Raw genomic sequence first — 288,358 nt, 5'->3', positions numbered from 1 at the left:
GTAAAATTGTTAATAATAACAACATTTTTGGGAATTCTGTAAAACCAAGCACAAACTTTCAAACCAATGTTTGATATACCAAACTTTAAAGGTTTAACTTTTAATTATTTATGTAAAATGACACAATGGTCATAAAATCGATGGAGGTCAAAAGAATGCCAACAAAACTTGCCACTTAACCGTTAGGCCAATGGACGTAAAATCATTGAGTGGGCTGTGTTGCTTGTACATAAAGTATGTTTCGCTAGATGTAGCTGATGACGTTATAAGGTCATAAAGTCAAAGATCATTGAGGCTGTACAATTGTTTCATCAAATAAATATTGTAATAAGAAAACACATAACTGATGCACGCAAATGTCATAGTTAGAGGGCATCAATGCACCATCTTTGTTGCTACGGAAACCCTAAATCTGTGAGATCTCCCAAACGAGAATTAGATTATTTCTATCATGTAGACTAATCATGATGCTTTGGTATTTGTCCATTTTTAAAGCTGTCATTATTCTCACCAAGCCTCGTCGATTTGCACACTGGTTTGAAGATAGCTTTCTATCTACTTATAGCAATTACGTTCGACTATTCTCAATTTGGAGATATTCACTGTTATATAGTATGATAACACTGTGCGTCCTCAAATTTAACGTTATATCTTAGTTTACCAATCCTTAGTTGAAAATATTACTCTTTAATTAGGGATAACATTTATAACAGATGTGGTTTTCATGTGTCAGTGTAATCTGTCTGCATAAACATATGTTTTGTATATGTTAGTTATAGAGTGTGGTTACTAAACTAAAGGAAGTTCATACATTTTATGGAGTGTGGAACAGTTATACTGGGTGAAATTGCTCTCTCGGTTTTATAGTGTCCACCTGTTCTTGATAGGATTTCGTGCAATATATCACTTTTATATTTTTCTACGATGTTGAGTTTGTGATTTGTAATATGCATGTTGGCCAAATACTAGTTTGGCATTCGGCATGTTCACGTGTAATTGTTTGACATTTCCAAGATTTAATAATGACTGAGTCCAAACGTACCACATGAAAATCATTGGCGCAAGGGGAGGTGCGAATTTGTGTTGGTGGGTTGTTATAAAATCTTATCCCTCATTGTCATGTTCCCACCTTCAGCGTCAATCGGGAGCAGGTCTGTAGCTACAGTTCGGATTTGTTAGGGGAGGTGTTAGACATGTTGGATAATATCCGTTTAGTCCCCTTTTCCCTGGACAATCATTTGTTTGGTTAAAGGGACTTACAGATACAAAATACAAGTCGGAATTTTGTGATGGGTGTGCCGCCATGTCCACCCAATCTCATTGGCTAGTAGACCCCTGGTCGAGGTGGATGGTATAACTCTCAGTCGGTGATTTTTTCCCTGCATTCAATCGAGTAAAATGAGACCACCTCACCGGGGCCAAGGATGCCCGTCCCGAAATATCATGCCCTGTCGGGAGAAATTAGAATCATACAGCGCCTACTTTGAAATCATATGTACGTCGTTGATTTTAACTGGGTTTATGTACACGGTACAGAATTATGATTTTGTATTCATTTCTATGTTAAACGGATGTTATTCTAGATTCTCACCAACAGGGGTGTATATCCATCTCATCAGTTAAATGAAAAGCGATATCCGAATAAAGTACATTACATACGTAAAAGCATGTGTAAAAAATCGAAGAAACAAGTTGTATTTATTGATCCTGAAACACATTCGTTGAAAACATGTTAATGTTAGGCGTATTTAAAAAATATGTTAGGTTAAGGCGTATTTAAAAATATGTTAGGGTAAGGCATATTTTATAAATGCTATAAATAAGTAAGTGTTATTTGTATTTTAAAACATGTTAGAGTAAGGCGTATTTTATAACTACTATAAACATGTTAGAGTTAAGGTATTTAAAACATGTTATAATTATAAGGTAAGGCTTATTTAATTAATTTGTTTGGGTAAGGCGTATTTTATAACTACTATAAACGTGTGACGATTTGAGGGAGGCTTTACAAATATAATGAACAGAAAGATGTGCAGAAGACAAAATGGTATAAATTAAATAAAAGTCTGCAAACCACAAGCTCTGAAAGGTCTCGTTTGCTTATTTATTTGTTCTTCGTTTATTACGTTAAGTTACAACTGTCTCTCTTTTCCATTCTGTGTTTCGAAAATTAACTGAACTGAACATTTGAAACATTGAGAACATTGGGGGGGGGGGCAATTTTTTAAGCATTTTACAAACCATAGTGAATAATTATCAATCATTTCAGTCAATCAGTCTAATTTTACACTAAATAAAAAGAAAAGAAACGGAGTCAGCATATTTTGTAACATAACTTATGATAAAAGCGTTGTCATGACGATACACAAACATAGAACCAATACATCAATATATTTTAACTGCATGTTGTTAACTGTTCTTGTGCTATAGTTTCATACAGTCCGTTGTGGGTCTTTATCACTCTTCATCGATTGCGCGAACTTTCATCTCTGTGAATTTAATGTAATTAAAAGAACCTGGAAGGGTATCCCAATAAAAGGAATGACTCGCATAGGGACTGTTGAGAGATGAAATATAATCATTATCATAGTAATAATTCATGTACCACCATGCACCATCATCACGACGGGCTAAGTTGTTTTTTTCAGAGCTGTAATCACTATAGTCGTAATCATCGTTATCATTGTCTCGTGTAGTGAACGGTTGGTCATCATGGTCGGTCAGCGAATCACCTGTTGAATAAATACACAAGAAGAAGAAACAGAAAAGAAAATCAAAATTTAATCATTGTATCGATTCAGTATACTTAGCAAAATGTTATTCCAGTAATAACGATATTTCATATTACATGTGGTTTTGATTAACGTGTGTTAAACTAAAAGTCGTGTATTATCTATGATTATTAAAAACGAAATATGTAGAAAGGGAAAGGGGACGGTAAAGAGGCTATCAACTCTTTTGTATGGCTTGTTATGCTGTTGAACCATTGTTAACATTGTGTAAGCGTTTAGTTAATTATGATTTTCTATATGTAACGAATTTTTCTTCGATGATTACATCACCATAATATCCTACCTACATGGTCGAGGTATATGTATAGGCTAATTTTCATCACAATATTTTTATAAGTACCGCAAGCGGTCCCATCTGGTATTTTGAAAACTAAAGGGAGTTAATTCATGTGTGCTCATTTTTGATATGGTTGTTTTGTTATCAATATCTTTTAATCTGTTTTTATTTTGATCTATAAGTTTTTAAAAACTGGAAATAGAGGACAATTGTCATACAGATCAGTTCTGTTTCAGCGTTAAACTAGTGATTCATCTGTCCTTTACAAGAACAGATACCATGTATTTGGTTTACTGTTGTCATGTAATAGTTAGTAATATATTTATTTTATGTTGTGAGCTCCCTTAGCCTACATTTAATCCTTCCAATACAATGATTTTTTTTATGACGTAGCTGTTCCAGGCCAGCAAACATGTATCCATGTAGGTTGGATTAGTCGAGAATTTAAAGGCTCAATTTGTAATTGATTCTTTGGAACTGGTTTGTAACGAACGATAATAATCTCATCACCGTTACTTTTATCTAGCATACTGGCGGTGTACATAAATGTGATATTATGTTTTACATCACTTTAAGTTAACAAAAGTTTGATGGAAGTTGTTAATGCATAAATCAATAAAGATCAACTTGAACGTATCTTTAATTTATAGAACTTTAAGACTACCACTTAAAACAACTCCTGAGGGTAAGATCTGTTATCGTAACCTCTAACACGAGCTACGCGGGTTTCCAGGCCAGTGAAATGATACTATATTCAATATTTAAGTTTGTGTTTGTGCACACGCGCGTGGGTGTATTCGTATGAGTGGAAATTTGCGTAGGGTCCATAATCATCTTATCCTGTGTTATTTCCATACTTTTCTTTTGAGAAATGGATTTGTAAAAAAGTCTAGTCGTTACATTACATGTCTGATAACATTAATAATTACTGCTTGTATTCGGTCTATCTTGTCGAATATAAATAACTAATCTTTTCACTATGTGTGAGTCTTATGCAAAGAAGTATAGAAATAATTAGGTACTGTATAACATGGCGGGTTTATATATTACTAACTGAAGTGTCTTGGGTTTCAGTTTTCGTAGGTCCAAAGGTCGTAAGGTCCAGCTATTTGGCCAGAGAATTCTTCCTTTATAGATATATTCTCCTTACTTAGATCAACAAGTTATTACCACAGTAAGTCAACATCATCAACATACCATCTGGGGTTTATTTTCAACAGAGGCAAAACAGCTTGTATAAACTAGTAAGTTATTGGCTAGTGGACTTCATACAAATAGTATTACATTCTTCTTTATATACACTTCGTTATAAAATAAACATGATATATGATGTCAATCTGACGATAACATGATGGGATTGATTAATCGGGAGATATTAACCGACCTGCATCTCCGTCAGAATAATTTCCAACATCTAGTCTGAAGTTATCGTTCTCGTCACTGATACGAAAGAAATCGTATTTGGCGTAGTAAGGATCACCATCTTTGTCAACAAAGTCGATCCGGAGTTCATATTGTCTTTGGTTCGTCAAGCTATGTATCTTTTCATTTCCGAGCCAGAAGTTCCGACTTTGATTACCAAAGCCAATCTTGTAGTCATCCCAATAAAGATAAAAATCTTGTAAAGCATCAACGCGACGCTGGAATACCTAAAATAATCAATGTAAAGATTTAGTTCTTAAGGAAAATACATACATATTAATTATAGTTATTTGGAATCGTTTTCCAGCACCAATAATGTGATGTCATAATTATTGCACGTAACAAAATAAAAAATAAAACATCAATTCTCATCCAAAGGAACAACCAATAGTTAAAGTTTTATGAAGTTTCTAAAAATAAATTCCTGATAGTAATACCACAGTGGCAATAAATTAGTCATTCGACTTTCTCCGTCTAATGGGTAGCCTAATCTTGTGTTCTACATACGGCAACGTTGTTTAAACTTGCTTACGGGTGTAAAATCGAGGCTCTGGTGGGTCGTAGTTTGGTCCTCCCGGATAACTTGTGTGTCGTCGGCCTAAAACTTGCGGATCACTGGTTTAAGAAAAACTGTCACACTTACCGTCCAGCCTCCCCCGTCAGACATATTACAGTAAACTTCAAATGAAGAGTCAAGCCAATTTGTGGGTTTGATTTCATAGACACCACTTGTTCTCACGCCAATGTTGTACAGTTCGTTACAGTCCGAAAGGACTGGAGGCCTACACTGTATGCCGTATCCGCTATATCCTGGCGGGCAGTAACATTGCAACAAACCGTTCTTTCTTCACAATCTGCATTAGGATCGCATTGATAACTATCGTCACAGGAAAGATGATTATCCGTACAAGAACATTTCTTGTCACAGTTTGGAGAGACGTAAATTCCTCCTTCCTGGAAAGTAGAAAATCGTTACAGGCATCATAAGTAACTTTAGGGATCTGAAAAAGTTTCTTTAAGTAGTGATAAGATGAAAAACTGCAAACAAATACAAGATATATCAGTTTTCCTAACTTTACTGGCAAAACTGCGTATATCCAAAGTTGAAGAGGATGCGGGTTGCAAGGGGTCGGAGGCAAATGCAAATCGATCCACTAACTCCAGTTTGAAAGCATCTATTAAATTATTTTCACTATTGGTAATAGATATCACGATCTGAAAGAAAACACGTACTTTTAGCAATACACCCCTCTCTCCATCTGTTTCATTTTCCATGAAACATCCACAGTCCTCTATTCTAATGCAGTTATCACCGTTCATCAAAAATCCGTCAGGACAGACACACGAATGAGATCCTTTGAAGGAAGTATTGATACAACTATCAGGATCTGCACAGGTAGCCTCGCAAAGTTGACACTCATTGTAGGTTTTATTTGTTGGACACCACTCGATGTAGTTATCTACAAAGACTAGCAGAATAAAAAAATATAAAAAACATTAGCCATTGATTTAGTGAACTTCGCAAGTAAACATAACCAGTATTGCTAATTGCAAGTAAAGAGTGAGAACTTCAAGCAGTGGTTTTGTGTTTGGTTGACAATTTTGACAGCATTACTCCAAATGTGAATGTAACTGATAAAAACTATATTACGTTCCCATAAAGATATTATCACCAAAACTATATTACGATCCCATCAAGATGTTATCGCTAAAGTTCACTAACTTAGATAAACAACAATGAATAAAGCAAAACTTAATGAGATGAAGATCAGACTTAGGAGATGATATAATTAAACAGATAGACTGTACAGAAAGATGTTACAAAATGGGGAATAATTAGTAAGTTCAGTTCAGTTCAGTATGCTGGTTGTTTTCACATTATACACAACAAACACTGTGTAGTAGAAACAGGAAATTAGGCGGAGAGAAGTTAACTTAAAAACCCGCTCGGGCTTGAATATTGATAAAGGTATCATCACTCTCTTTAATAGTGACATTTCAGTTATCTTAATTTTTTTCATATCCAGTGTAATCCTTATTTACTCACATATATCGAAACTTCTTTCGACAAGACAATACTTATTTAGAAATGAATAAACGTACTACAAAGTAATTCTATATATTTACCTACTGTTCTGTTAGTAATTTCTGCTTTGACGATCTTGTAGTTGTTGGAGTCATCGCTTATTCGGAAAGCGTCATACGTCACATTGAAAGACGAACCATCTGTTTTCGTCAAGTCAATGCGGAATTGATATCTCTTTTGATTGGTTAAGTATGAAAGCATCTTATTACCGATCCACAATTCACTCGAAAGAAAACCAAATCCTAGCTGATAATCTTCCCAGCTGCGATTAAAATTAATCGTTCCGTCAAACCGACGTTGTATGATCTGCATAACAGAACAAGTAATTTGAACATAAGTCATGAGATATGTCATGATGGTATGAAATATACTTTGGGATCAGCTTAATATTAATTTTATGAAAAACGTAAACAAACAATGTAAACATGTTCATCATCAGCTGAGCTTTTGATCAATGACTTTTTTTCACAGACTTGCTTGTTATTTCTCAAATGTGAAGTACAAATATTGTTATATTATTGAAGCATTTTCTGCTAATCGTTTGGTTAAAAAGAACGTCAAGGATGAGGGAAATATACTAGCTAATATTTTAAACTTTGCTCATTGATTTGAAAGAAGCTGAATATTAGGCTAATGTTTGGCATCAACATTCATATTTCAATTTGAACTACTTAACCGTCCATCCACCATCATCTGCGGTGTTATCACAGTAGACTTCGAAAGGTTCGGCGTAACCGTCTGGTTTAATGAGATAAACACCACTCGTCTTAATGCTAGATTAACACATCAATAGCAAGACTGCAAGACTGCAGCAGACATGACTGCAGCAAGACTGCATCAGACAAGAGCAGCAGCAGCAGACAAGACTGCAGCAGACAAGACTGCAGCAGACAAGACTGCAGCAGACAAGACTGCAGCAGGCAAGACTGCAGCAGACAAGACTGCAGCAGACAAGACTACAGCAGACAAGACTACAGCAGACAAGAGCAGCAGCAGCAGACAAGAGCAGCAGCAGCAGACAAGACTGCAGCAGACAAGACTGCAGCAGACAAGACTGCAGCAGACATGACTGCTGCAGACATGACTGCAGCAGACATGACTGCAGCAGACATGACTGCAGCAGACATGACTGCAGCAGACAAGAGCAAGACTGCAATAGTAAGACATGAGGTTGTTTTTTTTTCAAAATAGTATTACAAAATGACTTTGAACCCGTCATTAGACGCGATAGAGAAGCGCATTCTTATATAACTTAGAGGAACGTTTTGCTTTTTAGTTGATTGATAAGTTTTACTAAATCTAACGTTTGTTTTTCAAAATACTATTACAATTGATATGATAAAAGATAGCCTGGTATTCCTTAACTAGTCTTGGAAATTTAGTGATATTTTATAAATCAATACATTACTGAAAACTTCTTTACAAAGACACTTCTCCAAATAGCTGTTGTAACGTTAAACAAATAATAGATGGTTAATTTTGAACTGAACGGAAAAATTCAAGTTAAGTGGAAGCTATGAAAATGAAGGTTGAGTATGGGATATACTACAATAAACAATAAAAAAGAGTACATTCTGAATTACATGACAACATAAACTATTACTAATTTGCTTTTGAACGTAAAACTCAATTCAGACATTACAACTCTTTTTCAAGAAAAGTTTATTTCAGGTTTATTACTTTGTACGGAAAAAAATCATGGAACATGTGTGATGTATATGTACACAAGCTTAATGTTTGGTACACAAATTGCAAAATATATAAATAACATATGCAACATATGCAACATACAAATAAACTTAAATTCTTTTATATACATTGATTAAAATACTGAGAAAAAACATGAAACCATGAATTAACAAATATTTAAGACCATCGAGCATCCTTTATTATTTTACAACGTGTAACGTACCATATGTTCATATATAGCCTTCTCATGCAATTTGTGTATAAATTTCAAATATATAATGTCGAAGATTTGTTCAAACTGTCGTTAATTCCTACGTTCGAAATGTATTGACTTGCTTGTGACTGAAGGAATTAATAAGTAAAATACAAATATATATCTCTTCTCATATTACACGAGAGTTAGTGATCATAACAATTGTAACATATGTTGCCGTGACAAATGTTTGTCATGGATTATGAGATATGAAAATATTAATCAATGAGAAATTGTATGATTAACAGGAAACAGAAAATATAAGAAAAGGGTTAATTAATAGAAAATGAATAAACACTCACTCTTAACGTTTCCTTCAGTCGCTCCTACAAAGAGTTGCTGATTACTCTGAGTAAAAGAGAATCAAAGGCATTATGCATATGTTATCAGCGATAAATATAGTATACATATTTTCTCCTAAATTTTCAATTTCACTCGTGCTTTACTTATTTACATGTTATATTCAGTCGTGAACTATGAGGTCATATGTGTACTAGATTGAATCTGCTGTGCCTGTTTCCTGCAAATGGCGAATACTTTCCTATACTTTACTTGGGTAATAACAGCTAGGTTTGAGTTAAGCTTATTGTATAGGAGTTTGAATCGAGTTCAGTCCTAAATTGTCTAAAATTCTTAAATTGTTGCATGTTGAAATGCGTTGGGATCATTAAATATACTTACAAAACACTTTGTTTAGTTTTCTTCTCAGAAAATAGTACAATAAATGTTTTTTGTTATTTTGTGTATATTCTGAACAATTAGAAGGGCCAATCAGAGAGAGTTTCTTTACTTCTCTCCTTTTACAAAATATTATGTTTGACAGCGAACTGTGTAAAAATTTGCTTTTAAGTTTCATTGAAGTATGTATACCAAAATTTACCGAAGTTTCTATTCTTCAGACTTCTGATTTTCTTTATGCTGATCGATGTTTAATAATTTTTAGTAAGTTGTATTGCTCTGAACAAATAAGAACTGAAGAGAATTATCCAAATTTGAATTATGACAATCTAAACGTGGGGATTCGTTTTCAACTAATGTTTGAATATCCTTTGATTACACATTGTACACGTTACTTCAATGCAATACATTGACATTCACTCGAAGGTTTACTTTTAAATCTAACGAACAAACGAAAATAGATAGTCATATATATATATATATATATATATATATATATATATATATATATATATATATATATATATATATATATATATATATATATATATATGACTTGCAGTGTTCTATATTGTCTTTTAAATTAAATTAAATTTAAATTTTGTCTTATAAATATCCGTGTACCTTTTACATAAACCAAACGCAACCGCTAGAACGTCTTTCTCTTCACATTTTCAGTTTTGTTTTTTGAGTTATGAATAAAGCCGAGGTCTACTGCCATGATGGGGGAATTAAGCATTAATAATCGCAAGATACACTATGAAAATATAAACACAGAAACTACTTCAACGCTGTTAATTGATTCACAAATATCTATCTACTATATATTGTTTTACCCTGGAATATGTAGCTAAATAGTACCATTAAGCTAATTTTTCTTTTCGGTTGGATTTTGGGAAAAAGTAAAAATCGTCTGCAGATAAAAATATTATTACCAATGTGAAAATAGTGTCTCCAACAGATTGAATCAGCGATTTGTAACTGAACTGAATACCGTTCTATCTACGATATCACTTTATGCAAGTAAACCGGTAATAAGTAACCTCCTCTCTTTAATTTAGTTTTTTGTAATACATTTACGTTTGCATAATTGGCAGATTGCATTATCGTTGCAATGAAGAATGATTTAACAATGTAAGTTATAATTAAATTTACAGTTGTATGAAATAGAGGAATATCAAGTAACGGCAATTCGAGTAAAATTATTAGTCGACCAACAATATGTCACTGCGAACTCAACCAAAATAATTTTACGAAATAAATAATTTGGTAAAGTTGACTCCAACTTGAAGTGGAAATAGTTATATATCTCGCAAAGGAGTATTACATAAATGAACGAGTGAGTACTATTAAGAATTTCATTTGATTCTCTAACTTTCGTTTTCAAGACAACTTTGTCGTGTTAAATTCAGTCACGTGTAAAAAAGCAAATTAGAAATGAAAGAAGTTTCGAAAACATAATTTTTTGCTCCATCATCTGTAATGAGACTTGACTAAATTGATGAGAAAGAATCTCATTATACGGGGTGTCTTCTATGAAAACAAAGCTATCACCATAAACGTAAAATTGTCGCTATTCATCCCTCTCGATTCCTTTTTATCTCTTTTGGTTCCTAGAAATTCCTAATTGTACGGTGTTTGTCCATTTGCGGTCGTCTCAGACCAAATTGTAGGATGAAGTCAGCTGCAGAAAAATCACGTCAGTTTTGGATTATATATGCAAGATAGGGTCAGGAACCTTTAATGTGAAGGATTTTCAGAGATTCTCCAGAAAGAACACATGCGCGCGTATTAGGTGTATATAAATGCAATGTTTTGATTACAACAACAAAAATTTCTTCAAATTATGATAAAACTTAAAACAGAGACTTAATTTAAAGTAACAGCTCTAGACAGATGTCTATGTTGATCAAATCGTAATCAAACTAAATACTATATACTAACTTGTATGTTACAGAACTCTAATGAAGCTAAATATACATGCTATTGCGCAAGCCTGTAATCCGACCGAGTGAACAGTCTCTTCAAACGAAAAAATATAAATTCACTTTTCAAGAATATCCAAAAGCAGTGAGTTTGCCGTTTTCTGAGAGAGAAATTGTACAACTGCGTGTCCAACGAGAGCGAGGTTTACATAACATGTTTCTGTTGTACTTAGATTGATTTCTGGAAATCAATTGAAATGGATCTAAAAATTAAATCATTTTTGACCAGTGTGGACCTTTAGAGATGACAACAATATACAAACTACACACACACACAAACTTATTGAGAGAAATAAATAATATATAACTACGGTGTGTATATTGTTTTAATTGTCAGCCTGTGACGCGAGTGAAATTTTACAGTCTCTTTTATTATACAGAATTTTGTTGAGAATAATCCGGAAAGCTTTCTGAGCAATTGTTCCTAGAAATGTTTACTCAAAGAGGACCAAATTTAAATGCCATCTTTATATTAGAAAATGATTTTCATTTCTCGTGCATGGCCTATACTGAGAGATTACATACAAAACTACCAACACAAAGTAATTAACACTTTTTACATCACTTTAAATAACAAGTGTTTTTCATACAAATAGCTTTCATTTCTGTAAACAATGAAAACTGATTTCCGTTTTGAAATATATTACCTATCAATATATATACCTGTATTACCTATTTGCATGTCTGATGGGAGGACCACCTCGGATCATCAGCGGGGGATAAATAATTGGTCAGGGTTAATAAACAGCCTTGCAAAAGTATTCATAAGTAAAATGCGTTATTAGCTTCTTATATAGACTGCATTTATAGCATATGCCTTAGACGATTTGACGTCTAAATTTAAAGAGATTGGGGCCGATGACCATATGCCCTTACATTGATATAAAACGGTTTCAATGACCCCAGGGCAGCTATTCCCTCAATTGTTATCGTCTTCAAAATGACTTGATAAATGTTAGAAGCCATAAGTAATCTTGAATTTATAGTTTTAAATACAATGAAATTCAATCTTTACCTTTTCCACTTATATGCCTGTAGCAAATGTGTGTTACGTATCACAGCATTTTGTAGGCCTACTTCATGGCAACTATATTTGTATGATAACATTTTCTTCATATTTATAAAAAAAACAACTTTTTTTCAGCTATAAAATCCGAAGATATTTAAACTTATAGAAAACTAAGCTTTTCAAAAGTTTAAATTAGGTATTCATTTCCACACAGATGGAAAGTAAAATCTTACAAACTAAGAATTCTTCGATACAACAAGAACAAGGATCATAACATGTTGAACTCACCATTCCGTCTGCCAAAGTGAAACCGATCGTCACTGTACATAGGAAAGATACAAGCACTGCTCGGACAAGGAGGCAGTCCATTATCATAAATGGTTGGTTATAATATGATTGACAACACGAATGGAATGTATTTTAATTAAGAGCATAGCTGAATTACAGCAAAATCACCTATGGTGCTTTTGTCATCAATGTACTTCCTCTACTTGGTCAGTAGATATTGAACAAAGGTATCAGTAAACCAGGATATTTAGAAGCTGAAGACTGTAACCAACAGGATACATGTAGGTTGAAGGGTCGATTGGCGAAATATTGTGATAATCAATAAGGAAGTTTCCGTCTTGCTAGTATATATATGAAATGCCAGGTAACCTTGTTTCCGGAAATAAATAGATTCTGAAAACATCCACACGTTTGAGGAAATACTTTAACAAATACGTGCTACCTCAATGTATACATGCATCCTATTGTTCTGTCTGTTTCAGTTTACGGATATCTTAGGAAACCAATTAAGATGCTTTGAGAATTTAGTATAGGTCAAACATTGCAGATTGTTATGGTCAGGTATTACTGGGTGCACGGGGAGGAGAGGGATTGCTTGACCATTGGGTTACAATATTGAGGTCCTTGGATAATGATCGGTATGGTACATATGGAATACATGGTATGCGTTGGCATGTTTCCCCTGTAGGGCCCCGATCTAGCTCTCAATGCCACTGCCTATCATGTCGTACTCCGTTTCATTGGTGATGTTATATACGTACGGAAGGTTTAAACAGCTCAATCTTGTTTGCACGTGTTTCCTCAATCATATCACTAAATATGAGAGTGTACCCGACGTACGAATTTGTAAAACAAACATATAGCTCCGGTTTATTTTACAATCCATCCGTGACGTTTCTAATAATGTTTAATTCTTTAGTTAATTACCTACATGATCGAGGTATACGCTATTTACAACATAATATTCATAAGTAACGTTAGAGACCCTTGATCTGGTCTGTTGTAAATTAAAGGAAGTGCATTCATGTGTGCTCATTTTCAGCAGGTTAGTTTGTGATCTATATTGTGTTTTATATAGCCTTTATTTATTTTATTTATACGTTTCTATAAAAACGGGGAGTAGAAGAAAATTTTCCACTTTCGGCTTTGCTATACAAGACCAGGTACGGTATATTTGCCTATGCCCATTGTCATGTTATAGTCTGTAATATATTTAATTTACAATGTGGACACCTTTAAGCCCTCTTTTCTTACATGACAAAAGTTTAATCCTTCCAATACAATGATATTTTAAGACGACGTTTTTCTAGTCAAGCCTTTAAGTAGTTGCTTACAAGCGATTCGGCTTTCCTATGCAAGAACAGGTACGGTATACCACACGCATGGTTTCGGGTGTTTGTGTGCGTATGCGTGTGTGTGATGATTTGCGTATGGTACATATCATTCTGTACTGTGATACTTCAGTATCTTCCTTTTGTGTAATAGATTTGTAAAATGATTGGCTCTTAAAATATATGTCTGATTGCATTCAAAATAACTATGAATATTCCATCTTTCTTTCGAATGCGTGTGGTTACTAATCTTTTCACTTTGTTTTTGCATTTTGCCAAGAATAAAATAAATAATTTGGTTATGAATAATATGATGGGTTTTTATGTTACTAACTGAAGTGACTTAATTTTGAAAGCACAACATTATTTGTGTTGCTGTTGTTCTGACCCATTTTCTCCCACGGTTTGGTTAGAGCGGCCATTTCCGATCTCAATTTAACTCTTACTATTATTTTAATTACTGTTAACGGTTTCTCTCATATCTTTACTTTCCGTGTAGTGTGATTGGGTTCGGATACTATGGTAAGCAAATCTCCATAACATATGCAGCTGTACAAAGGCTAATGCACGTACTTATGTTACTGTATTTGTATGCCGAGCGATGGCTGATGGATTAGGGCGCTGTGCAGCAATCACCAAGAGATAATATATAGATAGTCACAGCCTACAGCACGTTTGTTGACTTCCAGTCGTAGAATCGGCCAATATGGCCATGATTGACTATATGTATAGGCAGTTTCTGATTCTTCAGTGATTTACACATTTAGGCTACCGTGAGGAAGGGAGGGGAAGTGGGAGAAGAGGCGGTACTGAAACAGGGGAGAGAGAATTGCGAGATGGACAGGAGGAATGGGAAAGGGGTGCGAGGGGAGGGAAATGAAGAAGTTCAGGAGTGTAGACTATCGATATTATGATCCATGCAAGCAGAGCCTTTGTCCTATTTTGTCGGAAAAAGGGATTGTGGACGGTGGCTGAATAAAAGTTGTAGCAGAATTTGTAATTGAAACTGGTGAACATTGGAGGAGGGATTTTTTAGTGTGATACAATCAAATGCGGTAGATTTACCATTTGGGACATAGTAGTCTAAAATTTATATGTCATGGTGATGAGTGTGCGAGATTTTATGTGTCTGTGTATGAACAAAAAGTGTACCAGGCAGTCTGCTCCTCCTTAACCTGAAGCCGATGAACTTGTAGGATGTGTACCTGGCGTTGTCTTGTAGTACCTTCGTCAGTGATGACGTCACAGGGTCAAATGTAAAACAAAACTAATAACAACATTTGCTACTAGAACCCCGGTCGAAGTGGATGTGTAAATCTCAGTGTGGGCATTATTTCCATTGCATTCACTAAATATGAGACCACCTCACCGGGGCTCAGGACGCCCGTCCTAAAATCTTCAAAAATGCCCCGAGTCGAGAGAAATTAGAATCACACAGCGCCTCCTTTGAAATCATATGTACTTCGTTTGAAACTGAGTTTGAGTACGCGATACAGTAATATGATTTGGGATTGATTTTTATGCTGAACGGATGTCATTGTAGATTCTCACCGACAGGGATGTCTCATTAGTTAAATTATTTCAATATACGATTTATATGTATATATATTACGTACCTATAAACAAGTTTATTTTTTCATGCTTAACACATGATCGGGTAAGGCCATTTGACAAAAGTTGTTAGGGTAAGGCGTACTTTATAACGACTATACAAATGTTAGAGTTATGCGTTTTTAAAATCATATATAAACATCGTCACGGTTAATCTTAGAGGCTGTAATTAATGCGATTAAAAAAATATTTGGATATATTGATAGCCTTACCGCGGCTAGAGATGTTCAAGTATTTGGTTAATCCCGTATTCCCTAAAGAAATTTCATGAAAGACTGGATTTAAGCGCCAGGTTATGCTTTGTTTGGATTTGTTTAATCTGAAGAGTATTTGAATAAAAATCTTTTTTTATACACCATCTTCTCAAAATGTCCTGATGACCGGAATTGGTCACGTAAATAAGCAGCTTAAGCGGGTGTGGCGTTGTTAATTAAAATGTCCTTTCTTATTTTCGGAAGGCGAAATTAGGGATATTTTGGAAGTCACTCCGAAATTAGTTTCCATACAGAGGAGGTAATCTTAAAGAAGCCCCTGATTATTGTAACTTCATTCACCAGAAATCGCCAAGAGATAGTAATCTAGTGGGTGGGCTGTTGTATGAAGGCAAATATTAATTACTGTGTGAGGCAGTAGATAAATTGTGAACGTATTTTATTGTTTCCACTGTCTGGATGTTTAGGTCTATCGTCGTCGCATCGTGTTGAGAGACACGTGTCAGGAGAGAAAGCTCTGGATGCTATCGTGAAGCTAATTAAGATTCATTTCAATGTAAGTACATTTTAATGCTATTTCTCAAGATGGCTGTGATCAATTTGTCAGAGTATATAATTGATATACTTTGTAGTGAATTTTAATTTGAGTAATTAGGAATATTTAAAGGGGCGCTCCATTGACTTCTTTCGAGACTTTAATAGTGGTGAAAGAAAAACATAGAATAAAGCAAACGGGAAATTGTGAATTCCCTCCCCAGTGATATTGTCTGTATCATTTATGTTAAATGTGTTTTTCAAATAACGTAAGCGGGACTCATTTTTTACCATAAGAAAGATATCGCCGATTAGTTAGTTTCAGTTGAAAGTATTAAAGTAATACATTATGGTTAGGCGTATTTAAAAACATGCTAGGGTAAGGTGCAATTCATAAATACTATAAGTAAGTTTGTGAGAAGGCGTATTTAAATACATATATAACATGTTAGGGTTCGGCGTTTTTTAAACATGTTGGAGCAAGGTGTATTTAAAACGTGTTAAGGTAATGTGTACTTTATAACTATCGTTAATAAGCCAGGGTTAGGCGTGTTTGCAAACTGCTATCAAAGTGTTACGATATGAGATTGGAGGAAGACTAAATAAATACAATGAACAGAAAAGTGTGCAGAAGACAAATTGGTATAATTTAAATAGAGTTCTGCAAACCACAAGCTCTGAAAGGTCACGCCATGTTTCCTTGTATATTGGCTTATCGTTTGTTATGTAAACTTACAACTGTCTCTCTTTTTTTCATTTCTGCTATTCGAAAACTGACATAACTCAAACATTGAAATATTGAAAACCTTGGGGGGGGGGCGGGGAGGACACATTTTGTAAGCAATGTACAAACCATAGTGAATAGTTATCAATCATTTGCATGTAATAGAAATTCTGTCTAAATTTACACTAAACTAAAAAGAAAGGAAACAAGAGTCAGCATGTTTTGTAACATAATTTATGATAACAGTATTATCATGACGATATACAAACATAGGACCAATACATCAATATAGTTTAACTGTTGTTAACTGTTCTTGTGTTATAGTTTGATACGCTCCGCTGTGGGTCCTTATGGTTCTTCGTCGATTGCGCGAACTTTCATCTCTGTATATTGAATGTAATTATAATAACCTGGAAGGTTACCCCAATAACAGTAATAACTCCCATAGGGACTGTTTAGAGATGAATAATAATAATAATAATCAATGTACCACCATGCACCATTATAATAAACCGCTGCATTGTTATATTCAGAGCTAAAATAACTATAATCGTAGTCATCGTTATCGTTGTCTCGTGTAGTGAACGGTTGGTCATCATGGTAGGTCAGCGAATCACCTGTTGAATAAATACAATAGATGAAGAAACTGAAAGACATTCAAAGATTAAATCATTGTATCGATTCAGTATGCTTAGCAAAATGTTATATCAGTAATTACGAAATTTCATATTACATGTGGTTTTGATTAACGTATGTTAAACTAAACGTCGTTTATTGTCTATGATTATTAAAAACGAAAATATGTAGAAAGCGAAGGGGAAGGGAAAGGGGTTATCAACTCACTTATGTTTGGCTTATTATGTTGTTGAACTATTGTTAATATTGTGTAAGCGTTTAGTTCATACTGATTTTCTATATGTTACGAATTTTCTTTGATGGTTATATCACCATAAATTCCTAGCTACATGGTCGAGGTATATGTATACGCTACTTTCATCATAATATTTATAAGTACCGCACGAGTATCCCGATCTGGTAGTTTGAAAATTAAAGGAAGTTCATTCGTGTGTGCCCATTTTTAATTAGTTTATTTTTGTTATCTATATTCTTTTAATCTGTTTTTATTTTTATCTATAAGTATTTAAAACCTGGAAAAAGATGACAATTGTCATGCAGAACAGTTCTGTTTCAGTGCAATATTACATGAGTCCCACCTTTTATTTAAAAGAACAGCTACGGTTTATTTGGTTTACTGTTTACATGTTATAGTATGGAATATATTTAATTTATTCTGTGAGCTCCCTTAGCCTACATGTAATCCTTCCAATACAATGATATTTTATGACGTAGCTGTTCCAGGTCAGCAAGCATGTAGCCATGTAGGCTGGATTAGTCGGAAATTTAACAGGCTCAATTTATGATTGATTCTTTGATGCTGGTTTGTAATCAAACGGTAATAATCTTATCATATTTACTCCTATATTTAGCATACTGGCGGTGTAAATACATGTGATATCATGTTGTTTAATCACAATAAGTTAACAAAAGTTTACTAAAAGTTGTTAATACATCTATCAATAAAGATCAACTTGAGCGTATCTTTAATTTATAGAATTGTAAACCTACCACTTAAACCAACTTCGTAGGAAAGATCTGTTATCGTACCCTCTAACACAAGCTACCCGGAAGTTTGTTAGTGCCGTGCGCGTATATTTGCGCGAAGACATGCTTAGGGTACATAAGCATCTTTCACTGTGATATTTACCTATTTTTCTTTTGAGTAATGGATTTTTAAAAGTACTTGGTCGCACATTACATGTCTGATAACATTAACAATTACTGCTAGTATTCGGTCTATCTTGTCGAATATAAGTTGCTAGTCTCTTCACTATGTGTGTGCCTTATGCACAATATAAATATAGTTAGGTTACGTATAACATGACGGGTTGAACATGTTACTAACTGAAGTCTCTTTACTTTGAATGTTCTTAGGTCTAAGGGCCCATCTATCTGGCCAGAGGATTCTTTCTAATAGATATACGCTCCTTACTCGGATCAACAAACTATTACTAAAGTAAATAATCAGATTCTGTCATCGGGTTAATCAGTTTATTTTCAACAGAGGCAAATCAGCTTGTTTAAACTAGAAAGTGATTGGCTAGTGATCTTAATACAAATAGTACTACCTATTCCTTTATAAACACTTCGTTACAAAATAAACATGATATATGATGTCAAACTGACGAAAATAACATGATAGGATTGATAATTCGGGAGATATTAACCTACCTGCATCTCCGTCAGAATAATTTCCAACATCTAGCCTGAAGTTATCGTTCTCGTCACTGATACGAAAGAACTCGTATTTGGCGTAGTAAGGAGCGCCGTAACGGTTAACAATGTCGATCCGGAGTTCATATTGTCTTTGGTTCGTCAAGCTATATATCTTTTCATTTCCGAGCCAGAAGTTCCGACTTCGATTACCAAAGCCAATCTTGTAGTCATCCCAATAAAGATAAAAGTCTTGTGAATCATCAACGCGACGCTGGAATACCTAAAACAATCAACGTAAATATTCAGTTATTAAAGGACATACATGTATTACATAATTACAGTCGTTTAAAAGTGGTTCTCACCACCAATATGTTGATGCCAAAACTATTGCCCGTTAATATAAAAATAACAAAAAAAAAACCTTAAACCCTCATCCAAGGAACAACCAATACGTAAAGTTTCGTGAAGTTTCTAATAATAAATTCCTGAAAGTAATAACACAACATAGAAAATGCTTCCTCTTAGGGAATGCGCTCCTAGTGGCGATAAATTGGTCATTCAACTTTCTCCGTCTAAAGAGCAGCCTAATCCCGTGTTCTACATACCGCAACGTTGTTTAAATTAGATTACGGGTATCAAATCGAACATCACAATCCAAACTAGCTTTTATGTATTTTGAACGTCCGTTCTGAGGGATTGGGCTCTGGTGGGTCGTGCTTTGGTATTCATGGATGACTTGTGTGTCGTCTACCTAAAAGCTTGCGGATCACTGGCTTAAGAAAACTGTCACACTTACCGTCCAGCCTCCCCCGTCAGACATATTACAGTAAACTTCAAACGGAGAGTCAGGCCAAATGGTGGGTTTGATTTCATAGACGCCACTTGTTCTCTCGCCATTGTTGTACAGTTCTTTGCAGTCAGAAGGGACTGTGCCGCCTGTAGGCCTACACTGTGTGCCGTCTCCGCTAAACCCAGGCGGACAGTAACATTGTAAAATACCGTTCCTTTCTTCACAAGCTGCGTTAGGATCGCATTGATAACTATCGTCACACGTAAGATCATTATTCATACAAGAACATTTCTTGTCACAGGTTAGAGAGACGTAAATTCCTCCTTCCTAGAAAGTAGGTAATCGTTACATGCATCATCAGTAACTTTAGGGATCTGACAAGGTTTCTTCAAGTATTGATAAGATGAAATACTGCAAACACGCACAAGATATATCAGTTTTACTAACTTTACTGGCAAAAGTGTGTATATCCAAAGTTGAAGAGGGTGCGGGTTGGAAGAGGCCAGAGGCAAATGCAAATCGATCCACTAACCCCAGTTTTTGAAAGCATCATTTAAATTGTAACACTGTTGGTAATAGATATCACAATTTGAAAGAAATTACTTACTTCTAACAATACACCTTTCTCTCCATCTGTTTCACTTTCCATGAAACATCCGCAGTCCTCTATTCTAATGCAGTTATGACCGTTCATCAAAAATCCTTCAGGACAGACACACGAATGAGATCCTTTGCAGGAAGTATTGACACAACTATCAGGATCTGCACAGGTAGCCTCGCAAAGTTGACACTCATTGTAGGTTTTATTTGTTGGACACCATTCAATGTAGTTATTTACATAGCCTATGAGAATCAGAAAAATAAACTTTAAAATTAGCTATACTTATTATGAACTCTGTAACGAAACATAACGAATTTGGCTTAATAAAGGGTTATAACTTCAAGCAGTGGTTTGGTGTTTGGTTGCCAATTTCTATAAATTACGAAATATGTTCCGAGTCTGAGTTTTTATACTCCACAACGACACCACTTTGTATAAAAGTATTAATACACAAGAAGGAACTGTGACATTTCAAGATCGTTCTAGTTGATGCGAAAATATTTTGAAATGATACTTGACTTTAGTCTAGCTTATGATCAAATGCAATTTCCTAAACTGAATAAGTTAGAGGGCCTGGCTTATCAATCCTAGCTAGATCTTCGTCAGAGACAAACTGAAACGAAGACAGATTTAAAAATTGAAAATTCAAACTGACTTTTAACAAGTCAGTTGGACAGGTAGTTGGCTAAATTAGACAAAAAACAATGAATAAAGCAAAAATTGAATGAATAGATTAGATGAAGATTAGGCTTAGGAGATGATATAGCTGTAGACATAGGCTGTACAGAAGGTTGTAACTATGGGAGTTAATTAGTAAGTTCAATTTAGTTCATTGTGTTAATTTTTTCCTTCACATAATACACAACAAAAACAGTGTAGTAGAAACAGGAATTAAGGTGAAGGGAAGTAAACAAAACAAAAAACTTATAAGCTTGAATATTGATAAAGGTATCATCACAATATTTAATAGTGAACATTTAAATCAGCTTGAAATTTGTCATATCCTTCGAAATCCTGCATCCTTATTTCCTATGATATATCGAATCTTCTATCGACCAGAAAAGACCTATTTGGGACATGAATAAACGTATCTGAAAGTTTTTCTATATATTTACCTACTGTTCTGTTGGTTATATCTGCTTTGACGAGCTTGTAGTTGCTGAAGTCATCGCTTATTCGGAATGTGTCATACGTCACATAAAAAGACGAACCATCTGTTGTCGTCAAGTCAATACGGAGTTGATATCTCTTTTGATTGGTTAAGTATGAAAGCCTCTTATTACCGATCCACAATTCACTCGAAAGAAAACCAAATCCTAGCTGATAATCTTCCCAGCTGCGATTAAAATTAATCGTTCCGTCAAACCGACGTTGTATGATCTGCATAACGAAACAAGTAATTTGAATATAGTTCATACAAGATATTAAGTTAAATTAGATTATTAAAACCAACCATTCATTTACGTTTCCAAAAAATCATTTTTTCTTTATTTTGTGACATAAAGTTTAAATCCATGGCTGATTGTTAACCACAACTGAAGTAATCCCATCTGAAGATCTTAAGAAGTTGACCATCGGAGTTAAGAAGTATTTCATATACAAATTATGATACATTATGCAAAGGATGACAGATGAAACGAGTTCTAGCATGGTAAATTGTAGAATTTTTTTTATAGTTTAGTATGAAATATATATTGTGATCAACTTAAAATGAAAACAAGTATAAAAAAGTAAACATGATCATAAAAGAATTTAAAGGCTTAAGGGAACATGAGAGCTAACTCTATAAAACTGTGCTTGATTAGGTGAAAGAAGCTGAATATCCGGCTGATGTTTGGCATCGACGTTCATAATTCATTTTGAAATACGTACCGTCCATCCGCCATCATCTGCGGTGTTATCACAGTAGACTTCAAAAGGTTCGGCATAACCGTCTGGTTTAATGAGATAAACACCACTGGAACTTGTAGATGAACAACGATGCAACACTTCGTGACAATCTCTTGGGTATTCAGGACGTTGATAAAGAAAAAAATAGTCTGTCAAAGGAGAACAAGTGGTGATTCTGATATCATGAGAACTCAGTTGTCTTCAAGATTTATTGTTACGTTATAATGTAAAGATAGAAGGTTATCCGTAAATCAGCCAGATTTTTAAAACAAAAAGGAGTTTAATTAAACAATCATATATTTCATCTCGACTTAATGCTAACTTAACACATCAAGAGCAAGGTTGCAATAGTAAGAAATGAGGTTTTTTTTCCAAAATATTATTACAATTAGTCTTGAATATTCAGTGATATGTTATAAATGAAACCCAAATTACTGAAATTTCGTCACAAAGACACTTCTCTATAAAGTTGCATTAACGTTATACAAAAAAATAAACGGTCAAATCTGAACTAAAAGGTCAAATTCAAGATTAGTGAAAGATATGAAAAATAAAGATTTTAGTATCAGATATACATTAAAAAAAATAACAAAATGAAAGGATATTCTGAAAAATATTAAAACAAAATCTAAATTTGCATTTGATTGTTATTCTCAGTTCAGACATCACTTCCTTTCCATGAAGAGTTTATGTCAGGTTTTTCGCTTTTGTACAGAATATAATCTTGCCAACATATGTGACATAAATGTATAACAGCTTAATATTTTGATACACAAATTGCAACTATTTACGCAATAAAGAACTTGGATGATAATTTCCAAGGTTGCTTAGATAATCTACAAGTTAAGCAATCAAATGTAAATGACCTTTGAAATAGTTCTTTATATAAAATGATATATAAATACTGATATAAAAATGGGCGTATTATCTGACTGACATGTAAGACCAGCGAGCATATTTTCCTATTTCACAACGTGTACCGTACCATATGTTGACAAGTAAAGAAAGGCTTTATCATGAAAGTTGTTTACAAATTTGAAATCTACAGTGTCGAAGATTTTTTCAAAGCTTTCGTTATTTCTTTTTGTCAAAATGTATTTACTTGCTTGTGACTGAAGGAAGTAATAAGTAGAAGAAATATTTCTCTTCTCATATTACACGAGAGTTAGTGATCATAATTATATTAACAGATGTTGCCGTGACATATGTTTGGCATGGATTATGAGGAATGAAAATATCAATCAATGAGAAAGTGTACGATAAACAGGGGATAGGAAAAATAAGAAAAGGGTTAATTAATAGAAAATGAAAAAACACTCACTGTGACCTTTTCCTTCAGTCGCTCCTACAAAGAGTTGTTGATTACTCTGAGTAAAAGAGAATCAAAGCATCATGTATATGTTATCAGCGATAAATATAGTTAACATATTTTCCCCAACATTTTCAATTTTACTTGAATGTCATTTACTTATTTACAGTTTATTTTCAATCGTGAACTATGAGGGCAACATGTACGAGATTGACTCGGCTGTGCCTGTTTCCTGCAAATGGCAAATACTTCCCTATACTTAACTTGAGTAATAACAGCAAGGATTGAGGTAAAGCTAATGTATAGGAGTTGGAATCGAGTTCAAACGTTGCATGTTGAAATGCATTGAGATCATTAAACCAATTAAAAAAAAAATCTGTTAACTTTTGTTTTCAGAAAAAAATAGTACAATGAATGGTTTGTGTTGATTTGTGTATATTCCGAAAAATGTTGTAGGGCAATCAGAGAGATTATTTTATTATTATTAGAATTGGCAGAAATTGATTTATTTTACAGTGAATGGGTTAAAATTGCTTTAAGTGTTCATTGAACTAATTACACGAAAATAAGCGCGAAAAAAAAAATTTGATCAAAAGTTTCTGTTCTGCAGACATATAATTTTCTTTATGTTGATCATTGTTTAACAGTTTTCATTAAGTTCTTATATTGCTCTCACTGTAGATATATTGCTCTCACTGTAGATATATTGCTCTCACTGTTATCTAACTGTAGATAATTATCTAAATTTAATAATGACAAATTTAGATGCCGATTCGTTTTCAACTAAGATTTGAATATCCTTTGATCACCCAATGGAAACGTCACTTCAATGCAATTAATTCACATTCATCTGAAGTTTGACCGTTCAATATAAAGAACGCCGTTACAACACACACATTTTAACATTTACATTTTAACCCAGTGAATGGGTTAAAATTGCTTAAGTGTTCATTGAACTAATTACACGAAAATAAGCGCGAAAAAAATAATTTGATCAAAAGTTTCTGTTCTGCAGACATATAATTTTCTTTATGCTGATCATTGTTTAACAGTTTTCATTAGGTTCTTATATTGCTCTCAGGGATTAATAACTGTAGATAATTATCTAAATTTTAATAATGACAAATTTAGATGCCGATTCGTTTTCAACTAAGATTTGAATATCCTTTGATCACCCAATGGAAAAGTTACTTCAATGAAATTAATTCACATTCACCTGAAGTTTGACTTGTCAATCTAAAGAACGCCGTTACAACACACAAATAAACTCTTGTACTCATGATCGCGAACTGTTAAACATATACCTAGATATGAATTACAGTGTATCTACATAGGCTTTCTATAAATTTGCCCATTTTAAGGATCCGTTTACCTTATACATTAACCAAATGCCAACGCAACCGCTACACAGATTTCTCTTTAAATGTTCAGTGTTGTGTTTTGAAGCTATGAATTTTGCCGAGGTCTAGAACATTGGTGGAGGAATTAAGCATCAATTATCGTAAGATACACTCTGACAGTCTGAACACAGAAACTCTTTTAACGCTGTTAGTTGATTGACAACTATCTAAATAAACGATATTTCTTTACCTTAGAATTTGCAGCTACATATCATCACAAAGCCTTTGTTTCTTTTTTCGGTCGGATTTGTGAATAAGGTAAAGAGCGTGTGAAGGTAAAGATACTATTACCAATGTGAAAATGCTTCTACCACGAATTGAATCAGCGATCTTGATACTGTACTAAAACCGTTTTATCTACGACATCGCTTTTAGGCTACCGCCTCTCTGACTTATTGTTCTTGTTTTTTAAGGAGGGAAAGGATTAATATTATATTTAATTATTTTGTATGATACATTATCGTTACAATGAAGAATGATTTGACACTGTAAACTAAACTTATACTTATAGTTGTATGAAGGAGTAGTATGAGAAATTTCAGGTGACGCAAATGCAAGTAAAAATATTGAGTAGATCAAAACTGTGCACTTGACAGAAAAAGTTTACAGCGTAAAAGTTTAGATAAAGTTGTCCCAATCTTGAAGTTGAAAACTTTAAATCTTAAGAAAAAGGTATTTAATTTGTTTTATATGATTTAATTTGTATAAAACAATTGTATTCTAGATTGATTTGTTTGAGAAATATAGTCACGACTGTTTTAATGTACATATACTTTCAGAATTTGCCTCATTTTATATTCCTCTTGATCCCTTCTTCTTTTTCATTTTTAATAGTTGTCTATAATATATATAATATACAACACAGGTTTAGAAACATTTAATTTGAGATTTTGTAAAGCTGATCCTAACTGGTTCAGAAGGAATGTATGCCCGCTAATTATAAAGTAATGCAACATTTTTAGTACAATTTTTTTTTTAATTCCAAACTACGATAATACTGAAGTCAAAGTCGTTTGAAGTTGATTCACTCAATTAAGTTTCGTCTGAGTTTGGTTAGAAGTAAACCTTAAAATTAGTATCATGACAGGCACTTAAAGTTCTCAGAATGGACGAGATGAGATTTTATTTACTCTTAATGTTAAATAGTAGCAGGCTCTAGATAGATGTCTTTGTTTGATCAATCTCAATAAGAGTTGATAAACAGCTAAATAATATACTTTAACTTGTATTAAACAGAACTCCAATGAAGATAAAGATATATCATATAGCTTTAAAAAGCCTAATGAACAGTCGGTTGATTTAAAAGAATAGAAATTCATTTTTCGAGAATATCAAACAGCACTGAGTTTGCTGTTTTATTGGAGATAGATTGTACAACTGCTTGTCCAACGAGAGCTAGTTTTACATACAATGTTTTAGTTGTACTTTTTTGGAAATCAATTGAAATAGATCTACACATTGAATCATATGTTACCAGTGTGGACCTTTGTTGGGATATGACATCAAGATAGGAACAACACACACAAACTTATTGAGAGAAATAAATATAACTATGGTCTGTATATTGTTTTAAATGACGTCCTGTGACGCGAGTGGAATTTTTAGAATAATCAGGAAAGTTTTCTGAACAATAGTCCCTACAAATGTTAATTAAAAGTGGGCAACATTTAAATGCCATGTATTTGTAAGGTCTAGCTTTTACTTCTGGAATTCCATAAAACAAAAGTAGAAGTGTTTTTGATTTCTCTTGCATGGCCTTATTGAGAGATGACAACTATCTACAAAACTGCCAACAGTAAATACTTTACACTTTTCACTTCACTTTAAATAACAAGTAGTTTCTTTTTAATTATAGCTTTCATGTCTAGAAATCAATCGAAAAAAAATATGTATAAAATATATAATGAAAAAAATAAAATATATTACCTAGAGTTGGGGATAAAAACTAATACATTTAAATTTTAGGAACCCATTTGTTTTTTGTCTGTTTTTTTTTAGCAAGCCTGTTAAGAATAGTTAATGAAATTTGTTAAAGTTTAAATCCAACTAAAGGCAGAAAAACTAACAGGATTTAAAATCTACCTCACCGAAGAAAATTGTTAGTACTATTTTATACATTGTATGTAAAATGATATTTAACATTTAATTTATTGAAATAGGTAAAACTTACCGTTAAATTATTTATACAATAATCACAATTTATAATAAAATAAATTCCACAAAGTCTGAAATATTAGAATTGAAAAAGTACTCACCTCTCCGTGGAAACAGACAATATTTCTTGACAGGACGAAGAAACAAAATTGTATAAAAAATCGTAGCTTTCTTGGGATCCACATTTTGAAAATAATCGTTTCTTGCTGATTCTCCATGAAACACTGAATCAAACTAAATCGATGTGAAGGACACTTTGGCAACATTTTAGTGGGAATGAAGAAAAGTACGGGGGAGCAAGAGAGCATTTGTCACCGGCAAGGATGGAATTTGTCATCTTGTGACCTTCATTTAGGGTAATTTGCATGTAATTAATGATGGTTACTGAAAGCTACAGTATAATGGTTTGTTCCATTCTATTGTATAGACACGAGGAAAATATTAGCCGGATCTTATAGCGAATAACTATAATTATAATAATAACAATTACCGTAATATGGTTTTCGATGTTTCACGTTTTCTGCCAATTGTATGTCAGATTGAACTGTTTCTTCGAAGTTTTAAAGTAAAGAAGTTGCCAGTTCATATTTTAAACATAAAAACTGATTTTTAAATATGTTCCAATTAAAATATCTTGTCTTGAGTAAACAATACCATGTAATGAGAAGTAATGGAATTTGTTTGAGGTCGTTATGCAGGGGAGGGGGGGGGGTGCACATGAAGAAATGGTCGGAATCTTTCCCCACTGATTTTATAAGTCCCTGACTGAGCCATGTCCCCCTTTTCAGGTACTTGTGAACGTCACTAGTCTTTATACGTAGCATCCCCCTTCGGTGTTTCAAACGAGCCTAGTTTGCATGTATGATGGGAGGAGCAGACGGCGGCGTCTCAAATATCATAAAGTCTTCTTTAAAGTATAAACCATGAGCTTCCTCCGAATGTATACTGAACGGGGAGGCTCACCACCAAGTAGGGGCAATGAAGGACAGTGGCGTGCGCAAAGGGGGCGGGGACCACCTTCGATCTTCAGTCGGTAAAACTGGTTTGGTTGGGTTTTTTTCTAACCGTCTCACACAAAGTATCTATATGCAAATTTGATTGGTCTACTGATGTGGACCGCATTTATAGTATATGCCTCAACAGTTTTCAAGATTAAATACAAAAACAAAATATGGGTCCGATGATCCCATTACCCCTAAATTGATATGAAACGGTTAGATCACACTGCAGCTACGCTCCACCCCCCCCCCCCCCACCCTATTTTAAAAACAAAGGTTTACGTCTGGTGAAGGTTGAGGCCTTTACCTCAATCAGTTAGAAAATAAATTATAACGTATTAATTTTTATCAGCACAATCTTTCTTTCATATCTTTAATGTTTGTGAAGGGTACTATGGTTAACAAGTCTTCTAACCTATGCAGCTGTACAGAGGCTACATGTCACGTATGTAACTGTACATTGGCATCAGAAAATCGGGCTGTTTCGTAACAGGTTCAATACTATTTGTATGTCGAGGGTTGGCTGATGAAATTTTTGAATTTTTTATTGAATACTTGACTTTGGTCGTTGAAGCGTACACACGTACTTTTTCGGAGCTCTTGCAATTCGTTCATTTTTGGGAGTCTGGGATCGTTTTTTTTTTTCATCAAAACACCTAGTGATTCGTTTAGTTGTTTATTTGGAGTTATTTTTTGTCCGTTCCTGTCATTCTGCATGTTTTTGTGTTCAATCTGTGCTGTTTTTCGTCTTCTTTCAGTGCTGTCCGTTGTTTTAGGTCTGTAACGTCAGTGTATCCTAAAGTTCAGTATATAGTCTCTGTTTAGCCTAAGCTGCTAATCGTGAGTATCGATTTTCTGTGTTCGCGGGTATTCTGTGCCTCAGTGTATTCGTTATTTATTGTCTGTAACTTTCATTCTGCATGTTTTGTGTTCAATCTGAGCTGTTTTTGTCTTGTTTCAGTTCTATCCGTGGTTTTAGGTCTGTAGCGTCAGTGTATCCTATCGTTCAGTGTATAGTCTCTGTTTAGCCTAAACTGCTCATCGTGAGTATCGATTTTCTGTGTTCGCTGGTTTTTCTTTGACTTAGTATTTTCGTTATGGCTGTGCCTGATCGTTTAGTCTGCTGTGATGCGTGTAATATGTGGGTCGAGTTTTAGAAATCTGGCTTGGAATGTGATTTTAAATCAGCGTCTAGTGAAGCTGTGTTTGTTTGCGATAAGTGTGTGAAACTTAAGGAATTAGAGGAGCTATTGAATAGCTGTAGTTGTGTATGGACGGAAGTTGGGAGTAGTAGGGCTGTGAGTAGTGCAGTTGCTGATAGGGAGTGTTGCGAGGTTGTTCCAACTTGGATTTGAAGTGTTACCTGTGGAGGAGTTGCGTGATGTTGATGATGGGAATGAAGTCTCCCAGGAGGGAAATAGTGAGTGGCTAGTAGTGGACGAAGTGCGTGATGATTGTGATGTGATAGAAGATGGTAGTGTGGTTGTAAACAGCGGTCAGTGGGAACAGGAGAAGTCGAAAGGAAGAATGGTATTGTGTGGGGATTCACTAGTACGGTATGTAGACCGAGAGTTCTGCAGGGCGGATAAAGCTAAAAGGGTCAGGGTATGTTTGCCAGGTGCTAAAATCCAGGATGTCAGTAAAAGGGTTAACAAAATCGTGTCAGATGAGGAGGTGGTTGTGGTCCACGTAGGCACCAATAATGTGCAGAAGGAGTCACAAAACATTATCCAGTCTAGGTACCACGACTTGATGTGTCAACTAGCATCAACTCGGGCTAAAGTTGTCATATGTAGTTTGTTGCCAAGATTTGACAACAAGGTTCTGTCAGATAAGATTGTAACTTTGAATGGTTTATTGTATAGTCTGTGTGCCGACTTCGGCTTCACATTTGTTGACATGTGGTCTTCTTTCCAGGGTAGAAGGGATTTGTTCGCCAGGGATGGTTTGCACTTAGCTAATACTGGGGCCTCGTTGTTTGGTAGGATGGTGAATTACTCTGTTGAACAGCTATGTTTAAACTAAATTGAGGGGCGATGAGGTTAGGAATAATTTTGGATTAAGATTATGTTCCTAGTGGAGGCGATTATAGGCGTTTTGAAAGCAAGAAAAGTGATAGTCATAGTTCTAACTTTAGGAGGCATTCTAAGGTACATAGTTTCAGGGATAAGCTGAAGATTGTCTTTACCAATGCTAGAAGTATTCGTAAAAATTTTGCTGAATTTCCTGTGCTTCTTGAGGATCTGAAACCGGATGTGTTTGGTATCACCGAATCTTGGTTAAGGGAGCTAGGACATTGATAGTGCTGAGGTTTCTCACCCGGGGTATGTTGTGTATCGTCAGGACAGAAGGGATACTCATAATGGGGTTGGTGGGGGAGTTTTACTGTATGTTAGGGATGACATTGTAAGTGTTGAGAAATCTCAGTTGCAAGGGGCTTTTGTTAATTCTGTCTGGTGCGAGTTTTCCACAAACAACTCCAAGAGGTTCAGTGACGTTATCACTGTGGGTGTTGTTTACCGCTCTCCTAGCAGCAGCGATGATAATGATGTCGTGCTGTTTGATTCAATTAGAAAGGCAGCTAACGGTGATGTTGTTATAATGGGCGACTTTCATTTTCCTGACATTAATTGGATAGATGGTTCTAGTAGTAGGAAGGGTAGTAATTTTCTATATGTTGTGCAAGATTCCTTTTTACATCAACATGTTACTTTCCCTACTAGGGGGGATAACATCCTGGATCTTGTTTTGAGTTCGAATACAAGCAATGTTGTTGATTTGACGGGTCTAGGAAAACTAGGAACTAGTGATCATGATATACTAGCTTTTGATGTTGTTTGCAAAGTCGTAAATTCTGTTAGCAATGAAAAAGTCCCTGATTTTTCGAGATCAGATACAGAGGAGATTGAAACTTTACTAAAGGGTACAGATTGGATTAATTTGTTTAGAGATATGAGTGCTTCTCAGTTTTGGATTTGTTTTGCTGATAAATTAAAGGTCATTATGGAAAATCATGTTCCGTGGAAGAATCGCAGTATGCCTCACTGGATGAATAAGAAAGTTAATAATAAGAAATGTGCAATTAGGCAAAAACGTAGAATGTGGAAGTTGTTTATGAGGACTAAATCTGAATCTCTTTTGGCCAAGTTTAAAATTCATCAGCTGAAGGTAGAATGCTTAGTCTCTGATGCAAAATTGAATTTCTAAAAAAGCATTGCACTAAAAATTAAGGATAACCCAAAGGCCTTCTTTTCTTATGTCAGGTCAAAGCAGAAAGTAAAAGATGCAATTGTTTCCCTTAGGGCACCACAGGCTGATAATATAGTTACTGATAGTCAGGATCTTGGAAATCTTTTGAACAACTATTTTGTGTCGGTTTCACAAGGGAAGATACGAGTAGTATTCCAGATTTTCAGGGGGGGGGGGGGGGCAGTGATAGGCCTAAACTGGATACGGTCTTATTTTCGGATGAGGTTGTCTTAAAGGAGCTGCTTCAGCTAAATGTTTCTAAAGCTTCTGGACCGGATACAATCCATCCGTATTTGTTGCAGACTTTTGCACACCATTTCTGCGTTCCACTCTCGTTGGTTTTTAGTAAATTTATGGATGAAGATTATGTTCTAGGGACTGGAGATGTGCTAATATTACCCCAATTTTCAAGAAGGGTGATAAGTCTAAGCCCTGTAATTATAGGCCCGTTAGTCTCACTAGTGTAGTTTGCAAGGTCATAGAGTCTATTGTTAAAAGGTCTATGGTCTGTCACTTCAGCAGTCAGTCTTTGATCAGAGAGTCTCAACGTGGCTTTTGTCAAAAAAGGTCTTGTCTCACTAATATCCTTGAGTTTATGGAAGATGTAACAAGTTCACTAAATAGGCAGAGGTCTGTAGATGTTGTGTTCCTGGATTTCCAGAAGGCCTTTGATAAAGTTCCCCACCAGCGTCTTTTACTTAGGCTGAAGAGCATGGGTGTCATAGGGAATTTACTGTCTTGGATCGGGAATTGGCTTGGTAATAGGAAACAGAGGGTGGTAATTAAAGGCTGTGCTTCTTCTTGGCAGAACGTTACTAGTGGGGTTCCACAAGGGTCTGTATTAGGTCTCTTGTTGTTTGTTGCCTATATAAATGATATCGACGGAGATATTTTGTGTAAAGCTAAGAAGTTTGCTGATGACACCAAATTGTATTCTGAGGTCTCTTCCAAAAGCGATTCTAAGAAATTTCAAGCGGATTTGGATAAGATTTTTTCCTGGTCTCAGGGGTGGCAAATGCTTTTTAATATTGATAAATGTAAGGTAATGCACATTGGCAGTAGTAACCAAAAGTTTACATGCAATCTTAATGGTGTGGAGTTACAGGAGGTCTCTGTTGAGAGAGACCTAGGTATCTACATTGACTCATCTATGCAACCTTCTAGACATTGTCTTGAGGCTGCTAAAAGAGGTAATAGGGTTTTAGGTATGATCAAGAGGAACTTCAGTTTTCTGAAAGAGGACATCGTAGTTAGGCTTCATAAGCAGTTGGTTAGGCCTCATCTGGAGTGTGCTGTGCAGGCTTGGAACCCTTACTTTGCTAAGGATAAGGAAGTACTTGAAAAGGTCCAGAGGAGGGCTACTGGGATGATTAGTTCATAAACGAGGGTTCCTTATTATAGGCGGTTACAACTGTTGAATCTCACCTCACTGGAGCTTAGGAGGTTACGTGGAGACTTGATCCAGGTTTTCAAGATTGTGTATGGTTTCGACAATTTATCCTTTACCGACTTTTTCTTGTTTGCTAACAGTAGTTGCACTAGAGGTCATTGTCTTAAACTACAAAAGTCGCATAGTAGGATTAATATTCGGCATAACTTTTTTTCTAAAAGGGTTGTGAATGAGTGGAATGGTTTGCCTGACAAAGTTGTACTTGCAAGTAGTGTCAATGGGTTTAAGAATGCTTTGGACAAGCACTTTAAGCAGTGTAATCGGGTCTGAGTGTCTGTGTCTTCAGTTTTTTTTTCTCTCTCTCTATAGGGTCCTTGATGGGGACTTAAGTGTCCCTCCTGATCCTTTTTTCTACTAAACTAAACTAAACTAAATAGGGGCGCTGTGCAGCAATCAGCAAGCGACACGTTATTGTCGCAGCCCACAACACGTGTTCTCACTTCCAGTCGTAGAGTCAGCCAATGTTTACCTGGTTGACTATATGGACAGTTTCTGATTTTTTAGCAACTTGTTTGGGTTACAGGAGGGGAGGGGACAGGGAGAAGAGGGGGATGGTAAGGGTAAGAGGGGAAAAGAGAGCAGGAAGGGTACGAGGGGAGGGAGTACGAAGAGCACGAGGGGAAGGAAAAGAGGAAGTTTAGGAGGGTGTACTGGCTTTATTGTGAGCCACGGCAGAGCTTTTTGTCCAATTTCGTAGGTAAAGGGGGATTTTGAAGGGTACCGAAACACTATTGTAGCAGACTTGTAGCTGAAACTTGGTCGGTATTAAAAAAGGGACACCTCAGTGTGACACAATCAAATGAAGTGAATTTTCCATTTTGGGGGTAGAGGTCGAGAAGTGATGTGCCATTGTGAGGCGTAATAGAGTTTAATTTGTTTGTGTACCACCTAGTCTGCTTCTTCTTAAACTGAAGCCGATGAATTTAAAATTTAGTGGAAGGTCATCTGGGTATATCTTGTAGTATCTTCGTCAGTGATGACATCAAAGGTAAAATTGTCAATAATAACAGCATTTTGTGGAATTCTGTAAAACCAGGCACAAACTTTCAAACCAATGTTTGATATACCAAACTTAAAAGGTTTAACTTTTACCTATTTATGTAAAATGACACAATGGTCATAAAATCGATGGAGGTCAAAAGAATGCCAACAAAACTTGCCACTAAACCGTTAGGCCGATGGAAGTAAAATCATCGAGTGGGCTGTATTGCCTGTGCATAAGTATGTTGAGCTAGATGTAGCTGATGACGTTATAAGGTCATAAAGTCAAAGATCATTGAGGCTGTACAATTGTTTCATCAAATAAATATTGTAATAAACAAAGAAAACACATGAATAACTGATGCACGCAAATGTCATAGTTAGAGGGCATCAATGCACCATCTTTGTTGCTAGGGAAACCCTAAATCTGTGAGATCTCCCAAACGAGAATAAGATATTTCTATCATGTAGACTAATCATGATGCTTTGGTATTTGTCCATATTTAAAGCTGTCATCATTCTAACCAAGCCTCGTCGATTTGCACACTGGTTTGAAGATAGCTTTCTATCTACTTATAGCAATTACGTTCGACTATTCTCAATTTGGAGATATTCACTGTTATATAGTATGATAACACTGTGCGTCCTCAAATTTAACGTTATATCTTAGTTTACCAATCCTTAGTTGAAAATATTACTCTTTATTGAGGGATAACATTTATAACAGATGTGGTTTTCATGTGTCAGTGTAATCTGTCTGCATAAACATATGTTTTGTATATGTTAGTTATAGAGTGTGGTTACTAAACTAAAGAAAGTTCATACATTTTATGGAGTGTGGAACAGTTATACTGGGTGAAATTGCTCTCTCGGTTTTATAGTGTCCACCTGTTCTTGATAGGATTTCGTGCAATATATCACTTTTATATCTTTCTACGATGTTGAGTTTGTGATCTGTAATATGCATGTTGGCCAAATACTAGTTTGGCATTCGGCATGTTCACGTGTAATTGTTTGACATTTCCAAGATTTAATAATGACTGAGTCCAAACGTACCACATGAAAATCATTGGCGCAAGGGGAGGTGCGAATTTGTGTTGGTGGGTTGTTATAAAATCTTATCCCTCATTGTCATGTTCCCACCTTCAGCGTCAATCGGGAGCAGGTCTGTAGCTACAGTTCGGATTTGTTAGGGGAGGTGTTAGACATGTTGGATAATATCCGTTTAGTCCCCTTTTCCCTCGACAATCATTTGTTTGGTTAAAGGGACTTACAGATACAAAATACAAGTCGGAATTTTGTGATGGGTGTGCCGCCATGTCCACCCAATCTCATTGGCTAGTAGACCCCTGGTCGAGGTGGATGGTATAACTCTCAGTCGGTGATTTTTTCCCTGCATTCAATCGAGTAAAATGAGACCACCTCACCGGGGCCAAGGATGCCCGTCCCGAAATATCATGCCCTGTCGGGAGAAATTAGAATCATACAGCGCCTACTTTGAAATCATATGTACGTCGTTGATTTTAACTGGGTTTATGTACACGGTACAGAATTATGATTTTGTATTCATTTCTATGTTAAACGGATGTTATTCTAGATCTCACCAACAGGGGTGTATATCCATCTCATCAGTTAAATGAAAAGCGATATCCGAATAAAGTACATTACATACGTAAAAGCACGTGTAAAAAATCGAAGAAACAAGTTGTATTTATTGATCCTGAAACACATTCGTTGAAAACATGTTAATGTTAGGCGTATTTAAAAAATATGTTAGGTTAAGGCGTATTTAAAAATATGTTAGGGTAAGGCATATTTTATAAATGCTATAAATAAGTAAGTGTTATTTGTATTTTAAAACATGTTAGAGTAAGGCGTATTTTATAACTACTATAAACATGTTAGAGTTAAGGTATTTAAAACATGTTATAATTATAAGGTAAGGCTTATTTAATTAATTTGTTTGGGTAAGGCGTATTTTATAACTACTATAAACGTGTGACGATTTGAGGGAGGCTTTACAAATATAATGAACAGAAAGATGTGCAGAAGACAAAATGGTATAAATTAAATAAAAGTCTGCAAACCACAAGCTCTGAAAGGTCTCGTTTGCTTATTTATTTGTTCTTCGTTTATTACGTTAAGTTACAACTGTCTCTCTTTTCCATTTCTGTGTTTCGAAAATTAACTGAACTGAACATTTGAAACATTGAGAACATTGGGGGGGGGGCAATTTTTTTAAGCATTTTACAAACCATAGTGAATAATTATCAATCATTTCAGTCAATCAGTCTAATTTTACACTAAACTAAAAAGAAAAGAAACGGAGTCAGCATATTTTGTAACATAACTTATGATAAAAGCGTTGTCATGACGATACACAAACATAGAACCAATACATCAATATATTTTAACTGCATGTTGTTAACTGTTCTTGTGCTATAGTTTCATACAGTCCGTTGTGGGTCTTTATCACTCTTCATCGATTGCGCGAACTTTCATCTCTGTGAATTTAATGTAATTAAAAAAACCTGGAAGGGTATCCCAATAAAAGGAATGACTCGCATAGGGACTGTTGAGAGATGAAATATAATCATTATCATAGTAATAATTCATGTACCACCATGCACCATCATCACGACGGGCTAAGTTGTTTTTTCAGAGCTGTAATCACTATAGTCATAATCATCGTTATCATTGTCTCGTGTAGTGAACAGTTGGTCATCATGGTCGGTCAGCGAATCACCTGTTGAATAAATACACAAGAAGAAGAAACAGAAAAGAAAATCAAAATTTAATCATTGTATCGATTCAGTATACTTAGCAAAATGTTATTCCAGTAATAACGATATTTCATATTACATGTGGTTTTGATTAACGTGTGTTAAACTAAAAGTCGTGTATTATCTATGATTATTAAAAACGAAATATGTAGAAAGGGAAAGGGGACGGTAAAGAGGCTATCAACTTCTTTGTATGGCTTGTTATGCTGTTGAACCATTGTTAACATTGTGTAAGCGTTTAGTTAATTATGATTTTCTATATGTAACGAATTTTTCTTCGATGATTACATCACCATAATATCCTACCTACATGGTCGAGGTATATGTATAGGCTAATTTTCATCACAATATTTTTATAAGTACCGCAAGCGGTCCCATCTGGTATTTTGAAAACTAAAGGGAGTTAATTCATGTGTGCTCATTTTTGATATGGTTTTTTTGTTATCAATATCTTTTAATCTGTTTTTATTTTGATCTATAAGTTTTTAAAAACTGGAAATAGAGGACAATTGTCATACAGATCAGTTCTGTTTCAGCGTTAAACTAGTGATTCATCTTTCCTTTACAAGAACAGATACCATGTATTTGGTTTACTGTTGTCATGTAATAGTTAGTAATATATTTATTTTATGTTGTGAGCTCCCTTAGCCTACATTTAATCCTTCCAATACAATGATTTTTTTTATGACGTAGCTGTTCCAGGCCAGCAAACATGTATCCATGTAGGTTGGATTAGTCGAGAATTTAAAGGCTCAATTTGTAATTGATTCTTTGGAACTGGTTTGTAACGAACGATAATAATCTCATCACCGTTACTTTTATCTAGCATACTGGCGGTGTACATAAATATTATATTATATTTTACATCACTTTTAAGTTAACAAAAGTTTGATAGAAGTTGTTAATGCATAAATCAATAAAGATCAACTTGAACGTATCTTTAATTTATAGAACTTTAAGACTACCACTTAAAACAACTCCCGAGGGTAAGATCTGTTATCGTAACCTCTAACACGAGCTACGCGTGTTTCCAGGCCATTGAAATGATACTATATTCAATATTTAAGTTTGTGTTTGTGCACACGCGCGTGGGTGTATTCGTATGAGTGAAAATTTGCGTAGGGTCCATAATCATCTTATCCTGTGTTATTTCCATACTTTTCTTTTGAGAAATGGATTTGTAAAAACGTCTAGTCGTTACATTACATGTCTGATAACATTAATAATTACTGCTTGTATTCGGTCTATCTTGTCGAATATAAATAACTAATCTTTTCACTATGTGTGAGTCTTATGCAAAGAAGTATAGAAATAATTAGGTACTGTATAACATGGCGGGTTTATATATTACTAACTGAAGTGTCTTGGGTTTCAGTTTTCGTAGGTCCAAAGGTCGTAAGGTCCAGCTATTTGGCCAGAGAATTCTTCCTTATAGATATATTCTCCTTACTTAGATCAACAAGTTATTACCACAGTAAGTCAACAGACTCTACCATCGGGGGTTTATTTTCAACAGAGGCAAAACAGCTTGTATAAACTAGTAAGTTATTGGCTAGTGGACTTCATACAAATAGTATTACATTCTTCTTTATATACACTTCGTTATAAAATAAACATGATATATGATGTCAATCTGACGATAACATGATGGGATTGATTAATCGGGAGATATCAACCGACCTGCATCTCCGTCAGAATAATTTCCAACATCTAGTCTGAAGTTATCGTTCCCTTCACTGATACGAAAGAAATCGTATTTGGCGTAGTAAGGATCACCATCTTTGTCAACAAAGTCGATCCGGAGTTCATATTGTCTTTGGTTCGTCAAGCTATGTATCTTTTCATTTCCGAGCCAGAAGTTCCGACTTTGATTACCAAAGCCAATCTTGTAGTCATCCCAATAAAGATAAAAATCTTGTAAAGCATCAACGCGACGCTGAAATACCTAAAATAATCAATGTAAAGATTTAGTTCTTAAGGAAAATACATACATATTAATTATAGTTATTTGGAATCGTTTTCCAGCACCAATAATGTGATGTCATAATTATTGCACGTAACAAAATAAAAAATAAAACATCAATTCTCATCCAAAGGAACAACCAATAGTTAAAGTTTTATGAAGTTTCTAAAAATAAATTCCTGATAGTAATACCACAGTGGCAATAAATTAGTCATTCGACTTTCTCCGTCTAATGGGTAGCCTAATCTTGTGTTCTACATACGGCAACGTTGTTTAAACTTGCTTACGGGTGTAAAATCGAGGCTCTGGTGGGTCGTAGTTTGGTCCTCCCAGATAACTTGTGTGTCGTCGCCCTAAAACTTGCGGATCACTGGTTTAAGAAAAACTGTCACACTTACCGTCCAGCCTCCCCCGTCAGACATATTACAGTAAACTTCAAATGAAGAGTCAAGCCAATTTGTGGGTTTGATTTCATAGACACCACTTGTTCTCACGCCAATGTTGTACAGTTCGTTACAGTCCGAAAGGACTGGAGGCCTACACTGTATGCCGTATCCGCTATATCCTGGCGGGCAGTAACATTGCAACAAACCGTTTCTTTCTTCACAATCTGCATTAGGATCGCATTGATAACTATCGGCACAGGAAAGATGATTATCCGTACAAGAACATTTCTTGTCACAGTTTGGAGAGACGTAAATTCCTCCTTCCTGGAAAGTAGAAAATCGTTACAGGCATCATAAGTAACTTTAGGGATCTGAAAAAGTTTCTTTAAGTAGTGATAAGATGAAAAACTGCAAACATATACAAGATATATCAGTTTTCTTAACTTTACTGGCAAAACTGCGTATATCCAAAGTTGAAGAGGATGCGGGTTGCAAGGGGTCGGAGGCAAATGCAAATCGATCCACTTACTCCAGTTTGAAAGCATCTATTAAATTATTTTCACTATTGGTAATAGATATCACGATCTGAAAGAAAACACGTACTTTTAGCAATACACCCCTCTCTCCATCTGTTTCATTTTCCATGAAACATCCACAGTCCTCTATTCTAATGCAGTTATCACCGTTCATCAAAAATCCGTCAGGACAGACACACGAATGAGATCCTTTGCAGGAAGTATTGATACAACTTTCAGGATCTGCACAGGTAGCCTCGCAAAGTTGACACTCATTGTAGGTTTTATTTGTTGGACACCATTCAATGTAGTTATCTACAAAGACTAGCAGAATAAAAAAATATAAAAAACATTAGCCATTGATTTAGTGAACTTCGCAAGTAAACATAACCAGTATTGCTAATTGCAAGTAAAGAGTGAGAACTTCAAGCAGTGGTTTTGTGTTTGGTTGACAATTTTGACAGCATTACTCCAAATGTGAATGTAACTGATAAAAACTATATTACGTTCCCATAAAGATATTATCACCAAAACTATATTACGATCCCATCAAGATGTTATCGCTAAAGTTCACTAAATTAGATAAACAACAATGAATAAAGCAAAACTCAATGAGATGAAGATCAGACTTAGGAGATGATATAATTAAACAGATAGACTGTACAGAAAGATGTTACAAACTGGGGAATAATTAGTAAGTTCAGTTCAGTTCAGTATGCTGGTTGTTTTCACATTATACACAACAAACACAGTGTAGTAGAAACAGGAAATAAGGCGGAGAGAAGTTAACTTAAAAACCCGCTCGGGCTTGAATATTGATAAAGGTATCATCACTCTCTTTAATAGTGACATTTCAGTTATCTTAATTGTTTTCATATCCAGTGTAATCCTTATTTACTCACATATATCGAAACTTCTTTCGACAAGACAAGACTTATTTAGAAATGAATAAACGTTCTATATATTTACCTACTGTCCTGTTAGTAATTTCTGCTTTGACGATCTTGTAGTTGTTGGAGTCATCGCTTATTCGGAAAGCGTCATACGTCACATCGAAAGACGAACCATCTGTTGTCGTCAAGTCAATGCGGAATTGATATCTCTTTTGATTGGTTAAGTATGAAAGCTTCTTATTACCGATCCACAATTCACTCGAAAGAAAACCAAATCCTAGCTGATAATCTTCCCAGCTGCGGTTAAAATTAATCGTTCCGTCAAACCGACGTTGTATGATCTGCATTACAGAACAAGTAATTTGAACATAAGTCATGAGAGATACAATTTCTTCGTATTTAAGTATGAAATATACATTGGGATCAAGTTAATATTAATTTTATGAAAAACGTAAACAAACAATGTAAACATGTTCATCATCAGCTGAGCTTTCGATCAATGACTTTTTTTCACAGACTTGCTTGTTATTTCTCAAATGTGAAGTACAAATATTGTTATATTATTGAAGCATTTTCTGCTAATCGTTTGGTTTAAAAAGAACGTCAAGGATGAGGGAAATAAACTAGCTAATATTTTAAAACTTTGCTCATTGATTTGAAAGAAGCTGAATATTAGGCTAATGTTTGGCATCAACATTCATATTTCAATTTGAACTACTTACCGTCCATCCACCATCATCTGCGGTGTTATCACAGTAGACTTCGAAAGGTTCGGCATAACCGTCTGGTTTAATGAGATAAACACCACTGGAACTTGTTGATTAACAACGATGCAACACTTCGTGACAATCTCTTGGGTATTCAGGACGCTGATAAAGTAAAACATTGTCTGTAAAAGGAGGACAAGGGGCGATTCAGATATCATGAGAACAAAGTTGTCTTCAAGATTTGTCATTATGTTATCATGTAACGACAGAAGTTTATCAATGAATATTTCAGATTTGTAAACCCAAAATGGGTTTAATTAAACAATCATATATTTCGTCTCGCTAGATTAACACATCAATAGCAAGACTGCAAGACTGCAGCAGACATGACTGCAGCAAGACTGCATCAGACAAGAGCAGCAGCAGCAGACAAGACTGCAGCAGACAAGACTGCAGCAGACAAGACTGCAGCAGACAAGACTGCAGCAGACAAGACTGCAGCAGACAAGACTGCAGCAGACAAGACTGCAGCAGACAAGACTACAGCAGACAAGACTACAGCAGACAAGACTGCATCAGACAAGAGCAGCAGCAGCAGACAAGACTGCAGCAGACAAGACTACAGCAGACAAGAGCAGCATCAGCAGACAAGAGCAGCAGCAGCAGACAAGACTGCAGCAGACAAGACTGCAGCAGACAAGACTGCAGCAGACATGACTGCTGCAGACATGATTGCAACAGACATGACTGCAGCAGACAAGAGCAAGACTGCAATAGTAAGACATGAGGTTGTTTTTTTTTTCAAAATAGTATTACAAAATGACTTTGAACCCGTCATTAGACGCGATAGAGAAGCGCATTCTTATATAACTTAGAGGAACGTTTTGCTTTTTAGTTGATTGATAAGTTTTACTAAATCTAACGTTTGTTTTTCAAAATACTATTACAATTGATATGATAAAAGATAGCCTGGTATTCCTTCACTAGTCTTGGAAATTTAGTGATATTTTATAAATCAATACATTACTGAAAACTTCTTCACAAAGACACTTCTCCAAATAGCTGTTGTAACGTTAAACAAATAATAGATGGTCAATTTTGAACTGAACGGAAAAATTCAAGTTAAGTGGAAGCTATGAAAATGAAGGTTGAGTATGGGATATACTACAATAAACAATAAAAAAGAGTACATTCTGAATTACATGACAACATAAACTATTACTAATTTGCTTTTGAACGTAAAACTCAATTCAGACATTACAACTCTTTTTCAAGAAAAGTTTCAGGTTTATTACTTTGTACGGAAAAAAATCATGGAACATGTGTGATGTATATGTACACAAGCTTAATGCTTGGTACACAAATTGCAAAATATATAAATAACATATGCAACATATGCAACATACAAATAAACTTAAATTCTTTTATATACATTGATTGAAATACTGAGAAAAAAACATGAAACCATGAATTGACAAATATTTAAGACCACCGAGCATCCTTTATTATTTTACAACGTGTAACGTACCATATGTTGATATATAGCCTTCTCATGCAATTTGTGTATAAATTTCAAATATATAATGTCGAAGATTTGTTCAAACTGTCGTTAATTCCTACGGTCGAAATGTATTGACTTGCTTGTGACTGAAGGAATTAATAAGTAAAATAAAAATATATATCTCTTCTCATATTACACCAGAGTTAGTAATCATAACAATTGTAACATATGTTGCCATGACAAATGTTTGTCATGGATTATGAGATATGAAAATATCAATCAATGAGAAATTGTATGATTAAAAGGAAATAGAAAATATAAGAAAAGGGTTAATTAATAGAAAATGAATAAATACTCACTGTTAACTTTTCCTTCAGTCGCTCCTACAAAGAGTTGCTGATTACTCTGAGTAAAAGAGAATCAAAAGCATTAGGCATATGTTATCAGCGATAAATATAGTAAACATATTTTCCCCTCAATTTTCAATTTCACTCGTGCTTTACTTATTTACATGTTATATTCAATCGTGAACTATGAGGTCATATGTGTACTAGATTGAATCTGCTGTGCCTGTTTCCTGCAAATTGCGAATACTTTCTTATACTTTACTTGGGTAATAACAGCTTAAATTGTTGCATGTTGAAATGCGTTGGGATCATTAAATATACTTACAAAACACTTTGTTCAGTTTTCTTCTCAGAAAATAGTACAATAAATGTTTTTTTGTTATTTTGTGTATATTCTGAACATTTAGGAGGGCCAATCAGAGAGAGTTTCTTTACTTCTCTCCTTTTACAAAATATTATGTTTGACAGCGAACTGTGTAAAAATTTGCTTTTAAGTTTCATTGAAGTAAGTATACCCAAATTGAACCAGAAAAATATAATTTTATCAATTTACCGAAGTTTCTGTTCTTCACACTTCTGATTTTTTTTTTATGCTGATCAATGTTTAATAATTTTTAGTAAGTTCTTGTATTGCTCTGAACAAATAAGAACTGAAGAGAATTATCCAACTTTGAATTATGACAATCTTAACGTGGGGATTCGTTTTCAACTAATGTTTGAATATCCTTTGATTACACATTGGACACGTTACTTCAATGCAATACATTGACATTCACTCGAAGGTTTACTTTTAAATCTAACGAACGAAAATAGATATATATATATATATATATATATATATATATATATATATGACTTGCAGTGTTCTATGTTGTCTTTTAAATTAAATTAAATTTAAATTTTGTCTTATAAATATCCGTGTACCTTATACATAAACCAAACGCAACCGCTAGAACGTCTTTCTCTTCACATTTTCAGTTTTGTTTTTTGAAGTTATGAATAAAGCCGAGGTCTACTGCCTTGATGGGGGAATTAAGCATTAATTATCGTAAGATACACTATGAAAATATAAACACAGAAACTACTTGAACGCTGTTAATTGATTCACAAATATCTAATTAATATATAGTGTTTTACCTTGGAATATGTAGCTAAATAGTACCATTAAGCTATTGTTTCTTTTCGGTTGGATTTTGGGAAAAAGTAAAAATCGTCTGCAGATAAAAATATTATTACCAATGTGAAAATAGTGTCTCCAACAGATTGAATCAGCGATTTGTTACTGTACTGAATACCGTTCTATCTACGATATCACTTTATGCAAGTAAACCGGTAATAAGTAACCTCCTCTCTTTAATTTAGTTTTTTGTAATACATTTACGTTTACATAATTGGCAGATTGCATTATCGTTGCAATGAAGAATGATTTAACAATGTAATTAAATTTACAGTTGTATGAAATAGAGGAATATCAAGTAACGGCAATTCGAGTAAAATTATTAGTCGACCAACAATATGTCACTGCGAACTCAACCCAAATAATTTTACGAAATAAATCATTCGGTAAAGTTGACTCAAACTTGAAATGGAAATAGTTATATATCTCGCAAAGGAGTATTACATAAATGAAAGAGTGAGTACTATTAAGAATTTAATTTGATTCTCTAACTTTCGTTTTCAAGACAACTTTGTTAAATTCAGCCACGTGTAAAAAAGCAAATTAGAAATGAAAGAAGTTTCGAAAACTTAATTTTTTGCTCCATCATCTGAAATGAGACTTGACTAAATTGATGAGAAAGAGTCTCATTATACGGGGTGTTTACTATGAAAACAAAGCTATCACCATAAACGTAAAATTGTCGCTATTCATCCCTCTCGATTCCTTTTTATCTCTTTTGGTTCCTAGAAATTCCTAATTGTACGGTGTTTGTCCTTATGCGGTCGTCTCGGACCAAATTGTAGGATGTAGTCAGTTGCAGAAAAATCACGTCAGTTTTGGATTATTTATGCAAGATAGGATCAGGAACCTTTAATGTGAAGGATTTTCAGAGATTCTCCAGAAAGAACACATGCGCGCGTATTATGTATATAGAAATGCAATGTTTTGATTACAACAACAAAAAATCTTCAAATTATGATAAAACTTAAATCAAAGTCTTAATTTAAAGTAGCAGCTCTAGACAGATGTCTATGTTGATCAAATCGTAATCAAACTTGATAAATAATTGAAAAATCTTTGAAAAAAGACTTCAAAATCTATTGATCAACGCTAAATACTATATACTAACTTGTATGTTACAGAACTCTAAAGAAGCTCAATATACATGCTATTGCGCAAGCCTGTAATCCGACCGAGTGAACAGTCTCTTCAAACGAAAAAAATATAAATTCACTTTTCAAGAATATCCAAAAGCAGTGAGTTTGCCGTTTTCTGAGAGAAAAATTGTACAACTGCGTGTCCAACGAGAGCGATGTTTACATAACATGTTTCTGTTGTACTTAGATTGATTTCTGGAAATCAATTGAAATGGATCTAAAAATTAAATCATTTTTGACCTTTAGAGATGACAACAATATACAAACTACACACACACAAACTTATTGAGAGAAATAAATATAACTACGGTCTGTATATTGTTTTAATTGACAGCCTGTGACGCGAGTGAAATTTTGCAGTCTCTTTTATTATACAGAATTTTTTTGAGAATAATCCGGAAGCTTTCTGAGCAATTGTTCCTATAAATGTTTACTCAAAGAGGACGAAATTTAAATGCCATGTTTATATTAGAAAATGATTTTCATTGCTCGTGCATGGCCTATACTGAGAGATTACATACAAAACTACCAACACAAAATAAATAACACTTTTTACATTACTTTAAATAACAAGTGTTTTTCATACAAATAGCTTTCATTTCTGTAAACAATGAAAACTGATTTCCGTTTTGAAATATATTACCTATCAATATATATACCTGTATTACCTATTTGCATGTCTGATGGGAGGACCACCTCGGATCGTCAGCGGAGGATAAATAATTGGTCAGGGTTAATAAACAGCCTCGCAAAAGTATTCATAAGTAAAATGCGTTATTAGCTTCTTATAAAGACTGCATTTATAGCATATGCCTCAGACCATTTGACGTCTAAATTAAAAGAAATTGGGCCGATGACCATATGCCCTTACATTGATATAAAACGGTTTCAATGACCCCAGGGCAGCTATTCCCTCCATTGTTATCGTCTTCAAAATGACTTGATAAATTGTTAGAAGCCATAAAGAATCTTGAATTTATAGTTTTAAATACAATGAAATTCAATCTTTACCTTTTCCACTTATATGCCTGTAGCAAATGTGTGTTACGTATCACAGCATTTTGTAGGCCTACTTCATGGCAACTATATTTGTATGATAACATGTTCTTCATATTAATAAAATAAACAACTTTTTTCAGCTATAAAATCCGAAGATATTTAAACTTATAGAAAACTAAGCTTTTCAAATGTTTAAATAAGGTATTCATTTCCACACAGATGGAAAGTAAAATCTTACAAACTAAGAATTCTTCGATACAACAAGAACAAGGATCATAACATGTTGAACTCACCATTCCGTCTGCCAAAGTGAAACCGATCGTCACTGTACATAGGAAAGATACAAGCACTGCTCGGACAAGGAGGCAGTCCATTATTATAAATGGTTGGTTATAATATGATTGACAACACGAATGGAATGTATTTTAATTAAGAGCATTGCTGAATTACAGCAAAATCACCTGTGGTGCTTTTGTCAACAATGTACTTCCTCTACTTGGTCAGTAGATATTGAACAAAGGTATCAGTAAACCAGGATATTTAGAAGCTGAAGACTGTAACCAACAGGATACATGTAGGTTGAAGGGTCGATTGGCGAAATATTGTGATAATCAATAAGGAAGTTTCCGTCTTGCTAGTATATATATGAAATGCCAGGTAACCGTATTTCCGAAAATAAATAGATTCTGAAAACATCCACACGTTTGAGGAAATACTTTAACAAATACGTGCTACCTCAATGTGTACATGTATCCTATTGTTCTGTCTGTTTCAGTTTACGGATATTTTAGGAAACCAATTAAGATGCTTTGAGAATTTAGTATAGGTCAAACATTGCAGATTGTTATGGTCAGGTATTACTGGGTGCATGGGGAGGAGAGGGATTGCTTGACCATTTGGTTTACAATATCGAGGTCCTTGGATAATGATTGGTATGTTACATATGGAACACATGGCATGCGTTGGCATGTTTCCCCTGTAGGACCCCGATCTGGCTCTCAATGCCACTGCCTATCATGTCGTACTCCGTTTCATTGGTGATGATATATACGTACGGAAGGTTTAAACAGCTCAATCTTGTTCGCAAGTGTTTCCCCAATCATATCGCTAAACATGAGAGTGCACCTGACGTACGAGTTTTTAAAACAAACATAGAGCTCCGGTTTGTTTTACAATCCAGCCGTGACGTTTCTGCGCACTTTTATTAGGAATTGGAAATCGATTGACTTTTCTAACTATTACACTACTTACAGTCACTGAACAACAACAAAAATGTCAATGCACTACCATGCACCTTGGCAAAATTTTTTTTTTTATCACAAATGTTTATTGAGAAGTGTGAGAACAACGTCGAGTGTTATCTATTTTTATCGTTACTAAACGGAAATACCAGAAATGGGAATGGATTATCAACTCCTGTATGTATGTAGACATATATATATATTTTGTTATGCTACTGAACTATTGCTAATATTGTTTAATTCTTAAGTTAATTACCTACATGATCGAGGTATACGCTATTTACAACATAATATTCATAAGTAACGTTAGAGCCCCTGATCTGGTCTGTTGTAAATTGAAGGAAGTGCATTCATGTGTGCTCATTTTTAATAGGTTAGTTTGTGATCTATATTGTTCTTAATATAGCCTTTATTTATTTTATTCATACGTTTAAAAAAAAAAAACGGGGAATAAAATAAAATTTTCCACTTAAAAGTTAAAAGCCTTTCGGTTTTCCTATACAAGACCAGATACGGTATATTTGCCTATGCCCATTGTAATTTTATAGTCTGTAATATATTTAATTTACGATGAAGACACCTTTAAGCCCTCTTTTCTTACATGACAAAAGTGTAATCCTTCCATGATTAAATGATATTTAAGATATTTTAAGACGACGTTTTTCTAGTCAAGCATGTAAGTAGGTGTGTGCGCGCATGCCCGTGGGTGTGCGCATGCGTATGCGTGTTTGTGATGATTTGCGTATGGTACATTTCATTCTACACTGTGATTCTTCAGTATCTTCCTTTTGGGTAATAGATTTTTAAAATAATTGGTTCTTTAATTACATTAGACCGTGGGCCGAAGTCCAAAATCGTTTAAGTTCCTTGCAACACAGAGAGGACTACCAACGAATGCCATTTTAATTATGAAAATAATATGAAATCACCATTATTGATTGTTCCCAGTTGTCTAACGTGCACATTTTTGCAGTTTGTTATTAATAACCGTTACTATTTTAATCAAATTTGGAGAGAGTTTATAAGGCGAAAACACAGCGTATGATGTCACGAGTAACCAATCACAATCGCGTATATATGCTTGCGCAATACTTTTTAACATCTGGCAACATTTGAACATGGCGTCAACTAGTGATAAGGCGGCCGGCCGAACGAAAATGAGATTATAATGCATTATCCATGTTTCAAAGACAGCCTCAGGGAAAATGACTGCATTTACAAATGTCTCCAAAGCTTAAGTAATCAGATGTGCTACGGAATGGAAGGCTTTAGGTGGAGAATTAGGGGATATTGCCAATACTATTTTGTCTGACAATGCAGAACTCAACTTGACGTTGGACACAACAACGTGGGGGTATCACCGGCAATGTTATATGAAGTTTACCAACGTTTCCAAAATCTCCAGGGCTATATCTAAACTTACACAATCAGTTGGTGAGTTGTATTTAAGTATTCTTGAAATATTACATTGAAAATGAATGTTCTATTCGACTGGAAACAGTGTCATTCGAGTTCGTACAGTTACAGTAACCACAGTCGTTCTCAACTAGCCTAGGCCTACGCTGTAAAAAATGTACACAGCCCTAGCTAAGCTCTAACCTTGACTAAACCAGTGTTATTCAATAGACCAGGCTATGCTGAAACAGAAGGTTGGCTGGATGTACGTTCTGTGTACAATTTGTCACGGGAACGAAGAGGGTGCTGAGTTCAAAGTTGTTTTCCCCCTGGTATGGTCTTTCAAATATGCTGTATGTCTTGTTGAAGATGCCTTGTTTATATATTTTTTGAGCTTATGTGAGTTAAACCAACTGAACAGTTACAACTCGTCTCTTAAATACAGGCCTTGAAGTAAATCATAATCACAAAGTAAATATATGATCGTCATCCTAGGCTCAATTCAACAAAACTGTTGTTGAAATCTCTTTCTTTATTTTCTGTCTTGCAGAGGAGGATTTAACAGTTAAAACTGATACCGCACAGATTTTGGAGACTTCACACACAATGATCAATCAGGTAAGATGTCCGTCTGTTGCCTTCAAATAGAGTGCAAATATGTACGTGTTGGAATATAGGCCTCAGGTGCGTATCCAGGTTGGGGCGTTGGGGGCCCGCGCCCCCCGGGTAAGGAAAAGAGGAGAGAAAAAAGAGAAGAAAAAAGGGAAAAGGAGGGGGAAGAAAGAAAAGGAGGAGAGGAAGGAAGGGAAAAGAAAAAGAAAAACGAGAGAAAAAGGAGAAAAGGAGGGAGTAGAAGATAGCCAAGACCTCGGGAAGAGAAAGAGGAACAGTCATAGTTAAAGCGCTAATCCCTATTATATACACATGGTAGCCAGTGACAGATCGAGGATTACGGAGGGGGTTTGCGCCTCACCCTACCCCTTACACCGACAACTCCATTTTTGACGTTTCCATTTTCCTCTCTCACTAATGTATCTATATAAATATCTATCATAACGCGTGTGTGTGTATGGACGCCTTAAACAATTGTACAATATTGTGCTATATGGAACCAACTGTGGCTGGTCTTGAACTCGACCGAGTCGTCGGGGAACATGACGCATTTCGGGAAGGGTGCGACCGCCCCCCCCCCTGAGCAAATTTTCTTTATGACATCGCTAGTAATTTTAAAATAGACAATGCTTAGATGCAACTTACAAGGCCTGGGAAGTGTCATTTCCAGCGATCTGGGAGGCATTTTCGGCCAAAATTTTTAGTGAACGCTTCGCGCCAACACATGGTGGCGCTTCGCTTAGATAGTTTGCCTACAGGCTTCGCCCCTCTCTTGGCAATTACTCGCTACAGGCCTGTTCGAATTTGTAAAGCAAAGAGCAGATATAACATCATATCAGTGAGCATTGAATGCATGTTCCACGATGAACAGCCTCAAAAACTGTCTTTGTGTGTAGTCAAAGGCGTAGGAGCCCAATTGGATTTGGTGGCTGTAATGACTTGCCCGAAAAAAGCCAAAATTGTTCAACATATCGATGCCAATATCATATAAGCAAGCATGGGTCATTACATTGCATGGCATCGTTTACCTAACGGTCCGTCAAAGTTGCACAGTATACCGCCGGATGCTAATGTAAACAACCAAATGTCTTATGTAGATGGAGAAAAAGCATACAAATCCATTATGTCAAAACTCTCTTTTACAGTAGTAATGTCGGCCAAGCTTTTTACTTTATTTTAATTACCAAGGAGATCATTTTTAAGCTATTCATTGCTATTTATTTTTCTTTCAGTAGGTGCCCGAAAAAAATGGAAAAAAATTGGGTTGCGGGGGGGGGGGGGGGCTGCAGTCCCCGCCTCCTACGGGACCTACGCCTATGTGTGTAGTGTTCGGTTCGATATACCTGATATCGGAAATATCTGCTATTTTTCATTCCCTTCAACCAAGTTTTATAATAGCCATTATAAGAGGTTGCAATATTTCTACACCAATAAATTAACTCTGTCTGAATTTTAGAAAATTTCCTCACCAACATTCTTCATCATACTTTCCTCTACTCGTGCAATTTTGACCTGTCTGTTAGGGGTTCCAGGAGGTTTTTCTATATTGGTTGTCCATAGATTGAATTTTGTGCAACATTATGGGTATGTTTAAAAGTGATTTTATTCACGAGAAATGTCAATTTTCAAATTCTCAACAAATAATGGGCTTAAAACCTTGAAAAGTGGGGCTTTCGGATATTGTGGGCCGTGACGTAGAATTACCTACAAAAGCAATGATCCATAGGACATGCAATCAGGTCGAACATGATGTGTGACTGGTGACAATCTTCAAAAAGGTTATGGATGGAAAAAAAACTTTTGGGAAATACTTGATTCTCAACCGATGGTGGCGCTCCGCTTAGATAGTAATTCGCGACCCCCGGGTTACAAAATCCTGGATACGCGCCTGGGCCTATACAAATACTTATGATACCGTAATGATGCAAAACATTGCTCTTTTAACATACATAACTGCTTGTAGTCCCGTTCCATGTGTGAACAAATCATTGAAAAAACGACAACATGGTTCGGTAAGTAAACAGACATGCATACTGTCTTGTTTATTAAATGTATTTCAATGGAAATTCAGGTCCATGTTCTGTTTAAAAGTAAATAAAGGAGGCAGGAGGAGGGATGAAATAATTGAATTGTAAAGAAAAAAAATTAATGTAGAATATGCAGACATTTGTAAAGAGTCCAAAGAGGTACGTTATTTTATGTTATGGTTTAGATGTAAGTTTACCCCGGACCTAAAGGCTTCTTCCTGTCCAATTGTAATATGTATATCCATCAATTACAGAGATAGTAAATATTCTTTTCGTAAGAACTTTTGATGGGACTATATCACTGAATGGACTAGCCTTACTACCATAGATGATATATTCACTCGTTATTATTTATGTATTCGATAGAATGTGCATATTGTAGTTGTTTGTAAAATTATTATTTTTATTTGTAGTTTTCACGAAAGTAAACAAAGAAAACCAGATGAATAAGTAAAGAGCAACCTCCCGTGGAAGACTCGGTCCTAATTTTTGACGGCTACAGTTACAGGTCCTGTTCTATGAAAATGTATACATACTGTAGCTATTAGATATAGTAAATGTTTTCAATTGTTACTTCAGTTTAACAATATTTGTAAAAAGGAATTTATGCACTGGTGATGGTGTGTGCCTGTGATGTCTTGGATTGTACACATAATATTTTAAGTACATTTTCAAACTTGCATGTAGGCACACCAACTACATCTTTTGGTCAAAAGTGGTGTAAGCTTTGAAAATCTTGTTTTCCAAGGAATCTCCAACTCAGTTGACTCTCTGAATGGTAATATAAATGTAATTATCATTGTACCACATAATGTCCTCACTCAGTGCATGTTGAATGTCTTGTTCAAAAAGTGTAACAATAACTAGAGTACTGTCACTGTTCATATATGCCGTTGACCAAATATGCTAAATGCTTGTTTTTAGTTACACTTCTTTATTCATAATGTGTTGGCCCTTTATAAAGTAACTGTAAAAAAGAAATGCTTCAAAAAAATTATGAAAAATATCTTTTGCAATAATAATATAATTCAGAACTGAAAGTAACACACCTTTCTCGCCTTCTTTACATAACACTTTATGGTTTACATTGGAGCTTCACTCCCATATGCTTTCCTCATTTATAAACTAGATTTATACATATCCCCTCCTTACACCACCTCACCCTTTCCCATACCTTCCCAATCCCTTAACTTTGCCTCAATATTTTAAATTCAAGAGGGGCTTCAATCTCTGAAATTTTGGAGAGGGGTAGGATTTTAAGCACCATTTAATATATCCATGTCCAGCTACCAATCATAGGTATGGGAATTGCAGTGCATAGAATTAGGCTAGGGAGAATGATGTTTGGCACATGATCAAAATAAGACAGATTTTCCATGTATTTACAATGAAAAGCATCGCGAAGTAATTTTAATTATAATTTTGCGCATAGCAGTATGCAATGCTCCGATATACTGAAATGGACAGCACCCTCTACTTCTGTTTTTAGTGCTTTGTGACCTTTTAGTAGACCCCCCTCCCCCACTAAACAAATTATCATTCCACATATGTTCAAAACAGCCGGCGGGACCTCAACATGAAGGTAGATTCTCCTTCTGATCAATTTTATGGTATTTGTGGTCTATTCTATTTTTTGCAGGATATATGGGGAAATTGCCGCCATTTTGGCCTAAAAAACATTAATGTGCAACATTGACACTTGGGAACAACTGATTTTGGAACGTAATACATATTGCTAATAAAATGTAATGGGTTTCATGTAGACCCCGTGACTTTGCAACGAAAGTTAATTTTTAGATCACTTTTCCTACTTCGGCCCACGGCCTACATGTCTGATTGCATTGAAAATAACTATGAATATTCCATCTTTCTTTCGAATGCGTGTGGTTACTAATCTTTTCACTTTGTTTGTGCGTTTTGCCAGGAATAAAATAAATAATTTGGTTATGAATAATATGGCGAGTTCATATTTTACTAACTGAAGTGCCTTAACTTTGAAAGCCTGAATTTGTGATAGGTGCAATGGTCTTCTAGCTATTTGACTGGAGAGATCTTCTTGCAGGTATACATGACTCTTCTTGCATGCACAACAGGTATCTCCTTATCTGGATCCACAAAATTTTATAAAAGTACAAATTACCAGAATCTTCAATCAATTTCTTAATAAGTTCATATTCCACAGAGACAAACCAATATACATATATATACATATAATATATATATACATATATATATATATATATATATATATATATATATATATATATATATATATATATATATATATATATATTTATTTATTGTTATCTTTGCGTTTTTCAATAAACATAATATATGATGCAACATTGACGGTAAGGACTGATAATTCGGGAAGTAAATACCATTTCCGTCATTCCAACATCTAGCCTGTCGTTGTCGTTCTCGTCACTGCTACGAATGTTACAAACAATAAAATAATGTTGAATCTTTGAAACTTATAAAACTTTTAACATACAGAATTACAAAAATTCGAGTTTAAAAGCAGTTTTGAATAAATGTGTTTGATGCGACTTTTAAAGACGTTAAGAGATTGACTGGAACGAACATTTGGAGGATGAGCGTTGAAACGTCTTGGACCTAAATGTTCAAGAGCATGATATTTATATAAAATCTATACAAATTTTCCATCACTCTTAGACTCTGTGACAGACTTCTACTTCGATAGTATGTATAGAACGTGATCGAAGGTTTCTAACAGGAACTTACCACTGAACCAGTTCACATAAAGAGGGCGGGGCTAGGCCATGAAGGGCTTTATCAACTAACAACAATAATTTGAAGCTATTTGAACAAAAACGTAACCAATGACGTCTGCTATGTCTAGCTTACTGTACAGTGTACTGTAATAAGAATACTGCAGATACTACAACTATAGGTCTAGGCCTACTAACTCTGGGCAAGTTTTGAGTATAGTACGGCTGTTCCATTCCCACACTTTTTTCTATAAGACCAAAAAAAAAAGTAAAAAGCCACCAATTACAAGCACTACTAGAACAACTGGCGTTGGGTCATTAAACGTAGACCAAAGATAGGGTATATTGTTTAATATCTATAAACAGTACTCTAGCCAGAATGCGTCTGCAATATAAACGAAGAAATTATGACTAAAACCATTACAACCTTAGGCTGTCGATCACGAATCACGCCTGTTTCGGACGCGACAGAGAATGCACAGAGTCCTGGAAACTGATTGGTCAAATTGTACAACATGTTAATGTTACTGTAACTTCACCTATTTCAGCGAAAATGTTACGAACATATGGTGCTTTGCACTGAAGGCCTAATGGACCATTAATCTAACAAACACCTGTAGGCCTTAAGTCTATCATTGCAAATGTAACAACCTCCGGTCTATTTAAAACTTCTTAATCAATTTCCTGGCCCTGGATTATCATCATCCAAAACAAGTAATATATGCAATACACGACCATTTTATGTCATACCACAATACGAACGTTACAAGTGTCTATGTTGCAAGAGCTAAATTATTACAGATAACGCCGATTCATTGCGGATAAATACGGTTTACATTTATTGCATGATGTTGTTAACTCAAATGCAATTAAATATTACCTGTCTTGTTCAATTCGAGAATAGGATCCAAAGTAGAGAATTAGAAGTATTGTTTTGAAGAAGTATGCTACTCAAGGAGATCTTGCTTATTTACATGTACAGGATTAACTGTTCACAATTCTGAGTCTGGATATTTTACTGCGTAGCCAACCTGTAAATTGAAATTACTACTAAGAGTATATGTTCAGCTGACATTCAGCAGCCAGCCATGTAGATGGGCTAGTAATCCCAATATTGTAGCGCGCATGCGCACTATAATAATTACCATCAGTCAGTCTTATGACTAAGTCACGCATCACTTAAAGATTAATCATAGGAAAATGTATAGTTTAAACCTATTCTAGACATACACAATGATACCGAATATTTGCATTAGGCCTGTCTAAGTTGTTTGTTGGGCTAGCGTAGTCCAAGGACTTCGAGGTTATGCACTTACATGTTGCTTCCAGCTTGTTGACAACACCCTCTGTTTTTCTGACCCATTTTCTCCCACGGTTTGGTTAGAGCGGCCATTTCGATATCAACTCATACTGTTATTTTCATTACTGTAAACGGTTTCTGTCATATCTTCACTGTCCGTGAAGTGATTTGTTATGAGCCATGCAGGCAGAACGTTTGTCCCATTTTGTCAGAGAAGGGATTTTGGAGGATGCCTAAATAAAATTGTAGCAGAACTTGTAACTGAAACTGGTGGACATTAGGGGAGGGATTCCTTAGTGTGATACAATCAAACTGACTTGCTACTAAACAGTAATGCCGATGGACGTAAAATTATCGAGTGGGGTCTATTGCCTGTACAAAAAGTAGGTTGAGCCTGCTATAGCTGAAGACGTTATAGGTTCATTAAGTCAAAGATAATTAAAGCCATACAAATGTTCATCAGTAAGTTATAAGAGCTTCAATGTTTTACACTCGGCATATGAAAATCCCATTAATGTTACTGAAAATATATATTGCAACATTCAGCTTCGATCGTAAGCAGGTGTGTGCGCCTCCATGTCCACCCCATTTCATTGACTAGTAGGCCCCTGGTCGAAGTGGATGCTGTAAATCTCAGTGTCGGCATTATTTCCGATGCATTTAGTCGAGTAAAATGAGACAAATTCACCGGGGCTCAGGACGCCCGTCGCAAAATCTAAAAAAAAGAATTCCCCGGGTCGAGAGAAATTAGAATCACAATAATATGTACGTCGTTGATTTAAACTGAGTTTGAGTACGTGGTACAGTACTATGATTTAGGATTCATTTTTATGCTGAACGGATGTCATTGTAGATTCTGACCAACAGGAATGTATAGCTATCTCATTAGTTAAATGAATGCAATATACGATTTATATACATTACGTTAGTATAAACATGATTAACAAATCACGGAAACAAGTTGTATTTCTTTACAAAAAATCGGGAAATTGTGAATTCCGTCCTTATGGATATAATCCGTACCAATTAAGTTAATGTTTTTCGTATGAAGCAAGCGGGACATCATTTTTTACCTTAAAAAAGATATCACCGATTACAAAGTTTCAGTTGAAAGTATTAAAGTAATAATTTAGTGCATGGTATGCCTAGTTAAGAACATGTTAGGTTAAGGAGCATTTCATATCTACTATAAATCCGTTTGGGAGTAGGTACATTTAAAAACAAATATAAACATATTAGAGTGAGGCGTATTTTAAAATATGTAAGGGTAAGCTGTATTTAAGAACATGTCAGGTTAAGGTGTATTTTAGAAAATGCTAGGTTCAGGTGCAAATCATAACTTTTATAAATAACTTTGGAAGTAGGCGTATTTAAAAACATATATAGGCATGTTAGAGTTAGGCGTATTTAAAAACATGTTAGCGTAAGGTGTACTTTATAACTACTATAAATAAGTAAGGAGTAGGCGTATTAAAAACATATAAACATGTTAGGGTTAAGCTTATTTGTAAAAAAAAAATCGACTATAAACCTGTTAGAGTTAGGCGTATTTATAAACTACTATACATTTGTGACGATTTGGGATGCTGAACAAATACAATGGACAGATAGGTATACAGAAGACATAATGGTATAATTTAGATAGAATTCTGCAAATCACAAGCTCCGAAAGGTCTCGCCATGTTTGCTTGTATCTTGGCTTTACCTTTATTATGTAAGCTAACAACAGTCTCTTTTTCACTTCTGCGTTTTGAAAATTAACAGAACTCAAAAGTTGAAACATTGAGAAACTTGGGGGGGGGGGGAACCACAGTGAAACCATAGTGAATAGTTGTCAATCATTTGCATTGGATGGGAATTATGTCTCACTTTACACTAAACAACAAAGAAAAGAGAAGGAGTTAATATGCTTTGTAACATAATTTATGATAAAAGCATTGTCATGACGATACACAAACATAGAACCAATACATCAATATAGTTCAACTGTTGTTAACTGTTCTTGTGATATAGTTTAGTACAGTCCGTTGTGGGTCCTTATGGTTCTTCGTCGATTGCGCGAATTTTCATCTCTGTAAATTGAATGTTACTTTCATAATCTGGAAGGGTATCCCAATAAAATTTATAACTCCCATATGGACTGTTAAGAGATGAATCATGAGAATAACCGTACCACCATGCACCATCATAACTACGGGCTAAGTTGTTATATTCAGAGCTATAATGACTAACATCGACATCATCGTTATCGTTGTCTCGTGTAGTGAACGGTTTGTCATCATGGTAGGTCAGCGAATCACCTGTTAAATAAGAACAAAAGAAGATAACAGAATGAAATTCAAAAATTAGTTCATTGCATCGATTCAGTATACTTAGCAAAATGTTATTCCAATAATTAGATATTTCATATTACATTTGATTTTGTTTTTGATTAACGTGTGTTAAACTAAATGTCGTGTATTATCTCTGATTATTAAAATAAAAAAAATCATTCTTACATGGTCGAAGTATGCGCTACTTTCATCGTAATATTCAAAAATACCGCAAGACTTCCCGATCTGGCCGTTTGTAAATTAAAGGGAGTTCATTCATGTGTCCTCATTTTTAATAAGTTTGTTTTGTCATATTTTATCTGTTTTCATTTTTATCTATAAGTTTTCAAGACTGGAATAGAGGACAATTGTCATACACAACAGTTCTATTTCAGTGTAATATTTACAAGTGATCCGGCTTTCCTTTACAAGAACAGCTGCGGTGTATTTGGTTTATTGTTGTTATGTAATAGTTAAGAATATATTTTATTAAAGCTCTGAGCTCCTTGAAGCTCCTTTTTTTTGTACATGAGCAACAGTGATATTTGATGATGACGTAGCTGTTCTAGGAGACCACGCATGTCGACTGCAGCTGTTTTGTATTCGAACGAGAATAATCTCATCATCGTTACTTTTATCTAGCATGCTGGCGGTATGAATAAATGTGATATCTTTGCTTACATCACTTACTGCTAACATAAATTAGATAGAAGAAGGAGTAAATAAATCAATCAATTGAGATCAACTTGAACGAGTCGTTCATTTCTAGAATTGTTAGCCTACCACTTAAACTACTCCAAGGGCAAGTTCTGTTATCGTACCATCTAACACGAGGTACCCGGCAGTCCAGCCCCGTGCAATAATACTATATGCGTATTTAAGTTTGGGTTTGGGGGCACGCGCGTGGGTTTGTACGTATGCGTGAAGATTTGCATAGGGTCCATAATCATCTTACCCTGTAATATTTCCATAATGTTCTTTTGAGTAATGGATTTGTAAAAAATATTTGGTCGCTACATTACATGTCTGATTGCATTAACAAGAACTGATAGTACTCGGCCTATCTTGTCAAATATAAGTAACTAATATTTTCACTATGTGTGTTCCATATGCAAAAAGTAAAGAAAAAAATAGGTACGGTATAAAATGGCGGGTATATATACTACTAAGTAAAGGTCTTTATTTTGAGGTAGGTAGGTCCAAGGGTCCATCTGTTTGGCCCCTGGATTTCTTCCTAATAGTTGCAATAGCTTCTTACTTGGATCAACAAACTATTACAGACGTAAATCACCAGGATCTGCCTTCGAGTTAATCAGTTTATTTCAACAGGGGCAAACCAGCTTGTGTAAACTATAGTACGTGTTTGGCTAGTGAATAATATCATACATGTTGTACTTCTTTATAAACACTTAGTTCTTAGTTATTAAATAAACTTTATATAAAATGCCAAACTGAAGAAAATCACAGGATAGGTTTGATAATTCGGGAGATATTAACCTACCTGCATCTCCGTCAGAATAATCTCCAACATCTAGCCTGAAATTATCGTTCTCGTCACTGATACGAAAGAACTCGTATTTGGCGTAGTAAGGAGCGCCGTAACGGTTAACAAAGTCGATCCGGAGTTCATATTGTCTTTGGTTCGTCAAGCTATATATCTTTTCATTTCCGAGCCAGAAGTTCCGACTTCGATTACCAAAGCCAATCTTGTAGTCATCCCAATAAAGATAAAAGTCTTGTGAAGCATCAACGCGACGCTGGAATACCTAAAACAATCAACGTAAAGAATCGGTTCTTAAGAAACATGTATGCATTACATAAGTATAGTCATTTGGAAGTGGTTCTCATTTCTAATATTTTGATGTCATAACTATTGCACGTTAAAAATATACAAAAAAAAAATAAAACATTAACCCTCAACCCTCATTCAAAGGAACAACCAACAGGTAAAGTTTTTTGAAGTTTCTAAAAATAAATAAAACACAACATAGAGAATGGTTCTTCCTTGGGAATGCGCTCACAGTGGCAATAAATTAGGCATTTATTTTTCTCCGTCTAATGGGTAGCCTGTTCCCGTGTTCTACCTACGGCAACGTTGTTTAAACTAGCTTACGGGGGGGGGGCAAATCGAGCGTCATATTCACAATCCAAGCTAGCTTTCATGTATTTTGAGCGTCCGTTCTAAGGGATGGGGCGTTGGAGGGTCGTGGTTTGGTCCTCGTGGATGACTTGTGTGTCGTCGGCCTAAAAGCTTGCGGATCACTGCTTTAAGAAAAAACTGTCACACTCACCGTCCAACCTCCCCCGTCAGACATGTTACAGTAAACTTCAAACGGAGAGTCAGGCCAAATTGTGGGTTTGATTTCATAGACGCCACTTGTTCTCTCGCCATTTTTGTACAGTTCTTTACAATCAGAAGGAACTGTGCCGCCTGTAGGCCTACACTGTGTGCCGTCTCCGTTATACCCAGGCGGACAGTAACATTGTAAAATACCGTTCCTTTCTTTACAATCTGCGTTAGGATCGCATTGATAACTATCGTCACACGAAAGATGATTATTCGTACAAGAACATTTCTTGTCACAGTTTGGAGAGACGTAAATTCCTCCTTCCTGGAAAGTAGAAAATCGTTACACGTATCATAAGTAACTTTAGGGATTTGAAAAGGTTTCTTTAAGTAGAGATAAGATGAAATACTGCAAACGTACACAAGATATATCAGTTTTCCTAACTTTACTGGCAAAAGTGTGTTTATCCAAAGTTGAAGAGGGTGCGGGTTGGAAGAGGCCAGAGGCAAATGCAAATGCAAATCGATCCACTAACCCCAGTTTTTGAAAGCATCATTTAAATTGTGACACTGTTGGTAATAGATATCACAATCTGAAAGAAAATACTTACTTTTAACAATACACCTTTCTCTCCATCTGTTTCACTTTCGATGTAACATCCACAGTCCTCTATTCTCATGCAGTTATCACCGTTCATCAAACATCCTTCAGGACAGACGCACGAATGAGATCCTTTGCAGGAAGTATTGACACAACTTTCAGGATCAGCACAGGTAGCCTCGCAAAGTTGACACTCATTGTAGGTTTTATTTGTTGGACACCATTCAATGTAGTTATTTACATAGCCTATGAGAATAAGAAAAAAATACTTAAAAATTAGCTATTTTTATTATGAACTCTGTAACGAAACATAACGAATTTGGCTTAATAAATATTGATAATGGTATCATCACACTATTTAATCGTGAACATTTTAGTCAGCTTGAAATTGGTCATATCCGTCAAAATCCTGCATCCTTATTTCCTCATATATATTGAATCTTTTATCGACCAGATAAGACTTATTTGGGACATGAATAAATGTAATATCTGAAAGTTGTTTTTTTAAATATTTACCTACGGTTCTGTTGGTTATTTCTGCTTTGACGTGCTTGTAGTTACTGAAGTCATCGCTTATTCGGAATGTGTCATACGTCACATAAAAAGACGAACCATCTATTGTCGTCAAGTCAATACGAAGTTGATATCTCTTTTGATTGGTTAAGTATGAAAGCCTCTTATTACCGATCCACAATTCACTCGAAAGAAAACCAAATCCTAGCTGATAATCTTCCCAGCTGCGGTTAAAATTTATCGTTCCGTCAAACCGACGTTGTATGATCTGCATTACAGAACAAGTAATTTGAACATAATTCATATGAGATATTAAGTTAACTTAGATTATGATTAAAACCAACCATTCAGTTACATTCCAACAATCATTTTTTTCTTTATTTTGTGACATAAAGTTTAAACCCATGGTTGATTGTTAAGCACAACTGAAGTAATCCCATTTGAAGATCTTAAGAAGTTGACCATCGGGGTAAAGAAGTATTTCATATACAAATTATGATACATTATGCAAAGGATGACAGATGAAACGAGTTCTAGCATGGTTAATTGTACAATTTTCTTTATAGTTTAGTATGAAATGTATATTGTAATCAACCTGAAATGAAAAAATATATATATATAAAAAAGTAAACATGATCATAAAAGAATTTAAAGGCTTAAGGAACATGAGAGCTAAAACTATAAAGCTGTGCTTGATTAGGTGAAAGAAGCTGAAGATCCGGCTGATGTTTGGCATCGACGTTCATAATTCATTTTGAAATACGTACCATCCATCCGCCATCATCTACGGTGTTATCACAGTAGACTTCGAAAGGTTCGGCGTAACCGTCTGGTTTAATGAGATAAACACCACTGGAACTTGTAGATGAACAACGATGCAACACTTCGTGACAATCTCTTGGGTATGCATGACGTTGGTAAAGGAAAAAATAGTCTGTCAAAGGAGAAAAAGTTGTGATTCTGATATCATGAGAACTCAGTTGCCGTCTAGATGTATTATTAGGTTATGATGTAAAGATAGAAGGTTATCCGTAAATCAGCCAGATTATTAAAACAAAAAGGAGTTTAATTAAACAATCAATATTTCATCTCGACTTAATGCTAGAAATGCCAAAATAATAATACAATTAATATAATTCAAGATAGCCTGGTATTACTTCTCTAATTTTGAATATTCAGTAATATGTTATAAATGAAACACAAATTACTGAAAATTCCGTCACAAAGACACTTCTCTAGATAGTTGCAGTAACGTTATACCAATAATAAATGGTCAAATTTGAACTAATCGTAAAATTCAAGCTTAGTTAAAGATATGAAAATAGAGATTTTACTATCGGATATACTATAAAAAAAAAACAATAACAAAATGAAAGGATATCCTGAAAAAAACATAACAACATATTATATTACTAATTTGCTTTTGAACGTTAAACTCAATTCAGACATCACTTCCTTTCCAAGAAAAGTTTACCTCAGGTTTCTTACTTTTGTAAAGAATATAGTCTTGGAACATATGTGACAGAAATGTATGAAAGCTAACATTTGGTACACAAATTGCAACTTATATACCCGATAAAAAAACTTGAATGATAAATTCACAAGGTTGCTTAAAACTGTAAGCACTTTCTCACTTGTATCTACCTCATCGACCAAGTGTATAGACATCCTCGACTGGTCCCTGGTACAGATAATATTCAAGGCGCTGAAGCAGTTGATTGTTGCTTCCAGCAACCCATGCTTATTATTTTAGTAATCGGCGGTTTAAGGGTTAGATAATCTGCAAGTTTAGCAGTGAAATGTAAATAACCTTTTAAATAGTTTTTATATAAAGTGATAAAAATATTCCTATAAAAAATGGGCGCATTCATCGACAAATATTTAACACATCCTTTACTAATTTACAACGTGAACCGTACAATATGTTGACAAATAATTTAGGGCTTTATCATGCAATATGTGTACAAAGTTAAAATATATAGTGTCGAAGATTTGTAAAACACTATTTCTTTTGTCGAAATGTATTTACTTGATGTAACTGAAGGACGTAATAAGTAGAAGAAATATATCTCTTCTCATATGACAAGAGAGTTAGTGATCATAATAATTGTAACAGATGTTGCCGTGACAAATGTTTGTCATGGATTAATGAGATATGAAAATATCAATCAATGAGAAATTGTATAGTAGTAGAAAATCGTCAAAGACTCTGAAGAGTCCGTGGACGCTGTCTCAAAGCGATGCGAGATGACCGGCGAAGTGGAGCTGGTTGGTGACCACGTATCCGCAGATGAATCCGGGAAAGAGCCTGCTGTTTTGCTTCCTCCATGGTGAGACCGGTTGAGGCTCTGATGTTATCATACCAGGTCATCCGAGGCCGCCCACGACTACTCACTGTGCCCAGAACGGCACCTGACAAGAGGTCCCACTGGAGACCCTGTTGACGGGCGATGTGGCTGAACCAGTCCATTTTTCTCTGCACAACAGTGTCATAGGTGAATAGCCATCTACCGGCTATCATTCGCATAAGTGACTCGTTGGTAACGTGGTCGCTCAAATTGACACCTAGCAGCCATCTCCAGACGGTACGACCAAAAGCATCCAGTTTGGCTGCATCCGAATTCTTAATCGACCATGTAGTAGAGCCATAGGTCAACCTAGACATTATTAGGGCTCTGATGACCAGAAGCTTAGTCGCAACGGAGAGGTGTGGGCTTCGGAGGTACTTGCACTCGCGGAGTGTAGTCTTGGCTATGCCGATCCGCTTGCTGATTTCTGGAGTACCATCAGTGTTGTGGGTGATGGTGGAGCCGAGGTACATGAATGAGTTAACGTTGGGGATAATGGAGGTCCCCTGGTGGATGGTATCGGTAGAGTTCGGGTCCGTCTTTATGACAAGGTGAGCCGTTTTTTCCCGGGTGTATCACAAGCTGATAGGGCTTGGAAACGTCCGCTAAGATGTTGAGAGCCGTTTCTGCTTCCACAGCGGAGAGCGCAAACAGGACAAGATCATCGGCGTATCTCAGTTCCTTCACTGTGCGGTCTCCTATGGTAGCACCAGGCAAACCAGCAGTCCTTGCATGCCATTCCCTCATAAGGCATTCCGTGTAGAGAGAGAAGAGGATTGGAGAAAGTGGGCAGCCCTGTCTACAACCGACAGGCGTGTTGCAAGCATCTGTTGTCTCATTTTTCCATTGTAAGACGCCTCCAGCATCGTGATAAAGTCTCTCTGTGAGTCTAATGACATCTCTGTCCACCCCCATCTGTTCCAGCTTCTCCATTAGGAGGGCATGATTCACACTGTTAAAAGCGTTCTTGCAATCCACGAAAATGAGATGGAGTGGGGTGTGGGCTCTGTAGTAGGCAGATGTGATAGTCTTAAGAGCGAAGATATTCTATATATGTGATAGTCTTAAGAGCATCTGTGGTTGACTTCCCGGAGCGGAAGCCGAACTGCACCTCACTTACATCGTCGAGATTAGTCTGAAGACGTGACTGCATGATGTTGAGCACCACTTTGCTGGCATGACTTATGAGAGCCAATGTGCGATAGTTTTCACAAACCCCTCTGTCGTTCTTCTTATGGAGGGCAATGTAAGTGGAAGATGTCATCGTTGAAGGCCAGATGCCTGTAGACCAGATACACTGCACAGCCTTGTGGGTGGTGCTGAGAATGGTGGTATCAGTTGCAGCAGTCTTGATGCAATCAGCCAGAACGTCGTCTGGGCCAGCAGCTTTGTTGTTCTTGAGGACCTTGATGGCTTTTTCAACCTCTGCCAGTGTTGGGAGAACATCATCTGGAACATATGAGGTTGCATATTGTAGACCACCACGCTGCAGGTCTGACTGGAAAAGGATGGGAAATTGTATGATTAACAGGAAATAGAAAATATAAGAAAAAGGTTAATTAATAGAAAATGAATAAACACTCACTCTTAACTTTTCTTTCAGTCGCTCCTACAAAGAGTTGCTGATTACTCTGAGTAAAAGAGAATCAAAAGCATTATGCATATGTTATCAGCGATAAATATAGTAAACATATTATTCCCCTAATTTTTCAATTTCACTCGTGCTTTACTTATTTACATGTTATATTCAGTCGTGAACTATGAGGTCATATTTGTTCTAGATTGAATCTGCTGTGTTTCCTGCAAATGGCGAATACTTTCCTATACTTTACTTGGGTAATAACAGCTAGGTTTGAGTTAAGCTTATTGTGTAGGAGTCTGAATCGAGTTCAGTCCTAAATTGTCTAAAATTCTTAAATTGTTGCATGTTGCAATGCGTTGGGATCATTAAATATACTTAAAAACACTTTGTTCAGTTTTCTTCTCAGAAAATAGTACAATAAATGTTTTTTGTTATTTTGTGTATATTCTGAACATTTAGAAAGGCCAATCAGGGAGAGTTACTTTACTTCTCTCCTTTTACAAAATATTATGTTTGACAGCGTACTGTGTTAAAATTTGCTTTTAAGTTTCATTGAAGTAAGTATACCAAAAATATTTAGAACAATATAATTTTATCAATTTACCGAAGTTTCTGTTCTTCAGACATCTGATTTTCTTTATGCTGATCAATGTTTAATAATTTTTTGTAAGTTCTTGTATTGCTCTGAACAAATAAGAACTGAAGAGAATTATCCAACTTAGAATTATGACAATCTAAACGTGGGGATTCGTTTTCAACTAATGTTTGAATATCCTTTGATTACACACTGGACACGTTACTTCAATGCAATACATTGACATTCACTCGAAGGTTTTCTTTTAAATCTAACGAACAAACGAAAAAATATATATATATATGACTTGCAATGTTCTATATTGTCTTTTAAATTTGCAAATTATAAATATCCGTGTACCTTATACATAAACCAAACGCAACCGTTAGAACGTCTTTCTCTTCACATTTTCAGTTTTGTTTTTTGAAGTTGTGAATAAAGCCGAGGTCTACTGCCTTCGTGGGGGAATTAAGCATTAATTATCGTAAGATACACTATGAAAATATAAACACAGAAACTACTTCAACGCTGTTAATTGATTCACAAATATCTAACTAATAAAAAGTGTTTTACCTTGGAATATGTAGCTAAATAGTACCATTAAGCTATTGATTTTTTCGGTTGGATTTTGGGAAATGGTAAAGATCTTCTGCAGATAAAAAATATTATTACCAATGTGAAAATAGTGTCTCCAATAGATTGAATCAGCGATTTGTTACTGTACTGAATACCGATCTATCTACGATATCACTTTAAGCAAGTAAACCGGTAACAAGTTACCTCCTCTCTTTAATTTAGTTTTTTTTTGTGATAAATTTACGTTTACATATTTTGCAGATTGCATTATCGTTGCAATGAAGAATGATTTAACAAGTTAAGTTATACTTAAATTTACAGTTGTATGAAATAGAGGAATATCAAGTAACGGCAATTCGAGTAAAATTATTAGTCGACCAACAATATGTCACTGCGAACTCAACCAAAATAATTTTACGAAATAAATAATTAGATAAAGCTGACTCAAACTTGAAGTGGAAATAGTTATATATTTTGCAATGGAGTATTGCATAAATGAACGAGTACTATTAAGAATTAAATTTGATTCTCTAACTTTCGTTTTCAAGACAACTTTGTCGTGTAAAATTCAGTCTCGTGTAAAACAGCAACTTAGAAATGAAAGAAGTTTCGAAAACATAATTTTTTGCTCCATCATCTGAAATGAGATTTGACCAAATCGATGAGAAAGATTCTCATTATACGGGGTGTTTACTATGAAAACAAAGCTATCACCATAAACGTAAATTTGTCGTTATTCGTCATTTTCGATTCCTTTTTATCTCTTTTGTCTTTCCTTTAAATTCTTCTTAGTACGGTCTTTGTCCATTTGTGGTCGTAATAGACCAAATTGTAGGATGTAGTCAATTGCAGAAAAAATCACGTCAGTTTGGATTATATATACAAGATAGGATCAGGAACCTTTAATGTTGAGGTTTTTCAGAAAGAACACATGCGCGCGTATTATGTATATATAAATGCAATGTTTTGATTACAACAATAAAATTCTTCAAAATATGTTAAAACTTAAATCAAAGTCGCAATTTAAACTAGCAGCTCTAGACAGATGTCTATGTTTGATAAAATCGCAATCAAACTTGATAAATAATTGAAATATCTTTAAAAACACTTCAAATCTAACGATAGACGCTAAATACTATATATTTACTTGTATGTTACAGAACTCTAAAGAAGCTCAATGTATATGCTATTGCGGGACCCTGTAATCCGACCAAGTGAACAGTCTGTTCAAACAAACAAAATATAAATTCACTTTCAAGAAAATCCAAAAACAGTGAGTTTGCTGTTTTCTGAAAAAGAAATTGTACAAATACTTGTCTAACGAGAGCGAGGTTTACATACCATGTTTCGTTTGTACTTAAATTGATAATTGGATATCAATTGAAATAGATCTACAAATTGAACTATTTTTTGACCAGTTTGGACCTTTATTTGGAGATGGCTACAATAAAGAAACAACACACACTAACTTATTGAGAGAAAAACATTTACCTACGGTCTGTGTATTTTATTAAATGACGGCCTGTGACGCGAATAAAATTTTACAGTCTCTTTTATTACACAGAATTTTTTTAATCAGGTTATTAATCAGGTAATCAAGTTTTCTGAGCAATATTTCCTACAAATGTATATTCAAAGAGGACGAAATTTAAATGCCATGTATTTGTAACGCATAGCTTAACTTCTGGAATTTCATTCAAAAAATAGAAATGATTTTGATTTCTTCTGCATGGCCTATACTGAAAGATGACAGCTATATACAAAACTGCCATTACAAAATACATAACACTTTTCACATCACTTTAAATAAAAATTGTTTTTCATACATATAGCTTACATTTCTGGAAATCATATGAAAAATGATTTCCGTTTTGAAATATATTACCTATCATTATATATCATTTTGCAAGACTCATGGAAGGACCACTTCCGATCGTTAACGGAGGATAAATAATTGGTCGGGGTTAATAAACAGCCTCGCAAAAGTATTCATAAGCAAAATGCGTTATAAGCTTCTTATATAGACTGCATTTGTAGCATATGCCTCAGACCGCTTGACGTCTAAATTAAAACAAATTGGGGCCGATGACCACATACCCCCTAAATTGATATAAAACGGTTTCAATGACCCCAGGGCAGCTATTCCCTCAATTGTTATCGTCTTCAAAATGACTTGATAAAATGATAGAAGCCATAAGGAATCTTAAATTTATATATTTAAATACAATGAAATTCAATCTTTGCCCTTTCCACTTATATGCCTGTAGCAACTATGTGTTACGTATCACAACATTTTGTAGGCCTACTACATAGCAACTAAAGTTGTATGATAACATGTTCTTCATATTTATAAAAGAAACAAAACTAAGCTTTTCAAATGTTTAAATAAGGTATTCATATCCACACAGATGGAAAGTAAAATCTTACAAACTAAGAAGTCTTCGATAAAAACAAGTAGCAAAATATGTTGAACTCACCGTTCCGTCTGCCAAAGTGAGACCGATCGTCACTGTACATAGGAAAGATACAAGCACTGCCCGGACAAGGAAAAAGTCCATTATTATGAATGGTTGGTTATAATATGAATGACAACACGAATGAAATGTATTTTATTTGAGAGCATTGCTGACTTACAGCAAAATCACCTGTGGTGCTTTTGTCATCAATTCACTTCCTTTTCTTGGTCAGTAGATATTGAACAAAGGTATCCAGGAGATTTAGAAGCTGAAGACTGTGTCCAACAGGATACATGAAGGTTAAAAGGTCGATTGGCGAAATATTGTGATAATCAATAAGGAAGTTTCCGTCTTGCTAGTATATATATTAAATGCCAGGTAACCGTGTTTCCGGAAATAAATAGATTCTGAAAACATCCACACGTTTGAGGAAAGACTTTAACGAATACGTGCTACCTCAAGGTATACATGTATCCTATTGTTCTGTCTATTTCCGTTTACGGATATCTTAGGAAACCATTAAAGATGCTTCGAGTAACTACATACTGTTATGGTCAGGTATTACTGGGTGCATGGGAAGGAGAGGGAATGCTTGACCATTGGGTTACAATATCGAGGTCCTTGGATAATGATTGGTGTGGTACATATGGAACACATGGCATGCGTTGGCATGTTTCCCCTGCAGGGCTCCGATCTGACATTCAATGCTACTGCCTATCATGTCGTATTTCGTTTCATTGGTGATGATAGATACATACGGAAGGTTTAAACAGCTCAATCCTGTTTTCACGTGTTTCCTCAATCATATCACTAAATATGAGAGTGTACCCGACGTACGAGTGTGTAAAACAAACATAAAGCTCCGGTTTATTTTACAATCCATCCGTGACGTATATATATTAAATGCCAGGTAACCGTGTTTCCGGAAATAAATAGATTCTGAAAACATCCACACGTTTGAGGAAAGACTTTAACGAATACGTGCTACCTCAAGGTATACATGTATCCTATTGTTCTGTCTATTTCCGTTTACGGATATCTTAGGAAACCATTAAAGATGCTTCGAGTAACTACATACTGTTATGGTCAGGTATTACTGGGTGCATGGGAAGGAGAGGGAATGCTTGACCATTGGGTTACAATATCGAGGTCCTTGGATAATGATTGGTGTGGTACATATGGAACACATGGCATGCGTTGGCATGTTTCCCCAGCAGGGCTCCGATCTGACATTCAATGCTACTGCCTATCATGTCGTACTTCGTTTCATTGGTGATGATAGATACATACGGAAGGTTTAAACAGCTCAATCCTGTTTTCACGTGTTTCCTCAATCATATCACTAAATATGAGAGTGTACCCGACGTACGAGTTTGTAAAACAAACATAGAGCTCCGGTTTATTTTACAATCCATCCGTGACGTTTCTGCACACTTTCATTAGGAATAGGAAATCGATTAACTTTTCTACCTATTACACTACTTATCGTCACTGAACAACAAAAATGGTTAATGCACTACCATGCACCATTGCAATGAAAAAATAGTTTTATTACAAATGTTTATTGACATGTGTTAGAATAATGTCAGTGTTATTTATTTTATCAGTACTAAACGGAAATACAAGAAATTGGAAGGGATTATCAACTCCTGTATGTATGTAGACATATATATATATTTTGTTATGCTACTGAACCATTGCTAATATTGTTTAATTCTCAAGTTAATTACCTACATGATCGAGGTATACGCTATTTACAACATAATATTCATAAGTAACGTTAGAGACCCTTGATCTGGTCTGTCGTAAATTAAAGGAAGTGCATTCATGTGTGCTCATTTCCAATAGTTTAGTTTGTGATCTATATTGTTTTTATTATAGCCTATATTTATTTTATTTACACTTTTAAAAAATAGACGGGGAATAAAAGAAAATTTTCCACTTAAAAGTTACAAGCCTTTTGGTTTTCCTATACAAGACCAGATACGGTATATTTGCCTATGCCCATTGTAATGTTATAGTCTGTAATATATTTCATTTACGATGTGGACACCTTTAAGCCCTCTTTTCTTACATGACAAAAGTTCAATCATTCCAATACAATGATATTTTAAGACGACGTTTTTCTAGTCAAGCATGTAAGTAGTTGCTTACAAGCGATTCGGCTTTCCTCTGCAAGAACAGGTACGGTATACCACACGCATGGTTTTGGGTGTTCGTATGCGTATGCGTGTGTGTGATGATTTGCGTATGGTACATATCATTCTGCACTGTGGTACTTCAGTATCTTCCTTTTGGGTAAGAGATTTGTAAAATGATTGGCTCTCAAATTACATGTCTGATTGCATTCAAAATAACTATGAATATTCCATCTTTCTTTCGAATGCGTGTGGTTACTAATCTTTTCACTTTGTTTGTGCATTTTGCCAAGAATAAAATAAATAATTTGGTTATGAATAATATGACGGGTTTATATGTTACTAACTGAAGTGCCTTAACTTTGAAAGCCTGAATTTTTTATAGGTGCAATGGTCTACTAGCTATTTGGCCGGAGAGATCTTCTTAACAGGTGTAAATTAGTCTTTTTGCAGAACAGGTATCTCCTTTTCTGGATCCACAAAATATTACCAAAGAACGAATTACCAGAATCTACAATCAATTTCTTAATAAGTTCATATTCCACAGAGACAAAACAGAATATAAAAATATATATATTTATTTATTGTTATCATTGCGTTTTTAAATAAACATAATATATGATGCAACATTGACGGTAAGGACTGATAATTCGGGAAGTAAATACCATTTCCGTCATTCCAACATCTAGCCTGTCGTTGTCGTTCTCGTCACTGCTACGAATAATACAAATAATAAAATAATGTTGCATCTTTGAAACTTATAAAACTTTTAACATACAAAAATTACAAAAATTCGAGTTTAAAAGCAGTTTTTGAATAAATGTGTTTAGATGCGACTTTTAAAGACGTTAAGAGTTTGACTAGAACGAAAATTTGGAAGAAGAGCTTTGAAACGTCTTGGACCTAAATTTTCAAGAGCATGATATTTATGTAAAAAACTGAGAAATTTTCCATTACTCTTTGACTCTGTGACATACTTCTTTTTCGCTAGTATATATAACCCGATCGAGGGTTTCTAACAGGAACTTACCACTGAACCAGTTCACATAAATAGGGCGGGGCTAGGCCATGAAGGGCTTTATCAACTAACAACAATAATTTGAAACTCTTTGAACAAAAGGGTAACCAATGAAGTCTGTTATGTCTAGCTTACTGTACAGTGTACTGTAGTTAGAATACTGCAGATACTACAACTATAGACCTAGGCCTACTAACTTTTGGTAAGCTTTGAGTATATTACGGCTGTTCCTTTTCAACACTGTTGTTCTATAAGACCAAATAGAAAGTACAAGGCTACCAATTATAAGCACTACTAGAATAACTGTATTTGTATACAAACACATGTCACATAGTGCGCGGTGAAGGTAAAGTAAGCAGTTGTTGATATTCAATAGAGGGGTCTTTAATTGTTACTGCAGCCCTTTTGAAGTTTTTTCGGTCACAAAGAAGCCAGTTTGGCGTTTGGTCCTTTAACGGGGACCAAAGCTAGGTTATATTGTTTAATGTTAATAAACAGTACTCTAGCCAGCATGCGTCTGCAATATAAACGAAGAATTTATGACTAAAACCATTACAACCATAAACTGTCGATTACGAATGAAGCCTGTTTCGAACCTGACATACCACAATCAGAACGTTACAAGTGCCTATGTTCCAAGAGCTGAAGTATTACAGATGACGCAGATTCGTTGCGAATAAAAACGGTTAACATTTGTTGCTTGCAACTTTCTTGCAGGATGTGTTAATCCCAATGCGATTAAATGTTACCTGTCTGTTCAATTCGAAAATAACGAACCAAAGTAGAGAATTTTACGTATTGTTTTGAAGACGTTTGCTACTCAAGGAGATTTTTTTTTATATACGTGTGCAGAATTAACTGTTCGCGTAGCCATGCTGTGAATCTGAGATTGCTATGAAGAGTGTATGTTCAGCTGCCATATCCAATATTGTGGCGCGCATGCGCACTACAATAAAAACCACCAGTCAATCTTAAGGCTGAAGTATGATTAAGTAACGCATCACTGAAAGTTAAATCCTATAGGACAATACACTTAGTATAAGCCTATGCTGGTCATACCAAATGATACAGTATATCTGCATTGGGCGTGTCTTAGTTGTTGTTAGGCCAACGTAAGCGAGGAACATGTTGCTTCCACCTTGTTGACAACATTCTCTGTTGTTCTGACCCATTTTCTCCCACGGTTTGGTTAGAGCGGCCATTTCCGATCCCAATTTAACTCTTACTATTATTTTAATTACTGTTAACGGTTTCTCTCATATCTTTACTTTCCGTGTAGTGTGATTGGGTTCGGATACTATGGTAAGCAAATCTCCATAACATATGCAGCTGTACAAAGGCTACATGCACGTACTTATGTTACTGTATTTGTATGCCGAGCGATGGCTGATGGATTAGGGCGCTGTGCAGCAATCACCAAGAGATAATATATAGATATAGTCACAGCCTACAGCACGTTTGTTGACTTCCAGTCGTAGAATCGGCCAATATGGCCCTGATTGACTATATGTATAGGCGGTTTCTGATTCTTCAGTGATTTACATAGGCTACCGTGAGGAAGGGAGGGGAAGTGGGAGAAGAGGCGGTACTGAAAGAGGGCAGAGAGAATTGCGAGATGGACAGGAGGAATGGGAAAGGGGTGCGAGGGGAGGGGAGGGAAATGAAGAAGTTCAGGAGTGTAGACTATCGATATTATGATCCATGCAAGCAGAGCCTTTGTCCTATTTTGTCGGAAAAGGGATTTTGGAGGGTGGCTGAATAAAAGTTGTAGCAGAACTTGTAACTGAAACTGGTGGACATTGGAGGAGGGATTTTTTAGTGTGATACAATCAAATGCGGTAGATTTACCATTTGGGACATAGTGGTCTAAAATTTATATGTCATGGTGATGAGTGTGCGAGATTTTATGTGTCTGTGTATGAACAAAAAGTGTACCAGGCATTCTGCTCCTCCTTAACCTGAAGCCGATGAACTTGTAGGATGTGTGCCTGGCGTTGTCTTGTAGTACCTTCGTCAGTGATGACGTCACAGGGTCAAATGTAAAACAAAACTAATAACAACATTGGCTACTAGAACCCCGGTCGAAGTGGACGTGTAAATCTCAGTGTGGGCATTATTTCCATTGCATTCACTAAATATGAGACCACCTCACCGGGGCTCGGGACGCCCGTCCCAAAATCTTCAAAAATGCCCCGAGTCGAGAGAAATTAGAATCACACAGCGCCTCCTTTGAAATCATATGTACGTCATTGATTGAAACTGAGTTTGAGTACGCGATACAGTAATATGATTTGGGATTGATTTTTATGCTGAACGGATGTCATTGTAGATTCTCACCGACAGGGATGTCTCATTAGTTAAATTAATTCAATATACGATTTATATGTATATATATATTACGTACCTATAAACAAGTTTATTTTTTCATGCTTAACACATGATCGGGTAAGGCCATTTGACAAAAGTTGTTAGGGTAAGGCGTATTTTATAACGACTATACAAATGTTAGAGTTATGCGTTTTTAAAATCATATATAAACATCGTCACGGTTAATCTTAGAGGCTGTAATTCATGCGATTAAAAAAATATTTGGATATATTGATAGCCTTACCGCGGCTAGAGATGTTCAAGTATTTGGTTAACCCCGTATTCCCTAAAGAAATTCCATGAAAGACTGGATTTAAGCGCCAGGTTGTGCTTGTTTGGATTTGTTAATCTGTAGAGTATTTGGGTAAAAACCTTTTTTTATACACCAGCTTCTCAAAATATCCTGATGACCGGAATTGGTCACGTAAATAAGCAGCTCAAGCGGGTCTGGCTTTGTTAATTAAAATGTCCTTTCTTATTTTCGGAAGGCGAAATTAGGGATATTTTGGAAGACACTCCGAAATTACTTTCCATACAGAGGAGATACATCTTAAAGAAGCTCAATATTATTGTAACTTAATTCACCAGAAATTCCCACGAGATAGTAATCTAGTAGCTGGGCCGTTTGTATAAAGGCAGTTATTTATTAGTGTTTGCGGCAGTAGATAAATTTTGAAAGTAACTTCTTTTTTCTTGTTTTTCACTGTTTGGATGTTAACGCCTATCGTCGTCGCATCGTGTTGGGAGACCGGGTGTCATGAGAGAGAGAGAGCTCAGGATGCTGTCGTTAAACTAATTAAGAGTCCTTACCATGTAAGTACATTTTTATGCTATTTCTCTAGATGGCTGGTATCAATTTGCCAGAGTATACAATAAATATACTTTGTCGTGAATTGTATTCAATATTCATACCATAGGGCATGGAATAATCTGAACTGCAATTTTGGTTTAAAGAAAAGAAAAAGTGAAGCCATCATTAAACATTTCTTCATATTCTATAGCAAACCCTCGGGAGGATTTCGAGAAACCATTTAATTGAGTTGGTACGTATAAAGAAACGTATAAGAGATTAGTCATGAAGACATTTTGAAGTGGAATATCATCGTTGATATAGGAATACGGTAACCAAGATTTGAGAACTTACCAATCTTATAAAGTGTTACAATGTTTCGTCAGTAAATAATTAATGTGTTGTTACCATACTATGACAGGGGAATTATTATAGTCGTGATGAATGTTGGTACGCATTGTTTTAGTTGCAAAAATGTATTTAATATCACATCTTTAAGGTTATATTTACATATTTACAACCTAGAAAATGGTTGGAATCTTTTAAGAGCCGGATGCCTACTTCACCTCCTAGGGGCGTGTGTGTTCCCGTTTCTATCTTCGACTTATCCTCAAACCAGCCGCTTGTTCTGGAGATTAGAGCGTTCGGAACTACACTACATAACACTTATGCCACCATACGGGTTTGAGTAATTAACAATATTTAAAGGGGGCGCTCCATTGAATTTGTTCGAGACTTTAATAGTGGTGAAAGAAAAACATAGAAAATAAAGCAAACAGGAAGTTGTGAATTCCCTCCCCAGTGAGATAGTCTATCAATTAAGTTAAATGTTTTACGTATAAAGTAAGCTAGAAATTCATTTTGTACCTTAAGAAAAATATCGCCGATTAAAAAGTTTCAGTTGAAAGTATTAAAGTAATAAATTAGTGTAAGGTGTATTTAAGAACATGTTAGGGTAAGCTGTATTTAAGAATATGCTGGGGTAAGGTGCATTCCATATCTACTATTAGTAAGTTTGGGAGTAGGCGTATTTAAAAACATATATAAAGTGTTAGGGTTAGGCGTATTTTAAAACATGTTAGGTTAAGGTGCATTTCATATCTACTATAAATAAGTTTAGGAGTAGGCGTACTTAAAAACATATCTAAACATGTTAGAGTAAGGCGTATTTTAAAACATGTTAAGTTAAGGTGTTTTTAAAACTTGTAAGGGTAAGGTGTACGTTATAACTACTATAAATAAGTTAGGAGTAGGCGTATTTAAAACATATATAAACATGTTAGGGTTAGGTGTATTTTAAAAAATCGACTATAAACATGTTAGAGTCAGGCGTATTTATAAACTACTATTAACGTGTAACGATTTGAGGGATGTTATATAAATACATTAAACAGAAAGGTGAACAGAAGACATAATGGTCTAATTTCGATAGAATTCTGCAAAACACAAGCTCTGAAAGGTCTCACCATGTTTGCTTATATAATGGCTTTTCGTTTATTATTTTAAACTAACAACTGTCTCTCTTTTGATTTCTGTGTTTCAAAAATTAACAGAACTTAAAAGTAGAAACATTGAGAACATTAGGGGGGGGGACACATTTTGTAAGCAATTCACAAACCATAGTGCATAGTTACCAATCATTTGCATGGAATGGAAATTCTGTCTAATTTTACACTAAACTAAAAGAGAAAAAAAAGGAGTCAGCATGTTTTGTAACATAATTTATGATAAAATCATTGTCATGACGATACACAAACATAGAGCAAAAACATCAATGTATTATAACTGTTGTTAATTGTTCTTGTGTTATTGTTCCATACACTCCGTTGTGGGTCTTTATGGTTCTTCATCGATTGCGCGAACTTTCATCTCTGAAAATTGAATATAATAATAATAATAACCTGGAAGGGTATCCCAATAAATATCATAACTATCATAGGGACTGTTGAGAGATGAACAATAATAACAATAATAATCACGGTACCACCATGCACCATCATAATAACGGGCTACGTTGTTATTTTCAGAGCTAAGAAAACTATAGTCATAATCATCGTTATCGTTGTCTCGTGTAGTGAACGGTTGGTCATCATGGTAGGTCAGCGAATCACCTGTTAAATAAAAACAATAGAAGAAGAAACAGAAAGAAATTCAAAAATTAGTTCATTGCATCGATTCAGTATACTTAGCAACATGTTATTCCAATAATTATATATTACATGTGATTTTGATTTTGATTAACGTGTGTTAAACTAAACGTCGTGTATTATCTATGATTATTAAACACGAAAATATGTGGAAAGGGAAGGGGAAGGGAAAGGGGTTGTCAAATATTATGTTTGGCTTGTTATGTTGTTGAACTATTGTTCATATTGTGAAAGCGTTTAGTTTTGTTTTTGTTTTTTTTGTAACGAATTTTCTTTCATGATGAAATCAATAAAAAAAAATTCCGACATGGTCGAAGTATGCACTACTTTCATCGTAATATTCATAAGTACCGCAAGACTTCCCCGATCTTGCCGTTTGTAAATTAAAGGGAGTTCATTCATGTGTCCTCATTTTTAATAAGTTTGTTTTGTCATCTATTTATCTGTTTTCATTTTTATATAAGTTTTCAAGACTGGAATAGAGGACAATTGTCATACACAACAGTTCTATATCAGTGTAATATTACAAGTGATCCGGCTTTCCTTTACAAGAACAGCTACGGTGTATTTGGTTTATTGTTGTTATGTAATAGTTAAGAATATATTTAATTGATGCTGTCAGCTGTTGAAGCTCCGCTTTTTTTACATGACCTACAATGATATTTTATGACGTAGCTGTTCTAGGCGAGCACGCATGTCGACTGCAGCTGTTTTGTATTCGAACGAGAATAATCTCATCATCGTTACTTTTATCTAGCATGCTGGCGGTATGAATAAATGTGATATCTTTGCTTACATCACTTATTGCTGACATAAATTTGATAGAAGAAGGAGTAAATAAATCAATCAATATAGATCAACTTTAACGAATCGTTCATTTCTAGAATTGTTAGCCTACCACTTAAAACAACCCCAATTGGCAAGATCTGTTATCGTACCCTCTAAACACGAGCTACTCGGGAGTCCAGCACCGTACAATGATACAATATGCATATTTAAGTTTGTGCTTGTGCGCACGCGTGTGTGTCTGTACGTGTGCATGAAGATTTGCGTAGGGTACATAATCATCTTACCCTGTGATATTTCCATATTTTCCTTTTGAGTATGGATTTGTAATATTTGGTCGTTACATTACATGTCTGATTACATTAACAATTACTGCTAGTGTTCGGTCTATCTTGTCGAATATAAATTGCTAATCTTTTCCCTATGTATGTGCCTTATGCAAAGAAGTATAAACATAATTAGGTACTGTATGATATGGCGGGTTTATATGATACTAACTGAAGTGTCTTGATTTTGAGTGTTCGTAGGTCCAAAGGTCCAGCTATATGTCCAGAGATTTCTACCTACTAGATATATGCACCTTCCTTGGATCAACAAACTATTACCACAGTTAATCACCAGGACCTGCCGTCGAGTTAATCTTGTTATTTTCAGCAAAGACAAAACATTGTGTATAAACTAGTAAGTGATTGGATAGTGAATTATATCATACAAATAGTACTACGTAATTCTTTGTAAATACTTCGTTCTTAAATAAACAATATATATTATGTCAAACTGACAAGAAAATAACATGATAGGATTGATAATTCGGGAGATATTAACCTACCTGCATCTCCGTCAGAATAATTTCCAACATCTAGCCTGAAGTTATCGTTCTCGTCACTGATACGAAAGAACTCGTATTTGGCGTAGTAAGGGGCACCGTAACGGCCAACTAAGTCGATCCGGAGTTCATATTGTCTTTGGTTCGTCAAGCTATATATCTTTTCATTTCCGAGCCAAAAGTTCCGACTTCGATTACCAAAGCCAATCTTGTAGTCATCCCAATAAAGATAAAAGTCTTGTGAATCATCAACGCGACGCTGGAATACCTAAAAAAATCAACGTAAATATTCAGTTCTTAAGGAACATACATGTATTACATCATTACAGTCATTTAGAAGTGGTTCTCACCACCAATATTTTGATGCCATAACTATTGCCCGTTAATATAACAATTACAAAAAAAAATCAACCCTTATCCAAAGAACAACCAATATGTAAAGTTTCGTGAAGTTTCTAATAATAAATTCCTGAAAGTACTAACACAACACAGAGAATGCTTCATCTTAGGGAATGCGCTCCTAGTGGCAATAAATTAGGCATTCAACTTTCTCCGTCTAAAGGGCAGCCTAATCCCGTGTTCTACATACCGCAACGTTGTTTAAACTAGCTTACGGGTGTCAAATCGAACATCATATTCACAATCCAAACTAGCTTTTATGTATTTTGAACGTCCGTTATGAGAGATTGGGCTCTGGTGGGTCGTGGTTTGGTATTCATGGATGACTTGTGTGTCGTCTACCTAACAGCTTGCGGATCACTGGTTTGAAAAAAACTGTCACACTTACCGTCCAGCCTCCCCCGTCAGACATATTACAGTAAACTTCAAACGGAGAGTCAGGCCAAATGGTGGGTTTGATTTCATAGACGCCACTAGTTCTCTCGCCATTGTTGTACAGTTCTTTACAGTCAGAAGGGAATGTGCCGTCTGTAGGCCTACACTGTGTGCCGTCTCCGCTAAACCCAGGCGGACAGTAACATTGTAAAATACCGTTCCTTTCTTCACAATCTGCGTTAGAATCGCATTAATAACTATCGTCACACGAAAGATGATTATCCGTACAAGAACATTTCTTGTCACAGTTTGGAGAGACGTAAATTCCTCCTTCCTGGAAAGTAGAAAATCGTTACACGTATCATAAGTAACTTGAGGGATTTGAAAAGGTTTCTTTTAGTAGTGATAAGATGAAATACTGCAAACACGCACAAGATATATCAGTTTTCCTAAATTTACTGGCAAAAGTGTGTATATCCAAAGTTGACGAGAGTGCGGGTTGGAAGAGGTCAGAGGCAAATGCAAATCGATCCACTAACCCCAGTTTTTGAAAGCATCATTTAAATTGTTACACTGTTGGTAATAGATATCACAATCTGAAAGAAAATACTTACTTTTAACAATACACCTTTCTCTCCATCTGTTTCACTTTCGATGTAACATCCGCAGTCCTCTATTCTAATGCAGTTATCATCGTTCATCAAATATCCGTCAGGACAGACACACGAATGAGATCCTTTGCAGGAAGTATTGACACAACTATCAGGATCTGCACAGGTAGCCTCGCAAAGTTGACACTCATTGTAGGTTTTATTTGTTGGACACCATTCAATGTAGTTATTTACATAGCCTATAAGAATAAGAAAATATACTTTAAAATTAGCTATTCTTATTATGAACTCTGTAACGAAACATAACAAATTTGGCTTAATAAAGGGTTATAACTTCAAGCAGTGGTTTGGTGTTTGGTTGACAATTTCTATAAATTACGAAATATGTTCCGAGTCTGAGTTTTTATACTCCACAACGACACCACTTTGTATAAAAGTATTAACACGCAAGAAGGAACTGTGACATTTCAAGATCGTTCTAGTTGATGCGAAAATATTTTGAAATGATACTTGACTTTAGTCTAGCTTATGATCAAATGCAATTTCGTAAACTGAATAAGTTAGAGGGCCTGGCTTATCAATCCTAGCTAGATCTTCGTCAGAGACAAACTGAAACGAAGACAGATTTAAAAATTGAAAATTCAAACTGACTTTTAACAAGTCAGTTGGACAGGTAGTTGGCTAAATTAGACAAAAAAACAATGAATAAAGCAAAAATTGAATGAATAGATTAGATGAAGATTAGGCTTAGGAGATGATATAGCTGTAGACATAGGCTGTACAGAAGGGTGTAACTATGGGAGTTAATTAGTAAGTTCAATTTAGTTCATTGTGTTAATTTTTTTCTTCACATAATACACAACAAAAACAGTGTAGTAGAAACAGGAATTAAGGTGAAGGGAAGTAAACAAAACAAAAAACTTATAAGCTTGAATATTGATAAAGGTATCATCACAATATTTAATAGTGAACATTTAAATCAGCTTGAAATTTGTCATATCCTTCGAAATCCTGCATCCTTATTTCCTATGATATATCGAATCTTCTATCGACCAGAAAAGACCTATTTGGGACATGAATAAACGTATCTGAAAGTTTTTCTATATATTTACCTACTGTTCTGTTGGTTATATCTGCTTTGACGAGCTTGTAGTTGCTGAAGTCATCGCTTATTCGGAATGTGTCATACGTCACATAAAAAGACGAACCATCTGTTGTCGTCAAGTCAATACGGAGTTGATATCTCTTTTGATTGGTTAAGTATGAAAGCCTCTTATTACCAATCCACAATTCACTCGAAAGAAATCCAAATCCTAGCTGATAATCTTCCCAGCTGCGGTTAAAATTAATCGTTCCGTCAAACCGACGTTGTATGATCTGCATAACAGAACAAGTAATTTGAACATAATTCATACGGGATATTAAGTTAAATTAGATTATTATTAAAACCAACCATTCATTTACGTTTCCAACAATCATTTTTTCTTTATTTTGTGACATAAAGTTTAAATCCATGGCTGATTGTGAACCACAACTGAAGTAATCCCATTTGAAGATCTTAAGAAGTTGTACATCAGGGTGAAGAAGTATTTCATATACAAATTATTATACATTATGCAAAGGATGACAGATGAAACGAGTTCTAGCATGGTAAATTGTACAATTTTCTTTATAGTTTAGTATGAAATGTATATTGTGATCAACTTAAAATGAAAACAAGTATAAAAAAGTAAACATGATCATAAAAGAATTTAAAGGCTTAAGGGAACATGAGAGCTAACAATATTAAACTGTGCTTGATTAGGTGAAAGAAGCTGAATATCCGGCTGATGTTTGGCATCGACGTTCATAATTCATTTTGAAATACGTACCGTCCATCCGCCATCATCTGCGGTGTTATCACAGTAGACTTCAAAAGGTTCGGCATAACCGTCTGGTTTAATGAGATAAACACCACTGGAACTTGTAGATGAACAACGATGCAACACTTCGTGACAATCTCTTGGGTATTCAGGACGTTGATAAAGGAAAAAATAGTCTGTCAAAGGAGAACAAGTGGTGATTCTGATATCATGAGAACTCAGTTGTCTTCAAGATTTATTGTTACGTTATAATGTAAAGATAGAAGGTTATCTGTAAATCAGTCAGATTTTTAAAATAAAAAGGAGTTTAATTAAACAATCATATATTTCATCTCGACTTAATGCTAGAAATGCCAAAATAATAATACAATTGATATAATTAAAGATAGCCTGGTATGCCTTCTCTAATCTTGAATATTCAGTGATATATTATAAATGAAACACGAATTACTGAAAACTTCGTCACCAAGACACTTCACTAGATAGTTGCATTAACGTTATACAAAAAAATAAACGGTCAAATTTTAACTAAACGGTCAAATTCAAGATAAGTGAAATAAATGAAAATAACGATTTTAGTATCAGATATACATTAAAAAAATAATAATAACAAAATGAAAGGATATTCTGACAAATATAAAAACAAAATCTATTACTAATTTGCTTTTGATTGTTATAATCAATTCAGACATCACTTCCTTTCCAAGAAGAGTTTATGTCAGGTTTTTCGTTTTTGTACAGAATATAATCTTGCCAACATATGTGACATTAATGTAATTAATATTTTGATACACAAATTGCACCTATTTACGCAATAAAAAAAACTTGAATGATAATAACACAAGGTTGCTTAGATAATCTACAAGTTTAGCAATCAAATGTAAATAACCTTTCAAATATTCTATATAAATACTGATATAAAAAATGGGCGTATTATCCGACTGACATGTAAGACCAGCGAGCATATTTTCCTATTTCACAACGTGTGCCGTACCATATGTTGACAAATAAGGAAAGGCTTTATCGTGCAAGTTGTTTACAATTTGAAATCTACAGTGTCGAAGATTTTTTCAAAGCTTTTTCGTCATTTCTTTTTGTCAAAATGTATTTACTTGCTTGTGACTAAAGGAAGTAATAAGTAGAAGAAATATTCCTCTTCTCATATTACACGAGAGTTAGTGATCATAATTATATTAACAGATGTTGCCGTGACATATGTTTGGCATGGATTATGAGGAATGAAAATATCAATCAATGAGAAAGTGTACGAAACAGGGGATAGGAAAAATAAGAAAAGGGTTAATTAATAGAAAATGAATAAACACTCACTGTGACCTTTTCCTTCAGTCGCTCCTACAAAGAGTTGTTGATTACTCTGAGTAAAAGAGAATCAAAAGCATCATGTATATGTTATCAGCGATAAATATAGTTAACATATTTTCCCCAACATTTTCAATTCTACTTGAATGTCATTTACTTATTTACAGTTTATTTTCAATCGTGAACTATGAGCGCATGTGTACGAGATTGACTCGGCTGTGCCTGTTTCCTGCAAATGGCAAATACTTCCCTATACTTAACTTGAGTAATAACAGCAAGGATTGAGGTAAAGCTAATGTATAGGAGTTAGAATCGAGTTCAAACGTTGCATGTTGAAATGCATAGAGATCATTAAACCAATTAAAAAAAAATCTGTTAACTTTTGTTTTCAGAAAAAAATAGTACAATGAATGGTTTGTGTTGATTTGTGTATATTCCGAAAAATGTTGTAGGGCAGTCAGAGAGATTATTTTATCATTATTAGAATTGGCAAAAATTGATTTATTTTACAGTGAATGGGTTAAAATTGCTTTAAGTGTTCATTGAACTAATTACACGAAAATAAGCGCGCAAAAAAATAATTTGATCAAAAGTTTCTGTTCTGCAGACATATAATTTTCTTTATGCTGATCATTGTTTAACAGTTTTCATTAAGTTCTTATATTGCTCTCAGGGATCAATAACTGTAGATAATTATCTAAATTTTAATAATAACAAATTTAGAGGCCGATTCGTTTTCAACCAAGATTTGAATATCCTTTGATCACCCATTGGAAACGTCACTTCAATGCAATTAATTCACATTCATCTGAAGTTTGACTTGTCAATCTAAAGAACGCCGTTACAACACACAAATAAACTCTTGTACTCATGATCTCGAACTCTTAAACATATACCTAGATATGAATTACAGTGTATCTACACAGTCTTTCTAAATTTGCCGATTTTAAGGATCCTTTTACCTTATACATTAACCAAATGCAAACGCAACCGCTGCACAGATTTCTCTTTAAATTTTCAGTTTTGTGTTTTGAAGCTATGAATTTTGACGAGGTCTAGTGCATTGGTGGAGGAATTAAGCATCAATTATCGTAAGATACACTCTGACAGTCTTAACACAGAAACTCTTTTAACGCTGTTAGTTGATTGACAACTATCTAGATAATAGATATTTCTATACCTTAGAATTTGTAGCTACATATCAACATTAAGCCTTTGTTTCTTTTTTTCGGTTGGATTTGTGAATAAGGTAAAGAGCGTGTGAAGGAAAAGATAATATCACAAATGTGAAAATAGCTTCTACAACGAATTGAATCAGCGATCTTGATACTGTACTGAAAACCGTTTTCTCTACGATTTCGCTTTTAGGCTACCGCCTCTCTGGCTTATTGTTCTTGTTTTATTTAAAGAGGGAGGGGATTAATATTATATTTATTTATTTTGTAGGATACATTATCGTTACAATGAAGAATGATTTGACACTGTAAATTATGCTTATAGTTATAGTTGTATGAAGGAGTAGTATGAGAAATTTCAGGTGACGCAAATGCAAGTAAAAATATTGAGTAGATCAAAACTGTGCACTCGACAGAAAAAGTTAACAGCGTAAATGTTTAGATAAAGTTGTCCCAATCTTGAAGTTGAAAAATTTAGATCTTAAAAAAAGGTATTTAAGTTGTTTTATATGATTTAATTTGTATAAAATAATTGTAATCTAGATTGATTTGTTTGAGAAATATAGTCACGACTGTTTTAATGTACATATACTTTCAGAATTTGCGTCATTTTACATTCCTCTCGATTCCTTCTTCTTCTTCTTCCTTTTTAATAGTTGTCTATACTATATATAATATACAGCATAGGTTTAGGAAAATTTAATTTGAGATTTTGTTAAGCTGATCGTAACTGGTTCAGAAGGAATGCATGCCCGCTAATGATAAAGTAATGCAACATTTTGAGTACAATTTTTTTTTAATTCCAAACTACGATAATACTGAAGTCAAAGTCGTTTGAAGTTGATTCACTAAATTCAGTTTCGTCTGAGTTTGGTTAGAAGTAAATCTTAAAATTAGTATCATGACAGGCACTTAAAGATCTCAGAATGGACGAGATGAGATTTTATTTACTCTTAATGTAAAACAGCAATTTGATAAATTAAAAGATCTTTAAAGTGACTTCAAAATCTATCAATCAACGCTAAATAATATACTTTAACTTGTTTTTAAAAGAACTCTGATGAAACTAAAGATATATGATGTAGCTTTATAAGGACAAGTGAACAGTTGATTAATTTGAAAGAATATAAATTCATTTCGATAATATCAAACAGCACTGAGTTTGCTGTTTTATTGGAGATAGATTGTACAACTGCGTGTCCAACGAGAGCGAGGTTGACATACCATGATTTTGTTGTATTTAGATTTGATTTATGGGAATCAATTGAAATAAATCTAAAAATTAAATCATTTTTGACCAGTGTGGACCTTTATTGGGAGATGACAACAATATACAAACTACACACACACAATTTATTGAGAGAAATAAATATAGCTACGGTCTGTATATTGTTTTAAATGACGGCCTGTGACGCGAGTGAAATTTTACAGTCTCTTTATTATACAAACTTTTGTTTAGAATTAACAGGAAAGTTTTCTGAGCAAAAGTTCCTACAAATGTATATCAAAAGTGGACGAAATTTAAATGCCATGTATTTGAAACGCCTAGCCTAACTTCTGGAATTTCATGCAAAAAATGAAATTAATATTGATTTCTCGTGCATGGCCTACACTGAGAGATGACAACTATATACAAAACTGCCAATACAAAATACTTAACACTTCTCACATCACTTAAAATATCACGTGTTTTTCATACATATAGCTTTCATTTCTGGATATCAAATGAAAAATGATTTCTGTTTTGAAAAGTATGACCATTATTTGGGATAACAACTAACAAAAACTACACACACACAGCTGTGGTTTTGAAGTTAGGAACCCATTTGTTTTTTGTTTCTTTTTGGGGGTTTTAGCAAGCCTGTTGAGAAGAGTTAATGAAATTTGTTTAGTTAAAATCCAACTAAAGGCAGAAAAACTAACGGGATTTAAAATCTATCTGGCCGATTGAAAAGTTTGTACTATTTTATACATTGGGATATTTAATATGATATTAAACATTTTATTTATTGAAATAGGTAAAAATTACCGTTAAATTAGTTATATAATAACCACAATTTTATAATAAAAATAAATTCCACAAAGTCTGAAATATTAGAATGAATGAAATGTACTCACCTCTCCGTGGAAACAGATTATATTTCTTGACAGGACAAAGAAACAAATTTGTACAAGAAATCGTAGCTTTCTTGGGATCCACATTATGAAATAATATTTTCTGGCTGATTCTCTATGAAACACTGAATCAAACTAAATCGATGTAAAGCACACTTTGGCAAAGCGGGAATAAATAAAAGTACGGAGGAGCATTTGTCACCAGCATGGATGGAATTTGTTATCTTGTGACCTTCATTTAGGGTCATTTGCATGTAATTAAAGATGGTTACTGAAAGCTACAGTATAATGGTTTGTTCAATTCTATTGTATAAACACGAAGAAAATATTACCCGGATCCTATGACGAATAACTACAAATATAATAATTATTATTATGATGCTTCTTGATGTGTCTGTACATGCGTCACGCTTTCTATTAATTACACGTCATTTTGAACTGTTCCTTACGATGAAATGGTTTTATTTGAGAGTTGATATGCGGGCGTGTGTGGGGGGAACAGACGGATGGTTGGTCGGATTCTTTCCACACTGATTTTAGTAATCTCAGACTGAACGATTTTTTTCTTGTCAGCATTTTCCTATTCAAATATCTTGTCGTGAGGAAACATTAACATGTTTTAAGACGAAATGGATTTGTGTGTGGGGTTGAAATAGGGAGGTAGGCACACGTATGGTCAAATTCTATGCACACTGTATCTAGAAATCTCCGACTGAACTATGTCCCCCTCCCTCACCCACTTGTGTACGTCACTAGTATACCGCCTCGCCTTCGGTGTTTCACATGAGCCCAGTTGGTATGTCTGATGGGAGGAGCGGAACGTGGTGTCTCCGATATTATAAAGTCTTCTCTGCTAAGCTCCTAAGCTTCTCTCAAATGTACACTGGAGGGGGAGTTTCACCACCAATACAGGGGCAATGGAGGGCAATGGTGTGAAAAATTGAGCTGGGGACCACCTCAGATCGTCAGCCGGGGAAGAATGTGTTTTCTTTTCTAATTTTATAACAATCTCATACAGAGTATCAATAAAAATGCGTTATGGGCTACCTATTTGGACCAAATTTATGGTATATGCCTCAGACAATTTCACATCTAAATTTAAAATAAATCTGGGTTCTATGACCCCATATCCCGTAAATTGATATAAAACGGTTTCAATGACCTGCAGTTACTCCCTCCATCACAAACACGTTGGTACATCTGGTGACGGTTGAGGCCCCTACCTAAATCAGTTAGAAAATAAATTGTAAATCATTACATTTTATTAGCACAATGTTCCTTTTAGATCTTCGTCATAGACCTACATTATATAGACCTATATAAATGTAGTTATGCCTCAGAATGAACCATTTTTTAAAAATTCTTTTAGGGTTTGGAGGAGCAAGACACCACTACATTCCCCGTCACCCTCCCCCCTAGATTCAGGTGACTACCTCAATCAGTGGGGAGGGGGGGTCATTTGAGTTCATTATTACTTTTTATCAGCACAACCTTTCGTTTATAGTGCTACTTCTAATTTACCCGGATTTTATAACGAATAACTACAATTATAATAATAATTAATATGATGCTTCTTGATGTTTCTGTACATGCGTCACGTTTTCTGCCAATTGCACGTCAGATTGAACTGTTACGTCGAAGTTAGAAAGTAAAAATATTCCCAGGTAATTTTTGAAGATGAAACTGAACTTATTTGTCAACATATTCCTATTGAAATATCTTTTTCGTGAGTAAACGTTACGATGTATTAGATGAAACGCTTTTATGTCAGGTTGAAATGTGCCTTTTGGCGTCTATACTTAAAAACAGAAAGTGGGGAGGACCTTCAGACCCCGCCCTCTACGTAGGAGTCAGTTTCAATGACCCCAGGGCAGTCCTCCTCCTTTATGTAATCATTTGTTCGCCTTTGGCCTTTCCATAAAAGTTCAGATTTATAAATCAGTCGGAATTTTGCCCTTCACCTTTAAAGTCCAGCATACGTCAATGGAGAATGGGATCCATATATGCTAATATTTAAAACATTATTATATATAATTCATTTAAATTTTACTGAATTCAAAAAGTATATCAAAAGTAGACTTGTCTGTATACTCTAAAAGGTAAAGGGCAAGTGTCATACTGTGCTACATTTAGTAACTGCAGAAAGGGTATGCAACATAAATACTGAAAATCATTAAGCAACGATTTACAATAATGATCAAAATTTCACATCAGGGCTTTGCAAAACTTACAGGGGGGTATATATACCAAAAATGAACCATGTGTTAATGACTTAAAATCGAAAAGAAGAAATCATGGCTCGACCATTCTTTACCACAACAACAACAACAAAGCATATCTACTGTCTGATCAATGTCAAGATAATAGAATAAACATTTTTCGATCATTTTATCTTCAGGTTATGGTTCATAACTTAAAGGCTCAACAAGAACTGTAACGTGTGTTTACTTTTTACCGCGTAGAACGAATTCGTTGTTTTACATGTCTCAGTCTTTCGATTGACATAAAATCGTAAAGAACTAACCATGGCACAAGCATTCTTTAAAATGAGCTAACCATATCTTGTGCCTGATAAGTTCAAGTATATAAACAACTTGATTTCCAAACATTTTTAGTTTCAGATTAAATGTAATGTTTTTTAATCATGTTTTGCTTCAGGTTATGTTTCATAACTGAAATACTCAACAAAAGTATAATAATTACGTGTAGTATCTTTTACCGAAAAGACGTCCGGGTTGCTTGATATATCTCAGATGTTGATAGTACATGCGTACACAACAATGATTACTGTCATATCTTATACGTCTGCTGAAACGATAGTCGCATCAGTTGTTGTGTACTTCCTCCAAAAACCAGAGACTTTGATCAATAGCTAGACAGGAAGGTCCACCAACAATGAAACTATATACGCTGTATATAGATACGTAGTAAACCGACATACAGTGTGTAGACGAACCACGGTATAGTTATTTGTTCCATTGACTTACACACTAAACTAGTCACTTTCAAGGCCCCCAAAAATATATATAGAAGTTTTCAACTGGCATATATACCAACCACACATGATAGCTGAGGTCTCTGTAATGTCTTTGATTATAATCCCCACAAACATCATCAGGAACGAAACGTATGCACCTGTATTCTGATGGCACTGTAAATGTAAATGCTGCCATCTATTTAAATGTAAACAGAGGCATCTCACACGGAGTAATATCAACATTTTAACCAAATAATTTCTAAAATGATAAATATCAACCCAATCCTTCTTATTTTGACATAATCTATACTTAAAACTATGCTTTCACAATAAGGCAAACAAGCAATAATGGTAACTGATAATATGCTAAAAAAAAGCAGTACATTAGGTCATTTTAGCTATTTTTCTGCGACAGTTAACCAACCGATAGGAGTCATTAAATCATGTATGTGAGATACGTTTTGAGAGAGCTAAAGTAATTCCAACGCCCACAGTCTGACCTGATATCTTAATGACAGTTGTTTTAGAATTGTAATATTTTACCAAACTGTGAAAATTTAATCCTGACATTAAATCAATTAAGTTGAACTAACAGTTTTTCTTACTAAGTTAGTTTCTGTATTTAATAGAGATGCCTTGTGACAACATCTGTTGGTTTATTCAACATCTACTCGGGACTGACAACAGCAACATGGATTGTTTATTACACAACACAGATCTTCTCAGCTTTTTGTGTAAGATCATGTGCTAGAGTATTTGCCCCTGTAGGGGAATCGCAATGCACACCTCACAGTCTCGGTGTAATGTGACTGAGGTTTAAAGCGGATCAGTTGGTTCGGTTCGTTGTTTGGTTTTCGTAGCCAGGTGATTTCCTGTTAACTTTTATTAAAACGTATAGGCAAAAGAAAGTTAACTTACAGAATTTCGAATAATTACCAGTATGTTTTACTATATATATAGATGTATGTATCATTAATCATATATATAGGTTCAGATGTGGTAACGGAATGAATCAATTAAAAATGTAATATTTGGTGTAATTTTACCGGGAAAGACGATTGACCTGCTTATTAGTACTGCAAGGTATATTCCAAACGTGGACGAGGAGCGGGTGGACGGGGAGCGGACGGACGGGGAGCAGTAGCAAACCAGCATGGCAGATATAACAGGAAGAAAACTTTGCCGGTGTGGGTGGGGGGGGGAGGGGATCGGGAGGCAAAATTACTGTGACACGCGAAATTATTAAAGCAGTCTCTTGGTTTGTTGCACAACGAGTACGGCCAACAGTGTTCGCCCTATCGCATACACGGATGGTTTCACACGACCGTCGAGTTACAAAATTAAATGGTGCAATTATCGTCGAATGTTGAGCAGTTGAATATCATCGACATAAACAATTTCTAATGACTTGAAGATATTCAGTCAAAGGATATGCTTTTGGAGAAACAGCCACGATGTATGTTATAATAAAAGCTTCCATCGCTGCCGGAAGTGAATGGTTATGTGATATACCGTCACAAATATCATATTGTAACTAAATGTACAGATATACCAATATATGAATACATATATGTATGATAACAGAAAGGTTCTGTTTACAGCAGTTATGAAAGAAGACGGTGTTGAAACTTCAAATTGCTTACCCGTCTACAAGCTAGTATCGGGTTCCTTGTTTCCTTATCTACATTCCCGTTGCCAAATATCGATAGCAAATGATCTTGTTTGAATTAGATACAAGCAAAGAAATTGGGCATTGGGCACTGGACCTGCCTTAGTTAGGCTAGTAGACCGAGGACTTCGAGGTTAGGCACTTACATGCTGCTTTCAGCTTGTTGACAACACTCTCTGTTGTTCTGACCCAGGGTTTGACAGGAGCGGCCATTTCGATACCAATTGAACTATTACTATCAACTGCTGTCAACGGTTTCTTTCGTACATTTACTGTTTGTGAAGGGTTCTATGGTTAACAAATCTTCATAACTTATGCAGTTGTGCAAAGGCTATTTGTTACGTATGTAACTGTACTATTGAATCGGAGAATCAGGCTGCTTCGTAACAGGTTTAATACAATTTGTATGTCAAGGGCTGACTGATGAAATAGGGGGGGGGGGGGGCTGTGCAGCAATCATCAAGCGATACTTTATTGTCGTAGCCTACATCACGTTTTGTGACTTCCAGTCGTAAAGTCAGCCAATATTCCCCTGGTTGACTATATGGACAGTTTCTGATCTTCAGCTACTTGTTTAGGTTACATGAAGGGAGGGGACAGGATGAGAGGAGGGACTACAAAATGGGAAGGGAAAGAGGGAAAGGAGAGTAGGAAGAGGGAAAGAAAGGGGCACGAGGGGAGGGAAAATAGGGAGTTCAGGAGGGCATACTAGCTTTATTGTGAGCCACGACAGAGTTTTTTGTCACATTTTGTCGGAAAGGGTGGATTTTAAAGGTGCTTAAATAAAATTGTAGCAGGACTTGCAGATGAAACTTGGTAGGCATTAGAAAAGGGACACTTCAGTGTGACACAATCAAATGAAGTGGATTTACCATTTTGGGGGTAGAGGTTGAAAAATGATGTGCCATCATGGTGATGTGTGTTCGAGTTTTATTTGTTTGTGTACCAGGTAGTCTGCTTCTCCTTAACCTGAAGCCGATGAATTTAAAATTTAGTGGCAGTGCACCTGGGTATGTCTTGTAGTATCTTCGTCAGTGATGACGTCACATGGTCAAAGGTATAATTGTTAATATTAACAGCATTTCTGTAAAACCAGGCACAAACTTTAAAACCAGTGTTGGATATACTCATTTATGTAAAATACCACAATGGTCATGAATTCGGAAGAGGTTAAAAGGCCGCCAGATTTTTGCCAAAAATACTTCCTACTAAACCTATGGACGTAAAATCATCGAGTGCAGGGGTGCATGTTGAGCTTGCTGTAGCTGATAACGTTATAAGGTGAAAAAGTCAAAAATCATTAAAGCTGTACAATTGTTACATCAAATAAAAATTGTAATAAACAAAGAAAACACTTGAATAACGGATGCACGCAAATGTCATAAATAGAGGGCATCAATGCACCATCTTTGTTGCTAGGGAAACCCTAAATCTGTGAGATCTCCCAAACGAGAATTAGATTTTTTCTATCATGTAGACTAGTAATGATGGTTTGGTTTGTGTCTTTCTTTAACGCTGCATAGTGAACTGTGCTCTAACGTTGTCATTATTCTTACCAAACCTCGTCGTTTTGCACACTAGTTTGAAGATAGCTTTCTATCTACTTAAAGCAATTAAGTTCGACTATTTGTAATTTTAGAGATATTCAACGTATGGTTTGATACTACTCTGCGTCCTCAAATTTGACGTTATATCTTAGTTTACCAATCCTTAGTTGAAAATATTACTCTTTAATGAGGGATAACATTTATAACAGATGTGGTTTTCATGTGTCAGTGTAATCTGTCTGCATATACATATGTGGGATATGTTAGTTATAGAGTGTGGTTACTAAACTAAAGGAAGTTCATACATTTTATGGAGTGTGGAACAGTTATACTGGGTGAAATTGCTCTCTCGGTTTTATAGTGTCCACCTGTTCTTGATAGGATTTCGTGCAATATATCACTTTTATATTTTTCTACGATGTTGAGTTTGTGATTTGTAATATGCATGTTGGCCAAATACTAGCATGTTCACGTGTAATTGTTTGGCATTTCTGAGATTAAATAATGACTGAGTCCAAACGTACCACATGAAAATCATTGGCGCAAGGGGAGTTGCGAATTTGTGTTGGTGGGTTGGGGTGGGTAAGGTGTCATGTTCCCACCTTCAGCGTCAATCGGGAGCAGGTCTGTAGCTACAGTTCGGATTTGTTAGGGGAGGTGTTAGATATGTTGGATAATATCCGTTTAGTCCCATTTTCCCTCGACAATCATTTGTATGGTTAAAGGGACTTACAGATACAAAATACAAGTCGGAATTTTGTGATGGGTGTGCCGCCATGTCCACCCAATCTCATTGGCTAGTAGAACCCTGGTCGAGGTGGATGGTATAACTCTCAGTCGGTGATTTTTGTCCCTGCATTCAATCGAGTAAAATGAGACCACCTCACCGGGCCAAGGATGCCCGTCCCGAAATATCATGCCCTGTCGGGAGAACTTAGAATCATACAGCGCCTCCTTTGAAATCATATGCACGTCGTTGATTTTAACTGGGTTTATGTACACCGTACAGAATTATGATTTTTTATTCATTTCTATGTTAAATGGATGTTCTTCTAGATTCTCACCAACAGGGGTGTATATCCATCTCATCAGTTAAATGAAAAGCGATATCCGAATAATGTACATTACATACGTAAAAGCATGTTTTAAAAAATCGAAGAAACAAGTTGTATTTATAGATCCTGAAACACATTCGTTGAAAACATGTTAATGTTAGGCGTATTTAAAAATATGTTAGGTTAAGGCGTATTTAAAAATATGTTAGGGTAAGGCGTATTTTATAACTGCTATAAATAAGTAAGTGTTATTTGTATTTTAAAACATGTTAGAGTAAGGCGTATTTTATAACTACTATAAACATGTTAGAGTTAAGGTATTTAAAACATGTTATAAGTATAAGGTAAGTCGTATTTAATAACTACTATAAATAAGTAAGGGTTAGGTGTATTTATAAACTTCTATAAACGTGTGACGATTTGAGGGAGGCTTTACAGATATAATGAACAGAAAGATGTGCAGAAGACAAAATGGTATAAATTAAGTAAAAGTCTGCAAACCACAACCTCTGAAAGGTCTCGCCATGTTTGCTTATTTACTTATTCTTCGTTTATTACGTTAAGTTACAACTGTCTCTCTTTTTCATTTCTGTGTTTCGAAAATTCACAGAACTCAACAATTGAAACATTGAGAACCTTTTTTTAAGCATTTTACAAACCATATAGTGAATAATTATCAATCATTTCAGTCAATCAGTCTAATTTTTCACTAAACTAAAAAGAAAAGAAAAGGAGTCAGCATGTTTTGTAACATAACTTATGATAAAAGCGTTGTCATGACGATACACAAACATAGAACCAATACATCAATATATTTTAGCTGCATGTTGTTAACTGTTCTTGTGCTATAGTTTCATACAGTCCGTTGTGGGTCTTTATCATTCTTCATCGATTGCGCGAACTTTCATCTCTGTGAATTTAATGTAATTAAAAGAACCTGGAAGGGTATTCCAATAAAAGGAATAACTCGCATAGGGACCGTTGAGAGATGAAAAATAATCATTATCATAGTCATAATTCATGTACCACCATGCACCATCATAAGAACGGGCTAAGTTGTTTTTTTCAGAGCTGTAATCACTTAAGTCATAATCATCGTTATCTTTGTCTCGTGTAGTGAACGGTTGGTTATCATGGTCGGTCAGCGAATCACCTGTTGAATAAATACAAAAGAAGAAGAAACAGAAAAGAAAATCAAAATTTAATCATTGTATCGATTCAGTATACTTAGCAAAATGTTATCACAGTAATTACGATATTTCATATAACATGTGGTTTTGATTAACGTGTGTTAAACTAAAAGTCGTGTATTATCTATGATTATTAAAAACGAAATATGTAGAAAGGGAAAGGGGATGGTAGAGAGGCTATCAACTTCTTTGTATGGCTTGTTATGCTGTTGAACCATTGTTAACATTGTGTAAGCGTTTAGATTATTATGATTTTCTATATGTAACGAATTTTCTTTGATGATTACATCACCATAATATCCTACCTACATGGTCGAGGTATATGTATAGGCTAATTTTCATCACAATATTTTTATAAGTACCGCAAGCGCTCCCCGATCTGGTATTTTGAAAACTAAAGGACGTTAATTCATGTGTGCTCATTTTTGATATGTTTTTTTTTTGTTATCAATATCTTTTAATCTGTTTTTATCTTGATCTATAAGTTGTTAACAACTGGAAAAAGAGGACAATTGTCATACAGATCAGCTCTGTGTCAGCGTTAAACTAGTAATTCATCTTTCCTTTACAAGAACAGCTACTGTGTATTTGGTTTACTGTTGTCATGTAATAGTTAGGAATATATTTATTTTATGCTGTGAGCTCCCTTAGCCTACATTTAATCCTTCCAATACAATGATGTTTTATGACGTGGCTGTCCCAGGCCAGCAAACATGAATCCATGTAGGTTGGATTAGTCGGGAATTTAAAGGCTCAATTTGTGATTGATTCTTTGGAACTGGTTTGTAATCGAACGATAATAATCTCATCACTGTTAATTTTATATAGCATGCTGGCGGTGTACATAAATGTGATATTATGTTTTACATCACTTTAAGTTAACAAAAGTTTGATAGAAGTTGTTAATACATAAATCAATAAAGATCAACTTGAACGTATCTTTAATTTATAGAACTTTTAGACTACACCTTAAAACAACTCCCGAGGGTAAGATCTGTTATCGTAACCTCTAACGCGAGCTACGCGTGTTTCCAGCCCAGTGAAATGATAATATATTCAATATTTAAGTTTTTGTTTGTGCCCACGCCCGTGGGTGTATTCGTATGAGTGAAAATTTGCGTATGGTTCATAATCATCTTATCCTGTGTTATTTCCATACTTTCCTTTTGAGTAATGGATTTGTAAAAACGTCTAGTCGTTACATTACATGTCTGATAACATTAAAAATTACTGCTTGTATTCGGTCTGTCTTGTCGAATAAAAATAACTAATCTTTTCACTATGTGTGCGCCTTATGCAAAGAAGTATAGAATTAATTAGGTACTGTATAACATGGCGGGTTTATATATTACTAACTGAAGTGTCTTGAGTTTCAGTTTTCGTAGGTCCAAAGGTCGTAAGGTCCAGCTATTTGGCCAGAGAATTCTTCCTTATAGATATATGCTCCTTACTTAGATCAGCAAATTATCACCAAAGTAAGTAACCAGATTCTACCATCAACAGAGGCAAACAGCTTGTATAAACTAGTAAGTTATTGGCTAGTGGACTTCATACAAATAGTATTACATACTTCTTTAAAAACACTTCGTTATAAAATAAACTTGATATATGATGTCAATCTGACGAAAATAACATGATGGGATTGATTAATCGGGAGATATTAACCGACCTGCATCTCCGTCAGAATAATTTCCAACATCTAGCCTGAAGTTATCGTTCTCGTCACTGATACAAAAGAAATCGTATTTGGCGTAGTAAGGATCGCCATTTTTGTCAACAAAGTCGATCCGGAGCTCATATGGTCTTTGGTTCGTCAAGCCATATATCTTTTCATTTCCGAGCCAGAAGTTCCGACTTCGATTACCAAAGCCAATCTTGTAGTCATCCCAAAAAAGATAAAAGTCTTGTGAAGCATCAACGCGACGCTGGAATACCTAAAATGATCAATGTAAAGATTTAGTTCTTAAGAAAAATACATACATATTAATTATAGTTATTCGGAAGTGTTTTCCAGCACCAATATTGTGATGTCATAACTATTGCACGTAACGAAATAAAAATAAATAAAACATCAATTCTCATTCAAGGGAACAACCAATAGGTAAAGTTTTATGAAGTTTCTAAAAATAAATCCCTGATAGTAATACCACAGTGGCAATAAATTAGTCATTCAACTTTTTCTGTCTAATGGGTAGCCTAATCCTGTGTTCTACATACGGCAACGTTGTTTAAACTTGCTTACGGGTGTAAAATCGAACGTGGGTCTTAAATATATGTTGGTGGAGTTTTCAGATATATGTATATGGAGATTGATTATCTTCAAGTCATTGTTTGACATAATATTTACAATCCAAGCTAATATATTTTGAACGTCCGTTCTGAGGGATGGGGCTCTGGTGGGTGGTAGTTTGGTCCTTCCGGATGACTTGTGTGTCGTCGGCCTAAAAGCTTGCGGATCACTGGTTTAAGAAAAAACTGTCACACTTACCGTCCAGCCTCCCCCGTCAGACATATTACAGTACACTTCGAATGGAGAGTCAGGCCAATTTGTGGGTTGGATTTCATAGACGCCACTTGTTCTCTCGCCATTGTTGTACAGTTCTTTACAGTCAGAAGGAACTGTGCCGCGTGTAGGCCTACACTGTGTGCCGTCTCCGCTATATCCTGGCGGACAGTAACATTGTAACAGACCGTTTCTTTCTTCACAATCTGCGTTAGGATCGCATTGATAACTATCGTCACACGAAAGATGATTATCCGTACAAGAACATTTCTTGTCACAGTTTGGAGAGACGTAAATTTCTCCTTCCTGGAAAGTAGAAAATCGTTACAGGCATCATAAGTAACTTTAGGGATCTGAAAAAGTTTCTTTAAGTAGTGATGAGATGAAAAACTGCAAACATATACAAGATATATCAGTTTTTCTAACTTTACTGGCAAAACTGCGTATATCCAAAGTTGAAGAGGATGCGGGTTGCAAGGGGTCGGAGGCAAATGCAAATTGATCCACTAACTCCAGTTTAAAGCATCTATTAAATTATTTTCACTATTGGTAATAGATATCACGATCTGAAAGAAAACACGTACTTTTAGCAATACACCCCTCTCTCCATCTGTTTCATTTTCCATGAAACATCCACAGTCCTCTATTCTAATGCAGTTATCACCGTTCATCAAAAATCCGTCAGGACAGACACACGAATGAGATCCTTTGCAGGAAGTATTGATACAACTATCAGGATCTGCACAGGTAGCCTCGCAAAGTTGACACTCATTGTAGGTTTTATTTGTTGGACACCACTCGATGTAGTTATCTACAAAGACTAGCAGAATAAAAAAATATAAAAAACATTATCCATTGATTTAGTGAACTTCGCAAGTAAACATAACCAGTATTGCTAATTGCAAGTAAAGAGTGAGAACTTCAAGCAGTGGTTTTGTGTTTGGTTGACAATTTTGACAGAATTACTCCATATGTGAATGTAACTGATAAAAACTATATTACGTTCCCATAAAGATATTATCACCAAAACTATATTACGATCCCATCAAGATGTTATCGCTAAAGTTCACTAAATTATATAAACAACAATGAATAAAGCAAAACTTAATGAGATGAAGATCAGACTTAGGAGATGATATAATTAAACAGATAGACTGTACAGAAGGATGTTACAAAATGGGGAATAATTAGTAAGTTCAGTTCAGTTCAGTATGCTGGTTGTTTTCACATTATACACAACAAACACAGTGTAGTAGAAACAGGAAATAAGGCGGAGAGAAGTAAACTTAAGAACCCGTTCGGGCTTGAATATTGATAAAGGTATCAGCACTCTCTTTAATAGTGACATTTTAGTCATCTTAATTTTTTTCATATCCATTGCAATCCTTATTTACTCACATATATCGAAACTTCTTTCGACAAGACAAGACTTATTTAGAAATGAATAAACGTACTACAAAGTAGTTCTATATATTTACCTACTGTTCTGTTAGTAATTTCTGCTTTGACGATCTTGTAGCTGTTGGAGTCATCGCTTATTCGGAAAGCGTCATACGTCACATTGAAAGACGAACCATCTGTTGTCGTCAAGTCAATACGGAGTTGATATCTCTTTTGATTGGTTAAGTATGAAAGCCTCTTATTACCGATCCATAATTCACTCGAAAGAAATCCAAATCCTAGCTGATAATCTTCCCAGCTGCGATTAAAATTGATTGATCCGTCAAACCGACGTTGTATGATCTGCATAACGAAACAAGTAATTTGAACATAAGTCATGAGATAGTACAATTTCTTCGTATTTAAGTATGAAATATACATTGGGATCAACTTAATATTAATTTTATGGAAAACGTAAACAAACAATGTAAACATGATCATCATCAGCTGAGCTTTCGATCAATGACTTTTTTTTCACAGACTTGCTTGTTATTTCTCAAATGTGAAGTACAAATATTGTTATATTATTGAAGCATTTTCTGCTAATCGTTTGGTTTAAAAAGAACGTCAAGGATGAGGGAAATATACTAGCTAATATTTTAAAACTTTGCTCATTGATTTGAAAGAAGCTGAATATTAGGCTAATGTTTGGCATCAACATTCATATTTCAATTTGAACTACTTACCGCCCATCCACCATCATCTGCGGTGTTATCACAGTAGACTTCGAAAGGTTCGGCATAACCGTCTGGTTTAATGAGATAAACACCACTGGAACTTGTTGATGAACAACGATGCAACACTTCGTGACAATCTCTTGGGTATTCAGGACGCTGATAAAGTAAAACATTGTCTGTAAAAGGATAACAAGTGGCGATTCAGATATCATGAGAACAAAGTTGTCTTCAAGATTTGTCATTATGTTATCATGTAACGACAGAAGTTTATCCATGAATATTTCGGATTTGTAAACCCAAAATGGGTTTAATTAAACAATCATATATTTCGTCTCGGCTTAATGCTAGATTAACACATCAATAGCAAGACTGCAAGACTGCAGTAGACATGACTGCAGCAAAACTGCATCAGACAAGAGCAGCAGCAGCAGCAGCAGAGACTGCAGCAGACAAGACTGCAGCAGACAAGACTGCAGCAGACATGACTGCAGTAGATATGACTGCTGTAGACAAGAGCAAGACTGCAATAGTAAGACATGAGGTTGTTTTTTTTCAAAATAGTATTACAAAATGACTTTGAACTTGTCATTAGATGCGATAGAGAAGCCCATTCTTAAATAATTTAGAGGAACGTTTTGCTTTTTAGTTGATTGATAAGTTTTACTAAATCTAACGTTTGTTTTTCAAAATACTATTACAATTGATATGATAAAAGATAGCCTAGTATTCCTTCACTAGTCTTGAAATTTTAGTGATATTTTATAAATCAATACATTAATGAAAACTTCTTCACAAAGACAATTCTCCAAATAGCTGTTGTAACGTTAAACAAATGATAGATGGTCAATTTTGAACTGAACGGAAAAATTCAAGTTAAGTGGAAGCTATGAAAATGAAGGTTGAGTATGGGATATACTACAATAAACAATAAAAAAGAGTACATTCTGAATTACATGACAACATAAACTATTACTAATTTGCTTTTGAACGTAAAACTCAATTCAGACATTACAACTCTTTTTCAAGAAAAGTTTATTTCAGGTTTATTACTTTGTACGGAAAAAAATCATGGAACATGTGTGATGTATATGTACACAAGCTTAATGTTTGGTACACAAATTGCAAAATATATAAACAACATATGCAACATACAAATAAACTTTAATTCTTTTATATACATTGATTAAAATACTGAGAAAAAACATGAAACCATGAATTAACAAATATTTAAGACCACCGAGCATCCTTTACTATTTTACAACGTGTACCGTATCATATGTTGATATATAGCCTTCTCATGCAATTTGTGTACACATTTCAAACATATATTGTCGAAGATTTGTTCAAACTGTCGTTAATTCCTACGGTCGAAATGTATTGACTTGCTTGTGACTGAAGGAATTAATAAGTAAAATAAAAATATATCTCTTCTCATATGACACGAGAGTTAGTGATCATAATAATTGTAACATATGTTGCCGTGACAAATGTTTGTCATGGATTATGAGATATGAAAATATCAATCAATGAGAAATTGTATAATTAACAGGAAATAGAAAATATAAGAAAAGGTTAATTAATAGAAAATGAATAAACACTCACTCTTAACGTTTCCTTCAGTCGCTCCTACAAAGAGTTGCTGATTACTCTGAGTAAAAGAGAATCAAAAGCATCATGCATATGTTATCAGCGATAAATATAGTAAACATATTATTCCCCTAAATTTTCAATTTCACTCGTGCTTTACTTATTTACATGTTATATTCAGTCGTGAACTATGAGGTCATATGTGTACTATGTTGAATCTGCTGTGCCTGTTTCCTGCAAATGGCGAATACTTTCCTTTACTTTACCTGGGTAATAACAGCTAGGTTTGAGTTAAGCTTATTGTGTAGGAGTTTGAATCGAGTTCAGTCCTACATTGTCTAAAATTCTTAAATTGTTACATGTTGAAATGCGTTGGGATCATTAAATATACTTAAAAAACACTTTGTTTAGTTTTCTTCTCAGAAAATAGTACAATAAATGTTTTATGATATTTTGTGTATATTCTGAACATTTAGAAGAGCCAATCAGAGAGAGTTTTTTTTTACTTCTCTCCTTTTACAAAATATTATGTTTGACAGCGAATGTGTTAAAATTTGCTTTTAAGTTTCATTGAAGTAAGTATACCAAAAACAAACGAGAAGAATATAATTTTATCAATTTACCGAAGTTTCTGTTCTTCAGACATCTGATTTTCTTTATGCTGATCAACGTTTAATAACTTTTAGTAAGTTCTTGTATTGCTCTGAACAAATAAGAGCTGAAGAGAATTATCCAAATTTGAATTTATGACAATCTAAACGTGGGGATTCGTTTTCAACTAATGTTTGAATATCCTTTGATTACACATTGGACACGTTACTTCAATGCAATACATTGGCATTCACTCGATATATATATATAAATATATATATATATATATACTGGAATTGTTCTATATTGTCTTTAAAATTTGCCAATCCGTGTTCCGTGTATCCGTGTACCTTATACATAAACCAAACGCAACCGCTAGAACGTCTTTCTCTTCACATTTTCAGTTTTGTTTTTTAAAGTTATGAATAAAGCCGAGGTCTAATGCCTTGATGGGGGAATTAAGCATTAATTTATCGTTAAAAACACTATGAAAATATCAACACAGAAACTACTTCAACGCTGTTAATTGATTCACAAATATCTAATTAATATATAGTGTTTTACCTTAGAATACGTAGCTAAATAGTACTATTAAGCTATTGTTTCTTTTCGGTTGGATTTTGGGAAAGTAAAGATCGTCTGCAGATAACAATATTATTACCAATGTGAAAATAGTGTCTCCAACAGATTGAATCAGCGATTTGTTACGGTACTGAATACCGTTTTATCTACGACACACTTTATGTAAGTAAACCGGTAACAAGTCACCTCCTCTCTTTAATTTAGTTTTTTGGTGATAAAGTTACGTTTACATATTTTGCAGGTTACATATTACCGTTGCAATGAAGAATGATTTAACAATGTAAGTTATACTTAAATTTACAGTTGTATGAAATAGAGGGATATCAAGTAACGGTTATTCGAGTAAAATTATTAGTCGACACACAATATGTCACTGCGAACTCAACAAAAAGAATTTTACGAAATAAATAATTAGATAAAGTTGACTCAAACTTGAAGTGCAAATAAGCGAAGGAGTATTGCATCAATGAACGAGTGAGTACTATAAAGCATTTAATTTGATTCTCTAACTTTCGTTTTCAAGACAACTTTTTCGTGTTAAATTCAGTCACTTGTAAAACAGCAAAATAGAAATCAAAAAAGTTTCGAAAACATAATATTCTGCTCCATCATCTAAATTGATGAGAAAGAATCTCATTAAACGGGGTGTTTACTATGAAACAAAGCTATCACCATAAACGTAAAATTGTCGTTACTCATCCCTCTCGACTCCTTCTTTATCTCTTTTGGTCATTCCTAGAAATTCTTAATAATACGTTCTTTGTCCATTTGTGGTCTTAATAGACCAAATTGTAGGATGTAGTCAATTGCAGAAAAAATCACGTCAGTTTGGATTATATATACAAGATAGGACCAGGAACCTTTAATGTGAAGGGGTTTTTTTTTTCAGAAAGAACACATGCGCGCGTATTATGTATATATCAATACAATGTTTTGATTACGACAAAAAAAATCTTCAAATTATGTCAAAACTTAAATAAAAGTCTTAATTTAAAGTAGCAACTCTAGACAGATGTCTATGTTTGATCAAATCGCAATCAAACTTGATAAATAATTGAAAGATCTTTAAAAACACTTCAAATCTAACGATAGACGCTAAATACTATATATTTACTTGTAAGTTACAGAACTCTAAAGAAGCTAAATATACATGCTATTGCGAAAGCCTGTTATCCGACCGAGTGAACAGTCTCTTCAAACCAAAAAATATAAATTCACTTTCGAGAATATCCAAAAGCAGTGAGTTTGCTTTTTTCTGAGAGAGAATTGTACAAATGCGTGTCCAACTAGAGCGAGGTTTACATACCATGTTTCTTTTGTACTTAAATTGATAATTGGAAATCAATTGAAATAGATCTACAAATTGAATAATTTTTTGACCAGTTTGGACCTTTATTGGGAGGTGGCTACAATAAAGAAACAACACACACTTTTTGAGAGGAAAACATATAACTACTGTCTGTATATTGTACTAAGTGACAGCCTGTGACGCGAGTAAAATTTTACAGTCTCTTTTAGTACACAGAATTTTGTTGAGAATAATCAAGAAAGTTTTCTGAGCAATAGTTTCTACAAATGTATATTCAAAGAGGACTAAATTTAAATGCCATGTAATTGTAACGCCTAGCTTAACTTCTGGAATTTCATTCAAAAAATCGAAATAATTTGATTTCTTCTGCAAAGTATTCATAAGTAAAATGCGTTATAAGCTTCTTATATAGACTACAATTATAGCATATGCCTCAGACCACTTGACGTCTAAATTAAAAGAATTTGGGGCCGATGACCACATACCACCTAAATTGATATAAAACGGATTCAATGACCCCAGGGCAGCTATTCCCTCCATTGTTATCGTCTTCAAAATGACTTGATGAAATGTTAGAAGCCATATCTTAAATTTATAGTTTTAAATACAATGAAATTCAATCTTTGCCTTTTCCACTTATATGCCTGTAGAAAATGTGTGTTACGTATCACAACATTTTGTAGGCCTACTACATGGCAAATATAGTTGTATGATAACATGTTCTTCATATTTATAAAAGAAACAACACTAAGCTTTTCAAATGTTTAAACTAGGTATTCATATCCACACAGATGGAAAGTAAAATCTTACAAACTAAGAAGTCTTCGATACAACAAGTAGCATAACATGTTGAACTCACCGTTCCGTCTGCCAAAGTGAAACCGATCGTCACTGTACATAAGAAAGATACAAGCACTGCTCGGACAAGGAAACAGTCCATTATTATGAATGGTTGGTTATAATATGAATGACAACACTAATGAAATGTATTTTAATTGAAAGCATTGCTGACTTAAAGCAAAATCACCTATGGTGCTTTTGTCATCAATTCACTTCCTTTACTTGGTCAGTAGATATTGAACAAAGGTATCAGTATACCGGGAGATTTAGAAGCTGAAGACTGTGTCCAACAGGATACATGAAGGTTAAAAGGCCGATTGGTGAAATATTGTGATAATCAATAAGGAAGTTTCCGTCTTGCTAGTATATATATTAAATGCCAGGTAACCGTGTTTCCGGAAATAAATAGATTCTGAAAACATCCACACGTTTGAGGAAAGACTTTAACGAATACGTGCTACCTCAAGGTATACATGTATCCTATTGTTCTGTCTATTTCAGTTTACGGATATCTTAGGAAACCATTTAAGATGCTTCGAGAAGCTAAAAGTATAGGTCAAACATTGCCGATTGTTATGGTCAGGTATTACTGGGTGCATGGGGAGGAGATGGATTGCTTGACCATTGGGTTACAATATCGAGGTCCTTGGATAATGATTGATATGGTACATATGGAACACATGGCATGCGTTGGCATGTTTCCCCTGCTGGGCACCGATCTGACATTCAATGCCAGTGCCTATCATGTCGTACTCCGTTTTATTGGTGATAATAGATACATATACGGAAGGTTTAAACAGCTCAATCCTGTTTGCACGTGTTTCCTCAATCATATCACTAAATATGAGAGTGTACCCGACGTACGAGTTTGTAAAACAAACATAGAGCTCCGGTTTACTTTACAATCCAGCCGTGACGTTTCTGCACACTTTCATTAGGAATAGGAAATCGATTAACTTTTCTACCTATTACACTACTTATCGTCACTGAACAACAAAAATGGTTAATGCACTACCATGCACCATCGCAATAAAAAAATGGTTTTATTACAAATGTTAATTGACATGTGTTAGAATAATGTTTGTGTTATTTATTTTATCATTACTAAACGGAAATACAAGAAATCGGAAGGGATTATCAACTCCTGTTTGTATGTAGACATATGTATCTTTTGTTATGCTACTGAACTATTGCTAATATTGTTTAATTCTGTAGTTAATTACCTACATGATCGAGGTATACGCTATTTACAAAATAATATTCATAAGTAACGTTAGAGACACTTGATCTGGTCTGTTGTAAATTAAAGGAAGTGCATTCATGTGTGCTCATTTTCAGCAGGTTAGTTTGTGATCTATATTGTGTTTTATATAGCCTTTATTTATTTTATTTATACGTTTCTTTAAAAACGGGGAGTAGAAAAAAAATTTCCACTTTCGGCTTTCCTGTACAAGACCAGGTACGGTATATTTGCCTATGCCCATTGTCATGTTATAGTCTGTAATATATTTAATTTACGATGTGGACACCTTTACGCCCTCTTTTCTTACATGACAAAAGTTTAATCCTTCCAATACAATGATATTTTAAGACGACGTTTTTCTAGTCAAGCATGTAAGTAGTTGCTTACAAGCGATTCGGCTTTCCTCTGCAAGAACAGGTACGGTATACCACACGCATGGTTTTGGGTGTTCGTATGCGTATGCGTGTGTGTGATGATTTGCGTATGGTACATATCATTCTGCACTGTGGTACTTCAGTATCTTCCTTTTGGGTAAGAGATTTGTAAAATGATTGGCTCTCAAATTACATGTCTGATTGCATTCAAAATAACTATGAATATTCCATCTTTCTTTCGAATGCGTGTGGTTACTAATCTTTTCACTTTGTTTGTGCATTTTGCCAAGAATAAAATAAATAATTTGGTTATGAATAATATGATGGGTTTTTATGTTACTAACTGAAGTGACTTAATTTTGAAAGCCTGAATTTTTGATAGGTGCAATGGTCTACTAGATATTTGGCCGGAGAGATATTCGTAACAGGTATAAATTGGTCTTCTTGCACAACAGGTATCTCCTTATCTAGATCCACAGAAAATTACTAAAGTACAAATTACCAGAATCTACATTCAATTTCTTAATAAGCTCATATTCCACCCGGACAAAACAGAATATAAATATATATATATTTATTGTTATCATTGTTTTTCAATAAACATAATATATGATGCAACATTGACGGTAAGGACTGATAATTCGTGAAGTAAATACCATTTCTGTCATTCCAATATCTAGCCTGTCGTTGTCGTTCTCGTCACTGCTACGAATAATACAAATAATAAAATAATGTTGAATCTTTGAAACTTATAAAACTTTTAACATACAAAAACTACGCAAAATCGAGTTTAAAAGCAGTTTTGAATAAATGTGTTTTGAATAGACTTTTAAAGACGTTAAGAGATTGACTAGAACGAAACTTTGGAGGAAGAGCGTTGAAACGTCTGGACCTAAATTTTCAAGAGCAAGATGTTTATATAAAAACTGAGAAATTTTCTGTTACTCTTAGACTCTGTGACATACTTCTTTTTCGCTAGTATATATAGCCTGATCGAAGGTTTCTAACAGGAACTTACCACTGAACCAGTTCACATAAATAGGGCGGGGCTAGGCCATGAAAGGCTTTATCAACTAACAACAACAATTTGAAACTCTTTGAACAAAAAGATAACCAATGAAGTCTGTTATGTCTAGCTTACTGTACAGTGTACTGTAGTTAGAATACTGCAGATACTACAACTATAGGCCTAGGCCTACTAACGTTGGGCCAGTTTTGAGTATATTACGGCTGTTCCTTTCAACACTGTTTTTCTATAAGACCAAATAGAAAGTACAAGGCCACCAATTACAAGCACTACTAGAATAACTGTATTTGTATACAAACACATGTCACATAGTGCGCGGTGAAGGTAAAGTAAGCAGTTGTTGATATTCAATAGAGGAGTCTTTAATTGTTACTGCAACCCTTTTGTAGTTTTTTCGGTCACAAAGAAGCCAGTTTAGCGTTTGGTCCTTTAACGTGGACCAAAGCTAGGTTATATTGTTTAATGTTAATAAACAGTACTCTAGCCAGCATGCGTCTGCAATACAAACGAAGAAATTATGACTAAAACCATTACCACTAAAGCTGTTGATTACGAATCAAGCCTGTTTCGGACCTGACATACCACAATAAGAACGTTACAAGTGCCTATGTTCCAAGAGCTGAAGTACTACAGATGACGCAGATTCGTTGCGAATAAAAACGGTTAACATTTGTTGCTTGCAACGTTCTTGCAGGATGTTGTTAACCCCAATGCGATTAAATGTAACCTGTCTGTTCAATCATGGAGGTAAGTTTTTACCTCCATGGTTCAATTCGAAAATAACGAACCAAAGTAGAGAATTTTACGTATTGTTTTGAAGAAGTATGCTACTCAAGGAGATCTATTATATCATGGAGGTAAAAACAGATTATATATACGTGTGCACAATTAACTGTTCGCGTAGCCATGCTGTGAATTTGAGATTGCTATGAAGAGTGTATGTTCAGCTGGTATCCAATATTGTGGCGCGCATGCGCACTACAATAATTACCACCAGTCAGTCTTATGGCTGAAGTGTGACTAAATCATTCACGCATCACTTAAAGTTAAATCCTAGGAAACGATACTTAGTATAAGCCTATGCTAAACATAGCAAATGATACAGTATATTTGTATTGGGCCTGATTGAGTTGTTGTTAGGCTAACGTAAGCCAAGGATTTCGAGGTTAGGCAGTTACATGCTGCTTCCAGCTTGTTGACAACACTCTCTGTTGTTCTGACCCATTTTCTCCCATGGTTTTGCTAGAGCGGCCATTCTGATCCCAATTTAACTCTTAATAGTATTTTAATTACTGTTAACGGTTTCTGTCATATCTTTACTGTCCGTGAGGTGTGATTGGGTTAGGATACTATGGTAAGCAAATCGCAATAACATATGCAGCTGTACAAAGGCTACATGCACGTACGTATGTAGCTGTTTTTGTATGTCGAGCGTTGGCTGATGGAATAGGGGCGCTGTGCATCAATCGCCAAGCGACAATATATAGTTACAGCCTATAGCACGTTTCTTGACTTCCAGTCGTATAATCAGCCAATATTGCCCTGGTTGACTATATGTATAGACAGTTTCTGATTCTTCAGCAACTTACATAGGCTACCGTGAGAAAGGGAGGGGGAAATGGGAAAACAGTTTTTACTGAAAGGGGAGAGGGAAGAGCGTGAGGAACATAAGGGAAGGAAAGGGGTGCGAGGTGTGGGAAAAGAGGGAGATCAGGATTGTAGACTATCTATATTATGAGCCATGCAGGCAGAGCCTTCATCCCATTTTGTTGGAAAAGGGATTTTGGAAGGTGGCTAAATAAAAGTTGTAGCAGAACTTGTAACTGAAACTGGTGGACATTGGAGGAGGGATTCCTTAGTGTGATGCCATCAAATGGGGTGGATTTACCATTTGGGAGATAGACGTCTAAAATTGATATGCCATTGGGGATGAGTGTGCGAGATTTTATGTGTGTGTGTATGAACAAAAAGGTGTACCAGGCAGTCTGCTTCTCCTTAACCTAAAGCCGATGAACCTGTAGGATGTGTACCTGGCGATGTCTTGTAGTAACTTTGTCAGTGATGACGTCACAGGGTCAAAGGTAAAACAAAACTTATAACAACATTTTGGGGAATTCTATAAGAATGGGCACAAACTCTCAAACCAATGATTGAGATATCAAACTTTAAACGTTTCACAAGTACTCATTAATGTAAAATACCCATAATAGTCATGCAATCAGTGGGGTTCAAAGGATTGCCAGATTGTTGCGAATAAACTGACTTGCTAGGAAACAGTAATGCCGATGGACGTGATATCATCGAGTGAGGTTTATTGCCTGTACATAAAGTAGGTTGAGCCCGATGACGTTATGGGGTCATAAAGTCAAAGATAATTAAAGCCGTACAGTTGTTTCATCAGTACGTTATCAATGGTTCAATGTTTTAGACTCGGTATTTGAAAACTCATTTCCATTACAGAAAATAGATATTGTAACATTCAGCGTCGATCGTTGGCAGATGTGTGCCTCCATGTCCACCCCATCTCATTGGCTAGTAGAACCCTGGTCGAAGAGGATGGTGTAAATCTCAGTGTGGGCATTATTCAGATGCATTCAGTCGAGTAAAACTGAGACCACCTCAACGGGGCCCAGGACACCCGTCGCAAAATCTAGAACAAGTCCCCGAGTCGAGAGAAATTAGAATAACAAAGCACCTCCTTTGAAATAATATGTATACGTCGTTGATTAAAACTGAGTTTGAGTACAAGGCACAGTAATATGATTTTGGAATCATTTTTATGCTGACCAGATGTCATTGTAGATTCTCATCAACAGGGCTGTATAGCTATCTCATTAGTTAAATGAATGCGATATACGATTTATATATACTACGTTCGTATAAACAAGTTTGAAAAAATCGCGGACACAAGTTGTATTTCTTCATGCTTAATTAAACACATTCGCTGAAAAAATGTTATGGTATTTTTAAACACATGATCGGGTAAGGCTATTTGACAAAACTTGTTAGGGTAAGGCGCATTTTATATAACGACTACTAGGTAAGTCGTATTTAAAATAATATATATTAACATTGTTACGGGTATTCTTATGGGCTGTAATTCATGCGATTAAAAACAAATGGATATATTGATACCGCGACTAGATATGTTCAGGTATTTGGTTAATTTCGTTTTCCCTAAAGAAATTTCATAAAAAGACTGGATTTAAGCGCCACGTTATGCTTTGTTTGCATCTTTTTAATCTGTAGAGTATTGGCGTAAAACCTTTTTTATACACACCAGTTCTCAAAATATCCTGATGACCGGAATTGGTCACGTAAATAAGCAGCTTAAGCGGGTGCGGCATTGTTATTTAAATTTTCCTTTCTTATTTCGGAAGGCGAAATTAGGGATATTTTGGAAGTCACTCCGAATTAGTTTCCATACAGAGGAGATACATCTTAAAGAAGCTCCATATGATTGTAACTTTATTCACCAGAAATAGCCACGAGATAATAATCTAGTAGCTGGGCCGTTTGTATAAAGTCATTTATTTATTAGTGTGTGGGGCAGCAGATAATTTGTGAAAGTACATTTTTGTTTCCACTGTCTGGGTGCTTAGGTCTATCGTCGTCGCATCGTGTTGGGAGACAGGTGTCAGGAGAGAAAGCTCCGGATGCTGTCGTGAAACTAATTAAGAGTCTTTTCCATGTAAGTACATTTTTATGCTATTTCTCTAGATGGCTGGGATCTATTTGCCAGAGTATACAATAAATATACTTTGTCGTGAATTGTATTCAATATTCATACCATAGGGCATGGAATAATCTGAACTGCAACTTTGGTTAAAAGAAAAGAAAAGGTGAAGCCATAATTAAACATTTCTTTATCTTTTAAGCAAACCCTCGGGAGGATTTCGAGAAACCATTTAATTGAGTTGGTACGTATAAAGAAACGTATAAGAGATTAGTCATGAAGACATTTTGTAATGGAATATCATCGTTGATGGAGGAATACGGTAACCAAGATTTGAGAAGTTACCAATCTTATAAAGTGTTACAATGTTTCGTCAGTAAATAATTAATGTGTTGTTACCGTACTATGACAGGGGAATTATTATAGTCGTGATGAATGTTGGTACGTATTCAGGCGCGTATCCAGGATTTTCAAACCCGGGGGGACGCGAATTACTATCTAAGCGGAGCGCCACCATCGGTTGGCGCGCAGCGTACAAGAAAATTTCTTGTTTTGAAACCCCCCAGATCACCGGAAACGGCACTTCTCGGGCTTGAAATGACCAACCAGATGTACATTTTTTGCCTGAGAACCAAGTATTTCCTAATAGTTTTTTTTTCCATCCATAACCTTTTTGAAGATTGTCAACCCGGCACACATCATGTTCGACCTGATCGCATCTCCTGTGGGTCTTTGCTTTTGTAGGTGATTCTACGTCGCGGCCCACAATACCCGTCAGCCCCACTTTTCAAGGTTTTAAGCCCCATATTTGTTCAGAATTTGAAAATTCACATTTCTCGTGAATAAACTCACTTCAAAACATACCCATAATGTTATACAAAATTTCATCTATGGACAACCAATATAGAAAAAACTTCCTTCAACCCCTAACAGACCGGTCAAAATTGCACGAGGAGAGGGAAGTGTGATGTAGACTGTTGGTCAGAAATTTTCGAAAATTCAGACACAGTTAATTTATTGTTGTACAAATATTAAAACCTGTTATAACGGCTATTATAAAACTTGGTTGAAGGAAATGAAAAAATAGCAGATATTTCCTTCAACCGAACACTACACACATAGGCGTAGGAGGCGCGGCGGCAGTGGCGGAGCTAGGGGTATTGGTCAGGAGTGGCGAGAATGGTCTGAAGGGGCGCTTTCGACACTATCTAAGCGGAGCGCCACCACTGGTTGGCGCGTAGCGTACAGAAATTTTTTTAGTAAAGATACTCCCTAGATCGCCGGAAATGACCCTTTCCGGGCCTGGCTAATTTGCAGATAAACGAAGAATAAGGTGTTATCGCCAAATTACACCAACAAAATGTGACAAATGTCAATAAGTAGGTAAGAGCGCAATAAAAAAAGTCAATTATCTAGATAAGTAAAAAGTGGTAAAGAGCTGAAAAAGGCGCCAGCAGTCCATTTGAGTCCGTCAGGGGGGCATCCGCCCCCCCCTGACCATATGGACGCTCCGCCACTGCGCGGCGGGGGTGCAGGCCCTAATTCGCCATTACTAATGTAAAAGAGAGTTTTGACATAATTGGACCTCGGTGCTTTTTATACATCTACATGAGACATGTCGTTGTTTACATTAGCATCCCGCGGTATACTGCGCCATTTGAACGGACCGTACGGTACATGATTGCATGCGATGTAATAACCAATGCTTGCTTATATGATATTGACATGAACACGTTGAACGCGCGCTTCGCGCGCGAAAATTTTTGGTTATTTTTTCAGGCAAGTCGGACAATTTTGAGGCTTTTCATCCTGGAACGCCATTTTCATGCTCACTGATATGATGTGATATCTGCTGTTTGCGTTACAAATTCGAACAGGCGCGTAGCGAGGAATTTGCCAAGGGAGGGGCGAAGCCTGTAGGCAAATTATCTAAGCGTAGCGCCACCATAGGTTGGCGCGAAGCGTACAAGCAAATTTTGGCCGAAAATGTCTCCCAGATCGCTGGAAATGACACTTCCCAGGCCTTATAAGTTGCCTCTAAGCACTTTCTATTTTGAAATTACTTAGCGATATCATTTAAAAAAATGCTAAATGGGGGGGGGGGCGGGCGGGCGGTCGCCCCCATCCCAAAATGAGTCATGTTCCCCGACGACACGGTCGAGTTCGAGACCAGCCACAGTTGGTTTCATAGCACAATTCTACACACGCGTTATGATAGACCATATATAGTATATATATAGATCATTAGTGAGAGAGGAAAATGGAAAGTTCAACGTCAAAAAATGGAGTTGTCGGTGTAAGGGGTAGGGTGAGTCACACTTTTACGAAATCATTGATCCGTCACTGGCTACCCTTCAGCGCTGTAATGATGTCACTGTTCTTCTTTCTCTTCCCGATGTCTTCGCGTTTTGCTTTTGCTCCCTCTTTTTCTCCTTTTTCTCTCTTTCTTCTTTTTCTTTTCCCTTCCTTCCTCTCCTCCTCCTCTTTTTTCCCCTCTTTTTCCTTTTTTCTTCTCTTTTTTTCTCTTCTCTTTTTCTTACCCGGGGGGCGCGCGCCCCCAACGCCCCCCCTGGATACGCACCTGGTATTGTTTTAGTTGCAAAAATGTATTTAATATCACATCTTTAAGGTTATATTTACATATTTACAACCTAGAAAATGGTTGGAATCTTTTAAGAGCCGGATGCCTACTTCACCTCCTAGGGGCGTGTGTGTTCCCGTTTCTATCTTCGACTTATCTTCAAACCAGCCGCTTGTTCTGGAGATTAGAGCGTTAGGAACTACACTATATAACACTTATGCCACCATACGGGTTTGAGTAATTAACAATATTTAAAGGGGGCGCTCCATTGAATTTGTTCGAGACTTTAATAGTGGTGAAAGAAAAACATAGAAAATAAAGCAAACGGGAAGTTGTGAATTCCCTCCCCAGTGAGATAGTCTATCAATTAAGTTAAATGTTTTACGTATAAAGTAAGCTAGAAATTCATTTTGTACCTTAAGAAAAATATCGCCGATTAGAAAGTTTCAGTTGAAAGTATTAAAGTAATAAGTTAGTGTAAGGCGTATTTAAAAACATGTTAGGGTAAGCTGTATTTAAGAACATGATAGGGTAAGGTGCATTCCATATCTACTATAAATAAGTTTGGGAGTAGGCGTATTTAAAAACATATATAAACAGGTTAGGGTTAGGCGAATTTTAAAACATGTTAGGGTAAGGTATATTTAAGAACATGCTAGGGTAAGGTGCATTTCATATCTACTATAAATAAGTTTAGGAGTAGGCGTATTTAAAAACATATCTATACATGTTAGAGTTAGGCGTATTTTAAAACATGTTAGGTTAAGGTGTTTTTAAAAACATGTAAGGGTAAGGTGTACGTTATAACTACTATAAATAAGTTAGGAGTAGGCGTATTTAAAAACATATATAAACATGTTAGGGTTAGGTGTATTTAAAAAAAAATCGACTATAAACATGTTAGAGTTAGAGTAGTAGGCGTATTTATAACTACTATGAACGTGTGACGATTTGAGGGGTGTTATATAAATACATTAAACAGAAAGGTGAACAGAAGACACAATGGTCTAATTTCGATAGAATTCTGCAAACCACAAGCTCTGAAAGGTATCACCATGTTTGCTTATATAATGGCCTTTCGTTTATTATTTTAAACTAACAACTGTCTCTCTTTTGATTTCTGTGTTTCAAAAATTAACAGAACTTAAAAGTAGAAACATTGAGAACATTAGGGGGGGACACATTTTGTAAGCAATTCACAAACCATAGTGCATAGTTACCAATCATTTGCATGGAATGGAAATTCTGTCTAATTTTACACTAAACTAAAAGAGAAAAAAAGGAGTCAGCATGTTTTGTAACATAATTTATGATAAAATCATTGTCATGGCGATACACAAACATAGAGCCAATTCATCAATATATTTGAACTGTTGTTAACTGTTCTTGTGCTATAGTTCCATACACTCCGTTGTGGGTCTTCATGGTTCTTCATCGATTGCGCGAACTTTCATCTCTGTAAATTTAATGTAATTATAAACTGGAAGGGTACCCCAATAAAAGTAATAACCCCCATAGGGACTGTTTAGAGATGAATAATAATAATAACCGTACCACCATGCACCATCATAATAACGGGCTATGTTGTTATTTTCAGAGCTAAAGAAAGTATAGTCATAGTCATCGTTATCGTTGTCTCGTGTAGTGAACGGTTGGTCATCATGGTAGGTCAGCGAATCACCTGTTGAATAAAAATAAAATGAGAAGAGACAGTAAGAAATTTAAAAATGTAATCATTGTATCGATTCAGTATACTTAGCAAAATGTTATTCCAATAATTACGATATTTCATATTATATGTGGTTTGGATTAACGTGTGTTAAACTAAACTTCGTGTATTATCTATGATTATTAAAAACGAAAATATGTAGAAAGGGAAGGGGGAAGGAAAAGGGGTTATCAAATATTATGTTTGACTTATTATGTTGCTGAACTATTGTTAATATTGTGAAAGCGTTTAGTTTTCTTTTTGTTTTGTTTTTTGTAACGAATTTTCTTTCATGACGACATCACAAAAACCAAAAAATCCTACATGGTAGAGGTATGCGCTACTGTCATGGTAATATTCATAATTAAACCAAGTTCATTCATGTGTCCTAATTGTTTATGTTTTTTTTTTGTCATCTTTTTATCTGATTTGATTTTTATCTATAAGTTTTTAAAAACTGGAAATAGAGGACAATTGTCATGCGCAACAGTTCTATTTCAGTGTAACATTACAAATGATCCGGCTTTCCTTTACAACAGCGCTGGCTACGGTGTATTTGGTTTACTTTTTGATATATAATAGTTTAGAATGTATTTAATTTATGCTGTGAGCTCCTTGAAGCACCCCCTTTTTTTATATCACTTACGAGGGCGTTGTGGTCAAGTGGTTAAGGCAGTGGACTTTTGATCTTATGATTACAGGTTCGAGTCCTGGCCAGCTCATTGCGTTGTGTTCTAAGGCAAAGCGCTTTATCTAAATTGCCTCTCTTCACCCAGGTGCAAGGGCGTAGGAACCGGGGGGCTGGGGGCGCCAGCCCCCCCCCCCCGTGAAAAATATGGGGGCGGAAGTATCGTTCCGCCCCCCCCCCGCTCCGCAAGTCAGAAAACCCCTCTTTCATTTCCAAATGAGAAAAAAATCTCATTTGAAGCACCAAATTGCATCTAAGGCCAGGTGAAAATGCAAAATTCTTTACAAAATGGAGTGGGTGTTGAAGTGTGCTATATTGCACCAAATTGCATCTGAGGCCACCTGGAAATGCAAAAAAATTCCAAAGGGGAGGGGGACACCCCCTCCCCTTAGACCCCTCCCCCAGGCCGGCCATCAGTTTTCAGCCCCCCACTCAAAAGTACCTTCCTACGCCACTGCCCAGGTGTATAAATGGGGACTTGCGAGGTAACTTTTAAATATAGTTGCGTGCGCCGGTTTGTGGCTGCACCCTATGGGAAGTCCCCCGGGGGACACGTGTTTGTGGTGCACTGTGGTGCCCCAAGAAAGGTTGATTGCATTGTGCACACTTTGGTGTGTAGGTATGACAACTTACCAATGGGTTAAGTTGGGTTAAGTTGTAAAGTCGTGAAAGAGGGTCATAGCCCTGAACAAGACTGTAAAACCTAAATAATAATAATAATAATAATAAATACAATGATATTTCATGACGTATAGCTATTCTAGGCGAGCACGCATGTCGACTGCAGTTGTTTTGTATTCGAACGAGAATAATCTCATCATCGTTACTTTCACCTAGCATGCTGGCGGTATGAATAAATGTGATATCTTTGCTTACATCACTTACTGCTAACATAAATTTGATAGAAGAAGGAGTAAATAAATCAATCAATAAAGATCAACTTAAACGAATCGTTCATTTCTAGAATTGTTAGCCTACCACTTAAACCAACTCAAAGTGCAAGATCTGTTATCGTACTCTCTAAAACGAGCTACCCGGGAGTCCAGCCCAGTGAAATTAAATTATATGCGCGTACATTTGCGTGAAGATTTGCGTAGGGTCCATAATCATCATACCCTGTGATATTTCCATATTTTCCTTTGATTAATGGATTTGTAAAACTATTTGGTCGTTACATTACATGTCTAATTACATTAACAATTACTGCTAGTATTCGGTCTATCTCGTCAAATATAAGTTATGCAAAGAAGTATAGACATAATTAGGTACTGTATGATATGGCGGGTTTATATGTTACTAACTGAAGTGTCTTGATTTTGAGTGTTCTTAGGTCCAAAGGTCCAGCTATGTGGCCAGAGATTCCTTCCTAATAGATATATGCTTTTTCCTTGGACCAACAAACTATTACCACAGTAAGTCACCAGGATCTGCCGTCGAGTTAATCTCGTTATTTTCAGCAAAGACAAAACATTGTGTATAAACTAGTAAGTGATTGGATAGTGAATTATATCATACAAATAGTTCTACATACTTCTTAATAAACACTTCGTTATAAAATAAACATGATATATAATGTTAAACTGACGAAAATAACATGATAGGTTTGATAATTCGGGAGATATTAACCTACCTGCATCTCCGTCAGAATAATCTCCAACATCTAGCCTGAAGTTATCGTTCTCGTCACTGATACGAAAGAACTCGTATTTGGCGTAGTAAGGAGCACCACCGTAGTCAACAAAGTCGATCCGGAGTTCATATTGTCTTTGGTTTGTCAAGCTATATATCTTTTCATTTCCGAGCCAAAAGTTCCGACTTCGATTACCAAAGCCAATCTTGTAGTCATCCCAATAAAGATAAAAGTCTTGTGAATCATCAACGCGACGCTGGAATACCTAAAACAATCAAAGTAAATATTCAGTTATTAAGGAACATACATGTATTACATCATTACAGTCATTTAGAAGTGGTTCTTACCACCAATATTTTTATATATTGATGCCATAACTATTGCCCGTTAATATAATGAAACAACAAAAATCAACCCTCATCCAAAGAACAACCAATATGTAAAGTTTCTAATAATAAATTCCTGAAAGTACTAACACAACATAGAGAATGCCTCCTCTTAGGGAATGCGCTCCTAGTGGCAATAAATTAGGCATTCAACTTTCTCCGTCCTTAAGGGCAGCCTAATCCCGTGTTCTACATACGGCAACGTTGTTTAAACTAGCTTGTATCAAATCGAACATCATATTCACAATCCAAACTAGCTTTTATGTATTTTGAACGTCCGTTATGAGGGATTGGGCGTTGGTGGGTCGTGGTTTGGTATTCATGGATGACTTGTGTGTCGTCTACCTAAAAGCTTGCGGGTAACTGGTTTAAGAAAAACTGTCACACTTACCGTCCAGCCTCCCCCGTCAGACATATTACAGTAAACTTCAAACGGAGAGTCAGGCCAAATTGTGGGTTTGATTTCATAGACGCCACTTGTTCTCTCGCCATTGTTGTACAGTTCTTTACAGTCAGAAGGAACTGTGCCGCCTGTCAAAAAAAAATACTTTAAAATTAGCTATTCATATCATGAACTCTGTAACGAAACATAACTAATTTGACTAAATAAAGGGTTAGAACTTCAAGCATTGGTTTGGTGTTTGGTTGACATTTTCTATAAATTTCGGAAAAGAAAAGAGTCTGAGTTTTACTACTCCACAACGAAACTACTTTGTATAAAAGTATTAATACGCAAGAAGGAACTGCCGCCTTTAAAAATCGTTCTAGCTTTTGCCAAAATACCTTAATATGATACTTGACTTTAGTTTAACTTATGATGAAAACAATTTCGTAAACTGAATAAGTTACAGTGCCTGGCTTATCAATCCTAGCTGGATCTTCGTCAGAGACAAACTGAAACGAAGAAAAATTAAGGACACTTTTAAACAAGACAGTTGGACAAGAAGTTAACCAAATTTGACAAACAAAATCATAAATACAACACAACAGACACAGTCTAGTAGAAAGTAAGGCAAATGGAAGTAAACCTTTATGGGAATATTGATAGAGGTATCACCAAACTTCTTAATAGTGAGCATTTTAGTCATCTCGAAACTCGTCATATCCCTCGAAATCCTGCATCCTTATTTTCTCATATAAGACTCAATTGAGACATAAATAAACGTATCTGCAAGGTTTTCTATATATTTACCTACTGTTCTGTTGGTTATTTCTGCTTTGACGAGCTTGTAGTTGCTGAAGACATCGCTTATCCGGAATTTGTCATACGTCACATAAAAAGATGAACCATTTGTTGTCGTCAAGTCAATACGGAGTTGATATCTCTTTTGATTGGTTAAGTATGAAAGCCTCTTATTACCGATCCACAATTCACTCGAAAGAAAACCAAATCCTAGCTGATAATCTTCCCAGCTGCGATTAAAATTTATCGATCCATCAAACCGACGTTGTATGATCTGCATAACAGAACACATAATTTGAACATAATTCATAGGAGATACTGAGTTAAATTAGAATTATTATTAAAGCTTACCATTCATTAACTTTTTTTCCCTTTTTCCTTTATTTTGTGACATAAAGTTTAAATCCAAGGCTGATTGTGAACCACTACAGAAGCAATCCCATTTGAAGATCTTAAAAGGCTGACAACCGGAGCGAAGATGTATTTCATATTCAAATTATGATACATTATGGAAAGGATGACAAATAAAACGAGTTCTAGCATGGTAAATTGTACATATTTCTTTGTATTTCAGTAGGAAATGTATATTGTAATCAACTTAACATGAGTTTTATGGAGAAAGTATAAAAAAGTAAACATGATCATAAAATTATTTAAAGGATTAGGAGAACATGAGAGCTAATAATATACAAATTTGCTCAGTTAGGTGAAATTAGCTGAATATCCGGCTGATGTTTGGCATCAACATTCATAATACATTTTGAACTACGTACCGTCCATCCGCCATCATCTACGCTGTTATCACAGTAGACTTCGAAAGGTTCGGCATAGCCGTCTGGTTTAATGAGATAAACACCACTGGAACTTGTAGATGAACACCGATGCAACACTTCGTGACAATCTCTTGGGTATTCTTGACGTTGATAAAGGAAAAAATAGTCTGTAAAAGGAGAACAAGTGGTGACTCTGATATCATGAGAACTCAGTTGTCTTCAAGATGTATTATTAGGTTATCATGTAAATATAGAAGTTTAATTAAACAATCATGTATTTCATCTCAACTTAATGCTAGCTTAACACATCAAGTGCAAGAATGCAATAGTAAGAATTTTTTTTCCAAAATAATATTACAATTGATCTAATAAAAGATAGCATGGTATGCCTTCACTAGTCTTGGATATTCAGTGATATGTTATAAATGAAACACAAATTACTGAAAATTTCGTCTCAAAGACACTTCTCTAAATAGTTGCAGTAACGTTATACAAAATATAAATGGTCAAATTTCAACTAAACGGTAAAATTCAAGGTTAGTGAAAGATATGAAAATCAAAGTTTTTAGTATCGGATAAACTATAAAAAAAACAATAACAAAATGAAAGGATATTCTGAAAAACATAATCTATTAATAATTTGCTTTTTAACGTTAAACTCAATTCAGAAATCACTTCCTTTCCAAGAAAAGTTTACTTCAGGTTTCTTACTTTTGTACAGAATATAATCTTGGAACATATGTGACGTAAATGTATGAAAGCTTAATATTTGGTAAACAAACTGCAACTTATTTACGCAATAATGAACTTGAATGATAATTTCACAAGGTTGCTTAGATAATATACAGGTTTTGCAATCAAATGTGATACAAAAGTGATAAAATACGGCTATAAAAAAATGGGCGCATTCATCGACAAATATTTAACACATCCTTTACTAATTCACAACGTGTACCGTACCATATGTTGACAAATAAGGAATGGCTTTATCATGCAATTTGTGTACAAAGTTCAAATCTATAGTGTCGAAGATTTTTGCAAAACTATCTCTATTTCTTTTTTCAAAGTGTATTTACTTGCTTGTGACTGAAGGAAGTAATAAGCAGAAAATATATCCCTTCTCATATTACACGAGAGTTAGTGATCATAATAATTTTAACGGATGTTGCTGTGACAAATGTTTGGCATGAGTTATGAGAAATGAAAATATCAATCAATGAGAAATTGTACGATAAACAGGAGATAGAAAAAAAAGGTTAATTAATAGAAAATGAATAAACACTCACTGTGAACTTTGCCTTCAGTCGCTCCTACGAAGAGTTGTTGATTACTCTGAGTAAAAGAGAATCAAAAGAATCATGCATATGTTATCAGCGATAAATAAAGTAAACATATTTTCCCCAATATGTTCAATTTGACTTGAATGTCCTTAATTTATTTACAGTTTACATTCAGTCGTGAACTATATGAGGGTATATGTACGATATTGAGTCGTCTGTGCCTATTTTCTGCAATGGCGAATACTTTCATATACTTTACTTGAGTAATAACAGCGAGGATTGATGTAAAGTTAGTGTATAGGAGCTTGAATCGAGTTCGGTCATAAATGTTGTAAAAGTCATAAAATGTTGCATGTTGAAATGCGTTGAGATCATTAAACCAATTAAAAAGAAATCTGTTAAGTTTTGTTTTCAGAAAATAGTACAATGAATGATTTGTGTTGATTTGTGTATATACCGAAAATGTTGAAGGGCCAGTCAGAGAGAGTTTATTTTATTCTTCTTCTTGAAAAAAAAAAATTATATATTTGACAGTGAATGAATGGGTTAAATTTTTCTTTAAGTATTTCATTGAACTAAGTACACGAAAATTAACGAGAATTTTGTTTATCAATATACCATAGTTTCTGTTCTTCAGACATATAATTTTCTATATGCTGATCAGCGTTTAACAGTTTACATTAAGTTCTTATATTGATCTCAAGGATTAATAACTGTAGAAAATTATCCAAATTTCAATAATGAAAAATTAAGAGTGCCGATTCGTTTTCAACTAAGATTTGAATATCCTTTGATAAGCCATTGGAAACGTTACTTCAATACAATGAAGTTTTACTTTTCAATCTAAAGAACACCGTTACAACACACAAATAAACTCTTGTACTCATTATCTCGAACTGTTAAAAATAGACCTAGATATGAATTACAGTGTTTCTACATTGTCTTTTTAAATTTGCCGATGATAAGATTCGTTTACCTTATACATTAACCAAATGCAAACGCAACCGCTAGACAGATTTCTCTTCAAATTTGTGTTTTGAAGCTATGAATTAAGCCGAGTTCTACTACCTTGATGGGGGAATAAAGCATTAATTATCGTAAGATACACTCTGACAATCTTAACACAGAAACTCTCTTAACGCTGTTAGTTGATTGACAACAATCTAAATAATATATAGTTCTTAACCTTATAATTTATAGCTATATACATAGTACCATTAAGCGTGCGTTTTTTGTTCGGTTGGATTTAGAAATAAGGTAAAGATCGTCTAAAGATAAATATACCATTATCAATGTGAAAATAGCGTCTACAACAGATTGAATCAGCAATCTTGTTACTGTACTAAAAACCGTTTTATCTACGACATCGCTTTTAGGCTACCGCCTCTCTTTCTTATTTTTCTTCTCTTCATTTTAGGGGGGAGGGGAAAAATATTTCAATATTTTGTAGATTACTTTATCGTAACAATGAAGAATGAATTGACAATGTAAGTTATTCTTAAAGCTGCAGATGTTTGACGGAATTGTATGAGGCATTTCAAGTGACGAAAATGCAAGTAAAATTATTGAGTAGACAAACTGTGCACTCAACGAAAACTATTAACAGAGTAAATGTTTAAATAAAGTTGGCCCGAACCTAAATTTGAACAAATTTAGATCTTAAAAATAAAAGTATTGAATTTGTTTGATTTGATTTGATTTAATTTTTATAAAATAATTGTATCCTAGATTGATCTGTTTGAGAAATATAGTCATGACTGTCTTAATTTACATTCACTTTCAGAATTTGATCATTATACATTCCTCTCGACTCCATCTTTTTCTTAATTTTTTGGGGTCATTCCTAGACATTTTAATAGTAGTCTAGAATATATATTGAATATATATACAACATAGTTCAGGGACATTTAATTTGAAATTTTGTAAAGTTGATCCTAACTGGTTCAAAAAATGTATGCCCTCAATTATAAAGTAATGCAACATTTTGAATACATTTTTTTTATTATAAACTACGATAATACTGAAGTCAAAGTCGTTTGAACTTGATTCACTCAATCAAGTTTCGTCTGAGTTTGGTGTGGTTAGAAACAATAGTAACATGACAGGCACTTAAAGTTCTCAGAATGGACGAGATGAGATGTTATTTACTCTTAATGTAAAATAGCAGCAGGCTCTAGACAGATGTCTTTGTTTGATCAATCGCAATCAGATTTGATAAATCATTAAAGATCTTTAAATTGACTTCAAAATCCAACAATCAACGCTGAATAATATACTTTAACTTGTTTTTAAAAGAACTATAATGAAACTAAAGATATATGATGTAGCTTTATAAAGACAAGTGAACAGTCGGTTAATTTGAAAGAATAGAAATTCATTTTTCGAGAATATCAAACAGCACTGAGTTTGCTGTTTTATGAGAGATAGATTGTACAACTGCTTGTCCAACGAGAGCGAGGTTTATATACCATGTTTTTTGTTGTACTTAGATTTGACTTCTGGAAATCAATTGAAATAGATCTAAAAAATTAAATCCCTTTTGAACAAGGTGGACCTTTATTGGGAGATGACAACAATATAGAAACACACAAACCTATTGAGACAAATACATTATATAATACTGTCTATACATTGTTTTAAATGACGGCCTGTGACGCGAGTGAAATATTACAGTCTCTTTATTATACAAACTTTTGTTTAGAATAATCAGGAACGTTTTCTGAGCAAAAGTTCCTACAAATGTATATTCAAAGAGGACGAAATTTAAATGCCATGTATTTGTCACGACTAGGTTTAACTTATGGAATTTCATTCAAAAATGAAATTAATATTGATTTCTCGTGCATGGCCTACACTGAGAGATGACAACTATATGCAAAACTGTCATTACAAAATACTTTACACTTTTCACATCACTTTAAATATCACGTATTTTTCATACATATAGCTTCATTTCTGGAAATCAAATAAAAACGAATTCTGTTTTGAAATGTATGACCTTTATTTGGGATGACAACTAATAAAAACTACACACACAGCTGTGGTTTAACATTTAAGAACCCATTTGTTTTTTGTTTGCTTTTGAGTCTTTTTAGCAAGCCTGTTGAGAATAGTTATTGAAATTTGTTTAAGTTAAAATCCAACTAAAGACAGAAAAACTAACGGGATTTAAAATCTACCTAACCGATGGAAATGTTTGTACTATTTTATAAATTGGGATATTTAAAATGATATTTAACATTTTATTTATTGAAATAGGTAAAATTACCGTTAAATTAGTTATATAATAATCACAGTTTTATAGTAAATTAAATTCCACAAAGTCTGAAATATTAGAATGGAAAAAATGTACTCACCTCTCCGTGGAAACAGATTATATTTCTTGACAGGACAAAGAAACAAATTTGTACAAGAAATCGTAGCTTTCTTGGGATCCACATTATGAAATAATATTTTCTGGCTGATTCTCTATGAAACACTGATTCAAACTAAATCGATGTAAAGCACACTTTGGCAAAGCGGGAATAAATAAAAGTACGGAGGAGCATTTGTCACCGGCAAGAATGGAATTTTTCATCTTGTGACCTTCCTTTAGGGTCATTTGCATGTAATTAAAGATGGTTTCTGAAAGCTACAGTATAATGGTTTGTTCCAATATATTGTATAAACACGGGGAAAATATTACCCGGATCTTATGACGAATAACTACAAATATAATAGTTATTATTATGATGCTTCTTGATGTGTCTGTACATGCGTCACGCTTTCTATTAATTGCACGTCATATTGAGCTGTTCCGTTACGATGAAATGGTTTTATGTGAGGGTTGATATGCGGGGGTGAGGGGTGGGGGGCAGCAGACGGACGGTTGGTCGGATTCTTTTTTAGTAATCTCAGACTGAACGATTATTTTTGTCAGCATGTTCCTATTCAAATATCTTGTCGTGAGGACCCATTGACATGTATTAAGACGACATGGATTGTGTGGGGGGTTGAAATCACCCGAACCGAATTGTACAGTTGCTTATAATAGCGTTTTCGACTTGAATATATTGCGCATTTATATGCATCTGTGTTATAACATGATAACACGTGTTATGCTAGAGGCACATTTTATTGCGGCCTGTGTTAAAAAAATAGATAAAATATAAAAAATATAAAATATAAAATATTTTATATTATATAAAAATAAAAATAAAATATATATAAAAATATAAAAAAAAATTTTAAAAAAATTAAAAAATATATATATTTAATACCACTACGATTTACTGTATTGTATCTTTAACCTATCTAGCTCTCGCATGCTCCCAAAACATAACACGTGTTAGTGTGTTATAACACCCTGGCATATAAATGCATAATATGCTAATATGTTAAGAACAAATATAAGCTCACACCTTTTCGGCTCGGGTGTTGAAATAGGGAGGGGGACACGGGTGGTCAAATTCTGTGCACACTGAATCTAGAAATCTCCGATTGAACTATGTTTCACTCCCTCACCCACTTGTGCACTTCACTTCTATTTAAACGTCTCTCCTTCGGTGTTTCACATGAGCCCAGTTTGTATGTCTGATGGGAGGAGCTGAAGGTGGTGTCTCCGATATTATAAAGTCTTCTCTGGAGTTAAAATCCTAAGCTTCTCTCAAATGTACACTGGAGGGGGAGTTTCACCACCAATACAGGGGCAATGGAGGGCAACGGTGTGCAAAACTGAGCTGGGGACCACCTCAGATCGTCAGCCGGGGAAGAATGTTTTTTTCTTCTAATTTTATAACAATCTCATACAGAGTATCAATAAAAATGCGTTATGGGCTACCTATTTGGACCACATTTATGGTATATGCCTCAGACAATTTCACATCTAAATTTAAAATAAATCTGGGTTCTATGACCCCATATCCCGTAACTTGATATAAAACGGTTTCAATGACCTGCAGTTACTCCCTCCATCACAAACACATTGGTACGTCTGGTGACGGTTGAGGCCCCTACCTAAATCAGTTAGAAAATAAATTGTAAATCATTACATTTTATTAGCACCATGTTCCTTTTAGAGCTTCGTCATAGACCTACATTATATAGACCTATATAAATGTAGTTATGCCTCAGAATGAACCATTTTCTTAAATTCTTCTAGGGTTTGGAAGACACCACTACATGCCCCCTCACCCTTCCCCCTAGATTCAGGTGACTACCTCAATCAGTGGGGAGGGGGGGTCATTTGAGTTCATTGTTACTTTTTATCAGCACAACCTTTCGTTTATAGTGCTACTTCTAATTTTACCCGGATTTTATAACGAATAACTACAATTATAAAAATAATTAATATGATGCTTCTTGATGTTTCTGTACATGCGTCACGTTTTCTGCCAATTGCACGTCAGATTGAACTGTTACGTTGAAGTTAGAAAGTAAAAATATTCCCAGGTAATTTTTGAAAGATGAAACTGAACTTATTTGTCGACATGTTCCTATTCAAATATCTTTTAGGTGAGTAAACGTTACGATGTATTGGATGAAACGCTTTTATGTGAGATAGAAATGCGCAGGGGGGGGGGGGGGTCCGCAAATAGAGGATTGGACGGATTCTAACCCCACTGATTTTAGGAATCTCCGACCGAACGGTGTCCCCCCTCCTTCACTCACTTGTGCACGTTACTAGTCTTTATACGTAGCATTTCCCTTTCGGTGTTTTAAACGAGCCCAGTTTGCATTTCTGATGAGTAAACGTTACGATGTATTAGATGAAACGCTTTTATGTCAGGTAGATGATGTGCCTTTTGACGTCTATACTTAAAAACAGAAAGTGGGGAGGACCTCCAGACCCTCCCCCCACCCCCTCTCTACGTAGGAGTCAGTTTCAATGACCCCAGGGCAGTCCTCCTCCTTTATGAAATTATTTGTTCGCCTTTGGCCTTTCCATAAAAGTTCAGATTTATAAATCAGTCGGAATTCCTCCCCCCCCCCCCCCACTTCACCTTTAAAGTCCACCATAATACGTCCCTGGAGAATGGGATCCATATATGGTAATAGTTAAAACATTATTATATATAATTCATTTAAATTTTACTGAATTCAAAGAGTATATCAAAAGTAGACTTGTCTGTATACTCTAAAAGGTAAAGGGCAAGTGTCATACTGTGCTACATTTAGTAACTGCAGAAAGGGTATATGTAACATAAATACTGAAAATCATTAAGCAACGATTTACAATAATGATCAAAATTTCACATCAGGGCTTTGCAAAACTTACAGGGGGATATATATACCAAAAATGAACCATGTGTTAATGACTTAAAATCGAAAGCAAAAAACATGGCTGGTCCATTCTTTACCACAACAACAAAACGTATCTACTGTCTGATAAATGTCAAGATAATAGAATAAACATTTTCCGATCATTTTATCTTCAGGTTATGTGTGTTTACTTTTTACCGCGTAGAACGAATTCGTTGTTTTACATGTCTCAGACTTTCGATTGACGTAAAATCGTAAAGAACTAACCAAGGCACAAGCATTCTTTAAAGTGAGCTAACCATATCTTGTGCCTGATAAGTTCAAGTATATATATTAAACTTGATTTCCAAACATTTAGAGTTTCAGATTAAGTGTATTTTTTTTTAATCATGTTTTGCTTCAGGTTATGTTTCATAACTGAAATACTCAACACAAAGTATAATAATTACGTGTAGTATCTTTTACCGGAAAGACGATCGGGTTGCTTGATATATCTCAGATGTACATAGTATATGCGTACACTACAATGATTAAATATCATATCTAATACGTCTGCTGAAACTATAGTTGCAGCAGCTTTTGTGTACTTCCTCCAGATACCAGTGGCTTTGATCATTAGCTCGACAGGAAGGTCCACAAACAGTTAAACTATATACGGTTTATAAAGATACGTAGTAGACCGACAAACAGTGCGTAGTGGAACCAATTAATCGTTCAATTGACTTACACACTAAACTAGTCACTTTCAACCCCCCCCCCCAAAAAAAAAAAAGCATAGATAGAAGTTTTCAACTGGAATATCCTACAAACCGCACATGATAGCTGAAGTATTTGTAATGTCTTACAATCACCACAAACATCAACAGGAACGAAACGTATGCACCGGTATTCTGATAGTACTGTAAATGTAAATACTGCCATCTATTTATATGTCAACAGAGACAGCTAACACGGAGTAATATAAACATAGATCCAAATACTTTCTAGAATGGTTTATATCACCTGCAATCCTACTTATTTCACACCATCTGTATTTTAAATTATGCTTCCACATTAAGGCAGAAAAAGCAATGATGATAACTGATAATAATTATTATAAAAAAAGCACAACATTAGGTCATTTTAGCTATTCTATTTCCGATAGTTAACCAATCAATAGGAGTCAATCTATCACGTATCTGAGCTGCGTTTTGTGAGAGATAAGTAACACCTATAGTCCGTCTGATATCTAAATTAATGTTATTTCAGAATTTTAATATTTGACCAAAATCCTGGCATTAAATCAAATTAACTTGCACTTACCGTTTAACTTCACCTGATATCACTACTAATCGATAACGTCTCCTACGCCGTCAAATTAGAGGGCAAACTCGGACTTCCTTTTATCACTAACATTGGTTCACCACAAGGAGATAGTGCAAGCGCACTATTTTTTATTACTTATTTAGCCAACTCTTTGAAATCAGATGATAATGATATTGATGCAGTTATCCTGCCATCGCAGTTAGTTGATCATGATTACAGTACTACCACCACTAATTCTTTTTTCACAGTAGACCAACAATACGCTGATGATATCTCTTGGGCATCAACTGGTCAGCATATACTGCAAGATATCGAAAAACGAGTTTCTGGCAAACTGGCAGGAAGAAATCTGAAAATCAATTGCACAAAAACTGAGAAATTTTCAATCACAAGAAGGAAATGAAAGTTGGAAGAAGTGTAAATATGTTGGAAGCATGCTGGGGACCGAAGAAGACGTTAACCAAAGAATTGGTATAACCAACGATGCTTTCAACACACTGTCAAGCATTTTTAAAAGCAAAAACATAAGCCGGAACATTAAGCTAGGATTTTTGAGACTTTATTAAAGAGTTTTTTTTATACAATTGCGAACTGTGGGGCACAACGAAGGATCTTGATCGCAAAATTGACACTTTTCGAAGGAGACTACTTCGAAATATTCTCAACATTAGATGGACCAATAATAATTGGTTATCAAATGATGAGCTCTACAACGAAACCAACCAAACACCTTGGTCATCCATAGTCGCACATAGAAGATTGAGATTTTTCGGTCATGTAGCAAGACTCCAGGAGGACGCTCCAGCAAAAGTTGCTTTAAGAGAAGCCCTGAGACATACTGCTAAACCAGTAGGAAGGCCCGTGACTACCTTGCTTGGAAAAATAAAGTCGCAATTTAAGGACATTAATATTAACAATTTCGAGGAAGCAATAAACCTTGCGCAAGATCGTGATACATGGCGGAGGTTAATCACTGAGCATGTCGGATAGACGAGACTCAACTTACTACTACTACTACCGTTTTTCTCAGTAAGCTAATTTTGTGTTACATTATATGTGAGAGATGCCTCGTGACAACATAGTTTGGTTTATTCATCATCAACTCGGGACTGACGACAGCAACATGTATTGTTTATTACACACAAAGATCTCAGCCTTTTGTCTTGCATAGAGCACGTGCTGCATTATGTTTCCCTCTAGGGGAATCGTAATGCACACCTGACGATCATCTCACAGTATTGGTGCAATGGGACTGAGGTTAAAAGCGGATCAGTTAATAATATCAATATAAAAGTACCCAATTCTTATGATTTGAAGATAAACAGTCAAAGGTTATACTTTTGAAGAAACAGCCACGCTGTATGTTACAATAACAGCTTCCATCGCTGCCGGGAGTGAATTGTTGTGTGGTATACCGTCAAAAACCTTATTGTAACTAAATGTACAGATATACCAATATTATGAATTCATAAATGTATGATGACCGAACGGTTCTGTTTACAACAGTTATGAAATGAGACGGTCTTGAGTCTTCAATTTTTTTAACCGCCTACAAGGTTTTATCGGGTTCCTTATTTCGTTTTCCTCATTCCCGTTGCCAAATATCGATAGCAAATGATCTTGTTTGAATAAGATATAAGCAAAGAAATTGGGCACTAGGCATTGGGCTTTGTGCCTGCCTAAGTTGTTGTTAGGCTAGCGTAGACCTAAGACTTTGAGGTTAGGCACTTACATGCTGCTTCCAGCTTGTTGACAACACTCTTTGTTGTTCTGACTCAATTTGCTCACACGGTTTGGCTGGAGCGGCCATTTCGATCCCCATTGAACTCTTACTACCAATTACTGATAACGGTTTCTGGCATATCTTTACTGTTTGGGAAGGGATGGTTAACAAATCTCCATAACCTATGAAGCTGTACAAAGGCTACATGTCACGTATGTAACTGTACTATGAAATCATAGAATCATGCTGATTTGTAACAGGTTCAATACAATGTCGATGGTTGGCTGATGAAATAGGGGCGCTGTGCAGCAATCATTAAGCGATACGTTATTGTCGCAGCCTACAGCACGTTTTTTGACTTTAGTCGAAGAGTCAGCCAATATTTCCCTGGTTGACTATATGGACAGTTTCGGATTCTTCATCTACTCGTTTAGGTTACAGGAAGGGAGGGGAAAGGGAGAAGAGGGGGACTACAAGATGAGAAGGGGAAGAGGGAAAGGAGAGGAGGAAGAGAGAAAGGGGCACGAGGGGGGGGGGAGAGGGAGTTCAGGAGGGTATACTAGCTTTATTGTGATCCACGACAGAGCTTTTTGTCCCATTTTGTCGGAAAAGGTGGATTTTGAAGGGTGCCGAAATCAAATTGTAGCAGGACTGGTAGCTGAAACTTGGTGGGCATTAGAAGAGGGACACATCAGTGTGACACAATCAAATGAAGTGGATTTACCATTTTGGGGGTAAAGGACGAAAAGTGATGTGTTGGTGATGCGTGTGCGAGTTTTAACTGTTTGTGTATCACTTAGACTGCTTCTCCTTAACCTGAAGCCGATGAACTAAAGCTTAGTGGAAGTGCACCTGGGCATGTCTTGTAGTATCTTCTTCAGTGATGACGTCACATGGTCAGAGGTAAAACTGTTAATAATAACAGCATTTTTGGGAATTCTGTAAAAACAGGCACAAACTTTCTAACCAACGTTTCACTCGTACTATTTTATGTAAAATACCACAATGGTCATGATATCGATAGAGGTTAAATGGCCGCCAGATTTTTGCGACAAAAACAAAAACTAAACCGTTAGGCCGATGGACGTAAAATCATCGAGTGGGCGTATTGCCTGTGCATAGAGTAGGTTGAGCCTGCTGTAGCTGATGACGTTATAAGATCATAAAGTCAAGATCACTAAAGCCGTACAATTATTTCATCACTACGTTATACTAGGCTCAATATTTTAGATCCGGCATTCGAAAAACCCATTTCCATTACAGAAAATATTGTAGTAAACAAACAAAACACATGATTAACTGATGCACGCAAATGTCATAGTTAGACGGCATCAATGCGCTATCTTTGTTGCTAGGGAAACCCTAAATCTATGAGATCTCCCTAAACAAGAATAAGAATTTTTCTATCATGTAGACTAGTAATGATGGTTTGGTATGTGTCTTTCTTAACGCTGTATAATGAACTGTCCTCTACATCTTACCAAACCTCGTCGATTTTCACACTGGTTTAAAGTACGCTTTTTTATCTACTGATAGCAATTAAGTTCGACTATTCGTAAGTTTAGAGAAATTCAATGTGGTTTGATAATACTGTGCGTCCCCGAAGGTAACATTATATCTTACTTTACAATTTCTCAGTTGAAAATATTACTCTTTATTGAGGGATAACATTATATCTGGTGTAAATCTCAGTCGGGATTTCTTTCTTGCATTCAGTCGAGTAAAAATTAGACCACCTCACCAGAGCCTAGGACGCCCGTCCCCAAATCCCACCCCCCCCCCCCCCACCAAATGCCTCGAGTCGAAAGAAATAAGAATCACACAGCATGTCCTTTGAAATCATATGCACGTCGTTGATTAAAGCTGAGTTTATGTACGCGGTGCAGTATTATGATTTGAGATTCATTTTTATGCTGGACGGATGTCATTGTAGATTCTCACCAACAGGGGTGTATAGATATCGCATTAGTTAAAATGAAGGCGATATCCGAGTTATGTGCATTATGTACGTATAAAAATGTTTTAAAAATCGCGGAAACAAATTGTATTTCTTCATTTTAAAGCACATTCGCTCAAAACATGTTATGGTTATACAATTGATCTAGTAAGGATATTTGTTAAAAATGTTAAGGTTAGGCGTAGTTGAAAACATAATAGGGTTAGGCGCATTTTAAAACACGTTAGGATTATTCGTATTTTGTAACTTCTATCAATAAGTAAGGGTTAGGCGTATTTAAAAGCATATAAAAACATGTTAGAGTTAGACGTCTCTTAAATAAATGTTAGGGTAAGGTGTACTTATAAACATGTTAGGGTAAGGTGTATATAAAAACAAGTTAGAGTTGGGCGTATTTCCAAACATGTTAGGGTTAGGTATATTTATCATGTGGTAAGATGTATTGAGGAAAATGTTAGGGCAAGGTGTATTTTATAACTACTATAAATAAATCAGGGTTAGGCGTATTTAAAAATATATATTTATATAACCATGTAAGGGTTAGTAGTTAGAAACATATATATACATTTTAGGGTTAGGCGTAATTTAATACATGTTAGGGTAAGGGGTATTTGGAAACATGTTTGGGTAATGTTTATTCTATAACTACTAATATAAATAATAAATATTTTAGGGTTAAGCGTATTTAAAAACTAAAGGCTATATCAATTTAATGAACAGAAAGGTGTACAGACATAATGGTCTTATTTCGATAGAATTTTGCAAACCACAAGCTTTGACAGGTCTCGACATGTTTCCTTATACACTGGCTTTTCGTTTATGATTTAAACTCACGACGGTCTCTTTTTTCATTTTTGATTTTTGAATATAACTCAAAAGCTAAAACATTGAGAACAGGGGGGGGATACATTTTGTTGGCAATTCACAAACCATAGTAAATAGTAATCGTAGCGGTCGTAGCAAGACGAAAATAAGGACGGTTTTGTACAAAAGTTGGATATATCGCAATTTATTCTACTCGCAGTCGCACATAGACTCCATGGCTCCGTAAAACTATCGAAATACAAAAATAGAAAACTTAGAGTACTGAAAACAACATTTTATCATTTTATAGTTTGTTTTTGGGTACAAATAAAACTAGACAAATTTCACTATTTCACAAACATCAACCAGCAAACACACACGAAGAAAGCATTTAACTTATAATATATAAGCAATAAAATACCTCTTTAGCCCTTTAACATCGAGAACATCAAGAAAACACTGGTCCCTATTTACAAACAGCATTATATTACGTGGCATCACTTTCCAACCATTTCGCAAGTAATCAAGTGGCTGAATATCTGGCATGTAAAATACTGTATCCTGGCTAGACGCAACCAACGCCAGAAGTCCCTTTTCCGCGTGCGCCCAATATATGTATATATACCAATGGACATTGAAAAGGACTAATTACGTAACACAAATCACGAGGGTTAAACAAGCCAATCAAGCAAGGACTACGTTCAAACATGGGCGAATATTATGCAGCTGAATCTGAACAATTTGAAGTATGGTCAAACAAAGTTACACCAAATATTATGTAACAGACAACAATACGGAAACACACAAAATACATTTCGCTATAGTAATCAATCATTTGCATGGAATAGAAATTCTGTGTAAGTTTACACTAAACTAAAAACTATAGAAAAGGAGTCAGCATGTTTTGTAACATAATAATTGATAAATGCATTGTCATGACGATACACAACACATAGGACCAATACATCATTATATTTTAACTGTTGTTAACTTTTCTTGTGATATATTTTAATACACTCCGTTGTGGGTCTTTATGGTTCTACGTCGATTGCGCGAACTTTCATCTCTGTAAATTTAATGTGATTATAATCACCTGGAATGGTATCCCAATAAAAGTTATCACTATCATAGGGACTGTTTAGAGATGAATCATTATCATAATTATCATAAAAATTCATGTACAACCATGCACCATCAAAATAATGCGCTACATTGTCCGTTTCAGAGCTGTAAGCACTATAGTCATAATCATCGTTATCGTTGTCTCGTGTAGTGAACGGTTGGTCATCATGATAGGTCAGCGAATCACCTGTTTAATAAAAACAATAGAAGAAGTAACAGAAAGAAATTCAAAAATTAGTTCATTGCATCGATCAGTATACTTATAGTTATTCCAATAAGTAGATGTTTCCTATTACCTGTGATTTTGATTATTACAAACGAAAATATGTAGATAGGAAAAAAGAAGGGAAATAGGTCATCAACTCCTTTGTATGGCTCATTATGCTGTTGAACTATTGTTAATATTGTGTAAGCGCTTAGGTAATTCTGATTTGTTTGTTGTAACATTTTCTTTCATGATGACATCACAGAAAGAAAGATTGCTACATGGTCGAGGTATGCGCAACTTTCATTATGATATTCATAAGTACCACAAGAGTTCCTCGATCTGGCTCTTTGCAAATTAAAACAAGTTCATTCATGTGTGCTCAATTTTTATAAGTTTGTTTAGTTTATCTGTTTATCTCATATTATTTTATCAATAAGTTTTTAAAAACTGGAAATAGAGGACAATTGTCGTACACAACAGTTCTGTTTCAGTGTAGTTTTACAGGAGATTCGGCTTTCATTTACAAGAACAGCTACGGTTTATTTGGTTTCCTATTGTCATGTAATAGGATGGAAAATATTTAATTTAAGAAGCTCCCTTTTTCTTTACATGACCTACATTTCATTCTTCCAACACAATATAATTTCATGATGTAGCTATTCTAGGCGAGCACGCTGGTCTCCATATAGGCCGGAGCTTGATTTTATTCCAGCAAGAATAGTCTCCTCATCGTTACTTTTATCTAGCAACCAATGCGATATCAAGTTTTACACCACTTGAAGTTTACATAACTTTGATAGAAGGAGTAAGTAAGTAAAGTCAAAAGAGATCAACTTAAACCAACTCCAAAGGCAAGAGCTGTTATCGTACTCTCTAACACGAGCTACCCAGGAGCTCAGCCCCGTGAAATGATACGATAAGCATATTTAAGTTTGTGTTTGTGCGCACACGCGTGGTTGTTTTCGTATACGTAAAGATTTGTTAAGGGTACATAATCATGTTGCACTGGGATATTTTCCTCTTTCATCTTTTGACTGATGGATTTGTAAACATATGTGGTCGATACGTTACATGTGTGATTGCATTAGCAATTACTGTCAGCTTTCGGTATATCTTGTCGAATATAAGTGACTCATCTGTTCACTATGTGTGTGCCTTGTGCAAAGAAGTTTAGATATAATTAGGTACAGTATAAAATGACGGGTTTATATGTTACTAACTGATGTGTCTTGATTGTAAGTGTTTGTGGGTACAAATGTCCAGCTAATTGTCCAGAAATTTTTACCTAATAGATATTTGCCCATTAGTTGGATCAACAAACTATTACCAAGTAAATCACCAGGATCTGCCATCGAGTTAATAAGCTTATTTTCAACAAATGCAGAACGGTTTGTATAGGCTAGTAGATGATTAGCTAGTGAAATATATCATACAAATAGTACTAAATACTTCTTTATAAACAGGGTAGGTTTGATAATTCGGCAGATATTAACCTACCTGCATCTCCGTCAGAATAATTTCCAACATCTAGCCTGAAGTTATCGTTCTCGTCACTGATACGAAAGAAATCGTATTTGGCGTAGTAAGGAGCACCACCTTTTTCAACAAAGTCGATCCGGAGTTCATATTGTCTTTGGTTCGTCAAGCTATATATCTTTTCATTTCCGAGCCAGAAGTTCCGACTTCGATTACCAAAGCCAATCTTGTAGTCATCCCAATAGACATAAAAGTCTTGTGAAGCATCAACGCGACGCTGGAATACCTTGTTAAAAAATAAAAAATAAAACATCAACCCTTATCCAAAGGAACAACCAATAGATAACATGTTATGAAGTTTCTAAAACTAAATTCCTGAAAGTACTAACACAACACAGAGAATACTTCCTCTTAGGAATGCGCTCACAGTCGCAATAAATTAGGCATTCAACTTTCTCCGTCTAATGGGAAGCCTATTCCAGTGCTCTACACTACGGCAATGTTGTTTAAACTAGCTTACGGGTCTCAAATCGAACATGTGTCGCAAAATATTTTGGTGGAGTTTACAGATATATGTTGATGGAGTTTGATTATCTTCAAGTTATTTTTTTCACATCATATTCACAATCCAAGCTAGCTTTCATGTATTTTGAACGTCCGTTCTGAGGGATTGGGCTCTGGTGGTTCGTGGTTTGGTCCTCATGGATGACTTGTGTGTCGTCGGCCTAAAAGCTTGCGGATCACTGGTTTAAGAAAAACTGTCACACTTACCGTCCAGCCTCCCAAGTCGGACATGTTACAGTAAACTTCAAACAGAGAGTCAGGCCAAATTGTGGGTTTGATTTCATAGACGCCACTTGTTCTCACGCCATTGTTATACAGTGCGTTACAGTCCGTAGGCCTACATTGTGTGCCGTATCCGCTATATCCTGGTGGACAGTAACATTGTAAGAGACCGTTCCTTTCTTCACAATCTGCGTTAGGATCGCATTGATAACTATCGTCACACGAAAGATGATTATCCGTACAAGAACATTTTGTGCTACGGAATGGAGAGACGCAAACTCCTCCTTCCTGGAATTAAGAAACCATTACATGCATCATAAGTCACTTTAGGGATCTGAAAAGGTTTCTCCGATTAGTGATTTTATGAAATACTGCAAACAAACACAACTTTAATTGCAAAACTGCGTATATCCAAAGTTGAAAAGGGTGCTGGCTGGGAGGGTTCGGGAGAAAATGCCAATCGATCCACTAACCCAGTATAAAGCATCATTTGAATTGGTACACTGTTGGTAGTAGATATCACAATGTGAAAGAAAATACCTACATTTAACACTACACCTCTCACTCCATTTGTTTCACTTTCGATGTAACATCCGCAGTCCTCTATTCTAATGCAGTTATCACCGTTCATCAAAAATCCTCCAGGACAGACACACGAATGAGATCCTTTGCAGGAAGTGTTGACAAAACTATCAGGATCAGCACAGGTAGCATCGCAGAGTTCAAATTCATTGTAGATTGTATTTGTTGGACACCACTCGATGTAGTTATCTACAAAGACTAGCAGAATAAAAAATACAAAAACCATTAGCTATTGATTTAGTGAACTTCGCAACGAAACATAATGAGTTTTGCTAAATGCCAGTAGGGAGTGAGAACCTCAAGCAGTGGTTTTGTGTTTGATTGACAATTCTGACAGCATTACTCCAAATGTGAATGTAACTGATAAAACTATGTTACGTTCCCATAAAGATATTATCGCCAAAGTTCACTAAATTAGATAAACAACAATGAATAAAGCAAACCTAAATGAGTTGAAGATCTGACTTAGGAGATGATATAGCTAAACAGATACACTGCACAGAAGGATGTACCAATGGGGAATAATTAGTAAGTTCAGTTCAGTGTGTTAGTCGTATTCACACTGTACACAACAAACACAGTGTTGTAGAAACAGGAAATAAGACGGAGGGAAGTAAACTTAAAAACCCGTTCGGGCTTGAATATTATCTTTAATAGTGACATTTTAGTCATCTTGAAGTTTTTGATATCCATTGAAATCATATTTCCTCATATAAATCGAAAGTTCTTTTGACAAGACAAGACTTTTTGGAGAAACGAATAAACGCACTACAAAAGGATTTCTACATATTTACCTACTGTTCTGTTGGTTATTTCTGCTTTGACGATCTTGTAGTTGTTGGAGTCATCGCTTATTCGGAATGCATCATACGTCACATTGAAAGTTGAACCATCTGTTGTCGTCAAGTCAATACGGAGTTGATATCGCTTGTGATTGGTTAAGTATGAAAGCTTCTTATTACCGATCCATAATTCACTCGAAAGAAATCCAAATCCTAGCTGATAGTCTTCCCAGCTGCGAGTAAAATTGATTGTCCCGTCAAACCGACGTTGTATGATCTGCATAACAGAACAAGTAATTTGAACATAAGTTAGGAGGTACCGTATTAAGTTAAATTCTTTTTTTTGTTATGATGATTATTCAACATCAACGGAGCTATCCCATTTGAAGATATTTAGAAGCTGACCATCGGGATGAATACAAGTAGTATTTGATATGCATATTAAGATAAATTCTGCAAAGGATAACAAGTGAAATGAATTCTAGCAGGGTAAATAGTACAATTTCGTCGTATTTTAATATGAAATATACATTGGGATCATATTAATATCATCAGCTGAGCTTTCGATCAAGGACTTTTTTGATAGACCTGCTTGTAATTTCTCACATGTGAAATACCAACATTGTAATATTATTGAAGCATATTCTGCTAATCGTTTGGTCTAAAAAGAGCGTCAATGACTTGGGAAATATGGAAGCTAACATTAAAAAACTTTGCTCGTTTAGGCGAAAGAATCAGAATATGAGATTGATGTTTTGCATCAACATTCAAATTCAATTTGAACTACGTACCATCCATCCACCATCATCTACGCTGTTATCACAGTAGGCTTCGAAAGGTTCGGCATAGCCATCTGGTTTAATGAGATTAACACCACTGGAACTTGTAGATGAACACCGATGCAACACTTCTTGACAATCTCTTGGGTATTTAGGACGTTGATAAAGGAAAAAAAGGTCTGTAAAAGGAGAACAAGGGGTGACTCTGATATATTGAGAACACAGTTGTCTTCAAGATTTGTCATTAGGTTATCATGTAACGACAGAAGTTTATCCATGAATCATCCAAATTTGTAAACTCAAAATGAGTTAATTAAATAGTCATATATTTCATCTTGACTTTATGCAAGATTAATTAACAAATCAAAAGCGAGACTGCAATAGTAAGAAATGAGTGTTTTTTTTTTTTTTTGCAAAATATTATTACAATTGATATTATAAAAGATAGCCTGGTATTCTTCCACTAGTCTTGAATATTCAGTGATATTTTATAAATCAACATATAACTGAAATTTATTCACAAAGACACTTTCCAAATAGCTGTATTAATAAATGGTCAGTTTTGAACTGAACGGGAAAATTCAAGTTTAGTGAAAGTTATGAAAATAAAGATTTGAGTATGATATATATATACTACAAAGCAATAACAAAATGAAATTACTTTCTGAAAAACATAACAACATAATCTATTACTAATTTGCTTTTGAACGTAACACTCAATTCAGACATTACAACTTTTTCAAGAAAGTTCTTTTAAGGTTTTTACTTTGTTCTGAAAATAATCATGGAACATGTGTGATGTATATGTATGCTAGCTTAATGTTTAGTACACAAATTGCAACATATATATATATAACATATGCAACATATAAATAACCTTTTAGCTTTTCATATTAATTGATTAAAATACTGAGAAAAAATATGAAACCATGAATCGACAAATATTTAAGACCACCGAGCATCCTAACGTACGTACCATATGTTGACATATAGCCTTCTCATGCTATTTGTGTAAAAATTTCAAATATATAATGTCGAAGATTTGTTCAAACTGTCGTTAATTCCTACGGTCGAAATGTATTGACTTGCTTGTGACTGAAGGAAGTAATAAGTAAAATTAAAAATATATCTCTTCTTATATTACACGAGAGTCAGTGATCATAATAATATTAACGGATGTTGCCGTGACAAATGTTTGACATGGATTATGAGGAATATAAGCCTCCATCAATGATAAATTGTACGATGAACAGGAGATTGAAAAAAAAACGTCTTTAATAGAAATTGAATAAAACCTCACCGTGAACTTTTCCTTCAGTTGCTCCGACAAAGAGTTGTTGATTACTCTAAGTAAAGGAAAATCAAAGTCTTTATGCATATGTTATCAGCGAAAAATATAGTAAACATATTTCCCCCTAAATTATCAGTAACACTCGTGCTTAACTTATTTACATGTTATATTAAGTCGTGAACTATGAAGGCATATGTACTACATGAATCTGCGGTGCCTGTTTCCTGGAAATGGCGAATACTTTCCTATACTTTACTTGGGTAATAACAGCTAGGTTTGAGTTAAGCTTATTGTGTTGGAGTTTGAATCGAGTCCAGTCATAAATTGTCTAAAAGTCTTAAATTTTTGCATATTGAAATGGGTTGGGATCATTAAATATACTTTGGTTGTTTTGTGTATATTCTGAAAATCTAGAAGGGCCAGTATCCAAATTCGAATTATGACAATCTAAAAATGGGGATTCGTTTTCAACTAATGTTTGAATAAACTTTGATTACACATTGGAAACGTTACTTCAATGCAATAAATTGACATTCACCCGAAGGTTTACACATTTAAATCTAACGAACAAACGAAAATAGATCTATATATGACTTGCAGTGTTCTATATTGTCTTTTAAATTTGCCAATTATAAATATCCGCGTACCTTATACATTAACCAAACGTAACCACTAGACCGTCTTTCTCTTCAAATTTTCAGTTTTGTTTTTGAAGTTTTGAATAAAGTCGAGGTTTACTGCCTTAATGGGGGAAATAAGCATTAATTATCGTAAGAAACACTATGAAAATCTAAGCACAGAAACTACTTCAACGCTGTTTATTGATTCACAAAAATCTAAAAATATATATGTATATGTAGCTAAATAGTACCATTAAGCTATTGTTTCTTTTCGGTTGGATTTTTGGGGAAAACTTTATCAATGTTAAAATAGTGTCTCCAACAGATTGAATCAGCGATTTGTTACTGTACTGAATACCGTTCTTTCTACGATATCACTTTAAGCAAGTAAATCGGTAACAAGCTACCTCCTCTCTTTATTTAATTATTTTATTATTATTTGTGATAAATTTACGTTTACATATTTTGCAGATTTCATTATCGTTGTAATGAAGAATGATGTAAAAAGTTAGGTTATACTTAAATTTACAGTAGTATGAAAAAGAGGAATATCAAGTAACGGCAATTCGAGTAAAAATATTAGTCGACAAACAATATGTCACTGCAAACTCAACAAAAAGAATTTTACGAAAATAAATAATTAGATAAAATTGACTCAAAATTTATGTGGAAAAAAGGTATATATCTCGCAAAGAAGTATGGCATAATTAAACGAGTGAGTACTATAATGAATTTAATTTGATTCTCTAACTTTCGTTTTCAACTTTGTCGTATTAAAGTCAGTCCATGTAAAACAGCAAATTAGAAATGAAAGAAGATTCGAAAACATAACTTTTTACCTTTGATCCATCATCTGAAATTAGACTTGACTAAATTGATGAGAAAGAATCTCATTATACGGGGTGTTTACTATGAAAACAAAGCTATCACCATAAACGTAAAATTGTCGTTATTCATCCCTCTCGATCCCTTCTTTATCTCTTTTGGTCATTCTTAGAAATTCTTAATATTACGGTCTTTGTCCATTTGTGGTCGTAATAGACCAATTTGTAGGATGTCGTCACTTGCAGAAAAATCACGTCAGTTTTGGATTATAAATACAAAATATGATCAGGAACATTTAATGTGAATGTTTTTCAGAAATGCTTCAGAAAGAATACATGCGTGCGTATGATGTATCAGCCGATTTACACAGAGATTACAGTAACTACTGTAAATCTTAAAGTTTTGTACCACAGTAAAAACTGGATCGTGCTGACAAATCTGATAAATCGTTAGCATATGCTTTTAAGTTTACAGTAAATACTGAGGATATTTGTAATTCCAACAAATCCCAAACAACTGGATTTGTAGGAATTACACATATCCTCAGTTTTTACTGCAATCCTAATAACACATGCTACCGAATTATAGCACGATCTAGTTTTTACTGTGGTACAAAACTGTAAGATTTACAGTAGTAACTTTGTTCTCTATGTGTATCGGGTGCATGTATATATAAATGCAATGTTTTGATTACAACATGTTTTTTCTTCAAATTATGATAAAACTTAAATCAAAGTATTTATTTAAAATAGCAGCTCTAGACAGATGTCATTCTTTGATCAAATCGCAATAAAATTTGAAAAAAAAATTGAAAGATCTTTAAAATGACTTCAAAATCTTACGATAAACGCTAAATACTATATATTAACTTGTTTGTTACAGAACTCTAATGAAGCGCGAGTGAAATTTTACAGTCTCTTTTATTATACAAAATTTTGTTGAGAATAATCAGGAAACTTTTCTGAGCAATAGTTCCTACAAATGTATATTCAAAGAAGACGAAATTTAAATGCCATGTATTTGCAACGTGTAGCTTTTACTTCTGGAATTCCATAAAACAAAAGTAGAAGTGTTTTTGATTTCTCGTGCATGGCCTATATTGAGATATGACAACTATCTACAAAACTGCCAACAGTAAATACTTTACACTTTTCACATCACTTTAAATACCACGTGTTTTTCATATATATAGCTTTCATTTCTGGTATCAAATGAAAGGGATTTCCGTTTTGAAATATATGACGTATTAATATATATATTTGCATGACTGATGGTAGGAACACTTCCGATCTTCAACGGGGGATAAATAGCCTCGCAAAAGTATTCATAAGTAACATGCGTTATGGGCTTCTTATGTAGACCGCATTTATTGCATATGCCTCAGACCACTTGACGTCTAAATTAAAAGAATTTGGGACCGATGACCACATACCCCCTAAATTGATTTAAAACGGTATCAATGACCCCAGTGCAGCTATTCCCTCCATTGTTATGGTCTTCAAAATGGCTTGATAAAATGTTAGAAACTATAAGGAATCTTAAATTTATAGTTTTATATACAATGAAATTCAATCTTTACCTTTTACACTTACATGCCTGAAGCAAATGTGTTACGTATCACAACATTTTGTGGGCCTACTACATGGCAACCATAGTTGTATGATAACATGTTATTCATATTTATAAAGAAAGAAAAAGAAGATATTAAACTTATAGAAAAATAAGCCTTTCAAATGTTTAAATTAGATATTCATTTCCACACAGATGGAAAGTAAATTCTTAAAAATTAAGAATTCTTCGATACAACAAGAACAAGGATCATAACATGTTGAACTCACCGTTTCGTCTGCCAAAGTGAAACCGATCGTCACTGAACCTAGGAAAGATACCAGCACTGCTCGGACAAGGAGGCAGTCCATTCTTATGAATGATGGTTAAAATATGAATGAAAACACGAATGAAATGTATTTTAATTAAGAGGTTAGAAATAGCATCGATTTTTTTACAACAACGGATGATCTAAAGTTGTCACACATTGCTGACTTACAGAAAAATCACCTTTGGTGCTTTTGTCATCAATACACTTCCTCTACTTGGTCAGTAGATATTGAACAAAGGTATCAGTATACCAGGAAATTTAGATCTAGATTAACCTGAAGCTGAAGACTGTAACCAACAGAATACATGTATGTTTAAAGGTCAATTGGCGGAATATTGTGATAATCAATAAGGAAGTTTCCGTCTTGCTAGTATATATATTAAATGCCAGGTAACCCTGTTTCCGGAAATAAATAGATTCCGAGAACATCCAACTGTTTGAGGAAAGACTTTAAGGAATACGTGCTACCTCAAGGTATACACGTATCCTATTGTTATGTCTTGTTTTAGTTTACGGATATCAAAGGAAATTAATTAAGATGCTTCAAGAAGTTAAAAGTATTGGTCAAACATTGCAGATTGTTATGGTCGGGTATAACTGGGTGCATATGATTACTTGACCATTGGGTTACAATGTCGGTGTTTTTGGATATTGGCATGGTACATATGGAACACAAACTTATGGCATGTTTCCCCTACAGGGCCCCGATCTGGCATTCAATGCCGCTGCCTATCATGTCGTACTCCGTTTCATTGGTGATGATAGATACATACGGAAGGTTTAAACAGCTCAATCTTGTTTGCAAGTGCTTCCTTAATCATATCACTAAATATGAGAGTGTACCCGACGTACGAATTTGTAAAACAAACATAGAGCTCCGGTTTATTTTACAATCCAGCCGTGACGTTTCTGCACACTTTCATAAGGAATAGGAAATTTACTCTTTTTTTTACTTTTCTACCTATTACACTACTTATCGTCACTGAACAACAAAAATAGTTAATGCACTACCATGCACCATCGCAATAATTTTTTTTTTATTACAAATGTTTATTGACAAGTATCAGAATAATGTCAGTGTTATTTATTTTTCTCGTTACTAAACTGAAATACAAGAAATGGAAAATGGTTATCAACTCCTGTATGTATGTAGACATATGTATATTTTGTCATGCTGCTGAACTATTGCTAATATTGTTTAAGTCTTAAGTTAATCACCTACATGATCGAGGTATGCGCTATTTACAAAATAATATTCATAAGTAACGTTAGAGACCCCCTGATCTGGTCTGTTGTAAATTAAAGGAAGTTTTCAACAGGTTAGTTTGTGATCTATATTGTTTTTAATTTAGCCTTTATTTATTTTATCTATACGTTTTTAAAAACGGGAAACAGAAGAAAATTTTCCACTGTTAAGCTACAAGCGATTCGGCTTTCCTATACAAGAACATTTACGGCATATTTGCCTATGCCCATTGTCATGTTATAGTCTGTAATATATTTAATTCACGATATGGGCACATTTAAGCCCTCTTTTCTTACATGACAAAAGTTTAATCCTTCCAATACAATGATATTTTAAAACGACGTTTTCTAGTCAAGCATGTAAGTAGTTGCATGCTCGCATGGTTTTGGGAGTGCGTATGCGTATGCGTGTGTGTGACGATTTGCGTATGGTACATATCATTCTGCACTGTGATACTTCCGTATCTTCTTTTGGGTAAGAGATTTGTAAAATGATTGGTTCTTAAATTACATGTCTGATTGCATTCAAAATGACTATGAATATTCCATCTATCTTTCGAATCCATGTGGATACTAATCTTTACACTTTGTTTGTGCATTATGCCAAGAATAAAATCATTAATTTGGTTCTGTATAATATGGCGGGTTTATATGTTACTAACTGAAGTGCCTTAACTTTGAAAGCCTGAATTTTTGATAGGTGCAATGGTCTACTAGCTATTTGGCCGGAGAGATCTTCGTAACAGGTATAAATTAGTCTTCTTGCACAACAGGTATCTCCTTATCTGGATCAAAAAAATATTACCAAAGTGCAAATTACCAGAATCTACAATCAGTTTCTTGATAAGTTCATATTCCACAGAGACAAAACAGAATATAAATATATATATATTGATTTATTTATTGTTATCATTGCGTTTTTCAATAAACATAATATATGATGCACCTTTGACGGTAGGACTGATAATTCGGGAAGTAAATACCTAGCTACGTTTCCGTCATTCCAACATCTAGCCTGTCGTTGTCGTTCTCTTCACGGTAACGAATAATAAAAATATTAAAATAATTTTTAATCTTTGAAACTCAATACACTTTTAACGTGGCAATAGTGGCTTCTAACTTTGGGCCAGTTTTGCGTATATTACGGCTGTTCCATACCAACACTCCTTTTCTATAAGACAAACTAGAAAGTACAAGGCCACAAATTACAAGCACAAGTAGAACAACTGTTTTTGTATACAAACACGTGTCATTGTAGTGCGTGGTGAAGGTCAAAGATAGTCAGTTGTTGATATTCAATGGAGAGGACTTTAATTGTTACTGCAACCCTTTTGATGTTATTTCGGTCACGGATAAGCCAGTTCGGCGTTTGGTCCTTTAAACTAGACCAAAGCTAGGGTACATTGTTTACTATTTATAAACAGTACTCTAGCCAGCATGCGTCTGCAAAATAAACGAAGAAATGATGACTAAAACCATTACAACCATAACTGTCGATCACGAATCACGCCTGTTTGTGACGTGTCAAAGAATACACATAGTCCTGGACACTGATTGGTCAAATTGCACACAACATGTTCACGTTACTCTAACCTCGCCTAGTTGACGAACTTTACGGACATACGGTGCTTTGCACCGAAGGCCTGATGGACGATTAATCTAACGAATACATGTAGGCCTTTAGTCTATCATTGCAAATGTAACACCTTCTGGTCTATTAAAAACTTCTTAATTGATTCCTGGCCCTCTTTAATCATCATCCAAAGCAAGTAATATATGCCATAAACTGCCATTATAGTGTGCTACCACAATACGAACGTTTCAAGTGCCTATATTGCAAGAGCTGACGTATTACAGATAACGCCGACTCGTTGCGGATAAGTATGGTTTACATTTATTTCACGATGTTGTTGACTCAAATGCGAATAAATGTTACCTATCTTGTTTAATTCGAGAATAACTAACCAAAGTAGAGAAGTTTACGTATTGTTTTGAAGAAGTATGCTACTCAATGAGATCTATTTTATTTACGTGTGCATAATTAAGTCTTCGGCGCCACAATTCTTTGCAAATCTCAGTCGGGATTTTTTTCCTGGTGTAGCCAACCTGTGAATTTGAGATTGCTATGAAGAGTTTATGTTCAGCTAGCATCCAACATTGTGGGGCGCAAGCGCGCTACAATAATACCAACAGTCCATGTGAGAATCCGCCCTTTAGTAGCACGGACGTTCACTGATGGACACTGGCCGTCTCTGCACCATTCAAGGTTATTAGTTTGGAAAGTGAGCTTGTATATTACGTAACTATTTCCCTCTCAAGTAGCGTGATTCACCTTAACCATGCATGCAAATTAAACATAATTGTTACGTTTGATGATTGTTTTAATATTTTAAGAGTCTTAGCTGGATCATTTATACCCTATTTAGTGGTTGAATTAACCAATTTGATGCAGTATTCATCAAAATAGGTAAGTTTGAGAAGTTTAATTCTGATCTGAACGTTCAGATTGTGCCGATCTCTCAGCGTGCACCCTCCCTAGAAGAAAAACCCGCGTATTTCAGTTCCGGCGCGACCAGCGAAACCCGGCGATCGTGAATCTGATGCACTATAGCGTTGTGAACACTTTGCCTTGGTCTAAAAAATTTGGTCGCTATCAAGTTAAAATTGGAATTAAATGCCCTTATTTGTGTCTCGGCCCTTTGATCAAGTAAAATGGTACAGAAAAGACTTTGATTGAAGAGGTGAGTACTACGCTTTGTAGCCTAGAACTTCTAGTTAGAACTGGGCTACGCTATCTAGCCTAGGCTTGCCCTGTATCACATTCACATCACTCCAATCCTTGTTTCGTTTCAGGTTTGACAAACTTACTAATACTAGGCGAAGCATAGTCGAAACGTTAGTTAAGATTAACTAAAATGTTAGGCCTAAACGATTCAAATGCTAAGGAAGCTTAGATATAGGCTAGGTTCTATGCCTTTGTTTATGTTTTGTATCCGCGAAGTTTGTAGCCATGCGCATCACAGTATTTTTTGTGTATTATAGCATAGGCCTAGCCTAATAGTAATACTACTGAGAACACTAGCCGAGGCCTATACTTGTAGTTGTGTTGCAAGAACTACAGTACGAGCTTAGTCTAGAACTACAAGTAGTGTGAATGAGTTAAACAATGTTTGGACAAGTACTTTAAGCATAATAATCATAATAATCGGTTCTGATCTTTTGTGCCTTCAGGTTTCTTTTCTCTGCCATAGGGTCATTGATGTGTATTTGACTGTCCCTCCTGATGCTTTCTTTTGACTAGGCTAAGCCTAGTTCCATGTGCCAGGTCAGTTTTTCTACTATTATTAGTTTATTACAAGTTAAACAAAAAAATAACTTGTCTAAACTTACGAGGCTAGGCCGGGTCTTACTAGCCGTGACCTAGCCAAGGTGGAGCCTAATTAAAATCAGTATTCACTTAAAATTCGGTACTTTCCAATTGTTCTCAGTCATTATCAATGAACAATCAAGGTGACTGATTTCTAGAGCTGAGGTAAATTGACCAAAGGTGACCATATTTGAATATCTGGCATATATAGGGCCAATGCCATTTTGATGCATGCACAAAATGAGTGCATCCATCCTAGTAAACTCTAGGCTCTGACTAGGCTAAGCCTAGTTCCATGTGCCAGGTCAGTTTTTAGTCTTTATGGCTTGTAAGACCGTTTGTATAGACCTACAGGAAAAAGCACTTTGCTTATCATAAGAGTTTAAGTTGGGCTGACATATTTTTTACCTGACGATAATTAGTAGAAACTTTGTTCTGAAGTCCCTACTGTATATTCTGGTGGTACTGCCTGCCACATTGCAGATAAACTAATTGTTCTGTTTAATAACAATGATCAATTTACAGGAGGAGGAGGCTTGTGACTACCACTGTACTCTATTGTACCGTGTATAATTTTAAATTTTGGGCTCAAATCCCTTTGAATTAATGCATGACGTCGCACACCCCACCTCTCCATTCTCCACTTTTGAAAAAGGATTGTATCTTGTGACCATAGGTGCAGCAGGACAGGTGGATTGCAAAAAGGGGGGGGGGATATTTCAATGAAAACATGGGCAATGTATTGTTATCTCTGGTAGGGTCAAATAGAACCCATTCATTAATGAGACACCATATTGACTTTTACTTTTCACATGGCACAGTTGAGAACTACACAGTTGGCACAGTTGAGTACCACAAAAACCTTCAGGCAAATCATTACAATCCCACCCCTACCAACCTAATTGAATTGGGCCCATACAAAAGAAAACTTTGAAACTAAAAGTCAAGTCACAGATTATGATCTTTACCCACTGTTCATTTATTGCTTGTTTTTCTTGTAGAACTAACTGCTGGCCTTGAGAGGAATAGAGAAGGAGAAAGTAAAAAGGAGCAAAGCTAAGCAAATCAAGAAAAAAAATAGACGCTCCGCTTCTGAAGAAGTAAGTTGTGACAGAAAAGTTCTGTCATGGATGGCAGAAAACTACTTGGAATAATGTCCTGTCGTTCTCCATTTCCCGGTAGTAGCCAGAGCTTGAAAAGCCAACAAAGTGGTTGGAAGGCTTAAACTACCAGCGCAGAAACTGCCTGACAAAAGTACAGGTGATGGCACTCCTTCAAATACAAGGTGCAGATGTAATATTAAAAAACAAAACAACATTGAGGGTAAACTTTTGGATGGGTTTATGGAGTCGTGGAAACTAATATTTTCATTTGCATGTGACCCATTTTATTGAGACAATGAAGATAGTACTTACCATCTCGTGCAGTGTGAGGATCATGGCTTTCATTTTATTTACCAGCAGTCAACCACCAACACCTTCCTTTCCTCTTAAGTTTAAATACCCTAAAAATAGGCTGCTTTAGTGTTATTGGATTATACAACTATTGGCAGGACTATCCAACAAATAGTCTAATATAAAATTCAAATGCCGTTTGCATAAGGAGACTGTTATGTGTGAGAGCTTTGAGGCAGCAGAAACCACATGGTCACATGCTTTTCGTTTTTGCAGTCAATCGCTGAATACTGTATCATTGTGAAGTAGGTCTGGTTGCCCTTTTTCACACTGAAGGTATGGCAATTCTCCAAGTCAAGTCAAGTTGCCCCAACCCTCCCCAAACCCACAAACCCATAGCTACAGTACAAGTATGTTATCAAGATTAGTCTACATTGAATCTCATTGAATGACACTAATGTCTGTAGGTTTATCCCAAGATAGGTCTATGTATGTTTAGTAGTTAAGTTAATATGGTTTGCCTAAGGTATTGTCATGCAACTGGAATAAGTGAGAGTGTGAAGGCAGCACACACCATATTGCGTGGTGTGAAGCTTTGCCACGTACTCTTTACTGTTTTTTGTTAGTGGCTTAATAATACTTTATAACACTTAAGGTCAACACTGGGGGCATATTTCTAATAGATCAGTAGACTATACTGTATATAATAGGCAATTGGCCTAAGGTATTGTCATGCAACTGGAATAAGTGAGAGTGTGAAGGCAGCACACACCATATTGCTTGGTGTGAAGCTTTGCCACATTCTCTTTACTGTTTCTGTTAGTGGCTTAATATACTTTGTAGTACTTAACGTCTACACTTGGGGCATATATCTAATAGATCAGTAGACTATATACTGTATAGGATAGGCAATTGGCCTAAGGTATTGTCATGCAACTGGAGTAAGTGAGAGTGTGAAGGCAGCACACACCATATTGCTTGGTGTGAAGCTTTGCCACATACTCTTTACTGTTTCTGTTAGTGGCTTAATAATACTTTGTAATACTTAAGGTCTACACTGGGGGCATATATCTAATAGATCAGTAGACTATACTGTATATGATAGGCAATTGGCGTAAGGTATTGTCATGCAACTGGAATAAGTGAGAGTGTGAAGGCAGCACACACCATATTGCGTGGTGTGAAGCTTTGCCACATACTCTTTACTGTTTCTGTTAGTGGCTTAATAATACTTTGTAATACTTAAGGTCTACACTGGGGGCATATATCTAATAGATCAGTAGACTATACTGTATATGATAGGCAATTGGCGTAAGGTATTGTCATGCAACTGGAATAAGTGAGAGTGTGAAGGCAGCACACACCATATTGCGTGGTGTGAAGCTTTGCCACATACTCTTTACTGTTTTTTGTTAGTGGCTTAATAATACTTTATAACACTTAAGGTCAACACTGGGGGCATATTTCTAATAGATCAGTAGACTATACTGTATATAATAGGCAATTGGCCTAAGGTATTGTCATGCAACTGGAATAAGTGAGAGTGTGAAGGCAGCACACACCATATTGCTTGGTGTGAAGCTTTGCCACATTCTCTTTACTGTTTCTGTTAGTGGCTTAATATACTTTGTAGTACTTAACGTCTACACTTGGGGCATATATCTAATAGATCAGTAGACTATATACTGTATAGGATAGGCAATTGGCCTAAGGTATTGTCATGCAACTGGAGTAAGTGAGAGTGTGAAGGCAGCACACACCATATTGCTTGGTGTGAAGCTTTGCCACATACTCTTTACTGTTTCTGTTAGTGGCTTAATAATACTTTGTAATACTTAAGGTCTACACTGGGGGCATATATCTAATAGATCAGTAGACTATACTGTATATGATAGGCGGTTGGCCTAGGGTATTGTCATGCAACTGGAATAAGTGAGAGTGTGAAGGCAGCTCACACCATATTGCTTGGTGTGAAGCTTTGCCACATACTCATTACTGTTTCTGTTAGTTGCTTAATAATACTTTGTATTACCTAAGGTCTACACTGGGGGCATATATCCAATAGATCAGTAGACTATACTGTATATGATAGGCGGTTGGCCTAAGGTATTGTCATGCAACTGGAATAAGTGAGAGTGTGAAGGCAGCACACACCATATTGCGTGGTGAATATTGTTTACTCTGTGAGCCTATAATATGCAGTTTTTAGTAGTTGTCATTGTTAAACATAGATTTTCCAAAATCGTGTAAAATCGATTTCAGAACAATTTGCTTTGCAAACTTTTGGTATTTACTGTACATAAGTGCAGTGAATGTGTTTACATCTAGAGGCTCTCACACAGAGCAACAATTTGAGTTCCAGTGACCTATCAAATGGAAACTGATGAACTCTTCAGCAGTTTTAAAAAGCGCTACAAAAGATGTCAATGATGCTATCTGTGATGTTTCAAAGCAACGCTAGAGTCAATCAGACCCCCCCCCCACCATAATAAAAGTTGTGCCCCTCCCATGAACAAATCCTACCCAAAGGAAGCTTGATGTTTATGCTGAAAACCCTTATACCTTGACTTCTTCTGCTGTTCACTGTGACAGGACACAATAAAAAGAACTTAACAGTGATAAAATCTTGTTTGTTATCCTTTTCTTTGTGCTTTTCATTATTTGATTGTACCAAACAGTGTCCCTCTCCACCCACCCTGACTGCATGTAAGAGGGAACTAATGACACTGCTAAGGTTCATCACATACTACTAGTCAGAGCCTGGCAATGTTCCACTCTCCCCCACCTCCCCCGCCCCCATGTTTTCATGTGGGACTTATTAATTGTGTATAAAAATATTTTTTGACCTTTCACATGACATTTCCAGTCACAAACCCTTTTAATTTTTTTCCATTGTCTCCCTTCTCCTACTCAAACAAAGACCAGATGTGCTTTTGTAATCGACTTCTACAAGCTTCCTAGGAGACAATAGCAAATTAATTTGAAAAAAAAAACCACCCCTTCTTAAAGCAACAATACCCCTCCCCAAGCTGGTATTTAAAAAATCCAGTGAACCCACTAACTAACAAAGAATAATTTTTGGGTAAAATCAATTGCTGATTTCTACATATTTATTTGACATTATTACAGTACAGTCATGGTGAGATTGAATATCTGGAATGATGTCCTAAGAAAAAAAGCATGATGGGCGATGTATGGATAAAATGATTGTTGCTGTACATAATAATAGGATCATTTAAAGCAAGCAAACCCTCTTATTGTAGCATGAAATAGATCATTTTATTAAATCTATGGCTGATGCTATAATATTACTAGTGACGTAGTTTAAGCAAAGTCACTGTACAACTAGCCTATAATGATAATTTAGGAAAAAATGCAACATCAAGCATCCACTTATGCTATATATTAAATGATAGAAGTTTTCGCCTTTGAGCCACACTTCGCAAATCACGATAGGGGTATATCGTTGCACAGTATGGTATGATTCATGGATAGGTATGGGTTCCACTATTACTGCTAACGCAAGTTAGCTCTTTAAATTTTCCCCGCTGACGCACGAATGTTCTATACAATATGATGTAACATTTACTTTTGGCATGTTCGATGTTGATAAACGATGGGGGAGAGTGGTTTTAGATCATCCTTTTATAAACTGTAATGCGTTTAAATCATTACATAAATTAATGTCAATCACTTATAAATCATTAAAAAAGGGGAGCTTAGAATCATATCAATCTCTTCAATGGCTTTGTCATATTTCAATTAATAACAATGTATATTCTCAACACCAAAAGATAATGGTACAGTCCAAGTTGAAACGGACGAGATTCAAGCGAAAATAAAGATGGGGAGGAAGTTTGCCGTGAAGAATATCTGTTTTGAATTGTAAACCGGATTACAAGTTTTCGTGAAAAATGCTTTATAGACGACTATTTTTTCGTTTTAAGGGTGCAATTTCGTACTAAATCGTTCGAGCATTTCAAATTTTGGCATCTTAAATACCAAAATCGAGTTTCGTCTGTCGGATAGGAAAGGAATGGAGCATAGGCAATAGCTACGGAAGATCAAATTTTCCGCGAAAATCCTTATGTCCGTACCACTAAAGGGCGGATTTTCAAATGCAGTCTTATGGCTGAAGTATGACTATAAGTAACGCATCACTAAAAGTTAAATCCTAGGAGAATATACTTAGTATAAGCCTATGATAGACATACCAAATGATACATAATATTTGTATTGGGCCTGCCTAATTTGTTGTTAGGCTAGCGAAAGCCTAGGATTTCGAGGTTAGGCACTTACATGCTGCTTCCAGCTTGTTGACAACACCCTCTGTTGTTCTGACCCATTTTCTCCCATGGTTTTGTTAGAGCGGCCATTTCGATCTCAATTTAACACTTACTATTATTTTAATTACTGTAAACGGTTTCTGTCATATCTTTACTGCCCGTGAAGTGTGATTGGGTTAGGATACTATGGTAAGCAAATCTCCATAACATATGCAGCTGTACAAAGGCTACATGCACGTACGTATGTAGCTGTTTTTGTATGTCGAGCGTTGGCAGATGGAATAGGGGCGATGTGCATCAATCGCCAAGCGATAATATATAGTTACAGCCTATAGCACGTTTCTTGACTTCCAGTCGTATAATCAGCCAATATTGCCCTGGTTGACTATATGTATAGACAGTTTCTGATTCTTCAGCAACTTCATAGGCTATCGTGAGGAAGGGAGGGGGAAATGGGAGAAGAGTGGGTACTGAAAGAGGGGAGAGGGAAGAGCGAGAGGGACATAAGGGAAGGGAAAGGGGTGCGAGGTGTGGGAAAAGAGGGGGATCAGGATTGTAGACTATCTATATTATGAGCCATGCAGGCAGAGCCTTCATCCCATTTTGTCGGAAAAGGGATTTTGGAAAGTGGCTAAATAAAAGTTGTAGCAGAACTTGTAACTGAAACTGGTGGACATTGGAGAAGGGATTCCTAAGTGTGATACAATAAAATGGGGTAGATTTACCATTTGGGACATAGTGGTCTAAAATTTATCTGTCATGGTGATGAGTGTGTGAGATTTTATGTGTCTGTGTATGAACAAAAAGTGTACCAGGCAGTCTGCTCCTCCTTAACCTGAAGCCGATGAACTTGTAGGATGTGTACTGGCGTTGTCTTGTAGTACATTCGTCAGTGATAACGTCACAGGGTCAAATGTAAAACAAAACTAATAACAACATTGGCTACTAGAACCCCGGTCAAAGTGGATGTGTAAATCTCAGTGTGGGCATTATTTCCATTGCATTCACGAAATATGAGACCACCTCACCGGGGCTCAGGACGCCCGTCCCAAAATCTTCAAAAATGCCCCGAGTCGAGAGAAATCAGAATCACACAGCGCCTCCTTTGAAATCATATGTACGTCGTTGATTGAAACTGAGTTTGAGTACGCGATACAGTAATATGATTTGGGATTGATTTTTATGCTGAACGGATGTCATTGTAGATTCTCACCGACAGGGATGTCTCATTAGTTAAATTAATTCAATATACGATTTATATGTATATATATTACGTACCTATAAACAAGTAAATAATCTTAGAGGCTGTAATTCATGCGATTAAAAAAAAAATTTGGATATATTGATAGCCTAACCGCGGCTAGAGATGTTCAGGTATTTGGTTAACCCCGTATTCCCTAAAGAAATTTCATGAAAGACTGGATTTAAGCGCCAGGTTATGCTTTGTTTGGATTTATTTAATATGTAGAGTATTTGTATAAAAACCTTTTTTTTATACACCAGCTTCTCAAAATGTCCTGATGACCGGAATTGGTCACGTAAATAAGCAGCTTAAGCGGGTTTGGCTTTGTTAATTAAAATGTCCTTTCTTATTTTCGGAAGGCGAAATTAGGGATATTTTGGAAGACACTCCGAAATTAGTTTCCATACAGAGGAGATACATCTTAAAGAAGCTCAATATTATTGTTACTTATTTCACCAGAAATCGCCACGAGATAGTAATCTAGTAGCTGGGCCGTTTGTATAAAGGCAGTTATTTATTAGTGTTTTCTTGTTTTTCACTGTTTGGATGCTAACGTCTATCGTCGTCGCATCGTGTTGGGAGACCGGGTGTCATGAAAAGAGAGCTCAGGACGATGTCGTTAAACTAATTAAGAGTCCTTACCATGTAAGTACATTTTTATGCTATTTCTCTAGATGGCTGGGATCTATTTGCCAGAGTATACAATAAATATACTTTGTAGGGCATGGAATAATCTGAACTGCAATTTTGGTTTAAAGAAAAGAAAAAGTGAAGCCAACATTAAACATTTCTTCATCTTCTATAGCAAACCCTCGGGAGGATTTCGAGAAAGCATTTAATTGAGTTGGTACGTAAAAAGAAACGTATAAGAGATAAGTCATGAAGACATTTTGAAGTGGAATATCATCGTTGATCAAGGAAGACGGTAACCAAGAATTAAGAACTTATAAAGTGTTAAATTTTGTGTTTGTAAATAATTAATGTGTTGTTACCATACTATGACAGGGGAATTATTATAGCCATAATGAATGTTGGTACATATTGTTTTCGTTGCAAAAATGTGTTTAATATCACATCTGTAAGGTTATATTTACATATTTACAACCTGGAAAATGTATTAGAACATGGTTGGAATCTTTATATTTTATTCGACCATTCCTGCTGAGAGCCGGAAACCTACGTCACCACCTAGGGGCGTGCGTGTTCCCGTTTCTATCTTTGACCTATCTTCAAACCAGCCGCTTGTTCTGGAGATTGGAGCGTTCGGAACTACACTATATAACACTTATTCCACCATACGGGTTTGAGTAATGAGGAAAAGTTAAAGGGGGGCGCTCCACTGACTTCGTTCGAGACTTTATAGTGGTGAAAGAAAAAATAGAAATAGAGCAAACGGGAAATTGTGAATTCCCTCCCCAGTGATATAGTCTGTATCAATTAAGTTAAATGTTTTTTGTATAAAGTAAGCGGGACATCATTTTTTACCCTAAGAAAGATATCGCCTATTAGTAAGTTCCAGTTGCAATTATTAAAGTAATACATTAGGGTTAGGCGTATTTAAAAACATGTCAGGGTAAAGTGTATTTAAGAACATGCTAGGGTAAGGTGCATTTCATAACTACTTATAAATAAGTTTGTGAGTAGGCGTATTTAAAAACATATAAACATGTTAGAGTTAGGCGTATTTTAAAACATGTTAGGGTAAGGTGTATTTAAGAATATGCTAGGGTAAGGTGCATTACATAACTACTATACATAAGTTTGGGAGTAAGCGTATTTACAAACTTATATAAACATGTGAGAGTTAGGCGTATTTTAAAACATGTTAGGGCATGGTGTATTTAAAAACACATAACGGTAAGGTGTACTTTATATCTACTATAAAAAAGGTAGGGTTAGGCATGTTTATAAACTACTATCAACGTGTTACGATTGAAGATTGGGGAAGACTAAATAAATACAATGAATGCATCAGACATAATGGTCTAATTTCGATAGAATTCTGCAAACCACAAGCTCCGAAAGGTCTCGCCATGTTTGCTTATATATTGGCTTTTCGTTTATTTTTTATACAGCAACTGTCTCTCATATTCATTTCTGAGTTTGGAAATTTAAGAGAACTCAAAAGTTGAAACATTGAGAACATTAGGGTGGGGGGGGGGGAAGAGGTCAAATTTTGTAAGCAATACACAATCCATAGTGCATAGTTACCAATCGTTTACATGGAATGGAAGTTCTGTCGAACTAAACTAAAAAGAAAAGAAAAGAAGTCAGCATGTTTTGTAACATAATTATTGATAAAAGCATTGCCATTACGATACACAAAACATAGAAGCAATACATCAATATATTTAACTGTTGTTAACTGTTCTTGTGCTATAGTTTCATACATGCCGTTGTAGGTCTTTATTGTTCTTCATCGATTGCGCGAACTTTCATCTCTGAAAATTGCATATAATAATAATAATAACCTGGAAGGCTATACCAATAAAAGTAATAACTCCCATAGGGACTGTTTAGAGATGAATAATCATAATAATAATCAATGTACCACCATGCACCATCATAATAACGGGCTAAGTTGTTATTTTCAGAGCTAAGATTACTATAGTCGTAGTCATCGTTATCGTTGTCTCGTGTAGTGAACTGTTGGTCATCATGGTAGGTCAGCGAATCACCTGTTAAATAAAAACAATAGAAGAAGAAACAGAAAGAAATTCAAAAATTAGTTCATTGCATCGATTCAGTATACTTAGCAACATGTTATTCCAATAATTATATATTACATGTGATTTTGATTTTGATTAACGTGTGTTAAACTAAACGTCGTGTATTATCTATGATTATTAAACACGAAAATATGTGGAAAGGGAAGGGGAAGGGAAAGGGGTTGTCAAATATTATGTTTGGCTTGTTATGTTGTTGAACTATTGTTCATATTGTGAAAGCGTTTAGTTTTGTTTTTGTTTTTTTTGTAACGAATTTTCTTTCATGATGAAATCAATAAAAAAAAATTCCGACATGGTCGAAGTATGCACTACTTTCATCGTAATATTCATAAGTACTTCCCCGATCTTGCCGTTTGTAAATTAAAGGGAGTTCATTCATGTGTCCTCATTTTTAATAAGTTTGTTTTGTCATCTATTTATCTGTTTTCATTTTTATATAAGTTTTCAAGACTGGAATAGAGGACAATTGTCATACACAACAGTTCTATTTCAGTGTAATATTACAAGTGATCCGGCTTTCCTTTACAAGAACAGCTACGGTGTATTTGGTTTATTGTTGTTATGTAATAGTTAAGAATATATTTAATTGATGCTGTCAGCTGTTGAAGCTCCGCTTTTTTAACATGACCTACAATGATATTTTATGACGTAGCTGTTCTAGGCGAGCACGCATGTCGACTGCAGCTGTTTTGTATTCGAACGAGAATAATCTCATCATCGTTCCTTTTATCGAGCATGCTGGCGGTATGAATAAATGTGATATCTTTGCTTACAGCACTTATTGCTGACATAAATTTGATAGAAGAAGGAGTAAATAAATCAATCAATATAGATCAACTTTAACGAATCGTTCATTTCTAGAATTGTTAGCCTACCACTTAAAACAACCCCAATTGGCAAGATCTGTTATCGTACCCTCTAAACACGAGCTACTCGGGAGTCCAGCACCGTACAATGATACAATATGCATATTTAAGTTTGTGCTTGTGCGCACGCGTGTGTGTCTGTACGTGTGCGTGAAGATTTGCGTAGGGTACATAATCATCTTACCCTGTGATATTTCCATATTTTCCTTTTGAGTATGGCTTTGTAATATTTGGTCGTTACATTACATGTCTGATTACATTAACAATTACTGCTAGTGTTCGGTCTATCTTGTCGAATATAAATTGCTAATCTTTTCCCTATGTATGTGCCTTATGCAAAGAAGTATAAACATAATTAGGTACTGTATGATATGGCGGGTTTATATGATACTAACTGAAGTGTCTTGATTTTGAGTGTTCGTAGGTCCAAAGGTCCAGCTATTTGTCCAGAGATTTCTACCTACTAGATATATGCACCTTCCTTGGATCAACAAACTATTACCACAGTTAATCACCAGGACCTGCCGTCGAGTTAATCTCGTTATTTTCAGCAAAGACAAAACATTGTGTATAAACTAGTAAGTGATTGGATAGTGAATTATATCATACAAATAGTACTACATAATTCTTTGTAAATACTTCGTTCTTAAATAAACAATATATATTATGTCAAACTGACAAGAAAATAACATGATAGGATTGATAATTCGGGAGATATTAACCTACCTGCATCTCCGTCAGAATAATTTCCAACATCTAGCCTGAAGTAATCGTTCTCGTCACTGATACGAAAGAACTCGTATTTGGCGTAGTAAGGGGCACCGTAACGGCCAACTAAGTCGATCCGGAGTTCATATTGTCTTTGGTTCGTCAAGCTATATATCTTTTCATTTCCGAGCCAAAAGTTCCGACTTCGATTACCAAAGCCAATCTTGTAGTCATCCCAATAAAGATAAAAGTCTTGTGAATCATCAACGCGACGCTGGAATACCTAAAAAAATCAACGTAAATATTCAGTTCTTAAGGAACATACATGTATTACATCATTACAGTCATTTAGAAGTGGTTCTCACCACCAATATTTTGATGCCATAAATATTGCCCGTTAATATAACAATTACAAAAAAAAATCAACCCTTATCCAAAGAACAACCAATATGTAAAGATTCGTGAAGTTTCTAATAATAAATTCCTGAAAGTACTAACACAACACAGAGAATGCTTCATCTTAGGGAATGCGCTCCTAGTGGCAATAAATTAGGCATTCAACTTTCTCCGTCTAAAGGGCAGCCTAATCCCGTGTTCTACATACGGCAACGTTGTTTAAACTAGCTTACGGGTATCAAATCGAACATCATATTCACAATCCAAACTAGCTTTTATGTATTTTGAACGTCCGTTATGAGGGATTGGGCTCTGGTGGGTCGTGGTTTGGTATTCATGGATGACTTGTGTGTCGTCTACCTAAAAGCTTGCGGATCACTGGTTTAAGAAAAACTGTCACACTTACCGTCCAGCCTCCCCCGTCAGACATATTACAGTAAACTTCAAACGGAGAGTCAGGCCAAATGGTGGGTTTGATTTCATAGACGCCACTAGTTCTCTCGCCATTGTTGTACAGTTCTTTACAGTCAGAAGGGAATGTGCCGCCTGTAGGCCTACACTGTGTGCCGTCTCCGCTAAACCCAGGCGGACAGTAACATTGTAAAATACCGTTCCTTTCTTCACAATCTGCGTTAGAATCGCATTGATAACTATCGTCACACGAAAGATGATTATCCGTACAAGAACATTTCTTGTCACAGTTTGGAGAGACGTAAATTCCTCCTTCCTGGAAAGTAGAAAATCGTTACACGTATCATAAGTAACTTGAGGGATTTGAAAAGGTTTCTTTTAGTAGTGATAAGATGAAATACTGCAAACACGCACAAGATATATCAGTTTTCCTAAATTTACTGGCAAAAGTGTGTATATCCAAAGTTGACGAGAGTGCGGGTTGGAAGAGGTCAGAGGCAAATGTAAATCGATCCACTAACCCCAGTTTTTGAAAGCATCATTTAAATTGTTACACTGTTGGTAATAGATATCACAATCTGAAAGAAAATACTTACTTCTAACAATACACCTTTCTCTCCATCTGTTTCACTTTCGATGTAACATCCGCAGTCCTCTATTCTAATGCAGTTATCATCGTTCATCAAAAATCCCCCAGGACAGACACACGAATGAGATCCTTTGCAGGAAGTATTGACACAACTATCAGGATCTGCACAGGTAGCCTCGCAAAGTTGACACTCATTGTAGGTTTTATTTGTTGGACACCATTCAATGTAGTTATTTACATAGCCTATGAGAATAAGAAAAATATACTTTAAAATTAGCTATTCTTATTATGAACTCTGTAACGAAACATAACGAATTTGGCTTAATAAAGGGTTATAACTTCAAGCAGTGGTTTGGTGTTTGGTTGACAATTTCTATAAATTACGAAATATGTTCCGAGTCTGAGTTTTTATACTCCACAACGACACCACTTTGTATAAAAGTATTAACACGCAAGAAGGAACTGTGACATTTCAAGATCGTTCTAGTTGATGCGAAAATATTTTGAAATGATACTTGACTTTAGTCTAGCTTATGATCAAATGCAATTTCGTAAACTGAATAAGTTAGAGGGCCTGGCTTATCAATCCTAGCTAGATCTTCGTCAGAGACAAACTGAAACGAAGACAGATTTAAAAATTGAAAATTCAAACTGACTTTTAACAAGTCAGTTGGACAGGTAGTTGGCTAAATTAGACAAAAATGAAGATTGAAGATTAGGCTTAGGAGATGATATAGCTGTAGACATAGGCTGTACAGAAGGGTGTAACTATGGGAGTTAATTAGTAAGTTCAATTTAGTTTATTGTGTTAATTTTTTTCTTCACATAATACACAACAAAAACAGTGTAGTAGAAACAGGAATTAAGGTGAAGGGAAGTAAACAAAACAAAAAACTTATAAGCTTGAATATTGATAAAGGTATCATCACAATATTTAATAGTGAACATTTAAATCAGCTTGAAATTTGTCATATCCTTCGAAATCCTGCATCCTTATTTCCTATGATATATCGAATCTTCTATCGACCAGAAAAGACCTATTTGGGACATGAATAAACGTATCTGAAAGTTTTTCTATATATTTACCTACTGTTCTGTTGGTTATATCTGCTTTGACGAGCTTGTAGTTGCTAAAGTCATCGCTTATTCGGAATGTGTCATACGTCACATAAAAAGACGAACCATCTGTTGTCGTCAAGTCAATACGGAGTTGATATCTCTTTTGATTGGTTAAGTATGAAAGCCTCTTATTACCGATCCACAATTCACTCGAAAGAAAACCAAATCCTAGCTGATAATCTTCCCAGCTGCGATTAAAATTAATCGTTCCGTCAAACCGACGTTGAATGATCTGCATAACGAAACAAGTAATTTGAATATAGTTCATACAAGATATTAAGTTAAATTAGATTATTAAAACCAACCATTCATTTACGTTTCCAAAAATCATTTTTTCTTTATTTTGTGACATAAAGTTTAAATCCATGGCTGATTGTTAACCACAACTGAAGTAATCCCATCTGAAGATCTTAAGAAGTTGACCATCGGAGTTAAGAAGTATTTCATATACAAATTATGATACATTATGCAAAGGATGACAGATGAAACGAGTTCTAGCATGGTAAATTGTAGAATTTTTTTTATAGTTTAGTATGAAATATATATTGTGATCAACTTAAAATGAAAACAAGTATAAAAAAGTAAACATGATCATAAAAGAATTTAAAGGCTTAAGGGAACATGAGAGCTAACACTATAAAACTGTGCTTGATTAGGTGAAAGAAGCTGAATATCCGGCTGATGTTTGGCATCGACGTTCATAATTCATTTTGAAATACGTACCGTCCATCCGCCATCATCTGCGGTGTTATCACAGTAGACTTCAAAAGGTTCGGCATAACCGTCTGGTTTAATGAGATAAACACCACTGGAACTTGTAGATGAACAACGATGCAACACTTCGTGACAATCTCTTGGGTATTCAGGACGTTGATAAAGGAAAAAATAGTCTGTCAAAGGAGAACAAGTGGTGATTCTGATATCATGAGAACTCAGTTGTCTTCAAGATTTATTGTTACGTTATAATGTAAAGATAGAAGGTTATCCGTAAATCAGCCAGATTTTTAAAACAAAAAGGAGTTTAATTAAACAATCATATATTTCATCTCGACTTAATGCTAACTTAACACATCAAGAGCAAGGTTGCAATAGTAAGAAATGAGGTTTTTTTTCCAAAATATTATTACAATTAGTCTTGAATATTCAGTGATATGTTATAAATGAAACCCAAATTACTGAAATTTCGTCACAAAGACACTTCTCTAAAAAGTTGCATTAACGTTATACAAAAAAATAAACGGTCAAATCTGAACTAAAAGGTCAAATTCAAGATTAGTGAAAGATATGAAAAATAAAGATTTTAGTATCAGATATACATTAAAAAAAATAACAAAATGAAAGGATATTCTGAAAAATATTAAAACAAAATCTATTACTAAATTTGCATTTGATTGTTATTCTCAGTTCAGACATCACTTCCTTTCCATGAAGAGTTTATGTCAGGTTTTCGCTTTTGTACAGAATATAATCTTGCCAACATATGTGACATAAATGTATAACAGCTTAATATTTTGATACACAAATTGCAACTATTTACGCAATAAAGAACTTGGATGATAATTTCCAAGGTTGCTTAGATAATCTACAAGTTAAGCAATCAAATGTAAATGACCTTTGAAATAGTTCTTTATATAAAATGATATATAAATACTGATATAAAAATGGGCGTATTATCTGACTGACATGTAAGACCAGCGAGCATATTTTCCTATTTCACAACGTGTACCGTACCATATGTTGACAAGTAAAGAAAGGCTTTATCATGAAAGTTGTTTACAAATTTGAAATCTACAGTGTCGAAGATTTTTTCAAAGCTTTCGTTATTTCTTTTTGTCAAAATGTATTTACTTGCTTGTGACTGAAGGAAGTAATAAGTAGAAGAAATATTTCTCTTCTCATATTACACGAGAGTTAGTGATCATAATTATATTAACAGATGTTGCCGTGACATATGTTTGGCATGGATTATGAGGAATGAAAATATCAATCAATGAGAAAGTGTACGATAAACAGGGGATAGGAAAAATAAGAAAAGGGTTAATTAATAGAAAATGAAAAAAACACTCACTGTGACCTTTTCCTTCAGTCGCTCCTACAAAGAGTTGTTGATTACTCTGAGTAAAAGAGAATCAAAGCATCATGTATATGTTATCAGCGATAAATATAGTTAACATATTTTCCCCAACATTTTCAATTTTACTTGAATGTCATTCACTTATTTACAGTTTATTTTCAATCGTGAACTATGAGGGCAACATGTACGAGATTGACTCGGCTGTGCCTGTTTCCTGCAAATGGCAAATACTTCCCTATACTTAACTTGAGTAATAACAGCAAGGATTGAGGTAAAGCTAATGTATAGGAGTTGGAATCGAGTTCAAACGTTGCATGTTGAAATGCATTGAGATCATTAAACCAATTAAAAAAAAATCTGTTAACTTTTGTTTTCAGAAAAAAATAGTACAATGAATGGTTTGTGTTGATTTGTGTATATTCCGAAAAATGTTGTAGGGCAATCAGAGAGATTATGTTATTATTATTAGAATTGGCAGAAATTGATTTATTTTACAGTGAATGGGTTAAAATTGCTTTAAGTGTTCATTGAACTAATTACACGAAAATAAGCGCGAAAAAAAAATTTGATCAAAAGTTTCTGTTCTGCAGACATATAATTTTCTTTATGTTGATCATTGTTTAACAGTTTTCATTAAGTTCTTATATTGCTCTCACTGTAGATATATTGCTCTCACTGTAGATATATTGCTCTCACTGTTATCTAACTGTAGATAATTATCTAAATTTAATAATGACAAATTTAGATGCCGATTCGTTTTCAACTAAGATTTGAATATCCTTTGATCACCCAATGGAAACGTCACTTCAATGCAATTAATTCACATTCATCTGAAGTTTGACCGTTCAATATAAAGAACGCCGTTACAACACACACATTTTAACATTTACATTTTAACCCAGTGAATGGGTTAAAATTGCTTAAGTGTTCATTGAACTAATTACACGAAAATAAGCGCGAAAAAAATAATTTGATCAAAAGTTTCTGTTCTGCAGACATATAATTTTCTTTATGTTGATCATTGTTTAACAGTTTTCATTAGGTTCTTATATTGCTCTCAGGGATTAATAACTGTAGATAATTATCTAAATTTTAATAATGACAAATTTAGAGGCCGATTCGTTTTCAACTAAGATTTGAATATCCTTTGATCACCCAATGGAAAAGTTACTTCAATGAAATTAATTCACATTCACCTGAAGTTTGACTTGTCAATCTAAAGAACGCCGTTACAACACACAAATAAACTCTTGTACTCATGATCGCGAACTGTTAAACATATACCTAGATATGAATTACAGTGTATCTACATAGGCTTTCTATAAATTTGCCCATTTTAAGGATCCGTTTACCTTATACATTAACCAAATGCCAACGCAACCGCTACACAGATTTCTCTTTAAACGTTCAGTGTTGTGTTTTGAAGCTATGAATTTTGCCGAGGTCTAGAACATTGGTGGAGGAATTAAGCATCAATTATCGTAAGATACACTCTGACAGTCTGAACACAGAAACTCTTTTAACGCTGTTAGTTGATTGACAACTATCTAAATAAACGATATTTCTTTACCTTAGAATTTGCAGCTACATATCATCACAAAGCCTTTGTTTCTTTTTTCGGTCGGATTTGTGAATAAGGTAAAGAGCGTGTGAAGGTAAAGATACTATTACCAATGTGAAAATGCTTCTACCACGAATTGAATCAGCGATCTTGATACTGTACTAAAAACCGTTTTATCTACGACATCGCTTTTAGGCTACCGCCTCTCTGACTTATTGTTCTTGTTTTTTAAGGAGGGAAAGGATTAATATTATATTTAATTATTTTGTATGATACATTATCGTTACAATGAAGAATGATTTGACACAGTAAACTAAACTTATACTTATAGTTGTATGAAGGAGTAGTATGAGAAATTTCAGGTGACGCAAATGCAAGTAAAAATATTGAGTAGATCAAAACTGTGCACTTGACAGAAAAAGTTTACAGCGTAAAAGTTTAGATAAAGTTGTCCCAATCTTGAAGTTGAAAACTTTAAATCTTAAGAAAAAGGTATTTAATTTGTTTTATATGATTTAATTTGTATTAAACAATTGTATTCTAGATTGATTTGTTTGAGAAATATAGTCACGACTGTTTTAATGTACATATACTTTCAGAATTTGCCTCATTTTATATTCCTCTTGATCCCTTCTTCTTTTTCATTTTTAATAGTTGTCTATAATATATATAATATACAACATAGGTTTAGAAACATTTAATTTGAGATTTTGTAAAGCTGATCCTAACTGGTTCAGAAGGAATGTATGCCCGCTAATTATAAAGTAATGCAACATTTTTAGTACAATTTTTTTTTTAAATTCCAAACTACGATAATACTGAAGTCAAAGTCGTTTGAAGTTGATTCACTCAATTAAGTTTCGTCTGAGTTTGGTTAGAAGTAAACCTTAAAATTAGTATCATGACAGGCACTTAAAGTTCTCAGAATGGACGAGATGAGATTTTATTTACTCTTAATGTTAAATAGTAGCAGGCTCTAGATAGATGTCTTTGTTTGATCAATCTCAATAAGAGTTGATAAACAGCTAAATAATATACTTTAACTTGTATTAAACAGAACTCCAATGAAGATAAAGATATATCATATAGCTTTAAAAAGCCTAATGAACAGTCGGTTGATTTAAAAGAATAGAAATTCATTTTTCGAGAATATCAAACAGCACTGAGTTTGCTGTTTTATTGGAGATAGATTGTACAACTGCTTGTCCAACGAGAGCTAGTTTTACATACAATGTTTTAGTTGTACTTTTTTGGAAATCAATTGAAATAGATCTACACATTGAATCATATGTTACCAGTGTGGACCTTTGTTGGGATATGACATCAAGATAGGAACAACACACACAAACTTATTGAGAGAAATAAATATAACTATGGTCTGTATATTGTTTTAAACGACGTCCTGTGACGCGAGTGGAATTTTTAGAATAATCAGGAAAGTTTTCTGAACAATAGTCCCTACAAATGTTAATTAAAAGTGGGCAACATTTAAATGCCATGTATTTGTAACGTCTAGCTTTTACTCCTGGAATTCCATAAAACAAAAGTAGAAGTGTTTTTGATTTCTCTTGCATGGCCTTATTGAGAGATGACAACTATCTACAAAACTGCCAACAGTAAATACTTTACACTTTTCACTTCACTTTAAATAACAAGTAGTTTCTTTTTAATTATAGCTTTCATGTCTAGAAATCAATCGAAAAAAAAATATGTATAAAATATATAATGAAAAAAATAAAATATATTACCTAGAGTTGGGGATGAAAACTAATACATTTAAATTTTAGGAACCCATTTGTTTTTTGTCTGTTTTTTTTAGCAAGCCTGTTAAGAATAGTTAATGAAATTTGTTAAAGTTTAAATCCAACTAAAGGCAGAAAAACTAACAGGATTTAAAATCTACCTCACCGAAGAAAATTGTTAGTACTATTTTATACATTGTATGTAAAATGATATTTAACATTTAATTTATTGAAATAGGTAAAACTTACTGTTAAATTATTTATACAATAATCACAATTTATAATAAAATAAATTCCACAAAGTCTGAAATATTAGAATTGAAAAAGTACTCACCTCTCCGTGGAAACAGACAATATTTCTTGACAGGACGAAGAAACAAAATTGTATAAAAAATCGTAGCTTTCTTGGAATCCACATTTTGAAAATAATCGTTTCTTGCTGATTCTCCATGAAACACTGAATCAAACTAAATCGATGTGAAGGACACTTTGGCAACATTTTAGTGGGAATGAAGAAAAGTACGGGGGAGCAAGAGAGCATTTGTCACCGGCAAGGATGGAATTTGTCATCTTGTGACCTTCATTTAGGGTAATTTGCATGTAATTAATGATGGTTACTGAAAGCTACAGTATAATGGTTTGTTCCATTCTATTGTATAGACACGAGGAAAATATTAGCCGGATCTTATAGCGAATAACTATAATTATAATAATAACAATTACCGTAATATGGTTTTCGATGTTTCACGTTTTCTGCCAATTGTATGTCAGATTGAACTGTTTCTTCGAAGTTTTAAAGTAAAGAAGTTGCCAGTTCATATTTTAAACATAAAAACTGATTTTTAAATATGTTCCAATTAAAATATCTTGTCTTGAGTAAACAATACCATGTAATGAGAAGTAATGGAATTTGTTTGAGGTCGTTATGCAGGGGAGGGGGGGGTGCACATGAAGAAATGGTCGGAATCTTTCCCCACTGATTTTATAAGTCCCTGACTGAGCCATGTCCCCCTTTTCAGGTACTTGTGAACGTCACTAGTCTTTATACGTAGCATCCCCCTTCGGTGTTTCAAACGAGCCTAGTTTGCATGTATGATGGGAGGAGCAGACGGCGGCGTCTCAAATATCATAAAGTCTTCTTTAAAGTATAAACCATGAGCTTCCTCCGAATGTATACTGAACGGGGAGGCTCACCACCAAGTAGGGGCAATGAAGGACAGTGGCGTGCGCAAAGGGGGCGGGGACCACCTTCGATCTTCAGTCGGTAAAACTGGTTTGGTTGGGTTTTTTCTAACCGTCTCACACAAAGTATCATTATGCAAATTTGATTGGGCTACTGATGTGGACCGCATTTATAGTATATGCCTCAACAGTTTTCAAGATTAAATACAAAAACAAAATATGGGTCCGATGATCCCATTACCCCTAAATTGATATGAAACGGTTAGATCACACTGCAGCTACGCTCCACCCCCCCCCCCCCACCCTATTATAAAAACAAAGGTTTACGTCTGGTGAAGGTTGAGGCCTTTACCTCAATCAGTTAGAAAATAAATTATAACGTATTAATTTTTATCAGCACAATCTTTCTTTCATATCTTTAATGTTTGTGAAGGGTACTATGGTTAACAAATCTTCTAACCTATGCAGCTGTACAGAGGCTACATGTCACGTATGTAACTGTACTATGGCATCAGAAAATCGGGCTGTTTCGTAACAGGTTCAATACTATTTGTATGTCGAGGGTTGGCTGATGAAATTTTTGAATTTTTTTTGAATACTTGACTTTGGTCGTTGAAGCGTACACACGTACTTTTTCGGAGCTCTTGCAATTCGTTCATTTTTGGGGGTCTGGGATCGTTTTTTTTTTTCATCAAAACACCTAGTGATTCGTTTAGTTGTTTATTTGGAGTTATTTTTTGTCCGTTCCTGTCATTCTGCATGTTTTTGTGTTCAATCTGTGCTGTTTTTCGTCTTCTTTCAGTGCTGTCCGTTGTTTTAGGTCTGTAACGTCAGTGTACCCTATCGTTCAGTATATAGTCTCTGTTTAGCCTAAGCTGCTAATCGTGAGTATCGATTTTCTGTGTTCGCGGGTATTCTGTGCCTCAGTGTATTCGTTATTTATTGTCTGTAACTTTCATTCTGCATGTTTTGTGTTCAATCTGAGCTGTTTTTGTCTTGTTTCAGTTCTATCCGTGGTTTTAGGTCTGTAGCGTCAGTGTATCCTATCGTTCAGTGTATAGTCTCTGTTTAGCCTAAACTGTTCATCGTGAGTATCGATTTTCTGTGTTCGCTGGTTTTTCTTTGACTTAGTATTTTCGTTATGGCTGTGCCTGATCGTTTAGTCTGCTGTGATGCGTGTAATATGTGGGTCGAGTTTGAGATATCTGGCTTGGAATGTGATTTTAAATCAGCGTCTAGTGAAGCTATTGTGTTTGTTTGCGATAAGTGTGTGAAACTTAAGGAATTAGAGGAGCTATTGAATAGCTGTAGTTGTGTATGGACGGAAGTTGGGAGTAGTAGGGCTGTGAGTAGTGCAGTTGCTGATAGGGAGTGTTGCGAGGTTGTTCCAACTTGGATTTGAAGTGTTACCTGTGGAGGAGTTGCGTGATGTTGATGATGGGAATGAAGTCTCCCAGGAGGAAAATAGTGAGTGGCTAGTAGTGGACGAAGTGCGTGATGATTGTGATGTGATAGAAGATGGTAGTGTGGTTGTAAACAGCGGTCAGTGGGAACAGGAGAAGTCGAAAGGAAGAATGGTATTGTGTGGGGATTCACTAGTACGGTATGTAGACCGAGAGTTCTGCAGGGCGGATAAAGCTAAAAGGGTCAGGGTATGTTTGCCAGGTGCTAAAATCCAGGATGTCAGTAAAAGGGTTAACAAAATCGTGTCAGATGAGGAGGTGGTTGCGGTCCACGTAGGCACCAATAATGTGCAGAAGGAGTCACAAAACATTATCCAGTCTAGGTACCACGACTTGATGTGTCAACTAGCATCAACTCGGGCTAAAGTTGTCATATGTAGTTTGTTGCCAAGATTTGACAACAAGGTTCTGTCAGATAAGATTGTAACTTTGAATGGTTTATTGTATAGTCTGTGTGCCGACTTCGGCTTCACATTTGTTGACATGTGGTCTTCTTTCCAGGGTAGAAGGGATTTGTTCGCCAGGGATGGTTTGCACTTAGCTAATACTGGGGCCTCGTTGTTTGGTAGGATGGTGAATTACTCTGTTGAACAGCTATGTTTAAACTAAATTGAGGGGCGATGAGGTTAGGAATAATTTTGGATAAAGATTATGTTCCTAGTGGAGGCGATTATAGGCGTTTTGAAAGCAAGAAAAGTGATAGTCATAGTTCTAACTTTAGGAGGCATTCTAAGGTACATAGTTTCAGGGATAAGCTGAAGATTGTCTTTACCAATGCTAGAAGTATTCGTAAAAATTTTGCTGAATTTCCTGTGCTTCTTGAGGATCTGAAACCGGATGTGTTTGGTATCACCGAATCTTGGTTAAGGGAGCTAGGACATTGATAGTGCTGAGGTTTCTCACCCGGGGTATGTTGTGTATCGTCAGGACAGAAGGGATACTCATAATGGGGTTGGTGGGGGAGTTTTACTGTATGTTAGGGATGACATTGTAAGTGTTGAGAAATCTCAGTTGCAAGGGGCTTTTGTTAATTCTGTCTGGTGCGAGTTTTCCACAAACAACTCCAAGAGGTTCAGTGACGTTATCACTGTGGGTGTTGTTTACCGCTCTCCTAGCAGCAGCGATGATAATGATGTCGTGCTGTTTGATTCAATTAGAAAGGCAGCTAACGGTGATGTTGTTATAATGGGCGACTTTCATTTTCCTGACATTAATTGGATAGATGGTTCTAGTAGTAGGAAGGGTAGTAATTTTCTAGATGTTGTGCAAGATTCCTTTTTACATCAACATGTTACTTTCCCTACTAGGGGGGATAACATCCTGGATCTTGTTTTGAGTTCTAATACAAGCAATGTTGTTGATTTGACGGGTCTAGGAAAACTAGGAACTAGTGATCATGATATACTAGCTTTTGATGTTGTTTGCAAAGTCGTAAATTCTGTTAGCAATGAAAAAGTCCCTGATTTTTCGAGATCAGATACAGAGGAGATTGAAACTTTACTAAAGGGTACAGATTGGATTAATTTGTTTAGAGATATGAGTGCTTCTCAGTTTTGGATTTGTTTTGCTGATAAATTAAAGGTCATTATGGAAAATCATGTTCCGTGGAAGAATCGCAGTATGCCTCACTGGATGAATAAGAAAGTTAATAATAAGAAATGTGCAATTAGGCAAAAACGTAGAATGTGGAAGTTGTCTATGAGGACTAAATCTGAATCTCTTTTGGCCAAGTTTAAAATTCATCAGCTGAAGGTAGAATGCTTAGTCTCTGATGCAAAATTGAATTTCTAAAAAAGCATTGCACTAAAAATTAAGGATAACCCAAAGGCCTTCTTTTCTTATGTCAGGTCAAAGCAGAAAGTAAAAGATGCAATTGTTTCCCTTAGGGCACCACAGGCTGATAATATAGTTACTGATAGTCAGGATCTTGGAAATCTTTTGAACAACTATTTTGTGTCGGTTTCACAAGGGAAGATACGAGTAGTATTCCAGATTTTCAGGGGGGGGGCAGTGATAGGCCTAAACTGGATACGGTCTTATTTTCGGATGAGGTTGTCTTAAAGGAGCTGCTTCAGCTAAATGTTTCTAAAGCTTCTGGACCGGATACAATCCATCCGTATTTGTTGAAGACTTTTGCACACCATTTCTGCGTTCCACTCTCGTTGGTTTTTAGTAAATTTATGGATGAAGGTTATGTTCTAGGGACTGGAGATGTGCTAATATTACCCCAATTTTCAAGAAGGGTGATAAGTCTAAGCCCTGTAATTATAGGCCCGTTAGTCTCACTAGTGTAGTTTGCAAGGTCATAGAGTCTATTGTTAAAAGGTCTATGGTCTGTCACTTCAGCAGTCAGTCTTTGATCAGAGAGTCTCAACGTGGCTTTTGTCAAAAAAGGTCTTGTCTCACTAATATCCTTGAGTTTATGGAAAATGTAACAAGTTCACTAAATAGGCAGAGGTCTGTAGATGTTGTGTTCCTGGATTTCCAGAAGGCCTTTTATAAAGTTCCCCACCAGCGTCTTTTACTTAGGCTGAAGAGCATGGGTGTCATAGGGAATTTACTGTCTTGGATCGGGAATTGGCTTGGTAATAGGAAACAGAGGGTGGTAATTAAAGGCTGTGCTTCTTCTTAGCAGAACGTTACTAGTGGGGTTCCACAAGGGTCTGTATTAGGTCTCTTGTTGTTTGTTGCCTATATAAATGATATCGACGGAGATATTTTGTGTAAAGCTAAGAAGTTTGCTGATGACACCAAATTGTATTCTGAGGTCTCTTCCAAAAGCGATTCTAAGAAATTTCAAGCGGATTTGGATAAGATTTTTTCCTGGTCTCAGGGGTGGCAAATGCTTTTTAATATTGATAAATGTAAGGTAATGCACATTGGTAGTAGTAACCAAAAGTTTACATGCAATCTTAATGGTGTGGAGTTACAGGAGGTCTCTGTTGAGAGAGACCTAGGTATCTACATTGACTCATCTATGCAACCTTCTAGACATTGTCTTGAAGCTGCTAAAAGAGGTAATAGGGTTTTAGGTATGATCAAGAGGAACTTCAGTTTTCTGAAAGAGGACATCGTAGTTAGGCTTCATAAGCAGTTGGTTAGGCCTCATCTGGAGTGTGCTGTGCAGGCTTGGAACCCTTACTTTGCTAAGGATAAGGAAGTACTTGAAAAGGTCCAGAGGAGGGCTACTGGGATGATTAGTTCATAAACGAGGGTTCCTTATTATAGGCGGTTACAACTGTTGAATCTCACCACACTGGAGCTTAGGAGGTTACGTGGGGACTTGATCCAGGTTTTCAAGATTGTGTATGGTTTCGACAATTTATCCTTTACCGACTTTTTCTTGTTTGCTAACAGTAGTTGCACTAGAGGTCATTGTCTTAAACTACAAAAGTCGCATAGTAGGATTAATATTCGGCATAACTTTTTTTCTAAAAGGGTTGTGAATGAGTGGAATGGTTTGCCTGACAAAGTTGTACTTGCAAGTAGTGTCAATGGGTTTAAGAATGCTTTGGACAAGCACTTTAAGCAGTGTAATCGGGTCTGAGTGTCTGTGTCTTCAGTTTTTTTCTCTCTCTCTCTATAGGGTCCTTGATGGGGACTTAAGTGTCCCTCCTGATCCTTTTTTCTACTAAACTAAACTAAACTAAATAGGGGCGCTGTGCAGCAATCAGCAAGCGACACGTTATTGTCGCAGCCCACAACACGTGTTCTCACTTCCAGTCGTAGAGTCAGCCAATGTTTACCTGGTTGACTATATGGACAGTTTCTGATTTTTTAGCAACTTGTTTGGGTTACAGGAGGGGAGGGGACAGGGAGAAGAGGGGGATGGTAAGGGTAAGAGGGGAAAAGAGAGCAGGAAGGGTACGAGGGGAGGGAGTACGAAGAGCACGAGGGGAAGGAAAAGAGGAAGTTTAGGAGGGTGTACTGGCTTTATTGTGAGCCACGGCAGAGCTTTTTGTCCAATTTCGTAGGTAAAGGGGGATTTTGAAGGGTGCCGAAACACTATTGTAGCAGACTTGTAGCTGAAACTTGGTCGGTATTAAAAAAGGGACACCTCAGTGTGACACAATCAAATGAAGTGAATTTTCCATTTTGGGGGTAGAGGTCGAGAAGTGATGTGCCATTGTGAGGCGTAATAGAGTTTAATTTGTTTGTGTACCACCTAGTCTGCTTCTTCTTAAACTGAAGCCGATGAATTTAAAATTTAGTGGAAGGTCATCTGGGTATATCTTGTAGTATCTTCGTCAGTGATGACATCAAAGGTAAAATTGTCAATAATAACAGCATTTTGTGGAATTCTGTAAAACCAGGCACAAACTTTCAAACCAATGTTTGATATACCAAACTTAAAAGGTTTAACTTTTACTTATTTATGTAAAATGACACAATGGTCATAAAATCGATGGAGGTCAAAAGAATGCCAACAAAACTTGCCACTAAACCGTTAGGCCGATGGAAGTAAAATCATCGAGTGGGCTGTATTGCCTGTGCATAAGTATGTTGAGCTAGATGTAGCTGATGACGTTATAAGGTCATAAAGTCAAAGATCATTGAGGCTGTACAATTGTTTCATCAAATAAATATTGTAATAAACAAAGAAAACACATGAATAACTGATGCACGCAAATGTCATAGTTAGAGGGCATCAATGCACCATCTTTGTTGCTAGGGAAACCCTAAATCTGTGAGATCTCCCAAACGAGAATAAGATATTTCTATCATGTAGACTAATCATGATGCTTTGGTATTTGTCCATATTTAAAGCTGTCATCATTCTCACCAAGCCTCGTCGATTTGCACACTGGTTTGAAGATTGCTTTCTATCTACTTATAGCAATTATGTTCGACTATTCGCAATTTGGAGATATTCACTGTTATATGATATGATAACACTGTGCGTCCTCAACTTTAACGTTATACCTTAGTTTACCAATCCTTAGTTGAAAATATTACTCTTTAATGAGGGATAACATTATAACAGATGTGGTTTTCATGTGTCAGTGTAATCTGTCTGCATAAACATATGTTTTGTATATGTTAGTTATAGAGTGTGGTTACTAAACTAAAGGAAGTTCATACATTATATGGAGTGTGGAACAGTTATACTGGGTGAAATTGCTCTCTAAGTTTCTTAGTGTCCACCTGTTCTTGATAGGATTTCGTGCAATTTATCACTTTTATCTTTTTCTACGATGTTGAGTTTGTGATTTGTAATATGCATGTTGGCCAAATACTAGCATGTTCACGTGTAATTGCTTGGCATTTCTGAGATTAAATAATGACTGAGTCCAAACGTACCACATGAAAATCATTGGCGCAAGGGGAGTTGCGAATTTGTGTTGGTGGGTTGGGGTGGGTAAGGTGTCATGTTCCCACCTTCAGCGTCAATCGGGAGCAGGTCTGTAGCTACAGTTCGGATTTGTTAGGGGAGGTGTTAGATATGTTGGATAATATCCGTTTAGTCCCATTTTCCCTCTACAATCATTTGTATGGTTAAAGGGACTTACAGATACAAAATACAAGTCGGAATTTTGTGATGGGTGTGCCGCCATGTCCACCCAATCTCATTGGCTAGTAGAACCCTGGTCGAGGTGGATGGTATAACTCTCAGTCGGTGATTTTTGTCCCTGCATTCAATCGAGTAAAATGAGACCACCTCACCGGGCCAAGGATGCCCGTCCCGAAATATCATGCCCTGTCGGGAGAACTTAGAATCATACAGCGCCTCCTTTGAAATCATATGTACGTCGTTGATTTTAACTGGGTTTATGTACACCGTACAGAATTATGATTTTTTATTCATTTCTATGTTAAATGGATGTTCTTCTAGATTCTCACCAACAGGGGTGTATATCCATCTCATCAGTTAAATGAAAAGCGATATCCGAATAATGTACATTACATACGTAAAAGCATGTTTTAAAAAATCGAAGAAACAAGTTGTATTTATAGATCCTGAAACACATTCGTTGAAAACATGTTAATGTTAGGCGTATTTAAAAAATATGTTAGGTTAAGGCGTATTTAAAAATATGTTAGGGTAAGGCGTATTTTATAACTGCTATAAATAAGTAAGTGTTATTTGTATTTTAAAACATGTTAGAGTAAGGCGTATTTTATAACTACTATAAACATGTTAGAGTTAAGGTATTTAAAACATGTTATAATTATAAGGTAAGTCGTATTTAATAACTACTATAAATAAGTAAGGGTTAGGTGTATTTATAAACTTCTATAAACGTGTGACGATTTGAGGGAGGCTTTACAGATATAATGAACAGAAAGATGTGCAGAAGACAAAATGGTATAAATTAAGTAAAAGTCTGCAAACCACAACCTCTGAAAGGTCTCGCCATGGTTGCTTATTTACTTATTCTTCGTTTATTACGTTAAGTTACAACTGTCTCTCTTTTTCATTTCTGTGTTTCGAAAATTCACAGAACTCAACAATTGAAACATTGAGAACCTTTGGGGGGGGGGGCAATTTTTTTAAGCATTTTACAAACCATAGTGAATAATTATCAATCATTTCAGTCAATCAGTCTAATTTTTCACTAAACTAAAAAGAAAAGAAAAGGAGTCAGCATGTTTTGTAACATAACTTATGATAAAAGCGTTGTCATGACGATACACAAACATAGAACCAATACATCAATATATTTTAGCTGCATGTTGTTAACTGTTCTTGTGCTATAGTTTCATACAGTCCGTTGTGGGTCTTTATCATTCTTCATCGATTGCGCGAACTTTCATCTCTGTGAATTTAATGTAATTAAAAGAACCTGGAAGGGTATTCCAATAAAAGGAATAACTCGCATAGGGACCGTTGAGAGATGAAATATAATCATTATTATAGTCATAATTCATGTACCACCATGCACCATCATAAATACGGGCTAAGTTGTTCTTTTCAGAGCTGTAATCACTAAAGTCATAATCATCGTTATCGTTGTCTCGTGTAGTGAACGGTTGGTCATCATGGTCGGTCAGCGAATCACCTGTTGAATAAATACAAAAGAAGAAGAAACAGAAAAGAAAATCAAAATTTAATCATTGTATCGATTCAGTATACTTAGCAAAATGTTATTCCAGTAATTACGATATTTCATATAACATGTGGTTTTGATTAACGTGTGTTAAACTAAAATTCGTGTATTATCTATGATTATTAAAAACGAAATATGTAGAAAGGGAAAGGGGATGGTAAAGAGGCTATCAACTTCTTTTTATGGCTTGTTATGCTGTTGAACCATTGTTAACATTGTGTAAGCGTTTAGATTATGATGATTTTCTATATGTAACGAATTTTCTTTGATGATTACATCACCATAATATCCTACCTACATGGTCGAGGTATATGTAAGGCTAATTTTCATCACAATATTTGTATAAGTACCGCAAGCGCTCCCCGATCTGGTATTTTGAAAACTAAAGGACGTTAATTCATGTGTGCTCATTTTTGATATGTTTTTTTTTGTTATCAATATCTTTTAATCTGTTTTTATCTTGATCTATAAGTTGTTAAAAACTGGAAAAAGAGGACAATTGTCATACAGATCAGCTCTGTGTCAGCGTTAAACTAGTGATTCATCTTTCCTTTACAAGAACAGCTACCGTGTATTTGGTTTACTGTTGTCATGTAATAGTTCGGAATATATTTATTTTATGCTGTGAGCTCCCTTAGCCTACATGTAATCCTTCCAATACAATGATATTTTATGACGTAGCTGTCCCAGGCCAGCAAACATGAATCCATGTAGGTTGGATTAGTCGGGAATTTAAAGGCTCAATTTGTGATTGATTCTTTGGAACTGGTTTGTAATCGAACGATAATAATCTCATCACTGTTAATTTTATCTAGCATGCTGGCGGTGTACATAAATGTGATATTATGTTTTACATCACTTTAAGTTAACAAAAGTTTGATAGAAGTTGTTAATACATAAATCAATAAAGATCAACTTGAACGTATCTTTAATTTATAGAACTTTTAGACTACACCTTAAAACAACTCCCGAGGGTAAGATCTGTTATCGTAACCTCTAACACGAGCTACGCGTGTTTCCAGCCCAGTGAAATGATAATATATTCAATATTTAAGTTTTTGTTTGTGCCCACGCCCGTGGGTGTATTCGTATGAGTGAAAATTTGCGTATGGTTCATAATCATCTTATCCTGTGTTATTTCCATACTTTCCTTTTGAGTAATGGATTTGTAAAAACGTCTAGTCGTTACATTACATGTCTGATAACATTAAAAATTACTGCTTGTATTCGGTCTGTCTTGTCGAATATAAATAACTAATCTTTTCACTATGTGTGCGCCTTATGCAAAGAAGTATAGAATTAATTAGGTACTGTATAACATGGCGGGTTTATATATTACTAACTGAAGTGTCTTGAGTTTCATTTTTCGTAGGTCCAAAGGTCGTTAGGTCCAGCTATTTGGCCAGAGAATTCTTCCTTATAGATATATGCTCCTTACTTAGATCAGCAAATTATCACCAAAGTAAGTAACCAGATTCTACCATCAACAGAGGCAAAACAGCTTGTATAAACTAGTAAGTTATTGGCTAGTGGACTTCATACAAATAGTATTACATACTTCTTTATAAACACTTCGTTATAAAATAAACTTGATATATGATGTCAATCTGACGAAAATAACATGATGGGATTGATTAATCGGGAGATATTAACCGACCTGCATCTCCGTCAGAATAATTTCCAACATCTAGCCTGAAGTTATCGTTCTCGTCACTGATACGAAAGAAATCGTATTTGGCGTAGTAAGGATCGCCATTTTTGTCAACAAAGTCGATCCGGAGCTCATATGGTCTTTGGTTCGTCAAGCCATATATCTTTTCATTTCCGAGCCAGAAGTTCCGACTTCGATTACCAAAGCCAATCTTGTAGTCATCCCAAAAAAGATAAAAGTCTTGTGAAGCATCAACGCGACGCTGGAATACCTAAAATGATCAATGTAAAGATTTAGTTCTTAAGAAAAATACATACATATTAGTTATAGTTATTCGGAAGTGTTTTCCAGCACCAATATTGTGATGTCATAACTATTGCACGTAACAAAATAAAAAAAATAAAACATCAATTCTCATTCAAGGGAACAACCAATAGGTAAAGTTTTATGAAGTTTCTAAAAATAAATCCCTGATAGTAATACCACAGTGGCAATAAATTAGTCATTCAACTTTTTCTGTCTAATGGGTAGCCTAATCCTGTGTTCTACATACGGCAACGTTGTTTAAACTTGCTTACGGGTGTAAAATCGAACGTGGGTCTTAAATATATGTTGGTGGAGTTTTCAGATATATGTATATGGAGATTGATTATCTTCAAGTCATTGTTTGACATAATATTTACAATCCAAGCTAATTTATTTTGAACGTCCGTTCTGAGGGATGGGGCTATGGTGGGTGGTAGTTTGGTCCTCATGGATGACTTGTGTGTCGTCGGCCTAAAAGCTGCGGATCACTGGTTTAAGAAAAAACTGTCACACTTACCGTCCAGCCTCCCCCGTCAGACATATTACAGTACACTTCGAATGGAGAGTCAGGCCAATTTGTGGGTTGGATTTCATAGACGCCACTTGTTCTCTCGCCATTGTTGTACAGTTCTTTACAGTCAGAAGGGACTGTGCCGCCTGTAGGCCTACACTGTGTGCCGTCTCCGCTATATCCTGGCGGACAGTAACATTGCAACAGACCGTTTCTGTCTTCACAATCTGCGTTAGGATCGCATTGATAAGTATCGTCACACGAAAGATGATTATCCGTACAAGAACATTTCTCGTCACAGTTTGGAGAGACGTAAATTCCTCCTTCCTGGAAAGTAGAAAATCGTTACAGGCATCATAAGTAACTTTAGGGATCTGAAAAAGTTTCTTTAAGTAGTGATAAGATGAAAAACTGCAAACATATACAAGATATATCAGTTTTCCTAACTTTACTGGCAAAACTGCGTATATCCAAAGTTGAAGAGGATGCGGGTTGCAAGGGGTCGGAGGCAAATGCAAATCGATCCATTAACTGCAGTTTGAAAGCAACTGTTAAATTATATTCACTATTGGTAATAGATATCACGATCTGAAAGAAAACACGTACTTTTAGCAATACACCCCTCTCTCCATCTGTTTCATTTTCCATGAAACATCCGCAGTCCTCTATTCTAATGCAGTTATCACCGTTCATCAAAAATCCGTCAGGACAGACACACGAATGAGATCCTTTGCAGGAAGTATTGATACAACTATCAGGATCTGCACAGGTAGCCTCGCAAAGTTGACACTCATTGTAGGTTTTATTTGTTGGACACCACTCGATGTAGTTATCTACAAAGACTAGCAGAATAAAAAAATATAAAAAACATTAGCCATTGATTTAGTGAACTTCGCAAGTAAACATAACCAGTATTGCTAATTGCAAGTAAAGAGTGAGAACTTCAAGCAGTGGTTTTGTGTTTGGTTGACAAGTTTGACAGAATTACTCCATATGTGAATGTAACTGATAAAAACTATATTACGTTCCCATAAAGATATTATCACCAAAACTATATTACGATCCCATCAAGATGTTATCGCTAAAGTTCACTAAATTAGATAAACAACAATGAATAAAGCAAAACTTAATGAGATGAAGATCAGACTTAGGAGATGATATAATTAAACAGATAGACTGTACAGAAAGATGTTACAAAATAGGGAATTATTAGTAAGTTCAGTTCAGTTCAGTATGCTGGTTGTTTTCACATTATACACAACAAACACAGTGTAGTAGAAACAGGAAATAAGGCAGAGAGAAGTAAACTTAAGAACCCGTTTGGGCTTGAATATTGATAAAGGTATCATCACTCTCTTTAATAGTTTTATTTACTCACATATATCGAAACTTCTTTCGACAAGACAAGACTTATTTAGAAATGAATAAACGTACTACAAAGTAGTTCTATATATTTACCTACTGTTCTGTTAGTAATTTCTGCTTTGACGATCTTGTAGCTGTTGGAGTCATCGCTTATTCGGAATGTGTCATACGTCACATAGAAAGACGAACCATCTGTTGTCGTCAAGTCAATACGGAGTTGATATCTCTTTTGATTGGTTAAGTATGAAAGCCTCTTATTACCGATCCATAATTCACTCGAAAGAAATCCAAATCCTAGCTGATAATCTTCCCAGCTGCGATTAAAATTTATCGATCCGTCAAACCGACGTTGTATGATCTGCATAACAGCACAAGTAATTTGAACATAAGTCATGAGATACTACTATTTCTTCGTATTTAAGTATGAAATATACATTGGGATCAACTTAATATTAATTTTATGAAAAACGTAAACAAACAATGTTAAAACAATATTATTGAAGCATTTTCTGCTAATCGTTTGGTTTAAAAAGAACGTCAAGGATGAGGGAAATATACTACCTAATATTTTAAAACTTTGCTCATTGATTTGAAAGAAGCTGAATATTAGGCTAATGTTTGGCATAAACATTCATATTTCAATTTGAACTACTTACCGTCCATCCACCATCATCTGCGGTGTTATCACAGTAGACTTCGAAAGGTTCGGCATAACCGTCTGGTTTAATGAGATAAACACCACTGGAACTTGTTGGTGAACAACGATGCAACACCTCGTGACAATCTCTTGGATATTCAGGACGCTGATAAAGTAAAACATTGTCTGTAAAAGGAGAACAAGTGGCGATTCAGATATCATGAGAACAAAGTTGTCTTCAAGATTTGTCATTATGTTATCATGTAACGACAGAAGTTTATCCATGAATATTTCAGATTTGTAAACCCAAAATGAGTTTAATTAAATAATCATATATTTCGTCTCGGCTTAATGCTAGATTAACACATCAATAGCAAGACTGCAAGACTGCAGCAGACATGACTGCAGCAAGACTGCAGCAAGACTGCAGCAGACAAGACTGCAGCAGACAAGACTGCAACAGACAAGAGCAGCAGCAGACAAGACTGTAGCAGACAAGACTGCAGCAGACAAGACTGCAGCAGACAAGACTGCAGCAGCAGCAGACAAGACTGCAGCAGACAAGACTGCAGCAGACAAGACTGCAGCAGACAAGACTGCAGCAGCAGCAGACAAGACTGCAACAGACAAGACTGCATCAGACAAGAGCAGCAGCAGACAAGACTGCAGCAGACAATACTGCAACAGACAAGACTGCAACAGACAAGACTGCATCAGACAAGAGCAGCAGCAGAAAAGACTGCAGCAGACAAGACTGCAGCAGACAAGACTGCAGCAAAAATGATTGCAGCAGACATGACTGCAGCAGACAAGAGCAAGACTGCAATAGTAAGACATGAGGTTGTTTTTTTTTTCAAAATAGTATTACAAAATTACTTTGAACCTTCATTAGACGCGATAGAGAAGCGCATTCTTATATAACTTAGAGGAACGTTTTGCTTTTTAGTTGATTGATAAGTTTTAATAAATCTAACTTTTGTTTTTCAAAATACTATTACAATTGATATGATAAAAGTTAGCCTGGTATTCATTCACTAGTCTTGAAAATTTAGTGATATTTTATAAATGAATACATTACTGAAAACTTCTTCACAAAGACACTTCTCCGAATAGCTGTTGTAACGTTAAACAAATAATAGATGGTCAATTTTGAACTGAACGGAAAAATTCAAGTTAAGTGGAAGCTATGAAAATGAAGGTTGAGTATGGGATATACTACAATAAACAATAAAAAAGAGTACATTCTGAATTACATGACAACATAAACTATTACTAATTTGCTTTTGAACGTAAAACTCAATTCAGACATTACAACTCTTTTTCAAGAAAAGTTTATTTCAGGTTTATTACTTTGTACGGAAAAAAAATCATGGAACATGTGTGATGTATATGTACACAAGCTTAATGTTTGGTACACAAATTGCAAAGTATATGAATAACATATGCAACATATGCAACATACAAATAAACTTTAATTCTTTTATATACTTTTTATATATATTAAAATACTGAGAAAAAACATGAAACCATGAATTGACAAATATTTAAGACCACCGAGCATCCTTTATTATTTTACAACGTGTAACGTACCATATGTTGATATATAGCCTTCTCATGCAATTTGTGTATAAATTTCAAATATATAATGCCGAAGATTTGTTCAAACTGTCGTTAATTCCTACGGTCGAAATGTATTGACTTGCTTGTGACTGAAGGAATTAATAAGTAAAATAAAAATATATATCTCTTCTCATATTACACGAGAGTTAGTAATCATAACAATTGTAACATATGTTGCCGTGACAAATGTTTGTCATGGATTATGAGATATGAAAATATCAATCAATGAGAAATTGTATGATTAACAGGAAATAGAAAATATAAGAAAAGGGTTAATTAATAGAAAATGAATAAATACTCACTGTTAACTTTTCCTTCAGTCGCTCCTACAAAGAGTTGCTGATTACTCTGAGTAAAAGAGAATCAAAAGCATATGTTATCAGCGATAAATATAGTAAACATATTTTCCCCTCAATGTTCAATTTCACTCTTGCTTTACTTATTTACATGTTATATTCAATCGTGAACTATGAGGTCATATGTGTACTAGATTGAACCTGCTGTGCCTGTTTCCTGCAAATGGCGAATACTTTCTTATACTTTACTTGGGTAATAACAGCTTAAATTGTTGCATGTTGAAATGCGTTGGGATCATTAAATATACTTAAAAAATACTTTGTTCAGTTTTCTTCTCAGAAAATAGTACAATAAATGTTTTTTTGTTATTTTGTGTATATTCTGAACATTTAGGAGGGCCGATCAGAGAGAGTTTCTTTACTTCTCTCCTTTTACAAAATATTATGTTTGACAGCGAACTGTGTAAAAATTTGCTTTTAAGTTTCATTGAAGTAAGTATACCCAAATTGAACCAGAAAAATATAATTTTATCAATTTACCGAAGTTTCTGTTCTTCACACTTCTGATTTTTTTTTATGCTGATCAATGTTTAATAATTTTTAGTAAGTTCTTGTATTGCTCTGAACAAATAAGAACTGAAGAGAATTATCCAACTTTGAATTATGACAATCTAAACGTGGGGATTCGTTTTCAACTAATGTTTGAATATCCTTTGATTACACATTGGAAACGTTACTTCAATGCAATACATTGACATTCACTCGAAGGTTTACTTTTAAATCTAACGAACGAAAATAGATATATATATATATATATATATATATATATATATGACTTGCAGTGTTCTATGTTGTCTTTTAAATTAAATTAAATTAAAATTTTGTCTTATAAATATCCGTGTACGTTATACATAAACCAAACGCAACCGCTAGAACGTCTTTCTCTTCACATTTTCAGTTTTGTTTTTTGAAGTTATGAATAAAGCCGAGGTCTACTGCCTTGATGGGGGAGTTAAGCATTAATTATCGTAAGATACACTATGAAAATATAAACACAGAAACTACTTGAACGCTGTTAATTGATTCACAAATATCTAACTAATATATATTGTTTTACCTTGGAATATGTAGCTAAATAGTACCATTAAGCTATTGTTTCTTTTCGGTTGGATTTTGGGAAAAAGTAAAAATCGTCTGCAGATAAAAATATTATTACCAATGTGAAAATAGTGTCTCCAATAGATTGAATCAGCGATTTGTTACTGTACTGAATACCGATCTATCTACGATATCACTTTATGCAAGTAAACCGGTAATAAGTAACCTCCTCTCTTTAATTTAGTTTTTTGTAATACATTTGCGTTTGCATAATTGGCAGATTGCATTATCGTTGCAATGAAGAATGATTTAACAATGTAAGTTATAATTAAATTTACAGTTGTATGAAATAGAGGAATATCAAGTAACGGCAATTCGAGTAAAATTATTAGTCGACCAACAATATGTCACTGCGAACTCAACCAAAATAATTTTACGACATAAATAATTTGGTAAAGTTGACTCAAACTTGAAGTGGAAATAGTTATGTATCTCGCAAAGGAGTATTACATAAATGAACGAGTGAGTACTATTAACTTATTAAGAATTTAATTTGATTCTCTAACTTTCGTTTTCAAGACAACTTTGTCGTGTTAAATTCAGTCACGTGTAAAAAAGCAAATTAGAAATGAAAGAAGTTTCGAAAACATAATTTTTTGCTCCATCATCTGTAATGAGACTTGACTAAATTGATGAGAAAGAATCTCATTAAACGGGGTGTCTTCTATGAGAACAGAGCTATCACCATAAACGTAAAATTGTCGCTATCCATCCCTCTCGATTCCCTGTTATCTCTTTTGGTTCCTAGAAATTCCTAATTGTACGGTGTTTGTCCATTTGCGGTCGTCTCAGACCAAATTGTAGGATGAAGTCAGCTGCAGAAAAATCACGTCAGTTTTGGATTATTTATGCAAGATAGGGTCAGGAACCTTTAATGTGAAGGATTTTCAGAGATTCTCCAGAAAGAACACATGCGCGCGTATTAGGTGTATATAAATGCAATGTTTTGATTACAACAACAAAAATTTCTTCAAATTATGATAAAACTTAAAACAGAGACTTAATTTAAAGTAGCAGCTCTAGACAGATGTCTATGTTGATCAAATCGTAATCAAACTAAATACTATATACTAACTTGTATGTTACAGAACTCTAATGAAGCTAAATATACATGCTATTGCGCAAGATTGTAATCCGACCGAGTGAACAGTCTCTTCAAACGAAAAAATATAAATTCACTTTTCAAGAATATCCAAAAGCAGTGAGTTTGCCGTTTTCTGAGAGAGAAATTGTACAACTGCGTGTCCAACGAGAGAAATTTTACAGTCTCTTTTATTATACAGAATTTTGTTGAGAATAATCCGGAAAGCTTTCTGAGCAATTGTTCCTAGAAATGTTTACTCAAAGAGGACCAAATTTAAATGCCATCTTTATATTAGAAAATGATTTTCATTTCTCGTGCATGGCCTATACTGAGAGATTACATACAAAACTACCAACACAAAGTAATTAACACTTTTTACATCACTTTAAATAACAAGTGTTTTTCATACAAATAGCTTTCATTTCTGTAAACAATGAAAACTGATTTCCGTTTTGAAATATATTACCTATCAATATATATACCTGTATTACCTATTTGCATGTCTCATGGGAGGACCACCTCGGATCATCAGCGGGGGATAAATAATTGGTCAGGGTTAATAAACAGCCTTGCAAAAGTATTCATAAGTAAAATGCGTTATTAGCTTCTTATATAGACTGCATTTATAGCATATGCCTCAGACCATTTGACGTCTAAATTAAAAGAAATTGGGGCCGATGACCATATACCCTTACATTGATATAAAACAGTTTCAATGACCCCAGGGCAGCTATTCCCTCCATTGTTATCGTCTTCAAAATGACTTGATAAATTGTTAGAAGCCATAAGGAATCTTGAATTTATAGTTTTAAATACAATGAAATTCAATCTTTACCTTTTCCACTTATATGCCTGTAGCAAATGTGTGTTACGTATCACAGCATTTTGTAGGCCTACTTCATGGCAACTATATTTGTATGATAACATTTTCTTCATATTTATAAAAAAAACAACTTTTTTTCAGCTATAAAATCCGAAGATATTTAAACTTATAGAAAACTAAGCTTTTCAAATGTTTAAATAAGGTATTCATTTCCACACAGATGGAAAGTAAAATCTTACAAACTAAGAATTCTTCGATACAACAAAAACAAGGATCATAACATGTTGAACTCACCATTCCGTCTGCCAAAGTGAAACCGATCGTCACTGTACATAGGAAAGATACAAGCACTGCTCGGACAAGGAGGCAGTCCATTATCATAAATGGTTGGTTATAATATGATTGACAACACGAATGGAATGTATTTTAATTAAGAGCATTGCTGAATTACAGCAAAATCACCTGTGGTGCTTTTGTCATCAATGTACTTCCTCTACTTGGTCAGTAGATATTGAACAAAGGTATCAGTATACCAGGATATTTAGAAGCTGAAGACTGTAACCAACAGGATACATGTAGGTTGAAGGGTCGATTGGCGAAATATTGTGATAATCAATAAGGAAGTTTCCGTCTTGCTAGTATATATATGAAATGCCAGGTAACCGTATTTCCGAAAATAAATATATTCTGAAAACATCCACACGTTTGAGGAAATACTTTAACAAATACGTGCTACCTCAATGTGTACATGTATCCTATTGTTCTGTCTGTTTCAGTTTACGGATATCTTAGGAAACCAATTAAGATGCTTTGAGAATTTAGTATAGGTCAAACATTGCAGATTGTTATGGTCAGGTATTACTGGGTGCACGGGGAGGAGAGGGATTGCTTGACCATTGGGTTACAATATTGAGGTCCTTGGATAATGATTGGTATGGTACATATGGAACACATGGCATGCGTTGGCATGTTTCCCCTGTAGGGCTCCGATCTGGCTCTCAATGCCACTGCCTATCATGTCGTACTCCGTTTCATTGGTGATGATATATACATACGGAAGGTTTAAACAGCTCAATCTTGTTCGCAAGTGTTTCCTCAATCATATCGCTAAATATGAAAGTGCACCTGACGTACGAGTTTCTAAAACAAACATAGAGCTCCGGTTTATTTTACAATCCAGCCGTGACGTTTCTGCGCACTTTCATAAGGAATAGGAAATCGATTTTCCTTTCTAACTATTACACTACTTAAAGTCACTGAACAACAACAAAATGTCAATGCACTACCATGCACTTTGGCAAAAATGTTTTTTTTTTATTACAAATGTTGATTGAGAAGTGTGAGAATAACGTCGAGTGTTATCTATTTTTATCGTTACTAAACGGAAATACCAGAAATGGGATGGGATTATCAACTCCTGTATGTATGTAGACATATGTATATTTTGTTATGCTACTGAACTATTGCTAATATTGTTTAATTCTTAAGTTAATTACCTACATGATCGAGGTATTCGCTATTTACAACATAATATTCATAAGTAACGTTAGAGACCCCTGATCTGGTCTGTTGTAAATTAAAGGAAGTGCATTCATGTGGGCTCATTTTTAATAGGTTAGTTTGTGATCTATATTGTTCTTAATATAGCCTTTATTTATTTTATTCATACGTTTAAAAAAAAAACGGGGAATAAAATAAAATTTTCCACTTAAAAGTTAAAAGCCTTTCGGTTTACCTATACAAGACCAGATACGGTATATTTGCCTATGCCCATTGTAATTTTATAGTCTGTAATATATTTAATTTACGATGAAGACACCTTTAAGCCCTCTTTTCTTACATGACAAAAGTTTAATCCTTCCATGATTAAATGATATTTAAGATATTTTAAGACGACGTTTTTCTAGTCAAGCATGTAAGTAGGTGTGTGCGCGCATGCCCGTGGGTGTGCGCATGCGTATGCGTGTTTGTGATGATTTGAGTATGGTACATTTCATTCTACACTGTGATTCTTCAGTATCTTCCTTTTGGGTAATAGATTTTTAAAATAATTGGTTCTTTAATTACATTAGACCGTGGGCCGAAGTCCAAAATCGTTTAAGTTCGTTGCAACACAGAGAGGACTACCAACAAATGCCATTATAATTATGAAAATAATATGAAATCACCATTATCGATTGTTCCCAGTTGCCTAACGTGCACATTTTTGCAGTTGTTAGTAATAACCGTTACCATTTTAATCAAATTTGGAGAGAGTTTATAAGGCGAAAACACAGCGTATGATGTCACGAGTAACCAATCACAATCGCGTATATATGCTTGCGCAATACTTTTTAACATCTGGCAACATTTGAACATGGCGTCAACTAGTGATAAGGCGGCCGGCCGAACGAAAATGAGATTATAGTGCATTATCCATGTTTCATTTACCAATGTCTCCAAAGCTTAAGTAATCAGATGTGCTAAGGAATGGAAGGCTTTAGGTGGAGAATTAGGGGATATTGCCAATAATTTTTTGTCTGACAATGCAGAACTCAACTTGACGTTGGACACAACAACGTGGGGGTATCACCGGCAATGTTATATGAAGTTTACCAACGTTTCCAAAATCTCCAGGGCTATATCTAAACTTACACAATCAGTTGGTGAGTTGTATTTAAGTATTCTTGAAATATTACATTGAAAATGAATGTTCTATTCGACTGGAAACAGTGTCATTCGAGTTCGTACAGTTACAGTAACCACAGTCGTTCTCAACTAGCCTAGGCCTACGCGGTAAAAAATGTACACAGCCCTCGCTAAGTTCTAACCTTGACTAAACCAGTGTTATTCAATAGACCAGGCTATGCTGAAACAGAAGGTTGGCTGGATGTACGTTCTGTGTACAATTTGTCACGGGAACGAAGAGGGTGCTGATTTCAAAGTTGTTTTCCCCTTGGTATGGTCTTTCAAATATGCTGTATGTCTTGTTGAAGATGCCTTGTTTATATATTTTTTGAACTTATGCGAGTTAAACCAACTGAACAGTTACAACTCGTCTCTTAAATACAGGCCTTGAAGTAAATCATAATCACAAAGTAAATATATGATCGTCATCCTAGGCTCAATTCAACAAAACTGTTGTTGAAATCTCTTTCTTTATTTTCTGTCTTGCAGAGGAGGATTTAACAGCTAAAACTGATACCGCACAGATTTTGGAGACTTCACACACAATGATCAATCAGGTAAGATTTCCGTCTGTTGCCTTCAAATAGAGTGCAAATATGTACGTGTTGGAATATAGGCCTCAGGTGCGTATCCAGGGGGGGCGTTGGGGGCGCGTGCCCCCCGGGTAAGAAAAAGAGGAGAGAAAAAAGAGGGAAAAAAAGGGAAAGGAGGGGGAAGAAAGAAAAGAAGGAGAGGAAGGAAGGGAAAAGAAAAAGAAAAAAGAGAGAAAAAGGAGAAAAGGAGGGAGTAGAAGATCGCCAAGACCTCGGGAAGAGAAAGAGGAACAGTCATAGTTAAAGCGCTAATCGCTATTATATACACATGGTAGCCGGTGACAGATCGAGGATTACGGAGGGGGTTTGCGCCTCACCCAACCCCTTACACCGACAACTCCATTTTTGAAGTTTCCATTTTTCCTCTCTCACTAATGTATCTATATAAATACTATATATGGTCTATCATAACGCGTGTGTGTGTATGGACGCCTTAAACAATTGTACAATTGTGCTATATGGAACCAACTGTGGCTGGTCTTGAACTCGACCGAGTCGTCGGGGAACATGACGCATTTCGGGAAGGGTGCGACCGCCCCCCCCCCCCCCCGAGCAAATTTTCTTTATGACATCGCTAGTAATTTCAAAATAGACAATGCTTAGATGCAACTTACAAGGCCTGGGAAGTGTCATTTCCAGCGATCTGGGAGGCATTTTCGGCCAAAATTTTTAGTGAGCGCTTCGCGCCAACACATGGTGGCGCTTCGCTTAGATAGTTTGCCTACAGGCTTCGCCCCTCTCTTGGCAATTACTCGCTACAGGCCTGTTCGAATTTGTAAAGCAAAGAGCAGATATAACATCATATCAGTGAGCATTGAATGCATGTTCCACGATGAACAGCCTCAAAAACTGTCTTTGTGTGTAGTCAAAGGCGTAGGAGCCCAATTGGATTTGGGGGCTGTAATGACTTGCCCGAAAAAAGCCAAAATTTTTCGCGCGCTAAGCGCGCGTTCAACATTTCGATGCCAATATCATATAAGCAAGCATGGGTCATTACATTGCATGGCATCGTTTACCTAACGGTCCGTCAAAGTTGCACAGTATACCGCCGGATGCTAATGTAAACAACCAAATGTCTTATGTAGATGGAGAAAAAGCATACAGATCCATTATGTCAAAACTCTCTTTTACAGTAGTAATGTCGGCCAAGCTTACAACTTTATTTTAATTACCAAGGAGATCATTTTTAAGCTATTCATTGCTATTTATTTTTCTTTCAGTAGGTGTCCGAAAAAATGGGAAAAAATTGGGTTGCGGGGGGGGGGGGCTGCAGCCCCGCCTCCTACGTGACCTACGCCTATGTGTGTAGTGTTCGGTTCGATATACCTGATATCGGAAATATCTGCTATTTTTCATTCCCTTCAACCAAGTTTTATAATAGCCAATATAAGAGGTTGCAATATTTCTACACCAATAAATTAACTGTGACTGAATTTTAGAAAATTTCCTCACCAACATTCTTCATCATACTTTCCTCTACTCGTGCAATTTTGACCTATCTGTTAGGGGTTCCAGGAGGTTTTTCTATATTGGTTGTCCATAGATTCAATTTTGTGCAACATTATGGGTATGTTTAAAAGTGATTTTATTCACGAGAAATGTCAATTTTCAAATTCTCAACAAATAATGGGCTTAAAACCTTGAAAAGTGGGGCTTTCGGATATTGTGGGCCGTGACGTAGAATTACCTACAAAAGCAATGATCCATAGGACATGCAATGAGCTCGAACATGATGTGTGACTGGTGACAATCTTCAAAAAGGTTATGGATGGAAAAAAAACTTTTGGGAAATACTTGATTCTCAGGCAAAAGTGCACATCTGGTTGGTCATTTTCAAGCCCGAGAAGTGCCATTTCCGGTGATCTGGGGGGTATCAAAACCAGAAATTTTCTTGTACGCTCCGCGCCAACCGATGGTGGCGCTCCGCTTAGATTGTAATTCGCGCCCCCCCGGGTTACAAAATCCTGGATACGCGCCTGGGCCTATACAAATACTTATGATACCGTAATGATGCAAAACATTGCTCTTTTAACATACATAACTGCTTGTAGTCCCGTTCCATGTGTGAACATATCATTGAAAAAAACGACAACATGGTTCGGTAAGTAAACAGACATGCATACTGTCTTGTTTATTAAATGTATTTCAATGGAAATTCAGGTCCATGTTCTGTTTAAAAGTAAATAAGGGAGGGAGGAGGAGGGATGAAATAATTGAATTGTAAAGTAAAAAAATTAATGTAGAATAATCAATTTTGCAAAACTCATTATATGCAGCATAAGTTAATAAGCATATTTTGTTTGAGCTTTATCGGTCACCGTTTTTATTAATGTGGACAGTTATTGCAATGTTGCATATCTCTTTTCAAACTATCTATCAGCTATGCAACATTGAAGTGATTGAAAGCAACTTTAAATTAGTTGAGGTGAAGTAAAGAAGCCCATTTGTGTATCACAAATACATATTAACTATCTTCATCTGCTCTTTTAACAGAATCAATGGATCAAGGACCTGCCCCAAAGCTGCTGAGATCAGTCCACACAATTCACAGTGGCCACATTCTGTCTCCAGTAGTTATATTATTCAAGACCTTCAAATTTGCAATTCTGCATGAGAGACGACATGATGGAAAGTTGCCATGTCTAAATTCCTGCAAATTTTCATGAAAATGTACAATGTACTTCAGGTCCTGTAACAGTTGATTCACAATTTCTTTACATAAAATCTATTCATTGTTATTTAAACATGTTCGTATTCATAATTTGTGAGCTCGGCAGCAATCCCGTGCTGTCCTGCATGGCAAATATTCCCAGATGTGGAATTCTCCTCATTACAGTACCGCACAATGGTTACTTTCAATTGTTTTGTGTACGAGGCCGAGATGTCTCTCACTCGGCATTTTTCGAGAAAGGGTGCACAGCCTTGTACTGATAGGCCGACCATGCATGTTGTTAAGACACAATTTATCTGTGCCACACCTATCAGAGTGCTTAACTGAGCCGACATTTGTAAAGAGTCCAAAGAGGTACGTTATTTTATGTTATGGTTTAGATGTAAGTTTACCCCGGACCTAAAGGCTTCTTCCTGTCCAATTGTAATATGTATAACCATCAATTACAGAGATAGTAAATATTCTTTTCGTAAGAACTTTTGATGGGACTATATCACTGAATGGACTAGCCTTACTACCATAGATGATATATTCACTCGTTATTATATATGTATTCGATAGAATGTGCATATTGTAGTTGTTTGTAAAATTATTATTTTTATTTGTAGTTTTCACGAAAGTAAACAAAGAAAACCAGATGAATAAATAAAGAGCAGCCTCCCGTGGAAGACTCGGTCCTAATTTTTGACGGCTACAGTTACAGGTCCTGTTCTATGAAAATGTATACATACTGTAGCTATTAGACATAGTAAATGTTTTCAATTGTTACTTCAGCTTAAAAATATTTGTAAAAAGGAATTTATGCACTGGTGATGGTGTGTGCCTGTGATGTCTTGGATTGTACACATAATATTTTAAGTACATTTTCAAACTTGCATGTAGGCACACCAACTACATCTCTTTTGGTCAAAAGTGGTGTAAGCTTTGAAAATCTTGTTTTCCAAGGAATCTCCAACTCAGTTGACTCTCTGAATGGTAATATTAATGTAATTATCATTGTACCACATAATGTCCTCACTCAGTGCATGTTGAATGTCTTGTTCAAAAAGTGTAACAATAACTAGCGTACTGTCACTGTTCATATATGCCGTTGACCTAATATGCTAAATGCTTGTTTTTAGTTACACTTCTTTATTCATAATGTGTTGGCCCTTTATAAAGTAACTGTAAAAAAGAAATGCTTCAAAAAAAAATTATGAAAAATATCTTTTGCAATAATAATATAATTCAGAACTGAAACTAACACACCTTTCTCGCCTTCTTTACATAACACTTTATGGTTTACATTGGAGCTTCACTCCCATATGCTTTCCTCATTTATAAACTAGATTTATACATATCCCCTCCTTACACCACCTCACCCTTTCCCATACCTTCCCAATCCCTTAACTTTGCCTCAATATTTTAAATTCAAGAGGGGCTTCAATCTCTGAAATTTTGGAGAGGGGTAGGATTTTAAGCACCATTTAATATATCCATGTCCAGCTACCAATCATAGGTATGGGAATTGCAGTGCATAGAATGAGGCTAGGGAGAATGATGTTTGGCACATGATCAAACTAAGACAGATTTTCCATGTAGTTACAATGAAAAGCATCGCGAAGTAATTTTAATTATAATTTTGCGCATAGCAGTATGCAATGCTCCGATATACTGAAATGGACAGCGCCCTCTACTTCTGTTTTTAGTGCTTTGTGACCTTTTAGTAGACCCCCCCTCCCCCACTAAACAAATTATCATTCCACATATGTTCAAAACAGCCGGCGGGACCTCAACATGAAGGTAGATTCTCCTTCTGATCAATTTTATGGTATTTGTGGTCTATTCTATTTTGTGCAGGATATATATGGGGAAATTGCCGCCATTTTGGCCTAAAAAACATTAATGTGCAACATTGACACTTGGGAACAACTGATTTTGGAACGTAATACATATTGCTAATAAAATGTAATGGGTTTCATGTATACCCCTTGACTTTGCAACGAAAGTTAATTTTTAGATCACTTTTCCTACTTCGGCCCACGGCCTACATGTCTGATTGCATTCAAAATAACTATGAATATTCCATCTTTCTTTCGAATGCGTGTGGTTACTAATCTTTTCACTTTGTTTGTGCATTTTGCCAGGAATAAAATAAATAATTTGGTTATGAATAATATGGCGAGTTCATATTTTACTAACTGAAGTGCCTTAACTTTGAAAGCCTGAATTTGTGATAGGTGCAATGGTCTTCTAGCTATTTGACTGGAGAGATCTTCTTGCAGGTATACATGACTCTTCTTGCATGCACAACAGGTATATCCTTATCTGGATCCACAAAATATTATAAAAGTACAAATTACCAGAATCTTCAATCATTTTCTTAATAAGTTCATATTCCACAGAGACAAACCAATATACATATATATATATATATATATATATATATATATATACATATAATATACATACATATATAAATATATATATATATATATATATATATATATATATATATATTTATTGTTATCTTTGCGTTTTTCAATAAACATAATATATGATGCTATATTGACGGTAAGGACTGATAATTCGGGAAGTAAATACCATTTCCGTCATTCCAACATCTAGCCTGTCGTTGTCGTTCTCGTCACTGCTACGAATGTTACAAACAATAAAATAATGTTGAATCTTTGAAACTTATAAAACTTTTAACATACAGAATTACAAAAATTCGAGTTTAAAAGCAGTTTTGAATAAATGTGTTTGATGCGACTTTTAAAGACGTTAAGAGATTGACTGGAACGAACATTTGAAGGATGAGCGTTGAAACGTCTTGGACCTAAATGTTCAAGAGCATGATATTTATATAAAATCTATACAAATTTTCCATCACTCTTAGACTCTGTGACAGACTTCTACTTCGATAGTATATATAGAACCTGATCGAAGGTTTCTAACAGGAACTTACCACTGAACCAGTTCACATAAAGAGGGCGGGGCTAGGCCATGAAGGGCTTTATCAACTAACAACAATAATTTGAAGCTATTTGAACAAAAACGTAACCAATGACGTCTGCTATGTCTAGCTTACTGTACAGTGTACTGTAATTAGAATACTGCAGATACTACAACTATAGGTCTAGGCCTACTAACTCTGGGCAAGTTTTGAGTATAGTACGGCTGTTCCGTGCCCACACTTTTTTCTATTAGACCAAAAAAAAAGTAAAAAGCCACCAATTACAAGCACTACTAGAACAACTGGCGTTGGGTCATTAAACGTAGACCAAAGATAGGGTATATTGTTTAATATCTATAAACAGTACTCTAGCCAGAATGCGTCTGCAATATAAACGAAGAAATTATGACTAAAACCATTACAACCTTAGGCTGTCGATCACGAATCACGCCTGTTTCGGACGCGACAGAGAATGCACAGAGTCCTGGAAACTGAAAATAGGCAATGTTAATGTTACTGTAACTTCACCTATTTCAGCGAAAATGTTACGAACATATGGTGCTTTGCACTGAAGGCCTAATGGACCATTAATCTAACAAACACCTGTAGGCCTTAAGTCTATCATTGCAAATGTAACAACCTCCGGTATATTTAAAACTTATCAATCGATTTCCTGGCCCTGGATTATCATCATCCAAAACAAGTAATATATGCAATACACGACCATTTTAATGTCATACCACAATACGAACGTTACAAGTGTCTATGTTGCAAGAGCTAAATTATTACAGATAACGCCGATTCATTGCGGATAAATACGGTTTACATTTATTGCATGATGTTGTAAACTCAAATGCAATTAAATATTACCTGTCTTGTTCAATTCGAGAATAGGATCCAAAGTAGAGAATTAGAAGTATTGTTTTGAAGAAGTATGCTACTCAAGGAGATCTTGCTTATTTACATGTGCAGGATTAACTGTTCACAACTCTGAGTCTGGATATTTTCCTGCGTAGCCACCCTGTAAATTTGAAATTACTACTAAGAGTGTATGTTCAGCTGGCATTCAGCAGCCAGCCATGTAGATGGGCTAGTAATCCCAACATTGTAGCGCGCATGCGCACTATAATAATTACCATCAGTCAGTCTTATGACTAAGTCACGCATCACTTAAAGTTTAATCCTAGGAAAATGTATAGTTTAAACCTATTCTAGACCTACACAATGATACCGAATATTTGCATTAGGCCTGTCTAAGTTGTTTTTTAGGCTAGCGTAGTCTAAGGACTTCGAGGTTATGCACTTACATGTTGCTTCCAGCTTGTTGACAACACTCTCTGTTTTTCTGACCCATTTTCTCCCACGGTTTGGTTAGAGCGGCCATTTCGATAAGAACTCATACTATTATTTTTATTACTGTAAACGGTTTCTGTCATATCTTCACTGTCCGTGAAGTGATTTGTTATGAGCCATACAGGCAGAGCGTTTGTCCCATTTTGTCAGAGAAGGGATTTTGGAGGGTGCCTAAATAAAATTGTAGCAGAACTTGTTACTGAAACTGGTAGACATTAGGGGAGGGATTCCTTAGTGTGATACAATCAAACTGACTTGCTACTAAACAGTAATGCTGATGGACGTAAAATTATCGAGTGGGGTGTATTGCCTGTACAAAAAGTAGGTTGAGCCTGCTATAGCTGAAGACGTTATAGGTTCATTAAGTCAAAGATAATTAAAGCCATACAAATGTTCATCAGTAAGTTATAAGAGCTTCAATGTTTTACACTCGGCATATGAAAATCCCATTAATGTTACTGAAAATATATATTGTAACATTCAGCTTCGATCGTAAGCAGGTGTGTGCGCCTCCATGTCCACCCCATTTCATTGACTAGTAGGCCCCTGGTCGAAGTGGATGCTGTAAATCTCAGTGTCAGCATTATTTCCGATGCATTTAGTCGAGTAAAATGAGACAAATTCACCGGGGCTCAGGACGCCCGTCGCAAAATCTAAAAAAAAAGAATTCCCCGAGTCGAGAGAAATTAGAATCACAATAATATGTACGTCGTTGATTTAAACTGAGTTTGAGTACGTGGTACAGTACTATGATTTAGGATTCATTTTTATGCTGAACGGATGTCATTGTAGATTCTGACCAACAGGAATGTATAGCTATCTCATTAGTTAAATGAATGCGATATACGATTTATATACATTACGTTAGTATAAACATGATTAACAAATCACGGAAACAAGTTGTATTTCTTTACAAAAAATCGGGAAATTGTGAATTCCCTCCTTATGGATATAATCCGTACCAATTAAGTTAATGTTTTTCGTATGAAGCAAGCGGGACATCATTTTTTACCTTAAACAAGATATCACCGATTACAAAGTTTCAGTTGAAAGTATTAAAGTAATAATTTAGTGCATGGTATGCCTAGTTAAGAACATGTTAGGTTAAGGTGTACTTAAAAAAAGGATGTAAGGGTAAGGAGCATTTCATATCTACTATAAATCCGTTTGGGAGTAGGTACATTTAAAAACAAATATAAACATATTAGAGTGAGGCGTATTTTAAAATATGTAAGGGTAAGCTGTATTTAAGAACATGTCAGGTTAAGGTGTATTTTAGAAAATGCTAAGTTTAGGTGCAAATCATAACTTTTATAAATAACTTTGGAAGTAGGCGTATTTAAAAACATATATAGGCATGTTAGAGTTAGGCGTATTTAAAAACATGTTAGCGTAAGGTGTAATTTATAACTACTATAAATAAGTAAGGAGTAGGCGTATTAAAAACATATAAACATGTTAGGGTTAAGCTTATTTGTAAAAAAAAAATCGACTATAAACCTGTTAGAGTTAGGCGTATTTATAAACTACTATACATTTGTGACGATTTGGGATGCTGAACAAATACAATGGACAGATAGGTATACAGAAGACATAATGGTATAATTTAGATAGAATTCTGCAAATCACAAGCTCTGAAAGGTCTCGCCATGTTTGCTTGTATCTTGGCTTTACCTTTATTATGTAAACTAACAACAGTCTCTTTTTCACTTCTGCGTTTTGAAAATTAACAGAACTCGAAAGTTGAAACATTGAGAAACTTGGGGGGGGGTGGGGGGAACCACAGTGAAACCATAGTGAATAGTTGTCAATCATTTGCATTGGATGGGAATTCTGTCTCACTTTACACTAAACAACAAAGAAAAGAGAAGGAGTTAATATGCTTTGTAACATAATTTATGATAAAAGCATTGTCATGACGATACACAAACATAGAACCAATACATCAATATAGTTCAACTGTTGTTAACTGTTCTTGTGATATAGTTTAGTACAGTCCGTTGTGGGTCCTTATGGTTCTTCGTCGATTGCGCGAATTTTCATCTCTGTAAATTGAATGTTACTTTCATAATCTGGAAGGGTATCCCAATAAAATTTATAACTCCCATATGGACTGTTAAGAGATGAATAATGAGAATAACCGTACCACCATGCACTATCATAATTACGGGCTAAGTTGTTATTTTCAGAGCTAAAATAACTAGCATCGACGTCATCGTTATCGTTGTCTCGTGTAGTGAACGGTTGGTCATCATGGTAGGTCAGCGAATCACCTGTTGAATAAGAACAAAAGAAGATAACAGAATGAAATTCAAAAATTAGTTCATTGCATCGATTCAGTATACTTAGCAAAATGTTATTCCAATAATTAGATATTTCATATTACATTTGATTTTGTTTTTGATTAACGTGTGTTAAACTAAATGTCGTGTATTATCTCTGATTATTTAAATAAAAAAAAATCATTCTTACATGGTCGAAGTATGCACTACTTTCATCGTAATATTCAAAAATACCGCAAGACTTTCCGATCTGGCCGATTGTAAATTAAAGGAAGTTCATTCATGTGTCCTCATTTTTAATAAGTTTGTTTTGTCATCTTTTTATCTGATTTTATTTTTATATATAAGTTTTCAAGACTGGAATAGAGGACAATTGTCATGCACAACAGTTCTGTTTCAGTGTAACATTACAAGAGATCCGGCTTTCCTTTACAAGAACAGCTACGGTGTATTTGGTTTATTTGTTGTTATGTAATAGTTAAGAATATATTTTATTAAAGCTCTGAGCTCCTTGAAGCTCCTTTTTTTTTGTACATGAGCAACAGTGATATTTGATGATGACGTAGCTGTTCTAGGAGACCACGCATGTCGACTGCAGCTGTTTTGTATTCGAACGAGAATAATCTCATCATCGTGACTTTTATCTAGCATGCTGGCGGTATGAATAAATGTGATATCTTTGCTTACATCACTTATTGCTAACATGAATTAGACAGAAGAAGGAGTAAATAAATCAATCAATTGAGATCAACTTGAACGAGTCGTTCATTTCTAGAATTGTTAGCCTACCACTTAAACTACTCCAAGGGCAAGTTCTGTTATCGTACCATCTAACACGAGGTACCCGGGAGTCCAGCCCCGTGCAATAATACTATATGCGTATTTAAGTTTGGGTTTGGGGGCACGCGCGTGGGTTTGTACGTATGCGTGAAGATTTGCATAGGGTCCATAATCATCTTACCCTGTGATATTTCCATAATGTTCTTTTGAGTAATGGATTTGTAAAAAATATTTGGTCGCTACATTACATGTCTGATTGCATTAACAAGTACTGATAGTACTCGGCCTATCTTGTCAAATATAAGTAACTAATATTTTCACTATGTGTGTTCCATATGCAAAAAGTTTTGAGTGTAGGTAGGTCCAAGGGTCCATCTATTTGGCCCCTGGATTTCTTCCTAATAGTTGCAATAGCTTCTTACTTGGATCAACAAACTATTACAAACGTAAATCACCAGGATCTGCCTTCAAGTTAATCAGTTTATTTCAACAGGGGCAAACCAGCTTGTGTAAACTATAGTACGTGTTTGGCTAGTGAATAATATCATACATGTTGCACTTCTTTATAAACACTTAGTTCTTAGTTATTAAATAAACTTTATATAAAATGCCAACTGAAGAAAATCACAGAATAGGTTTGATAATTCGGGAGATATTAACCTACCTGCATCTCCGTCAGAATAATCTCCAACATCTAGCCTGAAATTATCGTTCTCGTCACTGATACGAAAGAACTCGTATTTGGCGTAGTAAGGAGCGCCGTAACGGTTAACAAAGTCGATCCGGAGTTCATATTGTCTTTGGTTCGTCAAGCTATATATCTTTTCATTTCCGAGCCAGAAGTTCCGACTTCGATTACCAAAGCCAATCTTGTAGTCATCCCAATAAAGATAAAAGTCTTGTGAAGCATCAACGCGACGCTGGAATACCTAAAACAATCAACGTAAAGAATCGCTTCTTAAGAAACATGTATGTATTACATAAGTATAGTCATTTGGAAGTGGTTCTCATTACTAATATTTTGATGTCATAACTATTGCACGTTAAAAATATACCAAAAAAAAATAAAACATTAACCCTCAACCCTCATTCAAAGGAACAACCAACAGGTAAAGTTTTTTGAAGTTTCTAAAAATAAATAAAATGAATAAAACACAACATAGAGAATGGTTCTTCCTTGGGAATGCGCTCACAGTGGCAATAAATTAGGCATTTATTTTTCTCCGTCTAATGGGTAGCCTGTTCCCGTGTTCTACCTACGGCAACGTTGTTTAAACTAGCTTACGGGGGGGGGGGCAAATCGAGCATCATATTCACAATCCAAGCTAGCTTTCATGTATTTTGAGCGTCCGTTCTAAGGGATGGGGCGTTGGAGGGTCGTGGTTTGGTCCTCGTGGATGACTTGTGTGTCGTCGGCCTAAAAGCTTGCGGATCACTGCTTTAAGAAAAAAACTGTCACACTCACCGTCCAACCTCCCCCGTCAGACATGTTACAGTAAACTTCAAACGGAGAGTCAGGCCAAATTGTGGGTTTGATTTCATAGACGCCACTTGTTCTCTCGCCATTTTTGTACAGTTCTTTACAATCAGAAGGAACTGTGCCGCCTGTAGGCCTACACTGTGTGCCGTCTCCGCTATACCCAGGCGGACAGTAACATTGTAAAATACCGTTCCTTTCTTCACAATCTGCGTTAGGATCGCATTGATAACTATCGTCACACGAAAGATGATTATTCGTACAAGAACATTTCTTGTCACAGTTTGGAGAGACGTAAATTCCTCCTTCCTGGAAAGTAGAAAATCGTTACACGTATCATAAGTAACTTTAGGGATTTGAAAAGGTTTCTTTAAGTAGTGATAAGATGAAATACTGCAAACGTACACAAGATATATCAGTTTTCCTAACTTTACTGCCAAAAGTGTGTTTATCCAAAGTTGACGAGGGTGCGGGTTGGAAGAGGCCAGAGGCAAATGCAAATGCAAATCGATCCACTAACCCCAGTTTTTGAAAGCATCATTTAAATTGTTACACTGTTGGTAATAGATATCACAATCTGAAAGAAAATACTTACTTTTAACAATACACCTTTCTCTCCATCTGTTTCACTTTCGATGTAACATCCACAGTCCTCTATTCTCATGCAGTTATCACCGTTCATCAAACATCCTTCAGGACAGACGCACGAATGAGATCCTTTGCAGGAAGTATTGACACAACTTTCAGGATCAGCACAGGTAGCCTCGCAAAGTTGACACTCATTGTAGGTTTTATTTGTTGGACACCATTCAATGTAGTTATTTACATAGCCTATGAGAATAAGAAAAAAATACTTAAAAATTAGCTATTTTTATTATGAACTCTGTAACTAAACATAACGAATTTGGCTTAATAAATATTGATAATGGTATCATCACACTATTTAATCGTGAACATTTTAGTCAGCTTGAAATTGGTCATATCCGTCAAAATCCTGCATCCTTATTTCCTCATATATATTGAATCTTTTATCGACCAGATAAGACTTATTTGGGACATGAATAAATGTAATATTTGAAAGTTGTTTTTTTAAATATTTACCTACGGTTCTGTTGATTATTTCTGCTTTGACGAGCTTGTAGTTGCTGACGACATCGCTTATCCGGAATTTGTCATACGTCACATAAAAAGACGAACCATATGTTGTCGTTAAATCAATACGGAGTTGATATCTCTTTTGATTGGTTAAGTATGAAAGCCTCTTATTACCGATCCATAATTCACTCGAAAGAAAACCAAATCCTAGCTGATAATCTTCCCAGCTGCGATTAAAATTAATCGTTCCGTCAAACCAACGTTGTATGATCTGCATAACAGAACAAGTAATTCGAACATAATTCATACGAGATATTAAGTTAACTTAGATTATTATTAAAACCAACCATTCATTTACGTTCCAACAATCATTTTTTTCTTTATTTTGTGACATAAAGTTTAAACCCATGGTTGATTGTTAAGCACAACTGAAGTAATCCCATTTGAAGATCTTAAGAAGTTGACCATCGGGGTAAAGAAGTATTTCATATACAAATTATGATACATTATGCAAAGGATGACAGATGAAACGAGTTCTATCATGGTTAATTGTACAATTTTCTTTATAGTTTAGTATGAAATGTATATTGTAATCAACCTGAAATGAAAAAATATATATATATATAAAAAAGTAAACATGATCATAAAAGAATTTAAAGGCTTAAGAACATGAGGGCTAAAACTATAAAGCTGTGCTTGATTAGGTGAAAGAAGCTGAATATCCGGCTGATGTTTGGCATCGACGTTCATAATTCATTTTGAAATACGTACCATCCATCCGCCATCATCTACGGTGTTATCACAGTAGACTTCGAAAGGTTCGGCGTAACCGTCTGGTTTAATGAGATAAACACCACTGGAACTTGTAGATGAACAACGATGCAACACTTCGTGACAATCTCTTGGGTATGCATGACGTTGGTAAAGGAAAAAATAGTCTGTCAAAGGAGAAAAAGTTGTGATTCTGATATCATGAGAACTCAGTTGCCGTCTAGATGTATTATTAGGTTATAATGTAAAGATAGAAGTTTATCCGTAAATCAGCCAGATTATTAAAACAAAAAGGAGTTTAATTAAACAATCAATATTTCATCTCGACTTAATGCTAGAAATGCCAAAATAATAATACAATTGATATAATTCAAGATAGCCTGGTATTACTTCTCTAATTTTGAATATTCAGTGATATGTTATAAATGAAACACAAATTACTGAAAATTCCGTCACAAAGACACTTCTCTAGATAGTTGCAGTAACGTTATACCAATAATAAATGGTCAAATTTAAACTAATCGTAAAATTCAAGCTTAGTGAAAGATATGAAAATAGAGATTTTACTATCGGATATACTATAAAAAAAAACAATAACAAAATGAAAGGATATCCTGAAAAAAACATTACAACATATTATATTACTAATTTGCTTTTGAAAGTTAAACTCAATTCAGACATCACTTCCTTTCCAAGAAAAGTTTACCTCAGGTTTCTTACTTTTGTAAAGAATATAGTCTTGGAACATATGTGACAGAAATGTATGAAAGCTAACATTTGGTACACAAATTGCAACTTATATACCCGATAAAAAAAACTTGAATGATAATTTCACAAGGTTGCTTAAAACTGTAAGCACTTTCTCACTTGTATCTACCTCATCGACCAAGTGTATAGACATCCTCGACTGGTCACTGGTACAGATAATATTCGAGGCGCTGAAGCAGTTGATTGTTGCTTCCAGCAACCCATGCTTATTATTTTAGTAATCGGCGGTTTAAAGGTTAGATAATCTGCAAGTTTAGCAGTGAAATGTAAATAAACTTTTAAATAGTTTTTATATAAAGTGATAAAAATATTCCTATAAAAAATGGGCGCATTCATCGACAAATATTTAACACATCCTTTACTAATTTACAACGTGAACCGTACAATATGTTGACAAATAATTTAGGGCTTTATCATGCAATATGTGTACAAAGTTAAAATATATAGTGTCGAAGATTTGTAAAACACTATTTCTTTTGTCGAAATGTATTTACTTCCTTGTAACTGAAGGACGTAATAAGTAGAAGAAATATATCTCTTCTCATATGACAAGAGAGTTAGTGATCATAATAATTGTAACAGATGTTGCCGTGACAAATGTTTGTCATGGATTAATGAGATATGACAATATCAATCAATGAGAAATTGTATAGTAGTAGAAAATCGTCAAAGACTTTGAAGAGTCCGTGGACGCTGTCTCAAAGCGATGCGAGTTGACCGGCGAAGTGGAGCTGGTTGGTGACCACGTATCCGCAGATGAATCCGGGAAAGAGCCTGCTGTTTTGCTTCCTCCATGGTGAGACCGGTTGAGGCTCTGATGTTATCATACCAGGTCATCCGAGGCCGCCCACGACTACTCACTGTGCCCAGAACGGCACCTGACAAGAGGTCCCACTGGAGACCCTGTTGACGGGCGATGTGGCTGAACCAGTCCATTTTTCTCTGCACAATAGTGTCATAGGTGAATAGCCATCTACCGGCTATCATTCGCATAAGTGACTCGTTGGTAACGTGGTCGCTCCAATTGACACCTAGCAGCCATCTCCAGACGGTACGACCAAAAGCATCCAGTTTGGCTGCATCCGAATTCTTAATCGACCATGCAGTAGAGCCATAGGTCAACCTAGACATTATTAGGGCTCTGATGACCAGAAGCTTAGTCGCAACGGAGAGGTGTGGGCTTCGGAGGTACTTGCACTCGCGGAGTGTAGTCTTGGCTATGCCGATCCGCTTGCTGATTTCTGGAGTATCATCAGTGTTGTGGGTGATGGTGGAGCCGAGGTACATGAATGAGTTAACGTTGGGGATAATGGAGGTCCCCTGGTGGATGGTATCGGTAGAGTTCGGGTCCGTCTTTATGACAAGGTGAGCCGTTTTTTTCCCGGGTGTATCACAAGCTGATAGGGCTTGGAAACGTCCGCTAAGATGTTGAGAGCCGTTTCTGCTTCCACAACGGAGAGCGCAAACAGGACAAGATCATCGGCGTATCTCAGTTCCTTCACTGTGCGGTCTCCTATGGTAGCACCAGGCAAACCAGCAGTCCTTGCATGCCATTCCCTCATAAGGCATTCCGTGTAGAGAGAGAAGAGGATTGGAGAAAGTGGGCAGCCCTGTCTACAACCGACAGGCGTGTTGCAAGCATCTGTTGTCTCATTTTTCCATTGTAAGACGCCTCCAGCATCGTGATAAAGTCTCTCTGTGAGTCTAATGACATCTCTGTCCACCCCCATCTGTTCCAGCTTCTCCATTAGGAGGGCATGATTCACACTGTTAAAAGCGTTCTTGCAATCCACGAAAATGAGATGGAGTGGGGTGTGGGCTCTGTAGTAGGCAGATGTGATAGTCTTAAGAGCGAAGATAGCATCTGTGGTTGACTTCCCGGAGCGGAAGCCGAACTGCACCTCACTTACATCGTCGAGATTAGTCTGAAGACGTGACTGCATGATGTTGAGCACCACTTTGTTGGCATGACTTATGAGAGCCAATGTGCGATAGTCTTCACAAACCCCTCTGTCGTTCTTCTTATGGAGGGCAATGTAAGTGGAAGATGTCATCGTTGAAGGCCAGATGCCTGTAGACCAGATACACTGCACAGCCTTGTGGATGGTGCTGAGAATGGTGGTATCAGTTGCAGCAGTCTTGATGCAATCAGCCAGAACGTCGTCTGGGCCAGCAGCTTTGTTGTTCTTGAGGACCTTGATGGCTTTCTCAACCTCTGCCAGTGTTGGGAGAACATCATCTGGAACATATGAGGTTGCATATTGTAGACCACCACGCTGCAGGTCTGACTGGAAAAGGATGGGAAATTGTATGATTAACAGGAAATAGAAAATATAAGAAAAGGGTTAATTAATAGAAAATGAATAAACACTCACTCTTAACTTTTCTTTCAGTCGCTCCTACAAAGAGTTGCTGATTACTCTGAGTAAAAGAGAATCAAAAGCATTATGCATATGTTATCAGCGATAAATATAGTAAACATATTATTCCCCTAATTTTTCAATTTCACTCGTGCTTTACTTATTTACATGTTATATTCAGTCGTGAACTATGAGGTCATATTTGTTCTAGATTGAATCTGCTGTGTTTCCTGCAAATGGCGAATACTTCCTATACTTTACTTGGGTAATAACAGCTAGGTTTGAGTTAAGCTTATTGTGTAGGAGTTTGAATCGAGTTCAGTCCTAAATTGTCTAAAATTCTTAAATTGTTGCATGTTGAAATGCGTTGGGATCATTAAATATACTTAAAAACACTTTGTTCAGTTTTCTTCTCAGAAAATAGTACAATAAATGTTTTTTGTTATTTTGTGTATATTCTGAACATTTAGAAAGGCCAATCAGGGAGAGTTACTTTACTTCTCTCCTTTTACAAAATATTATGTTTGACAGCGTACTGTGTTAAAATTTGCTTTTAAGTTTCATTGAAGTAAGTATACCAAAAATATTTAGAACAATATAATTTTATCAATTTACCGAAGTTTCTGTTCTTCAGACATCTGATTTTCTTTATGCTGATCAATGTTTAATAATTTTTTTGTATTGCTCTGAACAAATAAGAACTGAAGAGAATTATCCAACTTCGAATTATGACAATCTAAACGTGGGGATTCGTTTTCAACTAATGTTTGAATATCCTTTGATTACACACTGGACACGTTACTTCAATGCAATACATTGACATTCACTCGAAGGTTTTCTTTTAAATCTAACGAACAAACGAAAATATATATATATATATGACTTGCAATGTTCTATATTGTCTTTTAAATTTGCAAATTATAAATATCCGTGTACCTTATACATAAACCAAACGCAACCGTTAGAACGTCTTTCTCTTCACATTTTCAGTTTTGTTTTTTGAAGTTATGAATAAAGCCGAGGTCTACTGCCTTGATGGGGAATTAAGCATTAATTATCGTAAGATACACTATTGAAATATAAACACAGAAACTACTTGAACGCTGTTAATTGATTCACAAATATCTAACTAATATATATTGTTTTACCCTGGAATATGTAGCTAAATAGTACCATTAGCTATTGATTTTTTCGGTTGGATTTTGGGAAATGGTAAAGATCTTCTGCAGATAAAAAATATTATTACCAATGTGAAAATAGTGTCTCCAATAGATTGAATCAGCGATTTGTTACTGTACTGAATACCAATCTATCTACGATATCACTTTAAGCAAGTAAACCGGTAAAAAGTTACCTCCTCTCTTTAATTTAGTTTTTTTTTTTGTGATAAATTTACGTTTACATATTTTGCAGATTGCATTATCGTTGCAATGAAGAATGATTTAACAAGTTAAGTTATACTTAAATTTACAGTTGTATGAAATAGAGGAATATCAAGTAACGGCAATTCGAGTAAAATTATTAGTCGACCAACAATATGTCACTGCGAACTCAACCAAAATAATTTTACGAAATAAATAATTAGATAAAGTTGACTCAAACTTGAAGTGGAAATAGTTATATATTTTGCAATGGAGTATTGCATAAATGAACGAGTACTATTAAGAATTAAATTTGATTCTCTAACTTTCGTTTTCAAGACAACTTTGTCGTGTAAAATTCAGTCTCGTGTAAAACAGCAACTTAGAAATGAAAGAAGTTTCGAAAACATAATTGTTTGCTCCATCATCTGAAATGAGATTTGACCAAATCGATGAGAAAGATTCTCATTATACGGGGTGTTTACTATGAAAACAAAGCTATCACCATAAACGTAAAATTGTCGTTATTCCTCATTTTCGATTCCTTTTTATCTCTTTTGTCTTTCCTATAAATTCTTAATAGTACGGTCTTTGTCCATTTGTGGTCGTAATAGACCAAATTGTAGGATGTAGTCAATTGCAGAAAAAAATCACGTCAGTTTGGATTGTATATACAAGATATGATCAGGAACCTTTAATGTTGAGGTTTTTCAGAAAGAACACATGCGCGCGTATTATGTATATATAAATGCAATGTTTTGATTACAACAATAAAATTCTTCAAAATATGTTAAAACTTAAATCAAAGTCTCAATTTAAACTAGCAGCTCTAGACAGATGTCTATGTTTGATAAAATCGCAATCAAACTTGATAAATAATTGAAATATCTTTAAAAACACTTCAAATCTAACGATAGACGCTAAATACTATATATTTACTTGTATGTTACAGAACTCTAAAGAAGCTCAATGTATATGCTATTGCGGGACCCTGTAATCCGACCAAGTGAACAGTCTGTTCAAACAAACAAAATATAAATTCACTTTCAAGAAAATCCAAAAGCAGTGAGTTTGCTGTTTTCTGAAAAAGAAATTGTACAAATACTTGTCTAACGAGAGCGAGGTTTACATACCATGTTTCGTTTGTACTTAAATTGATAATTGGATATCAATTGAAATAGATCTACAAATTGAACTATTTTTTGACCAGTTTGGACCTTTATTTGGAGATGGCTACAATAAAGAAACAACACACACTAACTTATTGAGAGAAAAACATTTACCTACGGTCTGTGTATTTTATTAAATGACGGCCTGTGACGCGAATAAAATTTTACAGTCTCTTTTATTACACAGAATTTTTTTAATCAGGTTATTAATCAGGTAATCAAGTTTTCTGAGCAATATTTCCTACAAATGTATATTCAAAGAGGACGAAATTTAAATGCCACGTATTTGTAACGCATAGCTTAACTTCTGGAATTTCATTCAAAAAATAGAAATGATTTTGATTTCTTCTGCATGGCCTTTACTGAAAGATGACAGCTATATACAAACCGCCATTACAAAATACATAACACTTTTCACATCACTTTAAATAAAAATTGTTTTTCATACATATAGCTTACATTTCTGGAAATCATATGAAAAATGATTTCCGTTTTGAAATATATTACCTATCATTATATATCATTTTGCAAGACTGATGGAAGGACCACTTCCGATCGTTAACGGAGGATAAATAATTGGTCGGGGTTAATAAACAGCCTCGCAAAAGTATTCATAAGTAAAATGCGTTATAAGCTTCTTATATAGACTGCATTTATAGCATATGCCTCAGACCGCTTGACGTCTAAATTAAAACAAATTGGGGCCGATGACCACATACCCCCTAAATTGATATAAAACGGTTTCAATGACCCCAGGGCAGCTCTTCCCTCCATTGTTATCGTCTTCAAAATGACTTGATAAAATGATAGAAGCCATAAGGAATCTTAAATTTATATATTTAAATACAATGAAATTCAATCTTTGCCCTTTCCACTTATATGCCTGTAGCAACTATGTGTTACGTATCACAACATTTTGTAGGCCTACTACATAGCAACTATAGTTGTATGATAACATGTTCTTCATATTTATAAAAGAAACAAAACTAAGCTTTTCAAATGTTTAAATAAGGTATTCATATCCACACAGATGGAAAGTAAAATCTTACAAACTAAGAATTCTTCGATAAAAACAAGTAGCAAAACATGTTGAACTCACCGTTCCGTCTGCCAAAGTGAGACCGATCGTCACTGTACATAGGAAAGATACAAGCACTGCTCGGACAAGAAAACAGTCCATTATTATGAATGGTTGGTTATAATATGAATGACAACACGAATGAAATGTATTTTATTTGAGAGCATTGCTGACTTACAGCAAAATCACCTGTGGTGCTTTTGTCATCAATTCACTTCCTTTTCTTGGTCAGTAGATATTGAACAAAGGTATCCAGGAGATTTAGAAGCTGAAGACTGTGTCCAACAGGATACATGAAGGTTAAAAGGTCGATTGGCGAAATATTGTGATAATCAATAAGGAAGTTTCCGTCTTGCTAGTATATATATTAAATGCCAGGTAACCGTGTTTCCGGAAATAAATAGATTCTGAAAACATCCACACGTTTGAGGAAAGACTTTAACGAATACGTGCTACCTAAAGTATACATGTATCCTATTGTTCTGTCTATTTCCGTTTACGGATATCTTAGGAAACCATTAAAGATGCTTCGAGTAACTACATACTGTTATGGTCAGGTATTACTGGGTGCATGGGAAGGAGAGGGAATGCTTGACCATTGGGTTACAATATCGAGGTCCTTGGATAATGATTGGTGTGGTACATATGGAACACATGGCATTCGTTGGCATGTTTCCCCTGCAGGGCTCCGATCTGACATTCAATGCTACTGCCTATCATGTCGTACTTCGTTTCATTGGTGATGATAGATACATACGGAAGGTTTAAACAGCTCAATCCTGTTTTCACGTGTTTCCTCAATCATATCACTAAATATGACAGTGTACCCGACGTACGAGTTTGTAAAACAAACATAGAGCTCCGGTTTTTTTTACAATCCATCCGTGACGTTTCTGCACACTTTCATTAGGAATAGGAAATCGATTAACTTTTCTACCTATTACACTACTTATCGTCACTGAACAACAAAAATGGTTAATGCACTACCATGCACCATTGCAATGAAAAAATAGTTTTATTACAAATGTTTATTGACATGTGTTAGAATAATGTCAGTGTTATTTATTTTATCAGTACTAAACGGAAATACAAGAAATTGGAAGGGATTATCAACTCCTGTATGTATGTAGACATATATATATTTTGTTATGCTACTGAACTATTGCTAATATTGTTTAATTCTCAAGTTAATTACCTACATGATCGAGGTATACGCTATTTACAACATAATATTCATAAGTAACGTTAGAGACCCTTGATCTGGTCTGTCGTAAATTAAAGGAAGTGCATTCATGTGTGCTCATTTCCAATAGTTTAGTTTGTGATCTATATTGTTTTTGATATAGCCTTTATTTATTTTATTCATACGTTTAAAAAATAAACGGGGAATAAAGAAAATTTTCCACTTAAAAGTTACAAGCCTTTTGGTTTTCCTATACAAGACCAGATACGGTATATTTGCCTATGCCCATTGTAATGTTATAGTCTGTAATATATTTCATTTACGATGTGGACACCTTTAAGCCCTCTTTTCTTACATGACAAAAGTTTAATCCTTCCAATACAATGATATTTTAAGACGACGTTTTTCTAGTCAAGCATGTAAGTAGTTGCTTGCACGCATGGTTTTGGGTGTGCGTATGCGTATGCGTGTGTGTGATGATTTGCGTAGGGTACATATCATTCTGCACTTTGATACTTTCGTATCTTCCTTTTGGGTAATATATTTGTAAAATGATTGGTTCTTAAATTACATGTCTGATTACATTCAAACTAACTATGAATATCCATCTTTCTTTCGAATGCGTGTGGTTACTAATCTTTTCTCTTTGTTTGTGCATTTTTCCAATAATAAAATAAATAATTTGGTTATGAATAATATGACGGGTTTATATGTTACTAACTGAAGTGCCTTAACTTTGAAAGCCTGAATTTTTTATAGGTGCACTGGTCTACTAGCTATTTGGCCGGAGAGATCTTTGTAACAGGTAAAAATTAGTCTTCTTGCACAACAGGTAACTCCTTATCTGGATCCAAAAAAATAATACCAAATTACAAATTACCAGAATCTACAATCGATTTCTTAATCAGTTTATTTTCAACAGAGACAAAACAGAATATATATTGCTATCAGTGAGTTTTTCAATAAACATAATATATGATGCACCATTGACGGTAGGACTGATAATTCAGGAACTAAATACCTAGCTACATTTCCGTCATTCCGACATCTAGCCTGTCGGTGTCGTTCCCGTCACTTGTAGGAATAATAACAATATTAAAATTATTTTTAATGTTTGAAACTCAATAAACTTTTTAAATGACAGAAAGTACAAAAATTAGAGATTAAAGGAATTTTGCATAAATGTGTTTTGATGCGACTTTTAAAGACGTTATGAGTTTGACTAGAACGGACATATGGAGGAGAAGCGTTGAAACGTCGTGGACCTAAATTATCAAAAGCATGATATTTATATAAAATCTCATAAAAATGTTCCATTACTCTTAGACTCTGTGACAGACTTCTTTTTCGCTATATATATATATATATATAGAACCTTAGCGAAGACTTCGAACAGGAACTAACCACTGAGCCAATTCACATAAATAAAGCTGGGCTAGGCCATGAGGGGCTTTTTTCAACTAACAACAATAATTTGAAACTCTTTGAACAAAAAGGTAACCAATGAAATCTGATAAAAATGTCTGTGATATGGTCGTACCACGAGCTTCAACTACAATTTTGGCGGCAGTATTCTGAACGCCAATTTAAGGTTCCAACTTACAGATAGGAAGTCCAGCGATCAGTGAATCACACCAATAAATTCTCGACGAAACTAAAGCAATGACCAGTTTTTGAGCTGACGACTAGTATTCCGAAGGTGGCAAAAACCAGATCTGCAAATGTGTGAAATGTGCTTCTCCATCAATAAATTAGAATTGCAGAATATCCAAGATACGAAAGAAATCGTATTTGGCGTAGTAAGAATCACCTTAAAGGTTAACAAAGTCGATCCAGAGTTCATATTGTCTTTGGGTCGTCACGATATATATCTTTTCATTTCCGAGCCAGAAATTCTGAATTCGATCAGCAAAGGCAATTTTGTAGTCATCCCAATAAAGATAATTGTACTCTGAATCATCAACGCGACGCTGGAATACCTCTAACAATCGACGTAAAGATTCAGTTCTGAAGGAACATACAGACATTTAGTAATTTGAAAGTGTTTACCACCACCAATATTTTGAGTTCATTCATATTTGTCTGTTGATATCCAACCCCCCCCCCCTCCCCCGTCAAAAAATGTATATGCTAATATAATGTTTCCTCTTAGGGAAAGCCCTCACAATAGCAAAAAATCAAGCCAATCTTAAAATCTCAAAGTTTTGTCGACTATTTGGTACCTACATATGTTACATACGGCAACAGGGATATCTTTTTTGTTGTTGATGGTTTGCGTAACAAATCAATTTTTAAACTAGTCTTCGTGGTCAACTCCAATGTGGTTCGTAAGAAATTTTGGGTGTGTCCGCGGGATTTTTGATGACGTCTGAAAATCTACTATAGGTTTCGGAGTTTGTCAATGGAAGTGAATGCAAGTAATATTTGATATGCATATTAAGATACATTCTGGAAAAAAATAACAAATGAAGCGAGTTCTAGCAGAGTAAATAGGAAAACTTTCTTTGTATTTTAGCTTGGAATGTACATTGTGATCAAATTTTTTTTTTTAAAAAGATGAAAAAAAAGAAGAAAAAAAGTAAACATGATCATAAAATAGTGTAAAGGATTAGGGGAACATGAGAGATCACAGTACAAAACTTTGCTCATTTAGGTGTGAAAGCTGAATTTTCGGCTGATGTTTGGCATCAATATTTTAATTCAAACTACGTACCGTCCACCCACCATTTTATACGCCATTATCACAGACGACTTTGAAGGTTAGCAGGGTAAATAGTACAACTTTCTTTGTATTTTAGTATGAAATTTATATTGGCGAACTGCAACTGACATTTCTGTCATGTAGCTAATTTTGATAACATTTGCATCAGTGGGCACATGAGGCCTAACTTATCATGAGCACTTGCGTTTGCACTGTGCTTACGTAACACGGTAGCATAAAATTAACGTAACTATCCGTTACTATACCTAGCCTACAGTACAGTGCACTGTAGTAGAATACTGCAGATACTACAGCTAGGCCTATATAGTCCTACTAACTTTGGGCCAGTTTTAAGTATATTACGGCTGTTCCTTTTCAAGACTGTTTTTCTATAATACCAACTAGAAAGTACAAGGCCACCATGCAATTACAAGCTCTGTAATGTCTGTAATGTTACTGTAACCTCGCCTAGTTAACGAAATTTTACGAACATACGGTGCTTTGCACCGAATGCCTAATGGACGATTAATCTAACGAATACCTTTAGACCTTTGGTCTATCATTGCAAATGTAACACCCTCCGGTCTATTAAAAACTGCTTGGTCCATTTACTGACCCTGGTTTATCATCATCCTAAACAAGTAATGTATGCCATACATGGATTTTTTTCCTGGTGTAGCCAACCTGTGAATTTGTGATTGCTATGAAGAGTGCATGTTCAGCTTGCATCTAATATTGTGGCGCGCATGCGCTCTACAATAATTACCATCAGTCATTCTTATGGATGAAGTATGACTAAGTAACGCATCACTGAAAGTTAAATCCTAGGACAATATACTTAGTATAAGCCTATGTTAGACATACCAAATGATACAGTATATTTGTATTGGGCCTGTCTAAGTTTTTTTTTAGGCTAACGTAAGCCAAGGACTTCGAGGTTAGGCACTTACATGCTGCTTCCACCTTGTTGACAACACTCTCTGATTGTCTGACCCATTTTCTCCCACGGTTTGGTTAGAACGGCCATTCCGATCCCAATTTAACTGTTATTATTAGTTTAATTACTGTTAACGGTTTCTGTCATATCTTTACTGTACGTGAAGTGTGATTGGGTTAGGATACTATGGTAAGCAAATCTCCATAACATATGCAGCTGTACAAATGTAACTGTTTTTGTATGTCGAGCGTTGGCTGATTGAATAGGGGCGCTGCACAGCAATCGCCAAGCGATAATATACAGTACAGCCTACAGCACGTTTATTGACTTCCAGTCGTAGAATCAGCAAATATTGCCCTGGTTGACTATGTGTAGAAATACAGACAGTTTGTGATTCTTCAGCGACTTACAAAGGCTACCGTGAGGAAGGGAGGGGAAGTGGGAGAAGAGTGGGTACTGAAAGAGGGGAGAGGGAAGAGCGAGAGGGACAGAAGGGAAGGGAAAGGGGTGCGATGGGAAGGAAAGAGGGAGATCAGGATTTTAGACTATCTATATTAAGAGCAATGCATTTATCTCATTTTGTTGGAAAAGGGATTTTGGAAGGTGGCTAAATAAAAGTTGTAGCAGAACTTGTAACTGAAACTGGTGGACATTGGAGGAAGGATTCCTTAGTGTGATAAAATCAAATGGGGTAGATTTACCATTTGGGACATAGAGGTCTAAAATTTATATATCATGGAGATAAGTGTGTGAGATTTTATGTGTCTGTGTATGAACAAAATGTGTACCAGGCAGTCTGCTTCTCCTTAACCTAAAGCCGATGAACTTGTAGGATGTGTATCTGGCGTTGTCTTGTAGTACCTTCGTCAGTGATGACGTCACATGGTCAAATGTAAAACAAAACTAATAACAACATTGGCTACTAGAACCCCGGTCGAAGTGGATGTGTAAATCTCGGTGTGGGCATTATTTCCATTGCATTCACTAAATATGAGACCACCTCACCGGGGCTCAGGACGCCAGTCCCAAAATCTTCAAAACTGCCCCGAGTCGAGAGAAATTAGAATCACACAGCGCCTCCTTTGAAATCATATGTACGTCGTTTGAAACTGAGTTTGAGTACGCGATACAGTAATATGATTTGGAATTGATTTTTATGCTGAAAGGATGTCATTGTAGATTCTCACCGACAGGGATGTCTCATTAGTTAAATTAATTCAATATACGATTTATATGTATATATATATATATATATATATTACGTACCTATAAACAAGTTTATTTTTTCATGCTTAACACATGATCGGGTAAGGCCATTTGACAAAAGTTGTTAGGGTAAGGCGTATTTTATAACGACTATACAAATGTTAGAGTTATGCGTTTTTAAAATCATACATAAACAGCGTCACGGTTAATCTTAGAGGCTGTAATTCATGCGTTTAAAAATAATATTTGGATATATTGATAGCCTTACCGCGGCTAGAGATGTTCAAGTATTTGGTTAACCCAGTATTCCCTAAAGAAAATTCACGAAAGACTGGATTTAAGCGCCAGGTTATGCTTTGTTTGGATTTATTTAATATGTAGAGTATTTGTATAAAAACCTTTTTTTTTATACACCAGCTTCTCAAAATGTCCTGATGACCGGAATTGGTCACGTAAATAAGCAGCTTAAGCGGGTTTGGCTTTGTTAATTAAAATGTCATTTCTTATTTTCGGAAGGCGAAGTTAGGGATATTCTGGAAGACACTCCGAAATTAGTTTCCATACAGAGGAGGTAATCTTAAAAAAAAAAAAAAATGAAGAAGCCCCTGATTATTGTAACTTCATTCACCAGAAATCACCAAGAGATAGTAATCTAGTGGGTGGGCTGTTTGTATGAAGGCAAATATTAATTAGTGTGTGTGGCAGTAGATAAATTGTGAACGTACTTTTTTGTTTCCACTGTCTGGATGTTTAGGTCTATCGTCGTCGCATCTTGTTGAGAGACACGTGTCAGGAGAGAAAGCTCTGGATGCTGTCGTGAAAGTAATTAAGTGTCATTTCCATGTAAGAACATTTTAATGCTATTTCTCTAGATGGCTGGGATCAATTTGCCAGAGTATACAATTAGTATATTTTGTTGTGAATTATATTCAATATTCATACCAAAGGGCATGGAATGATCCGAACTGCAATTTTGGTTAAAAGAAAAGAAAAAGTAAAGCCATCATTAAACATTTTACGTATAAAGAAACGTATATAAGAGATGAGTCATGAAGACATTTTGAAGTGTAATGTCATCGTTGATGAAGGAATACGGTAACCAAGAGTTAAGAACTTATAAAGTGCTATATTTTCGTTCGTAAATAATTAATGTGTTGTTGCCATACTATGACAGGGGAATTATTACAGTCATGATGAATGTTGGTACGTACTATTTTAGTTGCAAAAAATGTGTTTAAAATCACATCTTTAAGTTATATTAACATATTTACAACCTGGAAAATTTATTAGAAAATGGTTGTAATATTTATATTTTAGTCGATCTTTTGTTTTGCTGAGGGCAGGAGACCTACCTCACCACTTATCTTCAAACCAGCCGCTTGTTCTGGAGATTGGAGCGTTCGGAACTTCACTAAATAACACTTATACACCGGTGATACGGGTTTGAGTAATTAAGAATATTCAAAGGGGGCGCTCTATTGACTTCGTTTGAGACTTAATAATGGTGAAAGAATAACATAGAAAATAAAACAAACGGGAAATTGTTAAAACCCCTCCCTATATAAACATGTTAAGGTTAGGCGTGTATAAAAAAACGACTATAAACGTGTTAAAGTTAGGCATATCTATAAACTAATATGGACGTGTGACGATTCGATGGATGTTATATAAATACACTAAACAGGAAGGTGTACAGAAGACAAAATGGTATAATTTAGATAGAATTCTGCAAATCACAAGCTCTGAAAGGTCTCACATGTTTGCTTATATAATGGTTTTTCGTTTATTATGTAAACTAACAAATGTCTCTCTTTTTTATGTCTGCGATTGGAAAATTAACATAACTCAAAGTTTAAACATTTAGAACCTTGGGAGGGGGGGGGGGTGAAAACATTGTGAATAGTTATCAATCATTTGCATGGGATGAAAATTCTGTCTCACTTTACACTCAACTTAAAAGAAAAGAAAAAATGTCAGCATGTTTTGTAACATAATTTATGATAAAAGCGTTGTCATGACGATACACAACACATAGAACCAATACATTAATATATTTTAATTGTTGTTAACTGTTCTTGTGCTATAGTTCCATTCAATCCGTTGTGGGTCTATGGTTCTTCATCGATTGCGCGAACTTTCATCTCTGTAAATTTAATGTAATAATAATCACCTGGAAGGGTATACCAATAAAAGTAATAACTCCCATAGGGACTGTTTAGAGATGAATGATAATAATCACGGTACCACCATGCACCATCATAATTACGGGCTAAGTTGTTATTCTCAGAGCTGTAATCACTAGAGTCATAATCATCGTTATCGTTGTCTCGTGTAGTGAACGGTTGGTCATTATGGTAGGTCAGTGAATCACCTGTTGAATAAAAACAAAAGAATGAGAAACAGAAAGAAATTCAAAAATTAGTTCATTAATTCGATTCAATATACTAAGCGAAATGTTATTCCAATAATTAGAAATTACATGTGATTTTGATTTTGATTAACGTATGTTAAACTAAACGTCGTGTATTATCTATGCTTATTAACACGAAAATATGTAGAAATGGAAGGGGGAAGGGAAAGGGGTCATCAACTATTATGTTAGGCTTATTCTTTTGTTGAACTTTTGTTAATATTGTGGAAGTGTTTATATATAATTTTTTTTTTGAGGTGGGGGTTGTAACGATTTTTTTTATATGATGACATCAATGATAAAATTCATTCCTACATGGTCGAGGTATGCGCTCCTTTCATCGTAATATTCCTAACTACCGCAAGAGTTCTGGCCGTTTGTAAATTAAAGGAAGTTTATTCATGTGTCCTCATTTTTAATAAGTTTGTTTTGTCATCTATTTATCTGGTTTTATTTTTTATCTATAACCTTTTAAAAACTGGAAATAGAGGACAATTGTCATACAGAACAGTTCTGTTTCAGTGTAGTATTAAAGGAGATTCGGCTTTCCTCTACAAGAGCAGCTACCGTGTAATAGTTAGGAATATATTTAATTGATGCTGTCAGCTCCTTGAAGCTCCCCTTTTTTTGTACATGACCAACAATGATATTTTATGACGTAGCTTCTCTAGGCGACCACGCATGTCGACTGCAGCTGTTTTGTATTCGAAGAAGGAGTAAATCAATCAATTGAGTTCAACTTGAACGAGTCGTTCATTTCTAGAATGTTTAGCCTACCACTTAAACCAACTCCAAGGGCAGATATCTTATCGTACCCTCTAACACGAGCTACTCGGGAGTCCAGCACCGTACAATGATACTATATGCATATTTAAGTTTATGTTTGGGGCACGCGTGTGTGTCTGTACGTGTGGGTGAAGCTTTGCGTAAGGTTCATAATCATCTTAGCCTGTGGTATTTCCATATTTTCCTTTTGAGTAATGGATTTGTAAAAATATTTGGTCGCTACATTACATGTCTGATTACATTAACAATAACTGCAGGTATTCGGTCTATCTTGTCGAATAGAAGATTTTTTTTTTCACTATGTGTGAGCCTTATGCAAAGAAGTGTAGAAATATTTAGATACTGTATAATATGGCGGGTCTATCTTGTCGAATAGAAGATTTTTTTTTTCACTATGTGTGAGCCTTATGCAAAGAAGTGTAGAAATATTTAGATACTGTATAATATGGCGGGTTTAAATGTTACTAACTAAAGGTCTATATTTTGAGTGTTGGAAGGTCCATTTGGTCCCTTGATTTCTTCCTAATAGATGCAATAGCTTTTTACTTGGATCAACAAACTATTACAAAATGAATCACTAAGATCTGCCATCAAGTTAAAAAGTTTATTTTCAACAGAGGTAAACCAGCTTGCGTAAACTTTAGTAAGTGTTTGGCTAGTGAATTATATCACACATATTGTACTTCTGAATAAACACTTAGTTATTAAGTAAACATGATATAAAATGCCAAACTGAAGTAAATCACAGGATATGGTTGATAATTCGGGAGATATTAACCTACCTGCATCTCCGTTAGAATAATTTCCAATATCTAGCCTGAAGTTATCGTTCTCGTCACTGATACGAAAGAACTCGTATTTGGCGTAGTAAGGAGCGCCGTAACGGTTAACAAAGTCGATCTGGAGCTCATATTGTCTTTGGTTCGTCAAGCTATATATCTTTTCATTTCCGAGCCAGAAGTTCCGACTTCGATTACCAAAGCCATTCTTGTAGTCATCCCAATAAAGGTAAAAGTCTTGTGAATCATCAACGCGACGCTGGAATACCTAAAACAATCAACGTAAAGAGTCGGTTCTTAAGAAACATGTATGTATTACATAAGTATAGTCATTTGGAAGTGGTTCTCATCACTAACATTTTGATGTCATACCTATTGCAGGTTAAAAATATAAAAATAAATAAAAAATAAAACATTAACCCTCAACCCTCATCCAAAGGAACAACCATTAGAGAATGATTCTTCTTAGGGAATGCGCTCACAGTGGCAATAAATTAGGCATTTATTTTTCTCCGTCTGATGGGTAGCCTATTCCCGTGTTCTACCTACGGCAACGTTGTTTAAACTAGCTTACGGGGGCAAATCGAACATCATATTCACAATCCAAGCTAGCTTTCATGTATTTTGAACGTCCGTTCTACGGGATGGGGCGTTGGTGGGTCTTGGTTTTGTCCTCACGGATGACTTGTGTGTCTTCGGGTAAAAGTTGCGGATCACTGGTTTAGGAAAAACTGTCACACTTACCGTCCAGCCTCCCCCGTCAGACATGTTACAGTAAACTTCAAACGGAGAGTCAGGCCAAATTGTGGGTTTAATTTCATAGACGCCACTTGTTCTCTCGCCATTGTTGTACAGTTCTTTACAGTCAGAGGGGACTGTGCCGCCTGTAGGCTTACACTGTGTGCCGTCTCCGCTATATCCTGGCGGACAGTAACATTGTAACAGACCGCTCCTTTCTTCACAATCTGCGTTAGGATCGCATTGATAACTATCGTCACACGAAAGATGATTATCCGTACAAGAACATTTCTTGTCACAGTTTGGAGAGACGTAAATTCCTCCTTCCTGGAAAGTAGAAAAACGTTACACGTATCATAGTAACTTGAGGGATTTGAAAAGGTTTCTTAAAGTAGTGATAAGATGAAATACTGCAAACACGCACAAGATATATCAGTTTTCCAAACTTTACTGGCAAAATTGTGTATATCCAAATTGAAGAGGGTGCGGGTTGGAAGAGGTTTTAGGCAAATGCAAATCGATCCACTAACCCCAGTTTTTGAAAGCATCAATTAAATTGTTGCACTGTTGGTAATAGATATAATTATATGAAAGGAAATACTTACTTTTAACACCACACCTCTCACTCCATCTGTTTCACTTTCGATGTAACACCCGCAGTCCTCTATTATGATGCAGTTATCACCGTTCATCAAAAATCCTTCAGGACAGACACACGAATGAGATCCTTTGCAGGAAGCATTGACACAACTTTCAGGATCTGCACAAGTAGCCTCGCAAAGTTGACACTCATTGTAGATTTTATTTGTTGGACACCATTCAATGTAGTTATTTACATAGCCTAACAGATGAAGAAAAAAATACTTAAAAATTAGCTATTCTTATTATGAACTCTGTAACGAAACATAACGAATTTGGCTTAATAAAGGGTTATAACTTCAAGCAGTGGTTTGGTGTTTGGTTGACAATTTCTATAAATTACGAAATACGTTCCGAGTCTGAGTTTTCTACTCCACAACGGAACCACTTTGCAAAAAAGTATTAATACGCAAGAAGGAACTGGGACATTTCAAGATGGTTCTAGTTTTTGCCAAAATACTTTGAAATGATACTTGAGTTTAGTCTAGATTATGATCAAATACAATTTCGTAAATTGAATAGGTTAAGGGTTTGGCTTATCAATCCTAGGTGGATCTTCTTCTGAGACAAAATGAAACAAAGACAAATTAAGGACATTTTTAAACAAGACATTTGGACAGACAGTTGGGTTAATTAGCCAAAAAACAATGAATGAAGCAAAAATAGACTGAAATGATAGGATGAATATCAGGCATAGGAGATGACATAGCTGCAGAGAATGGCTGTACAGAAGGGTGTAACTATGGGAGTTAATCAGTAAGTTCTGCACATAATACCAACAAAAACATTGTAGTAGAAACAGGAAGTAAGGTGAAGGGTAGTAATCTTATAATGAAAAAATAAAAGCTTGAATATTGATAAAGGTATCATCACACTATTTAATAGTGAACATTTTAGTCAGCTTGAAATTCGTCATATCCTTTCACATCCTGCATTCTTATTTCCTCATATATATATCGAATATTTTATCGACCAGATAAGACTTATTTGGGACATGAATAAACGTAATATCTGAAAGTTGTTTTTTTTTTAATATATATTTACCTACTGTTCTGTTGGTTATTTCTGCTTTGACGAGCTTGTAGTTGCTGAAGTCATCGCTTATTCGGAATGTGTCATACGTCACATAAAAAGACGAACCATCTGTTGTCGTCAAGTCAATACGGAGTTGATATCTCTTTTGATTGGTTAAGTATGAAAGCCTCTTATTACCGATCCACAATTCACTCGAAAGAAACCCAAATCCTAGCTGATAATCTTCCCAGCTGCGATTAAAATTTATCGTTCCGTCAAACCGACGTTGTATGATCTGCATAACAGAACAAGTAATTTGAACATAATTCATATTAGATATTAAGTTAAATTAAAATTATTAGTAAGGCCAACCATTCATATACGTTTCCAACAATCCTTTTTCTGTATTTTGTGACAAGGCCGATTGTTAACCACTATACAGAGCGATCCCATTTTAAGATCTTTAGAAGTTGACCATCGGGGTGACGAAGTATTTCATATACATATTATGATACATTATGGAAATGATGACAAATGAAACGAGTTCTAGCATAGTTAATAGTAAAATTTTCTTTATAGTTTAGTATAAAACGTATATTGTGATCAACTTAAAATGATTTCTATGAAAAAGTATAAACAAGTACATATGATCATCAAAAAATTCAGAATTAGGGGAACATGAGAGCTAACATTATAAAACATTGCTCAATTAGGTAAAATAAGCTGAATATCCGGCTGATGTCTGGCATCAACGTTCATAATTTAATTTGAACTACGTACCGTCCATCCGCCATCATCTACGGTGTTATCACAGTAGACTTCGAAAGGTTCGGCATAGCCGTCTGGTTTAATGAGATAAACACCACTGGAACTTGTAGATGAACAACGATGCAACACTTCTTGGCAATCTCTTGGATATTCAGGACGTTGATAAAGGAAAAAATAGTCTGTAGAGGAGAACAAGTGGTGATTCTGATATCATGAGAACTCAGTTGTCTTCAAGAATTATCATTAGGTTATCATGTAAATATAGAAGTTCATCCGTGAATCATCCAGATTGTTAACACAAAATGAGTTAATTAGACAATAATATGTTACATCTAGACTTAATGTTAGATTAATATATCAAGAGCAAGGCTGCAATAGTAAGACATGAGTTGCAACAGTACAAGATGAGTTTGAACAGAAAATATGACTTTAACCCGTCATTAGACGCGATATAGAAGCTTATTTATTTAATAACTCAGATGAACGTTTTGCCTTTTTAGTTTATTGATCAATTTTACCAAATCTACCGGTTGTTTTGTAAAATAATATTACAATTGATATGATGAAAGATAGCCTGGTATGCCTTGACATATCTTGAATATTCAGTGATATTTTATAAAACAATAACCTATTGAAAATTTTGTCACGACGACACTTCTCTAAATAGTTGCAGTAACGTTATACAAAATATAAATGGTCAAATTTCAACTAAACGGTAAAATTAAAGCTTAGTGAAAGATATAAAAATAACAGTTTTTAGTATCGGATAAACTATAACAAAAAAAACACAATAACAAAATGAAATGATATTCTGAAAAACATAAAAACATAATCTATTACTAATTTGCTTTTGAACGTTAAACTTAATTCAGACATCACTTCCTTTCCAAGAAAAGTTTATTTCAGGTTTCTCGCTTTTGTACAAAATATAATCTTGGAACTTATGTGACGTAAATGTATGTAAGCTTAAGTATTTGGTACACAAATTGCAACTTATTTACGCAATAAAGAACTTGAATGATAATTTTAAAAGGTCGCTTAGATAATCTACCAGTTTAGCAGTCAAATGTAAATAAACTTTTAAAAAGGTTTTTATATAAAGTGATATAAATACTGATTTAAAAAATGAGCGTTATTACCGACTGATATGTAAGACCACCAAGCATACTATTTCACAACGTACCGTACCATGTGTTGACAAATAAGGAACGGCTTCATTATGCAATTTGTGAAAACATTTCAAATCTATAGTGTTGAAGATTGTTTTCAAACTATCGTTATTTTTTGTCGAAGTGTATTTACTTGCTTCTGACTGAAGGAAGTAATAAGTAGAAGAAATATTTCTCTTCTCATATTACACGAGAGTGAGTGATCATAATAATATTAACAGATGTTGCCGTGACAAATGTTTGGCATGGATTATGAGGTAACAAAATATCATTCAATGAAAAATTGTACGATTAACAGGAGATAGAAAAAATAAGAAAAACGTTAATTAATAGAAAATGAATAAACACTCACTGTGACCTTTTCCTTCAGTCGCTCCTACAAAGAGTTGTTGATTACTCTGAGTAAAAGAGAATCAAAAGCATCATGCATATGTTATTAGCGATAAATATAGTTAACATATTTTGCCCTACATTTTCAATTTTACTTGAATGTCCTTTACTTATTTACAGTTTATTTTCAGTCGTGAACTATGAGGGCATGTGTACGAGATTGAGTCGGCTGTGCCTGTTTCCTGCAAATGGCAAATACCTCCCTATACTTAACTTGATTAATAACAGCAAGGATTGAGGTAAAGCTAGTGTATAGGAGTTGGAATCGAGTTCAGTCATAAATGTTCTAAAAGTCATAAAATGTTGCATGTTGAAATGCGTTGAGATCATTAAACCAATTTAAAAAAAATCTGTTAACTTTTGTTTGCAGAAAATAGTACAATGTGTGGTTTGTGTTGATTTGTGTATATTCCGAAAAAATGTTGAGGGGCAGTCAGAGAGAGTTTATTTTATTAGTATTGCCAAAAATTGATTTATTTTACAGTGAACGGGTTGAAAATGCTTTAAGTGTTCATTGAACTAAGTACACGAGAATAAGCGTGAAAAAAGATAATTTGATCAAAAGTTTCTGTTCTTCAGACATACAATTTCCTTTATGCTGATCATTGTTTAACAGTTTTCATTAAGTTCTTATATTGCTCTCAGGATTTAATAACTGTAGATAATTATCTAAATTTCAGTAATAACAAATTTGAGGCCGATTCGTTTTCAACTGAGATTTGAATATCCTTTGATCTCCCATTGGAAACGTTTCTTCAAATCGTTAATTTACATTCACCTGAAGTTTGACTTGTCAATCTAAAGAACGCCGTTACTACACACACAAAAATCTCGAACTTTAAAAAATAGACCTAGATATGAATTACAGTGTTTCTACATTGTCTTATTTAAATTTGCCGATTTTAAAGATCCGTTTACCTTATACATTAACCAAATGCAAACACAACCACTATGCAGATTTCTCTTTAAATGTTCAGTTTTTTGTTTTGAAGCTATGAATTTAGCCGAAGTCTAGTTCATTGGTGGGGAATTAAGCATCAGATATCGTAAGATACACTCTGACAGTCTTAACACAGAAACTCTTTTAACGCTGTTAGTTGATTGACAACTATCCAAAATAATAGATATTTCTTTACCTTAGAATTTGTAGCTACATATCAACATTAAGCCTTTGTTTCTTTTTTTCGGTTGGATTTGTGAATAAGGTAAAGAGCGTGTGAAGGAAAAGATAATATCACAAATGTGAAAATAGCTTCTACAACGAATCGAATCAGCGATCTTGATACTGTACTAAAGACCGTTTTCTCTACGATTTCGCTTTTAGGCTACCGCCTCTCTGGCTTATTGTTCTTGTTTTATTTAAGGAGGGAGGGGATTAATATTATATTTATTTATTTTGTAGGATACATTATCGTTACAATGAAGAATGATTTGACACTGTAAAGTATGCTTATAGTTATAGTTGTATGCAGGAGTAGTATGAGAAATTTCAGGTGACGCAAATGCAAGTAAAAATATTGAGTAGATCAAAACTGTGCACTTGACAGAAAAAGTTTACAGCGTAAATGTTTAGATAAAGTTGTCCCAATCTTGAAGTTGAAAAATTTAGATCTTAAAAAAAGGTATTTAAGTTGTTTTATATGATTTAATTTGTATAAAATAATTGTAATCTAGATTGATTTGTTTGAGAAATATAGTCACGACTGTTTTAATGTACATATACTATCAGAATTTGCATCATTTTACATTCCTCTGAATTCCTTCTTCTTCTTCTTCATTTTTAATAGTTGTCTATAATATATATAATATACAGCATAGGTTTAGGAACATTTAATTTGAGATTTTGTTAAGCTGATCGTAACTGGTTCAGAAGGAATGCATGCCCGCTAATGATAAAGTAATGCAACATTTTGAGTACAATTTTTTTTTTAATTCCAAACTACGATAATACTGAAGTCAAAGTCGTTTGAAGTTGATGCACTAAATTAAGTTTCGTCTGAGTTTGGTTAGAAGTAAATCTTAAAATTAGTATCATGACAGGCACTTAAAGTTCTCAGAATGGACGAGATGAGATTTTATTTACTCTTAATGTAAAATAGCAGCAGGCTCTAGACAGATGTCTTTGTTTGATCAATCGCAATCAGATTTGATAAATCATTAAAGATCTTTAAATTGACTTCAAAATCCAACAATCAACGCTAAATAATATACTTTAACTTGTATTTAACAGAACTCTAATGAAGATAAAGATATATAATATAGCTTTTAAAATCCTTATGAACAGTCGGTTGATTTAAAAGAATAGAAATTCATTTTTCGAGAATATCAAACAGCACTGAGTTTGCTGGGTTTTTTTTTGCTGTTTTATTGGAGATAGATTGTACAACTGCTTGTTCAACGAGAGCTAGTTTTACATACAATGTTTTAGTAGTACTTAGATTTTTGGAAATCAATTGAAATAGATCTACAAATTGAATCATATGTTACCAGTGTGGACCTTTATTGGGATATGACATCAGAATAGGAACAACACACACAAACTTATTGAGAGAATAAATCTAACTACGGTCTGTATATTGTTTGAAATGACGGTCTGTGACGCGAGTGGAATTTTACAGTCTCTTTTATTATACAGATTATTTTTTAGAATAATCAAGAAAGTTTTCTGAACAATAGTCCTTACAAATGTTAGTTAAAAGTGGGCAACATTTAAATGCCATGTATTTGTAACGTCTAGCTTTTACTTCTGGAATTCCATAAAAAAAAGTAGAAGTGTCTTTGATTTCTCGTGCATGGCCTATATTGAGAGATGACAACTATCTAAAAACTGCCAACAGTAAATACTTTACACTTTTCACTTGACTTTAAATAACAAGTAGTTTTTTTTTTAATTATAGCTTTCATGTCTGGAAATCAATGGAAAAAATATGTATAAAATATATAATGAAAAAATAAAATAAATTACCTATAGTTGGGGATGAAAACTAATACATTTACATTTTAGGAACCCATTTGTTTTTTGTCTGTTTTTTTTAGCAAGCCTGTTAAGAATAGTTAATGAAATTTGTTAAAGTTTAAATCCAACTAAAGGCAGAAAATCTTACAGGATTTAAAATTTACCTCACCGAAGAAAAGTGTGAGTACTATTTTATACATTGTATGTAAAATGATATTTAACATTTTATTTATTGAAATAGGTAAAAATTACCGTTAAATTATTTATACAATAATCACAATTTTATAATAAAATAAATTCCACAAAGTCTGAAATATTAGAATGGAAAAATGTACTCACCTCTCCGTGGAAACAGATTATATTTCTTGACAGGACAAAGAAACAAAATTGTATAAGAAATCGTAGCTTTCTTGGGATCCACATTTTGAAAATAATGGTTTCTGGCTGATTCTTTATGAAACACTGAATCAAAGTAAATCGATGTTAAGCACACTTGGCAGCAGTTTAGCGGGAATAAAGAAAAGTACGGAGGAGCAAGAGAGCATATGTCACCGGCAAGAATGGAATTTGTCATCTTGTGACCTTCATTTAGGGTCATTTGCATGTAATTAAAGATGGTTACAGAAAGCTACAGTATAATGGTTTGTTCAATTCCATTGTATAAACACGAGGAAAATATTACCCGGATCTTATAACGAGTAACTACAAATATAATAACAATAATAATAATGATTTTTGATGTGCCTGTACATGCGTCACGCTCTCTATCAATTGCACGTCATATTGAACTGTTTCGTGACGATGACATGGTCGGATTCTTCCCCCACTGTTTTTAGAAAACTCCGACTGAACGGTTATTTTAGTCAGCATGTCCCTCTTCAAATATCTTGTCGTGAGCAAACACTAACATGTATTAAGACGACATGGTTTTGTGTGGGGGGGTGAAATAGGGAGGGGACACGGGTGGTCAAATTCTGTGCACACTGAATCTAGAAATCTCCGACTGAACTATGTCCCCCTCCCTCACCCACTTGTGTACGTCACTAGTATTTAAACGTAGCATCTCCCCTTCGGTGTTTCACATGAGCCCAGTTTGTATGTCTGATAGGAGGGGCGGAAGGCGGTGTCTCCGATATCATAAAGTCTTCTCTGAAGTATAAATCCTAAGCTTCTCTCAATACAGGGGCAATGGAGGGGCAATGGAGGGCAATGGTGTGAAAAATTGAGCTGGGGACCATCTCAGATCGTCAGCCGGGGAAGAATGTTTTTTTTTTTTAATTTTATAACAATCTCATACAGAGTATCAATAAAAATGCGTTTTGGGATACCTATTTGGACCACATTTATGGTATATGCCTCAGACAATTTCACATCTAAATTTAAAATAAATCTGGGTTCTATGACCCCATATCCCCTAAATTGATATAAAACGGTTTCAATGACTTGTAGTTACTCCCTCCATCACAAACACATTGGTACGTCTGGTGACGGTGGAGGCTCCTACCTAAATCAGTAAAAAATCAGTCAAATAAATTGTAAATCATTACATTTTATTAGCACAATGTTTTTTTTAGAGCTTCGTCATAGACCTACATTATATAGACCTATATAAATGTAGTTATGCCTCAGAATGAACCATTTTTTAGAATTCTTCTAGGGTTTGAAGGAGCAAGACACCACTACGTGCCCCCTCCCCCTAGATTCAGGTGACTACCTCTATCAGTGGAGGGGGGGTCATTTGAGTTCATTATTACTTTTTATCAGCACAACCTTTCGTTTACAGTGCTACTTCTAATTTACCTGGATTTTATAACGAATAACTACAATTATAATATGATGCTTCTTGATGTTTCTGTACATGCGTCACGTTTTCTGCCAATTGCACGTCAGATTGAACTGTTACGTCGAAGTTAGAAAGTAAAAATATTCCCAGGTAATTTTTGAAAGATGAAACTGAACATATTTGTCGACATGTTCCTATTCAAATATCTTTTTCGTGAGTAAACGTTACGATGTATTAGATGAAACGCTTTCATGTCAGGTTGAAATGTGCCTTTTGACGTCTATACCTAAAAACAGAAAGTGGGGAGGACCTCCAGACCCCCCCCCCTCTACGTAGGAGTCATTTTCAATGACCCCAGGGCAGTCCTCCTCCTTTATGAAATTATTTGTTCGCCTTTGGACTTTCCATAAAAGTTCAGATTTATAAATCAGTCGGAATTTTGCCCCCCCCCCCCTTCACCTTTAAAGTCCAGCATAATACGTCCCTGGAGAATGGGATCCATATATGGTAATAGTTAAAACATTATTATATATAATTCATTTAAATTTTACTGAATTCAAAGAGTATATCAAAAGTAGACTTGTCTGTTTACTCTAAATTCTAAAAGGTAAAGGGCAAGTGTCATACTGTGCTACATTTAGTAACAACAGAAAGGGTATGCAACATAAATACTGAAAATCATTAAGCAACGATTTACAATAATGATCAAAATTTCACATCAGGGCTTTGCAAAACTTACAGGGGGATATATATACCAAAAATGAACCATATGTTAATGACTTAAAATCGAAAAGAAGAAATCATGGCTGGTTCATTCTTTACCACAACAACAACAACAACAACAACAACAAACCGTATCTACAGTCTGATAAATGTCAAGATAGTAGAATAAACATTTTTCGATCATTTTATCTTCAGGTTATGTAAAGAACTAACCATGGCACAAGCTTTCTTTAAAATGAGCTAACTATATCTTGTGCCTGATAAGTTCAAGTATATATATTAAACTTGATTTCCAAACATTTATAGTTTCAGATTAAGTGTATTTTTTTTTAATCATGTGTTGCTTCAGGTTATGTTCCATAACTGAAATACTCAACAAAAAGTGATATAATTACGTGTAGTATTTTTTACCGGAAAGACGATCGGGTTGCTTGATACATCTCAGATGTACATAGTACATGCGTACACTACAATGATTGCATACTTTATCTGATACGACTTCTGAAACGATAGTCGCAACAGTTCTTGTGTACTTCCTCCATAAACCAGGGACTTTGATCAATAGTTAGATATAGGAAGGTCCACAAACTATTACACTATAAACGGTTTATATAGATACGCAGTAGACCGACAGACAGATATAGATGGTGTACATCAATTAATCGTTCCATTGAATAACACACTAAACTAGTCACTTTCAAGGCCTCAAAACATAGATAGAAGTTTTAAACTAACATATCCTACCAACCATACATGATAGCTGATTTCTCTGTAATGTCTTTGATTATAATCACAACAAACATCAACAGAAACGAAACGTATGAACATGTATTCTGATAGTACTGTAAATGTAAATACTGCCATCTATTTGTATGTAAACAGAGGCATCTCACAAGGAGTAATATCAACATAGAACTAAATACTTTCTAAAAAAGTTTATATCACCTTCAATCCTACTTATTTTCACAACCATCTGTTTTAAATTGTGCTTTCACATTAAGGCAGAAAAAGCAATGATGATACCTGACAATGATTATGATAACAAAGCACAAATTAGGTCATTTTAGCTATTCCATTTCCAACCGTTAACCAACCGATAGGAGTCAATCTTTTACGTATCTGAGATGCGTTTGTGAGAGCTAAAGTAATTCAAGGCATACAGCCTGTCTGATATCTTAATGACAGTTATTTCAGAATTTTAATATTTGATCAAAATCCTGGCATTAAATCAAATTAACTTGCACTTACCATTTTTTCAGTAAGCTAATTTTGTGTTACATTATGTGTGAGAGATGCCTCGTGACGATATAGGCTGGTTTATTCAACATCTACTCAGGACTGACGACAGCAACATGTATTGTTTATTACACAACAAAGATCTTCTCAGCATTTTGTCTTAGAGTTTGTGCTGCATTATGTTCCCTCTAGAGGAATCGTAATGCACACCTCACAGTCTCGGCGTAATGGGACTGAGGTTGACAGTGGATCAGTTGGTTCGGTTCGTTGTTTTGTTTTCGTAGCCAGGTTCTTTCCTGGTTGACTTTTCTTAAAATGTTTAGACAAAAAACAATGTTAACTTACAGAATGTCGAATATTTGCTGATATGTATTATTATATATAAATATATATATATATATTAATATATATATATATTTATATATATATATATGTATATATATATATATATATATATAAGGAGGAAAGGGGCACGAGGGGAGGGAAAAGAGGGAGATCAGGAGGGTATACTATCTTTTTGTCACATTTTGTCGGAAAATGGGATTCTGAAGGGTGCCTTACTAAAAGTTGTAGCAGAATTTGTAACTGAAACGGGTAGGCATTAGAGGAGGGACTTCTTAGTGTGACACAATCAAATAAAGTGGACTTACCATTTTGGGGATAGAGGTCGAGAAGTGATGTGCCATAGTGATGCGTGTGCGAGATTTTATGTGCCTGTGTACCACGTAGTCTGCTTCTCCTTAACCTAAAGCCGATTAATTTAAAACTTATTGGAGGTGGGCATGTCTTGTTGTACCTTCGTCAGGGCAATGGTAATATACAAAATAATCATGTGATTTGGGGGAATTCTGTAAAATGCTTTGATAGATCAAACTTAAAACGTTTAACTCGTACTTATTAATGTAAAACACCATAATAGTGATGCAATCGGTATAGGTCACCATATATTGGCCAGACTTTTTTCAAACACAACTTGCTCAGGCCGATGGACGTCAAATCATCGAGTGGTGTGTACTTCCTGTGCATAACCAATGTTGAGGCTGCTATAGCTAACTTACGTTATAGGGTCATAACGTCAAAGATAATTAATGCCGTACAATTGTTTGATCACTACGTTTTATAATAGGTTCAATATTTTAGATTCAGCATTTGAAAACCCCATTTCCATTACAGAAAATAAATATTGTAATATTGTAATATATTGGATAAAACCCATTAATAACTGATGCACAAAGATCCCTTAGTTAGATGATATCAATCTGCCAGCCTTGTGGCTGGGGAAACCTCTCCCAAACGAGAAAAAGAATGATAGATAATGATGGTTTAGTCGGTGTCTTCTTTAACGCTGCATAGTGATCAAGTCAGTGCTGTAATCATTATTCTTACCAATCCCTGTTGATTTACACACTGGTTTGAACTATCTATCTACTTATAACAATTACTATGTAAATATTCGTAACTTCAAGAGTTACAAGGTTTATATGGGTTGACAAAGTTAGGCGTCCTCAAATTTCACGTTATATCTTAGTTTACCAATCTTAGTTAAAATAATTACTCTTTATTGAGGGATAACATAGTATAACAGATTTGGTTTTCATGTATCATTGTAATCTGTCTGCATGCATACACACTTGTCGAATATGTGTGGTAAATGAAAGGAAGCTTACGTATATGGAGTGTGCCGTGAAAGTGATTCTGTGTGAAATGGATCTCTAAATGTATATTTATCGTCCACCTCTCCTTGATACGATTTCGTGCAATATCTTGCAGTTAGTTATTCCGAGGATGTTGAATTTGTATTTCGTGATATAAACGTAGGCCAACTACTCATTCGGCATTCGGCATGTGCATGTGAAACTGTTTCAGCATTTCAGATATTACATAATGATTCTGTAATGAAAATGTAGACAGACCACATGAAAATCATTGGCGCAATTGGAGTTGTCTGTGTGTGAACATGGGGGGGGGGGCGGGGTAAGGCTGTAGGGTGTCATGTTTCCATCTTCAGCGTCAATCGAGAGCATGTCGATCCGTAGACAGTGTTCGGATTTATGGGGGTGTCAGAAATGTTGGCTAATATAAGTTTGGTCCCCTTCCCCTTTGGGATTATTTTGGTTGGTAAAGGTGACTTAAAGATATAAAGTACAAGTCGGTATTCTGTAGTGGTTGGCCTCCATGTCCACCATATCTAATTAAGCAGTAGAACCCTGGTCGAATTGGATGGTGTGAATCTCAGTCGGGGCTTTCTTTCTTGAATTCGGTCGAGTAAACATAAGACCACATTACCGGGGCCCAGGACTCCCGTCCCAAAATTTCATGCCTCAGTCGAATGAAATTAGTAACGAACGTAGGTCGATGATTCAAACTGAGTTTATGTACGCAGTACATAATTATGATTTTGGATTCATTTTTATGCTGAACGGATGTCATTGTAGATTCTCAACAACAGGAGTGTAGGCCTATAGCAATATCATTAGTTAAACGAAGGCGATATCCGATTTATGTACATTGTGTACAAATAAACATGTTTAAAAAAACACAGAAACAAGTGGTATTTCTTCATTCTGAAACGCACTCGCTGAAAACATTTTATCGTTAGGCGTTTTTGTTAAACACATGATCGGGTACGGCTATTTAAGAAAATATGTTATGGTTAGGCTTATTTGAATACATGTAAAATTCTGCAAACCACAAGCTCTGAAAAGTCTCGCCATGTTTGCTTGAATATCATGGCTTTACGTTTATTATGTAAACTAACAACTGTCTCTTTTTCATTTCTGCGTTTCGAAAATTAACAGAACTCAAAAGTTGAAACATTGGAAAGCTTGAAGGTTGGGGGGGGGGGGTGAAACCATAGTGAATAGTTGTCAATCATTTGCATTGGATGGGATTTCTGTCTCACTTTACACTAAACTAAAAAGAAAAGAAAATGAGTCAGTATATTGTGTAACATAACTATTAATAAAAGCATTGTCATGACGATACACAAAACATAGAACCAACACATCAATATATTTTAACTGTTGTTAACTGTTCTTGTGTTAGAGTTCCATGCACTGCGTTGTGGGTCTTTATGGTTCTTCATCGATTGCGCGAACTTTCATCTCTGTAAATTTAATGTAATTATAAACTGGAAGGGTATACCAATAAAATTCATAACTATCATAGGGACTGTTTAGAGATGAATCATAATAATCACAGTACCACCATGCACCCTCCCAATAACTGGCTAAGTTGTTACATTCAGGGCTAAGATAACTGTAATCGAAGTCATCGTTATCGTTGTCTCGAGCAGTGAACGGTTTGTCATCATGGTAGGTCAGCGAATCACCTGTTGAATAAAAACAAAAGAAGAAGAAACAGAAAGAAATTTAAAAATTTAGTTCATTGCATCGATTCAGTATACTTAGCAAAATGTTATTCCAATAATTAGATATTGACACTTACATGTGGTTTTGATTAACTTGTGCTAAACTAAACGTCGTGTATTGTCTATGATCATTACAAATGAAAATAAATAGAAGGCGAAGAGGGAAGGGAAAGGGGTTATCAACTATTATGTTTGGCTTATTATGTTGTTATTGAACTAGTATTATTATTGTAAAAGCGTTAAGTTTGTTTTTGTTTTTTTGTAACGAATTTTCTTTCATGATGATATCAATAAAAAATAAAAAAAAATCCCACATGGTCGAAGTATGCGTTACTTTCGTCGTAACATACATAAGTGCCGCAAGAGTTCGCCGATCTGGCCGTTTGTGAATTAAAAGAAGTTCATTCATGTGTCCTCATTTTGAATAACTTTGTTTTGTCATCCTTACATCTGATTTTATTTTTATATATAAGTTTTCAAAACTGGAGTAGAGGACAATTGTCATGCAGAACAGTTCTTTTTCAGTGTAACATTACAAGAGATCCGGCTTTCCTTTACAAGAACAGCTACGGTGTATTTGGTTTACTGTTGCTATGTAATAGTTAAGAATATATTTAATTGATGCTGTCAGCTGTTGAAGCTCCGCTTTTTTTTACATGACCTACAATGATATTTTATGACGTAGCTGTTCTAGGCGAGCACGCATGTCGACTGCAGCTGTTTTGTATTCGAACGAGAATAATCTCATCATCGTTACTTTTATCGAGCATGCTGGCGGTATGAATAAATGTGATATCTTTGCTTACAGCACTTATCGCTGACAACAATTTGATAGAAGAAGGAGTAAATAAATCAATCAATAGAGATCAACTTTAACGAATCGTTCATATCTAGAATTGTTAGCCTACCACTTAAAACAACTCCAATTGTCAAGATCTGTTATCGTACCCTCTAAACACGAGCTACTCGGGAGTCCAGCACCGTACAATGATACAATATGCATATTTAAGTTTGTGCTTGTGCGCACGCGTGTGTGTCTGTACGTGTGCATAAAGATTTGCGTAGGGTACATCATCATCTTACCCTGTGATATTTCCATATTTTCCTTTTGAGTATGGATTTGTAATATTTGGTCGTTACATTACATGTCTGATAACATTAACAATTACTGCTAGTATTCGGTCTATCTTGTCGAATATAAATTACTGATCTTTTCCCTATGTATGTGCCTTATGCAAAGAAGTATAAACATAATTAGGTACTGTATGATATGGCGGGATTATATGATACTAACTGAAGTGTCTTGATTTTGAGTGTTCGTAGGTCCAAAGGTCCAGCTATTTGTCCAGAGATTTCTACCTACTAGATATATGCACCTTCCTTGGATCAACAAACTATTACCACAGTAAGTCACCAGGATCTGCCGTCGAATCATCAGCAAAGACAAAACATTGTGTATAAACAAGTAAGTGATTGGATAGTGCATTATATCATACAAATAGTACTACATACTTCGTTCTTAAATAAACAATATATATTATGTCAAACTGACAAAAAAAAAATAACATGATAGGATTGATAATTCGGGAGATATAAGCATGATATATGATGTCAAACTGACGAAAATAACAGGAAATGATTGATAATTCGGCAGAAATTAACCTACCTGCATCTCCGTCAGAATAATCTCCAACATCTAGCCTGAAGTTATCGTTCTCGTCACTGATACGAAATAAATCGTATTTGGCGTAGTAAGGGGCGCCGTAACGGCCAACTAAGTCGATCCGAAGTTCATACTGTCTTTGGTTCGTCAAGCTATATATCTTTTCATTTCCGAGCCAAAAGTTCCGACTTCGATTACCAAAGCCAATCTTGTAGTCATCCCAATAAAGATAAAAGTCTTGTGAATCATCAACGCGACGCTGGAGTACCTAAAACAATCAACGTAAATATTTAGTTCTTAAGGAACATACATGTATTACATCATTACAGTCATTTAGAAGTGGTTCTCACCACCAATATTTTGATGCCATAACTATTGCCCGTTAATATAAAAATTACACAAAAAAAATCAACCCTTATCCAAAGAACAACCAATATGTAAAGTTTCATGAAGTTTCTACTAATAAATTCCTGAAATTACTAACACAACATAGAGAATGCTTCCTCTTAGGGAATGCGCTCCTAGTGGCAATAAATTAGGCATTCAACTTTCTCCGTCTAAAGGGCAGCCTAATCCCGTGTTCTACATACCGCAACGTTGTTTAAACTAGCTTACGGGTATCAAATCGAACATCATATTCACAATCCAAACTAGCTTTTATGTATTTTGAACGTCCGTTATGAGGGATTGGGCTCTGGTGGGTCGTGGTTTGGTATTCATGGATGACTTGTGTGTCGTCTACCTAAAAGCTTGCGGATCACTGGCTTAAGAAAAACCGTCACACTTACCGTCCAGCCTCCCCCGTCAGACATATTACAGTAAACTTCAAACGGAGAGTCAGGCCAAATGGTGGGTTTGATTTCATAAACGCCACTTGTTCTCTCGCCATTGTTGTACAGTTCTTTACAGTCAGAAGGGACTGTGCCGCCTGTAGGCCTACACTGTGTGCCGTCTCAGTAACATTGTAACAGACCGTTCCTTTCTTCACAATCTGCGTTAGAATCGCATTGATAACTATCGTCACACGAAAGATGATTATTCGTACAAGAACATTTCTTGTCACAGTTTGGAGAGACGTAAATTCCTCCTTCCTGGAGAGTAGAAAATCGTTACACGTATCATAAGTAACTTGAGGGATTTGAAAAGGTTTCTTCAAGTAGTGATAATATGAAATACTGCAAACACGCACAAGATATATCAGTTTTCCTAACTTTACTGGCAAAAGTGTGTATATCCAAAGTTGAAATTGTTACACTGTTGGTAATAGATATCACAATCTGAAATGAAATACTTACTATTAACAATACACCTTTCTCTCCATCTGTTTCACTTTCGATGTAACATCCGCAGTCCTCTATTCTAATGCAGTTATCACCGTTCATCAAAAATCCTTCAGAACAGACACACGAATGAGATCCTTTGCAGGAGGTATTGACACAACTATCAGGATCTGCACAGGTAGCCTCGCAAAGTTGGCACTCATTGTAGATTTTATTTGTTGGACACCACTCGATGTAGTTATTTGCATAGCCTAACAGAATAAGAAAAAAATACTTAAAAATTAGCTATTCATATTATGAACTTTTTAACGAAAAATAACGAATTTTGTTAAATAGAGGGTTAGAACTTCAAGCAGTGGTTTGGTGTTTGGTTGACAATTTCTGTAAATTACGGAATATGTTCCGAGTCTGAGTTTTTATACTCCACAACCTCACCATTTTGTATAAAAGTATTAACACGCAAGAAGGAACTGTGACATTTCAAGATCGTTCTAGTTGTTGCGAAAATATTTCGTAAACTGAATAGGTTAGAGGGCCTGGCTTATCAACCATAGCTAGATCTTCGTCAGAGACAAGCTGAAACGAAGACAATTTTTTAATTTGAAAATTCAAACTAACTTTCAACAAGTCAGTTGGACAGGCAGTTGGCTAAATTAGACAAAACACAATGAATAGAGCAAAAATAGAATGAATAGATTAGATGAAGATTAAGCTTAGGAGATTATATAGCTGTAGACATAGGTTGTATATACAGAAGGGTGTAACTATGGGAGTTAATTAGTAAGTTCAATTTAGTTCATTGTGTTAATTTTTTTCTTCACATAATTCACAACAAAAACAGTGTAGTAGAAACAGGAATTAAGGTGAAGGGAAGTAAACAAAACAAAAAACTTATAAGCTTCAATATTGATAAAGGTATCATCACACTCCTTAATCGTGACAATTTTAGTTAGCTTGAAATTCGTGATATCCTTCGAAATCCTGCATCCTTATTTCTTCATATATATCGAATCTTCTATCGACCAGATAAGACTTATTTGAGACATTAATACACGTATCTGAAAGGTTTTCTATATATTTACCTACTGTTCCACTGGTTATATCTGCTTTGACGAGCTTGTAGTTGCTGAAGTCATCGCTTATTCGGAATGTGTCATACGTCACATAAAAAGACGAACCATCTGTTGTCGTCAAGTCAATACGGAGTTGATATCTCTTTTGATTGGTTAAGTATGAAAGCCTCTTATTACCAATCCATAATTCACTCGAAAGAAAACCAAATCCTAGCTGATAATCTTCCCAGCTGCGATTAAAACGTATCGATCCATCAAACCGACGTTGTATGATCTGCATGAAACAACAAATAATTTTAACATAATTCATAGGAGATACTAAGTTAAATTAGAATTATTAATAAAGCTTACCATTCATTAACTTTTTTCCCTTTTTCCTTTATTTTGTGACATAAAGTTTAAATTCAAGGCTGATTGTGAACCACTGCAGAAGCAATCCCATTTGAAGATCTTAAAAAGCTGACAACCGGAGCGAAGAAGTATTTCATATACAAATTATGATACATTATGGAAAGGATGACAAATAAAACGAGTTCTAGCATGGTAAATTGTACATTTTTTTTTGTATTTCAGTAGGAAATGTATATTGTAATCAACTTAACATGAGTTTTATGAAGAAAGTATAAAAAAGTAAACATGATGATAAAATTATTTAAAGGATTAGGAGAACATGAGAGCTAATAATACACAACTTTGCTCATTTAGGTGAAATTAGCTGAATATCCGACTGATGTTTGGCATCAACATTCATAATACATTTTGAACTACGTACCGTCCATCCGCCATCATCTACGGTGTTATCACAGTAGACTTCGAAAGGTTCGGCATAGCCGTCTGGTTTAATGAGATAAACACCACTGGAACTTGTAGATGAACAACGATGCAACACTTCGTGACAATCTCTTGGGTATTCAGGACGTTGATAAAGGAAAAAATAGTCTGTCAAAGGAGAACAAGTGGTGATTCTGATATCATGAGAACTCAGTTGTCTTCAAGATGTATTATTAGGTTATCATATAAAGATAGAAGTTTATCCGTGAATCAGCCAGATTATGAAAACAAAAAGGAGTTTAATTAAACAATCAAATGTTTCATCTCGACATAATGCTAGAAATGCCAAAATAATAATAATACAATTGATATAAGTAAAGATAGCCTGGTATGCCTTCTCTAATCTTGAATATTCAGTGATATGTTATGAATGAAACACAAATTACTGAAAATTTCGTCACAAAGACACTTCTCTAAATAGTTGCAGTAACGTTATACCAATAATAAATGGTCAAATTTGGACTAATCGTAAAATTCAAGCTTAGTGAAAGTTATGAAAATCAAAGTTTTTAGTATCGGATAAACTATAAAAAAAAAACAATAACAAAATGAAAGGATATCCTGAAAAACATAACAACATAATATATTACTAATTTGCTTTTGAAATTTAAACTCAATTCAGACATCACTTCCTTTCCAAGAAAAGTTTACTTCAGGTTTCTTACTTTTGTACAGAATATAATCTTGGAACATATATGACAGAAATGTGAAAGCTTAATATTTGGTACACAAATTTATATACCCGATTAAAAAAAACTTGAATGATAATTTCGCAAGGTTGCTTAGATAATCTGCAAGTTTAGCAATCAAATGTAAATAACCTTTTAAATAGTTTTTAAATAAAGTGATAAAAAACTGCTATAAAAATGGGCGCATTCATCGACAAATATTTAACACATCCTTTACTAATTCACAACGTAAACCGTATAATATGTTGACAAATAATTAAAGGCTTTATCATGCAATATGTGTACAAAGTTCAGATATATAGTGTCGAAGATTTGTAAAAAAAACTATCGTTATTTCTTATGCCGAAATGTGATACTTGCTTGTGACTGAAGGAAGTAATAAGTAGAAGAAATATTTCTCTTCTAATATTACACGAGAGTTAGTGATCATAATAATATTAACGGATGTTGCCGTGACAAATGTTTGGCATGGATTATGAGGAATGAAAATATCAATCAATGAGAAATTGTACGATAACAGGAGATTGAAAAATAAGAAAAACGTTAATTAATAGAAAATGAATAAACACTCACTGTGAACTTTTTCAGTCGCTCCTACGAAGAGTTGTTGATTACTCTGAGTAAAAGAAAATCAAAAGCATCATACATATGTTATCAGCAATAAATATAGTTAACATATTTTCCCCTACATTTTCAATTTGTCGTTAACTTATTTACAGTTTATGTTCAGTCGTGAACTATGAAGGCATATGTACGAGATTGAGTCGGCTGTGCCCATTTCCTGCAAATGGCGAATACTTCCCTATACTTTACTTGAGTAATAACAGCGAGGATTGAGGTAAAGCTAGTGTATTAGGAGTTGGAATCGAGTTCAGTCATAAATGTTCTAAAATTCATAAAATGTTGCATGTTGAAATGCATTGGGATCATGAAGCCAAGTAAACAGAAATTCTGTTAACTTTTTCAGAAAATAGTACAATGAATGGTTTGTGTTGATTTTTGTATATTCCGAAAAATGTTGAAGGCGAGTCAGAGAGAGTTTTTTTTATCATTATTCTTGAAAAAAATTGATACATTTTACAGTGAATAGTTTAAGATTCGCTTTAAGTATTTCATTGAACTAAGTACACAAAAATAACGAGAATTTTTGTTATCAATATACCATAGTTTCAGTTCTTCAGACATATAATTTTTTTTTTACTGATCAGTGTTTAACAGCTTTCATTAAGTGCTTATATTGCTCTCAAGGATTAATAACTGTAGAGAATTATCCAAATTTCAATAATGACAAATTAAGAGTGCGGATTCGCTTTCAACTAAGACTTGCGTTTCCTTTGATCACCCATTGGAAACGTTACTTTAATGCAATGAAGTTTACTTTTCAATCTAAAGAACGCCGTTACAACACACAAATAAACTCTTGTACTCATTATCTCGAACCGTTAAAATTAGACCTAGATATGAATTACAGTGTTTCTACGTTGTCTTTTTAAATTTGCCGATTATAAAGAACCGTTAACCTTATACATTAACCAAATGCAAACGCAACCGCTAGACAGATTTCTCTTCAAGTTTGTGTTTTGAAGCAATGAATTAAGCCGAGGTCTACTGCTTTGATGGGAGAATTAAGCATCAATTATCGTAAGATACACTCTAACAGTCTTAACACAGAAACTCTTTTAACGCTGTTAGTTCATTGACAACTATCTAAATAATATATAGTTCTTAACCTTATAATTTATAGCTACATAGCATCTTTAAGCGTTTGTTTCTTGTTCGGTTGGATTTAGAAATAAGGTAAAGAGCGTCTGTAGATAAAGATACTCTTACCAATGTGAAAATAGCGTCTACAACAGATTGAATCAGCGATCTTGTTACCGTACTAAAAATCTACGATATCGCTTTTAGGCTACCGCCTCTCTTTCTTATTTTTCTTCTCTTTTTTATGGGGGAGGGGGAACATTTATCTTTCAATATTTTGTAGATTACTTTATCGTGACAATGAAGAATGAATTGACAATGTAAGTTATTCTTAAAGCTGCAGATGTTTGACGGAATTGTATGAGGAATTTCAAGTGACGAAAATGCAAGTAAAATTATTGAGTAGACAAACTGTGCACTCAACGAAAACTATTAACAAAGTAAATGTTTAAATAAAGTTGACCCAAACCTAAATTTGAACAAATTTAGATCTTAAAAATAAAAGTATTGAATTTGTTTGATTTGATTTAATTTTTATAAAATAATTGTATTCTAGATTGATCTGTTTGAGAAATATAGTCATGACTGTTTTAATTTACATACACTTTCAGAATTTGATCATTATACATTCCTCTCGACTCCATCTTCTTCTTCATTTTTTGGGGTCATTCCTAGACATTTTAATAGTAGTCTAGAATATATATTGAATATATATACAACATAGTTCAGGGACATTTAATTTGAAATTTTGTAAAGTTGATCCTAACTGGTTCAAAAAATGTATGCCCTCAATTTTAAAGTAATGCAACATTTTGAATACATTTTTTTTTTATTATAAACTACGATAATACTGCAGTCACAGTCGTTTGAACTTGATTCACTCAATCAAGTTTCGTCTGAGTTTGGTGTGGTTAGAAACAATAGTAACATGACAGGCACTTAAAGTTCTCAGAATGGACGAGATGGGATGTTATTTACTCTTAATGTAAAATAGCAGCAGGCTTTAGACAGATGTCTTTGTTTGATCAATCGCAATCACATTTGATAAATAATTGAAAGAATTGACTTCAATATCTCACAATCAAGCTAAATAATATACTTTAATTGGTATTTTAGAGAACTCTAATGAAACTAAAGATATATGATGTAGCTTTATAAAGACAAGTGAACAGTCGGTTAATTTGAAAGAATAGAAATTCATTTTTCGAGAATATCAAACAGCACTGAGTTTGCTGTTTAATGAGAGATAGATTGTACAACTGCTTGTCCAACGAGAGCGAGGTTTATATACCATGTTTTTTGTTGTACTTAGATTTGACTTCTGGAAATCAATTGAAATAGATCTAAAAAATTAAATCCCTTTTGAACAAGGTGGACCTTTATTGGGAGATGACAACAATATAGAAACACACAAACCTATTGAGACAAATACATTATATAATACTGTCTATACATTGTTTTAAATGACGGCCTGTGACGCGAGTGAAATTTTACAGTCTCTTTATTATACAAACTTTTGTTTAGAATAATCAGGAAAGTTTTCTGAGCAAAAGTTCCTACAAATGTATATTCAAAGAGGACGAAATTTAAATGCCATGTATTTGTCACGACTAGGTTTAACTTATGGAATTTCATTCAAAATGAAATTAATATTGATTTCTCGTGCATGGCCTACACTGAGAGATGACAACTATATGCAAAACTGTCATTACAAAATACTTTACACTTTTCACATCACTTTAAATATCACGTATTTTTCATACATATAGCTTTCATATCTGGAAATCAAATAAAAATGATTTCTGTTTTGAAATGTACGACCTTTATTTGGGATAACAACTAATAAAAACTACACACACAGCTGTGGTTTAACATTTAAGAACCCATTTGTTTTTTGTTTGCTTTTGAGTTTTTTTAGCAAGCCTGTTGAGAATAGTTATTGAAATTTGTTTAAGTTAAAATCCATCTAAAGACAGAAAAACTAACGGGATTTAAAATCTACCTAACCGATGGAAATGTTTGTACTATTTTATAAATTGGGATATTTAAAATGGTATTTAACATTTTATTTATTGAAATAGGTAAAATTACCGTTAAATTAGTTATATAATAATCACAGTTTTATGGTAAATTAAATTCCACAAAGTCTGAAATATTAGAATGGAAAAAATGTACTCACCTCTCCGTGGAAACAGATTATATTTCTTGACAGGACAAAGAACAAATTTGTACAAGAAATCGTAGCTTTCTTGGGATCCACATTATGAAATAATATTTTCTGGCTGATTCTCTATGAAACACTGAATCAAACTAAATCGATGTAAAGCACACTTTGGCAAAGCGGGAATAAATAAAAGTACGGAGGAGCATTTGTCACCGGCAAGAATGGAATTTTTCATCTTGTGACCTTCCTTTAGGGTCATTTGCATGTAATTAAAGATGGTTTCTGAAAGCTACAGTATAATGGTTTGTTCCAATATATTGTATAAACACGAGGAAAATATTACCCGGATCTTATGACGAATAACTACAAATATAATAGTTATTATTATGATGCTTCTTGATGTGTCTGTACATGCGTCACGCTTTCTATTAATTGCACGTCATATTGAGCTGTTCCGTTACGATGAAATGGTTTTATGTGAGGGTTGATATGCGGGGGTGAGGGGTGGGGGGCAGCAGACGGACGGTTGGTCGGATTCTTTTTTAGTAATCTCAGACTGAACGATTATTTTTGTCAGCATGTTCCTATTCAAATATCTTGTCGTGAGGACCCATTGACATGTATTAAGACGACATGGATTGTGTGGGGGGTTGAAATCACCCGAACCGAATTGTACAGTTGCTTATAATAGCGTTTTCGACTTGAATATATTGCGCATTTATATGCATCTGTGTTATAACATGATAACACGTGTTATGCTAGAGGCACATTTTATTGCGGCCTGTGTTAAAAAAATAGATAAAAATATAAAAAATATAAAATATAAAAATATTTTATATTATATAAAAATAAAAATAAAATATATATAAAAATATTTTATATTATATAAAAATATAAAAATTTTTTTAAAAAAATTAAAAAATATATATATTTAATACCACTACGATTTACTGTATTGTATCTTTAACCTATCTAGCTCCCGCATGCTCCCAAAACATAACACGTGTTAGTGTGTTATAACACCCTGGCATATAAATGCATAATATGCTAATATGTTAAGAACAAATATAAGCTCACACCTTTTCGGCTCGGGTGTTGAAATAGGGAGGGGGACACGGGTGGTCAAATTCTGTGCACACTGAATCTAGAAATCTCCGATTGAACTATGTTTCACTCCCTCACCCACTTGTGCACTTCACTTCTATTTAAACGTCTCTCCTTCGGTGTTTCACATGAGCCCAGTTTGTATGTCTGATGGGAGGAGCTGAAGGTGGTGTCTTCGATATTATAAAGTCTTCTCTGGAGTATAAATCCTAAGCTTCTCTCAAATGCAGGGGGAGTTTCACCACCAATACAGGGGCAATGGAGGGCAATGGTGTGAAAAATTGAGCTGGGGACCACCTCAGATCGTCAGCCGGGGAAGAATGTTTTTTTTTTCTAATTTTATAACAATCTCATACAGAGTATCAATAAAAATGCGTTATGGGCTACCTATTTGGACCACATTTATGGTATATGCCTCAGACAATTTCACATCTAAATTTAAAATAAATCTGGGTTCTATGACCCCATATCCCGTAAATTGATATAAAACAGTTTCAGTGACCTGCAGTTACTCCCTCCATCACAAACACATTGGTACGTCTGGTGACGGTTGAGGCCCCTTCCTAAATCAGTTAGAAAATAAATTGTAAATCATTACATTTTATTAGCAAAATGTTCCTTTTAGAGCTTCGTCATAGACCTACATTATATAGACCTATATAAATGTAGTTATGCCTCAGAATGAACCTTTTTTTTAATTCTTCTAGGGTTTGGAGGAGCAAAACACCACTACATGCCCCTCACCCTCCCCTAGATTCAGGTGACTACCTCAATCAGTTGGGAGGGGGGTCATTTGAGTTCATTGTTACTTTTTATCAGCACAACCTTTCGTTTATAGTGCTACTTCTAATTTACCTGGATTTTATAACTAATAACTACAATCATAATAATAATTATTATGATGCTTCTTGATGTTTCTGTACATGTGTCACGTTTTCTGCCAATTGCACATCAGATTGAACTGTTTGTCGAAGTTAGAAAGTGAAAATATTCCCAGGTAATTTTTGAAAGATGAAACTGAACTTATTTGTCGACATGTTCCTATTCAAATATCTTTTTCGTGAGTAAACGTTACGATGTATTAGATGAAACGCTTTTATGTCAGGTTGAAATGTGCCTTTTGACGTCTATACTTAAAAACAGAAAGTGGGGAGGACCTCCAGACCCCCCCCCCCCCCCACCTCTACGTAGGAGTCAGTTTCAATGAACCCAGGGCAGTCCTCTTCCTTTATGAAATTATTTGTTCGCCTTTGGCCTTTCCATAAAAGTTCAGATTTATAAATCAGTCGGAATTTTGCCCCCCCCCCCCTCCTTCACCTTTAAAGTCCAGCATAATACGTCCCTGGAGAATGGGATCCATATATGGTAATAGTTAAAACATTATTATATATAATTCATTTAAATTTTACTGAATTCAAAGAGTATATCAAAAGTAGACTTGTCTGTATACTCTAAAAGGTAAAGGGCAAGTGAGATACTGTGCTACATTTAGTAACTGCAGAAAGGGTATGCAACATAAATACTGAAAATCATTAAGCAACGATTTACAATAATGATCAAAATTTCACATCAGGGCTTTGCAAAACTTACAGGGGGGTATATATACCAAAAATGAACCATGTGTTAATGACTTAAAATCGAAAAGAAGAAATCATGGCTGATCCATTCTTTACCACAACAACAACAAACCGTATATCTACTGTCTAATAAAAGTCAAGATAATAGAATGAACATTTTTCTATCATATATCTTCAGGTTATATTTCATAACTTTAAGACTCAACACGAAGTGTAACATGTGTTTACTTTTTACCGTAAATTACGAATGTGTTGTTTTATATGTCTCAGACTTTCGATTGAAGTTACATCGTGAATAACTAACCAAGGCACAAGCATTCTTTAAACGTGAGCTAACCGTATCTTGTGCCTGATAATTTCAAGTATATAGCATCAACTTGTTTCCCAAACAATTATTGTTTCAGATTATGTGTAATGTATTTTAATCATGTTTTGCTTCATGTTATATATCATTACTGAAATACTCAACAAAAAATAATTTCGTGTAGTATCTTTTACCGAAAAGACGTCCGGGTTGTTTGATATATCTCAGATGTTGATAGTACATGCGTGCACTACAATGATTACAAATCATATCTTATACGTCTGCTGAAACGATAGTCGCATCAGTTCTTGTTTACTACCTCCATAAACCAGTGACTTATAAGTGACTCAGTGACTTAGTGATTAATAGCTAGCTATAGGAAGGTCCGCAAACAATTACACTATAAACGGTTTATATAGATACGTAGTAGACCGACAGACAGTGTGCAGTCGAACCACGGTATAGATGTCGTACCACAATTAATCGTTCCATTGACTTACACATAAAACTAGTCACTTTCAAGACCCCCAAAAACATGGATTGAAGTTTTCAACTGACAGATCCTGCCAACCACACATGATAGCTGAGGTCTCTATAATGTCTTTGATTATAATCACCATTAACAGGAACGAAACGAATGAACCTGTATTCTGATAGTACTGTAAATGTAAATACTGCCATCTATTTGTATGTCAACAGAGGCATCTCACATGGAGTAATATCAACATTTAACCAAATAATTTCTAAAATGATTTATATCACCTCCAATCTTACTTATTTTGACATCCTCTGTACTTAAAACTATGCTTTCACAATGACACAACCAAGCAATGATGGTAACTGATAAAATGCTAAAACAAGCACTACATTAGGTCATTTTAGCTATTTTTTGCCTCGTGACAACATACTAGCTGGTTTATTCAATATCTACTCGGGACTGGCAACAGCAACATGTATTGTTTATTACACAACAAAGGTCGTCTCAGCAGTTTGTGTTAGAGCATGTGCTACAGTATTTGCCCCTCTAGAGGAATCGCAATGCACACCTCACAGTCTCGGTGTAATGTGACTGAGGTTTAAAGCGGACCAGTTGGTTCTGTTCGTTGTTTGGTTTTTCGTAGCCAGGTTGACTTTTCTTAAAACGTATAGACAAAAAAAAACAATGTTAACTTACAGAATGTCGAATAATTGCCTAAATTTATCATTGTATATCATTAATCATATAGGTTCAGATTTTTAATCGGAATGAATGAATCAAAAATGTAATATTTGGTGTAATTTTACCGGGAAAGACGATTGACCTGCTTCGTAGTGCTGAATGGTATATCCCAAATGTGGACGAGGAGCGGGCGTACGGGGGAGCGGACGGACGGGGGAGCAGTAGCAAACCAAAATGGCAGATATTAATGGAGGACAATCTTGCCGGTGGGCGGGGGGGAGGCAAAACTACTGTGACATGTGAAATTTAACCCTATGAAAAACTATTTTGGTTTGTTGCACAACGAGTACGGCCAACAGTGTTCGCCCTATCGCATACAGGGATGGTTTCACACGACCGTTGAATTACAAAATAAAATGATGCAATTATTGTCGAATGTTGAACAGTTGAATATCATCAATATAAAAGTACACAATTCTAATGATTTGAAGATGTACAGTCAAATTGTTATACTTTTGAAGAAACAGCCACGCTGTATGTTACAGTAACAGTTTCCATCGCTGCCTGGAGTGAATGGTTATGTGGTAAACCGTCACAAATCTTATTGTAACTAAATGTATAGATATACTGTTACAGGCCCCTAAGTAATCTCAATAATTTGTATGATTTTTGCAACAATTAGTTGTATTATAAATCAATATCATAGAATATTATAAATTAATCTAAGAATCATAGTATAGAACTGCCTGGTGTGTGTGCATATCTGGTGTGTGCAGAATATTTGGAAAAGTTGAGAAGCTTCTAGAAGAGTTAGAACATTTGAGAACAATGTAGAACATCTCAATAGTACACATTGGAACAAGCTAGAACATTGGAGTGCCGCCAAGGGGACATCCCCTGTGCTATTTTTAGAACACTAGGTGAGGATTTCCTGGAAAGGTGAAGTGACCTTTTGGGTTGGTTGAACTGAGCTGGAGCTACTGTAAGATGCTTCTAGAATGGATGGACATTTCAAGATCTTTCTGGACTTGTGAAAATGCTATATAAGCACCTGATAATTTGAGATCAAAGTTTGTTAACCATCTTTGCTCCAGGAGTTTAATAACTTCTCGCTCAAGTGAATCCTACAATTCCAGTGTGAGTAAATACTCACTTAGTTTGACAGTAAAGTTATAGCTGTCTTTTTATTAGTGGATTTGCTACAAGTTTACCGGCTTCGAAGTCGCCCATCGTTGTGTAGCCGTCTTCGGTTCTGTGCCAGTCAGCACTAATTATTGTGGCCTCTGAGTTACCCAAGGACAGGAATCCAAGGATAAACAAGCTGCAAGCACAACTTGGACATTCATTAGTAGTCGACCTCGGAAGTGGAAGTCATCAAGTTGGGAGCTGGATTTCTTCAATATTGGACATTCGTCCGTCTACAAGTTTCGCTGGAATATTCGCCAGGACTTTTTGTCACTGCGCTCGCGTCGCGGCACACACCAGGTCGTGAGTAAATTATAGTATAACTTGTTAAATCTGTTTAAGTGTAAACTGCTTAGATATTGATAAATGATCTTTGTTTGATTTTAATTACCTTGAACACACAATTAAATAAATACTTATTGTTATATTTAAAGTTACATTTTACAGTGTGCTATTTAGTCATTTGAGTTGTGAACCCAAGGGGAGGTGTATTCTGGCCTTGATCGAGTTGATCGTAACAATACCAATATATGAATTCATAAATGTATGATAACAGAAAGATTCTGTTTACAGCAGTTATGAAAGGAGACGGTCTTGAATCTTCAAATTGTTTACCCGAATACAAGCTTTTATCTGGTTCCTTATTTCGTTATGTACATTCCCATTGCCAAATATCGATAGCAAAGGATCTTGTTTTGAATACGATATAAGCAAAGAAATTGGCCATTAGGCACTGGGCATTGGGCTTTGTGCCTGCCTAAGTTGTTGTTAGGCTAGCGTAGACCTAAGAATTCGAGGTGAGGCACTTACATGCTGCTTCCAGCTTGTTGACAACACTCTCTGTTGTTCTGACACAATTTTTCTCCCATGGTTTGGCTGGAGCGGCCATTTCGATGCCAATTGAACTCTTACTATCAATTACTGATAACGGTTTCTGTCATATCTTTACTGTTTGTGAAGGGTACTATGGTTAACAAAGCTCTATAACCTATGCAGCTGTACAAAGGCTAAATGACACGTATGTAACTGTACTATCGCATCAGAGCTGTTTCGTAACATGTTCAATACAATTTGTATGTCGGGGTTGGCTGATGAAATAGGGGCGCTGTGCAGCAATCATTCAGCGATACGTTATTGTCGCAGCCTGCAGCACGTTTTGTGACATCCATTCAATATTTACCTGGTTGACTATATGGACAGTTTCTGTTTCTGCAGCGACTTGTTAAGGTTACAGGAAGGGAAGGGACAGGGAGAAGAGGGGGGCTACAAGATGGGGAGGAGAAGAGGGAAAGTAGAGGAGGAAGAAGGAAAGGGGCACGAGGGGAGGGGAAAGAGGGAGTTCAGGAGGGTATACTATCTTTTGTCCCATTTTGTCGGAAAATGGGATTTTGAAGGGTGCCTTAATAAAAGTTGTAGCAGAATTTGTAACTGAAACGGGTGGGCATTAGAGGAGGGACTTCTTAGTGTGACAAAATCAAATGAAGTGGATTTACCATTTTGGGGATAGAGGTCGAAAGGTGATGTGCCATGGTGATGCGTGAGCGAGATTTTATGTGCCTGTGTACCACGTAGTCTGCTTCTCCTTAACCTGAAACCGATGAATTTAAAACTTATTGGGGGTGGGCATGTTTTGTAGTACCTTCGTCAGGGCAAAAGTTAAAATACAAAATAATAATAATAATATCATTTGTGGGAATTCTGTAAAAGTCTTTGATAGATCAAACATAAAACGTTTAACTCGTACTCATTAACGTAAAACACCATAATAGTGATGCAATTCGATGGAGGTTACCATATGGTCACCATAATATGTTCAATATTTTAGATTCAGCATTTGAAAACACCATTTCCATTACAGAAAATATATATTGTAATAAACAAGGAAAAAGCCACTAGTAATTGATGCTCAAAGATGCCATAGTTAGATGACATAAATATGCCAGCCTTGTGGCTGGGGAAACCTCTCCCAAACGAGAATAATATGATAGATAATGATGGTTTAGTCGGTGTCTTCTTTAACGCTGCATAGTGATCAAGTCAGTGCTGTAACTTTATCATTATTCTTACCAACCCTTGTTGATTTACACACTGGTTTAAACTATCTATCTACTTATAACAATTAATACGTCAATATTCGTAACTTCAAGAGTTACAATGTTTATATGGGTTGACAAAGTTAGGCGTCCTCAAATTTCACGTTAAATCTTAGTTTACCAATCTTAGTTAAAATGATTACTCTTTATTGAGGGATAACATTATAACAGATTTGGTTTTCATGTATCATTGTAATATGTCTGGATACATACACACCTGTCGAATATGTGTGGTTAATAAATAAAAGGAAGCTTACATTTATGGAGTGTGGAATAGTGATATTGGGTGAAATGGATCTCTATATGAATATTTATCGTCACCTCTCCTTGACACGATTTCTTGCAATATCTCGCATTTAGTTCCTCCGAGGATGTTGAGTTCGTATTTCGTGATATAAACGTAGGCCAACTACTAATTTGGCATTCGGCATGCGCATGTAAAACTGTTTCAGCATTTCAGATATTACATAATGACTCTGTAATAAAAATGTAGGCCGACCACATGAAAATCATTGGCGCAATTGGAGGTGTTTGTGTGTGAGAAGGGGGGGGGGGGTAATGTTTTATGTTGTCTTGTGCCTACCTTCAGCGTCAATAGGGAGCAGGTCCGTAGACAGTGTTCGGATTTATGGGGGGCGGGGTCAGACATGTTGGCTAATATGATTTTAGTCCCCTTCCCCTTTGAGAATATTTTGGTTGGTAAAGGGGACTTATAGATATAAACAACAGTTTGGTATTCTGTAGTGGTTGGCCTCCATGTCCACCATATCTCATGGACATAATATACAGCATAGGTTAAGGAACATTTAATTTGAGATTTTAACTGGTTCAGAAGGAATATATGCCCGCTAATTATAAAGTAATGCAACATTTTGAGTACAATTTTTTTAATTCCAAACTACGATAATACTGAAGTCAAAGTCGTTTGAAGTTGATTCACTAAATTAAGTTTCGTCTGAGTTTGGTTAGAAGTAAATCTTAAATTTAGTATGATGACAGGCACTTAAAGTTCTCAGAATGGACGAGATGAGATTATATTTACTCTTAATGTTAAATAGCAGCAGGCTCTAGACAGATGTCTTTGTATGATCAATCGCAATAAGAGTTGATAAATAGTTAAAAGATCATTAAATTGACTTCAAAATCCAACAATCAACGCAAATAATATACTTTAACTTGTATTAAACAGAACTCCAATGAAGATAAAGATATATAATATAGCTTTAAAAAGCCTAACGAACAGTCGGTTAATTTAAAAGAATAGAAATTCATTTTTCGAGAATATCAAACAGCACTGAGTTTGCTGTTTTATTGGAGATAGATTGTACAACTGCTTGTCCAACGAGAGCGAGTTTTAAATACAATGTTTTAGTTGTATTTAGATTTTTGGAAATCAATTGAAATAGATCTACAAATTGAATCATATGTTACCAGTGTGGACCTTTATTGGGATATAACATCAAGATAGGAACACACAAACTTAATTGTGAGAATAAATATAGCTACGGTCTGTATATTGTCTTAAATGACGGTCTGCGACGCGGGTGGAATTGTACAGTCTCTTTTATTATACAGATTTTTTTTTAAGAATAATCAGGAAAGTTTTCTGAACAATAGTCCCTACAAATGTTAATTAAAAGTGGGCAAAACTTAAATGTCATGTATTTGTAACGTCTAACTTTTACTTCTGGAATCCATAAAACAAAAGTAGAAGTGTTTTTTATTTCTCGTGCATTGCCTATATTGAGGGATGACAACTGTCTACAAAACTGCCAACAGTAAATACTTTACACTTTTCACATCACTTTTAATAACAAGTACTTTTTTTTTAATTATAGCTTTCTTGTCTGGAAATTAATGGAAAAAATATGTATAAAAATATATTGAAAAAATAAAATATATTACCTAGAGCTGGGGATGAAAACTAAAACATTTACATTTTAGGAACCCATTTGTTTTTTGCCTGGTTTGTTTTTTTTAGCAAGCCTGTTGAGAATAGTTAATGAAATTTGAAAAAGTTTAAATGCAACTTAAAGGCAGAAAAACTAACAGGATTTAAAATCTACCACACCGAAGAAAATTGTTAGTTCTATTTTATACATTGTAAAATGATATTTAACATTTAATTTATTGAAATAGGTAAAAATTACCGTTAAATTAAATTATTTATACAATAATCACAATTTTATAATAAAATAAATTCCACAAAGTCTGAAATATTAGAATGGAAAAATGTACTCACCTATCCTGGATCTTATAAGGAATAACTACAATTATAATAATAATAATAATTATGGTTTTCGATGTTTCTGTACATGCGTCACGTTTTCTGCCAATTGTTTGTCAGATTGAACTGTTTCGTCGAAGTTTGAAAGTAAAGAAATTGCCAGTTAATATTTTAAACATAAAAACTTATTTGTAAATATGTTCCAATTAAAATATCTTGTATTGAGTAAACGATACCATGTAATGAGAAGTAATGGAATGTGTGAGGTCGTTATGCAGGGGGGGTGCACATGGAGGATTGGTCGGATTCTTTCCTCACTGATTTTATAAATCCCTGACTGAGCCATGTCCCCCCTCTCTCAGCTACTTGTGAACGTCACTAGTCTTTATAAGTAGCATCCCCCTTCGGTGTTTCAAACGAGCCTAGTTTGCATGTCTGATGCGAGGAGCAGACGGCGGCGTCTCAAATATCATAAAGTCTTCTTTAAAGTATAAACCATGAGCTTCCTCCGAATGTATACTGAACAGAGAGGCTCACTACCAATGTAGGGGCAATAAAGGAGAGTGGCGTGCGCAAAGGGGGCGGGGACCACCTTAGATCGTCAATCGGTAAAACTGGTTTTGTTGGGTATTTTTCTAACCGTCTCACACAAAGTATCTATAAGCAAAATTGATTGGGCTACTGATGTGGACCACATTAATAGTATATGCCTCAAAAGTTGTCAAGACTAAATACAAAAACAAAATATGGGTCCGATGATCCCATTACCCCTAAATTGATATGAAACGGTTTGATCACACGGCAGCTACGCCCCCCCCCCCCACCCTAATATAAAAACAAAGGTTTACGTCTGGACAAGGTTGAGGCCTCTACCTCAATCAGATAGAAAATAAATTGTAATGTATTAATTTTTATCAGCACAATCTTTCTTTTAGGGCTACATCATAGACCAACATTATATAGACCTATATGAGAATAGTTATGCCTCAGAATAAACCATTTTCTGTCATATCTTTAATGTTTGTAAAGGGTGCTATGGTTAAGAAATCTTCATAACCTATACAGCTGTACAGAGGCTACATGTCACGTATGTAACTGTACCAATGGCATCAGAGAATCGGGCTGTTTCGTAACAGGTTCAATACTATTTGTATGTCGAGGGTTGGCTGATGAAATAGGGGCGCTGTGCAGCAATCAACAAGCGATACGTTATTGTCGCAGCCTAGAGCACGTGTTCTCACTTCCAGTCGTAGAGTCAGCCAATATTTACCTGGTTGACTATATGGACAGTTTCTGATTTTTCAGCGACTTGTTTAGGTTACAGGAAGGGAGGGGACAGGGAGAAGAGGGGGATGGGAAGGGTAAGAGGGAAAGGAGAGCAGGAAGAGTACGAGTGGAGGGAGTACGAAGAGCACGAGGGGAGGGGAAAGAGGAAGTTTAGGAGGGTGTACTGGCTTTATTGTGAGCCACGGCAGAGGGGATTTTGAAGGGTGCCGAAACACAATTGTAGCAGACTTGTAGCTGAAACTTGGTCGGTATTAAAAAAGGGACACCTCAGTGTGACACAAACAAATGAAGTAGATTTTCCATTTTGGGGATAGAGGTCGAAAAGTGATGTGCCATTGTGAGGCGTAATAGAGTTTAATTTGTTAGTGTACCACGTAGTCTGCTTCTCCTTAAACTGAAGCCGATGAATTTAAAATTTAGTGGAAGGTCATCTGGGAATATCTTGTAATATCTTCGTCAGTGATGACATCAAAGGTAAAATTGTTAATAATAACAACATTTTTGGGAATTCTGTAAAACCAAGCACAAACTTTCAAACCAATGTTTGATATACCAAACTTTAAAGGTTTAACTTTTACTTATTTATGTAAAATGACACAATGGTCATAAAATCAATGGAGGTCAAAAGAATGCCAACAAAACTTGCCACTTAACCGTTAGGCCAATGGACGTAAAATCATTGAGTGGGCTGTGTTGCTTGTACATAAAGTATGTTTCGCTAGATGTAGCTGATGACGTTATAAGGTCATAAAGTCAAAGATCATTGAGGCTGTACAATTGTTTCATCAAATAAATATTGTAATAAGAAAACACATGAATAACTGATGCACGCAAATGTCATAGTTAGAGGGCATCAATGCACCATCTTTGTTGCTACGGAAACCCTAAATCTGTGAGATCTCCCAAACGAGAATTAGATTATTTCTATCATGTAGACTAATCATGATGCTTTGGTATTTGTCCATTTTTAAAGCTGTCATTATTCTCACCAAGCCTCGTCGATTTGCACACTGGTTTGAAGATAGCTTTCTATCTACTTATAGCAATTACTTTCGACTATTCTCAATTTGGAGATATTCACTGTTATATAGTATGATAACACTGTGCGTACTCAAATTTAACGTTATATCTTAGTTTACCAATCCTTAGTTGAAAATATTACTCTTTAATGAGGGATAACATTTATAACAGATGTGGTTTTCATGTGTCAGTGTAATCTGTCTGCATAAACATATGTTTTGTATATGTTAGTTATAGAGTGTGGTTACTAAACTAAAGGAAGTCCATACATTTTATGGAGTGTGGAACAGTTATACTGGGTGAAATTGCTCTCCGGTTTTATAGTGTCCCTTGTTCTTGATAGGATTTCGTGCAATATATCACTTTTATATTTTTCTACGATGTTGGGTTTGTGATTTGTAATATGCATGTTGGCCAAATACTAGTTTGGCATTCGGCATGTTCACGTGTAATTGTTTGACATTTCCAAGATTTAATAATGACTGAGTCCAAACGTACCACATGAAAATCATTGGCGCAAGGAGAGGTGCGAATTTGTGTTGGTGGGTTGTTATAAATCTTATCCCTCATTGTCATGTTCCCACCTTCAGCGTCAATCGGGAGCAGGTCTGTAGCTACAGTTCGGATTTGTTAGGGGAGGTGTTAGACATGTTGGATAATATCCGTTTAGTCCCCTTTTCCCTAGACAATCATTTGTTTGGTTAAAGGGACTTACAGATACAAAATACAAGTCGGAATTTTGTGATGGGTGTGCCGCCATGTCCACCCAATCTCATTGGCTAGTAGACCCCTGGTCGAGGTGGATGGTATAACTCTCAGTCGGTGATTTTTTCCCTGCATTCAATCGAGTAAAATCAGACCACCTCACCGGGGCCAAGGATGCCCGTCCCGAAATATCATGCCCTGTCGGGAGAAATTAGAATCATACAGCGCCTACTTTGAAATCATATGTACGTCGTTGATTTTAACTGGGTTTATGCACACGGTACAGAATTATGGTTTTGTATTCATTTCTATGTTAAACGGATGTTATTCTAGATTCTCACCAACAGGGGTGTATATCCATCTCATCAGTTAAATGAAAAGCGATATCCGAATAAAGTACATTACATACGTAAAAGCATGTGTAAAAAATCGAAGAAACAAGTTGTATTTATTGTATCCTGAAACACATTCGTTGAAAACATGTTAATGTTAGGCGTATTTAAAAAAAATGTTAGGTTAAGGCGTATTTAAAAATATGTTAGGGTAAGGCGTATTTTATAAATGCTATAAATAAGTAAGTGTTATTTGTATTTTAAAACATGTTAGAGTAAGGCGTATTTTATAACTACTATGAACATGTTAGAGTTAAGGTATTTAAAACATGTTACAATTATAAGGTAAGGCTTATTTAATTAATTTGTTTGGGTAAGGCGTATTTTATAACTACTATAAACGTGTAACGATTTGAGGGAGGCTTTACAAATATAATGAACAGAAAGATGTGCAGAAGACAAAATGGTATAAATTAAATAAAAGTCTGCAAACCACAAGCTCTGAAAGGTCTCGTTTGCTTATTTATTTGTTCTTCGTTTATTACGTTAAGTTACAACTGTCTCTCTTTTCCATTTCTGTGTTTCGAAAATTAACTGAACTGAACATTTGAAACATTGAGAACATTGGGGGGGGGGCAATTTTTTTAAGCATTTTACAAACCATAGTGAATAATTATCAATCATTTCAGTCAATCAGTCTAATTTTTCACTAAACTAAAAAGAAAAGAAAAGGAGTCAGCATGTTTTGTAACATAACTTATGATAAAAGCGTTGTCATGACGATACACAAACATAGAACCAATACATCAATATATTTTAGCTGCATGTTGTTAACTGTTCTTGTGCTATAGTTTCATACAGTCCGTTGTGGGTCTTTATCATTCTTCATCGATTGCGCGAACTTTCATCTCTGTGAATTTAATGTAATTAAAAGAACCTGGAAGGGTATTCCAATAAAAGGAATAACTCGCATAGGGACCGTTGAGAGATGAAATATAATCATTATTATAGTCATAATTCATGTACCACCATGCACCATCATAAATACGGGCTAAGTTGTTCTTTTCAGAGCTGTAATCACTAAAGTCATAATCATCGTTATCGTTGTCTCGTGTAGTGAACGGTTGGTCATCATGGTCGGTCAGCGAATCACCTGTTGAATAAATACAAAAGAAGAAGAAACAGAAAAGAAAATCAAAATTTAATCATTGTATCGATTCAGTATACTTAGCAAAATGTTATCCCAGTAATTACGATATTTCATATAACATGTGGTTTTGATTAACGTGTGTTAAACTAAAATTCGTGTATTATCTATGATTATTAAAAACGAAATATGTAGAAAGGGAAAGGGGATGGTAAAGAGGCTATCAACTTCTTTTTATGGCTTGTTATGCTGTTGAACCATTGTTAACATTGTGTAAGCGTTTAGATTATGATGATTTTCTATATGTAACGAATTTTCTTTGATGATTACATCACCATAATATCCTACCTACATGGTCGAGGTATATGTAAGGCTAATTTTCATCACAATATTTGTATAAGTACCGCAAGCGCTCCCCGATCTGGTATTTTGAAAACTAAAGGACGTTAATTCATGTGTGCTCATTTTTGATATGTTTTTTTTTGTTATCAATATCTTTTAATCTGTTTTTATCTTGATCTATAAGTTGTTAAAAACTGGAAAAAGAGGACAATTGTCATACAGATCAGCTCTGTGTCAGCGTTAAACTAGTGATTCATCTTTCCTTTACAAGAACAGCTACCGTGTATTTGGTTTACTGTTGTCATGTAATAGTTAGGAATATATTTATTTTATGCTGTGAGCTCCCTTAGCCTACATGTAATCCTTCCAATACAATGATATTTTATGACGTAGCTGTCCCAGGCCAGCAAACATGAATCCATGTAGGTTGGATTAGTCGGGAATTTAAAGGCTCAATTTGTGATTGATTCTTTGGAACTGGTTTGTAATCGAACGATAATAATCTCATCACTGTTAATTTTATCTAGCATGCTGGCGGTGTACATAAATGTGATATTATGTTTTACATCACTTTAAGTTAACAAAAGTTTGATAGAAGTTGTTAATACATAAATCAATAAAGATCAACTTGAACGTATCTTTAATTTATAGAACTTTTAGACTACACCTTAAAACAACTCCCGAGGGTAAGATCTGTTATCGTAACCTCTAACACGAGCTACGCGTGTTTCCAGCCCAGTGAAATGATAATATATTCAATATTTAAGTTTTTGTTTGTGCCCACGCCCGTGGGTGTATTCGTATGAGTGAAAATTTGCGTATGGTTCATAATCATCTTATCCTGTGTTATTTCCATACTTTCCTTTTGAGTAATGGATTTGTAAAAACGTCTAGTCGTTACATTACATGTCTGATAACATTAAAAATTACTGCTTGTATTCGGTCTGTCTTGTCGAATATAAATAACTAATCTTTTCACTATGTGTGCGCCTTATGCAAAGAAGTATAGAATTAATTAGGTACTGTATAACATGGCGGGTTTATATATTACTAACTGAAGTGTCTTGAGTTTCAGTTTTCGTAGGTCCAAAGGTCGTAAGGTCCAGCTATTTGGCCAGAGAATTCTTCCTTATAGATATATGCTCCTTACTTAGATCAGCAAATTATCACCAAAGTAAGTAACCAGATTCTACCATCAACAGAGGCAAAACAGCTTGTATAAACTAGTAAGTTATTGGCTAGTGGACTTCATACAAATAGTATTACATACTTCTTTATAAACACTTCGTTATAAAATAAACTTGATATATGATGTCAATCTGACGAAAATAACATGATGGGATTGATTAATCGGGAGATATTAACCGACCTGCATCTCCGTCAGAATAATTTCCAACATCTAGCCTGAAGTTATCGTTCTCGTCACTGATACGAAAGAAATCGTATTTGGCGTAGTAAGGATCGCCATTTTTGTCAACAAAGTCGATCCGGAGCTCATATGGTCTTTGGTTCGTCAAGCCATATATCTTTTCATTTCCGAGCCAGAAGTTCCTACTTCGATTACCAAAGCCAATCTTGTAGTCATCCCAAAAAAAGATAAAAGTCTTGTGAAGCATCAACGCGACGCTGGAATACCTAAAATGATCAATGTAAAGATTTAGTTCTTAAGAAAAATACATACATATTAATTATAGTTATTCGGAAGTGTTTTCCAGCACCAATATTGTGATGTCATAACTATTGCACGTAACAAAATAAAAATAAATAAAACATCAATTCTCATTCAAGGGAACAACCAATAGGTAAAGTTTTATGAAGTTTCTAAAAATAAATCCCTGATAGTAATACCACAGTGGCAATAAATTAGTCATTCAACTTTTTCTGTCTAATGGGTAGCCTAATCCTGTGTTCTACATACGGCAACGTTGTTTAAACTTGCTTACGGGTGTAAAATCGAACGTGGGTCTTAAATATATGTTGGTGGAGTTTTCAGATATATGTATATGGAGATTGATTATCTTCAAGTCATTGTTTGACATAATATTTACAATCCAAGCTAATTTATTTTGAACGTCCGTTCTGAGGGATGGGGCTATGGTGGGTGGTAGTTTGGTCCTTCCGGATAACTTGTGTGTCGTCGGCCTAAAGCTTGCGGATCACTGGTTTAAGAAAAAAAACTGTCACACTTACCGTCCAGCCTCCCCCGTCAGACATATTACAGTATACTTCGAATGGAGAGTCAGGCCAATTTGTGGGTTTGATTTCATAGACGCCACTTGTTCTCTCGCCATTGTTGTACAGTTCTTTACAGTCAGAAGGGACTGTGCCGCCTGTAGGCCTACACTGTGTGCCGTCTCCGCTATATCCTGGCGGACAGTAACATTGTAACAGACCGTTTCTTTCTTCACAATCTGCGTTAGGATCGCATTGATAACTATCGTCACACGAAAGATGATTATCCGTACAAGAACATTTCTTGTCACAGTTTGGAGAGACGTAAATTCCTCCTTCCTGGAAAGTAGAAAATCGTTACAGGCATCATAAGTAACTTTAGGGATCTGAAAAAGTTTCTTTAAGTAGTGATAAGATGAAAAACTGCATACATATACAAGATATATCAGTTTTCCTAACTTTACTGGCAAAACTGCGTATATCCAAAGTTGAAGAGGATGCGGGTTGCAAGGGGTCGGAGGCAAATGCAAACCGATCCACTAACTCCAGTTTGAAAGCATCTATTAAATTATTTTCACTATTGGTAATAGATATCACGATCTGAAAGAAAACACGTACTTTTGGCAATACACCCCTCTCTCCATCTGTTTCATTTTCCATGAAACATCCACAGTCCTCTATTCTAATGCAGTTATCACCGTTCATCAAAAATCCGTCAGGACAGACACACGAATGAGATCCTTTGCAGGAAGTATTGATACAACTATCAGGATCAGCACAGGTAGCCTCGCAAAGTTGACACTCATTGTAGGTTTTATTTGTTGGACACCACTCGATGTAGTTATCTACAAAGACTAGCAGAATAAAAAAATATGAAAAACATTAGCCATTGATTTAGTGAACTTCGCAAGTAAACATAACCAGTATTGCTAATTGCAAGTAAAGAGTGAGAACTACAAGCAGTGGTTTTGTGTTTGGTTGACAATTTTGACAGAATTACTCCAAATGTGAATGTAACTGATAAAAACTATATTACGTTCCCATAAAGATATTATCACCAAAACTATATTACGATCTCATCAAGATGTTATCGCTAAAGTTCACTAAATTATATAAACAACAATGAATAAAGCAAAACTTAATGAGATGAAGATCAGACTTAGGAGATGATATAATTAAACAGATAGACTGTACAGAAAGATGTTACAAAATGGGGAATAATTAGTAAGTTCAGTTCAGTTCAGTATGCTGGTTGTTTTCACATTATACACAACAAACACAGTGTAGTAGAAACAAGAAATAAGGCGGAGAGAAGTAAACTTAAGAACCCGTTCGGGCTTGAATATTGATAAAGGTATCATCACTCTCTTTAATAGTGACATTTTAGTCATCTTAATTTTTTTCATATCCATTGCAATCCTTATTTACTCACATATATCGAAACTTCTTTCGACAAGACAAGACTTATTTAGAAATGAATAAACGTACTATAAAGTAGTTCTATATATTTACCTACTGTTCTGTTAGTAATTTCTGCTTTGACGATCTTGTAGTTGTTGGAGTCATCGCTTATTCGGAAAGCGTCATACGTCACATTGAAAGACGAACCATCTGTTTTCGTCAAGTCAATACGGAGTTGATATCTCTTTTGATTGGTTAAGTATGAAAGCCTCTTATTACCGATCCACAATTCACTCGAAAGAAATCCAAATCCTAGCTGATAATCTTCCCAGCTGCGATTAAAATTAATCGATCCGTCAAACCGACGTTGTATGATCTGCGTAACAGAACAAGTAATTTGAACATAAGTCATGAGAGATACAATTTCTTCGTATTTAAGTATGAAATATACATTGGGATCAACTTAATATTAATTTTATGAAAAACGTAAACAAACAATGTAAACATGTTCATCATCAGCTGAGCTTTCGATCAATGACTTTTTTTCACAGACTTTGCTTGTTATTTCTCAAATGTCAAGTACAAATATTGTTATATTATTGAAGCATTTTCTGCTAATCGTTTGGTTTAAAAAGAACGTCAACGATGAGGGAAATATACTAGCTAATATTTTAAAACTTTGCTCATTGATTTGAAAGAAGCTGAATATTAGGCTAATGTTTGGCATCAACATTCATATTTCAATTTGAACTACTTACCGTCCATCCACCATCATCTGCGGTGTTATCACAGTAGACTTCGAAAGGTTCGGCATAACCGTCTGGTTTAATGAGATAAACACCACTGGAACTTGTTGATGAACAACGATGCAACACTTCGTGACATTCTCTTGGGTATTCAGGACGCTGATAAAGTAAAACATTGTCTGTAAAAGGAGGACAAGGGGCGATTCAGATATCATGAGAACAAAGTTGTCTTCAAGATTTGTCATTATGTTATCATGTAACGACAGAAGTTTATCCATGAATATTTCAGATTTGTAAACCCAAAATGGGTTTAATTAAACAATCATATATTTCGTCTCGGCTTAATGCTAAATTAACACATCAATAGCAAGACTGCAAGACTGCAGCAGACATGACTGCAGCAGACAAGACTGCAGCAGACAATAGCAGCAGACAAGACTGCAGCAGACAAGACTGCAGCAGACAAGACTGCAGCAGACAAGACCGCAGCAGACAAGACTGCAGCAGACAAGACCGCAGCAGACAAGACCGCAGCAGACAAGACCGCAGCAGACAAGACCGCAGCAGACAAGACCGCAGCAGACAAGACCGCAGCAGACAAGACTGCAGCAGACAAGACTGCAGCAGACAAGACTGCAGCAGACAAGACTGCAGCAGACAAGACTGCAGCAGACAAGACTGCAGCAGACAAGTCTACAGCAGACAAGACTGCAGCAGACAAGACTGCAGCAGACAAGACTGCAGCAGACAAGACTACAGCAGACAAGACTACAGCAGACAAGACTGCATCAGACAAGAGCAGCAGCAGCAGCAGACAAGAGCAGCAGCAGCAGACAAGACTGCAGCAGACAAGACTGCTGCAAACATGACTGCTGCAAACATGACTGCAACAGACATGACTGCAACATACATGACTGCAGCAGACAAGAGCAAGACTGCAATAGTAAGACACGAGGTTGTTTTTTTTTTCAAAATAGTATTACAAAATGACTTTGAACCCGTCATTAGACGCTATAGAGACGCGCATTCTTATATAACTTAGAGGAACGTTTTGCTTTTTAGTTGATTGATAAGTTTTACTAAATATAACGTTTTTTTTTCAAAATACTATTACAATTGATATGATAAAAGATAGCCTGGTATTCCTTCACTAGTCTTGAAAATTTAGTGATATTTTATAAATCAATACATTACTGAAAACTTCTTCACAAAGACACTTCTCCAAATAGCTGTTGTAACGTTAAACAAATAATAGATGGTCAATTCTGAACTGAACGGAAAAATTCAAGTTAAGTGGAAGCTATGAAAATGAAGGTTGAGTATGGGATGTACTACAATAAACAATAAAAAAGAGTACATTCTGAATTACATGACAACATAAACTATTACTAATTTGCTTTTGAACGTAAAACTCAATTCAGACATTACAACTCTTTTCAAGAAAAGTTTATTTCAGGTTTATTACTTTGTACGGAAAAAAATCATGAAACATGTGTGATGTATATGTACACAAGCTTAATGTTTGGTGCACAAATTGCAAAATATATAAATAACATATGCAATATATGCAACATACAAATAAACTTAAATTCTTTTATATACATTGATTAAAATACTGAGAAAAAAACATGAAACCATGAATTAACAAATATTTAAGACCACCGAGCATCCTTTATTATTTTACAACGTGTAACGTACCATATGTTGATATATAGCCTTCTCATGCAATTTGTGTACAAATTTCAAACATATATTGTCGAAGATTTGTTCAAACTGTCGTTAATTCCTACGTTCGAAATGTATTGACTTGCTTGTGACTGAAGGAATTAATAAGTAAAATACAAATATATATCTCTTCTCATATTACACGAGAGTTAGTGATCATAACAATTGTAACATATGTTGCCGTGACAAATGTTTGTCATGGAGTATGAGATATGAAAATATTAATCAATGAGAAATTGTATGATTAACAGGAAACAGAAAATATAAGAAAAGGGTTAATTAATAGAAAATGAATAAACACTCACTCTTAACGTTTCCTTCAGTCGCTCCTACAAACAGTTGCTGATTACTCTGAGTAAAAGAGAATCAAAAGCATTATGCATATGTTATCAGCGATAAATATAGTAAACATATTTTCTCCTAAATTTTCAATTTCACTCGTGCTTTACTTATTTACATGTTATATTCAGTCGTGAACTATGAGGTCATATGTGTACTAGATTGAATCTGCTGTGCCTGTTTCCTGCAAATGGCGAATACTTTCCTATACTTTACTTGGGTAATAACAGCTAGGTTTGAGTTAAGCTTATTGTATAGGAGTTTGAATCGAGTTCAGTCCTAAATTGTCTAAAATTCTTAAATTGTTGCATGTTGAAATGCGTTGGGATCATTAAATATACTTAAAAAACACTTTGTTTAGTTTTCTTCTCAGAAAATAGTACAATAAATGTTTTTTTGTTATTTTGTGTATATTCTGAACAATTAGAAGGGCCAATCAGAGAGAGTTTCTTTACTTCTCTCCTTTTACAAAATATTATGTTTGACAGCGAACTGTGTAAAAATTTGCTTTTAAGTTTCATTGAAGTATGTATACCAAAATGCAACGAGAAAAATAAAATTTTATCAATTTACCGAAGTTTCTGTTCTTCAGACTTCTGACTTTCTTTATGCTGATCAATGTTTAATAATTTTTAGTAAGTTCTTGTATTGCTCTGAACAAATAAGAACTGAAGAGAATTATCCAAATTCGAATTATGACAATCTAAACGTGGGGATTCGTTTTCAACTAATGTTTGCATATCCTTTGATTACACATTGTACACGTTACTTCAATGCAATACATTGACATTCACTCGAAGGTTTACTTTTAAATCTAACGAACAAACGAAAATAGATATATATATATATATATATATATATATATATATATGACTTGCAGTGTTCTATATTGTCTTTTAAATTAAATTAAATTTAAATTTTGTCTTATAAATATCCGTGTACCTTTTACATAAACCAAACGCAACCGCTAGAACGTCTTTCTCTTCACATTTTCAGTTTTGTTTTTTGAGTTATGAATAAAGCCGATGTCTACTGCCTTGATGGGGGAATAAAGCATTAATAATCGCAAGATACACTATAAAAATATAAACACAGAAACTACTTCAACGCTGTTAATTGATTCACAAATATCTAACTAATATATATTGTTTTACCCTGGAATATGTAGCTAAATAGTACCATTAAGCTAATTTTTCTTTCGGTTGGATTTTGGGAAAAAGTAAAAATCGTCTGCAGATAAAAATATTATTACCAATATGAAAATAGTGTCTCCAACAGATTGAATCAGCGATTTGTTACTGAACTGAATACCGTTCTATCTACGATATCACTTTATGCAAGTAAACCGGTAATAAGTAACCTCCTCTCTTTAATTTAGTTTTTTGTAATACATTTACGATTGCATAATTGGCAGATTGCATTATCGTTGCAATGAAGAATGATTTAACAATGTAATTTATAATTAAATTTACAGTTGTATGAAATAGAGGAATATCAAGTAACGGCAATTCGAGTAAAATTATTAGTCGACCAACAATATGTCACTGCGAACTCAACCAAAATAATTTTACGAAATAAATAATTCGGTAAAGTTGACTGAAACTTGAAGTGGAAATAGTTATATATCTCGCAAAGGAGTATTACATAAATGAACGAGTGAGTACTATTACGAATTTAATTTGATTCTCTAACTTTCGTTTTCAAGACAACTTTGTCGTGTTAAATTCAGTCACGTGTAAAACAGCAAATTAGAAATGAAAGAAGTTTCGAAAACATAATTTTTTGCTCCATCATCTGTAATGAGACTTGACTAAATTGATGAGAAAGAATCTCATTATACGGGGTGTCTTCTATGAAAACAAAGATATCACCATAAACGTAAAATTGTCGCTATTCATCCCTCTCGATTCCTTTTTATCTCTTTTGGTTCCTAGAAATTCCTAATTGTACGGTGTTTGTCCATTTGCGGTCGTCTCAGACCAAATTGTAGGATGAAGTCAGTTGCAGAAAAACCACGTCAGTTTTGGATTATATATGCAAGATAGGGTCAGGAACCTTTAATGTGAAGGATTTCCAGAGATTCTCCAGAAAGAACACATGAGCGCGTATTAGGTGTATATAAATGCAATGTTTTGATTACAACAACAAAAATTTCTTCAAATTATGATAAAACTTAAAACAGAGTCTTAATTTAAAGTAGCAGCTCTAGACAGATGTCTATGTTGATCAAATCGTAATCAAACTAAATACTATATACTAACTTGTATGTTACAGAACTCTAATGAAGATAAATATACATGCTATTGCGCAAGCCTGTAATCCGACCGAGTGAACAGTCTCTTCAAACGAAAAAATATAAATTCACTTTTCAAGAATATCCAAAAGCAGTGTTTGCCGTTTTCTGAGAGAGAAATTGTACAATTGCGTGTCCAACGAGAGCGAGGTTTACATAACATGTTTCTGTTGTACTTAGATTGATTTCTGGAAATCAATTGAAATGGATCTAAAAATTAAATCATTTTTGACCAGTGTGGACCTTTAGAGATGACAACAATATACAAACTACACACACACAAACTTATTGAGAGAAATAAATATAACTACGGTGTGTATATTGTTTTAATTGTAAGCCTGTGACGCGAGTGAAATTTTACAGTCTCTTTTATTATACAGAATTTTGTTGAGAATAATCCGGAAAGCTTTCTGAGCAATTGTTCCTAGAAATGTTTACTCAAAGAGGACGAAATTTAAATGCCATCTTTATATTAGAAAATGATTTTCATTTCTCGTGCATGGCCTATACTGAGAGATTACATACAAAACTACCAACACAAAATAAATAACACTTTTTACATCACTTTAAATAACAAGTGTTTTTCATACAAATAGCTTTCATTTCTGTAAACAATGAAATTGATTTCCGTTTTGAAATATATTACCTATCAATATATATATACCTGTATTACCTATTTGCATGTCTCATGGGAGGACCACCTCGGATCATCAGCGGGGGATAAATAATTGGTCAGGGTTAATAAACAGCCTTGCAAAAGTATTCATACGTAAAATGCGTTATTAGCTTCTTATATAGACTGCATTTATAGCATATGCCTCAGACCATTTGACGTCTAAATTAAAAGAAATTGGGGCCGATGACCATATACCCTTACATTGATATAAAACGGTTTCAATGACCCCAGGGCAGCTATTCCCTCCATTGTTATCGTCTTCAAAATGACTTGATAAATTGTAAGAAGCCATAAGGAATCTTGAATTTATAGTTTTAAATACAATGAAATTCAATCTTTACTTTTTCCACTTATATGCCTGTAGCAAATGTGTGTTACGTATCACAGCATTTTGTAGGCCTACTTCATGGCAACTATATTTGTATGATAACATTTTCTTCATATTTATAAAAGAAACAACTTTTTTTCAGCTATAAAATCCGAAGATATTTAAACTTATAGAAAACTAAGCTTTTCAAATGTTTAAATAAGGTATTCATTTCCACACAGATGGAAAGTAAAATCTTACAAACTAAGAATTCTTCGATACAACAAGAACAAGGATCATAACATGTTGAACTCACCATTCCGTCTGCCAAAGTGAAACCGATCGTCACTGTACATAGGAAAGATACAAGCACTGCTCGGACAAGGAGGCAGTCCATTATTATAAATGGTTGGTTATAATATGATTGACAACACGAATGGAATGTATTTTAATTAAGAGCATTGCTGAATTACAGCAAAATCACCTGTGGTGCTTTTGTCATCAATGTACTTCCTCTACTTGGTCAGTAGATATTGAACAAAGGTATCAGTAAACCAGGATATTTAGAAGCTGAAGACTGTAACCAACAGGATACATGTAGGTTGAAGGGTCGATTGGCGAAATATTGTGATAATCAATAAGGAAGTTTCCGTCTTGCTAGTATATATATGAAATGCCAGGTAACCGTATTTCCGAAAATAAATATATTCTGAAAACATCCACACGTTTGAGGAAATACTTTAACAAATACGTGCTACCTCAATGTATACATGTATCCTATTGTTCTTTCTGTTTCAGTTTACGGATATCTTAGGAATCCAATTAAGATGCTTTGAGAATTTAGTATAGGTCAAACATTGCAGATTGTTATGGTCAGATATTACTGGGTGCACGGGGAGGAGAGGGATTGCTTGACCATTGGGTTACAATATTGAGGTCCTTGGATAATGATTGGTATGGTACATATGGAACACATGGTATGCGTTGGCATGTTTCCCCTGTAGGGCCCCGATCTAGCTCTCAATGCCACTGCCTATCATGTCGTACTCCGTTTCATTGGTGATGATATATACGTACGGAAGGTTTAAACAGCTCAATCTTCTTTGCACGTGTTTCCCCAATTATATCACTAAATATGAAAGTGCACCTGACGTACGAGTTTTTAAAACAAACATAGAGCCTGGTTTATTTTACAATCCAGCCGTGACGTTTCTGCGCACTTTTATTAGGAATTGGAAATCGATTGACTTTTCTAACTATTACACTACTTACAGTCACTGAACAACAACAAAAATGTCAATGCACTACCATGCACCTTGGCAAAAAAATATTTTTTATTACAAATGTTTATTGAGAAGTGTGAGAACAACGTGGAGTGTTATCTATTTTTATCGTTACTAAACGGAAATACCAGAAATGGGAAGGGATTATCAACTCCTGTATGTATGTAGACATATGTATATTTTGTTATGCTACTGAACTATTGCTAATATTGTTTAATTCTTTAGTTAATTACCTACATGATCGAGGTATACGCTATTTACAACATAATACTTATAAGTAACGTTAGAGACCCCTGATCTGGTCTGTTGTAAATTAAAGGAAGTGCATTCGTGTGTGCTCATTTTCTGCAGGTTAGTTTGTGATCTATATTGTGTTTTATATAGCCTTTATTTATTTTATTTATACGTTTCTATAAAAACGGGGAGTAGAAGAAAATTTTCCACTTTCGGCTTTCCTATACAAGACCAGGTACGGTATATTTGCCTATGCCCATTGTCATGTTATAGTCTGTAATATATTTAATTTACGATATGGACACCTTTACGCCCTCTTTTCTTACATGACAAAAGTTTAATCCTTCCAATACAATGATATTTTAAGACGACGTTTTTCTAGTCAAGAATGTAAGTTGTTGCTTACAAGCGATTCGGCTTTCCTCTGCAAGAACAGGTACGGTATACCACACGCATGGTTTTGGTTGTTCGTATGCGTATGCGTGTGTGTGATGATTTGCGTATGGTACATATCATTCTGCACTGTGGTACTTCAGTATCTTCCTTTTGGGTAAGAGATTTGTAAAATGATTGGCTCTTAAATTACATGTCTGATTGCATTCAAAATAACTATGAATATTCCATCTTTCTTTCGAATGCGTGTGGTTACTAATCTTTTCACTTTGTTTTTGCATTTTGCCAAGAATAAAATAAATAATTTGGTTATGAATAATATGATGGGTTTTTATGTTACTAACTGAAGTGACTTAATTTTCAAAGCCTGAATTTTTGATAGGTGCAATGGTCTACTAGATATTTGGCCGGAGAGATATTCATAACAAGTATAAATTAGTCTTCTTGCACAACAGGTATCTCCTTATCTGGATCCACAAAAAATTACTAAAGTACAAATTACCAGAATCTACATTCAATTTCTTAATAAGCTCATATTCCACAGGGACAAAACAGAATATGAATATATATATATATTTATTGTTATCATTGTTTTTCAATAAACATAATATATGATGCAACATTGACGGTAAGGACTGATAATTCGGGAAGTAAATACCATTTCCGTCATGCCAACATCTAGCCTGTCGTTGTCGTTCTCGTCACTGCTACGAATGTTACAAATAATAAAATAATGTTGAATCTTTGAAACTCAATAAACTTTTAACATGAAAGAAAGTACACAAATTAGAGATTAAAGGAATTTTGCATAAATGTGTTTTGATGCGACTTTTAAAGACGTTATGAGTTTGACTAGAACGGACATATGGAGGAGAAGCGTTGAAACGTCGTGGACCTAAATTATCAAAAGCATGATATTTATATAAAATCTCATAAAAATGTTTCATTACTCTTAGACTCTGTGACAGACTTCTTTTTCGCTATATATATATATAGAACCTGAGCGAAGACTTCTAACAGGAACTAACCACTGAACCAATTCACATAAATAAAGCTGGGCTAGGCCATGAGGGGCTTTTTTCAACTAACAACAATAATTTGAAACTCTTTGAACAAAAAGGTAACCAATGAAATCTGATAAAAATGTCTGTGATATGGTCGTACCACGAGCCTCAACTACAATTTTGGCGGCAGTATTCTGAACGCCAATTTAAGGTTTCAACTTACAGATAGGAAGTCCAGCGATCAGTGAATCACACCAATAAATTCTCGACGAAACTAAATCATGGACCAGTTTTTGAGCTGACGACTAGTATTCCGAAGGTGGCAAAAACCAGATCTGCAAATGTGTGAAATGTGCTTCTCCATCAATAAATTAGAATTGCAGAATATCCAAGATACGAAAGAAATCGTATTTGGCGTAGTAAGAATCACCTTAAAGGTTAACAAAGTCGATCCAGAGTTCATATTGTCTTTGGGTCGTCACGATATATATGTTTTCATTTCCGAGCCAGAAATTCTGAATTCGATCAGCAAAGGCAATCTTGTAGTCATCCCAATAAAGATAATTGTACTCTGAATCATCAACGCGACGCTGGAATACCTCTAACAATCGACGTAAAGATTCAGTTCTGAAGGAACATACAGACATTTAGTAATTTGAAAGTGTTTCCCACCACCAATATTTTGAGTTCATTCATATTTGTCTGTTGATCCAACCCCCCCCCCCCCCTCCCCCGTCAAAAAATGTATATGCTAATATAATGTTTCCTCTTAGGGAAAGCCCTCACAATAGCAAAAAATCAAGCCAATCTTAAAATCTCAAAGTTTTGTCGACTATTTGGTACCTACATATGTTACATACGGCAACAGGGATATCTTTTTTTGGATGGTTTGCGTAACAAATCAATTTTTAAACTAGTCTTCGTGGTCAACTCCAATGTGGTTCGTAAGAAATTTTGGGTGTGTCCGTGGGATTTTTGATGACGTCTGAAAATCTACTATAGGTTTCGGAGTTTGTCAATGGAGTGAATGCAAGTAATATTTGATATGCATATTAAGATACATTCTGGAAAAAAAAATAACAAATGAAGCGAGTTCTAGCAGAGTAAATAGGAAAACTTTCTTTGTATTTTAGCTTGGAATGTACATTGTGATCAAATTTATAAAAGAAAAAGATGAAAAAGAAAAAAAAAGTAAACATGATCATAAAATAGTGTAAAGGATTAGGGGAACATGAAAGATCACAGTACAAAACTTTGCTCATTAGGTGTTAAAGCTGAATTTTCGGCTGATGTTTGGCATCAATATTATAATTCAAACTATGTACCGTCCACCCACCATTATATACGCCATTATCACAGACGACTGAAAGGTTAGCAGGGTAAATAGTACAACTTTCTTATTATTTTAGTATGATATTTATATTGGCGAACTGCAACTGACATTTCTGTCATGTAGCTAATTTTGATAACATTTGCATCAGTGGGCACATGAGGCCTAACTTATCATCAGCACTTGCGTTTGCACTGTGCTTACTTAACACGGTAGCTTAAAATTAACGTAACTATCCGTTACTATACCTAGCCTACAGTACAGTGCACTGTAGTAGAATACTGCAGATAATACAGCTAGGCCTATGTAGTCTTATTAACTTTGGGCCAGTGTTAAGTATATTACGGCTGTTCCTTTTCAAGACTGTTTTTTTTCTATAATACCAACTAGAAAGTACAAGGGCCACCATGCAATTACAAGCTATGTAATGTCTGTAATGTTACTGTAACCTCGCCTAGTTAACGAAATTTTACGAACATACGGTGCTTTGCACCGAATGCCTAATGGACGATTAATCTAACGAATACAATATTGTGACGCGCATTCGCTCTACAATAATTACCATCAGTCATTCTTATGGATGAAGTATGACTAAGGAACGCATCACTGAAAGTTAAATCCTAGGACAATACACTTAGTATAAGCCTATGCTAGACATACCAAATGATACAGTATATTTGTATTGGGCCTGTCTAAGTTGTTTTTTTAGGCTAACGTAAGCCAAGGACTTCGAGGTTTGGCACTTACATGCTGCTTCCACCTTGTTGACAACACTCTCTGTTTGTCTGACCCATTTTCTTCCACGGTTTGGTTAGAACGGCCATTCCGATCCCAATTTAACTCTTACTATTATTTTAATTACTGTTAACGGTTTCTGTCATAGCTTTACTGTCCGTGAAGTGTGATTGGGTTAGGATACTATGGTAAGCAAATCTCCATAACATATGCAGCTGTACAAATGTAACTGTTTTTGTATGTCGAGCGTTGGCTGATTGAATAGTGGCGCTGCACAGCAATCGCCAAGCGATAATATACAGTACAGCCTACAGCACGTTTGTTGACTTCCAGTCGTAGAATCAGCAAATATTGCCCTGGTTGACTATGTGTAGGCATATAGACAGTTTGTGATTCTTCAGCGACTTACAAAGGCTACCGTGAGGAAGGGAGGGGAAGTGGGAGAAGAGTGGGTACTGAAAGAGGGGAGAGGGAAGAGCGAGAGGGACAGATGGGAAGGGAAAGGGGTGCGATGGGAAGGAAAGAGGGAGATCAGTATTTTAGACTATCTATATTAAGAGCAATGCAGGCAGAGCCTTTATCTCATTTTGTTGGAAAAGGGATTTTGGAAGGTGGCTAAATAAAAGTTGTAGCAGAACTTGTAACTGAAACTGGTGGACATTGGAAGAGGGATTCCTTAGTGTGATTCAATCAAATGGGGTAGATTTACCATTTAGGACATAGTGGTCTAAAACTTATATGTCATGGTGATGAGTGTGCGAGATTTTATGTGTCTGTGTATGAACAAAAAGTGTACCAGGCAGTCTGCTCCTCCTTAACCTGAAGCCGATGAACTTGTAGGATGTGTACCTGGCGTTGTCTTGTAGTACCTTCGTCAGTGATGGGTCAAACGTCACAGGGTCAAATGTATAACAAAACTAATAACAACATTGGCTACTAGAACCCCGGTCGAAGTGGATGTGTAAATCTCAGTGTGGGCATTATTTCCATTGCATTCACTAAATATGAGACCACCTCACCGGGGCTCAGGACGCCCGTTCCAAAATCTTCAAAAATGCACCGAGTCGAGAGAAATTAGAATCACACAGCGCCTCCTTTGAAATCATATGTACGTCGTTGATTGAAACTGAGTTTGAGTACGCGTTACAGTAATATGATTTGGGATTGATTTTTATGCTGAACGGATGTCATTGTAGATTCTCACCGACAGGGATGTCTCATTAGTTAAATTAATTCAATATACGATTTATATGTATATATATTACGTACCTTTAAACAAGTTTATTTTTTCATGCTTAACACATGATCGGGTAAGGCCATTTGACAAAAGTTGTTAGGGTAAGGCGTATTTTATAACGACTATACAAATGTTAGAGTTATGCGTTTTTAAAATCATATATAAACATCGTCACGGTTAATCTTAGAGGCTGTAATTCATGCGATTAAACAAACATTTGGATATATTGATTGCCTTATCGCGGCTAGACATGTTCAAGTATTTGGTTAATCCCGTATTCCCTAAAGAAATTTCATGAAAGACTGGATTTAAGCGCCAGGTTATGCTTTGTTTGGATTTATTTAATATGTAGAGTATAAAAACCTTTTTTTTTATACACAGCTTCTCAAAATGTCCTAATGACCGGAATTGGTTACGTAAATAAGCAGCTTAAGCGGGTTTAGCTTTGTTTATTAAAATGTCCTTTCTTATTTTCGGAAGGCGAAATTATGGATATTTTGGAAGACACTCCGAAATTACTTTCCATACAGAGGAGATACATCTTAAAGAAGCTCAATATTATTGTAACTTAATTCACCAGAAATTGCCACGAGATAGTAATCTAGTAGCTGGGCCGGCAGTTATTTATTAGTGTTTGCGGCAGTAGATAAATTTTGAAAGTAACTTCTCTTTTCTTGTTTTCACTGTTTGGATGTTAACGCCTATCGTCGTCGCATCGTGTTGGGAGACCGGGTGTCATGAGAGAGAGAGCTCAGGATGCTGTCGTTAAACTAATTAAGAGTCCTTACCATGTAAGTACATTTAATGCTATTTCTCTAGATGGCTGCGATCTATTTGCCAGAGTATACAATAAATATACTTTGTCGTGAATTGCATTCAATATTCATACCATAGGGCATGGAATAATCTGAACTGCAATTTTGCTTTAAAGAAAACAAAAGAAAAAATGAAGCCATCATTAAACATTTCTTCATCTTCAATAGCAAACCCTAGGGAGGATTTCGAGAAAGCATTTAATTGAGTTGGTACGTAAAAAGAAACGTATAAGAGATTAGTCATGAAGACATTTTGAAGTGGAATATCATCGTTGATCAAGGAAGACGGTAACCAAGAATTAAGAACTTACGAATCTTATAAAGTGTTACATTTTGTGTTCGTAAATAATTAATGTGTTGTTACCATACTATGACTGGGGAATTATTATAGTCGTGATGAATGTTGGTACATATTGTTTTCGTTGCAAAAATGTGTTTAATATCACATCTGTAAGGTTATATTTACATATTTACATCCTGGAAAATGTATTAGAAAATGGTTGGAATCTTTATATTTTAGTCGATCATTTTTGCTGAGAGCCGGAAACCTACGTCACCACCTAGGGGCGTGCGTGTTCCCGTTTCTATCTTTGACCTATCTTCAAACCAGCCGCTTGTTCTGGAGATTGGAGCGTTCGGAACAACACTATATAACACTTATACCACCATACGGGTTAGAGAAATGAGGAAAAGTTAAAGGGGGGCGCTCCATTGACTTCGTTCGAGACTTTATAGTGGTAAAGAAAAAATAGAAATAAAGCAAACGGGAAATTGTGAATTCCCTCCCCAGTGATATAGTCTGTATCAATTAAGTTAAATGTTTTTTTTTTTTTTTTTGTATAAAGTAAGCAGGACATCATTTTTTACCCTAAGAAAGATATCGCCTATTAGTAAGTTCCAGTTGCAATTATTAAACTAATACATTAGGGTTAGGCGTATTTAAAAACATGTCAGGGTAAAGTGTATTTAAGAACGTGCTAGAGTAAGGTGCATTTCATAACTACTTATAAATAAGTTTGTGAGTAGGCGTATTTAAAAACATATAAACATGTTAGAGTTAGGCGTATTTTAAAACATGTTAGGGTAAGGTGTATTTAAGAATATGCTAGGGTAAGGTGCATTACATAACTACTATACATAAGTTTGGGAGTAAGCGTATTTACAAACTTATATAAACATGTGAGAGTTAGGCGTATTTTAAAACATGTTAGGGCATGGTGTATTTAAAAACACATAACGGTAAGGTGTACTTTATATCTACTATAAAAAAAAGTTAGGGCTAGGCGTGTTTATAAACTACTATCAACGTGTTACGATTGAAGATTGGGGAAAGACTAAATAAATACAATGAATGCATAAGACATAATGGTCTAATTTCGATAGAATTCTGCAAACCACAAGCTCCGACAGGTCTCGCCATGTTTGCTTATATATTGGCTTTTCGTTTATTTTTTATCCAGCAACTGTCTCTCATATTCATTTCTGCGTTTGGAAATTTAAGAGAACTCAAAAAGTTGAAACATTGAGAACATTAGGGTGGGGGGGGGAGAGGTCCAATTTTGTAAGCAATACACAAACCATAGTGCATAGTTACCAATCGTTTACATGGAATGGAAGTTCTGTCGAACTAAACTAAAAAAGAAAAGAAAAGGAGTCAGCATGTTTTGTAACATAATTATTGATAAAAGCATTGCCATTACGATACACAAAACATAGAAGCAATACATCATTATATTTTAACTGTTGGAAACTGTTCTTGTGCTATAGTTTCATACAGGCCGTTGTAGGTTCTTTATTGTTCTTCATCGATTGCGCGAACTTTCATTTCTGTAAATTTTATGTTATAATAAGAATTTCCTGGAAGGCTATACCAATAAAAGTAATAACTCCCATAGGGACTGTTTAGAGATGAATAATAATAATCACCGTACCACCATGCACCATCATAATAACGGGCTCCATTGTTACCTTCGGAGCTAAAATAACTATAGTCGACGTCATCGTTATCGTTGTCTCGTGTAGTGAACGGTTTGTCATCATGATAGGTCAGCGAATCACCTGTTAAATAAAAACAAAAGAAGAAGAAACAGAAAGAAATTTAAAAATTAGTTCATTGCATCGATTCAGTATACTTAGCAAAATGTTCTTCCAACAATTAGATATTAAATGTGATTTTGATTTTAATTAACGTGTGTTAAACTAAACGTCGTGTTATATCTATGATTATTAAACACGAAAATATGTAGAAAGGGAAGGGGGAGGGAAAGGGGTTGTCAAATATTATGTTTGGCTTATTATGTTGTTGAACTATTGTTCATATTGTGAAAGCGTTTAGTTTTTTTTTTTTTTGTAACGAATTTTCTTTCATGATGACATCAATAAAAAAAATTCCGACATGGTCGAAGTATGCACTACTTTCATCGTAATATTCATAAGTACCGCAAGAGTTCCCCGATCTGGCCGTTTGTAAATTAAAGGAAGTTCATTCATGTGTCCTCATTTTGAATAACTTTGTTTTGTCATCCTTACATCTGATTTTATTTTTATCTATAAGTTTTCAAGACTGGAATAGAGGACAATTGTCATGCAGAACATTTCTATTCAGTGCAATATTACAATGATCCGGCTTTCCTTTACAAGAACAGCTACGGTGTATTTGGTTTACTGTTGCTATGTAATAGTTAAGAATATATTTAATTGATGCTGTCAGCTTTTTTTACATGACCTACAATGATATTTTATGACGTAGCTGTTCTAGGCGAGCACGCATGTCGACTGCATCTGTTTTGTATTCGAACGAGAATAATCTCATCATCGTTACTTTTATATAGCATGCTGGCGGTATGAATAAATGTGATATCTTTGCTTACATCACTTATCGCTGACAAAAATTTGATAGAAGAAGGAGTAAATAAATCAATCAATAGAGATCAACTTTAACGAATCGTTCATATCTAGAATTGTTAGCCTACCACTTAAAACAACTCCAATTGTCAAGATCTGTTATCGTACCCTCTAAACACGAGCTACTCGGGAGTCCAGCACCGTACAATGATACAATATGCATATTTAAGTTTGTGCTTGTGCGCACGCGTGTGTGTCTGTACGTGTGCATGAAGATTTGCGTAGGGTACATAATCATCTTACCCTGTGATGTTTCCATATTTTCCTTTTGAGTATGGATTTGTAATATTTGGTCGTTACATTACATGTCTGATAACATTAACAATTACTGCTAGTATTCGGTCTATCTTGTCGAATATAAATTACTGATCTTTTCCCTATGTATGTGCCTTATGCAAAGAAGTATAAACATAATTAGGTACTGTATGATATGGCGGGTTTATATGATACTAACTGAAGTGTCTTGATTTTGAGTGTTCGTAGGTCCAAAGGTCCAGCTATTTGTCCAGAGATTTCTACCTACTAGATATATGCACCTTCCTTGGATCAACAAACTATTACCACAGTAAGTCACCAGGATCTGCCGTCGAATCATCACCAAAGACAAAACATTGTGTATAAACTAGTAAGTGATTGGATAGTGAATTATATCATACAAATAGTACTACATACTTCGTTCTTAAATAAACAATATATATTATGTCAAACTGACAAAAAAAAATAACATGATAGGATTGATAATTCGGGAGATATAAGCATGATATATGATGTCAAACTGACGAAAATAACAGGAAATGATTGATAATTCGGCAGAAATTAACCTACCTGCATCTCCGTCAGAATAATCTCCAACATCTAGCCTGAAGTTATCGTTCTCGTCACTGATACGAAATAAATCGTATTTGGCGTAGTAAGGGGCGCCGTAACGGCCAACTAAGTCGATCCGGAGTTCATACTGTCTTTGGTTCGTCAAGCTATATATCTTTTCATTTCCGAGCCAGAAGTTCCGACTTCGATTACCAAAGCCAATCTTGTAGTCATCCCAATAAAGATAAAAGTCTTGTGAATCATCAACGCGACGCTGGAATACCTAAAACAATCAACGTAAATATTTAGTTCTTAAGGAACATACATGTATTACATCATTACAGTCATTTAGAAGTGGTTCTCACCACCAATATTTTGATGCCATAACTATTGCCCGTTAATATAAAAATTACACACAAAAAATCAACCCTTATCCAAAGAACAACCAATATGTAAAGTTTCGTGAAGTTTCTACTAATAAATTCCTGAAAGTACTAACAAAACATAGAGAATGCTTCCTCTTAGGGAATGCGCTCCTAGTGGCAATAAATTAGGCATTCAACTTTCTCCGTCTAAAGGGCAGCCTAATCCCGTGTTCTACATACAGCAACGTTGTTTAAACTAGCTTACGGGTATCAAATCGAACATCATATTCACAATCCAAACTAGGTTTTATGTATTTTGAACGTCCGTTATGAGGAATTGGGCTCTGGTGGGTCGTGGTTTGGTATTCATGGATGACTTGTGTGTCGTCTACCTAAAAGCTTGCGGATCACTGGTTTAAGAAAAACTGTCACACTTACCGTCCAGCCTCCCCCGTCAGACATATTACAGTAAACTTCAAACGGAGAGTCAGGCCAAATGGTGGGTTTGATTTCATAAACGCCACTTGTTCTCTCGCCATTGTTGTACAGTTCTTTACAGTCAGAAGGAACTGTGCCGCCTGTAGGCCTACACTGTGTGCCGTCTCCGCTAAACCCTGGCGGACAGTAACATTGTAAAATACCGTTCCTTTCTTCACAATCTGCGTTAGAATCGCATTGATAACTATCGTCACACGAAAGATGATTATTCGTACAAGAACATTTCTTGTCACAGTTTGGAGAGACGTAAATTCCTCCTTCCTGGAGAGTAGAAAATCGTTACACGTATCATAAGTAACTTTAGGGATTTGAAAAGGTTTCTTCAAGTAGTGATAAGATGAAATACTGCAAACACGTACAAGATATATCAGTTTTCCTAACTTTACTGGCAAAATTGTGTATATCCAAAGTTGACGAGGGTGCGGGTTGGAAGAGGTCAGAGGCAAATGCAAATCGATCCACTAACCCCAGTTTTTGAAAGCATCATTTAAATTGTTACACTGTTGGTAATAGATATCACAATCTGAAAGAAAATACTTACTTTTAACAATACACCTTTCTCTCCATCTGTTTCACTTGCGATGTAACATCCGCAGTCCTCTATTCTAATGCAGTTATCATCGTTCATCAAAAATCCTCCAGGACAGACACACGAATGAGATCCTTTGCAGGAAGTATTGATACAACTATCAGGATCTGCACAGGTAGCCTCGCAAAGTTGACACTCATTGTAGGTTTTATTTGTTGGACACCATTCAATGTAGTTATTTACATAGCCTATGAGAATAAGAAAAATATACTTAAATATTAGCTATTCTTATTATGAACTCTGTAACGAAACATAACGAACTTGGCTTAATAAAGGGTTATAACTTCAAGCAGTGGTTTGGTGTTTGGTTGACAATTTCTATAAATTACGAAATATGTTCTGAGTCTGAGTTTTTCTACTCCACAACGACACCACTTTGTATAAAAGTATTAACACGCAAGAAGGAACTGTGACATTTCAAGATCGTTCTAGTTGATGCGAAAATATTTTGAAATGATACTTGACTTTAGTCTAGCTTATGATCAAATACAATTTCGTAAACTGAATAAGTGAGAGGGCCTGGCTTATCAATCCTAGCTAGATCTTCGTCAGAGACAAACTGAAACGAAGACAGATTTATAATTTGAAAATTCAAACTGACTTTTAACAAGTCAGTTGGACAGGCAGTTGGCTAAATTAGACAAAAAACAATGAATAAAGCAAAAATAAAATGAATAGATTAGATGAAGATTAGGCTTAGGAGATGATATAGCTGTAGACATAGGCTGTACAGAAGGATGTAACTATGGGAGTTAATTAGTAAGTTCAATTTAGTTCATTGTGTTAATTTTTTTCTTCACATTATACACAACAAAAACAGTGTATAATAATAGAAACACGAATTAAGGTGAAGGGAAGTAAACAAAACAAAAAATTGATAAGCTTGAATATTGACGAAGGTATCATCACACTCCTTAATCGTGACAACTTTAGTTAGCTTGAAATTCGTGATATCCTTCGAAATCCTGCATCCTTATTTCTTCATATATATCGAATCTTCGATCGACCAGATAAGACTTATTTGGGACATAAATAAACGTATCTGAAAGGTTTTCTATATATTTACCTACTGTTCTGTTGGTTATATCTGCTTTGACGAGCTTGTAGTTGCTGAAGTCATCGCTTATTCGGAATGTGTCATACGTCACATAAAAAGACGAACCATCTGTTGTCGTCAAGTCGATACGGAGTTGATATCTCTTTTGATTGGTTAAGTATGAAAGCCTCTTATTACCGATCCACAATTCACTCGAAAGAAAACCAAATCCTAGCTGATAATCTTCCCAGCTGCGATTAAAATTAATCGTTCCGTCAAACCGACGTTGTATGATCTGCATAACAGAACAAGTAATTTGAACATAATTCATACGAGATATTAAGTTAAATTAGAATTATTATTAAAACTTACCATTCATTAACGTTTCAAACAATGTTTTGTTCTTTATTTTGTGACATAAAAGTTTAAATCTATGGCAGATTGTTAGCCACTACAGAAGCAATCCCATTTGAAGATCTTAAGAAGCTGACCATCTGGGTGAAGAAGTATTTCATATGCATATTCAGATACATTATGGAAAGGATGACAAATGAAACGAGTTATAGCATGGTAAAAAGTACAATTTTCTTTGTATTTTAGTTAGAAATGTATATTGTGATCAACTTAAATGAATTTTATGAAAAGAGGATGAAAAAGTAAACACGATCATAAAATAATTTAAAGTATTAAGGAAACATGAGGGCTAACATTATAAAACTTGCTCATTGATGTGAAAGAAGCTGAATATCTGGCTGATGTTTGGCATCAACATTCATAATTCAATTTGAACTACGTACCGTCCATCCGCCATCCTCTACGGTGTTATCACAGTAGACTTCGAAAGGTTCGGCATAACCGTCTGGTTTAATGAGATAAACACCACTGGAACTTGTAGATGAACAACGATGCAACACTTCGTGACAATCTCTAGGGTATTCAGGACGTTGATAAAGGAAAAAATAGTCTGTAAAAGAAGAACAAGTAGTGATTCTGATATCATGAGAACTCAGTTGTCTTCAAGATTTGTCTTTAGGTTATCATGTAACGACAGAAGTTTATCCATGAATGATACCTATTAGTAAACCCAAAATGAATAATTAAGCAATAATTATGTTTCATCTCGACTTAATGCTAGATGAACACACCAAGAGCAAGAGTGCAATAGTAAGACATGAGTTGCAACGGTACAACATGAGTTTTAACAGAAAATATGACTTTGAACCCGTCAGTAGACGCAATATGGAAGCATATTTCTTTATTAACTTAGATGAACGTTTTGCCTTTTTAGTTTATTGATCAATTTTACCACATATACCGGTGACAATTGATATGATAAATGATAGCCTGGTTTGCCTTGACATGTCTTGAACTGTCAGTGATATTTTATAAATCGATAATTTATTGAAAATTTCGTCACAACGACACTTATCTAAATAATTGTAGAAAAGTCACAAAAAATAATAACTAAACGGGACATTCAAGCTTAGTAAAAGTTATGAAAATAATTAAAATGATTTTACTATCGGATATACTATAAAAAAATATCAAAGGTTATCCCGAAAAACATAATAACATAATTTATTACTAATTTGCTTTTGAAAGTTAAACTCAATTCAGACATCACTTCCTTTCCAAAAAAAAAGTTTACTTTAGGTTTCTTACTTTTGTACAAAATTTATAATCTTGGAACATATGTGACAGAAATGTATGAAAGCTAATATTTGGTACACAATTTGCAACTAATACACGATAAAAAAAACGTGAATGATAATTTCACAAGGTTGCTTAGATAATCTGCAAGTTTAGCAGTCAAATGTAAATAACCTTTTAAATAGTTTTTATATAAAGTGATAAAAATACTGCTATAAAAAATGAGCGCATTCATGGACAAATATTTAACACATCCTTTACTAATTCACAACGTGAACCGTACAATATGTTGACAAATAATTAAAGGCTTTATCATGCAATATGTGTACAAAGTTCAAATATATAGGGTCGAAGATTTATTAAAAACTATCGTTATTTCTTATGTCGAAATGTTTTTCTTGCTCGTGACTGAAGGAAGTAATAAGTAGAAGGAATATTTCTCTTCTCATATTACACGAGAGTAAGTGATCATAACAAGTTTAACGGATGTTGCCGTGACAAATGTTTGGCATGGATTATGAGGAATAAAAATATCAGTCAATGAGAAATTGTACGATGAACAGGAGATTGAAAAAACATAAGAAAAACGTTAAATCATAGAAAATGAATAAACACTCACTGTGAACTTTGCTTTCAGTCGCTCCTACAAAGAGTTGTTGATTACTCTGAGTAAAGGATATTAAAAGCATCATGCATATGTTATCAGCGATAAATATAGTCAACATATTCTTCCCTACAGTTTTAATTTGACTAACATGTCGTTAACTTATTTATAATTTATGTTCAGTGGTAAACTACGAGGGCATATATACGAAATTGAGTCGGCTGTGCTTATTTCCTGCAAATGGCAAATACTTCTTTATACTTTACTTGAGTAATAACAGCGAGGATTGAGGTAAAGCTAGTGTATTAGGAGTTGGAATTGAGTTCAGTCATAAATGTTCTAAAAGTCATAAAATGTTGCATGTTGAAATGCGTTGGGATCATTGAGCTAAGTAAAAAGAAATTATGTTAACTTTTGTTTGCAGAAAATAGTACAATGAATGGTTTGTGTTAATTTGTGTATATTCCAAAAAATGTTGAAGGCCAAATCAGAGAGAGTTTATTTTATTATTATTATTATTATTATTTTTGAAAAAAATTGATACATTTTACAATGAATATGTTAAAATTTGCTTTAAGTATTTTATTGAACTAAGTACACGAAAATAAAGATAATATTATCAATATACCATAGTTTCTGTTCTTCAGAAATATAATTTTCGTTATGCTGATCAGCGTTTAACAGTTTTCATTAAGTTATTTTATTGCTCTCATTTTAAACTCATTAGTAATTTCAATAATTACAAATTAAGAGTTCGGATTCGTTTTCAACTAAGATTTAAATATCCTTTGATTACCCATTGGAAACGTTACTTCAATGCAATACATTGACATTCACCCGAAGTTTAACTTTTCAATCTAAAGAACGCCGTTACAGCACACAATAAACTCTTGTACTCATTATCTCGAACTGCTAAAAATAGAACTAAATATGAATTACAGTGTTTCTACATTGTCTTTTTAAATTTGCCGATTATAAAGAACCGTTTATCTTATACATTAACCAAATGCAAACGCAATCGCTAGATAGATTTCTCTTCAAATTTTGTGTTTTGAAGCAATGAATTAAGCCGAGGTCTACTTCCTTGGTGTGGGAATTAAGCATCAATTATCGTAAGATACACTATGACAATATTAACACAGTAACTATTTTAACGCTGTTAGTTGATTGACAACAGTCTAAATGATATATAGTCGTTTACCTTAGAATTTGTAGCTCAATAGAATCATTAAGCGTTTGTTTCTCTTTTTTTTTTGGATTTGGAATTAGGTAAAGAGCGTTTGAAGATAAAGATACTTTTACCAATGTGAAAATAGCGTCTACAACGGATTGAATCAGCGATCTTGTTACTGTACTAAAAACCGTTCTATCTACGACATCGCTTTTATGATACCACCTGTCTGTCTTACTTTTTTAATTTGATTTAGGGGGAGGGGGTAAATTTATATTTAATATTTTGTAGATTACTTTATCGTGACAACGAAGAATGGATTGACAATGTAAGTTATTCTTAAAGTTAAAGATGTTTGACGGAATTGTATGAGTAATTTCAAGTGACGAAAATGCAAGTAAAATTATTGAGTAGATAAACTGCGCACTCAACGAAAAGTATTAACGGAGTAATTGTTTACATGAAGTCGACACAAACCTAAAGTTGAACAAATTGAGATCTTAAAAATAAAAAGATGGAATATGTTTGATTTGATTTAATTTCTATGAAATAATTGTATTCTAGATTGATCTGTTTGAGAAATATAGTCATGACTGTTTTAATTTACATACACTTTCGGAATTCAATCATTATACATTCCTCGCGATTCCATCTTCTTCTTCATTTTTTGGGGTCATTCCTAGACATTTTTAATTATAGTAGTCTAGAATATATATTGAATATATATACAACATAGTTCAGGAACATTTAATTTGAAATTTGGTAAAATTGATCCTAACTAGTTCAAAAAATGTATGCCCGCTAATTATAAAGTAATGCAACATTTTGAATACATTTTTTTTTTTATTATAAGGCTACGATAATACTGAAGTCACAGTCGTTTGAACTTGATTCACTCAATCAAGTTTCGTCTGAGTTTGGTGTGGTTAGAAACAATAGTAACGTGACAGGCACTTAAATTTCTCAGAATGGACGAGATGAGATTTTATTTACTCTTAATGTAAAATAGCAGCAGGCTCTAGACAGATGTCTTTGTTTGATCAATCGCAATCAGATTTGATAAATAATTGAAAGAATTGACTTATTCAATATCTCACAATCAAGCTAAATAATATACTTTTATTGGTATTTTAGAGAACTCTAATGAACATAAAGATATATGATATAGCTTTTAAAAGCCAAGTTTAAGTCTGTTAATTTGGAAGAATAGAAATTCACTATTAAAGAATATCAAACAGCAGTGAGTTTGCCGTTTTATGGGGGATAGATTGTACAACTGCTTGTCCAACGAGAGCGAGGTTTACATAACATGTTTGTGTTGTACTTAGATTTGATTTCTGGAAATCAATTGAAATAGATCTAAAAATTAAATCATTTTTGACCAGTTTGGATCTTTATTGCGAGATGACAACAATATACAAGTTGCACACACACAAACTTATTGAGAGAAATAAATGAAACTACGATCTTTACATTATTTTAAATGACGGTCTGTGACGCGAGTGAAATTTTACAGTCTCTATACTATACAGAATTTTGTTTAGAATAATCAGGAAAGTTTTTTTAGTAATAGTTCCTAAAAATGCATATTCAAAGAGGACAAAATTTTAAATGCCATGTATTTGTCACGACTAGCTTTAACTTCTTGAATTCCATTCAAAAAATAGAAATGACTTTAATTTCTCGTGCATGTCCTATACATACTGAGAGATGACAACTATATATAAAACTGCCAACACAAAATACTTTACACTTTTCACATCACTTTAAATACCGCGTGTTTTTCATACATATAGCTTTCATATCTGGAAATCAAATTAAAAATGATTTCTGTTTTCAAATGTATTCCCTATATTTGGGGATGACAACTAATAAAAACTACACACACAGCTGTGGTTCTACATTTAGGAACCCATTTGGTTTGGGTTTGGTTTTTGGTATTTTTTAGGAAGCCTGTTGAGAATAGTTAATGAAATTTGTTAAAGTTAAAATCCAACTAAAGGCAGAAAAACTAACGGGATTTAAAATCTACCTCACCGAAGGAAATATTTAGTACTATTTAATACATTGGAATAAGTAAAATGATATTTAACATTTTATTTATTGAAATAGGTAAAATTACCATTAAATTAGTTATATAATAACCACAATTTTATAATAAAATAAATTACAAAAAGTCTGAAATAATAGAATGAAAGAAATGTACTCACCTCTCCGTGGAAACAGATTATATTTCTTGACAGGACAAAGAAACAAAATTGTATAAGAAATCGTAGCTTTCTTGGGATCCACATTTTGAAATAATGGTTTCTGGCTGATTCTCCGTGGAACACTGAATCAAACTAAATCGATGTCAAGCACACTTGGCAGCAGTTTAGCGGAAGATGACGAAAGGTACGGAGGACCAAGGGATCATTTGTCACCGGCAAGGATGGAATTTTTTATCTTGTGACCTTCCTTTAGGGTCATTGCATGTAATTAAAGATGGTTACTGAAAGCTACAGTATAATGGTTTGTTAAATTCTATTGTATAAACACGAGGAAAATATTACCCGGATCTAATAACGAATAACTACAAATATAATAATAATAATAATGATGTTTTTTATGTGTCTGTACATGCGTCACGCTTTCTATCAATTGCACGTCAAATTGAACTGTTCCGTTACGATGAAATGGTTTATATGAGGTTGAAATGCGGGGATTGGGGGGGGGCACACGGATGGTTGGTCGGATTCTTTCCACACTGATTTAAGAAAACTCCGACTGAACGATTATTTTTATCAACATGTTCCTATTCAAATATCTTGTCGTGAGTAAACATTAACATGTAAGACGACATGGATTTGTGTGTGGGGTTGAAATAGGGAGGGAGGCACACGAATGATCAAATTCTCTGCACACTGATTCTAGAAATCTCCGACTGAACTATGTCCCACTCCCTCATCCACTTGTGTACGTCACTAGTATTTAAACGTATCATCTCCCCTTCGGTGTTTCACATGAGCCCAGTTTGTTTGTCTGATGGGAGGGGCGGAAAGTGGTCTCTCCGATATTATAAAGTCTTCTCTGATTTCTTAATCCTAAGCTTCTCTCAAATGTACACTGAAGGGGGAGGTTCCCCACCAATGTAGGGCAATGGAGAGCAACGGCGTGCTCAAAGGTGAAGGGGGTCCACCTCCGATCGTCAGCCGTATACAAATGGTTTGGTCGGGGATTTTTAACAGCCTCACACAAAGTTTTCCAAATCAAAATGCGTTATGGGCTACTTATGTGGACTGTATTTATGGTATATGCCTCAGAAGTATACCACTTGATGTCTACATTAAAAGCAAAATCTGAGGTCGATGACGCCATTACC

The 288,358-nt window shown here is 35.1% G+C and overlaps 14 protein-coding genes across 22 annotated transcripts; all 14 read right to left on the bottom strand.

Moving 5' to 3' along the window:
* Window positions 1-2,190: 2,190 nt before the first annotated feature.
* Window positions 2,191-7,309, bottom strand: LOC139973330 (ficolin-1-like). The gene is made up of 6 exons (XM_071979943.1): window positions 7,254-7,309; window positions 6,787-6,883; window positions 5,725-5,960; window positions 5,135-5,445; window positions 4,454-4,718; window positions 2,191-2,732 (listed from the first exon to the last, which is right to left on the bottom strand). The coding sequence occupies exons 4-6, from the start codon at window positions 5,156-5,158 to the stop codon at window positions 2,458-2,460; spliced, it is 564 nt and encodes a 187-aa protein (XP_071836044.1). The 5' UTR covers window positions 5,159-5,445; window positions 5,725-5,960; window positions 6,787-6,883; window positions 7,254-7,309; the 3' UTR covers window positions 2,191-2,457.
* A 9,847-nt stretch (window positions 7,310-17,156) lies between these two features.
* Window positions 17,157-27,538, bottom strand: LOC139973320 (uncharacterized). Its single transcript, XM_071979922.1, has 8 exons — window positions 27,411-27,538; window positions 23,768-23,813; window positions 22,429-22,595; window positions 21,672-21,936; window positions 20,563-20,798; window positions 19,962-20,282; window positions 19,181-19,445; window positions 17,157-17,508 (listed from the first exon to the last, which is right to left on the bottom strand). The coding sequence occupies exons 1-8, from the start codon at window positions 27,525-27,527 to the stop codon at window positions 17,240-17,242; spliced, it is 1,686 nt and encodes a 561-aa protein (XP_071836023.1). The 5' UTR covers window positions 27,528-27,538; the 3' UTR covers window positions 17,157-17,239.
* Window positions 27,539-35,711: 8,173 nt separating this feature from the next.
* LOC139973329 (ryncolin-1-like) lies at window positions 35,712-46,920 on the bottom strand. Of its 2 annotated transcripts, XM_071979940.1 has the most exons (8): window positions 46,691-46,920; window positions 43,095-43,140; window positions 41,250-41,416; window positions 40,604-40,868; window positions 39,723-39,958; window positions 39,132-39,443; window positions 38,451-38,715; window positions 35,712-36,733 (listed from the first exon to the last, which is right to left on the bottom strand). In XM_071979940.1, the coding sequence occupies exons 5-8, from the start codon at window positions 39,807-39,809 to the stop codon at window positions 36,633-36,635; spliced, it is 765 nt and encodes a 254-aa protein (XP_071836041.1). In that variant the 5' UTR covers window positions 39,810-39,958; window positions 40,604-40,868; window positions 41,250-41,416; window positions 43,095-43,140; window positions 46,691-46,920; the 3' UTR covers window positions 35,712-36,632. The 2 variants fall into 2 exon arrangements, 1 of the variants encoding a protein (XP_071836041.1); XR_011795185.1 differs by lacking the exons at window positions 38,451-38,715; window positions 39,132-39,443; window positions 39,723-39,958 and having other exon boundaries at window positions 35,712-36,491.
* A 10,691-nt stretch (window positions 46,921-57,611) lies between these two features.
* Window positions 57,612-69,280, bottom strand: LOC139973325 (uncharacterized). Its single transcript, XM_071979933.1, has 8 exons — window positions 68,975-69,280; window positions 65,351-65,396; window positions 62,185-62,351; window positions 61,421-61,685; window positions 60,915-61,150; window positions 60,308-60,628; window positions 59,518-59,782; window positions 57,612-58,004 (listed from the first exon to the last, which is right to left on the bottom strand). Exons 1-8 carry the CDS (start codon window positions 69,053-69,055, stop codon window positions 57,742-57,744), a joined length of 1,644 nt encoding a protein of 547 aa, XP_071836034.1. The 5' UTR covers window positions 69,056-69,280; the 3' UTR covers window positions 57,612-57,741.
* Window positions 69,281-77,219: 7,939 nt separating this feature from the next.
* Window positions 77,220-87,033, bottom strand: LOC139973328 (uncharacterized). The gene is made up of 8 exons (XM_071979939.1): window positions 86,886-87,033; window positions 83,602-83,647; window positions 82,282-82,448; window positions 81,523-81,787; window positions 80,414-80,649; window positions 79,813-80,133; window positions 79,029-79,293; window positions 77,220-77,377 (listed from the first exon to the last, which is right to left on the bottom strand). The coding sequence occupies exons 1-6, from the start codon at window positions 86,967-86,969 to the stop codon at window positions 80,050-80,052; spliced, it is 882 nt and encodes a 293-aa protein (XP_071836040.1). The 5' UTR covers window positions 86,970-87,033; the 3' UTR covers window positions 77,220-77,377; window positions 79,029-79,293; window positions 79,813-80,049.
* Window positions 87,034-94,222: 7,189 nt separating this feature from the next.
* On the bottom strand, window positions 94,223-124,896 carry LOC139973322 (fibrinogen C domain-containing protein 1-A-like). Of its 4 annotated transcripts, none has more exons than XM_071979926.1 (8): window positions 104,869-105,147; window positions 101,543-101,588; window positions 99,950-100,116; window positions 99,302-99,566; window positions 98,408-98,643; window positions 97,809-98,129; window positions 96,990-97,254; window positions 94,223-95,283 (listed from the first exon to the last, which is right to left on the bottom strand). In XM_071979926.1, exons 1-8 carry the CDS (start codon window positions 104,947-104,949, stop codon window positions 95,009-95,011), a joined length of 1,656 nt encoding a protein of 551 aa, XP_071836027.1. In that variant the 5' UTR covers window positions 104,950-105,147; the 3' UTR covers window positions 94,223-95,008. The 4 variants fall into 4 exon arrangements, with proteins under 4 accessions (XP_071836027.1, XP_071836028.1, XP_071836025.1 ...); XM_071979927.1 differs by lacking the exons at window positions 99,950-100,116; window positions 101,543-101,588; window positions 104,869-105,147 and adding exons at window positions 120,119-120,258; window positions 121,405-121,450; window positions 124,755-124,896 and having other exon boundaries at window positions 94,224-95,283; XM_071979924.1 differs by lacking the exons at window positions 99,950-100,116; window positions 101,543-101,588; window positions 104,869-105,147 and adding exons at window positions 120,119-120,285; window positions 121,405-121,450; window positions 124,755-124,896 and having other exon boundaries at window positions 94,227-95,283.
* Window positions 124,897-133,616: 8,720 nt separating this feature from the next.
* Window positions 133,617-144,061, bottom strand: LOC139973326 (uncharacterized). Of its 3 annotated transcripts, none has more exons than XM_071979935.1 (8): window positions 143,737-144,061; window positions 140,463-140,508; window positions 139,175-139,341; window positions 138,396-138,660; window positions 137,564-137,799; window positions 137,005-137,307; window positions 136,255-136,519; window positions 133,617-134,736 (listed from the first exon to the last, which is right to left on the bottom strand). In XM_071979935.1, exons 1-8 carry the CDS (start codon window positions 143,815-143,817, stop codon window positions 134,459-134,461), a joined length of 1,641 nt encoding a protein of 546 aa, XP_071836036.1. In that variant the 5' UTR covers window positions 143,818-144,061; the 3' UTR covers window positions 133,617-134,458. The 3 variants fall into 3 exon arrangements, with proteins under 3 accessions (XP_071836036.1, XP_071836037.1, XP_071836038.1); XM_071979936.1 differs by lacking the exon at window positions 143,737-144,061 and adding an exon at window positions 140,139-140,257 and having other exon boundaries at window positions 140,463-140,501; XM_071979937.1 differs by lacking the exon at window positions 140,463-140,508 and having other exon boundaries at window positions 143,737-144,060.
* A 12,242-nt stretch (window positions 144,062-156,303) lies between these two features.
* Window positions 156,304-167,969, bottom strand: LOC139973319 (uncharacterized). Its single transcript, XM_071979921.1, has 8 exons — window positions 167,842-167,969; window positions 164,199-164,244; window positions 162,854-163,020; window positions 162,098-162,362; window positions 161,019-161,254; window positions 160,418-160,738; window positions 159,634-159,898; window positions 156,304-157,990 (listed from the first exon to the last, which is right to left on the bottom strand). Exons 1-8 carry the CDS (start codon window positions 167,956-167,958, stop codon window positions 157,719-157,721), a joined length of 1,689 nt encoding a protein of 562 aa, XP_071836022.1. The 5' UTR covers window positions 167,959-167,969; the 3' UTR covers window positions 156,304-157,718.
* A 7,748-nt stretch (window positions 167,970-175,717) lies between these two features.
* Window positions 175,718-187,148, bottom strand: LOC139973321 (uncharacterized). Its single transcript, XM_071979923.1, has 8 exons — window positions 186,947-187,148; window positions 183,594-183,639; window positions 181,691-181,857; window positions 181,128-181,392; window positions 180,276-180,511; window positions 179,676-179,996; window positions 178,859-179,123; window positions 175,718-177,153 (listed from the first exon to the last, which is right to left on the bottom strand). The coding sequence occupies exons 1-8, from the start codon at window positions 187,031-187,033 to the stop codon at window positions 176,879-176,881; spliced, it is 1,662 nt and encodes a 553-aa protein (XP_071836024.1). The 5' UTR covers window positions 187,034-187,148; the 3' UTR covers window positions 175,718-176,878.
* Window positions 187,149-198,678: 11,530 nt separating this feature from the next.
* LOC139973324 (uncharacterized) lies at window positions 198,679-228,519 on the bottom strand. Of its 3 annotated transcripts, none has more exons than XM_071979932.1 (8): window positions 228,028-228,383; window positions 224,695-224,740; window positions 223,186-223,352; window positions 222,436-222,700; window positions 221,358-221,593; window positions 220,759-221,079; window positions 200,598-200,862; window positions 198,679-199,144 (listed from the first exon to the last, which is right to left on the bottom strand). In XM_071979932.1, the coding sequence occupies exons 1-8, from the start codon at window positions 228,109-228,111 to the stop codon at window positions 198,882-198,884; spliced, it is 1,647 nt and encodes a 548-aa protein (XP_071836033.1). In that variant the 5' UTR covers window positions 228,112-228,383; the 3' UTR covers window positions 198,679-198,881. The 3 variants fall into 3 exon arrangements, with proteins under 3 accessions (XP_071836033.1, XP_071836031.1, XP_071836032.1); XM_071979930.1 differs by lacking the exons at window positions 220,759-221,079; window positions 221,358-221,593 and adding exons at window positions 201,399-201,719; window positions 202,006-202,241 and having other exon boundaries at window positions 198,682-199,144; window positions 228,028-228,375; XM_071979931.1 differs by lacking the exons at window positions 198,679-199,144; window positions 200,598-200,862 and adding exons at window positions 217,210-218,410; window positions 220,018-220,282 and having other exon boundaries at window positions 228,028-228,519.
* A 5,875-nt stretch (window positions 228,520-234,394) lies between these two features.
* LOC139973331 (fibrinogen-like protein A) lies at window positions 234,395-237,412 on the bottom strand. Its single transcript, XM_071979944.1, has 3 exons — window positions 237,252-237,412; window positions 236,467-236,731; window positions 234,395-234,761 (listed from the first exon to the last, which is right to left on the bottom strand). Exons 1-3 carry the CDS (start codon window positions 237,273-237,275, stop codon window positions 234,502-234,504), a joined length of 549 nt encoding a protein of 182 aa, XP_071836045.1. The 5' UTR covers window positions 237,276-237,412; the 3' UTR covers window positions 234,395-234,501.
* Window positions 237,413-237,416: 4 nt separating this feature from the next.
* LOC139973928 (microfibril-associated glycoprotein 4-like) lies at window positions 237,417-240,919 on the bottom strand (the record flags this gene model as incomplete). Its single annotated transcript, XM_071980818.1, has 5 exons — window positions 237,417-237,554; window positions 237,759-237,994; window positions 238,826-239,090; window positions 239,589-239,755; window positions 240,910-240,919. Coding segments are annotated over 5 exons (816 nt in total), but the record flags the coding sequence as incomplete, so codon positions are not given.
* A 16,389-nt stretch (window positions 240,920-257,308) lies between these two features.
* On the bottom strand, window positions 257,309-268,892 carry LOC139973327 (uncharacterized). Its single transcript, XM_071979938.1, has 8 exons — window positions 268,659-268,892; window positions 265,033-265,078; window positions 263,015-263,181; window positions 262,368-262,632; window positions 261,474-261,709; window positions 260,874-261,194; window positions 260,053-260,318; window positions 257,309-258,347 (listed from the first exon to the last, which is right to left on the bottom strand). Exons 1-7 carry the CDS (start codon window positions 268,737-268,739, stop codon window positions 260,265-260,267), a joined length of 1,170 nt encoding a protein of 389 aa, XP_071836039.1. The 5' UTR covers window positions 268,740-268,892; the 3' UTR covers window positions 257,309-258,347; window positions 260,053-260,264.
* An 8,143-nt stretch (window positions 268,893-277,035) lies between these two features.
* On the bottom strand, window positions 277,036-287,347 carry LOC139973323 (uncharacterized). Its single transcript, XM_071979929.1, has 8 exons — window positions 287,208-287,347; window positions 283,842-283,887; window positions 282,370-282,536; window positions 281,603-281,867; window positions 280,489-280,724; window positions 279,888-280,208; window positions 279,103-279,367; window positions 277,036-277,431 (listed from the first exon to the last, which is right to left on the bottom strand). Exons 1-8 carry the CDS (start codon window positions 287,289-287,291, stop codon window positions 277,166-277,168), a joined length of 1,650 nt encoding a protein of 549 aa, XP_071836030.1. The 5' UTR covers window positions 287,292-287,347; the 3' UTR covers window positions 277,036-277,165.
* Window positions 287,348-288,358: the final 1,011 nt, after the last annotated feature.

The sequence above is a fragment of the Apostichopus japonicus genome, chromosome 9 (genome assembly GCF_037975245.1).
Source record: "Apostichopus japonicus isolate 1M-3 chromosome 9, ASM3797524v1, whole genome shotgun sequence".
NCBI classification, from domain to species: domain Eukaryota; kingdom Metazoa; phylum Echinodermata; class Holothuroidea; order Aspidochirotida; family Stichopodidae; genus Apostichopus; species Apostichopus japonicus.
The sequence above is the reverse complement of the archived record's forward strand: the minus strand, read 5'-3'. Positions and strand labels throughout refer to the sequence as shown.

Coding starts and splice junctions, on each gene's coding strand:
- LOC139973330 (XM_071979943.1), bottom strand. CDS start 5,158: ATGTCTGACGGGGGAGGCTGGACG. Junction 4,719..5,134: donor CTGACGGGGGAGGCTGGACG/GTAAGTGTGACA, acceptor TGATTATTTTAG/GTATTCCAGCGTCGCGTTGA. Junction 2,733..4,453: donor TTATTCTGACGGAGATGCAG/GTCGGTTAATAT, acceptor TTTATTCAACAG/GTGATTCGCTGACCGACCAT.
- LOC139973320 (XM_071979922.1), bottom strand. CDS start 27,527: ATGGAGAATCAGCAAGAAACGATTATTTTCAAAATGTGGATCCCAAGA. Junction 23,814..27,410: donor TTGTCTGTTTCCACGGAGAG/GTGAGTACTTTT, acceptor TCTTTTACTCAG/AGTAATCAACAACTCTTTGT. Junction 19,446..19,961: donor CTGACGGGGGAGGCTGGACG/GTAAGTGTGACA, acceptor TGATTGTTTTAG/GTATTCCAGCGTCGCGTTGA.
- LOC139973329 (XM_071979940.1), bottom strand. CDS start 39,809: ATGAACGGTGATAACTGCATTAGAATAGAGGACTGTGGATGTTTCATG. Junction 38,716..39,131: donor CTGACGGGGGAGGCTGGACG/GTAAGTGTGACA, acceptor TGATTATTTTAG/GTATTTCAGCGTCGCGTTGA. Junction 36,734..38,450: donor TTATTCTGACGGAGATGCAG/GTCGGTTGATAT, acceptor TTTATTCAACAG/GTGATTCGCTGACCGACCAT.
- LOC139973325 (XM_071979933.1), bottom strand. CDS start 69,055: ATGGACTTTTTCCTTGTCCGGGCAGTGCTTGTATCTTTCCTATGTACA. Junction 60,629..60,914: donor AGAAAGGTGTATTGTTAAAA/GTAAGTATTTTC, acceptor TCTACTTTCCAG/GAAGGAGGAATTTACGTCTC. Junction 58,005..59,517: donor TTATTCTGACGGAGATGCAG/GTAGGTTAATAT, acceptor CTTATTTAACAG/GTGATTCGCTGACCTACCAT.
- LOC139973328 (XM_071979939.1), bottom strand. CDS start 86,969: ATGTGGATCCCAAGAAAGCTACGATTTCTTGTACAAATTTGTTTCTTT. Junction 83,648..86,885: donor TAATCTGTTTCCACGGAGAG/GTGAGTACATTT, acceptor TCTTTTACTCAG/AGTAATCAACAACTCTTTGT. Junction 80,650..81,522: donor TATAACCAACAGAACAGTAG/GTAAATATATAG, acceptor TTATTCTTATAG/GCTATGTAAATAACTACATT.
- LOC139973322 (XM_071979924.1), bottom strand. CDS start 124,838: ATGTGGATCCCAAGAAAGCTACGATTTCTTGTACAAATTTGTTTCTTT. Junction 120,286..121,404: donor GACTGAAGGCAAAGTTCACA/GTGAGTGTTTAT, acceptor CTCCTTTTACAG/ACTATTTTTTCCTTTATCAA. Junction 97,255..97,808: donor CTGACGGGGGAGGCTGGACG/GTAAGTGTGACA, acceptor TGATCATTTTAG/GTATTCCAGCGTCGCGTTGA.
- LOC139973326 (XM_071979935.1), bottom strand. CDS start 143,817: ATGGACTGCCTCCTTGTCCGAGCAGTGCTGGTATCTTTCCTAGGTTCA. Junction 136,520..137,004: donor CCGACTTGGGAGGCTGGACG/GTAAGTGTGACA, acceptor TTTTTTAACAAG/GTATTCCAGCGTCGCGTTGA. Junction 134,737..136,254: donor TTATTCTGACGGAGATGCAG/GTAGGTTAATAT, acceptor TTTATTAAACAG/GTGATTCGCTGACCTATCAT.
- LOC139973319 (XM_071979921.1), bottom strand. CDS start 167,958: ATGGAGAATCAGCAAGAAACGATTATTTTCAAAATGTGGATTCCAAGA. Junction 163,021..164,198: donor GACTGAAGGAAAAGGTCACA/GTGAGTGTTTTT, acceptor CTCCTTTGACAG/ACTATTTTTTCCTTTATCAA. Junction 161,255..162,097: donor TATAACCAACAGAACAGTAG/GTAAATATATAG, acceptor TTATTCTCATAG/GCTATGTAAATAACTACATT.
- LOC139973321 (XM_071979923.1), bottom strand. CDS start 187,033: ATGATAATGGACTGCCTCCTTGTCCGAGCAGTGCTTGTATCTTTCCTA. Junction 183,640..186,946: donor TCACTTTGGCAGACGGAATG/GTGAGTTCAACA, acceptor TCTTTTACTCAG/AGTAATCAGCAACTCTTTGT. Junction 179,124..179,675: donor CTGACGGGGGAGGCTGGACG/GTAAGTGTGACA, acceptor TGATCATTTTAG/GTATTCCAGCGTCGCGTTGA.
- LOC139973324 (XM_071979931.1), bottom strand. CDS start 228,111: ATGTGGATCCCAAGAAAGCTACGATTTCTTATACAATTTTGTTTCTTT. Junction 223,353..224,694: donor GACTGAAGGAAAAGGTCACA/GTGAGTGTTTAT, acceptor TCTCCTCTACAG/ACTATTTTTTCCTTTATCAA. Junction 221,080..221,357: donor TGAGAGGTGTGGTGTTAAAA/GTAAGTATTTCC, acceptor TCTACTTTCCAG/GAAGGAGGAATTTACGTCTC.
- LOC139973331 (XM_071979944.1), bottom strand. CDS start 237,275: ATGTCTGACGGGGGAGGCTGGACG. Junction 236,732..237,251: donor CTGACGGGGGAGGCTGGACG/GTAAGTGTGACG, acceptor TGATTGTTTTAG/GTACTCCAGCGTCGCGTTGA. Junction 234,762..236,466: donor TTATTCTGACGGAGATGCAG/GTAGGTTAATTT, acceptor TTTATTCAACAG/GTGATTCGCTGACCTACCAT.
- LOC139973327 (XM_071979938.1), bottom strand. CDS start 268,739: ATGGACTGCCTCCTTGTCCGAGCAGTGCTTGTATCTTTCCTATGTACA. Junction 262,633..263,014: donor CAGATGATGGTGGATGGACG/GTAAGTAGTTCA, acceptor TCTGTTACGCAG/ATCATACAACGTCGGTTTGA. Junction 260,319..260,873: donor CTGACGGGGGAGGCTGGACG/GTAAGTGTGACA, acceptor TGATCATTTTAG/GTATTCCAGCGTCGCGTTGA.
- LOC139973323 (XM_071979929.1), bottom strand. CDS start 287,291: ATGTGGATCCCAAGAAAGCTACGATTTCTTATACAATTTTGTTTCTTT. Junction 283,888..287,207: donor TAATCTGTTTCCACGGAGAG/GTGAGTACATTT, acceptor TCCTTTACTCAG/AGTAATCAACAACTCTTTGT. Junction 277,432..279,102: donor TTATTCTGACGGAGATGCAG/GTAGGTTAATTT, acceptor TTTATTTAACAG/GTGATTCGCTGACCTATCAT.